This window comes from Aedes albopictus, chromosome 3, assembly GCF_035046485.1.
Source record: "Aedes albopictus strain Foshan chromosome 3, AalbF5, whole genome shotgun sequence".
In the NCBI taxonomy this organism is placed as follows: Eukaryota; Metazoa; Arthropoda; class Insecta; order Diptera; family Culicidae; genus Aedes; species Aedes albopictus.
The window spans coordinates 125,756,834-126,034,594 of record NC_085138.1 but is presented as its reverse complement, the minus strand read 5'-3'; the positions used below and the strand labels follow the sequence as shown (position 1 = coordinate 126,034,594).

General features: G+C 40.7%; 2 protein-coding genes across 4 annotated transcripts; one reads left to right on the top strand and one right to left on the bottom strand.

Annotated features, from left to right (window-relative positions):
- The first annotated feature begins 35,419 nt into the window (after positions 1–35,419).
- Positions 35,420–158,855, top strand: LOC109430363 (uncharacterized). Of its 2 annotated transcripts, none has more exons than XM_062855797.1 (4): positions 35,420–35,656; positions 51,566–51,668; positions 88,820–88,954; positions 157,427–158,854. In XM_062855797.1, the coding sequence occupies exons 2-4, from the start codon at positions 51,570–51,572 to the stop codon at positions 158,165–158,167; spliced, it is 975 nt and encodes a 324-aa protein (XP_062711781.1). In that variant the 5' UTR covers positions 35,420–35,656; positions 51,566–51,569; the 3' UTR covers positions 158,168–158,854. The 2 variants fall into 2 exon arrangements, with proteins under 2 accessions (XP_062711781.1, XP_062711782.1); XM_062855798.1 differs by lacking the exon at positions 35,420–35,656 and adding an exon at positions 35,948–36,053 and having other exon boundaries at positions 157,427–158,855.
- Positions 158,856–189,101: 30,246 nt separating this feature from the next.
- Positions 189,102–265,485, bottom strand: LOC109405027 (dynein axonemal heavy chain 5). Of its 2 annotated transcripts, XM_062858766.1 has the most exons (14): positions 264,681–265,484; positions 264,216–264,514; positions 244,482–246,306; positions 244,304–244,423; positions 242,974–244,243; positions 242,361–242,842; positions 239,190–242,295; positions 238,885–239,118; positions 233,028–238,824; positions 213,497–213,653; positions 212,475–212,570; positions 212,348–212,404; positions 189,864–189,996; positions 189,102–189,556 (listed from the first exon to the last, which is right to left on the bottom strand). In XM_062858766.1, exons 1-14 carry the CDS (start codon positions 264,840–264,842, stop codon positions 189,303–189,305), a joined length of 13,992 nt encoding a protein of 4,663 aa, XP_062714750.1. In that variant the 5' UTR covers positions 264,843–265,484; the 3' UTR covers positions 189,102–189,302. The 2 variants fall into 2 exon arrangements, with proteins under 2 accessions (XP_062714750.1, XP_062714749.1); XM_062858765.1 differs by having other exon boundaries at positions 233,028–239,118; positions 264,681–265,485.
- Between the last annotated feature and the right edge of the window lie 12,276 nt (positions 265,486–277,761).

Genomic DNA, 277,761 nt, shown 5'->3' with positions numbered 1-277,761 from the left:
AGTTCAGGGATGAGTTCCTCTTTGAGTTCCTGTATGAATTTTTCCGGGTATTTCTTCAGGATTTTTTTAGGAGATCCTTCCGGGATTTCTCCATAAGTTCATTCATGGATTACTCTAGGAGTTAGTTCCGAGATTTTTTTTTATAAGAGTTTCTTCAGGTATAGCCCATTTTAACTGTTGCATTCGGCCTTGTAATGAAGTATACGTTCCGTTCCACCTTTTTCGCAACTCCGAAGCATACGTCGAAAGGCGTACTGCCGTACGCAGCATAGTTGTCCCATGTTCTATGGGAATCCCTATTAACATGGAACAACTCTGTTGCTCACGGCAGCGTAACTATATGAGTTTATACTGCATTTCCATGTAAACAGATTTTCTTGCAAAAAACATTGTATATGTAAAAAACATTGTATATGTATATGTGTATCTACAGCTGCAGTTAGTTTGATCATAATTTAAAATAAACTTGTGTTGGGAAACTTTCCAGGACACGATCCTTAGAATTGCAGTGGTTTCGAATTTTCCGAAGCTTGCATTTGAGCATTTGCCACGTGTCTTGTGTTAACTCTGATCAAGCATAGCAGGGAGTTAACTTATAGCTAAGAAACAAAGTTTTAGTCGATATGCAAATATCAAATCTGTATGTGAAACAAATTTGCATATTTCTTCTATGTATGTGAAACAAATTTGCATATTTCTTCTATTACTTGTCTAAAATTAAATCAATATCAAGAAATCATCGTCCGTACTTTGTTTCTACCCGACTATGTTTTCAGCGATTACTCCATCAGGTAACTTTCCACATTTCTTCCGTAATCTGACCCATTCCGTATGAAAATATGCAGCATCCTCTTCTATGTAGATATGGTATAAGAATGCTTTTTTGCAATTTATCGTTCTTCAACTGATACGGAGAAAATACTTTCTCCCCCAGAAGCAACAGTCAATCATTCAATTGGTGGGCGAACATCATCATCATCATCTTCTTTGCCGTTCTCAGATTCAGCAATCAAATCGGGTTGAGTTCATCGCAGAAGCTACCGGCCTGTTTCAGTTCTCCCCTTTTCTCTTCCTGACCATCGGCAGGCAGGGTACAATCCCGACGCGATGCGATGGAAGGATAACGTTGCCCACAAAGAATGCTCGAATCAGAAGTGAGTGCATTGTTCGTTCGTCCATTCGTTCGTTCTATCGCAGGTTGGGCGGCGGCGACGCGGCGGGCGGTGGGAGAGCTTAAAGAAGCACTGGAGGCTGCAAAGTGTGTGGATCCGATTGCCGGATGTGGAACGCTAAATTGAATTCTATTTTTATTGTTGTGATGATCAACAGAGGGATGTCGATGTGTTTCCTGCTCTCTGTACACTGAACACTGCCCTGCTAACGCCCGGGCAATTGCGTTTGTAGAATGGCTGAGAAACTAGACTTAAGTCACTTGATATAAATGCAAACTAGGAGATGGGAGCATGTTGACTGTGTGCAATGATTGCCGTCATAATTCAGTTCGGAAAACTTCAAACGGCCACTTTTATAGGAACAGGAAAGTTTCACTTGTATATGGTATACAGATAAATGTATACCGTATACAAGTATATATCGTGAAACTTGTACGGCGGTGGAGACACGAGAAGTATAAAAAAACACGCAAACTATTGCAGATTTTGACCATTTAGGGACTCTCTACAATTTTTTAAATACTATCCAATCCAATCCAAACCTAATTTCCTCAAACTTTCTACTACATATTTCCAAGCCAACCCTCCCAGAACATCGCAATGCACACTACCCATGTGCAAAATTCAATCATATGCTCAATTGAGTTAGCACTATATTTGACCTAGTGAACTTGCTCTACAACTCGGTGAAAGGACCCGCACGCCACCAGACCAACAAACTTCGACGTGTTTGCATACAACCCGGCAGCTTTGAATCAAGTTTGGTCCTATGTGTAGCTTAGCGTCCCAAAAGAGGAACGACAAAGTTTTCCGCCGGCTGCTAATTTGCCAACAGAGTAAGCGTTATAACAGAATTAATCGTTCCCCCCATTAGCAATACGTCCCCGCTACTGTGAAGTGCAGTTGCCGTCGATTGAAGGATTGAAGAACCAAACTGCAAGGGAAGCAATCGCATTGAGTAGCTTCGGCATCCGGAATGTTACGATACGGCCAGTGCCGGTGCTCAGCACACGTAGCTCCAGTATGATGACACGTGCACGTGCGTTCGTTGGTCGCGAACAAAAAACCACTTCGCTTGATGAGCCCGACAAGTACCTACGCCAGTTGATGTGCGTTAATCCGGATCAGTGAAGCGGTTTTCCGTTCAGCTGATCTCGCAATATTTGCTTCTGTCGAATTGAGCAAACTGGCTGTATGGATGATAGGTTGGTGGGTATTTATCATGCAAGGGCTCCCTGTTTTTATTTTTTCGTGGAAGTTTTCAGCGCTCAAAGCAAGTCAGATTTCATTTATGTATCTGCGAGAGCAACAGATTTATTATTCCTGCGGTGGTTGACAAAAGTCGCTATGTTTGTATCCCGTTGCAGAGGACGGAATGCGTGTGACAATGGTTAACATTCCAAGCAGAGAGAACTTTAGTTTTATATCACATGACCACCCAAGTAACACACTTGTCACAGAAGAGTCACGGCGGCGCAGGTTTTTGTTGTGCAGAAGTCACTGTGACTTACTTCTAGCAAGTAAGTATTTATTTGTTAGGATTAAGTCACAGTGACTTCTGCGTAACAAAAACCTGCGCCGCCGTGATTCTTCTGTGACAATTGTGTTACTTGGGCATTAATTAGCAAGAGCCTGGTGAGGTTGTAATGGCTTGATTTCAGGTCGGTGTAAGTTTTTTTTTTAACCAAAGCTAAAAGGCAACTTATGTTTAGGTTTGGACGTGGCTCTAAGAAAAATAATAAGAAAATGAGAGAAAAGAAGAGGGGAAACAAAAAATAGAAAAAAAAATGTAGATGAAGAATGAGGAACAAGTCAAGTAAAAATTAACTTAGAGCGCAAAGCACTGAATGCTATGCAGGATGTACAGTCCTAGACCGTTGTTATGATGCAGATGGGAGCCTAGGATTCTTTCCTAAGCGAACCATATTTGCACATCTGTATGGACTTACCACCTTGGGCATCGGGAGGTGACCAAGCACGTCCCGATGGACGTACGAACTGCTCAAGCGGCGGAGTAAGCCTAGGCGTGGCGGGGGACCTGCAGTGGACTCTGCTGCTCCTCTTCAGATATTCCACACATCCGGAAGCAAAATCTGTACAAGCGACATTACACCGCTTCCAAAGTATCAGTGCCCAGCTAGGAGTGCCTCGGGCACAGCAGGAACGATGCCAGTAAGTTCCTGGTTATGGTATACTGGTCAGACGCCATCCACAAAGTACGTAACGCTCTAGGGGGAGGACGATACTCCCCGTCGAGCGTTACGGTCCATACAAAAAAAATCAGGGTTTCATACAAAAAAGCGTTACGGAGGGGGGGGGGGTCTCGAAAAATGCCGATTTTAGCGTTACGTAATAAATGGATGCTGCCTCATGCTTAGTAATTGGTTTTGAGATGGTACACGCTTAGGTTACTATGCACAAGTGAGCTGATGGCGATGGCATTCTATCCTTTTAGTAAGGTCGGGTGACACTGCCTTGAAACGGCGGATAGGCTAATGTTGACGCTGTCTTCCGCTCCATAAAACCGTGGCATGGCCTTAAAGTACGTTTCTGAACTGGGCGGAAGTAGGTTCAGTTGAAGTATCCTGATTAGCGCTGATTCGGCTCTGAGCCCAGTCCTCATAAGGGCCTGGGCCAACCTGTGCTTGCATAGATAACCACCAGGATGCTTGGCGACTACTTCATTTACAGTGAGGGATAGCGGTTCTAAGGGGGGCCCAACAGAAATTAATCCTATCACCAAAACCAAAACCGAGGTCGTCAGCGGAGTTGAGAACGGTGAGGCGTTGAACCTGTTCGCGCGGAGTGGCTTGGCGAAATCGTCACTACGAGGGGCTGGTGCACCCACCAGCGACGCAACAGCGGGTAGCTCAACGAGCGCAAGTGGAGTAAACGCACGAAGCGGTACAGTGCCGACTGAGGAAGCACAGATGACCGGTGCAGACCTCACGCGGGCGCTGAACCGCTACCGAAGTGGACTACCACAGATGTAGGTAGTTGGCGAACAGCTGGATAGCGGGCGAAACAACATCAGCAAGGACCTGAAACAGGGCCTGCTGAAGCTCCGCAAATCGTTGGCTCTGACCAAAAAGGAGTACGATCTCCTAATAAAGGAACGAAGTGCTGCAGATGCGAGCAAGAAGGAACGGTCCACGCAAACGGACAGCTTCCTCTTTGCGGGTAACGCGACAATGCAGCACGAGACCATGCAGCTCGCCGGGGCCGTAGCAGAACGGTCAAGCCGCCCTGCGACTCAAGCTGCACGGTTGAAGTCTGCTGGAAAGTCACGGCCCAAGATGCGTCCGGCAGAAGCGGGTGCGAAGCCGAAACGTGAGGAAAGGGGAGCGGCCAGCGCGAGTAACCAGACTACCAAGCCGGTTGCGAAACGCACAAGGGGCAGGGAACCAAGCCCCAACAAGCCAATCCCAAGAAGAGTGGCGGCCAACCAGACCAAGGGATGGAGAACCCTTGGATTGCGGTTAAGAAATAAGTTGAGAAAAGTGAAACCAGCCCGCAATCGTGCCCAGGTCGCGCGAGGACTTCGCAATAGCCAAGCCCCATTGATCTGTATTACTGTAGCTGTTATGCCCCACCCAAGTGGCCGATGGAATAGTTCTCAGCAATGCTGGATGCGTTAACAAACGCGCTAGTAGGGTTGAGTCTCGTGGTCATCAGCGGAGCCTTTAACGCCTGGTAGATTGTGTGGGGTAGCCGATCGACTAACGCGAGAGGCTGGGCACTACTCGAAGCCATGGCAACACTGAATGGGGATGTCGCGAACAGAGCCGTAGCGTGGTTCCACGGCGCCATTGGCAAGCATCCAGATTGGCGCCCCACGACAATTAGACATTATTATTTAGCTAAATTTGTTTATTCAAAGTTATGAGTACGTTTTCGAAGTTTTCAAAGAGTATAAGTACGAACACATTTTGCATTTCAAGAATCATACTTAGATCAGCACAAAAGTTAAAAATGACATTTCAGATTATTAACATGCATAATGCATACATTTCTTAAGGAAATCTTAGTTTTTTTTCGGATTTTTGCAGGAATTCATGGAGCAATTCGTAAAGAAATGCCTTATGAAATGCCCGTAATAGTTTGTAGAGGACCATAAGAAGAGTTAAAAAAAACTTGGCAGAATTTTTGAAAGAATCTCTGAAAAAAGTTTCTTAAGGAATGTTTGGAGGAATTTTCGAAGGAATCTTTGAATGGCTTTCAGAAGAAAGCTTTGGAGAAATTTTGGATGAAGTCAATGGCAGATTTTCTAACGGAAAACCTGTAGAAATTTCTGAATTAATTCCAAATTCATAATATTTGGAGGAATTTATGAAGACATTCATGAAAAGTTTTCTAGTGAAATTCTAGCAGAAATTTATGGATCAATCTCTAGTGAGCATGGTACAGTTTAATAGAAGATTTTATTTCAAAAATCCCTAGAAGAATTTCTGAAAGAATTCATTCTCAGAGGGACTTCTGAAGGAATCCCTGGAGTGATTTCTAATGGAATCTCTACAGGATTTTTCATAGGAATCCATGGAAGAATTACTAAAGAAATCTATTGAAGGATTACTTAGTAATCCTTATAGACATTTTTTGCAGGAATTCATTGAAGGAAATTATTAAATATCCATGTAGAAATATCGAGAGGAATCCTTTGACTAATTTCTGAATAAATTCTCAGATAACTTCCTGAAAACCTCCCTGAAGGCATTTCTAAAGGGATTCTTCGAGAATTTTTAGTGAGAATCTCCAGAAGAATTTTTTATTTGTTTTTTTTTAAATAATTTTTAATATATGATTTTAAGAGATTTTCTGTAGAAATTCTTTGAAATTTTTTAAAGAAATCCCTTGAAGAATTTCTGACATAGTTTTTGAAAGATTTTCTTAAAGAAGCCCAACAAAAAATCCGAAGAAATACCTGGTGAAATTTATGAAGAAATTCCCGAAATATTTCATTTGTTTGTAGGGAATGAACAGCATCGTCTGAATATTTTTCATTTAACCCTCCATCAGTCGCATCAAAAAAAGTTACACGAGCGGTCGCGTCGTGTACTCAGTACACGGCAAACGCTTTCAATTATGGTTTATATGCTTTACTAGATGCAATGTTGGTGTCTTCGGCAAAAATGTCCAACTGGATAATGCGCGTCTGATAGTGGACATGTGGAACCGGTCAATACGATCTGGTCCTGCCCCGGGGGTCGGAATGGCCCTCGCGGGAACCTGTATCGTGGACATTTCAGTTATGTCATCAAAACTAGGCATGCGACGGCTCTATCTTCATGATTTTTCATGTACATCATCTTAGTAACCATGAAAAGGACCAGTGACCTCCTTGGCCAACCCGTGGTCACCGGAATGTGCCCTGGAGGAACCTATTTCGAGGACATTTTGACCATGACACCAAAACTAGGCATGCGACGGCTCTATCTTCATGATTTTCCAAATCAATTATTTTAGTAACCATTAAAAGGACCAGTGACCTCCCTGGCCAACCCGTGGCCACCAGAATGTGCCCTGGAGGAACCTGTTTCGAGGACATTATGACCATGACACCAAAACTAGGCATGCGACGGCTCTATCTTCATGATTTTCCAAATCAATTATTTTAGTAACCATGAAAAGGACCAGTGACCTCCCTGGCCAACCCGTGGCCACCGGAATGTGCCTTGGAGGAACCTGTTTCGCGGACATTATGACCATGACACCAAAACTAGGCATGCGACGGCTCTATCTTCACGATTTTCCAAATCAATTATTTTAGTAACCATGAAAAGGACCAGTGACCTCCTTGGCCAACCCGTGGCGACCGGAATGTGCCCTGGAGGAACCTGTTTCGAGGACATTTTGACCATGTCACCAAAACTAGGCATGCGACGGCTCTATCTTCATGATTTTCCAAATCAATTATTTTAGTAACCATGAAAAGGACCAGTGATCTCCCTGGCCAACCCGTGGCCACCGGAATGTGCCCTGGAGGAACCAGTTTCGTGGACATTTTGATCAAGGTGCCAAAACTAGGCATGCAACTGCTCTATCTTTTTGATGTGATATATATATATTCGTCATCTAGGGTAAATCGCCAATTGTTACACACCTTAAAAACTCGCCAATTGTTGCACATCTCATAAGCAAAGCATGGAGTGTGCAACAATAAGCAAGTTTTCAAGGTGTGCAATAATTGACGATTCACCCTAAGTAACCGTGAAAAAGACCAGCGCTTACGGTTCATACTCAATATGAGGGCGGTCATGCATATAATTTTCGCTTATAGCATGATGAATCCGTTAATTTGATCCCTATTTGCCACCCAAAAGCACTTATTGTATTGTATAAAAATATGTTCAATCTTGTTTTGTTATATTCGAATAGAAAGAAATAAAAAAAATTTTTTTTTTGCTTCACGGAGCCGAAATTTTTTGTTTTGTGGTTTTGGTTACCAACTGATTTGTATACAGTCATACCTCAGTATAACGTAGCCTCGATTTAACGTAGATTTTACTTCGATATAACGTAACTTTTTTATGGTTCCAATGTTTTGCTATTTGAATAATAAGCGTGATTCACGGAATAATCTTTATGATATTACGCTCCTCTTGGAACCAAGTCTGCTAGCCAGTTCAACGTTATACGAACAATTTCGCAGTTATATGATAGTTTTCGGTGTCATCAATTTTGTTTAGCTACTAACTGCAACATGTTTACGTATCACTTAACGAATGAAGTTGAGTAACTGCAACGCCTGACAGATGTCATCAAGCCATCAATTGACGTAAAATGAATGTGAACTTCATGTGACTGTTCATAGGCCAGAGGAACTTATTCACCTAGCGTGAATGAGTATAAAGCATCAGTTATTTCTGCATTTTGTTATATGAACATCCTACTTTTTCTCTTCGATTAATTCATCCACATTCATTCAATTCCTCCAGCCTATTAGGGCAAACATGGTACATCATTGGACACGAATGCCAACTTTTTTGGTAAAGTGTCTTTAATAAAATATAATAATAATAATAATAATAATAATAATAATGGTACATCATTTTGACGTTTGGCGGTGCGATAACTTCAAATTTGTTGAACTTACCGGACCAGAAAAAGCATTGTAGTTAAACCTTTTTACCGACCGAACGTCTACTGTACTTATACTTGGCATATCATTCCTACTGAAACATAGCCTTCAAACTCCAAAAGACATGACAGTAGACAGCAGTGGAAGCAAATTCGGTTTCATGCGATACTGCGAGTTATAACGCCGGGGCAAGTCCGCCTTGTCTTAGAAGAACCCTGCAGAAAATCGCTTAAGAAATTCTTTGATAAATCCCTAGAGAAATTTCTTGATAAATTTCTGGCAAAATTTCGTGGTATATCCCCCGGATGAATTTCCACCGAAATATGCAAAGGTATTCTTGGTATAATTCCTAAAGGAATTCATGGAATAATCACATAAAGAATTTATGTAGAAATGCCACGTGAAGTACCAGCGGGAATTTCTGGAGGGATTCAAAGCAAACTTCTAGAGGAATCACAGCGAGAATTTATGGAAAAGGTGAAATTCCTAAAGGAATCATTAAAAGAAGTGCTTTGAAAGAAAATGAGTAATTCAGCAGGGTTTCCTGGAACCAGCAATCTTTGATTGAATCTTTGAAGAAATTCCTGGTGGTTATTGCCGAAATCCTAGCATAAGTTTTCGGAAGAATTACCGGTGAAATCCCAGGAAAAAAATTACTTATGAGATGTGCAACAATTGGCGAGTTTTCAAGGTGTGTAACAATTTACTCTAGATGGCGCCTAATTTTGGCGCCTTAGTCAAAATTGTTCTCGAAACAGGTTCCTTCAAGGAAAAAGTCCAGTGGTCACGGGATGGCCAGTGAGGTGACTGGTCCTTTTCATGGTTACTGAGATGATGGATATGGAAAATCAGGAAGATAGAGCCGTCGCAAGCCTAGTTTTGGTGTCATGGTAAAAATGTCCTCGAAACAGGTTTCTCCAGGGCACATTCCGGTGGCCACGGATTAGCCAGGGAGGTCACTGATCATTTTCATGGTTACTAAGATGATGGATATGAAAAATCATGAAGATAGAGCCGTCGCATGCCTTGTTTTGGTGTCATGATCAAAATGTCCTCGAAACAGGCTCCTCCAGGGCACATTCCGGTGGCCACGGGTTGGCCAGGGAGGTCACTGGTCATTTTCATGGTTACTAAAATAATTCATTTGGAAAATCATAAAGATAGAGCCGTCGCAAGCCTAGTTTTGGTGTCATGGTCATAATGTCCTCGAAACAGCTTCCTCCAGGGCATATTCCGGTGGCCACGGGTTGGCCAGGGAGGTCACTGGTCATTTTCATGGTTACTAAAATAATGGATATGGAAAATCATGAAGATAGAGCCGTCGCAAGCCTAGTTTTGGTGTCATGGTCAAAATGTTCTCGAAACAGGTTTCTCCAGGGCACATTCCGGTGGCCACGGGTTAGCCAGGGAGGTCACTGGTCATTTTCATGGTTACTAAAATAATTGATTTGGAAAATTATGAAGATAGAGCCGTCGCATGCCTAGTTTTGGTGTCATGGTCATAATGTCCTCGAAACAGGTTCCACCAGGGCACATTCCGGTGGCCACGGGTTGGCCAGGGAGGTCACTGGTCATTTTAATGGTTAATAAGATGATGGATATGAAAAATCATGAAGATAGAGCCGTCGCATGACCAGTTTCAGTGTCATGGTCATAATGTCCTCGAAAAAGGTTCGTCCAGGGCACATTCCGGTGGCCACGGGTTGGCCAGGGAGGTCACTGGTAATTTTCATGGTTACTAAAATAATGGATATGGAAAATCATGAAAATAGAGCCATCGCATGTCTTGTTTTGGTGTCATGGCCAAAATGTCCTCGAAACAGGTTCCTCCAGGGCCCATCCGGTGGCCACGAGTTGGCCAGGGAGGTCACTGGATAGAGCCGTCGCAAGCCTAGTTTTGGTGTCATGGTAAAAATGTCCTCGAAACAGGTTTCTCCAGGGCACATTCCGGTGGCCACGGATTAGCCAGGGAGGTCACTGATCATTTTCATGGTTACTTAGATGATGGATATGAAAAATCATGAAGATAGAGCCGTCGCATGCCCAGTTTCAGTGTCATGGTCATAATGTCCTCGAAACAGGTTCCTCCAGGGCACATTCCGGTGACCACGGGTTGGCCAAGGAGGTCACTGGTCCTTTTCATGGCTACTAAGATGATGTGATGATGATGATTTTGTTCTACCATCTATTGTAGCAAGGCATCTGCCTATAGCACTGGAGTAATCCGAAAAGCGATTTGATCAAGATTGTGCTGTTGTTAGTGGTCAGTCATTTTCCTGTATGAAGGGCTAAAAACGGTTGTGCGGACCCGCAAGCAGAGACACTTGCACGAAACCCGCCGCAGGGGAAAAAAATCTCTTTTCAGAAAAAAGTTTTCACAAACAACTGCAAAATCAAGTCCTCGATTGACTGAATACTCCCAATAGATGGGGTCGAAGAGCCCGCCCTCAATCCACGAAATGTTAACAACAAGGAGGAGGCAGTTCCAGGCTCCTGTCCAAATCGCTTCAATCGGGTGCCCTGGTGGTCCCACCCTCCCAAATAAATACGTATAATCATTGAAACGTAAATATATAATTATAAAATGGAGAGATCTCACCAAATTAACTGGAACCAACGGAGATTGCACTTTTGCATAAAAAACAATCTAATTTTTACTGCCTAATGAGCTACCGCTTTTGTACTTCGTCGTTGGTGCATGCACAATTTTTCATTTTATAGTAATGAACAAAACTGCAAACCAGCCCTGTACACTTCTTCACATCGTTTCATGGTTCAATGTCATGGTCATAATGTCCTCGAAACAGGTTCCTCCAGGGCCCATCCGGTGACCACGAGTTGGCCAGGGAGGTCACTGGATAGAGCCGTCGCATGCCTAGTTTTGGTGTCATGGTCAAAATGTCCTCGAAACAGGTTCCTCCAGGGCACATTCCGGTGACCACGGGTTGGCCAAGGAGGTCACTGATCCTTTTCATGGTTACTAAGATGATGTACATGAAAAATCATGAAGATAGAGCCGTCGCATGCCTAGTTTTGGTGTCATGGTCATAATGTCCTCGAAACAGGTTCCTCCAAGGCACATTCCGGTGGCCACGGGTTGGCCAGGGAGGTCACTGGTCCTTTTCATGGTTACTAAAATAATTGATTTGGAAAATCATGAAGATAGAGCCGTCGCATGCCTAGTTTTGGTGTCATGGTCAAAATGTCCTCGAAATAGGTTCCTCCAGGGCACATTCCGGTGGCCACGGGTTGGCCAGGGAGGTCACTGGTCCTTTTAATGGTTACTAAAATAATAGATTTGGAAAATCATGAAGATAGAGCCGTCGCATGCCTAGTTTTGGTGTCATGGTCAAAATGTCCTCGAAACAGGTTCCTCCAGGGCACATTCCGGTGACCACGGGTTGGCCAAGGAGGTCACTGGTCCTTTTCATGGTTACTAAGATGATGTATATGAAAAATCATGAAGATAGAGCCGTCGCATGCCTAGTTTTGATGACAAAACTAAAATGTCCACGAAACAGGTTCCCGCGAGGGCCATTCCCACACCCGGGGCAGGACCAGATCGTATTGACCGGTTCCACACGTCCACTATCAGACGTGCATTATCCAGTTGGACATTTTTGCCGAAGACACCAACATTGTATCTAGTAAAGCATATAAACCATAATTGAAAGCGTTTGCCGTGTACTGAGTACACGACGCGACCGCTCGTGTAACGGTCTGGTTCAAAAAAAAGTTACACCAGCGGTCGCGCCGGTGTACTGAGTACACATTTAAAATGTGAGGTTAGAATTATGTATTTTTCGAGTACTTTGCGTGCATTTTTTCATTCTTTTTCTGTCTTACCAACAAGAAGAAGAGTGGATCTTGGAATAGGAGTTGGTCCCGGTTCAATTTGGTGCGAATTTCGATTATTTTTTTGCATTTTTCTGAGACGCGTGTACTCAGTACACGCAAGCGACTGATGGTGGGTTAAAATACTTGTTATAAACACTCTAAAATATGTCAATAAATAAGTTTCCAGTAATTTTCAGAGAAAAACTTTCACTAGAATTATGAATATTTATTGATTTTGCTTTGCTCGTTAAAAACCAACTAAAATAACTTCTCACAATAAAAAACAAGATAAATTCCCAGGTAACATCATGATAAATAATCTAGAGAACGAATTTTTGAAAATAACGTAATGTAAAAAACTCTCGATCAATCTTAGATATTTTGAAGTCTTGGTACAAGAAAACAATAGCATCATAATATTTCTTCTAGCCTTAGACCTTTTCGGCGCCCCTTAGAGGCTGGCGCCCTTGGCGGGGGCCAACCTGGCCAACCCCACGCTACGGCTCTGGTCGCGAACGTAGGTGAAAAAATGACCTACAGTAGGAACGGTGCAGAGTTCATCATTGACGTGACCTTCTGGAGCCCGGGTTTAAACCCTAGCACAGACTGGAGGGTCAACGATGGGTACCTGGCAGTGCGATATAGGGTGGAACATGGTGGAAGGAAGACGCAGCCGAAGGTCACCGACAGCCATCGAGGATGGCTGATCTCGTGCTTCGATAAGGTGTCATTTGTCGAAAGACTGCTTATGGAGGTTAACACCGACGATCTGTCCAGTGAAGATCTAGTCGGATCTCTAAGCCGTGCGTGCGATGCCGCGATGCTTAGGCGTGCGCAGAAATGGACGGAAACCGGTATACTGGTGGTGTCCAGAAATCGCAGAGCTCAGAGCGTCCTGCCTAAGAGCTACGAGGAGGATGCAAAGAGCTCGAACCGATGAGGGTAGAGCGGAAAGAGGTGAGGCCTACAGGGCGGCTAAACTGGCACTGAACAAAGAGATTAAGGTCATCAGTGCATACCGTACGGTGTCAAAGGTGATGCCCATAGCACTTGTGGTGTCAGAGGACAAGGAGTGCTTCGCGAGACGCGGCACAAGAGGCGCGAGACGGATTGGCGGAACATCGTCATTTGAAATGGCAGAAAGATAAGTCATCCTCCAACATGGATAGGTGGACACACAGGCTCATACCGAGCGTGTCCAAGTGGACGAGCAGGCGAGGTGAATTTTCCCTTGACACAATTTCTGTCAGGCCATGGGTGCTTTAGGTGGTATCTGCACAGATTCGGACAGGCAGGCTCTCCTACGTGTTTGGAGTGTGCAGACTGCGACGAGACCGCGGAGCATGTGCTCTTTGAATGCCCACGTTTCGTGGAGCAAAGATCGAGTATGCAGGAGGTATACGGTAGAGATATCACTCCTGACAATATTGTTGAAAGGATTTGTACGGGGGAGGACAAGTGGGATGCCGTTTCTTCCACGGTATCTCGAATCATCCTTGAAATACAGAGAAAATGGCGAGCCGAACAACAGCTAGTTGAGTTGGCTTCCCCTCCCCATCCAGGAGCTTGAGCCCAACGGGTAGTCTAAGTACTTGCCAGGGCCCGAGCCTCCGGGGAAGAGCGAACAATTTACGGCGGTAGCAGGTGATACGCTTACCATTAGAGTGTAGTCATTGTACGAAGTCATCCCCCTTGTCGAAGTCATCCCTACCAGAGCAGGAGAAAATAGCTGAAGAATACCTAACTCAGTTATGGAAAACGGAATACCTACAACCTGAATGAGGTATTAAGTAGCCATGCATAAGAGGTAAAATACCTAAAATAATAACTGGTGTGTATTCTGTGCATAACGCGTGAATAATGACATCAGGTATGGCAATACCACAATAATAATTGACCTTTTTTCCATACAAATAGTGATTTTTCCATAACTGAATAATACCTCAAGCAGTCCTCAACACCAAACCAATAACTCGTTGAGGTATTTTATACATACCTACACAATACCAAAATTAGTTGAAATTTTCTCGTGCTGTGTTTTTGCCTTCCGCCTGTCAGCATTTTCAAGAAGTTTTGAAGATGATTCTGCAGTTTTGGACTATTCTTAGTATTTAGTATTTCGGTTTCAAACATTAATTAAATAAGTGCGTTGTTTGGAAGGAAACCAAAAAGTGTGTTTTTCGGTGAAAGTGATTACGAACGCTAGAATAGAAGATAGATCAGAGTGCCGCGTCGGGAGCTACGTCCTGAAGACGATGGAGGAAAAAGTGTGTGGGTAACGAAGAGCTCAAGGTGATCGAGATGGGATGGCGCAAGCTAGCAAATGTCCGCCGGATTATCGGCTTGCTGGGACACTTCTTCCTCGCGACTGGAAAGGGCAAGAGATGTTTCTTCGACGAAGATGATTCAAAATTGGTGAGAAAGTTCCTTTTAAATTTAATGCTTTTTAAACATTTATGAAAATGACGTACATAACATGTTAACAAAGTTCGTTCAAATCAGCCACCCGGAAGCGGTTCTCCAAGCGTAAATTATTTTCAAATCTGCGTTCATTTTCGTATTTTTTTTTTTTGGTCAAGCGCCAAACGATGATCGGTGCGCGTCAATGGCGCGGTCTGTGCACGAATATGGGTCGGAAAATGTAGATATTTTCTGCTCGTCGGAGAACTTTGATTCAATTCCTATCTACACCCTTTTGGACCTAGAGCTGAACAGTAACGACGGCGCAACGGCTGTTTAATATGTGCGCGGAACGATTAGTGATAGTTTGGTCCATGTGTCAAAGATTTCCTCTCACTCGGAGAAAAAATGAGGCAAATCAAAAAATATTTCTGCCAAGACTCCATGTGAAGAACATTAATCACAGACAATTAGATGATCGGCATTGGACCACAAAAACTATACAACAATTGGTGAGATCTTTCTAATATTATTTATTTATCAATAATTCTATTTCAGTACATATACATTTGTTATAAAACTACACATAAGTTGAAAATTCGCTATTTTCAACATCCTTTCATCTATTGGAAGCTGCTTCAGTTCTGGGCTCTTTCTAAGTTGATGAAGGGATTTATAAATGCTTGCAAGGACTTGGCCAGGTGTGTGGAGCTGAGTGAGTCTATGACATTGTAGATGGTAGCGACATCAGCAATGTCAATGGATATATTCAACTTTGCAACTCCATCCAAGATTTGTGCAAGTATTCATGCTATGCTATGCTATGCTATGCTACCTACACAATACCAAAATTAGTTATTTTCAATACCACCCGAGCAGGAATGAATAACTCCCACATAACTAGAGCATACCAAAGTCAGGTATCATACCAAGACAAGGTATTGCTCGGTTGTCCAGGTATTGGAAATAACTTATTTTGGTATTTTGTAGGTATTGATACAATACCTCAACGAGTTATTGGTTTGGTGTTGAGGACTGCTTGAGGTATTATTGAATTATGGAAAAATCACTATTTGTATGGAAATATCGCTGATTATTGTTTAGGTATTACCATACCTGATATCATTATTCACGCGTTATGGACAGAATACACACCAGTTATTATTTTAGGTATTTTACCTCTTATGCAGGGCTACTTAATACCTCGTTCAGGTTGTAGGTATTCGGTTTTCCATACCTGAGTTAGTTATTCTTCAGTTATTTTCTCCTGCTCGGGCAGGCTAACCGACCAATACCTCATCTTGGTATGATACCTGATTTTGGTATGCTCCAGTTATGTTGCAGTTATGCATTCCTGCTCGGGTAACGGACGTACCGCGAAGGTAAGGAAGAGAGAGAAAGAGGTTTTAGTGTCGGCCCCACATAACTTGAGGACCCACCTCTCGGGTATCTGTAGAAGCAGATTTCCTCTTTCTGTAAGAAAAGACCGTTGTTGTGATCGCTGTTATACCGGGGCAGCAGGGATTACAGTTCCGGGGCCTGACGAACCCCCCTCCTCCTGCGAGTCAGCCGCGTAGTCTCCGGCTAAGAATAGGACTACTAACCCTAATTGAAGGTGTCAAGCGACCCGTGCCGAGGAATGAGTGATCGAGGGAATGAAAAAGATGTTAGATCGTTAACGGAGTCTTTGGGGTACCTGGGTACCCCCACAGTATTTCGTCTCTTACCGCGTTAATGCAGGGCTCTTGTATGGTGGACCTCCTTTCCCGTTCAACCTGTGAGATCAGGTATGAAATCAAATTTGAAAAATCTAAATCAAGATGGTAGTGATAGTGACGAGACTAACCTCTTCGCAAGAAGTAGATTGGCAAGGTCTTCGTTAAGGAGAAAAGAGGAGTCAGGAGCGGGAAGCTGCGCACACACCCAGCTAGTGGACGGAGCGTGGTTGATGAGCGCCATCAATTAAAAGCAAGAGAGGCTGTCCGCAGTAGAGGGACGCGCTCATCATCAAAACCGAACAGTCTAAGTACTCGGACGTGTTGAAGGCGATGCGAAGCGATGCCAAGCTTGTGGATCTGGGAGCCGACGTGCTCAGTTTTAAACGTACCCGTACGGGTGAAGTGATCCTAGAGCACAAGCGCGATAAGGAAAGCAAGGGCGCCGCCTACAAAAGTCTGGCGGAACAGATTCTTTGTCTAGCTAAGAGCTCTTACAGCAGAGACGACTCTAAAGGTGAAGAATCTAGATGAGATCACCGAAGCGGAAGAGCTCGTCACGGCACTGCGGCAACAGTGCGAGGTGCAGGTGGCCACCGCAGCCGTTTGGCTACGGAAGGGGCCGGCAGGGACACAGGTAGCCTTAAGGTGAAACGGGACGCCGTGTTATTTTTCCTATCTTGCCTCTCTTTCTAACAATTTGCCTCGCGATTTTGAAGATGGTAATCTCGAGTTCTATCGCACTGAAGATGCTGAAAAACAATCAGCATATGCACTGCAAGTGAGCATACACAGTGATAGGTTTTTGTTGCAAAATATGAAGTAGAATCTGATATTACCATCTTAGTAGCAACAGAGCAATGGCGGATATTTCCCCGACCGCCCCGTCCGCCCTTAATACAGCTACCTGTGGTGGACGTAAATAAGTCCGTTAAAGTAGGGAAGCTGAAGGTGGGTTGGTCAATATGTCATCAGACCTTGCACGAGCCACCGGAGGTTTGCATCAGGTGTCTGGAACCAGGACACAAGTCATGGGACTGAAAAATACCCCGTCCAGGAGTTGGTGTCTACTACCTATGAGAACATCGTAATCGGCAAAGTAAACGGGGTCTTCTTCTGTAACTGCTATGCGCGTCGATCGCGGTGGTCGATCAAGCACAATTTACGCGGATGCTGGACTGTATGACGACCGTGCTGACAGGGCGAAGGCTGGTTGTAATATGCTGATGACATCAATGGCTGGGCCGTGGAATGGGGAAGCCGTTATACGAACCAGTGGGGTCAGACTACGCTAGAGACCACTGACCATGTCGGTACCAAGAGTATCTTTAGTCCGAATGGTGCGGAGTTCATTATTGACGTTACTTTTTGTAGTCCTAGCGTAACAAGTAGTTCGAACTGGAGAGTAGACGATAGCTACACTCACAGCGATCACCTGGCGGTTCATTACAGTATCGACTACAACAACAGCAGGCAGCGGGTAGAGGAAGACCCGGCAGGGCTAAGGCTATGTCCTCGAAGCTGGAAGATATCATACTTCGACGAAGGGATATTTAGGCAGGTGCTCCGCCGTAAGCGATGCGACCATGCCTAGGCGAGTCCACCCTAGAAATGAAGAGCCCCGGTTTACTGGTGGACTCAAGCGATTGTGGACCTGCGCCGCACCTGCCTACGGGGTAGACGGTGGATGCAGGGAGCACGATCTGAGGAAGAGCATAACGAACGACGGGTGAACCGAGATAAGGGCAAGCAAAATGGCCTCGAAGGGTCTCTGTTACAGTGCCAATGCGAATCCGTGGTGTGATGCCTACAGGATCGTGATGGGCTTTTCGCGCCATGATCCTAGTCCTTGGCTTCCTTTCGTAGGCAGCTGGGGACTGGGGCAGGCGATGAGGGGGATAGCAAAGTCCCTTAGATGCTAAAGTGGAGGCCATATGCGTGCATGCCTCCATGTAAAATGTACGCATATCGCCTCCACTTTAACATCTTATTTAACATCTTATACGATCACTGATTGACTGGGCAGCTCCGGACGGAGTTCTAAACCTGGCATTAAAAGTAGCTATTGCAGATGTTCCCGAGATGTTCAAGTCTGCTATGCAGAAATGCTTGGATGAGGGAGTTTTATTGCCGAAGGCGGGGAATCCACCCGGAGACCCGTCAGCTTATAGACCAACATGCTTGGTCGACATGGTGGAGAAGGTGCTTGGAAAGATAATCCTCAATAGAATGTTCACGCAGACAGAGGCTGTAAATGATCCCTCGAGCAGCCAGTTCGACTTCCGGAAGGGGAGGTCGACCGTAGACGTTATTCTGTTGGTTACAAAAACTGCCGAGATAGTTCCACCAAAGGAAGGTGGACCCATAGGTTGATTCCGAGGGTTGATCGTAGGAGTAATAGGCGCCATGGGGAAGTTACATTCCACCTGACACAGGTCCTTTCAGGTCATGGTTGCTTCTGACAGTATCTACACCGTTTCGGACATGCGCGTTCTCCCGAATGCCCTGTTTGTGCACGTTTCAACGGCTATCACCCATATCGTCTGGGAGCTACAGAGGAGGTGTCGCGTGGACTCGGAGAATGGCTAGTTCGGATGCAGTACAAGAGGTGGTCCAGGGGTTCGGAGTCGGCTTCGTAGGTCATACCGGTGCCCTGCGGTTGAAATCGACCCTTACAACGATTAAGTGGCCGCGGAGAGGAAGTCCTGGTAGCGTTGCTGTCGTGGCGTCGTCTACTGGGTTGGATCCGAGTCCGTGGTTGGAAAGGGGTCCCCGGTATGGGCCGGGGTAGGTGGGGGGCCTACTGTCAGCAATTTTCTTCTTGATGCTTGCGAAACAGTAGGGTGCGGGCGGTGGTGGTTGTACCTGCCCGCCTTCCGAGGACAAAGATAGTGGTGAGGACCACTCGGAAAACTGGATAAGCGCCTGCATGCTATCTTGGTGGACTCTCGCAGCTAACCTTACGGCAAATGTGCACTAGCTTACTTTCTTGGTGATTCCGGAGAGACGAACTCTTTATAAGCGTTGGGTTGGAAGCTTTGATGTTTTTGCCATGTTTAAAATCTGAAACACAGCAAGGAACAAAACAATACTCTTTTTGCTTCCAAATATGTTTTCACTTTAAATAACTGTCGGTCACTCAACGGCCCAGAGACTCATCCAGCATTCAACGTTCTCCAGTTCCAAGATCAGAGTTTCCAAACATTTCTAAACAGAATCAATTAATGCTCCATCAGTTTTGATTAACAAGAAAGCGTAAAAGCGCTATTGTATTGTTTTCAAACAACATCAAAGTCTCTCTTTCGTTTGTATTAATTCTGATTTTGGGACTTCAAATTGTTTGTCCCCTAATAAACGGAATAGGACAAGACGAGACAGTCTCACTTTCTAGATCCAATCACGTGCAGCCCATAAAGCAGCACAGTAACATTTTCCGGGGAAACCCCAGCCAAATATAACGATTTGCTTGTTTTTCAAATTTCTCATTCTATTCAACGCGCCCGCTGCGCTGCTGCGACAATTCAATTTCGGTTCCGGCAAATTTCTGTAGGTAGGAAGATATAGCCATTTAGTGGACGCATAGATCAAAGCAAATTGCACAATGCGGCATATCGTCGGGCAGTTTGCTGCGAGAAGGATTCCCCCGCTGCTTCCGACTAGAAAGCTGATACTTTCGACCACCTGTTGTTGAGGTTGAACTCACGAGGAGGGCTTTTCCCCAGAATTCCTCAAGGTGACATTTTGGTTGGGTAGGGAAATAAAATCGGTCCCACCAGCGAAAGGGATTAGATATGTTTCTCGGAGTTTTTGTTTGGGTCTGACGATAATCGAAAAAGTTGCACATTAAAGTTGATGTTCGACCAGCGCAACGCCGGCCAAGTTGCTGCGGGTAGAATACAGTTGGACATGACATTCATCCGCATCAGTTAATTGGATGCTTGTGACGGCTAATTGGAATTCGGTCATACTTCATGCAAAGAGAAATACATCTCCGAGTGGAATGGATCTTGACAGATTTTTACGATGAGGACAGAGAAACATGATGACTGATGGTTGGAATGTTGACTGGGAAAATTTAATTTAAATGAATAATTTTGTAGCCAGATCGTGCACAACAATCTGTGGAATCTGGGTCATATTTGGGTTTTAAAAGTGGAAATGAATATAAAATGCGACACATTTTTGTCGTATATGCATCGAAGAGGAATTTCAACTGCTTCCTCGAGGTACAGGCTGTGGCAGCCTCGATGTGAGAAATACTTCAGGCAAAATTACTCGCCCATTCAATTTGCGTTGACAAGCGTATAACAACTCTGCCCACACGGTTGAGTTCGATTCTAATCGAGCAAACTCCCGCACGTGCACCTACAACGATACCGCGTGCGATGGGGATCCCTCGTTTTCGATGGTCGCTGTAGTTAAGGCAAGTCAGGTAATAATTCAATCAAGAGATTACTTGAGGCCAAAATAGCTGCTTCCCACGGGTTGTTTGTGTCACGTTTGGGAAGGAAGGAGCTGCCTGCTGAAAAAGCCCAAATAAATCAACACCAATAGTATCGGGGACGAGACTACGGATGGAGATGGGGGGCCGTTGGGTGCGATAAACTAATTCGATTTGGGAATTTGATAAGCGCCGTCATATCCGTCGGAAGCGATAATTGATAAAACCTAGGAACCAATCAGGGGCGGAAAAACAAGCAATTGGTTTCGTAATGTCTGATGCTACAACTGGTACCGTGTCTAGGAGAATGAGTCAAAATCGTATCTCCAAACCGAAAACTCAAAAACTCCAAGGGCGCGTTGGTCCTCTGCACGAAGGGTCCATGTTTCGTGCTCATAGAGGACTACCGGTCTAATCAGCGTTTTGTAGATAGTTAACTTCGTGTTACGGCGACCTTTATTCGGTCGTAGAGTTCTGTGGAGTCCAAAGTAAGCACGATTTCCTGCCACAATGCGCCTCCGAATTTCTCTGCTGGTGTCGTAATCGGCGGTCACCAGTGAACCCAAGTACACGAATTTTTCAACCGCCTGGAATTCATCACCTTCGATATGAATTCGGGGTGGCGGGCGTGGAGATTCCTCCTTGGAGCCCTTTGCCATCATGTACTGCGTCTTCGACACATTAATGACTAATCCGATTCGCCTGGCTTTAGTTTACTCTTTAGTCGGATGTACGTTTCCGCCATCGTCTCAAATTTAGAGCAACGATATCAATATCATCAGCGAAACCAAGCAGCTGAACGGACTTCGTGAAAATCGTCCCACTCGTGTTTATCCCCACTCTCCTAATGACACCCTCTAAAGCAATGTTGAATAGCAAGCACGAAAAGCCATCACCTTACCGTAACCGCCGTAACCCTCTGCGGGATTCGAAGGGACTCACGAGTTTCCTTGATAGTCGAACTACGCACATCACTCGATCCATCGTCGCCTTGATCAATCGTATCAGTTTATCAGGGAATACGTATTTGTGCATAATCTGCCATAGCTGTTCTCGATCGATTGTATCATACGCCGATTTGTAATCGATGGACAAGTGATGTGGGCTGCAAAACGGTGAGTCGATAAGGAGAGCGTCCAATATAGCTCTGGTCCTCACAAGATCCTACCTCATGCTTCCACGGGTCAAGCGATGACAAAGACCGCCAGTTAAGAGTTGTGTGCTTAGCTGGTAGTGCAGCCTGGGCACTGTTGTCCTTCTGACTTCAGCTAGATTGAGGAGGTACGATCCGAGTGTCTGTTCACCAAGGAGGTGCGGCTCAAACAGCGTCTGTTCTGGCATCCAGCGGCTGAGTAAGAAACGCTGCACCACGCCCAGCTAGATCCACGGTGGTAGCCCCATCAGCGTGGTCGTCCCAGTGTTGGTTGGGACTTTAAACAGAACTGGCACGATGGCCCTCCGGCGAGACAGGAGTGTTGGCGTAGGCCCAATAAGCAACCCGTAAAAATCCCCATTGCGAATAACATAGGAGAAAATACGAGTCGATACAATCGGCAAAGACCCACGCGACGAAAAAAGGACTACGATTGGAAACTTGGAACATGGAATTGCAAGTCACTAGGTTTCGCAGGATGTGATAGGATAATCTACGACGAACTACATCCCCGCAATTCGACATCGTGGCGTTGCAGGAACTTTGTTGGACTGGACAGAAAGTGTGGAAAAGCGGGCATCGCGCGGCTACCTTCTACCAAAGTTGTGGCACCACCAATGAACTGGGAACAGGATTTATAGTGTTGGGCAAGATGCGACAACGTGTGATCGGGTGGCAGCCGATCAACGCAAGGATGTGCATGTTGAAAGTTAAGGGCCGTTTCTTCAACTACAGCATCATCAACGTGCACTGCCCACACGAAGGGAGACCTGATGACGAGAAAGAAGCGTTCTACGCGCAGTTAGAGCAAACATACGATGGTTGCTCGCCGCGTGACGTGAAAATCGTTGTCGGCGACATGAACGCCCAGGTAGGAAGGGAGGAAATGTACAGACTGGTAATCGGGCGAAACAGCCTGCACGCCGTATCGAATGATAACGGCCAGCGATGCGTAAACTTTGCAGCCTCCCGTGGTATTGTAGTCCGAAGCACTTTCTTCCCCCGCAAAGATATCCACAAAGCCACCTGGAGATCACCCGACCATCAAACAGAAAACCAAATCGACCACGTTCTAATCGACGGTAAATTCTTCTCAGATATAACCAACGTCCGCACATACCGCAGTGCGAATAGAGATTCGGATCACTACTTAGTCGCTGTATGCGTGCGCTCAAAACTTTCGACAGTTATCACCACGCGTCGAAGTCGAACGCCGCGGCTCAACATCGAGCAACTTCGTTACGTAGAAGTGGCTCAAGACTACGCGCAGCAGTTAGCAGTGGCCCTACCAACGGAAGAGCAGCTTGGCGCAGCTACACTTGAAGATGGCTGGAGGGACATCCGATCCGCCATAGGTAGTACCTCGGCTACAGCACTAGGGCTTCGCGACTCCGAATCACAGAAACGACTGGTACGACGACGAATGTGAACAGTTGAAAAACGAGAAGAATGCAGCATGGGTGAGAATGATGCAACACCATACGAGAGCGAATGAGGCACGTTACAAACAGGCGCGGAACAGACAGAACTCAGTCTTCCGGATGAAGAAGCGCCAGCAGGAAGAACGAGATCGCGAAGCGATGGAAGAGCTGTACCGCGCTAAGGACACACGAAAGTTCTACGAGAAGCTGAACCGCTCGCGCAGAGGCTTTGTGCCACAAGCCGACATGTGCCGAGATAATCACGGGAATATTCTCACGAGCGAGCGTGAGGTGGTCGAGAGGTGGCGGCAGCATTACGATGAGCACCTCAATGGCGACGTTGCAAGTACCGAAGGTGGCGTGGTAACAGATCTAGGAGTATGTGCACAGGACGAAAGACTTCCGGCCCCTGACCTTCAATAGATTGAGGAGGAGGTTGGCCGGTTGAAAAACAACAAAGCCGCTGGAGCAGATCAACTACCAAGCGAGCTTCTAAAATACGGTGGAGAAGCACTGGTGAGAGCACTACACTGGCGCATTACCAAGATTTGGGAGGAGGAAGTATTACCGGAGGAATGGATGGAAGGTATCGTGTGTCCCATCTACAAAAAGGGCGACAAGTTGGATTGCGGAAACTACCGAGCGATCACACTACTGAGCGCTGCCTACAAGATACTCTCTCAAATTTTATGCCGCCATCTATCACCGATTGCAAGAGAGTTCGTGGGGCAATATCAGGCTGGATTTATGGGTGAACGCGCTACAACGGACCAGATGTTCGCTATCCGCCAGGTGTTGCAGAAATGCCGCGAATACAACGTGCCCACACATCACTTGTTCATCGATTTCAAATCGGCGTATGATACAATCGATCGAGAACAGCTATGGCAGATTATGCACGAATACGGATTCCCGGATAAACTGATACGGTCGATCAAGGCGACGATGGATCGAGTGATGTGCGTAGTTCGAGTATCAGGGACACTCTCGAGTCCCTTCGAATCTCGCAGAGGGTTACGGCAAGGTGACGGTCTTTCGTGCTTGCTCTTCAATATTGCTTTAGAAGGTGTAATTAGGAGAGCGGGGATAAACACGAGTGGGGCGATTTTCACGAAGTCCGTTCAGCTGCTTGGTTTCGCCGATGATATTGATATTATTGCTCGTAAATTTGAGACGATGGCGGAAACGTACATCCGACTAAAGAGTGAAGCCAGGCGAATCGGATTAGTCATTAATGTGTCGAAGACGAAGTACATGATGGCAAAGGGCTCCAGGGAGGAATCACCGCGCCCGCCACCCCGAATTCATATCGACGGTGATGAAATCGAGGCGGTTGAAGAATTCGTGTACTTGGGCTCACTGGTGACCGCCGATAACGACACCAGCAGAGAAATTCGGAGGCGCATTGTGGCAGGAAATCGTTCTTACTTTGGACTCCGCAGAACTCTACGATCGAATAAAGTTTGCCGTAACACGAAGTTAACCATCTACAAAACGCTGATTAGACCGGTCGTCCTCTATGGGCACGAAACATGGACCCTACGTGCAGAGGACCAACGCGCCCTTGGAGTTTTCGAACGGAAGGTGTTGCGTACCATCTACGGCGGAGTGCAGATGGAAGACGGGACTTGGAGAAGGCGAAAACCACGAGCTGCATCAGCTGCTGAGAGAACCAACCATCGTCCATACCGCGAAAATCGGGAGGCTACGGTGGGCGGGTCACGTCATCAGGATGTCGGATAGCAACCCGACTAAAATGGTTCTCGAGAGTCATCCGACCGATACAAGAAGACGTGGAGCGCAGCGAGCTAGGTGGGTCGACCAAGTGGAGGACGATCTGCGGACCATACGCAGAGTGCGGAACTGGAGACAATCAGCCTTGGACCGAGTGGAATGGAGGCGGCTACTATTTACAGCAGAGGCCACCCCGGCCTGACCGGTAAGGTAAGGTAAGGTAAGGACAAGTGATGTGTGGGCACGTTGTATTCGCGGCATTTCTGCAACACCTGGCGGATGGTGAACCACTGCTCCGTTGTAGCGCATTCATCTATAAATTCAGCAAATTTGAGAGAGTCTCTTGTAGACAGCGCTCAGTAGTGTGATCGCACGGTAGTTACCGCAATCCAACTTGTCGTCCTTTTTGTAGATGTGACACAAGATACCTTCCATCCATTCCTCCGGTAATATTTTCTCCTTCCAAATCTTGGTAATGACCCAGTGTTGTGTTCTCATGCTTCTCCAACGTATTTTAGAAGCTCGATTGGTAGTTGATCTGCACCAGTGGCTTTGTTGTTTTTCAATCGGCCAACCTCCTCTTCAATCTCTTGGAGGTTAGAGGCCAGAAGTCTTTCATCACGTATTCCTAAATCTGTTACCACACCACCTTCGGTGCTTGCAACATCGCCATTGAGGTGTTCATCGTAATGCTGCCGCCACCTCATGCTCGCTCGCGAGAAGATTTCCTCGATTGTCTCAGCACATGTCGGCATATGGCATTGCTGAACAGTCGGCATTCATACTTTCTCGTGCTGGACGTTCATCAATTTTCTGCTGAACGTTCCGCTAGGTTTTACTGAACAGATTGTAAATCATCTGCCGCTAGGTCAATGACTCACAATGCAATGGCTCCGTCATTTGTTATCATAAGGTGTTTTTGTGCGCAGCAACGTCGAAAAAACTGCGATTAGGTTTCTCTGTGTTTTTAACTACACTAAAACCTCCATTTAGGTAATGAGTCGGGACTGCCTAAATAGAATTTTTACCTAAATGGATTCAGTTTATTACCTAAATGGATTACAAGGTCGCAAAGAAGTTCAACAAGGGAGAGGTACTAGGAGATTTAAAGGAGATCATGCGGAGTTTCAGATGGCTTTCAATGAGTTTCAGGAGGGGAGGGGCTTCAGGGGCGTTTTCGGGGGTTTTGGAGGGTTTTAGATCAGAATTGCCATTCAATGACTAGCTGGGCACGAAACACGAAAAACCTTGCGAAAAACCCTGCAAAATTCCGCCAGACAGAAAAATTATTGAATGTCGGGTCAAAGTCGGGTCATTTTTTATCGTATGTTGGGCCATTGTTGGACCAACATCGAACAACTGTTGTGTCTATATTGGGTTTGGTGGCCAAAATAAAAACAGGTGAATGATAGGTTGATGTCGGGTTTGACGTCATCAATGCTGGAGCTGATATCAATATAATGATGGAAGGATGATTGATGATTATCTCAATTTCAGCTGGAAATGACGCTGGATACTGGCACTTTTCAACACTGCATGGTGCGGGGGGGGGGGGGGGGGGGGGGGTTGTTTAGGGGGCAACATTGCACCCCCCTCCTCCCATACCCTCCCCCTAACACCACTCACTACTTCTTTCTCATAAACCAGTCTTATACCTAATTTTAAGCACTCCAACTGATTTGAACACAATCAAATTCCATTTAGGTAACGTTACCTAAATGGAGGGACCTAAATAGATTTTACCTAAATGGATCCTACCTAAATGGAGGTTTGAGTGTATCAAAAAGGTAACGGTTCAAAATTTAATTTCGAAGATAGAAAAATAAAGGAAATAATGGAATAAAAGTGTTTGAAACATGTTTTAATGAGAAATTCTGATAAAAAAATGCTTGGATGTCCAGCTACGTCACTTTCATATTGTTGCTGAATGAACCTTAAAAAAGTACTGAACAGTCGTAACAAGTTTACAAATTATTCGGTACGATCACCGAACGTTCAGCTATTCTAATTTCATCAAAAAAATTACTGAGTTCGGTAAAGATAAGTTAGTGTGTACAAGACAACTTTAAACGAGTGATAGAGAGGATATCTATGCATGAATCATAGGAAAATGACCACCGGATTATATTACGGTTTACTACATGATTCGTGGAGAAGCCATTAGATGAATCCTGGAAGAAGTTCCTGACAGAATCTCGGGAATAATCCTTGAAGCAATTTCCAAATTAATCCCGGGAGGAGTACCTTAAATAATGCCGGAAAACATCCAGAGAGACATTCTAAAAGAAACCCTGGTGGAGTCTTTGAAAGAATCCCTGAAAGAAACTCGGGAAGTATCCCTGAAGAAAAACCAGAAAGAATTAATGAAGTTATCCCGGAAGGACCCTATGGAATAATTATGAAAATATCTTTGAAGAAATTTCGGGAAGAATTCTTAATGGGAACCTAGTAAAAAATTCTAATACAAATCAATGAAATAACGTCAGAAGCAAAAAAATCTCGGGAAAAATCTTAGAACGAATCCCTGAATAAGTCTTGGAAGGAATCTCTAAAAGAAACCTGGAAAAGTGGATAAAGGAATCCCTGGAGGAATCAATGAAAAAGACCTTGAAAGAAGCCTGAACGAGATCCCTGAAGAAATTCCGGCAGAAAACCCAAGAAGAATCCTTGAGAAACTCCTTGAAATCTCAAGAATATTCTGTGGCGAAATCTCTTAAAAAAGCTTATTGGAACCCGCGAGGAATGATGTATTATATTCGGAGCTACTCCTGATTACCACACACGACGATAGCAAAGTTACAGAAAAAATAATCAAAACAATCCTAAAAACGATAATTATAGCAACCACCAATAAAACGATCAGTCAACCCTGTCCATAAGCGTATAGGCATCGGTGACCGTATACATAAATGATACTTCTCCGTGATTGATAAGATTGTACGAAATTAGCCATACAGAAAACCTAATGAATAGCGATTGAGGTTTAGCCCATCATCCCTAATCTTTAGGGTAAAAGCACTAGAATTCACCCCCCAAGAATTCTGCACAAAACTTCGTCGTTTCATACATAAAAACTCGATTTAATCCTCCTATGGAGAACAGAACCCTTCTTACACTTATTAATTTTTTTGAATTATTCGTATTTAACTTTTTTTTGTATGATTGTGCCTTTTGGTCATTGTAGAGAAGATTCTCTGTAATTTTTATATGATGTCGAATAATCTTTAATTTGACCTAGAGCCATTTGCGTTATTATTTGAAGCTCATGGATGATAGTAAGCAAATACAATAATAATAAAGGAATTTTTTGAAATTATTCTCAAGTACTCTTTGAAAGATATCTCAGTAATCAAACGTCTAATCCAAATAAGATTTAAAAGCGTTTTACTGGGATGTTGCAGCTTTCATTTAGGTTTTTTTTAAATTTTAACTAATTCTTCACACTTTCATTTAGTGGTGGAAGAACTCAAATCGGTTGACTACGGCTGCGAAATATATTATGATAATATTTGTCAAAAATCTCTAAAAAAGTTGGGTTATAACTCCTGACTGCTTTTCAAAAGATATCTCGGTAACCAAAGGTCCAATCGAAATAAAATTCAATAGGGTTCTACTAGATTATTGTAGCTTTCATTTGGTGCTAATAGATCTCAAATCGGTTAATAGACGGCTGAGAAATTGATTATAACACACTTGGTAAAACATTTCTCAAACAGTTAGGTTGTATTTCTCCCAAGTACTCTTCGAAAGATATCTCGGTAACCAAATGTCCAATTGTAATAAAATTCAATAGGGTTCTACCAGAATATGTAAGCTTTCATTTAGTCCCAAGAGAACCCAAATCAGTTGACAGACAACTGAAATATTCATTATGACACACTTCAACAAAAATCTCAAAAAGTTTAGTTGTATTACACGTTTTGGAATTTTATTAGGTCGATTGAGGTGCTGCGATGTACTGTCATCGGGGAAAAGAACGAATGCAAGGATAGTGCCACCTTCCAATAATTCTTCAATTTCTTGCTTACATCTCCCTCTCCGGGTGAACTTCCATCTGGAGACAAAGGCTCATGTTCCTGGAAAGTAATTCAATAGGATGGAATTACGCTAGAAACTATTTGAACAAATAGAAGCTGCCGATGAAACTTCAGATAGAAATTTCAGAGCTGTTTCTGGAGTCAAAATTCCCGAAAAGTTGCAGGAAATTAGCTGGAGGAAGAATTCTCGGATACAATAATTCCCCTGGAAACTTCCAGAAGATTTCCCGGTGGATTTGGTTAAACAACTCCTGGACTCATCTTCGAAAAAAATCACGGAAAACTTCTGGAAGAAATGCTGAAGGGTCTTCTGGAAGAATTTCCGGAATAACTTTTAGAGAAAATCCCCCAAGAACTTTTAAAGAATCTAGAAAAGCTTACAATCAAAATTCTTGAAAACTTCCGATAGATTTCATCTGAAGAACTCTCGGAGAAACTTCCGGAAAAAATATGTCGGGATCTTCCAGAAGATTTCCCAGTTGATTCAGTCTAAGATTTTTGGGCGGGTGTTTCGAAAGAACTTTCTGAAAAAAAAATCTGAAACAGTTCAGGAGAATTCCCTGAGGAAATTTTCCAGATGAATAACCGGACTTTTGAACTTTTGAAGGGATGTTTTTTGAAGAGTTTCTGCAGGAAGTTGCCGATAATTTTCTGAAAGTGATTTTTCAAGAATTCCTCGAGAAACTTCCGTGAGATTTCCCAAAGAAAATTCTGGAAGATTTCCTGAAAGAGGTTCCAGAAGAATTTCCTGAACTTCTGGAACTTATGGATTCTCGAATTAACATCTAGAAAGTTTGTGGAGTGGCCACTGGGGAAATCCATTTGGGAACTTAAAAAATGGTGCAACTTCCAGTAGAATAGCTGGAAAAACTCGAGCAAACTCCCGAAGGTAAATCCAGTTAAATTTGCGGAGCAACTTCCAAAACTATTTCTAGAGAAACTTCCAGAAGAATTTCTGAACGAATTTCTGGAAAAAATCATAGGGACTTTTTGAAGATTCCTCAAGCAACTTCGGGAATAATTTCCGAAGAAACTTTTGGAAGAATTCCCAGTGGAACTTTTGGAGGCATCCCCTTTGAAAGCGGAGCTTGTAGGGGTATTCCCGGTGGAGTGCTTACAGGAATTTCTAGTGGAATAACCAGAGGAATTATCAGTGGAAGAATTTTCGAAAGATATTCCTGAAAAACTTCCGGAGAATTCTCTGAGAGATTTTCTTGATGAATTCCCGGAGGAACTTTTGAAGGGATGTTTCTGAAGAACTTGTATTGCAAGAGTTTCTACAGCGAGTTTCTGATAATTTCTGAAAGAATTTCTCGGGAAACTTCCGTGAGATTTATCAAAATAAACTTCGAGAAGATTTCCTGGAAGAACTTACAGAACAATATCCAGAAAAAAGCTGGTACCATTTCCCGAGGAAATTAGGCAAGAATCAGCGGATAAACTTTCTGAAGAATCCCGGTGGAACATCTGGTAGGATTCTCGGAAAAACATCTGGACAATGCCCGGAGTAGACCCTTGAGGAATTCATTTGGGAACTTTCAAAAAAATCTTCAATTTTTATTATAAAATGTGTAAAATATTTCGAATTGGCGGAGCAATTTTCGAAACTGTTTTCAGATAAACTTCCAGAAGAATTTCTAAACGAATTTATGGAAGAATCCAGAGTTTTTTTTTTGCTCTCCGCTGTTGGAGCTCGTAAAGGCGAATGCTCTTGAAGTAAATTCTAAAGGATCTCTCAAAGGACTTCTCAGTGCAACTTCTGGAGGAACTTTCGGTGGAGCTCCTAGAAAAGTTATCAGTGAAACTCTTTTAAAATCCCTTTAAACCCCAAGAGAAATTATCAGTGGAATCTCTAGAGGAATCCCCAGTGAAACACCTGGAGGAATCTCCTGTAAACCTTAACAATAGAACTTTAACTAACTTCAAGAATAATTCCCAGCGGTACTTCCAGAAGAATTCCCAATAGAACTCCCTGAGTAAGTCCCGATGGAACTCCTTGAGCAATTCTTGATGGTACTTGCAGAAGAATTTCAAATACGAAACTTTTGAAGAAATTCCCAGTAGAACATCTGAATTTCCGATGGACCTCTAAGAAAAACCCCCAAAAAAATATCCTGGAGAAATTCTTTTTATCTGTTGATTTACCACACATTCATTACTTAAGTGGAATGTCTTAAGAATTCGGTATACCAACTCGGTACGCTAATTCAGTATACCGATCCGTGTGGTCAATTAAAGATTTACAATGAACTTAACGTACATATGTACAGATGGATACATTATTAGTGAAATTGCGAAAAAAAAATCTACAGCACAGGTGAGATTTGAACTCACGACCCTTATACGCTAGACAACTAAGCTACAGATATCCTCTCTCCTCTTCTTGGCGTAACGTCCTCACTGGAACAAAGCCTGCTTCTCAGCATAGTGTTCTATGAGCACTTCCACAGTTATTAACTGAGAGCTTCCTCTGCCAATGACCATTTTGCATGTGTATATCGTGTGGCAGGCACGAAGATACTCTATGCCCAAGGAAGTCAAGGAAATTTCCTTTACGAAAAGATCCTGGACCGACCGGGAATCGAACCCGTCACCCTCAGTATGGTCATGCTGAATACCCGTGCGTTTACCGCCTCGGCTATATGGGCCCTCAAGCTACAGATATAAGGTAATTCAAATCTCATCGATCATTTTTCCCTAAACTGCACCGCAAATATATCCATCTTTTATGATATGTATGAGAAGCGAGGCGATTTATTTACCGTGGGGTGCCCTAATTTCGTGCGGGCCCAAACTTCGTTCACTCCTGACATCTGAGATCATTATTATCTAATTAACAGCGGAATCATCCGAAATTTGCTATAACCACAAAACTGCATTTGATCTCCATACAATTCACAAAAACATAAATGAAAAATTTGATATATGTCAAAGATTGAAAAATAAATTGCAAATGTATGCAAAAAGCAGATGCTATATTCAGATATACGAGAAAATCAACAATCACTGAAGTGAACAAGTATTTTGATCTCTAGCGAAAGTAAATATTCCAATTAATGTTTGATTATTTCAATTCAATATGTTTTATTATAATACGCATTAAAATTACTTAAAAATGTTGTTTTCTTATTTTGTTTCAACATTTATGTTGTTGGCGAAATTAGGAACCCACAATTTGTATGGGTCCCTAATTTCGTGCACTTTTTTTATAACTTTGTTTTAGAGGTTCATGTGTAATGGTAGCCATCTCGCATGATTTGGTTATTAATAATAGTTTTAATAACTATTTTAATTGGTTTAAAATTAGTTAGGGACTGCTCATAAACTACGTAGCAAGTGAAAAAAAATACACAAATTTATAAATGTGGAAATACTAAGTAAGCTCGGGATGATTTTTTTTATCCAAACATTGAGAGTAGTAGCTTACAGCCGCTAGTTTCATTCAAGCAAATTATTACCGTACGCCTTAAGGCGAAACTGGAAGCAAATTCTCACTTTTTGGTTTTTGATTTTTTATTAAGTAAAGAAGCAATATTTTCAAAATCGGTTTTCGTGCACATGTAGAGTATGGATGAGGGTATCTTCTGAATTTTTTTACGCGGTAGAAAATGTTTTTCGTTTTTGCAGAAACCATTTTTGAACATAATTTCACTAAAAAATGGTTTCTGCAAAAACGAAAAACATTTTCTATCGCGTAAAAAAATCAGAAGATACCCTGATCCATACCCTACATGTGCACGAAAACCGATTTTAAAAATATTGCTTCGTTATTTAATAAAAAACCAAAGACCAAATAAATGAGAAAATGCTTCCAGTTTCGCCTTAATGCCAGAACACAAATTTGGAAGACGACACTTTACTAAAACTAACCTCCCGAGGAATGTGCCTATTAATGGCACATAAATTATGTGACATAATAGAAAGGTAAAAAGCTAGAACAAGTTACAAAAATGAATTGATTTACATTACTGATCATCAGTAAAGTTAGTGAACATTTGATTCAAATAGCAAACAATATATTGTTTGATTAAGATATCAATTAAAGAGCAAAACAAACTTTAAAAATAATAACCCTCAAAACTACAGAAGGATTTTTGGAAATCTTAGGATAAACATCCGGGACGAACATGGGAAACAGCAAATATTCACTCATATTTCTTCACAGACATCGATTTTATCTCCACGTTATCGTTTCATGGGTATTATACGAGTATGCTACGTTTTGAAAATTAACACATTTAGGCGAATTCTACGTCTTTTAGAGTGAACGAAATTTGGAACCTGTGCACGAAATTTAGCACTTTCAAACAAATCGATACTAATGCTGTAACTATCTTGTATAATGTGACGTTGCCTAATTTATATTTTTCTTAGGAGCTACAGTGCCAGCACTAAATATTATTGAAGAAAATAATGTGATATACTTTATGGTAAAATTTCAGTAGTTTATCAAACTCGTCAATCGCACTCTTTCTCATGCGCCAGATTACTACAGTAGATGTAGAAGCTCGAATTAGTCTTAAAATGCACACATTCAGTTTTGATGCTCGTCTGAATCTATTCTCAGAAACCCCCGGAATCTTCGTGAGCTCGGTTTGTTTTAGCAGACTAATTCTTCCTACTTTAAAAATATTATTGACGAGACTTTGACGTTTGTGAAACTGAAAATTAACACCAGTGGAGCTGAGTATTTGGTCTATACCTGGCGTCCAAATTTTATAGAACTGTTATACATTTGGACCAAATAAATGGAAAGAATGCTAACAATGACCTTTTTTATAGAATTAGAAAATCTGATGATACCCAAAAGGCGGTTCCTCGAATTATGTGAGTTACGACACACTAAAAGCTCATTCTCTCTCTCTTCCTTTCCTTATCGGTACGATAGTTAGGAATGACTTCGAAAAGGAGGGGGCGTACATGAGTACACTCTAATAGTAAGCGCACCACCAGCTATCGCTTTAAGTTGTTAACTCCCCCTGGAGGCTCGCTTTCTTCTTGAAAAGGACTGGCTTTTCTTCTTGAAAAAGCAGATCTGTTGTTTCCGTTTACACTGTATTTACTCTAGTACAACTGGGCTCTACATAGATGGGCAACACTTGCCTTGAGATTCTGCACGTACACAATGGCAACAGTCGGTTGGTTCAGTCGCTCTAGACTGTACCACGGAGGTTACCGGTATCGAACATTGTTGATGAAGGAGAGTTTAAGTACTAACCATCATAAGGTAGTGGTCAAAGTTAACGTTGCACGACAATACGACCTATGGAGATCTGCAGGTGTAACGATGAAGTGCTGTGCTAGAAGAAGATCGACCCCAATCAAACATTTGAAGTCCATTTAAGGTTCTTAGAGCCGTCATAAAGTCTAAATGGTTTTATTTTGGTTCCATGATGGTCATCAGAATCTGTTCAAAGCTTTATACGTGCATGAAGTCCTGGGGTCTCCAGTTAGCCTTGTTGATAAGGCTTTAGAGCGTCAATCCGGAGACTGCGGGTTCGATTCCCGTTTCGGTCGGGAGCTTTTCTTGACATCCCTGGGTATAGGGTATCATTGTGGAGCCTCAAACGATACCTATTCATGCAAATGCAGACAAAGGACCTGTGCTGTGGAAGTGCTCAAAGAAAGTTGAAGCGAGGCATGCCAAGTCCCAGTGGGAATGTAGAGCCACAAAGAAGAAGAATGAGAAGGAGAAGAAGTAAAAGAAGATGGATAATAAGAAGAAGTCCTGTTCATTAACCTAGAATGTGAAATATTGTTAGATGTCATGTGACTTCGGAATTGATAATCAAAAGGCATCATTTTCCTAATATTGATTAATTAGTGCTTGATGAGGTGGAAACTTTACAATACACCAAAACAGATGAGGGAACATCCATAAATTACGTCACGCTTTTAGGGGGGGAGGGGGGTTCAGCAAAGTGTGACGATCCATACAAAAATATTAGAGGTCTCATACAACAAGTGTGACATAGGGTTGAGGGGGGGGGGTTGAAAATGGGCAATTTTTGCGTGACGTAATTTATGGACGTTCCCTGACTATAATACGGGAAATAAATTAGTTGATTACGGCAGTTCAGAAGACTAAAATTAACAGAAATCTATACTTAGACTTTTCTTACCTCATTTGTATCCCAGATGTGGTGCCGACCGACTAAACAAAAACCATAACTCTTCCTCCAAATCATCTCAAATCCCTTCGCCTCCAAGACCCGTATTGATGATGATCGCTTTTCCTCTTCCTAGTATTGTGATGGCTCTTTCACGCTGTGAATCAGTGCCTATCTGAAATTAACCGGTAAAAGTGTCAATCAGCGGGAATCCTAATTGGGCTCGTAAATATTTTTCGGTCCAGCAGCGACCATCGTGGCGGATGTTTTGGGAGGTGGTGCAAACCGTTGCTGACGCTGCTGTCGGTTGCTTACTGGTATTAAATGAAGCACAACAGGTGATGCCACAGACTGTTGGGATCGTATAGTAGTGGCCAGCCGCTGGCAGCAGGTGGTACAGTGGCTGACGTCCCGGCATCTCGATTGATTGATTTTATGGTGACGGAGGTGAAGTCTGTGAGTTGTGAATCGATGCTGTGTAGTGAAGAGTTCTAAATCAATTGGAAAGCGAAGGCGATAGTCATTTTGGCGCGGAGGCGAGTTCAGCTGTACATGAAGGTATTTTTTTTTTGAAGACAAGAAAGACAATAGGCAGGATGGCTACTCAAAAATATGATTTAAGAGATGAACCAGCCTACACAGCCATTCAGTGATATTTTCGGTTTCTTTGCTGAGTACGGTAGTCGAAAGAACAGTAATATTGACACTACACCGAACACAGTCAATAGTCAGTAATAGTAAGAACCGACTTCCAGTAATTGATATTCTGTTACCGAGTTTTCGTTTAAGTATAATATAAACATACGACTAGCAGCGCAAGCAGCTGTCAAACGATAACAAAAGACTCACATGTTTGAACTCTTGCTGCAGCTGCAGATGTTTTCCCCATACGTTTGGAACAAATAATCCTTCTACGGACAGGAATATCGACCTTTTTGTTATATTTTCCCACTGGGTAAGTAATGAAAAATCAGCGAGAATTATGTGGCATGACAAAGTGGAACTGTAAAACTCACGGAGTAACTAGATCGACCACCTAAAATGAAGTTTACCGCCTGAAACCACGAAGCTTCTCTCTTCTGTAGTCAGATATTGTTGGTGTGCTATGATCCCCTTGTTTTTTTTCCGCAGAAATTTATCTGATAAATTGGCAACTGATAGATTTTTCGCTGATTTTTTTATTTGGCCTAGTGGGGAAAGACTGAAGAGCATTTCTATAATGAATTCAGACCAGAATCAGACTAGAACCAGAAGCACCGGATGTCCACAGAAAACTGGAGAACCCAGTAAAATAAACGGAATAGAAAATTACCGAAAAAGCTAGTAAAATGTTTCTACAAAATTTACTGAGTTACTCGGTAGTTTTTGACAGACAGGATATTTTCTAGATTACTGACTTTTTGGTAACGATCAGAGTAACGACAGAATTACGGAATAGTCAGCAGTTCAAAAACCCAGTAAAATTTTACCGAACTCGGTAATCGAGACTAGCTGTGCACACTTATTTTAGAATTGCTTGTTCGATTGTTCTATTTTCGGTAAAAGTTCGAATTACCGAACTTCAGCACAGTTTTACCGAAGTTTAGCTATTTTTACTGACCGAAAATAGAATAGCTTAATACGGTACTTTATTTTAAGTGTGTAGGGCTGAAAATAAAGTAATAATAATCCAAAATACGAATTGTAATTCGTAATATTATAACTAGTAAAGCAATTATCAAATGTGATTCGCGTATCATTAACTACCGGAATGTGTGTTTTTTTTTTGTAGAGCTGCTCCAATTATTTTTGAAAATTGTGCTTAACTATCTAGAGCAATCTAGTGAGTTCAGACGAATAATATTTTCACGAATACCTTGTTAGAATCCCAAAATGGCTGCTACCAGTGCTGAAAAATTCATTTCGTCATATCTAAATTCAATCACCTACAGCTCATTTTGGAGGCTGAACCTGAGAATATGGTATATGAAAGACTTGTGCAGCTAGACCAGTTCTGCTAGAAAGTCACGAAAAAACCGCTATTTTTCGAATATTTAACGTAAATGTCACGGGCTTCCTTTGAAAAATGCCAAATGATATTCACGATGAATATCATTTGGCATTTTCCAAAGGTGGTCCGTGACATTCACCTTAAATATTCGAAAAATATCGGTTTTTCCGTGACTTTCTAGCAGAACTGGTCTAGCCGCACAAGTTTTTCATATACCATATTCTCAGGTTCAGCTTCTAAAATTGGCTGTAGGCGATTGAATTTAGATATGACGAAATGAAATTTTCAACCCTGGCTGCTACAATGGCCGACTTTGGCACCTACTCACGATTTCGAGCGCACAAATCTCTTCGCAAACACAACCAGCGCACCTGATCTTCTTATATTATGCTTATTACAAGTGAGCAAGAACAGAATAATATAATGCACTGTTGTTTGAAGTTTGCTTCTTGAGATTTGTGCGTCTGCAGTTCTGATGCACTGTTGAAGCGGGATTTCAAGACGTTTGTCCTTAACGGGGTTAAGACCCATAAGACTGATGCCAGTCCAAAAATGACCATACTGATGGTGTCTGGGTTCCGTTCCCCATCCATTCCTGGTACTTTTCTTAATGTATATTTCTCATTTTTCGGGCATAGGGTGACTAAGCTGTGCCATAGTTTGAATGGGTTCTTAAGGGCTAGCACCCTTAAAAATTTGATACCTGTACATACTAGCTTCTATAACTATATAAACGCAACACGAAGAAATTGAATGTAATTATATTATATTCTAAGTAAAAGCATTGTTCAATCCTTCCGCAGCCACGCTGTTGTATTTTGTACATTACGCAGGCTCGGATTAAGGATTGTGGGGGCCCGGGGCCGAAGCGGATGTGGAGGCCCCTCGGAGATAAAAAATACGATAAGCATAAAAGTTTTTCTTTGTTTTTGGACAGTGCTTGAGCAAAATGATAAAAAAGAGTTAATGTGTAGGGTAATGGTTCCCATCGTTGTGGTAGTACCTATTGTTGCGGTAATGGCAATTGAGCACTTTTTCGACTGAAATGTTACCAAAAGGTATTTTTAATAGATGTATGGTGCCTAAATTATGAGATTGCACCATTTGTTTGCTTTAGATTTGCCCAAAAACCTATTTAAAAAAAAATATTTTCCTAAATGTGTTTGCTGCTGTGTTCCTATTGTTGCGGTAGTGTTCCTAATGTTGCGGTATCCCATATGATTTCAATGGGATACCGCAACAATAGGAACAAAATACCGCAACATTAGGAACACATACCGCAACATTAGGAACACAATGTTCTTTCAGATAAAAACGAATAAAATGCTCATAACAACATCAAAGTGGCAATATTTCGTTATTTTCCCGTGGATTAAGGATGGATTTTATTATTTTCAATTCAATCCATGTAAAAAGTTTGCTTGGGGCGATACAATTGTGGTTTAGACATGAACCCAGCGCTTAACTCCTCCATGATCGGATCAATTACCCTAGCTAGCAAAAATGGTTTTTGTGGTGGCCTGGGGCCGTGCCTCCGGCTCCCCCTTAGATTCGGCCCTGACAATACGTTGAAAAAAGCTCACCCATCTGTTCTACACAAATTAGCATGGTGCTGGTAGTGGTGTTCAATTTCTATATGATTAAGGATTTTTCTTTACTCGAGCCATATTTCTTCTGAAGCTCATATATTTTTCTTATTAATAACTACAAATGAATGGATTCTCCATGATTTCCTTCAACATTTTCTCCAACATAATAGAAACCCATCGAAATTTTTTTAATAATGTATGCATAACGTCTTTTTGACTAATTGAAGATCTTCAAGTACCTAATCATTCAGTTTATGTATTCTCATTAGAAATCTTGGAATGCCCTTAATCTGTATTCCTCGAAGAATAAACCTACAGTGCTATTGTTCCAAAAGCATCCCTGCCAGAATTTCCCTAAATAAAGTTTTATGTACTCATAAAAATAGTACATATATTCTCCTCAAAGAACAATCCTAAAGAATTGTCAATTGATGTCTCTCTCTCTCTCTCTTTTCTTGGCGTAACGTCCTCACTGGGACAAAGCCTGCTCCTCAGCTTAGTGTTCTATGAGCACTTCCACAGTTATTAACTGAGAGCTTCCTCTGCCAATGACCATTTTGCATGTGTATATCGTGTGGCAGGCACGAAGATACTCTATGCCCAAGGAAGTCAAGGAAATTTCCTTTACGTCAATTGTCAATTGATGTATTCCCGGAATTAACCCTGGAAGAATTCTTAAAGGTAATCTCGTAAAATCCTTGAGACTATTTTTGCAGGAAATCTTTAATGTATCCCTGTAAGAACTCCTGAAGGGAAAACTCTATAGAAATTCTTGAAGAATTTCCTGCAAGTATTTCTGGAAAACTGTCAAATAATGGAAGTCTTGGAAAACTTCTTGAACTCAACTGAAGAAATTCTGGGAAGAATTGCTAGAGGAATTCTTGGTGCATAAAAAAAATCCAGGAGAGAAGAGTTTTCCCCGGGGTGAATTCCTGGTAAAATGTATGAAAATCCCTGGGGGAATTATTGTAAGCATTTCTGATGGAAACATTGAGTAAACTCCAAAAGGAACTGCTCGAAAGATTTCTGATAGAATCCCTGGAAAATGTTTAGCTAACTTCTTGAAGAAATTCCAAGAGAAATTTCTGGAGAAATCCCCACACAATTTGCAGTAGGAGATCTTTGGCGAAATACTGGAAGGAATCCTAGTATAAGTCCTAAAACAATCGTTTGAGGTAACCCTTTAGGCATTTCAGGGGAAATTTTGAAGGAATTCCTTAACAATTATTTGAAAGTATCTGAAATCATTCTAAAGACTGATAGACATTCTAAATGAACACCCCCAAGACGTCCCTGATAAAACTCCTGGAGGAAACTGTAAGGGTGTTTCTGAAGAAATCCATGGATAACTTCTTGGAGGAAAAAAAAATCTCAAGATACATGCGTCCAGGCATCCCTGCATGAATCGAAAAACGAATTTCTGAAGGAATTCTTTTTCAGGATCTGCTTGGAGCATACTTGAAGGAGTTTCCCGAACAGGAATGAATAACAGACACATAACTGGAGAATACCAAAATCAGGTATCATACCAAGACAAGGTATTGGTCGGTTATCCAGGTATTGAAAATAACTTATTTTGATATTTTGTAGGTATTGATACAATACCTCAATGAGTTATTGGTTTGGTGTTGAGGACTGCTTGAGGTATTATTCAATTATGGAAAAATCGCTATTTGTATGGAAAAATCGCTGATTATTATTTAGGTATTGCCATACCTGAAGTCATTATTCACGCGTTATGCACAGAATACACACCAGATATTATTTTAGGTATTTTACCTCTTATGCAGGGCTACTTAATACCTCATTCAGTTTGTAGGTATTCGGTTTTCCATACCTGAGTTAGTTATTCTTCAGCTATTTTCTCCTGCTCGGGTTGTGGATGGATTCCTGAACGAATCCGTGGATGAACTTCTAAAGGATATCTTGGTGAAAATTGTGAAAGAATTCCTGGATGACTTCTTGGAGAATTCCCTGGCTCTTGTATGCATTCCTCAAAAATTATCTTAAAGAATTCCAATACCTACAAATCGCATAAGAAATTTCTCTAGAAATCCTCGAAACAATTCAAAAAAAGTCTTCAGGTATTCCTGAAGGAATGCCTAAAAGAATCCCTGGAGGAATACCTAGAGGAATTTTGAAGGAATATCTAGGGTTTTTTTCTTTTGTTTTTATTTTTATTCGTGAATTTTAACTTAAGCTGATTCGTCCCATGGGAGATTTCCTGATTTTTTCCAGAAGTAATGCCTGGAGAATTCTCTGGAGCATAGGTTTCCAAACTTTTCGGGTGGTGACCCCCCTAGGTACTGGGCTAACTTTTTGCGACCCACCAGGGAAAATGTAAACTGTTAACTGTGTGTAACGGTGTGATCGCTGTCATATTGGATTCTGCTTGGTCATAGCCGTAAAAAAGCGGAACTGCTGTTGTTTTTATTCTTAATTTACGTGAAATCTCGCAACCCCCCGTTGAAGCTCGGCGACCCCCCTGGGGGACGCCACCCACATTTTGGGAAACTGTGCCCTGGAGTTTCTGGGGCAATCCCTGAAAGAATTTCTGGAGGAATCTCTGATTGTGTTCCCGGAAAATTACAGGAGGAATTTCTGGAGGTATGCATGGATTGGATTGCTCTAGGCGAAATTGCTGGAGGAATTACTGTAGAAAACTGTAGAAACCCCTGGAGAAATTCCCGTAGAAATTCTTAAGGGAAGCCCTGACACAATTCTTAAAAGAATTTCTGGCGGAATTTCTGGATGAATTACCGGAGTTATGCCTAAAGGAATTCCTGATGCAACCATGGGAGCAACGCTTAGACGATTTCCTGGAAGAACTCCTAGAGGAATACTTGGAGACATCGCTAGAGGAATCCCTGAAGGATTTTTTTTGGAAAAATCCCTGGAGGAGAAATTTTTGGATGAATTTGCGGGGGAATTCCTGGAGAAATTCCTGTAGGTATATCTGAAATAAAAATCCTGGGGGACTTTCTGAAGAAATGCGTGGAGGAATCCCCGGAGAAATGTCTGGATAAATCCCCGAAGCAATTTCCGATTAAAATCCCTGCAGGAATTCCTGAGAGACCACTGGAGGAATCCTTGGAAGGAACTTCTGGAGAAATTCCTACAAAAATTCCTGGAGAAATCCTTGGAGGAATTTGTGAAGAAGGAATACTTGGAGGATTTCCTTAATTTTTCTGAAGAAATTCCTGGAGTAATCCCTGAAGAAATTCCTTGAGGAATCTCTGATTGAATTCTCGGAGGAATTCCAGAAGGAATACTTGGCGAAATTTCTGAAGATATTCCTAGAAGAGGGAGGGGGTTTCTAGTGAAATTCCTGCAGGAATCCGTAGAAGAATTCCTGGATAAATTCTTGGAGGAATCCCTTGAGCAATTCCTGGAGGTATCCTGGAGGAATGCCTGGATGAATGCCAGGAAGATTTCCTGGAGGAACTCCTCGAGGAATCCTTGGTGGGTTCGCTAGATGAATACCTAGAAGAACTCTTGGAGAAATTCCTAGAGAAGAAATTCTTGGAGAAATTCCTGGAGGAGCTCCTGTAGGAATCCTGAAAAAATATCTAGAGGAACTTCTGGAGGAATCTTTAGAAGAAATTCTGGAGGATTGTTTAGAAGAATCTCTGGAAAAAATTTTTGATTTCTCAGAGGAATTCCTGCAGAAATTCCTTGGAAGTATACCCGGGGAATTTTCTGAAGAAATTCCAGGAGAAAGTACTGCAGAAATTGTTAAAGTATTCTTAGAAAAATCCTGAAGCAAAACCTGAGAAGAGTTCGTGAGGATGCTTCTAGCGTCATCCCTGTAGCTGTTCCTGAAGGAATCCCTGAAGAAATTCCTGATGATACCTCAGGATGAATCCCGGGAGCAATCACAAGAGGTAAGCCTAAGAGAATTATTTAACAATTCCTGTAGAATTCCAGCAGAAGTCCAGCAGAAATCCCAAGAAGAGTTCCTGTTTCTTGGAGAATTTTTTTAAATAATCACTGGAGTTGTTCCAGAAAGAATCCCAAAAAAAATTACAAAGTGAATCCCTGGAGGAAGTCTTGAAAAAATACCTAAGGACACCCCAGTAGGAACCCCGGATGGAATACCATGGGGAATTTCTTAGGAAATTCCTGGAGAGCTTTCTAAATGATTTCTAGGAAAAATTTCTGTAGGAATTCCTGAAAAAATCTAAGGGAATCCTTGTCTGCACTAATTTCTGGACGAATTATTGATGGAATCTTTGGATAAACTCCTAAAGGATGATGATTAACCTGGGCTTGTTAGGGGAATATCTGTAAATAAAAAGAAAATCGGGTTAAGTACGGTTCCTTTGAATTCCACTAAGAATTTGCATCCTTTGACAGATACGTATTTCGACCTCAACTGTAAGGTCGTCTTCAGTGTCTTGTACTTGACTCGACTCAGTCAAGTACAAGACACTGAAGACGACCTTACAGTTGAGGTCGAAATACGTATCTGTCAAAGGATGCAAATTCTTAGTGGAATTCAAAGGAACCGTACTTAACCCGATTTTCTTTTTATTTCCTAAAGGATGTTTTTTTTTCAAAACTTTGAAGGATTTTCTAGATTAATCTTTGAATCTATGGTAAAAGTTTTCGAAAGAATTCCTGGAAGAAATTCCTCCTGAATGCTTCGAATAATTCCAGATGGAATTATCAGAGCAATTTCTCGCGGAGTTCTTAAAGGAATATATGAAAAATCCCTGATAAAAATCTCTGCAGAAATACCTAAAAAATCTATGGTGAAACTTCTTTGGAGATCCCTGGAGAAAATCCTTAAGAAATCTTAAAAAAAAAACACTGTAACAATCACTTGATTAACATTTCAAGATATTCCTGGAGAAATCCCCGGAGGAACTTGTGGTAAAATCCTTAGAGGAATTCTTGAAGCAATCTCTGGAGGAATCCATGGGTAAATTCCTGGAGGAATTCTTTGATGCATCCTTGCATAATTATAGGTAAAAATTTCTGAAAAAAGTGAAGAATTCCTGAAGCATTTCTTTGAATAAGCCCTGGGACATTCACTCTCGGAACCCCGCAAGATTGATTGATTTGTCTTAATTAAAGAGACTTTCAGCCCTTGGCTGGTTCGTCTCTCCCCAACCCCGCAAGACGTCCATGGAGGTGTTCACGAAGAAGAAATTCCTTGAGCAATTCCTGAAGGAATTCCTGGAGAAGTACTTGTAGAAATACATGGAAGAATTTCGGAAGAAGTCCCTGGAGGAATTCGTAACGAAATCCCAGGTTTTCTTGCTCTTAACATTTGTTTCAATTGAATACTATTATTATTATTTATTTTTATTAACACTCCCGGCCCCAAGATCAAAAATTTGTTGTAACTAAATTTTTAATTGGCTATATCTCAGCAATGGCTCAACCGATTTTCAAAATTTTTTTTATCAATCTCATGTCCGAATCCTAAAATTTCAGATGATTGAACAGAAATTATTCTAGGGGTGCTCAAATTTCCTCTAGAACAGTGCAACCGATACAAATTTTTTTCGACATGCTTATTTAATTGTAAACGTGCAAAATATTTCAGTAAACATCATCAATCTGCGTGGTTCACATGAATATAGTATAAAATAGCTGGATGCATATCATAAATACAATCGAAAAATATTTTGAACATCCCTAGCGCTCTCGGCAGTGGCTAGTTGTAATTAAATTTTCAATTGACTATATCTCAGCAACGGCTCAACCGAATTTCAAAATTCTTTTACCAATCTCTTTTCCGAATCCTAAAGTTTCAGATAATTGAACAGAAATTATTTTAGGGGTGTTCAAATTTCCTCTAGAACCGTGCAACCGATATATATATTTTTAAATGTTTACCTAATTGGAAGCGGTCTGAAAATTACTGTGCGCATAATGGATGTGTGTGGTATAGTATAAGATAAAATATTTTGAACATCCCTAGTGCTCCCGGCACAGTGGCTAGTTGCAATTAAATTTTCAATTGACTATATCTCAGCAACGGCTCAACCGATTTTCAAAATTCTTTTACCAATCTCTTCTCCGAATCCTAAAGTTTCAGATAATTGAACAGAAATTTTTCTAGGGGTGTTCAAATTTCCTCTAGAACAGTGCAACCGATATAATTTTTTTTTTCAAAATGTTTACCTAATAGGAAGGGGTCTGAAAATTACTGTACGCATAATGGATGTGTGGGGTACAGTATAAGATAAAATATTTTGAACATTCCTAGTGCTCCCAGCACGATGATCGAAAATTTGTTGAAACTAAATTTTAAATCAGCTATATCTCAGCGATGGCTTAACCGATTTTCAAAATTATTTTCCTTACATGTTGTCCTAATCTTCTGGTTTCAGATAATTGAATAAACAATATTCTAGGGGTGGTCCAATTTTTTCCATATCAGTGCAGAAGATACGATATTTTTCAGCCATTTTTTCTTCATTGAGGACGTTCAAAATATTTCCTTGAACATCATAAACCTACATTATTCAAACGGGAATAGTATAAGATCTATCTGGATACATGCAGTAAACCTCAATTAAAAAGATGTTGAACATCCCTAGTGCTCCTTGAATTATGACCGAAGCTTGACTGTAATTAAATTTTCTATCGCATATATCTCAGCGATTGCTCAACCGATTTTCAAAATTATTTTACCAATCTCTTGTACGAATCTTCAAATTACAGAAGTTTGAAAAAAAAACCTTCTAGGGGTGTTCAAATTGCCTTTTGAACAGTTCAACTTGTTTCAAAATATTTATATCATTGTAAAAGTTCTAAATATTTCGGTAAACATCATAAATCTTCGTGATTCTAATGAGAATAGCATAAGATCACTTGATACATATTGTGAACTACATAGTAAATTGAACATCCCTAGCACTACCGGCATCGTGATCGAAATTCGGCTGTAACTATATTTTTAATGGGCTATATGTCAGCGATGACTTGACCGATTTGCCATATTATTTGACTAATCTCTTGTCAGAATTTTGTTTTGTGTTCAAATTTCCTCAAGAGCTCTGCATCCGGTGTATTTTTTTCGACTTGTTTACTTCATTGTGAACGTTCTAAATATTTTCACAAGCATGAGAAATCTGCGAGATTCTTATTAGAACAGTATAACATAAAAGGATACATATTGTAAATCACATAAAAACACACTCGGTGATTGAAATTAAACTATAAATAAATTTTCAATTGGCTATATCTCGCAAAATAACTCAACTGGTTTTTTATATTCTTTTACTTATCGAATCTTTAAGTTTCAGACAATTGAACAAAAATCATTCTAGAGATGTTAAAATTTCCCCTGAACCAGATAACCGATACAATTTTTTTTCCGACATGTTTACCTAATTGTAAACGTTCTGAAACTGTCATAGAAAAAAATATTGGGACATCCCTAGCGCTCCTATAACGATGACTAAATTTTCAATCTGCAATATCGCAGCAATAGCACAACTGATTTTCAAAGTTATTTTGCTAATATGTTGTTCAAGTCTTCGAACTTCAAACAAATGAACAAAATACATTCTAGGGGTGTTCAAACTTCCTTCAGAACAGTGCAACCGACACACATTTTTTCAGTCATTTTCACTTCATTGTAAGCGTTATGAAAAAAATCCGCAAACATCATCAATTTGCTGGCTTCAAATGAGAAAAGTATAAAAATGCCGGAAACATGTAGTTAGCCTCACAGAAACAGGTTTTGAACATCCCCAGCCCTCCCGGCACTATGATTTTTAATTGGCTTCATCTCAGCGATGGCTCGCCCGATTTTCAAAATTCTTTTACTAATCTCTTGTCTGAAACTTCATGTTTGGAACCATTGAACAAAACTTATTCTAGTGGTGTTGAATTTTGGTTTCCAGCACAGTTTTAAAATTTCATTGTAAAAGTTTTAAATATTTCCGTGAACATCATACATCTAGGTGATTCATAAGAGAATTGTATAAAATTCTATATAGTGGAGCGTTGTTCAAATTTCCTACACAAAAGGACAGCCGTTGCAATATTTTTCGCCCTTTTTTACTACATTGTATATGTTCTAGATGGAAACGTCATAAATTGGCGTGATTCATGTATTTTTTTTTTTTTTTATCTGTATTAACGAGATTTTTAGCCCTGGGCTAGTTTCATCTCGGGACCCACGTTTTACTTCCCTTCCGAAGGAAGAACTCACATTTTGCGAGTTTGTCGGGAGTGGGATTCGATCCCATGTCCTCGGCGTGATAGTCAAGTGTTCTAACCATCCAACCAGATCCGCTCCACTTGATTCATGTAATATTTGCATTAGATTTTGATGATAAATGGTGTAGAACTCAATTTCCAGAACCAAGACAACATTATACACAGCTGCTTATAGTACTGCACGTGGCAAATATGTTGAAAAATATTTTTTTAGGTTGTACTGTTGCTGTTGTTGTTACACAGCAACCATAGAATGATTTTTGTTAAACTGTCTGAAAATTGAAGGTTTGCGCAACATATTTTTAAAACAAACCCTGAAAACCGGCTGAGATATGCATGCAGTAATCTTATACAATTTTCATTTGAACCACGTAGATTTATGTATGATGTTTGGGGTAAAATTTTGAACTTTTGCAATGAATGAGCAAATTGAAAAAATGTAATGGTAGTAATGGATTGAAGGAAATTTGAACGCCCTCATAATGATTTTTTTCAATTGCTTGAATCTTGAATAACTGCAGAACATGTTACTAGAAGAATTTTGAAAATCGGTTAAGCCATCGCAGAGATACAGCTGATTAAAAATTTTGTTTAAACTAATTCGATCACCGTGCCTGGAGCGCTAGGGATGTTCAAAATATTTATTCTTATGCTATTCTAATATAAACCACACACATAGATTATGCCTACGGAAATTTATAGAACGTTTAAATTGGTGAACATATCGAAAAAAAATATATCGGTTGCACAGAGGAAATTTGAACACCCCTATAATGTTGAATTGTTTGAACCTTGAAGATTATGATAAGAGAGTTCTAAAAGCATTTTGAAAATCGGTTGAGCCATCGCTGAGATATGTAAGATTCAAATTTTGGTTGCAGCTAAAATTTGATCTCAATTTCAGGAGCTCAAGAGATGTTCAATATATTTTTCTGTGAGATTCACTATAAGCATTCGGTTATCTAATACTATTCTCATTTGAATCACATAGATGTTTGATATTTACGGAAATATTTGGAAGGTTCACAATGAAGAAAAACTGGTCGCAAAAAATCATATCTGCTGCACTGGTATGGAGAAAATTTGACCAGCCCTAGATTATTTTTCATTCATTTATCTGAAACTAGAAGATTAGGACAACATATTAGTAAAAAAATAATTGAAAATCGGTTAAGCAATCGCAGAAATATAGCTGATTTAAAATGAAGCTTCAACTAATTTTCGACCATCGTACCTGGAGCGCTAGGGATGTTCAAAATATTTTATGGATTACGATTCCCATTTGAACCATACAAATTAATCATGTCTACGGAAGCGCTTGTATCGTTTACAATTAGGTAAACATGTCGAACAAATTATATCGATTGCACTGTTCTAGAGAAATTTGAACATCCCTAGAATGATTATTGTTCATTTGTTTGAAACTTTGAAACTTGAAACTCGAACAAGAGATTGGTAAAATAATTTTGAAAATCGGTTGAGCCATCGCTGAGATATAACCAATTGAAAATTCAATTGCAACTAATCACTGTGCCGGGAGCGCTAGGGATGTTCAAAATATTTTTTCTGTTAGATTAACGATATGTATCGTTATCTTATACTATTTTCATTTGAACACCTCAGATTTATGATGTTTACTAAAATATTTGGAACGTTTACAACCAGATAAACATGTCGAAAAAAAAGTGTATCGGTTGCACTGATCTAGAGAAAATTTGAACACCCCTATAATAATTTCTGTTCAATTATCGAAAACTTTAGGATTCGGACAAGAGATTGGTAAAAGAATTTTGAAAATCGGTTGAGCCATTGCTGAGATATAGTCAATTGAAAATTTAATAGCAACTAGTCACTGTGCCGGGAGCGCTAGGGATGTTCAAAATATGTTTCTGTTAGATTAACGATATGGATCCAGTTACTTCTACTATTTTCATTTGAACACCGCAAATCGGTCAAGTCATCGCTGACATTTACCCCTTTGGAAATATAGTTACAGCCGAATTTCGATCACAATGCCAGTAGTGCTAGGGATGTTCAATTTACTATGTAGTTCACAATATGTATCAAGTGATCTTATGCTATTCTCATTAGAATCACAAAGATTTATGATGCTTACCGAAATATTTAGAACTTTTACAATGATATAAATATTTTGAAAAAAGTTGAACTGTTCAAGAGGCAATTTGAACACCCCTAGAAGGGTTTTTTTTATTCAAACTTTTGTAATTTGAAGATTCGTACAAGAGATTGGTAAAATAATTTTGAAAATCGGTTGAGCCATCGCTGAGATATAAGCGATTGAAAATTTAGTTACAATCAAGCTTCGGTCACAATTCAATGAGCACTAGGGATGTTCAACATCTTTTTAATTGAGGTTTACTGCATGTATCCAGATAGATCTTATACTATTCTCGTTTGAATAATGTAGGTTTATGAAGTTCAAGGAAATATTTTGAACGTCCTCAATAAAGAAAAAATGGCTGAAAAATATCGTATCTTCTGCACTGATATGGAGAAAATTGGACCACCCCTAGAATATTTTTTATTCAATTATCTGAAACTAGAAGATTAGGACAACATGTAAGGAAAATAATTTTGAAAATCGGTTAAGCCATCGCTGAGATATAACTGATTTAAAATTTAGTTTCAACAAATTTTCTATTATCGTGCCGGGAGCGCTAGGGATGTTCAAAATATTTTATCTTATACTATACCACACACATCCATTATGCGTACAGTAATTTTCAGACCGCTTCCAATTAGGTAAACATTTTTAAAAAAATATATCGGTTGCACTGTTCTAGAGGAAATTTGAACACCCTTAGAATAATTTCTGTTCAATTATCTGAAACTTTAGGATTCGGAGAAGAGATTGGTAAAAGAATTTTGAAAATCGGTTGAGCCGTTGCTGAGATATAGTCAATTGAAAATTTAATTGCAACTAGCCACTGTGCCGGGAGCGCTAGGGATGTTCAAAATATGTTTCTGTTAGATTAACGATATGCATCCAGTTATCTTCTACTATTTTCATTTGAACACCTCAGATTTATGATGTTTTCTGAAATATTTGGAACGTTTACAGCCAGATAAGCATGACGAAACAAAATTTGTATCGGTTGCACTGTTCTAGAGGGAATTTGAACACCCCTAGAACAATTTCTGTTCAAGCATCTGAAATTTTAAGATTCGGACATGAGATTGATAAAAAAATTTTGAAAATCGGTTGAGCCATTGCTGAGATATAGCCAATTAAAAATTTAGTTACAACAAATTTTCGATCCCGGTGCTCCGCGTAACTTTTTTGATCTCGGTGCTCCTAGTGTTAAAGAGATTTTCAGCCGCGGGAATTGAATACTAGTGAAAATTATTAAAATTATACGAGGGCCCATATAGCCGAGGCGGTAAACGCACGGGTATTCAGCATGACCATGCTGAGGGTGACGGGTTCGATTCCCGGTCGGTCCAGGATCTTTTCGTAAAGGAAATTTCCTTGACTTCCTTGGGCATAGAGTATCTTCGTGCCTGCCACACGATATACGCATGCAAAATGGTCATTGGCAGAGGAAGCTCTCAGTTAATAACTGTGGAAGTGCTCATAGAACACTAAGCTGAGAAGCAGGCTTTGTCCCAATGAGGACGTTACGCCAAGAAGAGAGAGAGAGAAAATTATTGAATTTTAGGTTACTACACTCTATAGCAGCATATGGTCCTACAAAGTCCTTCTCTTTCCCTATCGGAACCGGTTCTGGCATAACCGAAAATTTTGGCATGTTGTTTTTGTACTCCATGAAAAAATAGCTATACAACCAATCTTGTTTTATTTCGTAAAATTCTATGTTAAGATGTGCTTATAGAGAGATACTAGACGAAATTTCTAAAATTGTTAGAATACCTTATTTCTTGAAAGAATTTTTCGGGAATTTTGAATAATTGATAATTTTGAAAAATAAATTAAGGCCGCCAAGGTCGTCAGGCTCTCATTATGTATAGTACAAATAAGTCAATTGATGTACAAGTCATTGAGTAATGGTAGCAAGTAGGTTCCATACTCTATCAACGCATAAATGTTTCTGGATGTTTCATGTCTTGTCTTCAACTTTTCAATCAAATTAAGTCTTTAGACAACCTCATGGAATGTTAAACACCAGAGTGTAGAGTAATTGCAGGTTTCCATGGAAAATCTAGAAGGTGTTCCCATGAGAATCCAAACTATTGTTCCTCCAAATGGATTGCATCAACAAATTTACAATTCACCACCAATCCCACCAACTTAACCAATGTATCAAATTGGCGTTTAGGTTTAACCACTAGCTATCCTCCCATCTGGGCTTCGTACGTTGTTGTTCATCTGCCGATTGCGGCTTCTCGGTCAATCCCAGCCACATTCTGCCTTTGAAAGGGCACGATGCAACTGAAGCGGGCAGAAGCAAACGATACCACCTGGGGCTTGATCGGTCTCCGGTTTAATTACTTTATGCCATTCGGAAAACTCGATTCTGATTAATTAATTTTCCAGCCATCCATCGCCACCGCAAACTGAAAACTGTGCTGACGTCGTCGGTTTCGTTAGGTTTGGTCGGTTTGAAACTGCAGGACGGCTTCAAGGTGTTTACCCATCCAGTACCTAGACTAGACACGAATCTACTATGCAGAAGGGTTAATCTATTTTTTTTTGCTTCTATTTCCATTTTTGTTTACTTGCAGAATCATGAAAGCCACTCTGTGGCTGTGTACGCTGTTGACAACTTTGCTGTGCGTCAGTCGACAGGTATCAGGCGGACCGTACACAGACACGAGAATTCTACAGGTACGTAGACAGACGGTGTTTTTCACGCATGACGATGAATTCACGCAATTGGGTTCGGGACGGGATCCATTTCGGTGAATGATGATTAAAGTGGGCCACAACGTGGAACAGGTGGATGCCTTGTCATGTCAATGCAAGGTGCTCAATCTAGATTACCATGTAGGTACCTTTGTAAGTTTTAATTTGGGTGAACTAGAACATCGTTGTTGGAACAGCCAATCTATCATCGAGCTTGACAGTCTTGTCAATCTTTTGAAAACCAATAGTCAATAGAAGGTCGCGGCGTCGAAAGTATGGTAAGCCTGCAAGTTGCACTCCCGTAATTTATCAAGAGTTTGTTATAATAAACATATGATCCGTTGTTGATCAGTCCTCACGAAACCTAGCTTGGTATTCGTCGACGAAAGATTCCGCCAGTGCCAGCGGCATCAACCTGTTGAACATAACATGTGAATTGATTTTGCTCGCCAAAGTGAGCATAATTTATTGCTAATTATTATTAGAGGAACAAAGCCCAAAATGCCAAGATGGGGTAAAATGGCCCAACTAATAAAATCATTTCTGAATGGGACTTGATCATTACTAGAGGTGAATGGTGTCAAGATATGTTTGCATCGAACATTCTTCTAGAAGCTAGGCCATAAAACCCACGAAAAATCTTTTAATTTCCCAATGAAAATTGTCAGCTTCCGGCTTTACGTGCTTGCAATTAAGGTTTTCTGGTGATTTTATTACCAGCCAAGTGTTTCCTACGAGATTGAGGCACACATGGAGACGCATGGTTGTTGATGTCTAAGCTTTCCATGTTAGGGGTCATTCAAATATTACGATCATCGTTTTGCGGGGAGGGAGGTAACACTCCATTTATTGAGTATACGAAAAAAGCGGTGCAGAGAGGGGAAAAGGAGTCGGAAATGCCCGGAAACTGATGGACGTAATTTTTGAATGTTTTCATGAAGTGGCATCTTACCCCATGGCAGATGGTCGTTTTGCACTACTTCCGTTTTACGAATCAGTTTTTAAAATCGCTTAAAATCGATGAAAATGCAATAGTTTAGTGCAGGGGTTTTCAGATCGTGCACCGCGGTGCACTTGATGCACCGTGAATGCTTACCAAGTGCACCGCGACACTTTTAATAACGTGCTTGCAATTTTTTCTGTCTCTTTCGAAAAAAAACATACACATGTAACTAGTTTCCTCAATGATGGAAAAATCTACCAAGGGTCTCGTTACAACTATAAACAACAGTTTTCTCAGTAATTCTTTAAGTAAAAAACCCCAAAGAACTCATGAGAATATTGTCAAGTTCTTCATATGATGCTCAGGAATTTTCAGACAAGTATCACCTAGGATCTGAGTAGAGATGAATTTATAATCTCGCGAGGAACTTTTCAATGTTGACAGTAATTTTGATGTGATTTTCAAAAAAAAAATGTTTCTTCTATCTGTTGATGAATTCGCCAGGAATTCTGAGTAAAATCTTTAAAAAGAAATATTTACAGTTATGTATGACAGTTCTAAAAAGCACTCGCCATGGAATTTGCGAGTGGTATTGCCAACAATCCGGTAATGATCGTGGAAAAGCATTTAAAAAAAAAATCCAAAGTTCAGCTAATTATAAACACGGGGTTACCTTGACAAACTCTTCAAATTTTATCTTGCAAATTACAACAAAGTTTACAAGAGCTTCTCCTGAAACCTTCTTCAGATCCAGCAAAGATTTTGTCTGAAAGAATCAAAGAATATATTGTAAAGAAATCATAGCTGGGCGTACAACTATTCCACTCGTAATAAACTCCGTTGAATAAAAAAAATAATTGGTGTCAAACTGATGTGTTGACAAACTTTTTCCAAATTAAATCCTTCATAATTTATAAGTGGGTGCACCCACGCCATTGACACACCTATACCTATAGCATGGAGTGACAGTAGAGATACTACGGGCCCAATTTCGTTTGATCAACACATGTTGGGGCCGTTTTAACAAAAGAGATGTTGACAACAATGTCTGTCAGTGGGTTGGGTGCACCGCACAAAAAATATTTTCGAAAAAGTGCACCGCAAGACAAAAGGTCTGAAAACCCCTGGTTTAGTGAATAGTTTTGCTGAAGTATCGAGCAAATATTGTCTAGTTGCTGTTACCACATTTAAAGCCTAACAATTGAGGCGAATTATCATTGAAAAAGATGAAAGTTTGAAAAATGGCATTTTACCCCACTTGACCCTACTCTAGTCTCTTTAAGGCAAATAAGGCCCCCCAATTTGCTATTAATTCTTCTACTGTTGGTCAAGTATTTCATGTAGCTAATTACAACCGTGTTTAAAAAGTTGAACCAGCATCTCTACTATATTCTTCAGCTACAGGGGATGGCCAAAATGTTTGGGATCGGCAACTTTTTTTTCTCACACATAAAAGTTCAACATGCTTTAACTTTTCATAGAGTGCATCACAAAATCTCAAATTTTGACTGTTTGTCAACCTGTTATATGTGCATCATTGGTACAAATTTGGGCTCGATTGATTAATATTTCGCAAAGTTAGAACCGTTCGCGTAAAACGCTATTTTTCAGACAACTCATTTTTGAGGTGTCATATCTCGGAAACCAGTGAACCGAATTGAATGAAATTTTGAACGTACACTAACAATATGTAAATGCTTCACAAACTATCAATGCATAGGTACTTTTTAAACGTTGAAAAAAGTTATCATGGACTAACACTTTTTCGATTTTTTTCGAAAAAATGTTATTTTTTTACATCAATGTCAATAAATTTTAGTGTTGATATCCAATGATTTTCCACTTCTGTTTTCAAGTTATCTCTAATCAGATATATTAGAGCCTATTTAGATTGAAGGAAGAACACATTTAGTAATTTTTGTGTGATATTGTAAATTTAACTTATTTTCCTCTATATGGGTAAAAATTTCAATCCGGTATAACTTAATTCGCCGTAAGAAAATATTACGTTTTATAACGTCGTATTAAGTATCAATATATTGTTGATAAACGTTAAAAAATTCATTCAATTCGGTTCACTGGTTTCCGAGATATGACAGTTCAAAAATTAGTTGTCTCAATAATAGTGTTTCACCCGAACGGTTCTAACTTCGCGAAAAATTAATCAATCGAGCCCAAATTTGTACCAATGATGCACATATAATAGGTTGACAAACAGTCAAAATTTGAGATTTTTTGATGCACTCTATTAAAAGTTACAGCATGTTGAATTTTTTTGTGGGAGAAAAAAAGTTGCCTATCCCAAACATTTTGGCCATCCCTTGTATATGTTTGAACTGCTTGAGAGTGAACCAGTAACTCTATGGAATGAAATCTAAAATTACCCGCGATTTGTATCCCCCAGAGAGGCATAGTAATGATATTTTTTTAACCAATGTTTGTGTGGGGAACTAATGGTATTTAGTTCTGAAGCCAACATATAGATTGCATATTACGACCTTCTCATATCTTAGGGTTAAAACACTAGACTTCGCTACTGCTCTTGTCTTGGCCCCTCCATACAAATATCATTTCTGCCTTTCTCGTGCACCAAGATGTACCGAAAGGCTGTATGTTCCAAAACGAAAAAGGGTAGAGTCTTCGGAGGGATCATGTCTTATGTACCAATCGACTCAGCTCGACGAGTTGAGATGATTTTTTTTTTCTAAACCATAGGGGGCAAAATCTGTTCAACAGACACCCTAACAGGAAGGTTAGGATAGTGTGAGGTTAAGGCCGTCTTCTACAACAATAGTAAAAGCCAGGACTACTCTCTCCTCGACCCACTAAAACACATTCCTATGGTCGCCAAACCCTTCGTCTCTCCGGAACCACCAAGAAGGCATTGCTTCTGAGAGGGGCTAGTGACATCGCATCCTCAAGGTTAGCTGCGTAGTCTGCAGCAACGAACATTGATGACTCGCTCTGGAGAGTCCATCACGTTAGCATGTTGGCGCTTAGCCAGTTTTCCGAGTGGTCCTCACCACTCCCTTTGCCCTCGGAAGGCGGGCAGGGTCAACCCCGCCCGCGCCCTACTGCTTTGCAGACATCAAGAACTGATGCCCACGTGCAACACGATCTAACCTGCTGAAGGCAAGGGGATCACTACCCTCCAGGCCCTATCAGCTGCACCAGAAGGTAGCTGACAGCAGGGTCTTCACATGCCCCGATCCTTGCCGGGGACCCTTTTCCAACTGTGGGCTCGGATCCAACCCAGTAAACCGACGCCACGACATCACCGCTACCGGGACTTTCTCTCCGCGGCCACTTAATCGCTGTAAGGGTCGATCTCGACCGCAGGGCACCGGTGTGACCTACGAAGCCGACTCCGAACCCCTGGACCACCTCTTGTACTGCATCTGAACTAGCCATTCTCCGAGTCCACGCGCCCCCTCCTCTGTAGCTCCCAGACGATATAGGTGATAAACGTCAAAACGGCGTTCCAGCCTAACTCATCTTTACACATCCTCTAGACCAAATTGCTCGGAGTTGTGTCCTCCCCACATGCGGTCACGCATTGTGCGAAAACGCGGGCACACGAACAAAACGTGTTCCGCCGTTTCCTCTAAACCATTGCACACTGGGCATTCGGGAGAATCCGCATGCCTGAAACGGTGTAGATACTGTCCGAAGCAACCATGACCTGTAAGGACCTGTGTCAGGTGGAATGTAACTTCCCCATGGCGCCTATTAATCCAAACTATCTACCCTCGGTATCAACCTATGGGTCCACCTTCCTTTGGTGGAACTGTCCCACGCGCACTGCCATTTGACCATAGAGGCTATCCTGGCAGTCCTGCGTATGCCTCTTGTGCCGCGCATTTCGAAGCACTCCATGTCCTCACTGATAAGAATGCTGATAGGCACCATACCAGTAATGACGCAGAGAGCGTCGTGTGACACGGTACGGTACGCGCTCGCAACCCGCAGGCACATAAGCCTGCAAGTACTTTCCAGCTTCCGTCGGTAGCATTCAGTACTTAAGGTGAAACGGGACGCCGTGTTATTTTTCCTATCTTGCCTCTCTTTCTAACAATTTGCCTCGCGATTTTGAAGATGGTAATCTCGAGTTCTATCGCACTGAAGATGCTGAAAAACAATCAGCATATGCACTGCAAGTGAGCATACACAGTGATAGGTTTTTGTTGCAAAATATGAAGTAGAATCTGAGATTACCATCTTAGTAGCAACAGAGCAATGGCGGATATTTCCCCGACCGTCCCGTCCGCCCTTAACGCGGTGCCCCACGCCAGGCCGCCATACCTAAGTATGGACGTAGCAACACTAGCCAGAAGCTTGCGCTTACTGGCGTACACCGCAGAGTTATTGAACATCATCCGGGACAGTGCCGCAATATCAAGCCGCAATATCGTGCCGCAATCTTCGAGCTTATCGTCGATCATCACGCCCAAGTGTTTAACGGAGCGCTTTGACAGAATAATGCACTCACATACACTGATCTTCGCCTGCTGCTACGACTTCCGGTTGTTAACAACCGCCACCTCAGTCTTGTGGTGAGCCAGCTCCAGTTTCCTGGACCGCATCGACGCCTTCACAACCTTGATCGAGTGGTCGGTAGTCAACTTCACCTCCTCGATCGTTTCACCGTAGACTTCGAGCGTAATGTCGTCGGCAAATCCGACAATCTCCACTCCCACTGGGTACTCTAACCTCAACACCTCGTCGTACATGACATTCCTTAACACCGGACCCAGGGTGGAACCTTGCGGGACTCATGAGGTTATGTGAAAGCACTTCCGACCCACCTCCGTGTCGTAAACTAGTACTGGATTCTGAAAGTAACTTTCGAGAATCTTGTACAGGTACCCCGGTGTAGTAAACTGACCATCGAACCAAGAAACTCGCTCATAAAAAAGCAAGTCTCCGTTAGTGACGTGTATCCGTCCCAAAATTCGTCAATAAACTGACTCGCAGCTTTCATGCGAAGAGCAAACTTCTTTTGCACCTCCCGACACACCAACACAATCTTTCCCTTGTGTATCATAATGTTTCATTCGCACATGGTTTTACACAAAGGCCCTTGCATGTGTATGTAAATCATCATTATCGATCAGGCGGCGTGGCGGCCGACGACGCGGTGGCCGAAGAAGCGGCGGCTGAAAAAGCGGCGGCCAACGACGCGCGAGCAGTTCGAGCTTCGGCGATGCGCATCCCGATTAAACAAATGCACCAAAATCAAAACTTGTTTTATCTCATATTTTATAAATTTTTCATTATTCAACATCTATACACTACATTCGCTTTCTTCTCTACTCTTTAACTACCACAAATCTTTAGAAAAATTAATAAGAAGTGTCATCTAAGATTTATAAAAAAAAACTTGCAAATCATAACATTCTGACTTCTTTAATTTAATGAAATTTTGTTTCGAACAGAAATGGAGAACTAGAGATATATTATATACTTTTAAGTTTTAAATCTTAACCCAGATACAACGGAAATTCAATGCAATCATAACCTAACCAACCTTTTGTGGAATTCCATTTCAAATAAAATGAAAACCAAGTTCATGTTTAAACAAAATTCAGTAGAAATATAACTTAAATGTAGTCTAATCCATTAGTTTCGTATTTAATCAAAATTCACTTCATATTTGAATCAGATTTACTTAAATCTAAATCCCATTAAATAATCCAAATTCAATCCTATCCAACACTTATCCAAATAAAATCCTAATTCAATCCAAATACAATCCTAATTCAATCCAAATTAAATACCAATACAAATCATAACCTATATTATAATTATATTCACATCCAAACCAAATTCAATCCAAATCAAATTTAAACACTAATCTTTATCAAATCCAAATCTTACGTAGATTAAACTCAAATCAAATACAAATATTGCATCTTGCTTTGCTCTTTAGATTACCGTGTTCAATCATTCAAAATATTTGTTCAGACGTCAAACTCCAAAGGAAGTAGCATGTAAAAAACCGATTATTCCATGCACCACCCAAAATCTGTGACCGGCGCTGAAAAATTTTAGCAGCGAAACGAACCAATGTATGCTAAAACTGATGGGAACATATTGCGGTGGGACAGAAAATTTTTGCAGGGGATCGAATACAACCCCCTGAAGAAAGCGTTGGTTCTTGAAGCCGCCGCCTTTGGTGGGGCGCCACGGGTTTGTTTACGAAATTTCAGTCTGCTGGCCAATCTGCTACGTGCGGAAGCGAACTCTGTCGAGCGAAGATAAATTCGTGATCGAAAACCGATCATTTCCACATATTGTTCAATGGGTTTAATGTTCTTTGTTTAATTTACAAGACGCACAAGTAAGAAAATACATTTAGCCCATTTAAAACAACACTAAAGTCAATTAAATTTGAATGTCGCAAATGCTCCAACAGAAAAATCACTGTGTTTTCAGCCTTATGCCACCGCCCATTCAAATCAGCACCACGTCCAGCACCATATTTTTGGCTTCAATCCAGTTGTATGTGAATGACAGCCGTTTCATGGGGTTCCCTACTAAGCTACACTCCAAATCAAATGAAAAAAATCTAATTTAAGTCCACGTCCAATTGCATTAAAAATCCAATAAAAAACCAATCATATTGAAAATTTCTAATCAAAATCCCTTCAAATTAAAATATAATCTCAAACTTAATTCCATCAAAATCCAATGAAAATAAAATCCGAATTAAATATTATTCCAATAAAAATCAATTCCATATCCAATCCAAATCCAATCCAACTCCAATTCAAATCCAATTAAAATTAAATCCAAATTCAATTGAAAAACCATATTATGCCTCTCAAGAAAAATCAGAATATGGCGATTATCTGCCTCTGGGTTCTGATATTGTCGGGCCGCCACCAAACCGGACTTCGCACAATCAAGTTGCGACGCGACCCAACTCGCGACGTTTTTTATCATGTCAAAAGTAGTGCGCATCCTTCCCGTTGTTGTCAGCAACACTGCGCACTAGATGCGAAACAGTTTATTTATTTATTTATTTATTTATTTCTTTAATCCAACTGACAATAAAGTCTTATTGAATATCTTAAAACTAATTTAACAATCAAACAGAACACATTACAACAAACAAATCAAAAGAACAGCATCAAATACATTCATGGGCGAATCCATACAATAATCCTTACAAAAAAATCTAACAAAAAACAAACTATCTTTACATTCCAATACACTTTTATATTCAAGGTCGCCAAGTGTCGTTATGCTTACAAACAAACTCCCTAAACTTCACATTAACAGGCCACGTCGAAGGATCAAGCGCTCGGTATTTCCATTTTCTACTAACAATTACTTTAAAAGAAACGAAATCTGGCATCATTTGATCGTTCCACCTTTTCGTCAGTTTGGTCACATCCAGACGCTCGGGTTCACTAAAGCCAAGCGCGTGAGATACCATTTGATGTACATCCCTCTCAGAAACATATGGATTGATGTTCGAGAGAAACAATGCGAAATAGTCGTTGTTTGTTCTGATTTCATCTTCTATTTGAGGCCGGCTTGCGCTATCACAATTGCTCACGCTTGCGACACATCCATTCGTTCCGTTGAAAAGCGTGTGTGATGAGATCGCGATCGGCGTTGAGTGCAGTACATTCGATGGTGTGTTCGGGGAAGTCGTGGCCGTAGGAACCATTTTCGAAAGAGTGTTCAAAATTCCGTTCACCGCTGTTTTCAAATCCTTCACTTCTTGCTCGATCGATTTCGTGCTGTCAGTTTTATCTGCTGTGTTGACTGGGATACCCTCTCTCGTTTTTCGGAACATACTCATGCACGTATCACACATCCACAAGGCATTCTGCGATAGTGTTAGGAAGTCGATGTCTTCGTCTTTCAGACCAACGCAACTGGCATGAAATAAACCCGCACAATCACCTTCACAAACCGTGAACAGATCGGCATAACTGTCAATAGATTGGCAGCATTTCTTACACTTTCTGGCCTCCGCCATTGCAAACCGAAAACAACGTTAAAATTGAAATCAATTTATCGAGACTCGAAAGGCGTTTATACAGGGTACACAATGAATAAAAGCAAGCACGATTAAACCTGCGGGCTTGATGATAGGCACAAGTTGCGACACTTGTGGACCAAGAAAATTGCAATTTTTGATTGAATGTCGGTCTTGATTCCAACCGGATGGACAATATAAGCGCAACAGTCACTAATCATAACAGCGTCACCAGATTTAAAAGTATATAATTCCATTATATGGGGATTGACAGCAAGAACACTCATTCCATTGAGCCACTCTTGCCGTTCGTCACAAATACATTCAAAAACATCTGTCACTTCGCGAAACCCACGTGCTTTTGTTTTTGGCGGGAACACTTTTTCTTTTGTTTTGCCTTGCGACTGTCATGCGGCGGTATGCCTTGCGAGCGTACGACCGCCGCAGGACTCTAATAAAAGATAAGCGCGACAATATGAATCCAATCTCCAATTTCAATCCAAAATCCTGAATCCTATCTAAATTCAAAAACTTTTCACATCCAATCCAAAAGCAATTCAAATCCAACTCAGCTACACTCCAAATCAAATTCAAAAAAACAAACCAATTTGAAACCATATCTCCAATTCAAATCCAATCCAAATCCAATCCAAATCCATTCCAAATCCAATCCAAGTCCAAATCCAATCCAAATCCAATCCAAATCCAATCCAAATCCAATCCAAATCCAATCCAAATCCAATCCAAATCCAATCCAAATCCAATCCAAATCCAATCCAAATCCAATCCAAATCCAATCCAAATCCAATCCAAATCCAATCCAAATCCAATCCAAATCCAATCCAAATCCAATCCAAATCCAATCCAAATCAAGTCCAAATCCAATCCAATCCAATCCAAATCCAATCCAAATCCAATCCAAATCCAATCCAAATCCAATCCAAATCCAATCCAAATCCAAATCCAATTCAAATCCAATCCAAATCCAATCCAACTCCAATTCAAATCCAATCCAATCTAATCAAAATCAAATTAAAATTAAATCCAAATTCAATTGAAAAAACATATGAATCCAATCTCCAATTTCAATCCAAATCCTGAATCCTATCTAAATTCAAAAACTTTTCACATCCAATCCAAAAGCAATTCGAATCCAACTCAGCTACACTCCAAATCAAATTCAAAAAACAAACCAATTTGAAACCACATCTCCAATTCAAATCCAATCCAAATCCATTCCAAATCCATTCCAAATCCAATCCAAGTCCAAATCCAATCCAAATCCAAATCCAATCCAAATCCAAATCCAATCCAAATCCAATCCAAATCCAATCCAAATCCAATCCAAATCCAATCCAAATCCAATCCAAATCCAAATCCAATCCAAATCCAATCCAAATCCAATCCAAATCCAATCCAAATCCAAGCCATATCCAATCCAATCCAAATCCAAATCCAATCCAAATCCAATCCAAATCCAATCCAAATCCAATCCAAATCCAAATCCAATTCAAATCCAATCCAAATCCAATCCAAATCCAATCCAACTCCAATTCAAATCCAATCCAATCCAATCAAAATCAAATTAAAATTAAATCCAAATTCAATTGAAAAAACATATGAATCCAATCTCCAATTTCAATCCAAATCCTGAATCCTATCTAAATTCAAAAACTTTTCACATCCAATCCAAAAGCAATTCGAATCCAACTCAGCTACACTCCAAATCCAATCCAAATTCATTCCAAATCCATTCCAAATCCAATCCAAGAACAAATCCAGTCCAAATCCAATCCAAATCCAATCCAAATCCAAATCCAATCCAAATCCAATCCAAATCCAATCCAAATCCAATCCAAATCTAAATCCAATCCAAATCCAATCCAAATCCAATCCAAATCCAATCCAAATCCAATCCAAATCCAATCCAAATCCAATCCAAATCCAAGCCATATCTAATCCAATCCAAATCCAAATCCAATCCAAATCCAATCCAAATCCAATCCAAATCCAATCCAAATCCAAATCCAATTCAAATCCAATCCAAATCCAATCCAACTCCAATTCAAATCCAATCCAATCCAATCAAAATCAAATTAAAATTAAATCCAAATTCAATTGAAAAAACATATGAATCCAATCTCCAATTTCAATCCAAATCCTGAATCCTATCTAAATTCAAAAACTTTTCACATCCAATCCAAAAGCAATTCGAATCTAACTCAGCTACACTCCAAATCAAATTCAAAAAACAAACCAATTTGAAACCACATCTCCAATTCAAATCCAATCCAAATCCATTCCAAATCCATTCCAAATCCAATCCAAGTCCAAATCCAATCCAAATCCAATCCAAATCCAAATCCAATCCAAATCCAATCCAAATCCAATCCAAATCCAATCCAAATCCAATCCAAATCCAATCCAAATCCAATCCAAATCCAATCCAAATCCAATCCAAATCCAATCCAATCCAAATCCAATCCAAATCCAATCCAAATCCAATCCAAATCCAATCCAAATCCAATCCAAATCCAATCCAAATCCAATCCATATCTAATCGAAGTCCAATCCAAATCCAATCCAAATCCAATCCAAATCCAATCCAAATCCAATCCAAATCCAATCCAAATCCAATCCAAATCCAATCCAAATCCAAATCCAATCCAAATCCAATTCAAATCCAATCCAAATCCAATCCAAATCCAATCCAAATCCAAATCCAATCCAAATCCAATCCAAATCATATCCAAATCCAATCTAAATCCAATCAAAATCCAATCCAAACCCAATCCAAATCCAATCCAAATCCAATCCAAATCCAATCCAAATCCAAACCATATCCAATCCAAATCAAATCCAAATCCAATCCAAATCCAATCCAAATCCAATTCAAATCCAATCCAAATCCAATCCAAATCCAATCCAAATCCAATCAAAATCCAATCCAAATCCAATCCAAAACCAATCCAAATCCAATCCAAATCCAATCCAAATCCAATCCAAATCCAATCCAAATCCAATCCAAATCCAATCCAAATCCAATCCAAATCCAATCCAAATCCAATCCAAATCCAATCCAAATCCAATCCAAATCCAATCCAAATCCAATCCAAATCCAATCCAAATCCAATCCAAATCCAATCCAAATCCAATCAAAATCCAATCCAAATCCAATCCAAATCCAATCCAAATCCAATCCAAATCCAATCCAAATCCAATCCAAATCCAAACCATATCCAATCCAAATCCAATCCAAATCCAATCCAAATCCTATCCAAATCCAATCCAAATCCAATCCAAATCCAATCTAATCAAAACCCAATCTAAATCCAATTTAAAAACAATCAAATCCCAAGTAAACGCCAATCCAATTCCAAATTTCTAAACCGATCCATATCCAATCTAATCAAAATTCATTCCAAGTCAAATTCAAATCCAATACAAATGCAATCCAAATCCAATCAAAATCCAAATAAAATCCAATCCAAATTCATTACAAATCCCTTCTAAATCCAACCTCCAATCTCAATCCAATCAAAATCCTGAATTCAATCCAAATGCAATCCAATTTAAAACAATCAATCCAAATGCAATCCAAATAATATTCTATCCAGATCCAATCTACTCAAAATCCAATTCAAATTCAATCCTAATCCAACCTAAATCCTATTTCATTCCTATCAAAACCCAAATTCAATCCAAATCCAATCCAAATTCATTTCAAATTCCTTCTAAATCCTATCTCCAATCTCAATCCAATTTAAATGCTGAATCCAATCCAAATCGTATCCAAATGCAAATATCCAATCCAAAACCAGTTCAAATCCAACTCAGCTAAATTCCAAATCAAATGCAAAAAAAAAAACAATCCAATTTAAAACCACATCTAACTCAATTTAAATTCCAATCATAATTCCTTTGTAATCTAATCGAAATCACTTCAAATCAAAATATAATCTTAAACTTATCCAAATCCAATCGAAATTCAACTCAAATCCAAGTGAAGTCTAAATTTAATACAAATCCAATGAAAATTCACTTCTTCATTTGATTCAATCATATAATCCAATCAAAACTTTATCTTGATCTTATTAAAATCCTATTCAATCAAACTTCTAAATCCATTCTTCAGCTTAATCCAATCAATACTAAACACAAACCCAATTCAGCTGCATTTCAAATCAAGATTCAATCAAACCCAAATCCTGTTTAAGCATAATCCAATCAATATTCATTCCAAACCAAATCAAATTCAAATTCACAAGTAACTTCGTTGACATACCCATCAAAACTCAATTTTAATCTAATTGAAAATCTTATCCAACCAAAATACAATCCTAAGGAAATTGAATCGAAATCCAATCTTAATACCGTCCAATTACAAATCCATTCCTAAATCGATCAAATAAAATCAAAATACATTCAATTTCAACCCGAATCCAATACAAGTACAATCCAATTTCAATCTAAATTTAATGTAAACTTACTTCGATCCAAATCCAATTCCAGTTCAAGCCAGTATAAATCAGACAAGACGTTTCCTTTTTTTAATCTTAATCAGCTCTTGCCCGAACTTCCCAATACTTATCATAACCCATGTTTTTCTTGTACATTTCTACAAAATCTCCAGTCAATAGCCGAGACTTTCATTTAAATTAAATAGTTGAGGTTATTTTTCAAACTCACGAAATTAACACATTTCAAATACATTTTGCTCCATTGTCGGGTATCAAGTCAAATCTTGCGTACTGCAGTATTTTCTCAGTTATTATTATTTAGCACTTGTGATTTTGTAAATTTCTCTAAATATCAAATTTATAAATTTCATTCTGTGAAAAATATCTGATCGCTCTGGTTTTATCGTTACGTAGAGTCCTGCTCGCTCTACTTTTTTTTGAATTTTCAAGCAAAAAAATGCCTCAGACTCCTGCTTGCTCTAGTATCATCATGAAATAGAGTCCTGCTCGCTCTACTATTTTTTTCTAGAATATTTTCACTTAAAAAATACCTCAGAGACCTGCTCGCTCTGGTTTTATCGTTACGTAGAGTCCTGCTCGCTCTACTTTCTTTTCTAAAGAAATTCCACAAAAAAAAAAAAAAAATTCTTCAGAGTCCTGCTCGCTCTAGAATTATTATCGCGTAGAGTACTGTAACCAATAACTTACAATACCATAAATAACTACCGGCTACGCCATGTAGTAAACTGACCATCGAACCAAGAAACTCGCTCATAAAAAAGCAAGTCTCCGTTAGTGACGTGTATCCGTCCCAAAATTCGTCAATAAACTGACTCGCAGCTTTCATGCGAAGAGCAAACTTCTTTTGCACCTCCCGACACACCAACACAATCTTTCCCTTGTGTATCATAATGTTTCATTCGCACATGGTTTTACACAAAGGCCCTTGCATGTGTATGTAAATCATCATTATCGATCAGGCGGCGTGGCGGCCGACGACGCGGTGGCCGAAGAAGCGGCGGCCGAAAAAGCGGCGGCCAACGACGCGCGAGCAGTTCGAGCTTCGGCGATGCGCATCCCGATTAAACAAATGCACCAAAATCAAAACTTGTTTTATCTCATATTTTATAAATTTTACATTATTCAACATCTATACACTACACCCGGTATCCCCAGACGTAAGAGCGCATCGGCAATAGCAGACCAGCTGGCGCTATTGAACGCATTCCTTAAATCCAGAGTGACAGAAACGAATTCCCCTCCTCTTAGGCTCGAGTGCTTTCTCGACGGTTTTTGTAACCGACAAGATAGCGTCTACGGTGGACCTCCCCTTCCGGAAGCCGTACTGGTTAGGGGCCATCCATTAATTACGTAAGGGTTTATGGGGGGAGGGGGGGTTACAGAAATCTTACGCGCCATATAAAAATATTTGGGCTTTCATACAAAAAATCTTACAAGGGGGGGTGGGGGTGTCAAAAAATCGTGAAAATTGCCTTACGTAATAAATGGACAGCCCCTTACTCGAAAGACCATTTCGCCCTCGGTGAACCGCAACATTCTATTGAGGATGATCTTTTCGAGCACCTTCCCCGCCGTGTCTATCAAGCATATTGGTCTATATGCCGACGGGTCTCCGAGTGGTTTTCCCGCCTTTGGCAATAGTACCAGGCTCTGCCTCTTCCAAGCTTCTGGGAAAACTCCCTCGTCCAGGCATTTCTGCATAGCAGACCTGAACATCTCGGGAGCCTCTGCAACTTCGTCGGACCTGGGGCCTTGCCTACGCTAAGGGACCTTGCTATCCCCGCTAGTTCCACATCGGTGACCCTCTCCTCATCGCCAGCCCCAGTCCCCGGCTGTCCTACGAAAGGAGGCCAAGGACTAGGATCATGACGCGGAAAAAGACCCTCGATGATCCCCTCCAACATCTCTGGAGATTGCTTTGTAGGAGCCATCACACCTCTCGTCTTGGCCATAACGATCCTTTAGGCGTCACCCCACGGGTTCGCATTGGCACTCTGACAAAGCCCCACAAGGCAGGCCTTTTTGCTTGCTCTTATCTCGGTCTTCAGCGCGGTGAACACCACCCGCCGTTCGTTTCGCTCTTCCTCTGATCGTACTCGCTGCATTCGCCGCCTAGCCCGTAGACAGGCGTGGCGCAGGTGCGCAATCGCCTCGGTCCACCAGTAAGCCGGTGGCCTCCCATTACTAGGGTGGACTCGCCTAGGCATGGTCGCATCACACGCACGCGAGAGCATCGCTACCAGCTCGTCGCCGTCTAAACCAAGTAAGTTTCGCTCACGGCGGAGCGCCTCCCTAAATACCCCTTCGTCGACGTATGATGTCTTTCACCTGTGAGGGCTTGGCCTTGACCTAGCCGCCTATTCTTCTACCCGTTGCCTGCTTTTGTTGTAGTCGATACTGTAGCGAACCGCCAGGTGGTCGCTGTGAGTGTAGCTATCATCTACTCTTCAGCTCGAACTACTTGTTAAGCCAGGACTACAAAAAGTCACGTCAATAGGTGACTCCACTTCGTTTCGACTATAGGTACTCTTGGTACAGGCATTTACCAAGTCGACAGTGTTTCTAGCAGGATCTGACCCCACTGGTTCGTGAAACGGCTTCCCCATTCCACGGCCCAGGTATTAAAGTCACCCGCTATTACCACCGGCCTTCGCCCTGTTAGCACGGTCGTTATGCGGTTCAACATTTGCGTGAACTGCTCGATCGGCCACCGCGGAGGCGCATAACAGCTACAGGAGAAGACCCCTTTTACTTTGGCGACCAACTCCCCGTTTACTTTGGTCACCAACTCCTGGACGGGGTATTTATCCGTCGTCCATATCGCCGCCATTTTTCTGGACCCAGCCGCGACCCAGTTGCCGTTACCGGCGGGTACTCGGTATGGGTCCGATATGATGGCGATATCCGTCTCCCACTCAGAAACCGCCTGACAAAGCAGTTGCTGAGCCGCATCACAGTGGTTCAGGTTCAGCTGCGTTACCTGCACTGTGATTTGTTGTTCACTGCGGCTTTCTTGAAGGCCGGGCACCTTGCACCACCCGTCGGATGTCTGTTGTTCGCGGATTTCCCGGTACAGATGGGTGGACTCGTGCAGCTTTGGGCCTTATGACTTTCAGCGCCGCATCGCCTGGACAGTTTGCGCCAGTCAGGGCCTTTGCATTCCCACGACTTGTGTCCTGGTTCCAGACACCTGAAGCAAACCTCTGGTGGCTCGTGGAATGTCAGGTGACATACGCACCAACCCACCTTTATGCTCCCTACTTTAACGGACTTTTTGACGTCCGCCACAGGTAGCTGAACCAAAGCTATCTGTGTCCCTGCTGGCCCTTTCCGTAGGTTAACGGCTGCGGCGGCCACCTGCACATCGCACTGTTGCCGCAGTGCCGTGACGAGCTCTTCCACTTCGGTGATCTCAATGTCCTTGACCTTCAGAGTCGCCTCATGTGTCAGAGCCCTCACCTGCACACCCTCACCAAGATATCAGATATCTAGATTCAGGGGGGTATGTATGTATGTGTGTGTATGTATGTGTGTGTATATGTGTACAAATAGGTCACCTCATTTTTAGATAGTAAATATGAACCGATTTCAACGACCTATGCGACACATCAAATCGTCGCTTTTTCTATAGCCTGATGAACGGTAAGCAGGAAAATAGTTTCAAACCATATCTGAATCGGTAGCATTTCGGAACCGGTTCCGGGTCAGGGATGGCATACTCCTCAGTGTGAGTGCAAGTGTGCGCGGTTTTAATATGAAAATGAGCTGCACTGTGCACATTTTCAGTGCGGAATGCCATCCCTGTCGGGTGTCCCGTCGGAAGTGGCTGTTAACGCACATAGAACGTTCGGATGTACGCGGTGATATCGGTCACTACTAAATACACGATTTCGCGGTATAAACAAACTGCACTTTATTTCCGTTCGAACGTACAACCCGGTATATATTTTTATTCACAGTACCGATCGCGGCGGAGGGATATTTATTACTGATTCAGTGTTTATCTTTCTGCTGCTTCTATCCCGCAGAGGTACGCTCGTAAGTGTGCGGTGGTCAGCTGTTGTAGCTAATACTAGTGGACTGTAGTAAAGTATAAACACTGAGAGTGAGTGACCGCGCACTAGAGTGGCACTCGTAACATAATTACAATGTTAACTGTCTGCGCCAACAGTAAAAGTGAACCAAACCCATTCATGCAATACATCAAATCGCCGCTTTTTCTATAACTCTCCTGACGAATCTCTCCTGAAATTCCTTCGGAGATTCCTCTTGAAATAACTTCGGGATGCCTCATGAAAAATTTTCAGAGATATTTTCAGCAGTTCGTTTAAGGATTGCTCCGGAAATTCCTTAGGGGATCTTTTCGGGAGTTCGTTCAAGGATTGCTCCGGAAAATCCTTCGGAGATCTTTCTGGAGTTCGTTCTGGGATCTCCCGAATAGCTCAAGGAGAGATGCCTCCAGGTGTTCGTAAGGAATTTCTTCACAAGTTTCCAAAGCTATTTCAAAAGGAGTTCACTCAGGTATCCTTTCAGAAGTCCCTTCAGAGATTCTCTCAGGAAGATGCACCTCCTGGAGATCCATCAATAATTCCGTAAAAAGTTTCTTCAGGAATTCATGCAGAAGATCTTTAGAAATTAATCTAGGAGTTCCTGCAGGGATTCATCCTGAAAGTCCTTTAGAGATTCTTACAGAATTTTTTACAGAAATTAGTTCGGTGATTCTTACAGAGAATTTTATAGTAGGATCCAAGGATATCTCTAGGTGAATTCATGGATTCCCCCAGAAGTTAATTCAGGGATTCCTATATAAGAGTTCCTTCTGTGATTCCTTAAGGATATCCTAAGGGGATTCCTCGAAAAGTTGCTTTAGGGATTCTTCCACAAGGATCGCTACTGGTGTTCTTTCAGATTGTAGATTGACATTTTTTTTCCAGGAGAACTCACGGATCCCTCCAAGAGTTACATCAGAGATCTCTGCAGAAGCTCATTCAGGAATTCCTACAAGAGTTCTTTCGGGGAATCTTGTAGGAGCTTACTTCAAATCTTTCCCCCTACCCGGAAAGATTCCCTTTGAGATTCCTACCGAAACTTCCTAGATAATTCCTACTGAGATTCCTACAGGGATTTCTCCCGTGATTTCTTCGGGTATTCCAACTGAAATATCTTTGGAGATTCTCCTAAAAACCCTTCGGGAATTTCTCCAGTAATTCTCTCGGGGATTCCTCCTAGACTTCCTTTAAGGATTCCTCTTGAAATTCTTTGGGGGATTCCTCCTGATGTTCCGTCGTAGATTCCTCCTGGAATTTCTTTTGTGATTCCTTCTATGCCTGGAGTTATAAGCCTTCGGAGATTGCTCCTGGTATTACTCAGGGGATTCCTCCTGGACTTCCTTCGTGGATTTATCCTGAAATTCCCTCGGGGTCTCCTCATGGAACTTTAATGATTTCTCTTAGAATTGCTTTGGAGATTCCTCATGGATTTCCATCAGGGATTCCTCATGAAACTCCTCAATTCTTTCAGGGTTTCCTCTTGAAAATAATTCGATTATTTCGCTTGGAAATTTTTCGGAGATTCCTCCTAGAACTCCATCGGAGATTTCTCCTAGAATTTCTTCGGGGATTCTTCCTGGAATTCCTTTGGGAAATCCTCCTTAACCCTTAAAAGCGCAATGTTGTTTTAAAACAACATACCTAAAAACGCTCCAAAATAATTGACCTTCACTTTTATTATTAATTATTAATTTATTTTTTAAATCAGTTTTTTATTGTCGTGCGCCTTTAAGGGTTAAATTCTACCGCAGATTCCTTTTGGAATTCCGTCGGGGATTCCTTCTAGATTTACTTCGGGGATTCCTTCTAGGGATGTATACAAAATACCTAAATACCTAAATACCTAAATACCTTCTAGGGATGTATACAAAATACCTAAATACCTAAAATACCGGTATTACCGACCAATTTTTGGTATCGAAATACCGGTGCTGACTGAACCTTGGTACCGGTATTTTCGGTATCGTGAAATCTTTCCGAAGTGCTGAATTCGGTCATTAGTATAGCCAATATGTAATAGAAATAAACGAAAACGTTCAAAACCAAGTACTTTTATAAACAAACATTTCATATATGCTAACTTTCTGCAAATCCAGGATATCATAGCAATGATTGATTTAATGAACATTGAATTTTGGAAATGGATTTACTAGCTTAGAATAAATCTTGTTAGATTGGGGTTCCTTGTTATTATTTCGGTTTTTAGAATCCGTTGCATCATAAAGGAAAAAGCAGTTAAATTCCATCTTCACTTTGCAGCTTCTTCATCTTCTTCTTCTTTATGGCACGACGTTTTGCACGACGCATTGGAACATTGAGCATTTCCACAGTTATTAATTGAAGGGCTTTCTTTGCCTGCCATTGCATGAATTTGTACATTGTGTGGCAAGTACAATGATACACTATACCCAGGGAGTCGAGAACGGGAATCGATCCCTCCGTCTCCGGATTGGTGATCCATAGCCTTAATGTAAGGTTGTTCCTGTTTCATTTTAGACCGACCAAGATACTGGCTGTAAAACTGCGCAGAAGCTAAAGAATGGCTCCAAAAGAAGTTAGATACAATTCATTTCTTTCTATATTTTTTGTCTGTCTATATTTTTTGATTAATTTAGTATTTTCTGGTTAGCTTATATGACATTCCTGAAAACCGGAATTGTAGATATTCTGTGCAAAATAGATTATTCTTCATTTTAGTGAAAAATTTCCCAGTACCGGTATTTTACCGGTACTACCGGTACTGTCAGCTCCAGTACCGAAATACCGGTAGGGTAAAAGGGTATAATGCGCCCCACCGGGGCAAAACGCCCCCCTTCATTTTCTAGCAATTCAAGCGCTTTTTGCATGCGTGATCGATTAGAAATCTCAAATATTGAAGAATAATTGCCATCAAGCTGGTCCGTTAGCGGGTTGGTACAGAAAAGCAATGAAAATATCAAAAAGTCTGAAATCGAGGCTTTTGGCGTAATATTTTACCTCTTGTAAACTGACTTAATTGTAAACGAAGCTATTTCTGTTCGCTTTTGTTACTTTGCAACTTTTATGCAGTTAAACACTTGTTGAAAGACCCTCCTAGGGTAAGCATGTGGTGGAATTATCCCCTGGGACAGTTTTATCACGGGGCTGGACGTTTTTATTTTGATGGGGCGTATTGCCCCGTTTGTTTTGAAAAGGCAAATTTTGGAACGTTTTCGAAAAATGTTTCAAAGCTTCCATAGCCACCTCTCCAAAGGCAAAGTTCGCATGCAACACTTCAATAACTTTAGTAACAACGATTTGCAGTGAACAATAGATGGAATAAAGCGCCAGTCTCAGATATATTGCCATTTCTGCTTAGGGGGGGGGGCATATTATACCTGTTTACCCTACTTACCAAACGCGGTCGGTACTGCGAACCCTATCCTTCTGGATTTTCTTCGGAATTTCCTTCTTGAATTTTTTCGGTGATTCCTTTTTTGAATTTCTTTGAGGATTCCTCCTGAAATTTCTTTGGGGATTCCTCCTGATATTCTGTCGGGCATTCCTCCGGAAATTCCTATTGGAATTTCTTCGGAGTTTCCTCTTGGAATTGCTTTGGTGCCAGATTCCATCTGGAATTCATACTAGTGATCAAGAAACATTACCCTCCGACTCTGTAGATAATGAACATGGCCTCCACTCACGTAGTTCTCAAGCGTAGAAAATAGCTATAAACTGTATAATCTGTGCCTCAGTTCGGAGGCTTTAACCCTCGCAAAAATTCCTGTGAAAGAGTTTGTGTTTAGAAGTTTCTGGAAGACATCTGTTTAGCTAAAAAAAAGTATCTCCAATCGAGCTGATATTGATATCAGCTGGACTGAAAAGGAATCCAAAAAGTTGACTGAAACAGGAACACATAGATTTCCGTATTACCTTGTCCCAGAATATTGTCCATCCACGAACCAACCAACCCCAAATCCAGCGACTGTGGCAAACCACTATCAATCCCATTAATTCGGTCGCATCACAAAAGAAGAGCCTCGGACGACGGTGTGGCTGGCGCACCAATCAATGGCCATTGAATAACAAACGACAAATTGAACCAATTTGCAGTGGATCGACGTGTGCGCAAGCAAATAGACAAACAGCAAACGATCAAACGCCTTCCATCGTCCCGTCCGTGTGTGTTAGCAGGGGCAGTCCGCTGTGTCTATTTGAAGTCATCCATGGGTAAATATTTGTGCCACAATCGCAGCTAAAACCACTAAAGGCCAACGGCTGTTGACTACCACCCAACCAACCGTATACGCAGTATACCTACCAATGTGGATGTCAATTCGGAAGCGGTTGGAAACATAACATCTGTTTCCCGCCGCCTGGTTACTGGAATCGTTAGAAAGGATGAGCTTGGCAAAACAGGGGGTGGTAAAGTAGGAAGAAGCATGACGGGGATACGAAAATGGGGTTACACATGTTTGAAGCAAGTGTCACCACGTAATCGACTAAATGCCAACAGTTGCAAAAATCAAGTAGGTGAGAGTGTTCTGGAAAGGACTAGGTTCAATCTTCCTCATGAGCTCTACAATGAAAATAGATGGTGGAGTTAGAAGTAGATTAGTGAAAAAATCACCTTTGAGAAAATGCAATACAAAACAAAGAATTCCAAAAATAAAAATTGCTATACTCAACACTACATTGTCTAAAATTACATTTACTAACCTTTGCATCCGGCCCCCTCAATAGTGCTTGTTGTATGTACATTAGCATGGGACAAACATCAAATTCTCGCTCCAGTCGGCTTTTTTGATTTCATTTAGGTCCCATATGAACTGTGCAAAATATCAGCGCAATCGGTGAAACTATAATTTAGCGCAAGCATTTCAAAGTTTTCATAGGATTTACTATGGGAAAAGTTCCACTTTCAGATTAAAAAATACTAGAGGTCGCCCTTTGTCTCCTTAATTCAAATCGATTAACGCTTCTTATAGAAAAATCATTTATGAAACTTTCCTTCGAAGACCGCAAAACGATTGGATGCTTGTGAAAAAAGTTATTTATTTATTACCGATTAGTGATCAAACGAACGGCTTTTTGATTTGTTTTATCAGCAGCACTGCTGCTGCCGTTTTGCATGGGGTGGCGGGAGGCATCACCACCCCCAGAAACAGCAGTAGCCAAGGCAGCAACTACAGTGCTGCTAATAAAGCAAAACAAAAAGCCGTTCGTTGCATCACTAATCTGTAATAAATCAATAACTTTTTATACAAGCATCCAATCGTTTTGCGGTCTTCGAAGGAAAGTTTCATAAACGAGTTTTCTACAAGAATCGTTAATCGATTAGAATTAAGGAGACAAAGGACGACCTCTGGAATTTTTTGTTTGAAAGTGTACCTTTTCCCATAGTAAATCCTATGCAAACTTTGAACCGCTTGCGCTTAATTATAGTTTCATCGTTTGTGCTGAAATTTTGTACAGTTCATATGGGACCTAAATGGGATCGAAAAAGTCGACTGGAGCGAGGATTTATTTTTTCCATACAAGCGTGTCCCATACTAATGTACATTTAACTTGCACAACCATGCGTCCCCATTAATTGTATAAATAACACCTTGTGCCAAATTGAAACTTATTTCTAAACCTTTTTAATTTTTCCTTGTTTACATACCAATTGAAATGTAGAGTCGAGTACTAATGAACTCCATATATTTTTCATTGCCATTGATCTATAGGTAAACAATGGTCATGAAATAATAATTCAGGTTTGTAGTTTTGGATCTTCCTTGGTTTATTTTGTTCCGTTCTACCGTATTTTAAAGGCGAAAGAAAGTTTTGCAAGGCGATGTAGAACACAGTCGGTGTCAGATCTGCCTGTTCAAACAGATAGTACGAGCAATGTGGCTGGAAATCATCGACTAGTCTAGCAGAAATCAAATTAGATGGGGATGAGCTTTAGCTAAATGTTTTGCTTGACACTCCCACGTATGGTTCACTAAAATTGCCTTGTAAATCTATTTAAACAGCTGGAGCCAATGTTAAAGGGAACAGTTGCTTGATTCATGACATTAAATAAAACTGGCCTGGAGAGTAAATCTCAGATTTAAAACGTGTAGCTACGTGATTAGACAAAATAAGGCTCAATATGGAAAGACTTGATTTGCCATGCATTCCAAAACTTCACAACAAATACAAAAATAGCTATTTCAATAAAACATCTTGAATTAAACATTTTCCTCTTCATCGCTCATTTGCTCCAGTAAGTAATGAAGGAAATGAGAGTAGAACTCTATATTTGGGACAGCAAAGGCTATTTTCAACAACGATTTGAGGCTCAGCAAATATCTAGCACTATAAATATAGAAATTTGCTATAGTAATAATCGGAGGCCCACGGTGTCTGTGATGAAAAACATTACCTAAAAAAAACTGTATCGCTAAGACACTCATCAAATGAAAGCTAAGGGTTTCCACTTACGGTGCTAAATAAGAGAACTAGCACACGCTTAAGAGGTACTGGGCCAAAAAGTGCAGGGGAGAGCCCTAACGGCGGAGGTGACCCTCCAGTGTAAAAATCTGGACGAGATCACCGACGCAGTAGAGCTCACAGCCGCACTCAAGTAGCAGTGCGAGGTAGATGCACCAAGTGCATCGATCCATCTGCGAATGGGTTCAACAGGCACGCAGATCTCCATGATCAAGCTCCCCATAGGGGAGGTGAACCAGGCAACTGCAGTTGGCAAGATCAAAGTAGACTGGTCAGTGTGTCCGCTCAGCCAGAGTTGATGTACACGTACTGTAGTCCCATGTACGAGAGCCACAATGCAAGCGAGCTCCCGGGAGCACTGTACATTTTGAGACTGAAAGTTGTGTGCCTCATTTTTCTCAAGATGTGTCTCATGAGCTACGTCTCATGCGCTGATTAAATTAGAAAATTTCATGACAAAAACTTCCTAAACGAACGAGAATTGAAACCCTAACCTTAGCATTGAGAGTCTCTAGTCGTATCGCATAGACCAACCAGACACTTGAGTTGTGTACGGAAAAAAGTTGAGTTTCTTCGTTACTAAGAAGTTGTTTTTCACCTTAGATACCAACAGCTCACGCAGCGCATGAGACGAGCTCCTCGGGAGCTATGCGCCAAGCTCGCACCCACCAGATTTTCGTGAGCCTCCTAGCAGCGCAGCACACTGCGATTTTGAAGAGCTGGGAGACAATTTGGTGGGAGGCTCGCTGTCACATTTATGTACACATGAGCAACGGGTAACTCTGCTCAGCATGTACGCGCCGCCAGTGGAAAAGTCTGCAGGAAGTGCGGAATGGAAAGCCGCATCACCAGGGAGTGTTACTGGACACCAAAATGCCGGTGAACAAGGATCACATGACGGGCGGGCCTAAATGTTCTGGTTACACAGCTAAACCAGAACCACTGTGAAGCTGCACAACAGTTGTTGTGCTAGTCAGTCTCGGAGTCAAGTACAGACATCGTCCAACTATCGGACCCATACCGCATCCCTCCCGATTACGGGAACTGCGTAGCGGATAATGCCAAGCTAGCGGCGATCTGTACAACCGGTCGTTTTTCGGTCCAGAAAGTAATTTCCACGTCGCACGAGGGCTTCGCAATGGGGCACGTTCGGTGTAGTACAGTCAAGACTCTTATAAGATCACTGGTCGGGGGGTGCAATAGGAATCCGCTTAATAGGAGACTAAGAGCTTATGGGATTTCGGCTTTTTGGGGGTGTGGCCTATTATCTCGGGTGTGTTAAGAGTTAGCGCAATACCTTCCTCGGCAAAGTTTTAGGGCTTGATAAGATCTACCATTTAGAACTTTGGATCATATGAATAGTTGGCAAATTGGCCGCTAGAGGGACCATTAACAGTTTGATGCTTAATTGCACTACAGGAACCATATCAGGTTGTCAAGCAAACGTTACGATATGCGACAGCTCGAGACCCTGATAATTTGGAAGTACAGTGTCTTCGGGAAAGTTGTTGGGTACGCCAATAACTTACTGACGATGAGTTGCGAAGTTCAAAATTCCTCCACTGGGCGGCGCTAGTGAGCAAGTAAATTTTCAAAACCTCATATCTCAGAATCCCGATAACTTAGAAAGTTGGTGTCTTCGGCAAAGTTGATCAGTATGACATAAACTTACATAAAAATAAACACTTGTTCCGCAATTCTGCCACTAGGTGGCGTTTACCGGGTTTTTCGTCTTTTTTTTTACTTTTTTTTTTGGGGTGTTCGGCAAAACTATTGTCGCTTCCCCTGATAACTTAGAAAGTTGGTGTCTTCGTCAAAGTTGATCAGAATAACATAAACTTACATAAAAATTAACCCTTGTTTCGCAATTCCGTCACTAGGCGGCGCTAGTGAACATGCAAATTTAAGAAATCTCATAGCTCAGAATCCTGATAACTTAGAAAGTTGGTGTCTTCGGCAAAGTTGATTAGTATGATATAAACTTACATAAAAATAAACACTTGTTTAAAAATTCTGCCACTAGGCGGCGTTCACCGGTTTTTTCGTATTTTTTTTTTACTTTTTTGGGTTTTTTCGGCTTTGCATGTTCACTAGCGCCGCCTAGTGGCAGAATTGGGTTCTTTAGGGGTATCCGGATTATTTCATAATCGGATTCTCCGCCCAACAATTAGTCAAAATCCAAAATTTCATAATTTTCGGAGTCCGGGAACTATTTTTAAAATGCATTTAAAGTTTGTATGGGGATTTTTTTTTGTTCGGGTCGAACTGTCACTTTATCGATTGAACTGTCATTCTATCCACAAAAATGAAAACTGTTTTGTTAATTTAACCATCAAAACAAAGTTATTAGAATCCAATAAAATCACGTTATACTCAGAAAAATGAGCTCTTTCGATTAGGTTATACAAAATAGCAATATTTTATCCACTAAGGCTGTGAACCGTTTCGCTTGTTCGTTTAACTTTTAGTTAAAATTTGACACTTCGATAGTTATTTTGAAAATAACCCTCCTCGCGAGCAGGGTTAGTCTTGACAGTTCGATAGTTATTTTTTGTTCGCAATGATTTGGCTGCGTACTGTATTTTGTTCCAAATAACTACTCCTCTGTCAAATTTCAAATGGGCCACCGTCGTGGTTATTTTTTAACTTTTCGATGGCAAATAACTATCCAAGTGTCAAATTTTAACTAAAAGTTAAACGAACAAGCGAAATGGTTCACACCCTAAAGAACCCAATTGCGAAACAAGTGTTAATTTTTATGTAAGTTTATGTCATTCTGATCAACTTTGCCGAAGACACCAACTTTCTAAGTTATCGGGATTCTGAGCTATGAGATTTCTAAAATTTGCATGTTCACTAGCGCCGCCTAGTAACAGAATTGCGAAACAAGGGTTAATTTTTATGTAAGTTTATGTCATTCTGATCAACTTTGACGAAGACACCAACTTTCTAAGTTATCAGGGAGAGCGACACTAGTTTTGCCAAGCCGAAAAACCCCAAAAAGAGTCGAAAAAAGACAAAAAACCCGGTAAACGCCATCTAGTGGCAGAATTGCGAAACAAGTGTTTATTTTTATGTAAGTTTAGGTCATACTGATCAACTTTACCGAAGACACCAACTTTCTAAGTTACGAGGATTCTGAGCTATGAGATTTCTAAAATTTGCATGTTCACTAGCGCCGCCTAGTGGCAGCATTGCGAAACAAGTGTTAATTTTTATGTAAGTTTGTGTCATACTGATCAACTTTGCCGAAGACACCAACTTTCTAAGTTATCAGGTTTTTGAGCTATGAGATTTCTAAAATTTGCATGTTCACTAGCGCCTCCTAGTGGCAGAATTGCGAAACAAGTGTTAATTTTTATGTAAGTTTATGTCATTCTGATCAACTTTGACGAAGACACCAACTTTCTAAGTTATCAGGGAGAGCGACACTAGTTTTGCCAAGCCGAAAAACCCCAAAAAGAGTCGAAAAAAGACGAAGAAACCCGGTAAACGCCATCTAGTGGCAGAATTGCGAAACAAGTGTTTATTTTTATGTAAGTTTAGGTCATACTGATCAACTTTACCGAAGACACCAACTTTCTAAGTTACGAGGATTCTGAGCTATGAGATTTCTAAAATTTGCATGTTCACTAGCGCCGCCTAGTGGCAGCATTGCGAAACAAGTGTTATTGAGCTTTGCAAGGATTTCGCGACGATCGTGCAAATGTTCAATCTCTGACAGCACAATGTTCACACATCCAACAACAAAGGAAACAGTGCATAAACAAACCGATTAGTCGAAACACCACCCCAAAATAACGCTCCGTTACTGGAAAACTGTAGCGGCGACATCAACCAATGTATGCTGAAACCGGTGTGCATATTTTGTGGTGGGACAATTTTATTTGCCTGTGCGTCGTATTTGGCGCAAGATCATCAATAATTTTTATGTAAGTTTGTGTCATACTAATCAACTTTGCCGAAGACACCAACTTTCTAAGTTATCGGGATTCTGAGATATGAGGTTTTGAAAATTTACTTACTCACTAGCGCCGCCCAGTGGAGGAATTTTGAACTTCACAACTCATGGTCAGTAAGTTATTGGCGTACCCAACAACTTTCCCGAAGACACTATCTTTCCAAATTTTCAGGGTCTTGAGCTGTCGCATATCGTAACGTTTGCTTGACAACCTGATATAGTTCCTGTAGTGCAATTTAGCATCAAATTGTTGATGGTCCCTCTAGCGGCCAAGTTGCCAACTAATCATAAGAACCAAAATTCTAAATGGTAGATCTTATCAAGCCCTAAAACTTTGCCGAAGAAAGTATTGCGCTAACTCTTAACACACCCGAGATAATGGGCCACACCCCCAAAAAGCCGAAATCCCATAAGCTCTTAGTCTCCTATAACGCTCACCCCTGTCTAGTAGGAGTTCGTTTAATAGGAGTCCGTTTAATAGGAATTCGTTTAGTAAGAGACTCGACTGTACTAGATTTGTAGTAATGAGCTGAATTTTAGAATGGTGAGAAGGTCAATTCTCCGTTTCTGCAATGAAATGGTACAAAAAGCGTGGGTATTATGATTCCTTGCCTAATTTGATGCTGTTTGAGCAAAACTTTGGATAACTATGTTGTTTATGTTGCAAGAAATGGAGAAAACAACAACACTGTTGCCCAAAGTTTTGCTCAAACAGCATCAAATTAGGCAAGGAATCATAATACCCACGCTTTTTGTACCATTTCATTGCAGAAACGGAGAATTGACCTTCTCACCATATTAAAATTCAGCTCATTACTACAAATCTAGTACTTCACCGATCTGTCCTATAGCGAAGATGAACGGGGTGTACTACTGCAGTTTTTATGCCCCTCCCGAGTGGCCGAGTTCTCGTCTATGCTGGATTCGCCAACAAGCGCACTAGTGGGATTGAGTACCATTTTTTTCCTCTCCTGTTGGGGAAATTAAGCCACTGCGTCCAATAGGCTGAACTTTTGTGGCACTAATTGAGTACCATGGTCATCGGTGGAGACTTCAACGCCTGGGCGATTGAGTAGAGTATCCGCTCGACTAACGCGAGAGGCTGAGTTGAACTTGAAGCTATGGCGAGACTGAACATGAATGTCGCGAACATAGGCAAAAAAACTACATTAGGAACGGTGCCAATGCCATCATTGATGTGACCTTCTGGAACCCGGGTCTCAACCCTAGCTTGGACTAGAGAGTTGACGATGGATACACGCACAGTGACCATCTGGCGATTTGATACACGGAGGAAGACGGCCACAGCCGAAGGTCATCGACCGTCATCGGGAATGGTGTGTTGGTCCACACATCCTCATCGACAGAGATGACATTTCACCGTAGCGATTCACTGCGGCGTCAGTTTATCAACCACACTGGGAATAGGAACATTTTTCACCACACCAAGAAGCCAGTTTCTCTTGTTTTGGGTGGTAGGTAGACCAAGCGCTAGTGCGTGCTCTTGCTCGTCCGCATTGGAACGAGTGTGGCTCACTCTTTCGCGCGCATCGCTCTCCGGCGCTCTCCCGTGTTTTCACCCAGCAGTCACCGAATTATCACCATGGTGTCGCCGGGGCGAGAACTCTCCGGTGTTTCACCGCAGCGCGCACTCTGGCGCAAAAACCTCACTGGAGTGCGCGCCCGGGTGATTTTTTACACTTTCACCAAAGAGAATTTTAAATCGCTCTCGCCGCACTGTTGTGTGGCCTAGTGCTCAGGGAGCTAAGAGATTTATTTCTACTCACCAAGCTTGCGCGCATCCGAATCGCAGTGGTGGCTCCACATATAAGAGAAGGGCTCCTGTTCAGATGCACAGTGTGAGTGGTGTATTTTCTATTTCTCTTTCTCTCACTGAGGATATGGACATCTCTGCTCATCGACGACTGTGCCGAATAGATCGCATGGTGAGCGGAAGTCTCACCGAGAGGACGAGTAACTTTTTTGCAAATTCCACCTAAATGTGTCCATTTCTCACTCACGTCAGTATTTGTAAAGTCTAGCTTTTGGAACTCATAGTGGACTCTTTATCGGAATAGTAAAAGAACTGCAGCCACACATCAATATCCTCGTGCTCATCATTCTATCACGAACAGAGTAGAAAAGTGAAAGCAGCACAAATACCAGTTCGATATAGTAGAATATAGGCGCTGTGCAAACTGTAAGTGTAGCTGCCAGTTGTAAATGCTCTCGTAGTGCACCAGTGGACAAAGAAGCTGTAAAATAGGTTAACCCAGGGGTTTTCAGACCTTTCGGCTCGCGGTGCACTTTTCAGAAATAAATAACTGCACGGTGCACATGTTCATTATTCTCAAAATAACCATTTTCAATTTTGTCAAAAAGCTGACGTATTTTTCGAACCGACTAAAAAGTGAATATATTTGTCGTTAAAAAAATGCCACACTGTTGACATTGTTCTGCATTTTTTCATTCGTTATAGGAGCATAGTGAAGTAGTACAGTACTCGACTCGAATTATTTTCTTGTGAATATTTCTGCAAATTTTCATACAAGATCTTTGTAAATGCTGAGTGAAATCCTGAGCAGATTCAAAGTACAATTCCTGTTTTGTTTTCAAGTATTTATAACGAGAACTTCGGTGAAATCTAGTATGGTTTTTGATAGACGTTTTCCCAAGACTTCGACTGGATTTTTGAAGATATCTCTGGGAAATTCCTAGCAAGACCCTTGGAAGACTTTTTTAAGAACTTAGGCATATTATTGTCAAGATTTTTTATAAATTCCTTCCAAGCGTTCTTGTGAATTTGAAAGAAGATACCCTGGAAAATAATGAATAAGTTGTTAGAAAAATTCCTGGTTAACTGATTTCGAGATCAGTGATAGATTCCTTCTCTGATATTAAGCAAAACCCCAAATTTATTAGATTTATCTGAGATTTTTTTTAACAAATTCACTGAAGACACATTGCAGATTCCTAGTAAGATGCTTGTGAATAGCTATGGCGAGTTCTTGGTAAAAATATTATAATTATTTTGTGAGTAGTTTGATGATTCTTCGCTAATATCTGGGCGGGATATCGCTAGATTTGGGGTAAGGTTAGGCATTAAACAAGAAAATGTTACTCTCAATTCTTTGGAGCACCTTACAATAGTTTTGCCATTAATTCTCATTAATTATAATAATTTTTGTTATTAAACAGGTCATGAATTTGAACATGAATTTGAAGAATTTTCTGAAGTTCCGCGGTGCACTTGTTATGACTTCGCGGTGCACCAAGTGCACCGCGGTGCACGATCTGAAAACCGCTGGGTTAACCGGTTAAGAGTAAAAAAAACTACTAGAAAATTAAACTTGCTTGTGCATTCAACTAGTGAAGACTGGCTAATTACCAACTTTAATTCTACTATGTATTAAGAGCTTATATTTTGAGAGATAGGCAAAGATGCTAGAAGGTGCGTATAGATAACATAATAACAGACTATCGTCAAGGCGCCATTAACCGTGGGGGCTCCATTCACCGTGTGCCTGCGAATATTTTTCATTATTTCCATATTATGAATGAATGATATGACAATTTCCCTTCAATTTCACCAATACGACACTAATGTATTGTTACCATGTCAAAACGCTCATTAGAAACATTTAAAAGTACCATTTTGACGCTAAAGTGTGTTTACATGAAGCGGGTTTCTGCCAAGGAATTGGCATCCCTATCCCCCCAATGTAATGTTTTCGTAGCCAGCATAACAGCGGCTCAAGCGTAGGGCTCAAGCAGACAACCTATCTTTCAACACAGCAGCATAATTTTAATGCGAGGTGAGAAAACAAGAAGACCATAACAGTCCCCTGGTTTCTGCTCGTTCACTGCATTCATAGTGAAAAAACGAAAACTGCGCTAAGGAGATTTAAGCGATAAACTAAATCTAGTAACGTTTTTATTCCACCAAGAAGCAATTAAATTCACATATCAGGTATGTATTTTGCATTACCGAAGTAAGTTTAACAAGAAAGTACGATTACTCGTACTTTTTAATTGAAACAAAAAGGCACGGTAAATGGGTACCCTAAAAGTCAATGGTCTCCATTCACCGTGCCCCATATTGTCCCATATATCTAGAAAAAATCGAAAATTTGAACATTCGTTTTTCTAATAAAATCTTGCAAGTTATTACTTGAAATGAATTTAAACGAAGAAAATTCCCTTGGCTGGGTTGTTTTGATCATTTTTAAACAAAGTAGAATAAAATTTCTCATACACGGTGAATGGGTCCCTACTACCACGGTGAATGGTGACCTACCACGGAATTAGGCGACCCTACTACACTTTACTAATTGTACTATATCACCAATTTTTTTGAAAAATTTTCTAGTTCTGTGGATATTGCTTTAATTTTAACCTATAATGAAGGCAATTAAAAGCGGCACCAACAATGTTTATAAGACTGGTGTCAAATGACAGCCCTTATTTGCCCCGAATCCTCTTAGATCCACGGTGAATGGTGCCTTGACGGTATTAAGAACGCATTTATGAGCGAGCCATTAATTCATAAACACCAACGATAGTCAAGTCGGATGCCGCTCCAATTGATAGAAAAATATTTCCCACATTTCAGAGCCAGGCAATCAAAATAGTTTGCTCTCACAAGGTACCTACATCTTTCGGTTATCCTTTCTTGGTCCTGTTGTGTATGACGTAGGCAAATTGGACCATCCACAACCACTTCGATTTCCATATTTAAATATTCCTCAATGGTATGTAGATTGATTAATTTTCCGCTTGTGTACCCAGATTCCTCACAGGTGAGCTCGCACAGAAATCTCAGACCGAATGGTCTGACCGGTAGCACTCGTATCTGTCCTCATGCCGGAAAATTCCGGAAAAACTGGTATACCCATCCATAGTCCATCCTATGGTGGGTGAGACAAGTGATAGGGATCTGGACAAAATGTATATTGTACCATTGTTTCAAAATGCAAACAGATGTATTAGTAGATACGATTTAAAGTGGAATTGGGACTCCCTAGAAAAATCTGCACTTAATAAAATTACATACTTCAATCAACCACTCATTGAACGCAGGCAAGGACTTGGACGGAAATCAATTATCTTGCTTACGAGTGTTAGCCAGTTACTTTCCCTTGTAACGATTAGTTTGAAGCAAAGTTTCTAGCTATTTCCCATCGGACTAAAGCAGCAAGCAAAGCAAAAAAAAGGCAAACAAAAACTATACTCCGACAACCCTCGGCAACGCTTTCAACGAGCTGTTGAAAGTTTTATGCCCCTGGGCCGTATCATCATGCGTCGGAATAGTGCTGTACTGCCAGTCTCCTGATGTCGATCCTGAAGGAATGCAGGTATAGAGAGGCACGTGGGAAATCTCGCGAACCTTCTCCCGCGGTGCTGGCTGCTGCTGCTACCAACTTGTTTGCTTTTTAGTGCACTCTTGGTACGGGATGGACTCTATAGTGTGCCATGCCAGGTTTATTTACTTTTGAGAAAGTTAGCTACAGTAAGCGGTAAAAGTTAACACTTTCTTCGCGTGGTGAACTTAAGCTTTTGTGTGTAGAAATGTTAAGGACGAACTTTAGGGATTCCAGTTCGATATTGCATCAGAACCTCAAACGCATCAATTTTGGTAGGTTTTGGGTCATTAAACCCTAACTATATAAACGCAAAACGATGAAATTTATTGTAATAGGATACGAGTGACATCAGTAATCTCACGCTCCCATATTCATCCTATTCAAAAACAAGCGAATACGGCTCCGTTTGATTCCGTCATTTTTGTTTTCATGCGTGCTCACTTCCAACAAAATATACAAAAATAAGGAACAAAACAACGCTTCAATCCTTTGTTTTATGTAGGATGAAAATGGGAGCCACATGCTTAATAAGGGAACCGATACCCTAACAGTATATTCTAAAATCATTATTTAACCTTTCAGAAGTCTCGCTATTGTATTTTGTACAATACGTTGGCTTTCTACACTAATCAGCGTGGTGCAGGTAGTAGCGTGGCCAATTTCTGGAAAATTATGGATTTCTTCTTGAAAAAATCCATGAGAAAATTCTGGAGAAATCTCTACACAAATTTCAGTAGAAGGTGAAATACTGGAAAGAATCCTAGGTTAAGTCCTAAAACAATCGTTGGAGGAAACCCTTGAGGCATTTTAGGGGATTTTTTTTTTGAAGGAATTCCTGAGGAGATCCAGAGAGGAATTTCTGAAAGAATCTCTAGAGGAATTCCAGCAGCAATTCCTGGGAAAATTCCTGGAGCATTTCCTGGAAGACTTCCTGGAAAAAGTCCTTGAAAGAGTTCCTGAAACAAATCCCTGGAGGAGTTTCTTAGGGAATTTCTAGAGGAATGCCTGAAGGAATACCTGGAGGAATCCCTTGAGAAATATCTGTACATATCCCTAGAGCAATTTCTGTCAGAATACCTGCAAGAGTTCCTAGAGCAACCACTGGAGAAATCCCTGGAGGAATAATTGTAGGAACTCCTGGAGAAATTCTTAGGGTAATTGCTGGAGAAATCTCAAGAGGAATATCTGAAGGATTTCATGAATTTTCCTGAAGAAATTCCTGGGGGAATATCTGGAGATATACCTGGATGAATGCCTGGAGCAATCCCTGACATAATTCCTGGAGGAATCTCTGATCTTCAGAGGATTTCTTTGAGGAATCCCTTGTGAAATTTCTGAAGAAATCCCTTGAGGAATTATTGGAGGAATCCCTAGAAGAATTCCCAAATAAATTCTTGTAGTAATTGCTGAAGGAAACCCTGAACCATTTCCTGGAGGAAATCCTGGGAGAATTACTGCAGAAATCCATGAAAAAAATCTTTGGGGAATCCCAGGAGCAATACCTGATATAATTTCTGGCTGAATCTCTGGCGGAATTCCTGAAAAACCTAGAGGAATTCGTGGAGGAATGGCTGGATAAATTCCAGGAGGAATTCCCGTATGAATTCCTGAAGCCTGAAGGAAATCCTGGAGGAAAGTTCGCAATTCCTAGAGGTATCTCCATAGGAATTCCTGGAGGAATCCTTGGAGGAACTCTTGAAGGAATTCCTGGAGGAAGAAATTCTTGAATGAATTTCTGGAGGAATCCCTGGAGGAGTTTCTGTAGGAACCTGGAAAAAAATCCTGGAGGAATTCTTGGGACACATTTTGAAGACATCCATGGAGGTTTTCCTAGTGAAATTTCTGGAAGATTTGCTGTAGTAACTTCTGAAGGAATCCAAGGAGGTTTTTCTGAACTAAAAAAATCGCAGGAAGTACTGCAACATTCCGGAGTTCTTATAAAATTTCTGTAAGGATTCCTGGGGGAATGCCTGGACGAATGCTTGGCTAAGTTCCTGGTGGAGACCCTGGAGGCATTCCTGGATGAAATTCTGGGGGATTTCCTGGAGAAATTTGGGTAAGATATTTTAAAGAAATGCCTAGAGGAATACCTGGAGCAATATTTGGAGGATTTTTGGAATTCGTGTTGGAATACCTGTATGGATTCCTGGAGGAATCTTTGAAGCAAATTCTGGAGGAACCTCTGGAGGAATTCTTGGAGGAATTCTTAAATAAATTCTAGGTGGAACTCCTGTTGGAATCGCTGGAGGAAGCCCTGGAGAAATTACTGAAGGAATCCGTAAGGGAATCCCTGGAATAATTCATGAAGAAATACCCGGAGAAGCGCCTGAAGGAATGCCTGGAGGAATCTTTGGAGATTCCAGAAGGGAATCCAGTAAGAATCCAAAGAAGTTCCTGGAAGAGTCCTTGGAGGATTTTTTTTTATTCTCTGGAGTTGTTCCTGAAAAAATCCCAGAAATCTCCACGAGTGATTCCCTGGAGGAAATCCTGAGGGAATCCTTGGAGGAAGTTTTGGAAAAATACCCGAAGAACCCTCGGAGGAATCCCGGAAGCAATCTAATGAGGAATTTCTTAGGAAATCCCAGGAGAGCTAACTAAACGAAGTTGTGGAGAAATTTCTGTAGAAATCTCTGGAATATCTGATGGAATCCATGTGTGCAGTATTTTCTGGACGAATTATTGAAGTAATCTTTGGATGGACTGCTACAGAATATTTTGTACAAAATTTTGAAGAAGTTTGTGGATTAATGGCAGACAATTAAACGTTCCATAATAAATACAAAATTTCCCATAAATAATTCGAAAAGTTCCAGTGAAGAAACAGGGGTGTAAGCAGCAATAAATAACAAAAGTTCCAAAAACAAATTAAAATATGCATGAATAAATCAAAAATTTCAATAAATAACTCAAACATCAATTATTTATGGAAACTTTTGATTTATTTATGCATTTTTTTATTTGTTTATGGAAATTTTGTTATTTATTACTGCTTACACCCCTGTTTCTTCACTGGGACTTCTGGAATTATTTATGAAGAATGATCACTTTCTTATGAGTCGTTTATATTTCAGCCGTGGATTAATTGTTTGCCCTTCCCCCTAGGCTGCGGCTTATTTTTCAAAAGTTGTTGAAACCTTTGTTGAAAATTTGTAAGCTCTTCTGGATTCAAATGACATAAAAAGAGAAACCTCTGAGTTTGAGCCAAACATATTTGAGATTTAGAGGTGGCGCAATCGCCTCAAAGTTGAATTTTCGAGTCATTAAAAGGTGTTTTCACTTCAAGTGTAACTTTTTCAATTTTCAATCTTTTTTTATGAATCTCTCACAAATTAAATTTCAAATAAACGTGTAGAACATTAGTTTTTTTTTGAAAGTCACGAAACATATGAGTTTTAAAAGATTTAATTTATTTTTTCCTGTTTCTAACAAAAAAAAAACTTTGGAGTCCGATAACTTTTCAACCGTTTGACCAATTTCTTTTAGCGTGGTTTTATAGATTACCTTTTTATTACTCGAAAATTCAACTTTGAGGCGGTTGCACCGCCTCTAAATCTCAATTTTAAAAAAGACTACTTTTTTTCCAATATTTTTGGCCTACTGAAATTTTGCTTAAAAATGGTTTCTGCGAAAACGAAAAACATTTTCCATCTGGAAAAAAATCAGGAGATACCTTGATCCATACTCTACATGTGCACGAAAACCGATTTTGAAAATATTGCTTCGTTATTTTATAAAAAAATCAAAAACCAAAAAGTGAGGAAATGGATCCAGTAGTTTCGCCTTAAAGCATATAATTAAAGTTTATACTTCTCACTATCCCGCGTCACCTTTTTCAAGACGAGCAGCATTGACATCCACCCGTCCTCACTCATCACATGATTTTTCTTTCTCTTTCTCCATTGCAGCCACAAGACAACAGTTTGGTCGCCCCAGCCAAAAGGACGAAAGCCTCGCTGTCGATAGTGAACCCACTGGATGTGCTCCGGCAGCGAATCATCCTCGAGATGGCCCGGAGGCGAATGCAGGAAAACTCAATGCAGGTGAGCCTTCGGCGAAGTACCTATACCATTATAGTAAACTGATAATGAGACACTGGTGGTGATGAAGGTGGTGATGATGCTGACTATGAACAAGGAAATGTCGTTGTTGAGCTTTTTATTACTCGTTAGTGCCTGTGGAAATTGAAGGACGAGATTATGTGCTCTTAAGGATTGATAATAACTGGAATATTTGTAAAAGTTATTACTTATTCTGTCCACAACCAACTTCACTAAGTTTGCTAAGTATTCTAAAAAAATGAAGTACAATCGAAACTTCATAGTTAAATTTTTTTTTCGATTCTCACAAAGATCAATTCGAACAAAATGGAAAGGTATGCTTGGTTTAATATATTTGTTACGTCGAAAACTATTTACTTCCTGAGTTCCTACACCGCATGAAGTAATAAAAATATTACCCACATTCCTTTGGTTTCACATCGTGAGGTAACGAAGCGCTCATAATTAAGCCATAAGAAATATTTTATTGAAACCTAAATGAAAACACATTCCCTTCACGGCGTTAGAGCCACAAGCTTCTCCTTCCTACCTACGACAGCCATATGACTAGAAACGAACGACTTGTTTCAGTTCAAATCCGAACCAATCGTTCAAACGTTTGCTCTGGTTGCTGCCACCCGTTGTTGTTCGTGCCACACGGCCGAGATGGAAAGGATATCGAACGTTAGCGCCGATAAACTAGGGATAGGGAAGGGAAAACCTCTCCAGACGACAACGAAAGGCACAGCTAGTGACAACGACGATGACGACGACGACGTTTACGATCCAACCGATGATGATGATAACGAGGTAGGGTGTCTTGTTGGCTTTGCGGTCTTATGATGTGGTTTGGGATGGTTGGGTTTTCCCAGGAATTTCCCGTGGCTGACAATGAGCAACCGACGACAGTACATAGAGGAAAAGTGTGGCATGTGGCTAGAAGACACGTTTTCTTTCGAGATTGTCTCATGGTCCAGTGAACGTAACTCTTCAAGTGATTTTTTTTGCGATAACTGTTGAATTACAGTGTTGATGCATCGAGGCAAGAATAGATCATTTCAGGTGGTTTCAATAGAGAAGGCTTAGTTAATTTGAAATGCCTTACCAAATCAAACAAATTCATGAAACAATGCAATGCAAGTTGTAGAGCATAGATACGTTTAGAAATCAGTTCCCTAATTCAATAGTTACAATTGAAACAAGATACGGGCTTCAAAAAAAAAGCAAATTGGATACACATAAAGTAATTTTTTTATTCATTCTTCATAATTTCCCTTGATAGATGTTGTTCAGACATAGAACAAGTGATGATTATATGAAATGTAATCTTTCAATTATGTAAATTTATATCATAATAATTGTCTCCGGCAAAATTTGCCTTGTCTACTGCCATTCTAAGAAGTTCCAATTTAAAACGTTAATTTTCTCCACACTTCAACTTGATGCATCATATGGAACAGCATGTTCACACGTTTCGTTCGTACTGTGCACTGTTTGCTATATCGGTGATGATGTTGTCTACACAGCTTTGTTTGTGTAGGGAAATTCAATACGAAAAAAATAGGCACAAACCTTTTCCAATACAAAGAAAACGATTTTGTTTGTTCTCTGAGCTGCATGCATGTTTTCCCATTTAATCTCAATGCCACAAACGATTCGAAGAAACAATTTCTGCCATGTTGTTTTCGGGCCTAAAATCAAATCAATAGATCAATCGGAATGTCGACTATGCTCTATCAAATTCCATGCACAGGAAAACGGGATGAGAGTATTTATTCCTGGTAATGCAAGGCTGAATTCGGAATGTGGAACGAATGATTTGTGTCCATTTTTCTTTCCTTTTAATTCTTTGGAGTAAGAACATCATGTTCACCAAGAAGTTAAAAAAAAGAAAATGATTAGTACACCAGTAGCGTTGAATGAATTTAGTTACACATTCATACAGTGCACATTGGGCAAAATCAACGCAAAAGTTGGAAAAAATGATCAACTTTCTAAACATAAGACGTGATAAGACTACATGTGACCACCAATAGCTTACTCGGAAGCAAATTTTCTGATTCATGTACGGGCAACTGTTCTGAAGTGAGTTGTAGAGCCCGTTTTACCCCAGTTCCCCATCTAATATGGTTTTACAACCTTTTGGATTACTTTTTTCTCATGTAACCCCATTTTTCATTCATTTTCATTTATTTAGTTAACATCAAATTCATGATAATACTGAATCAACAATTTGCCGCCATAATACTCGATTTGCAACTGCAGCTCTCCAACGTCGGTCTCGCCCAACACTCGCCAGATCACGCTCCACCTGGTCCGCCCATCGTGCTCTCTGCGCTCCACGCCTTCTTGTACCAACCGGATGGTTAGCAAACACCAACTTTGCAGGGTTGTTATCCGGCATTCTTGCAACATGCCCTGCCCATCGTATCCTCCCGGCTTTGGCCACTTTCTGGATGCTGGGTTCGCCGTAGAGTGCAGCGAGCTCATGCCATGGTTCATCCTTCTCCACCACACACCGTTCTCCTGCACGCCGCCGAAGATCGTCCTTAGCACCCGTCGCTCGAAAACTCCGAGTGCTTGCAGGTCCTCCTCGAGCATCGTCCATGTCTCGTGTCCGTAGAGAACCACCGGTTTTATTAACGTCTTGTACATGGTACATTTGGTGCGGGGGTGAATCTTTTTTGACCGCAGCTTCTTCTGGAGCCCATAGTAGGCACGACTTCCACTGATGATGCGCCTTCGTATTTCACGGCTCACGTTATTGTCAGCCGTTAGCAAGGAACCGAGGTAGACGAATTCTTCTACCACCTCGAAAGTATCCCCGTCTATCGTAACATTGCTGCCAAGGCTTGTCCTGTCTCGCTCAGTCCCACCTACCAGCATGTACTTTGTCTTAGCCGCATTCACCACCAGTCCGACCTTTGCTGCTTCACGTTTCAGGCGGGTGTACTGTTCTGCCACCGTTCCAAATGTTGTAGCAATAATATCCATGTCATCCGCAAAACAGACAAATTGGTTGAATTTCGTGAAGATCGTACCCCGGCTGTTGAGCCCGGCTCGTCGCATAACACCTTCCAGGGCGATGTTGAATAGTAGGCAGGAAAGTCCATCACCTTGTCGTAGTCCCCGTCGGGATTCAAATGAACTGGATAGTTCACCCGAAATCCTTACGCTGTTCTGCACACCGTCCATCGTTGCTCTTATCAGTCTAGTCAGCTTCCCGGGAAAGCTGTTCTCGTCCATAATTTTCCATAGCTCTGTGCGGTCGATACTGTCGTATGCCGCTTTGAAGTCGATGAACAGGTGATGCGTTGGGACCTGGTATTCACGGCATTTCTGGAGGATTTGCCGAACGGTGAAGATCTTGTCCGTTGTCGACCGGCCGTCGATGAAACCGGCTTGGTAACTTCCCACGAACTCATTTACTTTAGGTGAAAGACGACGGAAGATGATCTGGGATAGCACTTTGTAGGCGGCATTCAAAATGGTGATCGCTCGAAAGTTCTCACACATTAACTTGTCGCCTTTCTTGTGGATGGGACAGATTATCTCTTCCTTCCACTCCTCCGGTAGCTGTTCGGTTTCCCAGATCTTGACTACTAACTGATGCAGACAGGTGGCCAACTTTTCCGGGACCATCTTGATGAGTTCTGCTGCAATACCGTCCTTACCAGCCGCTTTGTTGTTTTTGAGCTGGTGGATGGCATCCTTAACTTCCCTCAGCGTGGGAGTTGGTTCGTTCCCGTCCTCTGCTGCGCCAACATAGCCATTTCCTCCGCTGCCTTGGTCCTCCGTGTCTACATTCTCTTCGCCATTCAGGTGCTCGTCAAAGTGCTGCTTCCACCTTTTGATCACCTCACATTTGTCCGTCAGGAGGCTCCCGTCCTTATCCCTGCAGATTTCGGCTTGCGGCACGTAGCCTTTGCAGGATGCGTTGAGCTTCTGATAGAACTTGCGTGTTTCCTGTGAACGGCACAGCAGTTCCATTTCCTCGCACTCCGCTTCTTCCCGGCGGCGCTTTTTCTCCCGGAAGAGACGGGTCTGCTGCTTCCGCTTCTGTCTGTATCGCTCCACATTCTGTCGGGTTCCATGCTGCAGCATTACCGCCGGCGCTGCATCCTTTTCCTCCAGAACCGCTCTGCACTCCTCGTCGAACCAATCGTTTCGTCGACTCCGTTCTACGTACCCGATAGTGCTCTCAGCTGTGTTGTTGATGGCTGCTTTGACTGTACTCCAGCAGTCCTCTAGAGGGGCCACATCGAGCACACCCTCGTCCGGCAACGCTGCCTCGAGATTCTGCGCGTACGCGGTGGCGACATCCGGTTGCTTCAGTCGCTCTAGATCGTACCGGGGCGGCCGCCGGTACTGTACATTGTTAATAACGGAGAGTTTTGGGCGCAGTTTAACCATCACCAGGTAGTGATCAGAGTCGATATTAGCGCCACGATAGGTCCTGATGTCTATAATATCGGAAAAGTGTCGTCCATCAATCAGAACGTGGTCGATTTGCGATTCCGTTTGTTGTGGTGATCTCCAGGTGTAACGATACGGGAGGCTGTGCTGGAAGAAGGTGCTACGAATGGCCATGTTCTTGGAGGCGGCGAAATCGATGAAGCGTAGGCCATTTTCGTTCGTCAGCTGGTGGGCGCTGAACTTTCCAATCGTCGGTCTGAATTCCTCCTCCTGGCCTACCTGAGCGTTTAGATCCCCTATGATGATCTTGACGTCGTTGTTTTGGGCAGCGGTCGTACTCGCGTTCGAGTTGCGCGTAAAATGCGTCTTTGTCGTCATCGGTGCTTCCGGAGTGAGGGCTGTGCACGTTTATTATGCTAATGTTGAAGAATCGGCCCTTGATCCTCAACCTGCACATTCTTTCGTCGATCGGCCACCAACCGATCACGCGCCTCTGCATGTCGCCCATCACTATAAAAGCTGTTCCCAGCTCACGTGTGTTGCCGCAACTCTGGTAAATGGTATGATTACCTCTAAACGTTCGCACCATAGATCCTGTCCAACACACCTCCTGCAGCGCTACGATTCCGAACCCGCGGTCCTTCAGTATATCGGCGAGTATGCGGGTGCTCCCGATGAAGTTGAGAGATCTGCAGTTTCACGTACCGAGCTTCCAATCGCAAGTCCCTTTTCGTCGCTGTGGTCGTCGCCATTGGTATCGGTTCGCATTCTTCTCTTGTTGATTTTCCGGTGCTAGTCTTTTTTACGGCTGGCTCGCAGGGCCTGACACCTACCCACTAACCCAGGGAGCTGGGCTTACCTTCCCGGAAGCTATGGGTTCTGCATTGGCATTTCCTCCAACTACAGTGCTAAATAGCTAGGCTCGAGCGCCAGTCTTCGCCGGGGGTGGTGTTTTTAATGGGCGCCCAGGAGATAATATTTTACCTGAGCTTCCACCCCCCTCATGTAACCCCATGATACCCTAAATTTCCAAATTCTTTATGATGCAGATACATTACTATCTGGCTCTTCGTCAATATTCACTCATATCATGTAATGAGGTTTCAATTTATTGCTATTTTAACATAGAAATAATAAAAAACAAATGTTTAGGGGAGTTGGGGCAAACTTAGCTTTAAAACTATATACTGACATCATCTATAGTTTATGAAACAAGAGGCAAACAATATTTTGGATCATTTTTCAGTATGTAAGCTTTCGCTCATCGTTTGGAATCGGCGATAGGTAGAGAATTACTCATGCTTGTTTGCGTAGAAATTTAAAAATTATCAATACTTTGGTACTAACGTCGCAATAAATAGTTTAGAAATAATCCTTGTGTATTCGATAACTTATTCAGTTATTATTACGCGAAAATTCATTTAAAAAAAACAAAAATGAAAATTTACCTTAAAAGTATACATCTGCCTAATTGACCCCGTACCTAATATTCTAACATTCCAACATTTTAATAACGTCTTGTGTGTGAAGTTCTCTATGGATTTGGGGTGATGAGATTCCAGCGAAATGTTCATTGAAGTCATAATAGATGCCGTAAAATAACGGGAAAACTCTAATTTTGAGAACTGGTGTAAAACGTGCTCTATAACACACTTCAGATCAGTTTTCCGTAAATAAATCAGTAATCAATTCTTGAGAAAATTTGTTTTCGAATGCGCTATTGGTGGTCACATGGAGTCTTGTATTAAAAAGTTATTATTTTTTTCCACCTTTTGGATTGATTTTGCCCAAAGACATTCGCAACTGTAATTTACTTTTTTTTGGTTTTAAGATTATCTTCTAGGTAATTTGCAATTAATGATGGAACGAAACAATACATAATTTATTTTTTGGCTGTAAGCCAAATAGAATAGAGGAATAGGCGACGCTAGAGAGCAAACAAATTTTAAATTTTACATACTTATCTTAGGATCCTGATGTTTTAGAAAGATGGTGTCTTCGGCAAAATTGTTTGGTAGATCAAGGGCTGTGAGAATAATTACCATTTGGTTCGAGTTTCTACAGCTAGGTGGCGCTAGCTGCAAATTTTCAAAAGCATGCAAATTTTAATAATTAGCTTAAAATTTTTCAATGAGTTTTTTTACAAGGTTCACCAAAAATCCTCAAATTTTAATTGCTAGTGAATACTAGTAGTTCTCAATCAGTTAGCTATAAATGGTACAAATTTGAACTTGATTAGTTAACTCTACAAGAAGTTTCTAATAAAACACTTCTAATTTTACTGTCATTTACTGAACTACTATATCTTATGGTTAATTGAACTAAAAAAGACTGGGCAAACATGTATGGAGTCTGGGCCCGGAATGTACACCAATGACCCATATCTCTTTCAAAAGATCTAATTGAGACAAGAAAAAGTTGCTATGGGGCCAAAAACATTCATCATTGGAGAAAAAAGTTATTTGACAATTTTTGGGACGGATTATAGTTGTTTTTGTTGTAATTATTTGCATTATTTTTCACAAGCAACCAATCTCAAATACACCAATTGTCTCATCTGTGAGTGTTACACTCAATGGTAAGTCATTCTATTACAAAAAGAAGATAATAATGATTTCAGGGACAGGCCAGTGCATAGAAAAGGTTAGGGATTCTGCAATTTTTTAGGAAAATGATGCTCAAGCAGGGTAAGCTCAATGACCTTGCCGAACGTTTCTTTGCGGCAGGTCTATATATCAATGTCAGCAAGACCCAATCATTAGATGTCAACACGAACTACCCCTCCAACTTAACAGTAGCTGGAAGGGCAGTAGAGGAGGTCAAAAAAAATCTTGGATATCTTGGAAGCAGGGAATAAATGATCAAAGTGGTGAAAAAGCTGCTACATCGTTAACGAAGACTGTGTGGTACCTACATGCACCTGTATGTACCCCTCACAGTACACACCAAAAATTCGTGTCGCCTTCCAGCAAAATAAATTGCTGAAACGACTCCAGCAAATGGAATTTTACTGAATAATCAGCAACCTCAATTCGGTTTGCTGAAGATTCAGCAAGTCATAATAATTACTGGTTCAACCAGCAAAGCATCTGTCAAACACTTAACACTTGACGGCAAGCCGAAGAAAACAAGAAAAAAAAGAACAAGTGCTTCATAATTCATTTGGAATTTCCGACGTATTTTGCGAAAGTTTTGAACCATCTGCACTATTAAGGTAAGTTAAATGATCATTAATGTGTTCTAGTAGGTACAAGAAACTAAGTTTTGATCCAAATTCTTGTTTCCAGATGCAACGGAACGATCTCTTCAATGGATTACTGTTGGGTACTGGAAGAGGAAACGGCAGGAATTAAATGAACAAATAAAGTGTTTCAATAATAGCAATCTGCATGAACAGTGAGGAAATAAATGATTGTTCCTCGGTATTTTCTCGTGTTTTATTAGTTTGTTTCGAAAACCGAACCTAAAATAATTGCGAAAGTTTTGCTGGTTTTCAGCAAGTTTCTTTCAAACAAAAATTGTTTTGTACATGTAATCATGTATATAATCATGTTCATAATAGTATGCGTTGACAGCTCTTCTAGTTTTCTCGACATTATAAATGGTTAAGATCCTCCAGGTATTTCAAATGGGATTCCTTAATCAATGTAACCCTTCTGCACAGGGATTTTCAGCTCCAATCTTCATAAACACATGGGAGGGTCCATATTACATCCCTTTAAAAATCTATAGTTCATACTAGCTGGCCCGGCAAACTTTGTCTTGCCCGGTTGTGGTGGTTTGACAACTGTTGAGGTCATTGCAGCACCGCACTCTAGATTGGTTTTATTTCGATCGTGTTAATTTTCTTCCCAGGTCATCAAAATCACTACTTTTTCAATTTTCTAACTTTTTCAGTTCATTTTCGTAACTTTTAGTACATATAAACACAGCCACCACGAATACAAACCGAACCGTGCAAGAGTCATCCTGATCGGTTCAGCCGTTCTTGAGTTTTGTTGCCTCAAAGGGACTTCAAACTCATTTTTATATATATAGATTAGACTGTTTTCGGTATCTTTTGGGACAATCACAGATCTCTCGAGATTGACAAGGGGAATTACCATAAATTAGCCTATAATCCAAATACTATCCGAATGTTTTAGTTAGGCCACCTTGTCCGATCACGAATACCCGGTCATGAGGGCAATCTTCGTGGTTGGAGGATCCCTACTGTGGTGAACAATTCCTTTTCGGAATGCAAGGGGTGAGTTAAAAAGATGGAATAAAGAGGGCCAACAGCAGAGTGAGAATGCCGGTTGTTCAACCCAGGGTTGAAATTTCAAGTAATTCCTCCCGGAATTGGTTCTGCTATCAATCAGCCAAATGCTACCGACTACATATTGACTTCCACAATCAACTCTACTGAATTCCTAGAGAAATTTCGAATAAAACCGCTCTAGACTCTAGACTAGAGTTTGTTCTTGGAAAATCCTTATAGGTAAGTATTTCGAAAATAAAAGGCAAACTTTACGAAACCGAAAAGAGATTTGTGAACAGTATCTCAAGATTTTTTTTTAATTTTTTTTAAGGCTAATGCAATTATTCAAGAATTTTACCATGGATATGTGTAGCATTCTGTAGAGTAATTCTAAAAATATTATCTTGAGACCTTTTCTAGTTAGGCCTGAGAGAATCTCAAGATAGGAGTCCTCTAGCGAGCGAACCCGAGAAAATACTGATGAAATCACCATTCAAATCACTGGAAGAGCTGCTACAGTAATCCTCCTTTTGCATTATGGTCATTTTTTTTACCCAAACCGTACATTACGACAGCAAGCTGTTCTCAACGTGATGCAATAGAAAGGATATTTTCTGGATATTTTCCCGAAATGATCGAGGGATTTCTAGAGAAATCCTACCTGAAACATGTTTGTCAAAGATCCCAGTATGGCATAACTTTTTTCACACTTTTTTCGTCTTGCTGAAAATCCAGCAATATGAACCCAAAAGTGAGACGTTGCATATTGCTGAAAATCCAGCAAAACAACTGTCAAAACGGATTGCTGTAAATTCAGTAAAATAAATTTTGCTGGATTCATTGCTGGAAGTACAGCACAAAAAAAATCAGCAAAATTTTGCTGATTTCCAGCACTAAAAATTTGGTGTGTAGTTTGTCCCTCACGCGTTAATACATGGTGTGGTGGACGTTTTTCCACTGCTAGTTTATGATCGGGTTATAGTACTTTTATGCAAACAAGTTGCATAGCATACGATGCAGCAAAAGTGCCTTATGCGTGCAAAAGTGGAGCCACTATACCTACATTGGCGGGCCAACAATAACGCCATAAGACTTGAAGCTACATCTTATGTGATGTACGGTGTGCCTTATTGCGACGTAACATAGCACCTTATGCGACCTTATAATATTAAAAAAAAAAAAACAATTATTGTAATCTCAGTGTCGAACTAATGACCTTTGGATTATTGAGCCCAGGCATGGAATCCTCCTCAGAGCAAAACAAGAGAACAAAAAAATCTGCTCCGCGCTCCCGCATTCAAAGCTAGAGCGTTTTCTCTCGTTTTGTTTCAGCTTCCTGCTTGTAGCTTGTGACTCCGAAAAACGTGCGGATTGATTGCTCAAAAAAGTGCGTTTTCTCAAAATTGAGGCACTTTGTGTACGCCGGGAGTAAACATAAATATGTTTGTGATAGCAAATCATTTATTAACAATTGCACAAGTATTTATATGTGCAATTATGACATACCACCCGATCGGCGAGCTCGTACTGCGAACAACGCCATAAAAATAGTCCACCAACCTACCGGGTTCCTCAAAAATGATGCACAAAAAAGTTACACTTTGTGTTGATTCAAGTGGCTCGAAGTTTCTCTTTGTCTCGCTCCCGTACTCTCTTTGTGTATCGCTCCCGCACAAACGACTTCGGTAGGAACGCACAAAGATAAAGAGAGCAAAAACGTTCATTTGAGACACATTGTGGGAGCAAATAACAAGCCTGATTGAGCCCCGCTTTACGTGCGTGTTCGCCAGACTATCTGGAGATAAAACCAACTACGCGTGAATTCCCGCACTGTTTCCACTACCCCTCTCTGGCTAGCGTCAACCATTGTTGATTACCAGAACCACAAAACAAAACTAATGAGTTTATAACCATAACGATGACTATTAACTGTTTTGTAGTTATTTGGCACTGCATGGACAGTACAAAAGCACCTCTTTCTATGTTTTCACATATCAAATGGCATTATGTCAACGTAAACGTTTCTAGCTTATACGAGTTTTTATGCACCCTTTAACGAGTTTATTTTTTCATTCGTGCGATTTCATTCGTACACCAATGCGAGCTTAACTGGTATAATATGACAAGTACCAAGAGAAGTTATATAATCAAGTCGTATGCTAGTATGCAATTAAGCAAATTCATTTGATACGTTGCGAGTTCGTTCGCACACTTTTGCGAATATGTATAAAAAAAGTTGATTTGTATTCTTATGCGAGTTTTCCAGATACATCGCAATAAGTACAAAAATAACATCATATGTGATGAACATTATTACTCCGCAGTACATATATGCGATAGAAGCTTAAAATAATACTTTTTTACGATGTACTGCATGCATCCTTATGCGACTCCTGGTTGTCTGGGGTTCAACCTCTTCGCAAGAAGCGGGTAAGCTACACAATTGTTTAAGCAGAGTAGGGACAGTATGAGGTAACTGTTCGCGAAGTGCCAGTATAGGGAACCCCATTTTCTTCCTGACTAGCATGGCGGGAGAGGTCATGGATGGATCATGGTTGGTGAAGACCTTAAAAATTAGGGATGAGTACACTAAATTCTGTTTTTACGCGATGGATGCGTTCGCGCAAAAAAAAATCGTGTAAAAAAAGTTCGCGTTAGTTCGAGAAATCGCGCAAAAAAAAATCCAAAGGAAATTTTTTTTACGCGATTTGCCCTCCGCAAATGACCAAAATCGCGTAAAAAAAGTCGCGTAACTTTGAGAAAATCGCGTAAAAAAATCGTGCAAAATAAAATCGCGTAAAAAAAAGTCTGTAAAAAAAGAATTCAGTGTAGATTGTTAAAAAACTGTTGCTACCAGGCGGCGTTCGTAAGGCCGGTTGTTAACCCGGAGAGTGAAGGGCAGTAATACTTGCAAGCTTGGAAGAGTGGCCTTAATCGGCCGGCTCGTCCCAGATTGAGGGGAGCAGGGGCTTGCGACCATGTGTAAGTCCTCGACGACCACAGATTAGGGTGAGCAAGGGGGGAGAACGTTTTCTTGACCCTGTGAACAGGCAGAAGAAGAAAAGAAAGAAGAATGAACATGAGCTTAGGGACGCTAAGCCAAGAAGAAGTATAATACCCAGACAACCAGTAATCGTATAAGATATTGCATAAGATGACAAAGTGGAGGCCATATGAGTGCATGCCTCCATTTAGGCGCATGTAAAATGTACGCATATCGCCTCCAATTTAACATCTCATTCAACATCTTATACGATGACTGGTTGACTGGGGAGCAAATTCCAAGAGCAAAATGGAAGACACCCTCGTCGGCATTTCAGTACCGACATTAGCCAGTGCGAAACCATGGTCGGAGCCTTTAGTAGAGTCTTACCATGCTGGTTCGTGAAACGGCGTCCTCTTTCCACGGCCTAGGCATTGAAGTCACCCGTCTCCCGGTCTTTGCCCTATTAGCTCAGTATCTGTATGAACTGTTTTAAATAACACCTACTCCTGGACCCCAGCTTCTTGTTCTCTTCAGTATTCTCCAACCCTATCTAGAATCCAAAGCTTCTATCTTTAGACTCCATATTTTTTCTAGTTCCCCTGAAATCAACACTTCCTCCTCAGAACCACCAGCATGTTCCTAGAGCCCTCGGTAGCTTTCCAGAATACCCAGTTTTATTTAAGTTTCTGGAGGTTTTTCTCGACTTCTCTAGGATTCATCTGCTTCTTCCCAGAATCTTCAACTTCCTGCTCAATTCGTCAGCTTTCTCCACTAACTCTTTGTTTTTTACTAGCATCTTGCTCCATGAATCGCCAGCTTTTTCTTGAATCCCGTTTCATTTTTTAAATAGCCCTAGGTATTCCTCTCGGTATCCGAATCTTCTTAGATCCATTATATGTATATTGAATTCACTTACTTTTACCAAGGTTACCAAGTTTTTACTGACATCAAACAATCCATGTAACAGAGCTTCTTATTGAAAGCATTGTCATCTACCTACAGTCACAATGTTTCTGGTATCCTCACGGTACAGCAATGAATATTATTCATAGAACCTTGTGCATCACATAGAGTTTCACTTGACTCAAAGTGTTTTTTTTTTCGTTCTTCCCATATACCGTCGTGCGGGGCTTCTTTATACACTTTTTCATGGTTTTTCAACTTTATGACATTATAACTCCCAGACTAGTGAATGAATTTCCGCAATTTTTATACACAATAATTGTGAGTATGTATGTAGGATGTATGCAAAATTTGAGCTAAATCCATCAATAAACAAAAAAGTTGTTCATACACCAATCGGGCACATCTCATATAGAACCGGATGGGGGCTACTTTGGACATTTTTATCTATAACAAAACTGCATTTCAAATTCCAGGGTTATTTAGAAAACTACGTTGTACCAATACTGTAGAATACTGTATCATACATAATTTCAATAAAAATATGCGTTTTAAGATGGTTCTGTGCTACCTTTGGTATTATGAGCAGCGTGATATTGCTATATAGATAGCCTGAAAAAAGGGACCATCAATCCTTTATTTGGGTGAAACGGTCATTTATAACGTATAACGATACAAATATTCGATTGTATATGCTACGTTGATACATTTTGAATGAATTGATCAACACTTTGAAATTTATGAACTGTAGAAACAATGCCTACAGACCAAATGTTCTGATAAGTTATGTATATTATATTGGTTTATTCGATGTTTTTTCTCGTCCTGACAAGCAATAAACGGTCTGTTTGAAAAATAATTTCAACCAAATGAAGGGAAAACTATTGCTTTATAATAGTTCTTAAGTTATCAAACAGATTTGAACCATATTTTGAATTAAAAAAATCCATATTCAAAAGTGTCCAAAGTAGCCCCGCATTTCAAAAGTAGCCCCGCACGACGGTATGTTGATGTTTTGCTGTGTGTCAACATTATAATCTGTACATTACATAAGTGCTTGCTCAAGAGAAGGGTTTTTAGGTATAATACTTTTGGTTATACTTCTTCCACTATAATAATATAAATACCTAGAAATACCTATACACTAAAACCCCAATTTACGCTCACTTTATTTGCGCCAAACTCAATTTGCGCCCCCCGATTTACGCACTAATTCCCAAATAACGCTCCCCCCATTTACGCACTAATTCCCAAATAGCGCTCCCCCAATTTACGCTCCTTAGGCGTAAATTGGGGTTTTAGGTTTTCGGGAACAAGTAACAAGTTAGGGTAGAAGGTAAGATAGAGGGTTGGGTAGAGGGTTAGGTAGAGGGTTTGAGAAGAGACTAGGACAGAGGTTTAGGGTAGAGGGTAGGGTAGAGGGTAGAGTAGATGATTAGGGTAGAGGGTAGGGTAGAGGGTTATGTTAGAGGGTGGGGTAGAAGTAGAAGGTAAGGCAGAGTGTAGGGTAAAAGATAGGGTAGACGGTAGGGTAGAGGATTAGGGTAGAAGGTAGGGTAGAGGGTTAGGGTAGAAGGTAGGGTAGAGGGTAGGGTAGAGGGTAAGGAAGAAGGTAGAGTAGAAGGTAGGGTAGTGGGTTTTGTGAGAGGGTAGAATAGAAGGTAGGGTAGTATGTAGAGTAGAGGGTATGTTACAGGGTAGGGTGTAAGGTAGGATAATAGGTAGGGTAGAGTGAGGGTAGAGGGTAGAGTGGAGGGTAGGGTAGAGGGTAGGTAAGAAGGTAGAGTAGAGGGTAGGATAAAAGGTAGGGTAGAAGGTAGGAAAGAGGGTCGTGTTACAGGGGAGGGGAAAGTTAGGGTAGAGGGCAGGGTTGAGCGTTAGGGTAGAGGGTTGGGTGGAGGGTAGGCTAGAGGGTAGGGAAGAAGGTTAGATAGAAGGTAGGGTAGAGGATTATGTAACAGGGTAAGGTAAAAGGTAGGGTAGAGGGTAGGGTTGAGAGTTAGGATAGAGGGTAGGGTAAAGGGTTATGTTACGGTGTAGGGTTGAAGATAGGGTTGAGGGTAGGTTAGAGTGTAGGGTTGAGGGTAAGGTTGAGGGTTAGGGTAGTGTGTTAAAGTAGAGAGTGGGGTAAAAGGCAGGGTAGGTGGTTAGAGTAGAGGGTAGGGTAGAAGGTAGGGTAGATGGGAGGGTAAAGGATAGGATAGAGAGTTAGGGAAGGATGACATGAGATGAGATGAGAGATGAGATGAGAGATGAGATGAGAGATGAGATGAGAGATGAGATGAGTGATGAGAGATGAGAGATGAGAGATGAGAGATGAGAGATGAGAGATGAAAGATGAGAGATGAGAGATGAGAGATGAGAGCTGAGAGGTGAGAGATGAGAGATGAGAGAAGAGAGAAGAGAGAAGAGAGAAGAGAGAAGAGAGAAGAGAGAAGAGAGAAGAGAGAAGAGAGAAGAGAGAAGAGAGAAGAGAGAAGAGAGAAGAGAGAAGAGAGAAGAGAGAAGAGAGAAGAGAGAAGAGAGATGAGAGATGAGAGATGAGAGATGAGAGATGAGAGATGAGAGATGAGAGATGAGAGATGAGAGATGAGAGATGAGAGATGAGAGATGAGAGATGAGAGATGAGAGATGAGAGATGAGAGATGAGAGATGAGAGATGAGAGATGAGAGATGAGAGATGAGAGATGAGAGATGAGAGATGAGAGATGAGAGATGAGAGATGAGAGATGAGAGATGAGAGATGAGAGATGAGAGATGAGAGATGAGAGATGAGAGATGAGAGATGAGAGATGAGAGATGAGAGATGAGAGATGAGAGATGAGAGATGAGAGATGAGAGATGAGAGATGAGAGATGAGAGATGAGAGATGAGAGAAGAGAGATGAGAGAAGAGAGATGAGAGATGAGAGATGAGAGATGAGAGATGAGAGATGAGAGATGAGAGATGAGAGAAGAGAGATGAGAGATGAGAGATGAGAGATGAGAGATGAGAGATGAGAGATGAGAGATGAGAGATGAGAGATGAGAGATGAGAGATGAGAGATGAGAGATGAGAGATGAGAGATGAGAGATGAGAGAAGAGAGATGAGAGATGAGAGATGAGAGATGAGAGATGAGAGATGAGAGATGAGAGATGAGAGATGAGAGATGAGAGATGAGAGATGAGAGATGAGAGATGAGAGATGAGAGATGAGAGATGAGAGATGAGAGATGAGAGATGAGAGATGAGAGATGAGAGATGAGAGATGAGAGATGAGAGATGAGAGATGAGAGATGAGAGATGAGAGATGAGAGATGAGAGATGAGAGATGAGAGATGAGAGATGAGAGATGAGAGATGAGAGATGAGAGATGAGAGATGAGAGATGAGAGATGAGAGATGAGAGATGAGAGATGAGAGATGAGAGATGAGAGATGAGAGATGAGAGATGAGAGAAGAGAGATGAGAGAAGAGAGATGAGAGATGAGAGATGAGAGATGAGAGATGAGAGATGAGAGATGAGAGATGAGAGATGAGAGATGAGAGATGAGAGATGAGAGATGAGAGATGAGAGATGAGAGATGAGAGATGAGAGATGAGAGATGAGAGATGAGAGATGAGAGATGAGAGATGAGAGATGAGAGATGAGAGATGAGAGATGAGAGATGAGAAATGAGAGATGAGAGATGAGATGAGAGATGAGATGAGATGAGATAAGATGAGAGATGAGATGAGAGATGAGATGAGAGATAAGTTGAGAGATGAGATGAGAGATGAGGTGAGAGATGAGATGAGAAATGAGATTCAGTGGTTCTCAAGCTGGGGTCACAGGCCATGCTGTTTTCGCAAGAACCTAAAGGCCGAGGAGGAAGAGTGAATGTTTGTAAGATTCTGCATTTCAAGGAGTATTTATTACAATATTCTGGTGTTGTTAACATCAGGCGTTTTCAAACTGTAGTTATGGGCCATTCCTCAAGAATCTAAAGGGCGATGAGGAAGTGAAATCGGCTTTTCAAATTATGTAGATCAAGCAGCATGATCAGTAGGTCGGCTCTAGAGGCACGTTCTCCTCCATTTGGGAAATTTGTGTCATCACCAGCATTATATTATAGGGTCCGGGTCATTTGGCCGAACTCCATTTGCCCGAATGGGTCGTTTGGTCGAATGCCGGAAAAATGAATGATGAAATAAAGTGACCATGGCATTGTTTGCCGTTCGAGTATGTCCCAAAAGAACAGCCTATGATTCAAAGAAGGAAAAAACATAATAAAATATCGATAGTTTCAACGCCAACTAATCAATGAATATCAAAACTAAAAAGAATAGCCTATGATTGAAATAATGAAATACTTCTGATGATCATATTGGCAATTAGAATGTCAAAAACTTCCACTGAATTCTTTTGATCATGATTCGGCCAAACGGAATTCGGAAAAACAACCCTTTCGGCCAGATTGTATTCGGCCAATGGCGTTCAGTCAAACGACATTTCGCCAAATGATCTGAAACTTAAACTTCGCTCTTCTTCCTAGCACTTTCGGTTCTCGAGATATGCACGTGGTCCGTGACCATAGATTGAAAACCTCTGATTTTTCAACATATCAATATCAGAGATACTGATCCTTGAGTAAAAATTCAATAAAACATATGCTTTTCTTCCTAACACCTTCGGTTCTTGAGATATTCACGTGGCCCGTGACCATAGATTAGAAACCACTGAGTTTTCAACATATCATCAGAGATACTGATCCTTGAGATGATCAACCCGTAAAACATTTGCTTTTGCTTTTCTTCCTAACACCTTCGATTCTTGAGATATTCACGTGGCCCGTGACCATAGATTGGAAACCACTGATTTTCAACATATCAATATCAGAGATACTGATCCTTGAGATGATCAATCCGTAAAACATTTGCTTTTCTTCCTAACACCTTCGGTTCTTGAGATATTCACGTGGCCCGTGACCATAGATTGGAAACCACTGATTTTCCAACATATCAATTTCAGAGATACTGATCCTTGAGATGATCAATCCGTAAAACATTTGCTTTTCTTCCTAACACCTTCGATTCTTGAGATATTCACGTGGCCCGTGACCATAGATTGGAAACCACTGATTTTCAACACATCAATATCAGAGATACTGATCCTTGAGATGATCAATCCGTAAAACATTTGCTTTTCTTCCTAACACCTTCGGTTCTTGAGATATTCACGTGGCCCGTGACCATAGATTGGAAACCACTGATTTTTCAACATATCAATATCAGAGATACTGATCCTTGAGATGATCAATCCGTAAAACATTTGCTCTTCTTTCTAGCACTTTCAGTTCTTGAGATATTCACGTGGCCCGTGACCATAGTTTGGAAACCACTGATTTTCAACATATCAATATCAGAGATACTGATCCTTGAGATGATCAATCCGTAAAACATTTGCTTTTCTTCCTAACACCTTCGGTTCTTGAGATATTCACGTGGCCCGTGACCATAGATTGGAAACCACTGATTTTTCAACATATCAATATCAGAGATACTGATCCTTGAGATGATGAATCCGTAAAACATTTGCTTTTCTTCCTAACACCTTCGGTTCTTGAGATATTCACGTGGCCCGTGACCATAGATTGGAAACCACTGATTTTTCAACATATCAATATCAGAGATACTGATCCTTGAGATGATCAATCCGTAAAACATTTGCTTTTCTTCCTAACACCTTCGGTTCTTGAGATATTTACGTGGCCCGTGACCATAGATTGGAAACCACTGATTTTTCAACATATCAATATCAAATGATCCTTGAGATGATCAATCCGTAAAACATTTGCTTTTCTTCCTAACACCTTCGGTTCTTGAGATATTCACGTGGCCCGTGACCATAGATTGGAAACCACTGATTTTTCAACATATCAATATCAGAGATACTGATCCTTGAGATGATCAATCCGTAAAACATTTGCTTTTCTTCCTAACACCTTCGGTTCTTGAGATATTCACGTGGCCCGTGACCATAGATTGGAAACCACTGATTTTCCAACATATCAATTTCAGAGATACTGATCCTTCAGATGATCAATCCGTAAAACATTTGCTTTTCTTCCTAACACCTTCGATTCTTGAGATATTCACGTGGCCCGTGACCATAGATTGGAAACCACTGATTTTCAATATATCAATATCAGAGATACTGATCCTTGAGATGATCAATCCGTAAAACATTTGCTTTTCTTCCTAACACCTTCGGTTCTTGAGATATTCACGTGGCCCGTGACCATAGTTTGGAAACCACTGATCTTTGAAATACAACTATATTGTGATAAGTACATACTCCCTGAAGTATAGAAAGTGAAAAGCCTTTTAACTTTATCCTCACACCTTTGGTTCTTGAGAAATTCGCATGGCCCATGACCGTAGGTTGGGAACCACTGAACTTAGCAAAACTGCTAAATTATTGATTGTAGTTAAATAACTTATAACTTTTTCACAGTTTAAGAACTTTGTGATGTCGATCTTCACAAACTAATGATAAAACTGAAAAAATACGCTCCCCCGATTTACGCACTAATTCCCAAATAACGCTCCCCCGATTTACGCACTAATTCCCAAATAGCGCTCCCCCCAAGTTACGCTCCCCCAATTTACGCTCCCCCCGTTTTGAGCGTAAATTGGGGTTTTAGTGTACTACGCGCCCTTCACTTTTTCCTGAAAACTTGCAGAAACACCAACCTTTTCTATGCACTGGCCTATCCCTGAAATCACTATTATCTTCTTTTTATAATAAAATGAATTATCATTGAGTATAACACTGACAGATGAGACATTTGGTTTATTTGAGATTGGTTGCATGTGAAAAATACTGTAAAAAATTACAACAAAAACAACTAAAATCCGTCCCAAAAAATGTCAAATAACTTTTTCCTCCCATGATGAATTTATTTGACCCCATAGCAACTTTTTCTTGTCTCAGTTAGACCTTTCGAAAGAGATATGGGTCATTGGTGTACATTTCGGGCCCAGATTCGCCCAGTCTCCTTTAATGAAATTTTGAACATTTATGACTAATACATTGGTCTTTGAAAAAGATTTGTCCCATTTAAATTATGTTCGAAAGAAAAAAAAACAGCTTGTTGAATACTTTTGGAGAAACTCCAATCATGCATTTGCTTGTGATATTTTGTAACTAGCGCCGCCCCGTGGCAGAGTTTTACAATAATCGGCCCATCTCATGTAAGCCCTTGATCTACCAAACTACTTTGTCGAAGAAACCATCTTTGTAAGTAATCAGGATCCTGAGATGTAAAGTTATAAAATTTGCATTCTTATCAGCGCCATCTAGTAGCAATCTTGAAAGGAAATGCTCATCAATTGTAAGCCGAAAAAACATCTTTCTAAGCACTTTCATATTTCTGCGGTACACACAGTATTGCACTGGAAGCACGACTGAGTGCGCTCTAAACAGGATTTTTCTGTGCACATTTTTTGCGCCCACAAAATGTGAACGCAGAAACTGAAATAAAAACATGTTTGTTTTAAATGGATGCCAGAAAGTGGGGATTTCTTCATCGAAATTTCATCCTTAGGTCCCTACCGAGATTCATTCAGGGATTTTTTCAAGGATTTTCCCGGGTTTTCTTTGAGATTTCTCCTGAAATTTTCCAGGGATTCCCAAAGAGGTTTTGTTTTTCAGGATTCCCTGGGAATTAATCACAAGATTTCTTAAGAAATTTATCCCAGGTTTCCGTTATGAGTTCATTCAGGGATTCCAACAGGAATTTCTCCCACGATACCACCATCTTCCCCGGATCTCCTTCGTTGATTCTTCCGGCATTCCTACAGATTTTTTTTCCCGAGATTTCATCGGGGATTATTCCCGAAATTGAATCAAAATTCTTCCTGGATTTTTTTCGCAAACTTCCTTTATGGATTCCTTCATTGATTGCTTCAAGGATTATCGATTGATTTTTTTCAGCATAGTTATCTTAGAGATTCCTCGGGAGTTCTTTCAAGGATTCTTGCCTGGATTTCTTTGGGAATTTCTTGCGGGATTCCTTCTGGGATTTCTTCTTGGATTCTTTCAAGTTTTTTTAGATGTTTCAGGGATTTTCTTAGGATTCGCCCAGGATTCTTTCAGAGTTTCTTTTGGATTTTCTTTAAAGATTCTTTCCAGGGAATCTTCGCGAGATTCTTTTCATACTTTTTTTTTCTAGGAATTATTTCGGGATTCATTTCGAAATTTCTCCTTGGTTTCCGTATGGGATTTTATTGAGCAATTCATCCAGGATTCTTCCATGAACCATTCCTGAGATTATTTCAGGCACGCTGGACTTGCACTACACCAGCTTGGTGCGTCAATCTTAATATCCTAGGACTATTACCATACCATTTTTAAACCGTCCTCTTCAGTTTTCTGATAGACAAGATGCTGTACTTTTTTGCTAGCCTGAAACCCCTACGCCGATGACTTTCATCCTTATTTACTCATGAAACATGCTCATTACTTATAATCATCGTTTGCAAACTGATGAGAGTGTAACATTAACTTTTTCATAATTTTCAAGGCTGTTCACCCCATCATCATCAATACAATAAAGGCAGTTTGTAGCAGGTGGCTACAGAATAGCCGATCTCGTTTCCAAAGTGACTACTTTTATGAGCTTTTAAACCGGAAATCGTTCGAAAACATACGAGCGAGCAAGCATGGCCATTATTTTGATTGTGCTCTTTTGTCAGCATTATTAGTGAACCCCGTGTACAGCGTGTTTCGTATCAATACAAATTTCAATAGGTTGAACGTACCAGTTAAATTGCAAGTAGTTCAAAAAAGTTTCAACGTTTCAAAATTAATCTGAAATATGTTTAACAAATAATGAGTTGATGCCAAAATTATTTCATCCAGCTGCATTCACCTACAATCTACCTATGTAACAAATGAAAACAAACCGGTGATAGGCTAATTAGTGGCTTCTATTCGTTAAGAACAATTTACTGCATTCCAATGGGTTTGATATGTGCAATTGTTGCCGTTGAAATAGTGAACTTCAACATCGATTTTCTTTGTCCATGATTTTGTCAATATACTGTGTTTTGTTTTGTTAGACTAGAATTAGTCCCAGCCGATACCAAATCTTTTTAAATCTATTTTGTCAATGCTCGGTGAGTCAATGAAAATATCTGTATCAACCGTTTCGGGCAAATGTTAGGTTCTTTTCATACAACAACAATCAGGCAAACGCCTGTTATAATCCAATCTACACCTTATTTTTTTCCTCAAACAAGCAACCTAGAGCTTCTGAAACGCCGATGGTACACAGTGGGTACACCACCATTATGCTATCATCGTTTAACCCTTTTAGGACGGGTGAGTCATATGCACCTCGCAGGAAAACTCTAGGGCTGCGAAGTTGGCGAGAAATGTCGTCTTGAAAGGTTAAAGCTCCACATCGCTATGCGATTGTAATAGACAGGGAATCACCCAGCATGGTGACTGAAGACTGAACGGCATTACGTTTGTTGTCAACGTCGTTGTCATCGTCGGAGGGATCCCACCTCCGAATGAAGGAATATAACAACGATGAGATATCACTATAGGCATGCAAGTGGCGGTTGAACACGGATCCCTGGGGGGTACTATGGTGAGAAAAACAGTAAAAAAAGCAACATGTGATAAACTTTCAGGGATAGTTTGTTCTTTATTTTTTGTAGTTCCACATGTATCATAATGTATTAGGTTTTAGAACTTCAGGAATACTCTGAAAACATAAATTGCAAGCACCACTTTTCGAAATTTGTTGAAATCTTCCAGCATTCAATTCATCCAAAATCTTAAGCTTTCAATTAAGCTCTTTGGAGAATAAAACAAAAAAGAAAGATCAAACCACCCCTGGCAAATGCCGTCTGTAGGATGAAAGGAAATCCTTTTCCCGGTGTCGGTATCCTGTGTGGCGCATTACCGACCACCTTCATCATGGTGGTGTTGCACCCAGCAAGCAACAGCTAGCAGGTTTAGCTGTGTGCTGTAAGCACCAATGAATGTTTATGGAAATTTTGATGAATGATGTTTCCCATGAATCGGATGGTAGCCAGTTGTCTACGACGGAATGATTGTCCTTTTGATGGAGACGTGCAGCTTTATCGTGTTGGAATTGAAGCACTGAGCTATACGTTATTATCGCTAGATGACGGTGTGAGATCAGTTGTGTCATTGAGCCATCTAGCGCTTGATAGATGTTTTCAAAGATAGAAGATAGAAGATGGAAGATAGAAGATAGAAGATAGAAGATAAAAGATAGAAGATAGAAGATAGAAGATAGAAGATAGAAGATAGAAGATAGAAGATAGAAGATAGAAGATAGAAGATAGAAGATAGAAGATAGAAGATAGAAGATAGAAGATAGAAGATAGAAGATAGAAGATAGAAGATAGAAGATAGAAGATAGAAGATAGAAGATAGAAGATAGAAGATAGAAGATAGAAGATAGAAGATAGAAGATAGAAGATAGAAGATAGAAGATAGAAGATAGAAGATAGAAGATAGAAGATAGAAGATAGAAGATAGAAGATAGAAGATAGAAGATAGAAGATAGAAGATAGAAGATAGAAGATAGAAGATAGAAGATAGAAGATAGAAGATAGAAGATAGAAGATAGAAGATAGAAGATAGAAGATAGAAGATAGAAGATAGAAGATAGAAGATAGAAGATAGAAGATAGAAGATAGAAGATAGAAGATAGAAGATAGAAGATAGAAGATAGAAGATAGAAGATAGAAGATAGAAGATAGAAGATAGAAGATAGAAGATAGAAGATAGAAGATAGAAGATAGAAGATAGAAGATAGAAGATAGAAGATAGAAGATAGAAGATAGAAGATAGAAGATAGAAGATAGAAGATAGAAGATAGAAGATAGAAGATAGAAGATAGAAGATAGAAGATAGAAGATAGAAGATAGAAGATAGAAGATAGAAGATAGAAGATAGAAGATAGAAGATAGAAGATAGAAGATAGAAGATAGAAGATAGAAGATAGAAGATAGAAGATAGAAGATAGAAGATAGAAGATAGAAGATAGAAGATAGAAGATAGAAGATAGAAGATAGAAGATAGAAGATAGAAGATAGAAGATAGAAGATAGAAGATAGAAGATAGAAGATAGAAGATAGAAGATAGAAGATAGAAGATAGAAGATAGAAGATAGAAGATAGAAGATAGAAGATAGAAGATAGAAGATAGAAGATAGAAGATAGAAGATAGAAGATAGAAGATAGAAGATAGAAGATAGAAGATAGAAGATAGAAGATAGAAGATAGAAGATAGAAGATAGAAGATAGAAGATAGAAGATAGAAGATAGAAGATAGAAGATAGAAGATAGAAGATAGAAGATAGAAGATAGAAGATAGAAGATAGAAGATAGAAGATAGAAGATAGAAGATAGAAGATAGAAGATAGAAGATAGAAGATAGAAGATAGAAGATAGAAGATAGAAGATAGAAGATAGAAGATAGAAGATAGAAGATAGAAGATAGAAGATAGAAGATAGAAGATAGAAGATAGAAGATAGAAGATAGAAGATAGAAGATAGAAGATAGAAGATAGAAGATAGAAGATAGAAGATAGAAGATAGAAGATAGAAGATAGAAGATAGAAGATAGAAGATAGAAGATAGAAGATAGAAGATAGAAGATAGAAGATAGAAGATAGAAGATAGAAGATAGAAGATAGAAGATAGAAGATAGAAGATAGAAGATAGAAGATAGAAGATAGAAGATAGAAGATAGAAGATAGAAGATAGAAGATAGAAGATAGAAGATAGAAGATAGAAGATAGAAGATAGAAGATAGAAGATAGAAGATAGAAGATAGAAGATAGAAGATAGAAGATAGAAGATAGAAGATAGAAGATAGAAGATAGAAGATAGAAGATAGAAGATAGAAGATAGAAGATAGAAGATAGAAGATAGAAGATAGAAGATAGAAGATAGAAGATAGAAGATAGAAGATAGAAGATAGAAGATAGAAGATAGAAGATAGAAGATAGAAGATAGAAGATAGAAGATAGAAGATAGAAGATAGAAGATAGAAGATAGAAGATAGAAGATAGAAGATAGAAGATAGAAGATAGAAGATAGAAGATAGAAGATAGAAGATAGAAGATAGAAGATAGAAGATAGAAGATAGAAGATAGAAGATAGAAGATAGAAGATAGAAGATAGAAGATAGAAGATAGAAGATAGAAGATAGAAGATAGAAGATAGAAGATAGAAGATAGAAGATAGAAGATAGAAGATAGAAGATAGAAGATAGAAGATAGAAGATAGAAGATAGAAGATAGAAGATAGAAGATAGAAGATAGAAGATAGAAGATAGAAGATAGAAGATAGAAGATAGAAGATAGAAGATAGAAGATAGAAGATAGAAGATAGAAGATAGAAGATAGAAGATAGAAGATAGAAGATAGAAGATAGAAGATAGAAGATAGAAGATAGAAGATAGAAGATAGAAGATAGAAGATAGAAGATAGAAGATAGAAGATAGAAGATAGAAGATAGAAGATAGAAGATAGAAGATAGAAGATAGAAGATAGAAGATAGAAGATAGAAGATAGAAGATAGAAGATAGAAGATAGAAGATAGAAGATAGAAGATAGAAGATAGAAGATAGAAGATAGAAGATAGAAGATAGAAGATAGAAGATAGAAGATAGAAGATAGAAGATAGAAGATAGAAGATAGAAGATAGAAGATAGAAGATAGAAGATAGAAGATAGAAGATAGAAGATAGAAGATAGAAGATAGAAGATAGAAGATAGAAGATAGAAGATAGAAGATAGAAGATAGAAGATAGAAGATAGAAGATAGAAGATAGAAGATAGAAGATAGAAGATAGAAGATAGAAGATAGAAGATAGAAGATAGAAGATAGAAGATAGAAGATAGAAGATAGAAGATAGAAGATAGAAGATAGAAGATAGAAGATAGAAGATAGAAGATAGAAGATAGAAGATAGAAGATAGAAGATAGAAGATAGAAGATAGAAGATAGAAGATAGAAGATAGAAGATAGAAGATAGAAGATAGAAGATAGAAGATAGAAGATAGAAGATAGAAGATAGAAGATAGAAGATAGAAGATAGAAGATAGAAGATAGAAGATAGAAGATAGAAGATAGAAGATAGAAGATAGAAGATAGAAGATAGAAGATAGAAGATAGAAGATAGAAGATAGAAGATAGAAGATAGAAGATAGAAGATAGAAGATAGAAGATAGAAGATAGAAGATAGAAGATAGAAGATAGAAGATAGAAGATAGAAGATAGAAGATAGAAGATAGAAGATAGAAGATAGAAGATAGAAGATAGAAGATAGAAGATAGAAGATAGAAGATAGAAGATAGAAGATAGAAGATAGAAGATAGAAGATAGAAGATAGAAGATAGAAGATAGAAGATAGAAGATAGAAGATAGAAGATAGAAGATAGAAGATAGAAGATAGAAGATAGAAGATAGAAGATAGAAGATAGAAGATAGAAGATAGAAGATAGAAGATAGAAGATAGAAGATAGAAGATAGAAGATAGAAGATAGAAGATAGAAGATAGAAGATAGAAGATAGAAGATAGAAGATAGAAGATAGAAGATAGAAGATAGAAGATAGAAGATAGAAGATAGAAGATAGAAGATAGAAGATAGAAGATAGAAGATAGAAGATAGAAGATAGAAGATAGAAGATAGAAGATATAGAAGATAGAAGATAGAAGATAGAAGATAGAAGATAGAAGATAGAAGATAGAAGATAGAAGATAGAAGATAGAAGATAGAAGATAGAAGATAGAAGATAGAAGATAGAAGAGAAGATAGAAGATAGAAGATAGAAGATAGAAGATAGAAGATAGAAGATAGAAGATAGAAGATAGAAGATAGAAGATAGAAGATAGAAGATAGAAGATAGAAGATAGAAGATAGAAGATAGAAGATAGAAGATAGAAGATAGAAGATAGAAGATAGAAGATAGAAGATAGAAGATAGAAGATAGAAGATAGAAGATAGAAGATAGAAGATAGAAGATAGAAGATAGAAGATAGAAGATAGAAGATAGAAGATAGAAGATAGAAGATAGAAGATAGAAGATAGAAGATAGAAGATAGAAGATAGAAGATAGAAGATAGAAGATAGAAGATAGAAGATAGAAGATAGAAGATAGAAGATAGAAGATAGAAGATAGAAGATAGAAGATAGAAGATAGAAGATAGAAGATAGAAGATAGAAGATAGAAGATAGAAGATAGAAGATAGAAGATAGAAGATAGAAGATAGAAGATAGAAGATAGAAGATAGAAGATAGAAGATAGAAGATAGAAGATAGAAGATAGAAGATAGAAGATAGAAGATAGAAGATAGAAGATAGAAGATAGAAGATAGAAGATAGAAGATAGAAGATAGAAGATAGAAGATAGAAGATAGAAGATAGAAGATAGAAGATAGAAGATAGAAGATAGAAGATAGAAGATAGAAGATAGAAGATAGAAGATAGAAGATAGAAGATAGAAGATAGAAGATAGAAGATAGAAGATAGAAGATAGAAGATAGAAGATAGAAGATAGAAGATAGAAGATAGAAGATAGAAGATAGAAGATAGAAGATAGAAGATAGAAGATAGAAGATAGAAGATAGAAGATAGAAGATAGAAGATAGAAGATAGAAGATAGAAGATAGAAGATAGAAGATAGAAGATAGAAGATAGAAGATAGAAGATAGAAGATAGAAGATAGAAGATAGAAGATAGAAGATAGAAGATAGAAGATAGAAGATAGAAGATAGAAGATAGAAGATAGAAGATAGAAGATAGAAGATAGAAGATAGAAGATAGAAGATAGAAGATAGAAGATAGAAGATAGAAGATAGAAGATAGAAGATAGAAGATAGAAGATAGAAGATAGAAGATAGAAGATAGAAGATAGAAGATAGAAGATAGAAGATAGAAGATAGAAGATAGAAGATAGAAGATAGAAGATAGAAGATAGAAGATAGAAGATAGAAGATAGAAGATAGAAGATAGAAGATAGAAGATAGAAGATAGAAGATAGAAGATAGAAGATAGAAGATAGAAGATAGAAGATAGAAGATAGAAGATAGAAGATAGAAGATAGAAGATAGAAGATAGAAGATAGAAGATAGAAGATAGAAGATAGAAGATAGAAGATAGAAGATAGAAGATAGAAGATAGAAGATAGAAGATAGAAGATAGAAGATAGAAGATAGAAGATAGAAGATAGAAGATAGAAGATAGAAGATAGAAGATAGAAGATAGAAGATAGAAGATAGAAGATAGAAGATAGAAGATAGAAGATAGAAGATAGAAGATAGAAGATAGAAGATAGAAGATAGAAGATAGAAGATAGAAGATAGAAGATAGAAGATAGAAGATAGAAGATAGAAGATAGAAGATAGAAGATAGAAGATAGAAGATAGAAGATAGAAGATAGAAGATAGAAGATAGAAGATAGAAGATAGAAGATAGAAGATAGAAGATAGAAGATAGAAGATAGAAGATAGAAGATAGAAGATAGAAGATAGAAGATAGAAGATAGAAGATAGAAGATAGAAGATAGAAGATAGAAGATAGAAGATAGAAGATAGAAGATAGAAGATAGAAGATAGAAGATAGAAGATAGAAGATAGAAGATAGAAGATAGAAGATAGAAGATAGAAGATAGAAGATAGAAGATAGAAGATAGAAGATAGAAGATAGAAGATAGAAGATAGAAGATAGAAGATAGAAGATAGAAGATAGAAGATAGAAGATAGAAGATAGAAGATAGAAGATAGAAGATAGAAGATAGAAGATAGAAGATAGAAGATAGAAGATAGAAGATAGAAGATAGAAGATAGAAGATAGAAGATAGAAGATAGAAGATAGAAGATAGAAGATAGAAGATAGAAGATAGAAGATAGAAGATAGAAGATAGAAGATAGAAGATAGAAGATAGAAGATAGAAGATAGAAGATAGAAGATAGAAGATAGAAGATAGAAGATAGAAGATAGAAGATAGAAGATAGAAGATAGAAGATAGAAGATAGAAGATAGAAGATAGAAGATAGAAGATAGAAGATAGAAGATAGAAGATAGAAGATAGAAGATAGAAGATAGAAGATAGAAGATAGAAGATAGAAGATAGAAGATGATAGAAACACAATTCAAATAGGCAAAGGACATCCGCTTCAAAACAATCAATATCCTTGAGCCGCCGTCCCAACTTCACAACTGCTTCACAACTTTGTCCGAAAAATTTTTCTCCAAACCGAGAGTACGTTCCAATTTCATTCCCACTCAACCGCATACCGTCCACGGTGAAGAATGTTTAATTTATTCCTTCACGAATAAACAGCAGAGCCAAGCCTGCAAACTGGAAGCAGCAAAATTCAGCTAACTTCCCCCCAAAAAATGCCACTCGATGAGTTTGGCCAAAAGGCCACTTAAGGGACAAACATTCCCGTCTAACAACTCCGATTAGCTCCCGCGCCATCCTCCTGCTGACTAGTAGAGTCTTCTCTTTCTGTTGGGCCCACCAAGGAATGTTATGTTGTACTGAGTTAGCATTTTCATCATATTTATTTCGTACATTTCCTTTAGAGCTCATCCCGGTTAGGAAATGATAGCGAAAAAATATTTGTTAGTTTATTTACAAATGCAAGAAATGGCTTTTATCAATAGATGAAACATATTTTTAAATGAGCTTTTCATGGTTGCCGCTCTCCATCCTCGGTCACGCCCTATAATGCTAGCCAAGTCACGCTCCACCTGGTCCATCGTGCTCTTTGCGATCCACGCCTTCTTGTACCAACCGGATTAGCCGTGAATACCACCTTTGCAGGGTTGTTGTCCAGCATTCTTGCAACATGCCCTGTCCACCGTATCCTTCCGGCTTTGGCCACCTTCTGGATGCTGGGTTCGCCGTAAAGTGCAGCAAGCTCGTGGTTCATCTTTCTCCGCCGCACACCATTCTCCTGGACACCGGCAAAGATCGTCCTTAGCACGCGTCAGTCGAAAACTCCGAGTGCTTGCAGGTCCTGCATGGTTCATGTCTCGTATCAGTAGAAGACCACCGGTCTTATCAGCGTCTGGTACATGGTGCACTTGGGGCGTGAGTGAATCTTTTAGACCGCAGCTTCTTCTGGAGCCCGTAGTCGACATGACTTCCACTGATGATGCGCCTTCGCATTTTACGGCCATTATTGTTATCAGCCGTCCTCCTCCACCTTGATGGTATCTCCGTCTATCTTCCCATTACTACAGCGGCCGTTTGGTCGTTGAAAACCCGCTAATTGCAAAATTTATCAAGCTTTTGCAACTAAAAAGCAATCAAGTGTCAAATTTGTACTGTCAGTCATGCTGGCACATGACGTTGCAATTAGCGAATGGCATTCGCTCGTTGCAATTAACACATGTTGCAACGAGTGAACGGCCACTGTACCTGAACGGACCCGGCCGTCTTCGGTTCTGTCTGCTAGCATGTACTTTGTTTTGGACGCATTCATCACCAGTCCGACCTTTGCTGCTCCGCGTTTCAGGCGGGTGACGGAAGATGATCTGAGATAGCACTTTGTAGGCAACATTCAAAATAGTGATCGCCTTGAAGTTCTCACATTCCAAATGGTCGCCTTTCTTGTGAATGGGGCAGATTATCCCTGCCTTCCACTCCTCCGAAAGCTGTTTGGTTTCCCAGATCCTGACCATCAACCGGTGCAGACAGGTGGCCAACTTTTCCGGGCCCATCTTGATGAGTTCAACTGCGATACCATGCTTACCACCCAGCCAGCAATTTGGTTGCTATATCGAAATTGCAACTGAAATAGTCACACATATATAGAACCAAAGAAATCGTATTAAATGCACGAAACAGGCATATACATACTAAAGTAGAGGCCATATCGAAACATATATACGATTACTGCGATTCCATCCAACATAATTTACGATTTCTCGAAAAATTTCTACGATTTCGCTGATTTTATCCGTCTAAATATACGATTATGCATGATCTTATTACGATTGAGAGTACCAATATACGACTCAAGATTTTCGAATAAAAAAAAACAATTGGTGTTCAGTGGGAATCGAACTTAGGTCCTTTGATTGAGAACTGCGCGTTATCTCTATTGGCTATAGTGCCAAGTTGAAAATAGAGAGTTCAAAGTGAATCGCATGAAACGAATAAAAATTAGCATGATACGGTGCGATACTTGTGATAGGAGCGTTGTTGTTGTGCATTAGGGTAAAAGGGTATAATGCGCCCCACCGGGGCAAAACGCCCCTCTTCATTTTCTAGCGATTCAAGCGCTTTTCGCATGTGTGATCGATTAGTAATCTCAAATATTGAAGAAATATTGCCATCAAGCTGGTCCGTTAGTGGATTGGTATAGAAAAGCAATAAAAATATCAAAAAGTCTGAAATCGAGGCTTTTGGTGTAATATTTTACCTCTTGTGAGTTTACTTCATTGTAAACGAAGCTAGTTCTGTTCGCTTGTGTTACTTTGCAACTTTTATTCAGTTAAACACTTGTTGAAAGACCCTCCTAGGATAAGCATGTGGTGGAATTATCCCCTGGGACAGTTTTATCACGGGGCTGGACGTTTTTCTTTGGAGGGGGCGTATTGCCCCGTTTGTTTTGAAAAGGCAAATTTTAGAACGTTTTCGAAAAACGTTCCAACGCTTCCATAACCACGTCTCCAAAGGCAAAGTTCGCATGCAACACTTCACTAACTTTAGTAACAACGATTTGCAGTGAACAATAGATGGAATAAGGCGCTAGTTTCAGATGTATTGCCATTTCTGCTTAGGGGGGGCATATTATACCTGTTTACCCTAAGTGGCACCAAAAGTGGTGCCGTGCAAGAGGCCCGGAACTCACATCGTTGTTGGAATCTGTACATCACTTATTGTAAGTCATCTACTGTATATAAATAGTATGAAAACTTATATACGTGGTTGAAATTATTGCTACCATGGCTGGAATGTGTCAACAACAACAAAAATACAAATTTGTTATGAATAACATTTTTTTTCTTTTTTCCATCATACAAATATGTAAACAAAACCATTTACGATTTCCGAGATTAAGATTCGACTATTAAAAGTGCAGTAATCATATGCGACTGTAAAAATGAATATACGATTTCTACGATTTCATCCACTTCGTATACGACCCAAGTGTGACGCAAACGATCAATATACAACATTGTTATAGTTGTATACGATTTCATCGATTTTGATCATACCTTTAAGTAGCACGCTCGATTTATCAGATTCATATACGATGTGAAGCGACGATTTCCACGATTCAAAGAAATCATATATACGATGCTAGCAAACTTGCAGCTTGACACTAAGAATGTATGATTTTTTCACGATTCTATCCGACTCTGTGCGATCCTACTGATAGTATCTACCGATTTTATGATCGGAGACGATTATATGAAACAAAATCGCAATTGAAATTTAATTTGGCATGAAATACGATTTTACGCAATCATTGTCAACAAATATACATATTATTATACAATTCTGATTCAATATATGAAAATATACGATTTTTTCCACACAATGATTTACGATATGTGGTTGGCTGGGCAGCTGCTTTGATGGTTTTGAGCTGATGAATGGCATCCTTAAGTTCCCTCAGCGTGGGAGATGGTTCATTTCCGTCCTTCGCTACACTGGCGTCGTCGTTTCCTCCGTTGCCGTGGTCTCGCGTGCCTACGTTCTCCACGCCATTCAGGAGCTGATCGAAGTGCTGTTTCCACCTTTCGATCACCTCACGGCCGTCCGTCAAGAGGCCTTCGTTTTTATCCCTGCATATTTCGGCTCGCGGCACGAAGCCGTTGCGGGATGCGTTGAGCTTCTGATAGAACTTCCGTGTTTCTTGGAAACGGCACAGCAGTTCCATTTCTTCGCACTCCGCTTCTTCCAGGCGGCGTTTTTCCTCCCGAAAGGGGGTCTGCTGTTTCCGCTTCGGTTTGTAACAGTTCACGTTCTGTCGGGTCCCTTGCTGCAGCATTACCGCCCGCGCTGCGTTTTTCTCCTCCAAAACCGTTCTGCATTCTTCGTCGAGCCATTCGTTTCATCGATTTCGTTCCACGTACCCGATGATGATGCTCTCGGCTGCATCGTTGATGCTTGCTTTTACTGTACTCCACCAGTCCTCTAGAGGGGCCACATCGAGCGCGCCCTCGTCCGGCAACGCGGCCTCGAGATTCGGCGAGTATGCTGAGGCAACATCCGATTGCTTCAGTCGCTCTAGGTTGTACCGTGGCGGTCGTCGGTACCGTATATTGTTGATGATGCAGAGTTTTGGGCACAGTTTGACCATCAGAGTCGATGTTGACGCTACGATAGGTCCTGATGAAGATAATGTTGGAGGAGTGCCGTCAATCAGAACGACTTGCGATTCCGTCTGCTATGGTGATCTCCAAGTGTACAAGGTGATAAGGGAGGCTGTATTGGAAGAAGGTGCTACGTAGGGCCATACTTTCAGAGGCGGCGAAATCAATGAGTCTTAGGCCGTTTTCGTTCGTCTGCTGTTGGGCGCTGAACTTTCCAATCGTCGTCGGTCTGAATTCCTCCTCCTGGCCTACCTAAGCGTTTAGATCTCTTATGATGATCTCGACGTCGTGGCTTGAGCAGCCACGTTTAAGTTGGCAGATCGGTAGTTCCGCGTACCGAGTTTTCAGTAGCAAGACTTTTTTGTTCGCTGGGGTCGTTGCCATTGGTCTCGGTTCGTATTATTCCGTTGCTGATTTTCCGTTACAATGTTATTTTACGTTTGGCTCATAGGGTCTGACACCAACCCCCTACTTTCCGGAGGGCCATAGTGCACAGTTGAGCTTAGAGTCCTTCCCTGGCACTCGGACGTTGATCAGCCGCCCCTAACATGGAGATCAGACGCTGTTGTGAGCCACTCCTCCTGGAGAACAGACGCTCAGGTTTGCAGATGCAAACCGCCCCTTCCGTGTCATCCTGCCACCAAAGTTCCCACCGGGATTGGTTACCCGATCTTCCCTGAGGTTGTCCCTAGTTTCCAGCCAGGTACCACGTGGAGATAGGGATAAGTATTCAGGGAAATTCAAAGAGTTCCAAAGAAATTTCAAGTTTTTTACGGTAACTAAAAGGGATGCTCAAGAGGTTTCTAGGGCGCTCTAGTAAGCCCACGATGTTTCACAAGAGCTTTTCAGCATGTTCAGCATTTTTCAAGGAGTTATGAGGAGTTTCATGGAGGTGAAATCTATTTCAGGTAGGCAACTTCAGAGGGTTATGAATTTCAAATAACTCAACGTACATATGTACAGATGGGTAAATTATTGGTTAAATTGGGAAAAAATCCACAGCTCAGGTGAGATTTGAACTCACGACCCTTATTCGCTAGACAAGTGCTTTACCAACTAAGCTACCGAGCCAATTAATGACCCGGCAACCTAGTTGTCATAAGGTTCAATTCTAATCTCATCGATCTATATCATCTTCCCCTTGTCTAGCGAATAAGGGTCGTGAGTTCAAATCACATCTAAGCTGTGGATTTTTTCCCAATTTAACCAATAATTTACCCATCTGTACATATGTACGATGAGTTATTTGAAATTCATAATTGACCACACGGATTGGTATTACCGAAAATTTGCACTTTGAGTGATTTAACTTCAGAGGGGTTTCTGGAAGATTTCAGGGACTTCATAGGTATTTCACTCAGGGAGTTGTAGAGGATTTCCAGAGTAGTTTCTGTGGTATTTCAAGGGGTCGCAGGGATCTTAGGGGATTCGCGGGGAGTATCAAAGGTTCGGTAGTCCATGATCGGTAAGGCAACAAGTGCGTTCTGGTTATGCTCCAAAACTATTGGCAGGAAATGGGGCTTGAAACCAAAAATGATAATGTGGATTTATACTGCATTAATCCGCCCAAAAGTGACGTATGCTTCGTTTGTCTGGTGGCCAAAAACAAAAGAGGCTACCACGCAATCAAAGCTTGTGAAAATTCAACGTCTTGCGTCCATTGCTGTTACAGGAGCGATGCGAAGCACTCCATCAAAAGCTTTAGATACGATTCCCAATCTGCTACCTTTGCACGAGTACGTGCAATTAGAAGCAGAAAAGGAATTGCTGAGACTTGAACGAGTTGAAAAGTTTATGCCAGGTGATCTTGTAGGTCACCTGAGCATTTCACAATACTTCCAAAATAGGCCAGTAATGAAAATGATTAAAGACTGGATGAAACCTGTGGAGAACCATGATATTCCTTACAAGTTGCACGAAACAACTCGTGCAGATTGGGAAGTCGAAGGTCCAACTGTTCGTCAAGGGTCAATCAAATTCTTTACAGACGGCTCAAAAGTTGGAATAAAAACGTGAGCAGGAATCTACGGCCCTGGAATACAAATTTCAGTGGCGATGGGACACTATCCTACGGTGTTTCAAGCAGAGATTCTTGCTATTTTGAAATGCGCACATATTTGCCTTGAGAGTAAATACAGATGTGCAAATATTTTTATTTTCTCAGATAGTCAAGCTGCACTAAAAGCATTGTGCGCTTACAAATGTACAGGGGATGGCCAAAATGTTTGGGATAGGCAAATTTTTTTTCTCTCACAAAAAAGTTTAACATGCTATAATTTTTCATAGAGTGCATCAAAAAATCTCAAATTTTGAGTATTTGTCAATCTATTATATGTGCATCATTGGTTCAAATTTGTGCTCGATTGATTAATCTTTCGCAAAGTTAGAACCGTTCGGGTAAAACACTATTTTTAGACAACTCATTTTTGAGCTGTCATATCTCGGAAACCAGTGAACCGAATTGAATGAAATTTTGAACGTACACTAACAATATACAAATGCTTCACAAACTATTAAAACATAGACATAGTACGTTGAAAAAAGTTATCATGGATAGACACTTTTTGGATTTTTCTCGAATAAATGTAATTTTTTTACATCAACGTCAATAAATTTTAGTGTTGATGTCCAAAGATTTTCCACTTCTGTACTCAAGTTATCTTTAATCAGATATATTAGAGCCAATTTAGCATAAAGGAAGAACACATTTAGTAATTTTTGTGTGGTATTGTAAATTTGATTAATTTTCCTCTATATAGGTAAAAGTTTCAACCCGGTATAACTTAATTTGTCGTGAAAAAGTAATACATTTTATAACGTTGTATTAAGTATCAATACATTGTTGATAAACGTTAAAAAAATCATTCAATTCGGTTCACTAGTTTCCGAGATATGACAGCTCAAAAATGAGTTGTCTAAAAATAGTGTTTTATCCGAACGGTTCTAACTTCGTGAAAAACTATTCAATCGAGCCCAAATTTGTACCAATGATGCACATATAACAGGTTGATAAACAGTCAAAATTTGAGATTTTTTATGCAATCTATGGAAAGTTACAGCATGTTGATTTTTTTTGTGGGAGAAAAAAAGTTGCCTATCCCAAACATTTTGGCCACCCCTGTACTTCAAAGCTTGTCTGGGAATACATTCTTTCACTGCGCAGGCTGTGCCAAGGGAATTCAGTAAACTAATACTGGGTTCTAGGTCACTGTGGCATTGAAGGGAATGAAATGGCAGACGAGCTTGCTAAAAGTGCTTCCAATTTGCAGTTTGCTGGCCCAGAACCATTCTGTGGTATATCAAACTGTACAATAAAAATGGACCTGAAATGCTGGGCTGAGCAGAGGGTGATATCATATTGAATGGATGTCAAAAATTGCAATCAGTCTAAACGATTTATGACACCAAATACTTATAAACTCAACAATGTTGTGTCAGTAGATATAACATGTATTCGGGGAAATGGAAGAACCCACTAGGTGGGTTCCCAGCGACATTACATAATGAGAAACTTGTAGATATGTCCTACATTCAGAGAAATATAACTCAGTTGTATCTTGACTACCAACGATCTCGGTCTTCTTCAAACCTCACTATTAAACTCCGAAGTACAAAATGACGGTTACAATAGTGGCGTACGAGGATGAAGATTTTCGTATGATGTGTATGAAAAGTGCTTTATTTTGCGTGCATAATTGTGTAGTTGTAGTGCGATAAATATGTGAAACTTTACGATAAATTATTTGGCTACGATTTGTTTTGTGTTTTTGTGTTTTTTTTTGTCATATAATATGTGGCATTTTTATAACCAAAACAATAGCCTATTGTGACTTGGTGATGATGAGTAGCATTCATCTTTTACTCAGAGATTTTCATGTTTTGATGCGCCTAGGTTTAAATCCTTTTTGCATGACTAGTTTTTTAGAAATCTCTGTTTTATCACCAAAAGTTGTAAGAAATACTTATATCAACTTTCTTATTTTTTTTTTGTTTCACGACCGTTGTGCATTTTTTTTTTTGTGAAATTTTGGCGTGATTTTTGCGGAGAAAGTTGTGATGTTTTTTTTTTCGTATGTTTCACATTATTGGAAGTGGTTGTGTACTTTTACGGTATATTTTGTTGTGCATGTAACCTTTTGAGACAACTTACTTCGTGTGTTCCTGTTTGGTAATTTTATTGGGCATTTACAAAAAATATTAGCCCCATTTTGACCGTTGCTTGATTTCTTTTTGTTTTTGAGTACCATTTTCTTTTTATCGGCTACGTGAATCAGTTACTCATCGTAAAAATCAACTGTGGTAAGCGACGGTATTGCTTTCGTAACTCACCTCGCTGTTTATGATTTTGAGAGGTTTTATTGTATTCGATCGATGGACTCGCTGAATGACAACAAAAGTATTTACATCTTGGTGAAAAAGGATGCTGCACTTGAACCAGTCGCTTGTCAACGTCCCTGGTCGTAGAAACGGTGGTCCTGAAGAAGACCATGTGAAGGAATATCTGGAGAACCCCTTCAAAAGTAATCAGCAAAAGGATGTGGCAACAGGACAAGACCGGTAACGTCGATCCGAAACGGTGCATTGGTACCGATGGTTGACTTACAGAAGCTGAAGTGGTCAGGTGCCAGGAAAGTGAACCCGACCCGACATGGGCAAGAACTGCTACGGTAGCCACCGGTGTGTTTTATTAAAGATGTGAAAGCTGTTATTAAAGCTAAATGTGAAAGTTGTATAAAACGATAGTAACTAAAATTCATACTAACTTGTATGCATTACCTTTTCTAAAATTTGATAGTAATAATTGCAAACACAAGCGAAATAGTTTGCTCTCTGAGTTTAAGATTTCAATTATCGAAATTGTTAGAACAAATACTGTGAACGACAATATCAGAAGAATGTTTAGGAATAAGCATTTTCTTAGGAGGAAGGTGTTGTGTCAGTAGATATAACATGTATTCGGGGAAATGGAAGAACCCACTAGGTGGGTTCCCAGCGACATTACATAATGAGAAACTTGTAGATATGTCCTACATTCAGAGAAATATAACTCAGTTGTATCTTGACTACCAACGATCTCGGTCTTCTTCAAACCTCACTATTAAATTCCGAAGTACAAAATGACGGTTACAATAAACAAGAGAGCTCTATGTACATACACTGGCCTAGTAACTGGACACTGCCCGAGCAGGTATTTATCACTTGAAAAATATTGGCCACATTCAGAGTGATATCTGTCGTTTCTGTAATACGGAACGTGAAACCTCGGAACATCTGCTTTGCAGTTATGGTGCTTTATACACGCACAGGCAAAGATTTCTAAGTAGTGATAGCTTGCAACCCAGTGAGATTTGGTCTGCAGAGCCTGGGAAGTTCTTGGAGTTTATCAATTCCATTGCACCTGACTGAGAGACGACGTGTCGTGGCAGTAGCTGATTACTTGACACATGGTAATTAGCTGGCTAGATGCGAATATCAAAACGGGACATGTCACAAAAGTTCAGCCTATTGGACGCAGTGGCCTAATTTCCCTAAAAAAATCAGAGATTCTCGGGGAGTTTAGAGGTTTCATGGGATCTGGGAAGCGTTTCAAGGCTTTCAAAGAATTACAGGAAGTTTCCAGGATTGTTTCAGGAAGTTTCAGGTGCCTGTCAAGCTGTCAGGGGCTCTCAAGGGACTTCAGGAATTTCCCAGGGGTGTTTCTGAAGGTTCAGGGGGTTTCAAGAGGTTACTCCGGAAGTATCAGGAGGTTTCGTGAGTGTTCTAAATGGCGATTCAGGGATTTTCAGGGGGTCGCAAGGATCAAGGTTGCTAAATAAAAGGGTTCAAGGGTTCCATGGGCGTTTCAGGGGAGCTCTTCGAATCTTTTTGAAACGCTCTTAAACCTCTTAAACGCTCTTAAAAGTTTTCATAATAACTTTTAATCAAAATGCATAGAATGTTGTTAATTGACCAAGAAAGGAAAAATCCCTGAGGGAAACTCCTTTTCCATGTGTGTACAATTAGGTTGTTTAGTGAAAAGAATATTCCTGTTTTCTATAGCCTAATCGAAAAAGCTCATTTTTTCTGAATATAACGTGATTTCATTGCGATTCGATTTCTTGTTTCGTTGATTAAATAAACACAACTAATTCAATTTTCGTGGATAGAATGACAGCTCATCCGATAAAATGACAGTTCGCACCGAACAAAAAAAAATTCCATACAAACTTAAAATGCATTTTCAAATTAGTCCAAGCCACCAAAAATTGTGCAATTTGGGATTCCGACTGATTTTTGAACGGAGATTCCGATTATGAAATAATATGGATACCCTCAAAGAACCCAATTTCTCCCTAGAGCGATTCCAAGCAACAGCATCAAAATTAAGGAAATTTTTTAATTCATGATTTTCTATTGAACTGAAACTTTGCACAGTTTTTAAGTTCCATCTAAATCGTCATTTTCCGATATCAAATTTTTATTTTGAATCACGACTAACTTTTCAAAAGGGTGTATGTGAAAATGGTTCAAAAATATTCAAAAATCTGCACAGCCAAAATGGTTCGTTCGATTGCAATAAATTTTTCAGCAAAGTTAGATAACTAAATGGTGATTCCTAAGAAAATATACACTGTGAAAAAACATCTTTTTTAACATTAAAAAATATCATTTTTGTCACAAAAACTCAAATATCTCAAAACCCTATCTTTTTACCAACGTAATTTTTTAGGGAAGACGGTCCATTGTATTAGCAATCTACCATAAAAATTTGGTGATGGTAAACTAATAAACAAAAAAGTTATAACATTTCAAACATTTCACAATTTTCACATTTGGTAAATATTTTTTTCTGTGTAAATTATTTCGATCAGAAATCGCAGTTAGATGCAGATTTTATTGTTCAGCAAAGTTAGATAACTAAATGGTGATTCCTAAGAAAATGTACACTGTGGAAAAAAAACCTTTTTTTAACATTAAAAAATATCATTTTTGTCACAAAAACTCAAATATCTCAAAACCCTATCTTTTTACCAATGTAATTTTTTAGGGAAAACGGTCCATTGTATTCGCAATCTACCATAAAAATTTGGTGATGATAAACTAATAAACAAAAAAGTTATGACAATTCAAACATTCCACAATTTTCACATTTAGTAATATTTTTTTTAGTGTAAATTATTTCGGCCGGAAAGCGCAGTTTGATGCTGATTTTATTGTTAATGGCCTTGCGTGAGTAAAACAATCTGTTTTTATTATGTATTATGTATATTATATGTACAGTACTGTTCCGATTTTATCACGCCCTCCGCGCATTAGTCGTTTATTGATTAATTTGCTGTTACATTTGAGGACAAGTGTTTTCCCTCTTCTTCAAGATGAATGTTGAAAGCGTGTTTTGCAACGTTAAAAATATTGAAATGGGTATAAATGTTGAAGTATATTTCAAAGCATTTTTGAAAAGAGGCGTGATTAAATTGTTTAAACAGATGTCGCTGATGGTACGGTGGCATGACTCTCTGCACTTAGCACTTCTGGCAATTTCTCAGTTGTTGTCGTTTTCGAACTTCCTGCGCCCTGCTTTACCGATGATATACAGATGGCTCGTTTGTCAAAGTCTAGACGGCAGGACGTGCAAATGCGTAAATTTGTATTCAATTTGGGCATAACCAGTCTCTTTCAGTTTATCTATGAGATTTCGTAACTCTTTTGAACATTTTTTTTTTTCACAAGCGGTCTACAAGAGAGCGTTGAGTTGAAGACCTTTGAGAAAGCGACTGTTCATGTTGTTCGTTAGATTATAATAAACAAAATCACTTATTAGTTTTAACTGACTAGTTTGGTGTTGTTTGCTTGGATGAAGAAAAAATTTACTATAAAATTTTTAATATCCATAGCGGTAGTATTTTTTTGCTTTTTCGTGAGCATTTTCATGGTATGTATACAGTAAGGTGGCCCACACTTATATGAAAAACAAAAATTTCGAAAAATGCCAAGTCTTACCTTCTAAATCAGTTGTTTTGGAGTCCCAGAAGCTACGTTCAAAATTTGAGCAAAATCGGTTGAGCCTAAGGGGGCGCTCAAAACGCTTGAAGTTTGTATGGGAAAACTTGGCCAAATGTATGCAGAAATTTTAGGTTTCGAATTTTGCCGCCAGGTGGCGCTGTAAGCGTTCAATAATCAAACCCTTTGGTCTTATTGTAGGTGACTATATGCCAAACAACTTTGTCGAAGACCGCAAAGTGATCCAACTTCTGTGAAAAAAGTTATACCCTTGGTAAAGTGAGGATAAACTTTATTGTGTGTACAGAGATGAACCAGCCTAGGGCTGAAAATCTCTTTAATAAAGAAAAAAAAAAAAAAAAAAAAAAAAAACTTTATTGTTGTTTTTCCAATACATGTAAAAGAATAATATCAATAATGAAATCTCACTACTTTGCCTCACTTTGCCTAGGGTATAACTTTTTTCACAGGCGTCGGATCACTTTGCGGTCTTCGACAAAGTTGTTTGGCATATAGTCACCTACAATAATACCAAAGGGTTTGATTATTGAACGCTTACAGCGCCACCTAGCGGCAAAATTAGAAAACTTAAAATTTCTACATACATTTGGCCAAGTTTTCCCATATAAACTTCAAGCGTTTTGAGCGCCCCCTTAGGCTCAACCGATTTTACTCAAATTTTGAACGTAGCTTCTGGGAGTCCAAAACAACTTATTTAGGAGGTAAGACTTAGCATTTTTCGAAATTTTTGTTTTTCATATAAGTGTGGGCCACCCTAGTATACAGACAAACAAACGTAACACTGACGAAATTTTCATTGACCACGCCTTTAACGATCATTTTGAATCTTGGTTGTGGCTTTCATAACCAGAAGAGTGCCCATCGTTTTTCTTTGCGTTTGACGTTTCACACTAGCGCCTTCTGATGACGATATTGCACAACGCAGGTTTCGTGAAACATTTCCACCAGGTGGTGGTAGTGTGAACTGGGCGATGGATTTTCACGAAAATTGTTCTAGGCGTTTTGTCTGTTTGTCTGTGGTATGTGACTCTCATGCATTTGTTGTTGTTGAAGTTACTCGCATTTTTCCGATCATAAAGTCTGTTCTCTAAGGGCCGATTTCTTCACCTCGGCTTAACCCGTAAGCCACGCTTACCCATATAGTTAAACCTGGCTTAACGCCTAAACCAGGGTGAAGAAATCGACCCTAAGAGGTATTTTTTTGCAGATCAACTAGACGTATACGCGTATATATAAAACTTTTATTATGCAGCTTTCGTCTTCAAAATAAGTTTAATTCCATTTTTCTTATGATCAACAGCTTTTCAACACTATCAAGGGATTTTTTTCACCAGTCACGTACAATAAAAAGTATGACAATCTCAATATTTTTGATCACAACACTGGATCGCGTGTAAGGTTCAAATAGATACTATAGTAATTATAAATAATCAAACAAAAATATCATGAAAACAACTTGTTTAATTCATGCGGTAGCCTTTACAATAAAATCAGCATCAAAATATAGTTCTCGAAATAATTTACACAGAAAAAAAATTTTTTTTTGTTACTAAATGTAAAAATTGTAAAATGTTTGAAATGTCATAACTTTTTTGTTTATCAGTTTACCATCACCAAAATTTTATGGTAGATAGCTGATATAATGGGCCATTTTCCCTAAAAAATTGACGTTGGTAAAAAGGTAGGGTTCTGAGATATTTGAGTTTTTGTGACAAAGATCATATTTTTTTATAGTAAAAAAAGAAATTTTTTACAGTGTATATTTTCTAAGGAATCATCATTTAGTTATCTAACTTTGCTGAAAAATTCATAACAATCTAACAATCCGTTTTTGCTGTACAGCTTTTAGAATATTTTTGAACTATTTTCGCATACACCCTTTTGAAAAGTTAGTCGTGAGTGAATATGAAGGTTTGATATCGAAAAAAGGCGATTTAGATGAAATTGAAAAACTGTGCAAAGTTTCAGATATTTTTGAAATGGTCGCTCAGGATCGACTGACATGACTCCGTGGAATTCCTCCCTAGCGGCTTTGACGCTCTCATTGCGGAAATGTTGGTCTCGGGCAATAGACAAGGAAATTCAAGTGACGCCGTAGCTTGAAGAAAGGCATAGAAGCGTCCATATAGCGAAATCGTGTGTTTGAATCCCACAGGAGCAGAGGGATTTCTTATTGTAGATGTCAAAATTTTTCAACAAACTACACATGCATGCCATATGCAGTCAACGAGTAATTGGATTCTTAAACGGTGATGAGATAATTCGATATTCTGAATCTGCATGTCAAGCTGAGCCGAAATCCAAATTTTCATTAATTTTGGTGCCCGAGAACCTATTTTAAAATCAATTTGAAGTCTGTATGGGAGCGATTTGTCGAATCACCTCTCGTCGCAGTTTGTACTGGGCGGAGCTGTCAAACAGTTGCCCAGCTGTCAAAAGGTGATTTCTAAAAATCTCTTTGAAATTGATTTTAGGTGCCAAAATAAAGTTCTAAAAATCTGAAAAAAATCATAGTGGCTCAGAAAAAGGTGCTCTTTCGTATAACATCAAAAAATCGATACATTTTTCAAAATTTAAAAACCCAATTATAAGTGAAGACAAATCAAATCCTAATCTTCTTTCGCAATTATTTCCTGTTCGGGATGCCAGTCAAATTTGGATCGCAAAAATGTTTCAAATCATCTGTATCGCAATCGGACGGTTGTACGGCTTGCCGAGTGCGAACTTGAGCTACACCGTTTTGTTGGCAAACAAAATTGAACACCATTCAAGCGATTGACTCAACTTTACAACTTTATATGTACCTACCTACATATGCTGGAACGGCAACTTTGGTCGACTTTGTTATCCATCATCATCAACCTTTCGAGACTGGGAGAGGGCAGAATTGGTGGTCGATACGGTTTATGAAATGTTGCGCTAAGACTTAAACAACTCTACTCTGGCTGTCTGAACCTAGGTCTGAACGATTCCCAACGAGCAGCCAAGTGTAGGTTCATTCTTCCACCGCACTCTCCTGAATGAAAGTCTACCTTATCGAAAATAAATCATGATGATAGAATTGGATTTGGCAGAAGGGAAGGCGTACGAGTGGATTTTGTGGCTTCCAAAGGGGTAGCCCACCGGGTAACATCATCGGTGGATGGGGTGAGGAGTATTTTTGCCCACATTTTGGACAAACGGAACGTGTTCGGTGGGGAAGTGTGTAGCGTAATTTAAAATCGATACACACTTGGTTCTGGAGTTCTCGTTGTGGTTCAACAACATCTAGGAAAGTGGTTAGATGTAGGTTGACACGATGACAAAATTGGTTTCAAATTATATATCGGAGATGTTGGACCGATACATAACTGGTTCGTGGTTGGGAAATGCGGTTTTTGGGTTCATCATGATTCAATGGCTAGAACACTGATGGGAGTGCTGAAGCTGAAATTGGTGAACTGAACGTTCCACGCACGGATAAGTTTACTCAATGAAACGTACCTGCCATCCATCCTCATTGGTTAGTTATTTTAATCGCTAAAATGAATTTATAGGTCTTAACATTCTTGGAGTTTCTCCTGAAACGTTACGGTGTAGTCAAAATGATGGAAGGAATTTAATACAAACTAACACTTCCGAGAAGAGAAATTTCGGAATAATGTGCAAATAAGTTTGTCTCTAGACTGGCGGTTGCACTGCATATCCATAAAACCGATTACGTTTGTGAACAGCATTGTTTTGCAATCGCCACCCAAGTATCTAGCCATTTGGTCAAATAAACATAATTGACATACGCATCATAATAGTTCCCGCATTGGCTTACGATTGGACCTATTACATGATGATGATCCCATCTGATCAGGATTGGCCTTATTTCCCAACAATGTGTACGTACGTTGGTACGCTGTTATTGAATCACAGTATTACACAATCAGTCATATTCGCATCAATAGCTCAGTATAATCCCCTTATTGACTAATTATCTCCAAGTAAACGTAACTGTTTCCACGCTGACCATCCGTTTCCGAACGGTGACCATTGTGATAAGCTGATGATTATCACCATTTAGGATATAACTGTGCAATTACGGCAGCCAAATGAATGGTACATAGAGAAGCAAAAGTTTGAAGCTCAAAAATTGCCGTGACGGAGAGATAATGTATTTGTATTTTATAAACGTTTTAGGGGGTAAGTTTTGCATAAAAGCATAATATCCCTTTCGTGACGGAGCGCAAAAAAGTGAAATTTCCATACAAATTGCTGAACTTTGGCTCTCCAGAACTCTTAGATTTCCCGAAAAAGTAATTATTATGTTTACTCATTTGAAAGTACTACTCTTTATCTTTTGATTTCTAGCGTTGACTACGTAGATAAATCGGAAATAAATTATATGCGACAGATAAAACTTTTTCATGTTTTTGCCCACTTTTCGTTTACCTTGTTGTGGTAAATTTTACAGGCAACGTAAACAAAAGTTTATTTCACACATACAAGTATAAGTAATGGCTGAATTAGTGGAACAATTTACATCATACATATAAAACAAAGTCTAAACAGATGAAAAAATATGCAAAACTGTTACCGCTCAACAGCACAATTGTGTTGGTTCGTCACGAAAGGGATATTCATTTTCATTTATTTAGTTAACATCAAATTCATGATAATACTGAATCAACAATTTGCCGCCATAATACTCGATTTGCAGCTGCAGCTCTCCAACGTCGGTCACGCCCAACACTCGCCAGATCACGCTCTACCTGGTCCGCCCATCGAGCTCTCTGCGCTCCACGCCTTCTTGTACCAACCGGATGATTAGCAAACACCAACTTTGCAGGGTTGTTGTCCGGTATTCTTGCAACATGCCCTGCCCATCGTATCCTTCCGGCTTTGGCCACTTTCGGGATGCTGGGTTCGCCGTAAAGTGCAGCGAGCTCGTGGTTCATCCTTCTCCGCCACACACCGTTCTCCTGCACGCCGCCGAAGATCGTCCTTAGCACCCGTCGCTCGAAAACTCCGAGTGCTTGCAGGTCCTCCTCGAGCATCGTCCATGTCTCGTGTCCGTAGAGAACCACCGGTCTTATTAACGTCTTGTACATGGTACATTTGGTGCGGGGGTGAATCTTTTTTGACCGCAGTTTCTTCTGGAGCCCATAGTAGGCACGACTTCCACTGATGATGCGCCTTCGTATTTCACGGCTCACGTTGTTGTCAGCCGTTAGCCAGGAACCGAGGTAGACGAATTCTTCTACCACCTCGAAAGTATCCCCGTCTATCGTAACATTGCTGCCAAGGCTTGTCCTGTCTCGCTCAGTTCCACCTACCAGCATGTACTTTGTCTTAGCCGCATTCACCACCAGTCCGACCTTTGCTGCTTCACGTTTCAGGCGGGTGTACTGTTCTGCCACCGTTCCAAATGTTCCAGCAATAATATCCATGTCGTCCGCAAAACAGACAAATTGGCTGGATTTCGTGCAGATCGTACCCCGGCTGTTGAGCCCGGCTCGTCGCATAACACCTTCCAGGGCGATGTTGAATAGTAGGCAGGAAAGTCCATCACCTTGTCGTAGTCCCCGTCGAGATTCAAATGAACTGGATAGTTCACCCGAAATCCTTACGCTGTTCTGCACACCGTTCATCGTTGCTCTTATCAGTCTAGTCAGCTTCCCGGGAAAGCTGTTCTTGTCCATAATTTTCCATATCTCTGTGACGAAAGGGATATATTGAGTCGAAAATATTCTGGTTTGTGCTTGTTGTTCCATCGGTATACCTGCTATGGTAGGGTGGGACTAATTTTAAAAAAATCTTTCTGGGATATGATTTCCCAAGTGGAAAGTGATCTACTAGTCGAAATAAATGAGCTGTACAAAAATTAGCGATTTAGGCTGATATTTTGGGCTGGCGCAAAGTGTTTAAGTGGAATTTTTGCTAGAGCAAACCTTCAAAAACATTTCAAATTTAATTTTCAAACATAACTTTTCAAGACTACGGTCGGGTCTCCTATTAGACGCTGCCACCCACTTCACGCCCACCGCGTTTTCCAGGCTGTCTTCTAACCAATTTAGTTCATTTTTTGTATGTGATGAGTCTATAGTAAGCATTAACTGCACTCAAAAAATCAGCTGGATTGGATGCAAGACAGCTGAGAAATTGCGGTGGGCGTAAAGTGGGTGGTAGCGTCTAATAGGAGACTCGACTGTAAATCGGTTATTCTAGAACCCGTTTGGGCCAAATCTGTGCTCAAAATTGCGATATCTTTACTGCCGCCACTCGTATAATAGTCCCATCTATGCTGGGTTTCCTATTCATATGGGACTGTTTTGCGAGGGGGCAGTTTATTGGTTGTCGAGATATTTGAAAAAAAAAAATGTCATATTTTGGTATCCAACCCAAAAATTTCCGATATAAGACTTTTTTTTTCAAATATCTCAAAAACCAGTAGAGATATGGGCTGCAAAACGGTGAGACGAAAAGGAGAGCGTCCAACATAGCTCAAACTCCTGAATGAATTTTTGATCAGAACCTGAGAGGAATTTCTGAAGAAATCATTTGGAGAATTCCTGGAGCAATCCCTGGAAGACTTCCCGGATAAATTACTGAAGAAACACCTGGATGAATCTCTGGAGTAATTCCTACAAGAATTCCTGTAGGAAGCCCTGCACAATCCCTGGAGGAATTCCCGGAGTAATCCTTGGAAGAATTTCAGACAGTATACGTGGAGGAATTTCTGTATTAGTATTGGGAGGAATACCTAAAGAAATATCTGAAGAGATCTCATGAGGAAATACTAGAAGAAATTCTAGATGAATTTCTGGAGGATACTTCGGAGGAAATTCTTGAGAAATTCACGGAAAAAAATTGGGAGGAATGTCTAGAAAAATTTCAGAAGAAATCTCTTGAGGAATTCCTAGAGGAAATCTTAGAGAAATTTCAGAGGGCATCATTGGAGAAAATCTAGGAGAAACCCCTGATGGCATTCTTGCAGGAATCCCTGAAGGAATTCCTGGGAAAATCTCTAGAGAGAATCCTGGAGGAATTCCTGGAGAAATTTCTGGAAAAAATCCAGGCGTAATTCCTGGATGAGTTCTTGGATGAGACCCAACAGGATTTCCTGGTGAAATTCCTGGAATTATTCAATGAATTCTTAGAGTAATCCCTGGAGAAAATCGAGGAGGTATTCCTGGAAAAATTTCCAGGGAAATTCTGGGACTAATTGCTGGATAAATTTCTGAAAAAAAAATTCTTGAGAAATTCCAGAAGAAATTTCTGGAGGAACCCCTGGAGCAATTCCTGGACGAGTTTCTGGAGGAATGTCTGGAGGATTCTTTGAAAAATTCCTGAAAGTATTCCTGGAGAATTTCCTGGAAGGATCTCTGAAGAAATCCCCAGGAGATTTCCTGAAGAAATTCCCGGAGAAATTGCTGACGTAATTTCTGAGAGATGTCCTTGAGAAATGCCTGGAGAAATTCCTTGGGTAAATTCACTGAAGAATTCCTGGAGGAATTTCTTGCGGAATTTTTGGATTAATTCCTGGAGAAATCTTTGAAGGAATTCCTGATGAAAACCCCGGGGGAATCCTTGAAGAAATTTGTGAAAAAATCCTTGGAGGATTACTTGGGGGAATCCCTGAAGGTATTCCTGGAGAACTTCCTGGAAAATTTTCTTAAGAAATAACTAGAGGAGTTCCTGGAAGTATCCTTGGTGGAACTTCTGAAGGATTTCCTGGAGGAAACTTCGAAGGATTTCCAGGTGGAATCCATGGGAAAATCCCAGGAGAAATTCGTGGTGAAATCTCTGGAGAAATTCCTGAAGCAATTTGTCCAACGATAGCTCAAAACGCGTTAGGAATGGAGTTTATACTTCGGACCGCAAATGAAACATGACCGTCGTGTACAATGTTTCTTTATTAACTAATTCTCTCTTTGATACAGTGGTGCCAAGACGGCCAAACTTCGATCAAATATAATTACACCGAAGTAAATCTCATTTTAAAATTCAAGTGTTTTTCTTTACAGTTTAACATCGAATGTTCAAAAGAAAACTAATCGTTCATTCACCCCCCGTTGAGTCAGCAGACTCAACCGAAGGCAGCACTGCGATCTTTGTCACCGACCGTTTAAACTCGCCAGATGTAGTCTTGACGGTGACCACTCGTATTGCTCCATCTCCTCCTGGATGTGTCGCAATGATACGACCACGACGCCACTGTTGAGGTGGTAGATTCTCATCAAGTAACAGCACTAGAGCACCAACTTTGAAGTGTTTGACGTCCCCAGTGTGCCACTTCTGCCTTGTCTGAAGGTGGTGAAGATACTCGGATGACCATCTTCCCCACAAGTGCTGCATCATCTGCTGAAGGTGCTCGTATCTGCTCAGTCTTCCTACTTTCTCGTCTGTGTACGAAGGCTCCGGGAGTGCCACCGCAGACCGGCCAATGAGGAAGTGAGATGGCGTGAGTATCGTAGTATCGTTCGGGTCATCCGAAAGTGGGCACAAGGGACGAGAGTTTAATATTGCCTCCGTTTGTGCCAAAAACGTGGTCATTTTCTCATATGTTAAGCGTGTTTCACCGATGACTCGTTTGAAGTGGAACTTCATGGATTTTACACCTGCTTCCCACACTCCCCCGAAGTGTGGGCTTCGTGGGGGAATGAAGTGCCAACGTATGCCCTTGGACTAACAAAACTCCGCCAGCTTCCGCCGATGTTGTTCTTCCTCGAAAAGTTCTCGTAGAGCTGCTAATTCGTGGTTCGCTCCCACGAATGACGTCCCATTGTCCGAAAACACGTCACTAGGCAATCCACGACGGCTGGCAAAACGATGTAGAGCAGCGATGAAATGTTCAGTTGTTAAGCTTGACACCAACTCCATGTGAATTGCCTTGACTGCCATACAGATGAACACCAGTACGTATGCCTTGTATGTCTTTGGACTTCTAAGGCTCAATCTCAGCTGGAAGGGTCCCGCGTAGTCAACACCTACCTTGGAAAATACAGGCGCCGGATTCACGCGTGGTTCTGGAAGATTTCCCATTAGTTGACTGCCGAGGACAGGACGATGCTTAGCACAAAGTTGGCATGATGCAATGATCTTCTTGATTGCTGTTTTCGCGCGCAGTGGCCAATACCGTTCACGTACGATGGCCAACAAACCGTTGGGGCCAACGTGGGAGTGATCTTCGTGGAGTCTTCTGAGGAGGATAACTGTCAGGTGGTGCTTCTCTGGCAGGAGCACTTGATGTTTTCCATCGTAAGGGATGGCAGAATATTTGAGGCGACCTCCAACTCGAATCAGTCCATCTTCTGCCACAAACGGTGCAAGGTTGCTGAGATTGTGGCGCTTGACCGGCGTGTGCTGAAGAGTGCGCAGAAGATCGCCAAACACTTCCTCCTGTAGCATACGTATAACCGCACTTTCTGCAACGAACACTTCATCTGCTGTGATTGGTGTGCTCAGCGGGTGAGTGCGTCTTGGAGTTAAGAATCGCCGGACATAGACCCAAGCTCGTAGCAGCTTGCGGTAGTGACTCATCCTGTTGAACTGGTCGTTAGGTTTAGCACTGGTAGTCGTCAGAACCTTTGCTTGTTTCAGTTCCGGTATCGCTGACTCGTCCAAAGGTTCAGGAGCGGTTGCCTTCACATACGGTTGCCACAATAATGATGATCCGGTCCACCAGAGCTTGTTCTGCAGCAAATTCTCCGGATACTCGCCTCTGGATATAACGTCAGCCGGGTTGCATTCCGACCGAACATACTGCCACTGGTGGATATTCGTTGATTCCAAAATAGCTGCGACACGGTTTGCGACAAACACGTTCAATGCTGCCGGTGATTTCTTGAGCCAGCATAGGACAATCTGAGAATCACACCATAGCTTCACTTCGTCGAACTGCACATTCATCGCCGATACCACCTTTCCTGTTAGCTCCGCAAGTAGCCGTGCACCACAGAGTTCCAATTTCGGGATTGTTAAAGACTTCAACGGCGCCAAGAACGGCGCCACTCGTGATTTGCTTGCGACGAGGTCGACGTTGACCGATCCATCTTCGGCGATAGACCTGATATACAGTACCGCTCCGTACGCCCGCATTGAAGCGTCTGAGAAGCCATGCAACTCGACTCTTCTTGATCCTGCTGGTATCACAAGCCGCCGCTTCCTAATCTGGTTGACAGACGGCAGCTGTTCCTGGAAACTTCTCCAACTCTGCAGTAATTCGTCCGGTAGTGCTTCATCCCAGTCCAATCCGATACGCCATACATCTTGCATGAGCAACTTGGCCGTGGTCATGATTGGGCCAAGAAACCCGAGAGGGTCGAACAAACGTCCAATGTCCGACAACACGGTTCGCTTTGTAGTGGAAATCCTGTTTTCCGATCGATTCACGTGAAAGCCGAAATAGTCATCCGTTGGGTTCCAGATGAGCCCCAATGCCTTGATAGTATCGTTTACGCCACCTTCCTCGAAGTTGACTTGTTTCTTGTGTAGATGTTCCGGAATCACGTTCAGTACGTCGGGGCTATTCGAGCAAAATTTGTGGACTCCGAATCCACCCTTCGCTAACAACGCTGACAATTGATGATATACGGTGATGACAGTTTCGACGGACTCTCCTCCGGTCAGGAAGTCATCGATGTAGCTGTCTTTCTCTATTACGTTCGCAGCCAGGGGAAATTCCTGTCCTTCGTCCCTTGTCAGCTGCATGAGTGCCCGAGTAGCGTGATGAGGTGAACTTGCTACCCCATACGTCACCGTTTGAAGCTCGAACGTTCGTTCTTCTCCGTTGGCGTTCCTCCACAGAATCCGTTGGAAGTGACAGTCTTCTGGATACATTCGAATTTGGCGGTACATCTTGGGGATGTCCGCCGTCAGAACCACCTCGTGTGTACAAAAGCGCAAAATTATCGTCAGCAGATCACTCTGTACGGTAGGACCTACTGAGATAGTATCGTTCAGCGAAACACCTGATGTGGTTTTTGCTGACGCGTCAAAAACGACACGAGTTTTCGTAGTGGAACTAGTCGCTTTGTAGACTGCGTGATGTGGAATATAGTATCCTTTCTCATCCACACTTTCCACCTCCTTCATGTGTCCTAGTTGTTCATATTCAGCCATGAATTGCTCATACTGCTCGCGCTTGTCCGGGTTCCTATCTAGTGCAACCTTCAGTCGATCGAAGCGTTTCTTGGCAAGTTCGTACGAATCACCAAGCCTATCCTTGAGTTCGTTGAAAGGGAGCCGTACTTGATAACGGCCCTGCTCGTCCCGGTTATGGGTCTGGTTGAAGTGTTCCTCCACGTCAGTTTCCGTTTTAGTAAGCATACCCTCTGATGGAACGGACTCAACTTCCCAAAACTTCGTCAGTGTTCGGTTAAGCTCTTCCTCAAAGCGATTGAATTGGCACACACGAGAGAACTGTTTGGGATTTCGAGTGTGAACCGAACCTGCTACTACCCATCCTAGTTCGGTTTCCACCAGTACCGCAGAGCTATTTCCAAGCTTTACTCGACCGCCTTTGACGAGGTCAAAGAATATTTCGTTTCCGAGTATCAGGTCGATTTCTCCTGGAGTGTGGAACGAAGAGTCGGCTAACGGCAGAGTGGATGGGAGCGACAAAGAGGAAACATCTATTTCAACCGCTGGTATGTTGGACGTGACTCGGGGAACAACCAAAAAATCCAAATCGTATCGTGATTTTGTACCGAAGCGAGAGCGGATCGTAGTAGACACCAGATGTTTCACATTGGTTTGAATGTCATTCAGACCGTTGATTGGGAGATCGATTCGTTCTAACTTGAGTTTCAGCTGACTGGCCAACCTTTCCGTGATAATGTGGCTGTCTGAACCGGAATCTAGCAATGCTCGAGATTTAATGGTACTGCCTCCATATCCCGTCACAAAAACTTCCGCTGTAGAAAGCAATACGTGCCGCTTAACGTCCACGGTGTGACCACACAATGTATTCGCGCTCGTTGCATCTGGAACAATGGTGTCTTCAGGCTGGCCGCGGTCCTGGACTGTCTGCTGTTGATTTGTCTTCGGATCTGCAACCTTCGTCGATTTCGTAGCAGTGGAACCATCCGTATTGTTGCTAGGATATAGTAAGCTATGGTGTTTACGGCCACAACCCTGAACCTTGCAGACATGATCCGAAGGACAATCGAGAACACGGTGATTACCCTTCAAGCAATTGTAGCACAAATTTGATTTGGTTACTACAGACTTCCGCTCCGAGGTGGACTTCGGTAGATAGAATGATCGGATTTGCAACAGGGACAGCTTTCCTTGGTAGTTTGGACGAAAGACTTTGAGGCATTCTGCGAAGTAGGGCGCTGACTGAACGGTTGCCGTTGCTTGGACTGGGACTGAACTGCTCCCTGCTGAGGCCCTTGGTGTTGCGAGTGACTGGTCCGCACCAGAACACGTCCCCGTTCCCGGAGGAAATCCATAAACTCACTAAACACGGGTAAGTCTCCTGCCCCTAGCTCCAATTCCCATTGCTCTTGGGTTTCCCTGTCCAACTTCTTGTACAAAACATTGACAAGAAGCAGCTCAGCCAATCCCTCGACCTTGAATCCATGGCTACTGAGCGCTTCCGTATGTTTGGTGCAGATATCAACAAGCTTTGTGATTGACTTACCTTGGTTGTCCTTGGTTACCTTGGGGATGTCGAGGATAGCATCAATATGCGTATCCATAATCAAACGCTTATCTTCGTATGCGTTCTCCAGTATGCTCCAAGCCAGGCTGTAGTCATTACTATTGATGACCTCCTGATCAATTTTGTCTTTTGCATCACCATCCAATGAATTTCGCAGATGCAAAATTTTCATCGCTGGCGTTTCCTGTGGGTACTTACTCATTATGCTTTGGAACAGGCTTTCGAAGCTGTACCAATTCACAGGATCCCCATTGAACCGAGGGAACGGGGCGTGTAGTTGTGGCGCTGGAGCTTGAACATACACCGGCTGCGGGACGGCCGGGACCACCGCGCTAGGCGGTTTCGCTTCTGCTTCTCCGAACTTTGCTATCTTCGTCTGCACAACAACGTACAGTTGGTCGTGCATTCGTTCAAACTTCACATACTCCTGCCGATGCTCCTCGCGATTCTCCTTCGGAATGATCACAGACATTTCGGAGTGTATTTTCTCATATTCATCCGAACACCTACGTAGTGTGTCCAGATGCAGCCGTAGAAGGTGAATGTTGACGTCGTCCTGCTTCACACTTTCGTTGATCCGGAGCAGCTTCTCGATCAGCAAATTACGCCGATCACTCAACGGCTCCAATTTCTGCTCCATAATTCTTCGTTGCTCTGCAGCTTGCTTCGCGATTTTTTGCTGGGCAATCGTCGGAACTTGGTTCCTGTCGTCGTCACCCGTCAAAGCACTCAATATATTTCTTCGTGGTATTGGAACCACCACTCGCGGTGTCTCAGACTCCGACATTCACTCACACTTTTGTTTACGTTTGCTGCTCACACGGTGAGGCCAGCCGTCACTATCACTAGTCAATTTTTGCTTCTTCGTGGCTTGGCCACTTTTTCATGCCGCTGGGGCACAAATACACGCACACCGTTGTGCAAGTCACTCGACGCGAAGAACACCGATCACGAGTCACACACAGCTGGCATGGCGACACTGCCTTCCCCTAATGCACCTTTCAATTCCATTCACCGCTGGGGCTGAACTACACGCACACAAATGTGCGCCACACTCTCTTCGCGAGGTCTGCTATGCTCACTCTTCTAGCAGCTCGGGCATGCACACACTTTAATTACTGAATGATTCGCACGGCGAAGGACAGCTTTCAGAAACACTCTTTGGAATACGATTCCAAAAATCCCACACTAGACTTTCTCCTCGCCCGACGGCAATCACTAATACATGTGTCACGGACACGTTTTTGTTTCACTGTAGTAGTGAGCCAGCAGCACGTCGTGCCAAGCCCATGAGGTTTCGAAAATTCAACTTCCTTTCGTCAAGATGGCGGCGAACTGTGCCACGGACACTTTCGCCGAGCTTCCGGTACGGTATTGCGCCGGGCGCTACCACACCATCACTTCCACCAAAATGGCGATTTCGCGAAATCGTTCCACGAATGCAAAAACTTTGTGGAGGCGTAACCCATCCACGAAACATCCGACATCAAACGCACAATTTGACGCGGTATCGATCACGACCGAAATTCTCAACACGGCGCGATTAAACTTCCATTCCAGAAAATCCGGTCGAAACGGACCAAAATGAATGTCCAACGATAGCTCAAAACGCGTTAGGAATGGAGTTTATACTTCGGACCGCAAATGAAACATGACCGTCGTGTACAATGTTTCTTTATTAACTAATTCTCTCTTTGATACAGTAGTGCCAAGACGGCAAAACTTCGATCAAATATAATTACACCGAAGTACAGTGTATCAAACTATTGTCCGTACAGTAAATTTTTAGTCGAAATAATTTTTTATTCAAATGTTTATAACTTTTTTATACGTCAATCAAAAACGCTGAAATTTTGACCAATCATAAACCATACATTGCAGCTCCATTGGTAAAATTTTGAGCGAGATCGAATAAGTTTTCTGAAAGTTATAGATTTTTTAGTAAAACTTTTAGGATTTTTGAACACATTTTTAAAACATTATATCTCAATATGTAGTCGTTGAAACTTTTTCGATCTTTTTTGTGTCACAGCTTATACCTAAGGCTTTCATATGCAGCTTCGTTTGAGGTTTTATATTCACTACAAAAAGTATGAAAAATCTGTATATATTCAGAGTATTATTTATCATATACGAGTATAATTTATCATATTTTGATCAATAAAAGTGCCAAGTGTTTTCAACTTTTTTAAACTCATTTAATGTAATATTTTTTTACAGGACCTACTTAACAACATATGAAGAGTAGGTCCTATGCATTTTTCGTTAAGTTAATGCACTTTTATTGGTAGAAAACGTTTGGCAGATTATATGTTCAAAATATGGTGATTTTTTAAATACCGTCAACTGCATAAGCAAATTTTTCATATTTTTTGTAGTGAATATAAAACCTCAAACAAAGCTCCATATGAAAGCCTTAGGTATAGGCTGTAACACAAAAAAGATTGAAAAAGTTTCATCGACTACATATTGAGATATAATGTTTTAAAAATGTGTTCAAAAGTCCTAAACGTTTTACTTAAAGTTCTAAAACTTTCAGAAAACTTATTCGATCTCGCTCAAAATTTTACCAATGGAGCTGCAATATATGGTTTATGATTGGTCAAAATTTCAGCGTTTTTGAATGACGTATAAAAAAGTTATAAACATTTGAATGAAAAATTATTTTTATCAAAAATTTGCTGTACGGACAATTGTTTGATACACTGTAAATCTCATTTTAAAATTCAAGTGTTTTTCTTTACAGTTTAACATCGAATGTTCAAAAGAAAACTAATCGTTCACAATTCCTGATGGAATCTCAGGAAAAATTCACGGAGAAAGGTCTGGAGGACTCCAGGAATTGTTAATAATTTCTGAAGGATGTCCAGGATCAATTCCAGATAAAATTCCGGGAGTAACACCTGAAGGAATTCCTGGATAAATTCCTGGAGGACTGCTTGGAGGAATTTCTAGAGAGATTACTGTGGGATTGTTGGAGGAATCAATGCTGAAGTTCCTGGAGAAATCTCTACACAAATTTATGAAAGAATTACTGGATACGTTTCTAGAGGAATCTCCAGAGGAATTTTATTATTTTTCTATTTCTGAAAAAGTCTTTTAATAAAATCCTGGAGGAATTTCTAGCGGAATTTCTGGAAGCATTCCTGGAGAAATTCTCGAAATTCCTTGAAGAAATTTGTGAAGAATTCCCTGGAGGAATCCCTGAAAAATTCCTTAAGGTATTCATGGAAAATTTCCTGGAAGAGTTTTTAAAGAAATCCCTAGAGGATTTGCTGGAAGAATCATTAGAGGAACTTCTGGAGGATTTCCAAGAGGAAATTTCGAATTATCTCCCGGGGATTCCGGGAAAATCCACGGAGAAATTCGTTGAGAATTTATTGAAATAATTTCTGAAAAAAAAATCCTCATAAGATTTTCTGAAAAAAATTCTGGTGAAATTGCTGACATAATTTCTGAAGGATTTCCAGGAGCGATTCCTGGATCAATTCCTAGAGAAATTTCTGGAGAAATTTCTGAAGAAATTCTTAGGGTATTTCCTAGAGAATACCTGGAATTCCTGGATAAAATCCTGGATTAATGCCTGGCAGAATTCTTGGAGGTTTTCCTTTGGGAATTGCTGGAGGAATCTTTGGAATTCTTCCAACAATTGCTGGATGAATTTCTGGGGGAATCTGTAGAGGAACTTTGGGCGAAATTTCTGAAAAAATCTCTTTAGAAATTCCTGGGGGAATTTCTAGAAAAAAAAATCTAGAGAATTTCCTGGAGAAGCCCTCGAAGAAATTTCTGAAGGAATCCCTGGGGAAATCCTGGGGAGGAATCCCTGGGGAGATTTGTGGAGAAATCCCAGGAAAAATCGCTGAAAAAGTTCCTGCAGAAATTTCGTGCGGAATTCCTGGAGGAATTCCTGAAAAAAAAATCTAGAAGGTATTCCTAGAGAAATTACTGGATGCTTTGCTGACATAATTTATGATGGAATTCCTTAATTAATTCCTGGTGAAATTCCTGGAGGATTTCCTTAAAAAATTCTTGGAGTAATTCCTCGAAGAGACCCTGGATAAATTCCTGGATGAAATCCTGGAGGAATGGCTGCATGGATTTCTGATGCAATCCCAGGAAAAAAACTCCTGGGGTATTCCTGGAGGATTTTTTTAGGTGTCCCTGAAGCAATTCCTGGAAGAATATTTGGTGGAATTCCCGGAGCAATCGCTGCAAAAAAATCTGGAGAAATCTTGGCAAGAATCCAAGGAGGAATCTCTGAAAGAATGCTTGAAAATTTTCCTGGAAGAATGCCTAGGAGGATTCCTGGTGGTATTCTTGGAGGATTCCCTGAAGTAATTCCTGGAGAAATCCTTGGATGAATTTCTGTTGGAGTCTCCGGAAAAAATCCTTGGAGATTGAAGCTCTTGTCTTGCTGTTGCCCTAGCCTTTGAAGATTTCCTGGATAAATTTCTGTAGAACTTCCTGATGTAATTCTTGGAAGAATCCCAGAAGCAATTACAGGAGGAATCTGAAGGAATGCATTGAGGAAACTGGAGGGTTCCTTGAAGGAATATCTGAAAAAAATCTTGTTAGAAGTCTTTGAGTGATCCCTGGGAATATCCTAGAGGAATGCCTGTAGGAATTTCTGAAAGAATCTATAGCAGAACTCATGGAGAAATCTCTAGAGGAATATCAGGCGAAATTTCTGGAGGAATCTCTAGATGAATTCCTGGAGGATTTTTTAGAGAAATTCCTGCAGGAACTCCCAGAGGAAACCCTGGAGAAATTTCTAGAGGAATTCCTGAAATTGAATCTCTTAAGAAATTCGTATTGGAATATCTGGAATAATTCATGAAGAAATCGCAGATAGAATTCTTGGAATAATTCTGGAGAAAGTCTTAGAAGAGTTCCTGAAGAAATTCCAGAAGGAATCCCTGAAGCCATTTCAAGAGGAATTCCTAAGGGAACCCTTAAGCAGTTCCTGCAGGAAGTACTGAATTAATTCCTGAAGGAGTTCCATACGTAATACAAGGATGAATTTTTTGAAGGAATCCTAAGAAAAGTTCCTGGGAGAACCTTTGGAGGAATTTTCAAAATAAGTTGTTGCAGAAAGAATCACATAAGGAATTTCCGAGTTAAACTCTACAGAAATTCTAGGAGGAATCTGTGTAGGCATTCCTGGAGCATATCCTACAGGAATGCTTGTAGGGATTAACGAAGAATCTTTAAAAATACTCCTGAAGGAATCTCTAGAAGAATTCCTGGAGGAATTTCTGGAGGAAACTCTAGAGGCATTTCTGAAGGAATCTATGGATAAAGTTTTAGGGGAGTCCCTGCAGCAATTCCCAGAGGAATTTCGAGAATAATTTCTGGAGGAATCTCTGAAGAAATTCGTGGAGGAATCCCTTGACAAATTCCTGGAGGAATCCCAGGAAGAATTCCCGAAGAAACTGCAGATGGAATCCTTGGAGAAATCCTGAAGTAATTCTAAGAAGAGTTCGAGGAGGAACTCCTTGGGGAACCCCTTTAGCAGTTTCTGAAGGAATCCCTGCAGGAGTTTCTGAAGAAACTCCAGGAGGAATCCCGGTAGCAATTCCTTAGGGAACTCCCAAACAGTTCCTGGAGGAAGTACTGGTTAATTCCTGGATGAGTTCCTGAAAGAATTCCAAGAGGAACTCCTTAAAAAGTGTTCCTGGGGGAATCCTTGGAGGAATTTATAAAATAATCCCTGCAGTTGTCCCTGAGAGAAACGCAGAAGAAATTCCCGGTTGAAGGAAAACCTGGAGGAATTCCTGAAGAAATCCCATGAGAAATCCTAGAAGCAATCGTATGAGGAATTCCTTGGGAAATCCCAAGAAAGCTTTCTTAGCAAATTCTCGGAAAAATTTCTGTATGAAAAAAATACGAAGGAATCCATGTCTGCAATAATTTTTGGACGAATTGTTGGAATCTTTGAATGGACTCCCAAAAGAAAGTTCTGTATAATGTTTTAAGGGACTCCTGGATGAATTTTAAGCTAATGTCTGGTAAAATTTCCTGTACGCGCTTCTGGAATATATTCCTGCTGAATTTCTTCGAATTATTTCAGTTTGAATTATTAGAGCAATCTCTAGTGAAATTCTTGAAGGAATACATGGAAAAATCCCTGAAGAAATCTCTGAAGGAACACTTGCAGAAATACCTAGAAGAATTTCTGTTGACATTCCTTTGGTAATCCCTGGAGAAATTCTTGGAGGAATCCTCGAAAAAAAAAACACTGGAACATTCACTGCAGGAACCTCTATAGATATCCCAGGATAAATTCCTGGAGGAATGTCTGGTGAAACCCATTGAGGATTTTTTGAAAAAATCTTTGGAGTAATCCATGATGGATTCACTGATAAAAATCCTGGAGGAATTCGTCGATGCTTGCTTGCAGAAGTATCTGTAAAAAATTTCTGGAGGAATTGTGGAAGGAATTCTTGATGCATTTCTTAGAACAAACCCTAAAACAATCTACCGCAACCGGTTTCAGCATGTCTGGAAAATTTGGCATGGTGTTTTTGTATTCTTTGAATAAAAATCACAAAATTTAGCAATTCAACCAAGCGAAAGTGAAGTGGTTCTCTTGGAGAAATATTTAGCGAAACTTTCTGTGGTTCTCGAATAAAAAAGGTTTGATAATTGTGAATAAAAACCTTAATTATAGGAATATTTGTTTTTTTTTAGATATTTTTTTCTGGAACTCTGAATTATTGATAAATTTCCCGTCCAGGAGTTGGTGTCTACTACCTATGTGGTCGCCAAAGTAAACGGAGTTTTCTTCTGTAGCTGTTGTTATGCGCCTCCGCGGAGGCCGATCGAACATTTCACGCAGATGCTGGACTGTATGGCGACCGTGCTGACATGGCTAAGGTCAATGGCAATAGCGAGTGACTTCAATGCCTTAGTCGTCGAATGAAGAAGCCGTTTCACGAACCAGCGGGGTCGGTTCCTTCTAAAGGCACTGGTTTTGCTAGATGTCGATTTGGCTAAGATCGGTACCAAAAGTACCTTTAGCTGAAACAGAGCGGAGTCGATTATCGACGTAACTTTATGAAGTTCTGGCCTAAGAAGTAGTTCAGCCTGTAGGGTTGACGAAGCCTGGCGGTTCATTACAGTATCGACTACCACAGCAGTAGACAGTAATTAGAGGATGGGACGGCTAGACCAAGGCCACGCCCTCGTAGATGAAGGACAACATACTACAACGATAAGGTATTTAGGACACCGTGAACGAAATCTACTCGGTCTAAGCAAATATACTATATTAACAATATAGGTCACTCTTGCGATTTTTTGGCGACACCTTTTTAGTGAATGTGGCGCCACCAAGCGTCAGAAGAGGTACTACTACACACTAAATGCATGCGCTATCCGAATGACGTTTATTCTGTCGAACTGTCATTGCATGATGGGGATGCCCATTTCTTCTGAAATAATCGATTAACATTAATCGATTTTTTTCAACTACCTACACGGAGAAACTGAAAAACTCAAAATTAGGTAAATTAAACTCAATTTTGAGTTCTTTTTCATCTCCCTTTTCATGCGCTCTTTCTATTGCTGTCAGAGAGTGAAGAGAGAAACAACCCAACTTTTGCAGTTCAGTGCGTCAAGCCAACACTGAGTTTCTAGCACAGTACTCAAATTTGAGTCAATACAACCTAGTCAAAATTTCGGTTGGGTGAAAAATACTTAAAATTAGGTATTCTTTTCATTACAGAGAACAGGCTAGAACAAATTTCATTCGGAATGTTGTGTAAGGATTTGAATCTTTACTTGAGTAAGGTTGCAAACCAATACACGATGACAACACTAACGCCACCAAACACCATATTGCCACAGTCAGTGGTGAATTGAAACATTTTAAGTAATGAATTAAATTAGTATGGGAAATTAATCGATTGCAGCGCCACGCTATTGCCACTTGTGTTGCCGATTTCAAATGGCCGTTAAATTCCTTACACAGTTTCGGAACTGGACTTGGATGTCTGTTCTCTGTGTTTTCACGTGGAAGCAAGCGGGAACAACCCAACAAAAACATCGATTCCATCAACTCAAAATTGGCTTGACGCACGCAACCCCGAAGTTGAGTGGAAAGAACTCACTCTTGGGTAGTTTCGTCTCTCCGTGTACTCAAATTAGAACAAATTTAATTCTCTCTTCTTAAACAATTTTTGGCGTTGCAGCACCAAATCGAAGTCGCGACTCGCGACATGCGAAATAACTTTAAACTGATAAACGTACATAACAGACTAAAACACAGAAGACCCTAAACGAGCTTTCCGTTAGCGAGTTATGAACGGTATTTTCCCCGGAAATTACACAAGAATTTTCTTGTGGGATCCCTTTCGGAATTGCACCCTGGATTGTTTTTCTTCAAGATTCCTACAAAAGCTCTTGGGGGATTCCTCCTAGAAATAATTCTGGAATTATTTTAGGAACTCCTTTCGGGATTGCTTAGGGAGAGCGTTCCAGCGTTCCTCCTCCATCCTCCAACATTTTTTTTATCAAATTTCTCCAGCAGTTTTGAAAAAAATCCTCCAGATATTCGTTCTGGTTTTGTTTCCAAAAGTTCCTTCTGGGATTACATATCTCCATGAATAAAACGCAATCAGTGAAGTACTAGATTTTTAGTAATAAGCTGAATTTTTGTTTAATGAGAAAGTAAATTCTCTGTTACTGCAATAAAATGGTAACTGCAATAATGGTATTGTCGTCGCGGTTCAAACCCGAAGATTCCCGACAATCGAATTTTCTCATTATCCATACGTAAAACCTTACGTCGGACGTAGTGCGCTGGGCAGCGAATCTGGAACTCTATCCAGCGCACATTGCCCGACGTGCGTCCGACATACGGTTTGGGAGAAAAATCGATTTTCGTGAGACAAAAATTCAGATTTTCAACTGTATGAACAATAATAAAAAAGCAAGGGTTTTATGACTGCTAGACTGATTTGATGTTGTTTGAGCAAAACTTTGGGTAACTGTGTTGTTGTATTCTCATTTATTGCAACTTCAACAACATAGTTCCCCAAAGTTTTGCTGAGGCAGCATCAATGCAGTAACGGAGAGTTTAGCATCTCACCATACAAAAAACCAACTCATTACTACAAATCTAGTATTCACTTATTCCTTCTGGGAATCCCCGATAAAGTACTTCTGAAGACATTCCAAATTTATAGAAATCTCGGAAGGAATCACAAAAATAATTCTTGGAGGATTTCTGATACTTCAAAGAGAAAACTTCTGAAGGAATCCTGGAAAGATTCCTCGAAAAATAATAATTAAATTGTTCATATAAAATCGCGTTGGAGATTTACAGAGTCACTTCATCCCAGAAGACCTTGTGGAAATCCTTAAAGGACGGAGTGAATTCCAGAAGGAACTTTTGGAGGAATACTGGTATAAATCCCGGTTGAAATTCCCAGAAGGAGGAATTTTTGAAGAAACTCTTGGATAAATCATTGAAACAACTCCTGGTCGTTCTTGGAAAATTTTGGAGGAATTCAAGAAGGAACTCCAGGAGGTATTCGTAAAAAAAACTCCTGAGGGAATCGTTGAAGGAGCTTCTGCAGGAATCCAAGAAAGACTCCAAGAAACTCCTATAAGGAAATCCTATAAGGAACTTCTTAACGAATCCAAGAAGAAAATTCTTGAGAATTCCTAGAATTAATTCTTGAAGGAACATCAGAAGAAATTGCTGGAGTAATTTCAGTAGGAACTCCTGGAGGTCCCTCGAAGAACCTCTGGAGAAATTTCAGAAAAAAAAACTTTAAATCAATCTCTGAAGGCACTCTTGGATGAACTTCAAAAAGAACTCCTGAATGAGTCTCTGAAAAAAAAAACTCTTGGAGAAAACCAAGGGGAATGACATATCCTTTTTTTAATTGGAAAATCCGCATTATTTATCCGTTCCTAACCGTCGCTAACCGCTGCTAACTGAGCCGCAGGCGCAAGGAAACCGATTAGTCCGGAATAAAACTATCAGTATTCGAATAAACTCACAGTTCACTTTGGAAGAACAACGAAATTAATCGAAATTAAATATTTTCATTCTCAGGTCCGGTCCCGGAGCTTATTTTTTGTAAGCACGGAATGGATGCAATGTCTTGCACTCTGCCACAAGAAATTTGACGTGCACTTCTCGCGCTTAGTATCATACGGGCTTATCTACAATGATCGATTTCTTTTCATCGGTTAATAAATTGACCAGCACATCATTTTCGGCTGTTTTTGTTGTTTTGGATGCTAGTTCTAGTAGTCCTTTACTAAAACACGCCCAGAGATCATCCGAATATTGGTCGTATTTCCCGGAATAATCCGAAGGGAAAATTGATGAAGAGAAATCGATCATTGTAGATACACCTGTATGATACTAAACGCGAGACTTGGTTGGTGATCTTCCAGATTTTTTGTAAGCTATCCAATCCGATGTATGTATGTCAGCGTGGACATTAAGAAAGATGACATTAAAAGCCATCGTCAAAGGAAAATAGCAACCACCAGGACAAAATATAAGTTAATTTTGTTGGAGTAAAGAAGTAACAGCCCCCTTGTACTAGAATTATAATAACGATGAATGATGATTACTAATGAGATCTGTCTGAGTGTGTATGTGTACGAGTACCGACGAAGCATATTGCTGAATAATATGTTGATTGTTTTGTTTTTATCATAAGTCCGTACTAGTCCGTTGGCAAATAAACAAATGTAAAAACGCACTCTGAGAGTTAATCAATTTCTTCTTGGTTACGCGAATCCCGGGACGGTAGTGATGTGATAGATCGGTTGGAATTATGTATAACCGTGTCCACTGCGAGGCCAAGTTCAAACAATTTTGAGGGTGAAAATGTTTAATTTCGAAGTTAAACGATTTCGGTGACTTTACAATGAGGGAGCATTCAAATTCTTCTACAGATATTGAGTATGGACTTATCCACCGATAAACAGAATTCATCGCGGTCCGAGAATTTTGACACTAGAGCGGGGCCGTTTCCAATCAGAATTGGACAATTCTGATTCGAACGGACCTCGTTCTAGTGTCAAAATTCTCGGACCGCGATGAATTCTGTTCATCGGTGGATAAGTCCATTTTACAGCTAAGTAGACTATTTATATTCGTAGATGTCATCTAATGAAATATTATTTTGTTTGTGTACCTATATTGTAAATCGATTATTTATTAATCGATTATTTATTAATCGATTATTTGGGAACAAAAAACTTCGACACCCCTAACATCTTTTTTCGAGAAATGTCACCTTGCACGGTAAACTAAAATTGATCAAAATTCAATTATTGACTTTTTCTGACAACAGGTGGTGCTGTAAGCATTCGTAAACGGCGTCTCCATGTCGTTGTAAGTGAAAACACGAAGTGACCTATATTGTTAATATAGTATATTTGGTCTAAGCGAGAACGAGCTGGTAGCGGTGCTCTCACTTGCATGCGATGCGTCCATCCCTAGGAAAGTTCATCTTATGAATGGGAGATCACTGACGTACTGGTGGCCTCAAGCGATTGCAAACTTGCGCCGCCTACGGGTAAGGAGGCGGATGCTGCGAGCACGTACTGATGAGAAGCCAATGTCACGCTAAAGACCGAGATGAGAGCAAGTAAAAAGATCTTCAACTTTGTTAGATTTCCAGTGCGAATCCGTGCGCAATCGGTGAAACTACAGTGTATCAAACAATTGTCCGTACAGCAAATTTTTGATAAAAATAATTTTTCATTCAAATGTTTATAACTTTTTTATACGTCATTCAAAAACGCTGAAATTTTGACCAATCATAAACCATATATTGCAGCTCCATTGGTAAAATTTTGAGCGAGATCGAATAAGTTTTCTGAAAGTTATAGAACTTTTAGTAAAACGTTTAGGACTTTTGAACACATTTTTAAAACATTATATCTCAATATGTAGTCGATGAAACTTTTTCAATCTTTTTTGTGTTACAGCCTATACCTAAGGCTTTCATATGGAGCTTTGTTTGAGGTTTTATATTCACTACAAAAAATATGAAAAATTTGCTTATGCAGTTGACGGTATTTAAAAAATCACCATATTTTGAACATATAATCTGCCAAACGTTTTCTACCAATAAAAGTGCATTAACTTAACGAAAAATGCATAGGACCTACTCTTCATATGTTGTTAAGTAGGTCCTGTAAAAAAATATTACATTAAATGAGTTTAAAAAAGTTGAAAACACTTGGCACTTTTATTGATCAAAATATGATAAATTTCCAAATAATATTCTGAATATATACAGATTTTTCATATTTTTTGTAGTGAATATAAAACCTCAAACGAAGCTGCATATGAAAGCCTTAGGTATAAGCTGTGACACAAAAAAGATCGAAAAAGTTTCAACGACTACATGTTGAGATATAATGTTTTAAAAATGTGTTCAAAAATCCTAAAAGTTTTACTAAAAAATCTATAACTTTCAGAAAACTCATTCGATCTCGCTCAAAATTTTACCAATGGAGCTGCAATTGGTCAAAATTTCAGCGTTTTTGATTGACGTATAAAAAAGTTATAAACATTTGAATAAAAAATTATTTCGACTAAAAATTTACTGTACGGACAATAGTTTGATACACTGTATAATTTAGCGCAAGCGGTTCAAAGTTTTCATAGGATTTACTATGGGAAAAGTAACACTTTCAGATAAAAAATCCCAGAGGTCACCCCCTGTCTCCTTAATTCAAATCGATTAACGCTTCTTGTAGAAAAATCATTTATGAAACTTTCCTTCGAAGAATCGATTACCGATTAGTGATCCAACGAATGGCTTTTTGTTTTGTTTTATTAGCAGCACTGTAGCTGCTGCCTTGGCTGTTGCTGTTTCTGGGGGTGGTGATGCCTCCCGCCACCCCATGCAACAACGGCAGCAGCAGTGCTGCTAATAAAACAAAACAAAAAGCCATTCGTTGGATCACTAATCGGTAATAAATCAATAACTTTTTCCACAAGCATCCAATCGTTTTGCGGTCTTCGAAGGAAAGTTTTATAAATGTTTTTTCTACAAGAAGCATTGATTGATTTGAATTAAAGAGACAAAGGGCGACCTCTAGGATTTTTCGTTTGAATGTGTAACTTTTTCCATAGTAAATCCTATGCAAACTTTGAACCGCTTGCGCTAAATTATAGTTTCACCGATTGCGCTGAAATTTTGTACAGTTCATATGGGACCTGAATGGGATCTAAAAAGTCGACTGGAGCGAGGATTTATTTTTTCCATATAAGCGTGTCCCATACTAATGTTCAGGTCTGCTATGCAGAACTGCCGAGAGAGTTCTCCATGGGGGTCGGAAGCGGCAGAGCCTGGTACTATTGCCAAAGATGGGGAAATCCTGACGTTCTAGGATCAAGATTCCAAAAATAGTCCTTATGTCGTTGTCGGGTCGATTTCTGGGAGTATTTTTACTCCCTTTTTACCTTATAAAGAATTATGCACAAATTCCCTGGGCAAAGGCACAACCTTGTGATCAGCTTGATTGCTGTCAGGTCTCGGGGCTTAAATGCATCTTTACTCTACAGAGAAAGATGCACACTCGTGGTGCCACCAAGAATCGATACTTTCCATGATCAGACAAAGAAGCTCTGGGCTCCTTTTTAGTTGTTTTTGATATATTTTATTTCTATTTGCAGGAAGGAAGTCGATACAAAATTTTCCTCCACTTTGTTATAATTATTAACTAAACTTCTTAGTACTGAAGACACAAGAACAAGAAACACAAGAAACTAACCTAATCTGCTCACTGAAAATCAAGCATCGTTACCATTTTGTATGAAAATGGATTGCCGGTAGTTTTGCTTTGTCTGACACTGTATGTCCAAAATTCTTACTGCATTATTGGTACCATTTTTCAAAGGTAAATTACGTTGACCATATAATTAACAACACATTCTTTCACAGCTCAATACAAAGTTAATCTCCCACCTTTCCTAATCCTTGAGGTTGCAATGCCTACTCCTAAATTCCACAGATTCAATGTTAGGAAGAAGTTTTTGATACCAACGCAGCTTGACATGACAAAAACTGATCACTTATTTAGTAAGATGGACAACTTAATTTATAACGACAAAGTAGATATCTTTACAAAGCCAACGTGTGATCAATACTTAATTCTTAAAATACATTATTGACGTCAATGAGTTCTATCTGATACTTTGGACAAACATTTATCATTTCTTACTAGCTGAACTGAAAACTCATAAAAAACATCATACTCAATGAGTATTACTCATCTGACCGAATATACAAATTTTTGTTGATCTCTAGGTAATATTAAAGCATGACAGAAAGATAAAAGAAATTTTGTTAGACGCTTCTTTTTGATAACGACATGATTAGGATTACATCATACTTAATTGAACTTCAATGAAAATTCCTATAACTTTTCTATGGTCTATAACTCAAATTTTAGTATTGAAATATTATTTAAAATATAATTTTCTCTTTTTTAATTCAGAATAGTTGATCTTATTTATTATTCTATGAATTAATTGCATTTTAAATCAAGAAGTGTATCACATACTTTTCGTCTTTGATAATTACCATTATTTTTTATTTGGATACAATAATAATCAACAAAGATGATCAACAAAATTTTTAAAATTTCGTAGTATTATTTGCATTATTGTGCCAAGTCTAATCCAACCCCTTTCCCCAACCCATACCATTACCCATCCGATGGTGTTCATGTGGTCCGCACGGACTATTACGGCCATTACCCCTCCTTGATCTTCGGCTTTGGATTGACTTGCGCTCTTATTGCCCCACCAAACGCTGCAAAATGAAAATGAAATGAAATAAACAATTATGCACAAATTAGTTTTAAAACATTTTTTATGCATCCTTTATATTTCAGTCTACAATTATTCATCCCTTCTTCTCCGTTCTCTCGTCCCTCTCCACAACAGGTCGCCCGCAACCAAGCCATCCTGCGCGAAATTGGCAAGCGAAGTCGCGACGACTTCCCACAGGATGTAAACCCGCTTCACTTTGGCGCTCCGGACCGGTTCTACTACGAAAAACTCCCGTTCCTCCGGCGGTACGACAGCAGTCACCCCCCGCGTCCGATGATGGTGGAATACGATGTGGGACCGGCAGAAGGCCGGAAATCTGCCGGTACCAGCTCCAACAGCCGCTCGAGCAGTAGAGATAGCAATGATATCCCAGCCAGTACCACCATCAGTGAAGCGGGAAAACAAATTAACGATCGTAAGGAAATTAGCAGCAACGGCGGTAGCGGCAGCAGCAGTAGTGGCCAGAGTGGGGGCGATGGACTAACGTTGGCCGCCGAGCAACGCCAGCTGGAACGGGAACAACAACGGGAGGCTCAGCAGGAGGCAAATAAAATGCTCCACTCTGCTGTGGCCATTGTGGGACCGCAGGAGATGAGATTTTCCAACGAAAGGGTAATGTTACCCAACGGGATGGTGGGCGGCAATCCACGTGACAGCAGAGACGACGACGGCGGCAATGACGAGGACGACGACGCGGATGCCGAGAGCGTTGGCGATGAGGATGAATACTTTCAGGGAAGTAATTTTCCCAGCGGTCGTCGCGAGCAAAAACTACCAAAGGATGACGAGCGGCTAAATAGTGACGACTATCGGCTAAGGTATTTGTACAGAATTCAAGGCAAGTATTTCGGTTAGGAGGTGGAATGACGCCAGCAGAACAGCAGACAACACTCAAACGACACGCAATCACAGCCTATCATCCACAATGCATTAAAACAAGCTTTCGAACAGAGTTACAAAACCAGAGCAAAAGCAAAAGCCATGGTGAAAGAAAGACAAACGACCAAACCGACCACTCCACGGGATGGTAATGGGACGGGAGAGAGGAAAAGATACGTTTAGTAATACCTAAGAAGACCACTTCAGCATTTGTCATCCTGTCAGGTTAGTGAATTAAAGGGATTTGTGGTGGTATTAGTGAATGATTGCCGGGTGATTATCATTCGTCTTCGATGATCTACTCAGTTTGAAGCACGGGTTTCCAACCGGTGGTCCGCGGCCCCCTGGGGGGCGTGAAGAGAGTTTAGGAGGGCGGCGATGCTACCCAAAAAATGATTGAATTTTTATTCTATTCTGTGCAAATTATATCAATTTCTAATTTTGTAACTTTGTTTTGCGGGTTTTTTTTTCCTATATCGGCAATCAAAAGCACGTGAAAATGAGAGATGGGTACAAACCAGTGATTCCCAGAGTGGGCGGGAATCGGGTCGAAGATGGCGCAAATACTGCAAAAACGGTGATTTTTTTCAGCAGTTTCAAGAAACATGTCCAGATGTTTTTTATTCATTCATGAAGATTACATTCCCTAATACAGTCAGGTCTTTTTTTACAAAAAAAAAATTCATCGTCTTATTTTTGCATGATTCGTCGAGAAATGGTGAGACTTTTTTACGCGGTTTTTTGAATATTGAACTGAGTTTTTTTACGCGGTACGTATCTGCCGCGTAAAAAAAACCTGAGTGTACAGAGTTTTTTTCAGACTTTATAAGAAAATGATGTTTTATTTTGATAGGCGATTTTTTTTCAGATCCAATTTATGGTAGTATTGGCAAAAGATCCTAAAAAGAAAAAAAACATGAATTCTGTTGTTTCGTCATACACGCAGAAAAATGAGGCTTGTTTAAAACACTAAAACGCATGGTTGTTTTTCAAACTGAGCATTTACTTATTGCATAGTTATATTTCTTTGTTCTTACTTAGAGTTTATCGGTCAAAACAACCAATTTCCATCATTCCATAAAACGTTAAAAATCTCATTTGTTTTAACAAAACGGGAGCCTCAAACATGGTCCGGAAGCATCCACACATCTTCAAAACCCTTACCCGAACATCGCCACAACGAAGAAAGTGTAGCAAATCCATCACTCCAATTTCCAAGTACAGATTTGGCCGTGATGGATAACGCGCACGTAAGGTAAATCGGGGTAATTTGGTCACCTTAAGCAATAGTCGAATGAAGTTTCAGAAAACAACATTGAATTACTCACACATCGTATGGCCAGAATGATTCTGATAATACTGCACTAGTTGCATAATAGTAGTTTACGCAACAAGGTGTAGAATGACGATTTTTACAGCACAAGTCGTAAATTTATCCAACGAGGCTTGCCGAGTTGGATAATTACGACGAGTGCTGTAAAAATCGAATTCTGCACCGAATTGCGTACAACGTTTTTTGCAAGTTCATAAATTACAGCTTGAGGGAAGTTTCAAACAAAACTTTTTCATCAAACTGCATACTGATGCTCATAGATATGTTTAAGAAAATCTGATCATAGCAGGTTATACTGTGCAGTTGTCACAATTTTTCAAAACTGCATCCAGAAAGCATCAAGAAGTTGATCAAAACTGAAACAGTTAATGGTTCATTACGCAACGCAAATCAGTGCTGTAATGAACCATTACAGCACTGTTAATTTGGTGTGGGAAAGTAGGCGTTTTCCTGTCAGATATGCGTGAGGTAAAACAGCCTAGTACGATGAGAAATTGCAAAAAAAAATTATAGTCCAATCGTGTTTACATGCCAAAAAGTGCTATTTGGAAAAAGTGTTGTTTTTGCGTTGATTTTGAACCGTCGGGGTAATAAGAGTACCCTATTTTCAATGAAGAATTTATATCGCCTAACGTAATACAAACTTAATTTGCTTCGCTTGATACTGAATCATATTGTATAAATTTGAAGTATATGGAAAACAAACTAATTTGAAAGTCATAATAGAAGTTTTATGTGATGTTTTTGTTCAGCCGTCGTCGAGGTAATTTTGCCAACAATTATAAATTTCATTTTTTTAATTTACTATGGGATTAATTTACTTCGTTCTAACGTTTTAATTGCTCCAATATCAAATCAGTATTTGAGCTGTAAGGTGAATTTGCAAACTACTAGATTTTAGGTGATTTCCCAGTGGTGCCCAAATTGCCCCATTGGCCAAATTACCCCGACTACCCCTACTCAAGTCAACTTCCACAAAAAGTTAGTCGGTTTCGCCATTTAGTTTTACAGTATTGTTCCGATTTTATCTCGCCTCTTTTCAAAAATACTTTTAATCATACTACAAAATCTATGCGCATTTTCAATATTTTTATCGTTACAAAACGTGCTTTCAACATTTATCTAAACGAAGAGGGGAAACACTTGCTCTCAAATGTAACAGCAAATGAATGAAAATTGAAGGACTGACGCACGGAGGCCGTGATAAAATCGGAACATTACTGTATTTCATTCGTTCTCCTTACCATCCGCTTGCCGAGTGTCTAAAAATAGATTTCCGAGCTGCCGCTGGAGCTGCCGTCACCAACACAATCACCCAACAGAATCACATTATGGCTTTGTTAGTGGCAAAAGTGCAGTCGTTTACAATCCGCTTTTTATGTTGAAACTACAAAATCTCTGTTTGTTTTAACAAACTGTCAAAAATTTCGACAAATGCAAATATTTGTACATTCAAACAATGGAACAGTTCAGATTAAACTAGAAATCAGTTTGCCGCTACAGCAAACTGAAAAGTTGATTGATTTGAACTAGAATTTAATTGTTTTTACGATTTATTTTTCTGCGTGTACTGTCTTTGTGGATATTTCAGAATACGTTTCCAGAAAAATTTAAAATTTCGCTTATCTCTACGAGTGGTTTGGGAAACACGTGAATTTAGCGAGACATTCGTTAAGCACCCTTTCCGCCCCTAGAGCCACAATTTGAGGAACAAATTTCGGCTGCGCCGCTATTTTTAAAATACGACTCAAATTGAATGTACATGGCATCATTGTTCACGAAATGTGAGTCGAAAATCCCTCCCACAGTAAATTTCTGGTTACGCCACTGTACCCAAATAACTCGGTATCGTTTATTAATTTATATCTATCTAGAAATTTTCATTGGGCCCCAGATGTATTGATATTTTAAGACATGTATTGACAATTCAAAGATCCCTTTTTCTCATTTTTTCTTAACTTGCCTGTAACTTTAAGGAAAACATAAATCTCGATCCGCATAGAAGGACAGATGAAGTAGTGTATTTGAGATGAAACTGGATGCATTTCTTTTTTGGGTTTTGATTTTTAATTGAATAACGGATTTCAAATAATATTTTCAAAATTTTATACACATTTAAAGGAAAGGTGAAACATGTTTATCAGTTTTCTAAAAAACATTTTTTCGAAATGTCGTTAAACAATGGCTTCTTTTTTATCTTGGTGTAACATACCAACTGGGACGAAGCCTGCCAGCTATGTTCTCAGCAGTATTCTATGAGTACTTCCAAAGTTAGCATGGTCATACTATACACTGAAAGACGGCTTGCGGTAATGACCAGCATAAACATGTTTTCAAATTTACCATGGCTAAACGGGATCATAAACCAACAAACGCTTCTTGTGCACGTTTTGTTTCGTCTCATTTCAACCGGTTCTATAATAGACGGGCTTGGTGGTCTAGTGGCTACCGCTTCTGATTCATATGCAGAAGGTCCTGGGATCAATCCCTGGCCCGTCCCTTTCATCCTACTTTGTATCTTTCTATCCATTTTCTCTCTCTCTCTTCTCTACATATACAAATCATGTATATTCATATGTTCATAGCCATCGCTAGAACCAGAAACGAATTAGAAAACAAAGTCGTTTCCCTTCCTTCCAACTTCCACACACAGCACAGTGTATATAACGCCTACAAGTTATGCAACCGAAGCGTGCTGTGCCGCTTGACCTTATTCACCTTATTCACCACCCAATCTATCACCTTACGAACACTATAAATAACCCCTATCGATGGATCGCACTACCGACCCAACGGTGACTCCCAGATCTCCCATCCTTTCCGTCTAACAAATACCCCAGTCCGTGTTGGTTGTGGGGATGCAGAGGTGATCTCGGTCTTCAGTAGCAACAACCAGCACACTCTAACATTCCTTTCCCTTCCCAACTGACTATAAGGACGTGACCGGCGCCGTTATTGATCCAAAAATGCATGAGCTGCTAAAATTGCACTTTGAGAATAAGTGGAGTGTCCCAGCCCTTATTCATTTGGATCTCAGTGCAATTGGTACCAGCTCAGATCAGTCACGGAGTAGCAACCATTGACATGTATAGTCAGATTTGATCGTTTTTTGATCGTGATCGTCTCATTTCAACCGGTTCTATAGCCTAGTGGTAGCGTGCGAACCTGGTGATCTCGAGGTTCTTGGTTCGAAACCGGTTACGAACAGAAACATTTTTAATTTAAAATTGGGTCCATGGTAAAATTTAAAACATTAATCTGTTGATTTGAAACGAAACTCGGTCTGCACAAATTTAGTGGCGTTGTGTATTTAAATTAACGCTGCAGAATGGTAATTTTTACTGCAAGCCGTCTTTCAGTGTATGCGTGCACGCTGAAAAATCCGTTGCGATAAACGTGAACAAAAAGTCACGAACATCAGAACCTACTGCCGGTTCGATTTTGTGATTTAGTTCCCGTTAACGTGATTGGCAGTGCCCGTCTGTTGCGAATATGTGAGAACGAAGTTCATGTCTACTCAACTACACTGCTCCATTCGTAACGCTTGGAAAACCAAGAATCACGTTATCGGGAACTCAACGAACGGCTTTTAAGAATTTGTTCCTGTTTCTGTGAAAAACATTCATGCGATCTGTCATTTGGTGCTGCCTGAGAAAAAAAAATGGAAAAACAAAAGTTCCAAGAGTGAACAATGTGTACTGCATAAAATAAGGAAATAATATTGTCGAGATATGTAAAAAACACTGAATAAATAAGCTATTATCGCAGTGCTATTGTGAAGAAAGGTGGATTCAGTGTTAAAAAAAATACGAGAATGCGGTTTGTTTGCTATTTACCACTACGAGGACTTAACGTGATTGGTAAGTTGGCTGCTGTAAAAATACAACGGGATTGTGTGTTGTTGATGCAATGTCCACAAAATCACGATAATTCACTCAAGTTGCCGTGTAAAATGTATAATCTTTCGTGAAAAATGGTTCTCCTTTAAAATATTATTCGATGCTTTACGCTCAGAAGTGTTCCGACATCTATAAAATAGGCTACCGAAAATGTTCCACGGGTTCCTATTTTTGTGAAAACAAGTCTGACTTCCATGAACTGAGTGCTCACCGCTGTCAAAAACCAAAACAGACCATGAACTAGCTCTGGTTGCCGTGATCTTGTCTCGTATATTCATGAACTGAATTTTCTTATCCGTGAACTTACTTCACGGTCTTGGGATCACAGTTCCTCGAATGGCGCCGAGCGTTCCGTTACGAAGGCGTTACGTATATGCGGCGGAACTATGTTCCCAAAATCGTAAATTTTATTCACGGTGTATAATCGTAAAAGGAAATCTGACTTGTTCTCGGATTCGTGACTGAGTGTGAACGATTTTCAGAACGGATTATTTTGCGTGTGGTAGGGCCTCTTGAGATATACAATACGACAAATTTTGTCTCCATATTTTAGATTCTTGACAGTGTGGCTCGTGATCCCGTAATGGGAACCACTGAGTTTTGTATTGAGAGCTGCCTCGTAAGAGCAGCTACATACATTTTGTATGGAACGTGTTTTTGACTAATTATGGAATTCAAGTATAGAAAACAAATTTCCATTTATACAATATTACCAAAATTCTAACAATTTGTGATGAAAAAAGTCGAGGTGCATAAAAGTTCGATGATAATTGAAATTATGACACCGCGCGGCACCACTGTATTGTGAAGTTGGAAAGAAGAGCAATGGCTTCTTCAACCCAATTCTGCGCCTAGCGATGGCTATGATCATGTGAATATGCCAAAAGTGGGACATGTTTTAATGTCAATTCTTTATACATAAAAAATGGTTCTGAGCTCGTCGACGATAAGAGCAGCGAAAACAGGGATGCCGAAGTCGGAGAGAGGGTGTTTTGTGCTCAGAGTGGGTGCTGAGAGCAGAAAAAAAATAATCAAGTGAATAATGCTTGTATTAAAAAACTTGCCTTTTTTACCATTTTTCATGAAATTTTTTCGCACTGTAGTTTCATATTTACAATTTTCTCCGATTTCAAAAATTGTTTACTACTTTCAATCGCGATATTTGCTCTCATTGTGAAGTTATTCTAATAAATGTGGGACAGTGTTGAAAAATACCATGTTTTTTCCAATGATTTCCTACTGAGGTCATACAATGCCATTGCAGTGTATCTTTGTGCTCCATTGAGATAAAATCGTTCAAAAATGTATACGACACATTCCACGCACTTCTACACCGCGGTTTTTGAACTTCATTGAACGATATTTCCGGGCTCTTGCTGTCGATTTTGATTTTTTTTGCACCAAAATGAAGATAATTACTTATATTCTTCGAATAGTACCTGAAACTTTGAAAATTTCATCTAGAAAGTAGCAAATTTCTTGTCGTTTGGTCAAAATTCGTCATTTTTTGCGATGGTGTCCCGTTACGCTGTATTTCTCGATTTCTTTCGAAATACAAAGGTCCAATTCCCAATTAGAAAGCATAAAATGAATCTCCTATTCAAATATGATCGTTTGATATACTGGTTAGCAGGTATTTAACAACATAATAATTTTTGGAAGCAGAAGATTGATTCTCGCGCAAAACGTAACGCGTGGAATGTGTCATACGAATATATCTTTGCATGATATTTCTTCAAGAAATCTGTGAAGAAATTCCTGGAAGTATTCGTGTAGTAATCCTTGGAGGACATCTTGAAAAAAATCTTCAAGGAATTCCTGAAGCAATTCCTAGAGAGATTCTTGGAGGAATTCTTGAAAGATTTCTTGGAGGTATTCCTGAAGGAATTCAGGATATGGAATTCTGGAACGGATTTTTGGAGGAGTTCACGACGGATGTCTTGGAAGAATTCCTGGACGAATTCTTGGAGGATTTCCAGAATGAATTCTTGAAGGAATTCCTATGGGTATTCCTGTAGGCATTTCTGGACGATTTTCTGAAGGTATTTATTGAAAATCCCTGGAGGTATTCCTAGGGAAATCCCTGCCCAATTGGAATTCTTGAAAGAATTTCTGGAGAAATTCCTGGACGGATTATTGGAGGCATATCTGGATAAATTCTTTTAAAAATTCTTGGAGGAATTTTTGGAGAAAATTTTGGAGGAATTCTTGGAGTATTTCCTTGGGAGATTCTTGGAGGAATTCTTGGAAGCAGTCTCGGAGCAGTTCCTGGAGGAATCCTTGAAGAAATTCTCCTTGAGGAATCCATGGAGTTGTCCCATGAGTGTTTTCTTGAGGAGTTTCTAGAGGTTTCCTGAAGAATCTAGGAGGTATACATAAAGGAATTTCTGCAGGATTTTTTAAATGAATTTCTGAAGGAATTTCTTGAAAAAGCCCTGGAGGTATTTGTGGTGAAATTCTTGAACGGATTCTTGGCAGATATCTTAGAGGATTCTCTGGTGAAATTCCTGGGGAAGGTCCAGTACGAGTTTTTGGAATTCTTGGAGGGATTCTTGGAGGAATTCTCGGCAGATATCTTGGAGGAATTGCTGGATAAATTCTTGAAGAAATTCCTTGAGGAATGTTTGAGGAAGTTCCTGGAGATATTATAAGAGGAATTCCTGGAGGATTTCCTGAAGGATTTTTTAGAGGAATTTCTGGAGGAATTTCTGGAGGAAACGCAAAAGGAATCCCTGGAGGAATTTCTGGAAGAATCTTGGGGAATTCCTGAAGAAATCCCTTGTTGGAGGAAATCTTGGATGAATTCCTGAAGGAGTTCGGAAGAAATTCCTGGAGGAATACCTGAATGAATTCATGGATGAATCCATGGAAGAATCCATGGAGGGATTCGCGAAGGAATCCCTGGGGTTGAGATTGAGAAGTTTTCAAGGAAGTGCTTGAGAAATCCTCGAGAGACTGCCGTGGAATCTTCGAGGAATTTCCGGAAGAATTCTTGAGGAACTTCCGGAGGAATTCCCGAGGATTCTTTAACAGGTTCCAAAAATATTTCCTGAGGAACTTCTGAAGGCGTTCCAGCATAGCTCCTGAAGAATGTTTCGAGAAAATGCTGGGAAACTCCTGAAGAATTTCACGGAAAGTCCTAAGGCATTCCCTAGGAACTCGTAAAGGTATTCTCGGATCACACCAGGTCCACTCCATACCCGGAAAAAGTCCTGAGGGAATTCAGCCGAAAATACTAGCAGAAGTTGCTGAAGGAATCCCATGACGCATTACAGTAGCAGGGTCTGCATTTCGCACAGAAATTATTCACAGTGCAGCTCATTTTCATATTGAAACCGCTCACTCTTTCTCATACACTGAGAAAAATGCCATCCCTGCACAGAAGGAATGTCCCAAAAAATCTTTTATTAATTCCTAAATATTTAAGGAGGGAGTCTTATAGAAATTCTCGGGAAAAATCCTGGGGAACACCAGCAAGTTGCTGGAAGAATCGAAGCATAATTTCTGGAGAAATCCCAGCAGGAATTCATGAAATAATCCCTTCGAAACTCCCTTGGAAAACCCTCGATGAATCCATGGAGCAGGTCTAGAAAGAATAATTGGATCCCTTCCTAAATCTCTAGATGCACCCCTAGAGGAGTTCCTGTAGAAATTTCAGGAAAATGTCCTGCAGGGATACCTGTAAAGGATGCTAGACGGTTTCAGGTGGTACCTAGAGATCTTACGAGAGTTTGGGGGTCTCAGGTGTGTTACTTCTACAATCAAAACTTGCGCAGTCGTAACTCTTATTTAACATTTATGTTGCTTGGGATTGAACCGCTCCTTGAATCTCCGTAATCGTAATCCCTTTTAAATATCCTGAACGCTTTTAAAGTCCTGGGCTCCTTCAGAAAAAAAACGCCCCTTGAATGCCTCGAATCGCCCCTATAGCGCCATTCTTCTTCTTCTTCTTGGCGTAACGTCCTCACTGGGACAAAGCCTGCTTCTCAGCTTAGTGTTCTATGAGCACTTCCACAGTTATTAACTGAGAGCTTCCTCTGCCAATGACCATTTTGCATGTGTATATCGTGTGGCAGGCACGAAGATACTCTATGCCCAAGGAAGTCAAGGAAATTTCCTTTACGAAAAGATCCTGGACCGACCGGGAATCGAACCCGTCACCCTCAGCATGGTCATGCTGAATACCCGTGCGTTTACCGCCTCGGCTATATGGGCCTATAGCGCCATAACTCCATTGAAATCCCTAAAGATCCCCGTTATCCATTTGAAATGCTCCTGAAACTCCTCTTGAAAACCCCTGAAACTCTCTGAAATCATTTTGAAATAGCTTGAAGCGCCCCTGAAACCCTAGTAACACCCTCCTCCCTTATTAATTGCTCTTAAGCCTGTGGAAACGTCCCCAAAACTAATTTTATTCAATAAGACTAACATTAGCTTTATTTTTCATAATACTCAAGTACTGTACTGAAAATAAGGAAAAACATTTTTGGTCATCTCTCAGAGGGGCCTCCGCATCCCCTCGGACCCCGGGCCCCCACAATCCTTAATCCGGGCCTGAATATACCTAAGGCATAGCCCCTAGGATCTGCTGCTAGCGTTCTTCTGCAAATTGACGTGAGTGCCATTCGAAATTAGCTTCTGCATGCGAATTAAAAACGGCAGCCACTAGATCACCAAGCCCTTTTTTGTGGAAAAAACAGCTCTCAGATAAGAACTGTAGAACCTTTCAACCCATAGAATACTAAGATGAGAACATTGAATTTGTGCTTAAAATTTTGGAATGCTATCGATTTTTCGGCATGACGCTTTGCAAGTAGGTCTATAAATTCTTTCGAAGTTTTTTTTCGGTAGCATAAAGAGATCGATTATGATTCCAGTAGGTATGCAAAAGTTTTAGTGGCAGTGCAATCATCCGGTCACGTTTACAGCGTGAGATATCGAAGCGGAACAATTGAAATAAAAGGCTGGCCATTGGCCAGACCACATTTGGATATGAACTGATTATTGAAGTGATTTCTGTTACAAGAAATAACGAATGCAGTGCAGTGCATGCATGGTATTCTGTGTCTTTCCGGCTTAACATCCGAACTGGAACAGAGTCTGCCTCTCAATTAGGTATTTGACCACTCACAAAATGTCCATACCAAAATTTTCAATATAGAGGCCGACCTTATGGGCCACTAGCTCTAATCATTATGGAAAGGAGTTTCAAATTGAAACACTCTTCTCTACGTGATATCACTGCTAGCAGTCTGGAAAATTCTGTAGGATTTTCGTATATCAGACATCTTGCATCAAACTCTGTGTTCATATTTGGTTGAACATCACCAATAACTGATGCACCCCGTCGAGACGAGCATTTCTCAACAACATAAGACGAAATATGAAAAACCAACGGTTTCGTTAAAAAGCTCGTACCTTTTTATTCGATCACACGTGACTGGTTTAAGCTTAGATAACGAGAAAAAAATATTTACTTCTACTGGGTTATGAAGTTGAGTATTTGAAACAGACTAACCGAAAGATTTTCAGTCTATGTGTCAACTACTAATCGCTATTTCAGTTCTATCAAAAACTTGGAAAACGATATCCATTCTCGCCCCATGGATGCTTTCCCTGCCTCAACTTTGTTGGCCGACTACTCATACAAAACAGCCAAGCTAAAGATACGGTGAGAGGATGTCATCGAAGCCACAAAGAGCTAAAATTAATTGAATGATTGAGACGGACAGAACGTATCCCATTCCTTCCGTCGTCGGTTAGCTGAAAGCTTTTTTTTCCTTTCATTGTTTCATTGTTTTCTCATTGAACTCTTTCAATTTTCTACGCTGTAAACCCGTTCTGATGGTCACTGCCCGACGACGCTGCAGTGCACTCGCGGGAAACTGGGAAAAATCCTTTACAAACGTCAGTCACCGGGAACCGATTTCCAAGAACTTTTCCCTTCTTAGATATGAACCATCTTTACGCCTCGTTAGAGGGAGAATGGTTTATGTTTCGATTCAATGAAGTACAATGTACGAGAGCTGTAGGTTGATGATACAGGTCCAAAAAAAAAACAACAACGGCAATGTGTGAAAATTTGACATTAAACAATATTCAAATATGTAATACAAAGATATAAAAAATGTGTCTAAATGTAACGTTTGTGAAGACTTTTGGGGTATTTAAAACAATGAACGGAAAATCTTCAAATCACTGACCTGATAGCGAGAACGACAGATTAAAATAAATTAACTACGTTTTATTTTGATAACGCATAATTCACAAGAAACCCAAATAAAAATACTAATGACAATGCTGCTCATCCCATACATAATTACGCAAACGTATACCGCATTAAAATGACAACAATTTCGTTATCCCTTTATAACATCTTAATGTGAAATGACTACCCATCAAAAACAATAATGCGGGTACCGAAGCAAAGTTACCACAGTTCGAATCAAAGTTAATTCTAAAGACTAAAAGAAAAAGACAATGTTGTTGAAATATACCTATTAAAAGAATGAACCGTGCTGTAGAATGCACACAATAACATCTTGATTAACCGGAATAATACCGAATAGTCCACCAAAATGCGAGTTGCAAAGTTGGTGCGACTCAAATGTTAATAAACAGTATGAGACAAATCCTACTGGCCGATATAACTCAATGAACAAAAAGTCTGTACAATTAAGAAGAAGAAAAGAAAAACGAATCGTGTAAAACTCACCGTTTACGTCAAAGATTTTTTTACGGCGGTACGTGTATTTTGTGACACAGAAGTTATTAAGCAGCAGCGCAAAGATAAACGAATGAACTAACGAAACTGGAACTCTTGGCAAACACGTTTTCTTTTGGCTTCTAGTAGAAGGACATGTTGCAACATATACACACAAAATAAAGTTATTGAATATCCAAAACACACACACAAACACTTCAAGATTGAAGCCGTAGCGATTGGATTTATGGGTAGACAAAGAAAGAAAAAGAAGAAGCAAAACTAAGTATTGTAAGGCAACACTGCAATCACCAATAGCCGGCACAGTAACGAATGAAGCGGACAACAACAAAAAAAAAATCGAGGCTAAGCTGTATTATAATAAGATAAATGATTCCCAATGTTTGCGAGAAAACAACTTAAAAACAAGCAGAGATGTAGAAAACTATAAATTAAAGCAAAACACACTAAAATGACACTTGAACAAAAAAAATCACACATACACAAAAACACTCACATTGATGCTAATTTATCGAAATATATCAAATACCTAATTGTGAATTGTTGGAAACTTATGACAGCTAAAATGTGCTAATCCTACAAACAAAAGAAGAAGAAAAAACGATGCAAACCGTGGAACACACACTATTGAAAAAAAGAGAGTAACTGAAAACCTGTATTGTATATATACACTTAAAAAGTATTGAAAAATAATAAAGTATTTAATTTTTAAGAGCAAAATGTTATTGATTTGAACCAACTAGAAAAGCCCTGTAGACTTCAAGATTTTTGTTTTCTTGGTTCAACTTTCATGTTTCAACACTGGCAAGATGATGACACTGTGCTCAGAAATAAATACAAATGGTAAGTACATTCTCGAAGAAAGCAAATACGAGATTTAACTACAGTCAAATATTCATGAGTCGATATCGAAGGGACCATCGACTCATAGAACATTTTTTTCAAAAAAAAAAACTTTTTTTTAATCAGAATAATGAGCAGTATGACTGTGTATGAGTATGAGCAGTATGACAACATAAACTGATATCAGGGATGATAACGTAGTGTGTGGTGCGACAATATTCAAAATTTTATAACATTGCAGAGCCAATAAAACTTGTATGTATGTACTCCACAAGAGCTTCTAACCACAGACTGTATACGTTAAAACGCTCCGGGAATTGTGATTTCCGGTTCCGGAAATTCAAAATATTCCTAAATTCGGCTGTTTACTGTTACAGCTGCATAGCATATACTGACGTGAATCGCATATCAGTCCCATGTTTGCCGGTTTTTCTATGCTAATGGGGCAGATATGCGATTCACGGCAGTATAGTTTAATCAGGGTGATAGTTATGGAGAGCTATGAGCGTGGTCATTGTTCGAAGCCGCGATGCAGGTGGTGTTAGAAAACACTACCTGAAGCGTGCTGCAATCAGTCCAAGAATAGGGAAACAAAGCCCAATATGCCAAGATGGAGTAAAATGGCCCAACTCATAAAATCATTCCTGAATGGGGCTTGATCATTACCATATGAACGGTGTCAAGATATGTTTGCATCAAACATTCTTCTAGAAGCAAGGCCGCCAAACCCACGGAAAATCTTTTGATTTCCCAATGAAAATTGGCAACTTCCGGTTTTTCGTGCTTGCAATTAAGGTTTTGTGGTGATTTTATTACCAGCCATGTGTTTCCAACGAGATTGAGGCACACATGGAAGCGCATGGTTGTTGATGTCTACGCTATCCATGTTAGGGGTCATTCAAATATGACGACTACCATTTTGCGGGGATATGGGTTACACTCATTTTATTGAGTATACGAAAAAGGATGATAAAGGAGGGAAAGGCAGTCGGAAACACCCGAAAACTGATGGACGTAATTTTTTAATGTTTTCATGAAGTGGCATCTTACTTCATGGCAGATGGCCTTTTACAAACCAATTTTTAAAATAACTAAAAATCATTGAAAATACAATAGTTTAGTGAATATATTTGCCGAAGTATCGAGCCAATATTGTCTAGTTGCTGTTCCCGACTAGGCGATCATAACAAAATTATAACATAATATGTTATTATGTTATACAGATGTTTTCTAACATAGGCAGTTATAATTTAGATGCAGGATGTTGTTAAAATAACAAAAATTCTAACTAAAAATCATAAGGGTTCTAACAAAAGTGTATCAGAGTTTGTTATAAATACATCAAAAATATATCAAGCCCTGTTTCAAGTTTTTGCTAAAATATATCAAAATTATAATACAGTTTGATATTTTCAATTAGGGTAAAAATCAAATAGGGTAAAAACTATTTTTTATACTCATTTTTTGGGTAGTTATTTTAGTGTGTTATTCTATTTTCAGAAAATAATAGGTAACATAAAAAAAACCTTCGCGTTCATTATAAAACTTACAAACCCAGACGGGATTTGAACCACTAATCCTACCGTTGTAAATTTTCAGTCGCCTTTACCAATCAGGCTATCACAGCACTTGAAGTGAGGGGCGAAAGATGCTTTACTGGTTCTACGTATTGGCAGTTTCCCTATTCCCCCATCTCTTATTCGTCAGTCGCAGGACAAAAATAGACAGCGATTTGAATGCAAGATCAAACAATGAACCTCTCTCTCTTACCAACAGCGCTATCGCGGTGCGCAGACATGCGCACTGAAACACTAATAACGGTGATGGCGTTCGCATGGCCCGTCGTCGGCTTTTTCCAAGGACCAAAGAGAACGACGAAAAAGTGGCTAGTCGACTATTTATGATTGAGCTTCGTCATAGGGTACATTTTGGTGGCGACAAAGACGCTAGTCGTTAATGATTCTTTGCGGACGGAGATGATTTTTTGTTGTTGTTTTGTTCGCGCTGCGGGAACGGCGATTTTACACATACCTACGTGAGCAAAGGTAGAATGTGGCTTTGTTTTAATTGATCACAATTATATCATATGCCGATATGATTACTTCTGCAGATGCTGTTAAGTTTTATTCTGTTTTAGATTATTTTTAGTATTAAAAAAAGATATTTATGACATTATGTCAAAGAATATATGGTCGAATAAAAATAGATCGAAAGAAAAAAAAATATAATAGACAAAAGCAATCATTAATTGACATTCTTATTGATTACAATTATTTAGTACCACGTTCGCTATCTTCACGCTCACTAACATTCATTACTTCATAATACATAGTCTGTTCAGTACTTTTTGACGTTATAATTAGAAGTTAGAATAGCAGTACTGTTATTATTCCAAATATGTTAACTCAATTTTGAGATTAAAAAAACTAATGTGGAGATGTATCACTTTTTGAAGCAAAAATTTTACTTAACCTATAACAATTGGAAATCGTAGAAAAGTGATAGGAATATGGCACCATAACAGGACTGGGATATTGAAGGAAGGAAATAATTATTTAGATAAATATATCAATAGCTATGATGCTATATTTACCCAAAATTCAAATAGAAGCAATGAATAAAATAAAAAAAAATCGAAAGAGTCTGATAAAATTTCTAGAAGTTGCAATGCCTTTATTTTTTACTTCATAATATGAAACAGCAGTCAATAAACTAAAGAAGTTAAACTATGTAATGATTATATCTGCGATAAATTTTCTCCGATTTTGTCAATATTGATCTCATTCAATCCAGATTTTTTTTTCATCTACAACAAATCCGACTGAACCGATCTGATAATTATGGGTTAAGGAAAACCCAAATTGCCATACGCGTGGAATTTTCCATAGACCAGCTGCAATAGCATATCTGACCAGCCTTGGCCCAAAGTATTGATTTCAAAGTAATCATTATGAAGCATGTTTCACGAGAGACCATGTCTTTTAAATACGCTAACTCCAACAATGTCGATATTAGAATAGAGGAGCTTAGAAGCAAAGGGGTGTAAGTTACAACCCCATGTTTTGGCCAATGATGGCCAATTAGTCTTGTAGAGGTTCTTAGAACCGTTATGAAACCTAACACCTTTTATTTTGGTTTTATGATGGTTTTAAGAACCTCATTTTTTCATTTATTTAGTTAACATCAAATTCATGATAATACTGAATCAACAATTTGCCGCCATAATACTCGATTTGCAGCTGCAGCTCTCCAACGTCGGTCACGCCCAACACTCGCCAGATCACGCTCCACCTGGTCCGCCCATCGTGCTCTCTGCGCTCCACGCCTTCTTGTACCAACCGGATGGTTAGCAAACACCAACTTTGCAGGGTTGTTGTCCGGCATTCTTGCAACATGCCCTGCCCACCGTATCCTTCCGGCTTTGGCTACCTTCTGGATGCTGGGTTCGCCATAAAGTGCAGCGAGCTCGTGGTTCATCCTTCTCCGCCACACACCGTTCTCCTGCACGCCGCCGAAGATCGTTCTTAGCACCCGTCGCTCGAAAACTCCGAGTGCTTGCATGTCCTCCTCGAGCATCGTCCACGTCTCGTGCCCGTAGAGAACCACCGGTCTTATTAACGTCTTGTACATGGTACATTTGGTGCGGGGGTGAATCTTTTTTGACCGCAGTTTCTTCTGGAGCCCATAATAGGCACGACTTCCACTGATGATGCGCCTTCGTATTTCACGGCTCACGTTATTGTCAGCCGTTAGCAAGGAACCGAGGTAGACAAATTCTTCTACCACCTCGAAAGTATCCCCGTCTATCGTAACATTGCTGCCAAGGCTTGTCCTGTCTCGCTCAGTCCCACCTACCAGCATGTACTTTGTCTTAGCCGCATTCACCACCAGTCCGACCTTTGCTGCTTCACGTTTCAGGCGGGTGTACTGTTCTGCCACCGTTCCAAATGTCCTAGCAATAATATCCATGTCATCCGCAAAACATACAAATTGGCTGGATTTCGTGAAGATCGTACCCCGGCTGTTGAGCCCGGCTCGTCGCATAACACCTTCCAGGGCGATGTTGAATAGTAGGCAGGAAAGTCCATCACCTTGTCGTAGTCCCCGTCGAGATTCAAATGAACTGGATAGTTCACCCGAAATCCTTACGCTGTTCTGCACACCGTCCATCGTTGCTCTTATCAGTCTAGTCAGCTTCCCGGGAAAGCTGTTCTCGTCCATAATTTTCCATAGCTCTGTGCGGTCGATACTGTCGTATGCCGCTTTGAAGTCGATGAACAGGTGATGCGTTGGGACCTGGTATTCACGGCATTTCTGGAGGATTTGCCGTACGGTGAAGATCTGGTCCGTTGTCGACCGGCCGTCGATGAAACCGGCTTGGTAACTTCCCACGAACTCATTTACTTTAGGTGAAAGACGACGGAAGATGATCTGGGATAGCACTTTGTAGGCGGCATTCAAAATGGTGATCGCTCGAAAGTTCTCACACATTAACTTGTCGCCTTTCTTGTGGATGGGACAGATTATCCCTTCCTTCCACTCCTCCGGTAGCTGTTCGGTTTCCCAGATCTTGACTTCTAACTGGTGCAGACAGGTGGCCAACTTTTCCGGGCCCATCTTGATGAGTTCCGCTGCGATACCGTCCTTACCAGCCGCTTTGTTGTTTTTGAGCTGGTGGATGGCATCCTTAACTTCCCTCAGCGTGGGGGTTGGTTCGTTCCCGTCCTCTGCTGCACCAACATAGTCATTTCCTCCGCTGCCTTGGTCCTCCGTGCCTACATTCTCTTCGCCATTCAGGTGCTCGTCGAAGTGCTGCTTCCATCTTTCGATCACCTCACGTTTGTCCGTCAGGAGGCTCCCTTCCTTATCCCTGCATATTTCGGCTTGCGGCACGTAGCCTTTGCGGGATGCGTTGAGCTTCTGGTAGAACTTGCGTGTTTCCTGTGAACGGCACAGCAGTTCCATTTCCTCGCACTCCGCATCTTCCAGGCGGCGCTTTTTCTCCCGGAAGAGACGGGTCTGCTGCTTCCGCTTCTGTCTGTATCGCTCCACATTCTGTCGGGTTCCATGCTGCAGCATTACCGCCCGCGCTGCATCCTTCTCCTCCAGAACCGCTCTGCACTCCTCGTCGAACCAATCGTTTCGTCGACTCCGTTCTACGTACCCGATAGTGCTCTCAGCTGCGTTGTTGATGGCTGCTTTGATTGTACTCCAGCAGTCCTCTAGAGGGGCCACATCGAGCACACCCTCGTCCGGCAACGCTGCCTCGAGATTCTGCGCGTATGCGGTGGCGACATTCGGTTGCTTCAGTCGCTCTAGATCGTACCGGGGCGGCCGCCGGTAATGTACGTTGTTAATAACGGAGAGTTTTGGGCGCAGTTTAACCATCACCAGGTAGTGATCGGAGTCGATATTAGCGCCACGATAGGTCCTGACGTCGATAATGTCGGAGAAGTGCCGTCCATCAATCAGAACGTGGTCGATTTGCGATTCCGTTTGTTGTGGTGATCTCCAGGTGTAACGATACGGGAGGCTGTGCTGGAAGAAGGTGCTACGAATGGCCATGTTCTTGGAGGTGGCGAAATCGATGAGGCGTAGGCCATTTTCGTTCGTCAGCTGGTGGGCGCTGAACTTTCCAATCGTCGGTCTGAATTCCTCCTCCTGGCCTACCTGAGCGTTTAGATCCCCTATGATGATCTTGACGTCGTGGTTTGGGCAGCGGTCGTACTCGCGTTCGAGCTGCGCGTAAAATGCGTCTTTGTCATCATCAGTGCTTCCGGAGTGAGGGCTGTGCACGTTTATTATGCTAATGTTGAAGAATCGGCCCTTGATCCTCAACCTGCACATTCTTTCGTCGATCGGCCACCAACCGATCACGCGCCTCTGCATATCGCCCATCACTATAAAAGCTGTTCCCAGCTCACGTGTGTTGCCGCAACTCTGGTAGATGGTATGATTACCTCTAAACGTTCGCACCATAGATCCTGTCCAACACACCTCCTGCAGCGCTACGATTCCGAACCCGCGGTCCTTCAGTATATCGGCGAGTATGCGGGTGCTCCCGATGAAGTTGAGAGATCTGCAGTTCCACGTACCGAGCTTCCAATCGCAAGTCCCTTTTCGTCGCTGTGGTCGTCGCCATTGGTATCGGTTCGCATTCTTCTCTTGTTGATTTTCCGGTGCTAGTCTTTTTTACGGCTGGCTCGCAGGGCCTGACACCAACCCACTAACCCAGGGAGCTGGGCTTACCTTCCTGGAAGCTACGGGTTCTGCATTGGCATTTCCTCCAACTACAGGGCTAAATAGCTAGGCTCGAGCGCCAGTCTTCGCCGGGGGTGGTGTTTTTAATGGGCGCCCAGGAGATAATATTTTACCTGAGCTTCCACCCCCGGTTTTAAGAACCTCTTTTAAGATATTTGACTAAAAAATGTTACTTGGGAAAAACCCACTTTAGAGTAAATGAGCTTTGAACTTTTTCACCAGTTTTTCATCCCAAACAAAATGTATGGAGTTTCAATATCAACCCAATTTTCTCTGATTTACTGTAATTTTTCTGATCAACATAAAAATAATCTGAAAAAAGTTCCTGAAAGCTTGAAATCTGAAGATTTTTTTATATGCTCAGCTCAAACTCGACAAAACTGTCACATACACCTCTTTGCATCTGGGCCCCTCAAGAACATAAGGACATGTTCCAGAAAATTTGGACTTTTGGGAATACCGCGTAACCCAACCGTTCTATTCGCATAACCAATCAATAAAAAACAATGATTTCTTATTTGAACGAGTCGAAGTTCACTTAAATCGGTTCAATGTTGAAGAAATATGAGTACTTATCAGTTTTGAGGGTAGCCGGATACGCTTCTGGCATTCTACGCAATAAAAACAAGCAAACCTGCAGCCCCTTAACGGCAATTGGGTTATTTAATTTAAAAAAATGTATTGATTTTTTATTTTATACGAAAGAGCACCTTTTTCTGAGCCACTATGATTTTCAGATTTTTAGAACTTGATTTTGATACCTAAAATCAAATTCAACAGATTTTTTTCAATCGCCCTTTGACAGCTAGGCAACTGTTTGACAGCTGCGCCAAGTACAACAAATCGCTCCCATACAAACTTCAAATTGATTTTTAAATAGGTTCCCGGACACCAAAATTAATGAAAATTTGGATTTCGGCTCAGTTTGACATGCAGATTTAGAATATCGAATTATCCCAACACCGTTAAAGAAGCCAATTGAATGTTTTTTCTTAAATTTTTCAGTTACACCGAATAAAGCTGTTTCCGTATAAGCATTTTTTGATCTTTTACCTGCTATCCATCGACCTTTTGCCCTACAAAGAATGAAAAAAACGAATACATAATCAAATTTCTTTTTTTTGTAACACAGCTAAAAATTAAAATTATTTCATATTCTGATACAATTATATTATTTTTTCAACTGATCTTTTTGTTCAGTTGCAAAAATAACAAAGTTATAACAGAGATTGTTCTGATTTATTTGTAACAAAATTAGTTACAAAAGATTATAATATATTTTGTTATAATTTAGTTTGAAAAAGTAATAAACAGTCCATGTCATAACAAAATTATAACATAATATGTTAGTTATAACACATTAAGATATAATTATGATATATTCTTGTTATGTTCATCTAGTCGGGTTACCAACTTGGAAGCCTAACAAATGAGGCTAATTATCATTGAAAAAGATGAAAGTTTGAAAAATGGCACCTTACCCCATTTTCCCCTATTAGTCACCTATCTCGATGTCGTTCCAATCCAGGAACGCATTCAGGCATCCGGATACGACGCTGTGTGATTCTAGAGTGCTTCTCAGCGACTACAACTTCAAGATGCCCAGCGGCGAGATGACTGTAAATCCGGAACGATACCTGATAGGGTCCATGCTTCGTGTCCATAGAGGACTACCGGTTCAATCAGCGCACAGTGGGAAAAAATAGGTATAAAACGCGAATAAATTCAATATCTCGGCTCGGAGTGGATGGAATCGAATGCATTTTTGACACAAACTGCAAAAATCTTTACAGTTTCAGATAAAAATGGTGTCATTCGCCGCACGATGCTGGATATCAGTGTATTGAGCTCGTTAAACCCCGCGCTCTCCTTTTCACACCTTTTTGAGAAAATCCTCATCTATTCCCGACTAGCATGTAAAATAAATGACTTATTTAACTCGTATTTGTGTAGAAACTTCCATTGCATCGGAAATTTGACATAAGATTGCTCCTTCTCTAGTCGATTGCATTCCACTCCGGGCGGAGATGCATGTGAAAATTTAAAGAAATAGGGAATATCGGGGTTATTTGAAGATATTTCAATTTTTAAGGCCAAACCAGCTCCATTCGATACTGCGGAAATTTTAACACAAACACGAATCAAATAAATCATTTATTTTGCACTTCAGGATTTTTCCAAAAAAGTGAAAAAGAGAGAGAGTGGGGTAAAACGGGCCCGATACACTGATTTCCAGCATCGTGCGGCGAATGACCCCCTCCTTATCCAAAACTGTAGAGTTTTTTGCAGTTTGTGTCAAAATTTCATTCAAATCCATCCACTCCGAGCAGAGATATTGAATTTATTCGCGTTTTATACCTATTTTTTCCCATTGTACAGCGCTTCGTGGGTAGTTAACTTCGTGTGACGACGAACTTTGTTCGTTCGTAGAGTTTTACGGAGTCCAAACTAAGCTCGATTTTCTGCCACAATGCGTCTCTGAATTCCCAGCTGATGTCTTTGTCGGCGGTCACCAGTGAGCCCAAGTACACGAATTCTTCAACCGCCTTGATTTCATCACCGTCGATAGTAATTTGGGGTGGTAGGCGCGGTAATTCCTCCCTAGGGCTTGCCAACATGTACTTTGTCTTCGACACATTAATGACTAATCCGATTCGCCTGGCTTCACTCTTTAGTCGGATGTACGTTTCCGCCATCGTCTCAAATTTACGAGCAATAATATCAATATCATCGGCGAAACCAAGCAGCTGAACGGACTTCGTGAGAATCGTTCCACTCGTGTTTATCCCCGCTCTTCTTATTACACCTTCTAACGCAATGTTGAACAGCAAGCACGAAAGACCATCACCTTGCCGTAACCCTCTGCGAGATTCGAAGGGACTCGAGCGTGTCCCTGATACTCGAACAACGCACATCACTCGATCCATCGTCGCCTTGATTAATCGTATCAGTTTAAAGCATTGTCCAGTTAGAATCCGGACGCAGATAATCACTTATATCTCAGAGGTGGAATAACAAACAGAAAAGGTGAAGCCCTCAAAACAAAGATAATTTACTGTAGTTTCATGGAAAAATATCATTAAAATTATTTAATTTAATTTTTAATACATTTTCTCATTTTTTCCGTGATTACTTCCTTAAAAATCTGCACAATGGTAGTAAATTTTAACATCAACCCCTTCGGCGGATTTGTTTAACAATCAGGCCATCTCTGTAGTGTCCTGAGACCCTCTACCAATCTGATCAGGATTCCAAAGAAACTTTGCCAAATATTTCTCTTCTTGCGAAATTAAGGGCTATTCAGTGAATTCCAAAGAAGCGAAATTTGAGTGTTTTTTCGTTAATAAACACTATCCAACAGTGATGACACCACTACACATCTCAGGATGTCGTGATAGCTCACCAAATTAGTTCAAACCTCTACAGATCCCTTATGTGCATTTTTGAAAAGCAGCACGCGATTCCTGAGGTTATCATCTTTGTACACATTTGGTGTCAAAATCGTGATGTGAGAAAACGATGTCCAGAGCTCGAACTTCCTGGCAAATCTTGGAATTCCAAGCAGATTTATCCATGAACATAAACTTCAATCTTCCTTGGGCACTTCCTCATGGCATGGTTAACAACATCTGTGCACATCACATATAATGGTTATGGAGACATTAACATTTTTCGCGACTGTCGTACCTGACCACGCTTAATTTTCAGCGTGTTTGTGCAAGATTTTTTTCCTTCACTTATCTTCAATTCGAAATAACTTTTCACTCGTAGCAAGAAAATCGATGAAATTTTCACCATCAATAGAGGACTTGTTTATGATCAGACTGCTGTAAAAAAAAATATGATTATGATCATTGAGAGCGTCACAATAAATTATCCTTTGCGTCCGGATTCTAACTGGACAATGCTTTATCCGGGAATCCGTACTCGTGCATAATCTGCCATAGCTGTTCTCGATCGATTGTATCATACGCCGATTTGAAATCGATGAACAAGTGATGTGTGGGCACGTTGTATTCGCGGCATATCTGCAACACATGGCGGATGGTGAACATCTGGTCCGTTGTAGCGCAGTTTACCCTTGAATCCAGCCTGATATTGCCCCACGAACTCTCTTGCAATCGATGAAAGACGGCGGCATAAAATTTGAGAGAGTATCTAGTAGACAGCGTTCAGTAGTGTGATCACGCGATAGTTCACGCGATCCAACTTGTCGCCCTTTTTGTAGATGGGACACACGATACCTTCCATTCCATTTCCTTTCAAAGAAATACCTTTAGAAATCCCCGTGATATGACCAGATGACTTTTCGATATCATTTCTAAAGGAATCCCCAATGTAATTCTCGATGATATCCTTGGACAGATTGTCGAAATAAACCTGGAAGATGTTCCAATGGCAGCAATAAATTCCCCACGTAATACATCGAGAGATATCACTCCTCACAATGGAATGCCCAACGAACTCTTCGAGGATTTTCCAACAAAATCCTTGAAGAAGCTCCCGATGGAATCCTGGATGAATTCTCCGAAGAATTATTGAATGATATTCTCAAGAATTCCCTTAAATAAATTATCACTGGAGAAACTTTTGTTGGAATAAGCTGCACTTGAAATCTGTGAATGAATTCCCGAATGAATCACTGAAAAAACTTAAACAAATCCCTTACAAACCCAGGTGAAATTCGGTAGAAATGATTCCCTAAATAATTCTTTGGACAATTTTCGATGAAATTTTTAGATATATACTCCATAGTTTTATGGAGGCATTCTTTAAAGACTGAGTGGAAGAATTCCTCTAGGAGTTTTTAGATTAAGTAGAAATTTCTACTTCTTTTAAAACATGCTTCTTACCTGAGAAACACATAGTTCGTGTTTTATTATTATTTTTAATCTCTGGTGTATATTTTATGTAAAGGCCCACTTTTTCATAACAGTGCAAAAGAACAGCCAATTTTATAAGAAGGAAAAATCTCAGATAAAGAATGCTGTTTGGTGGTTTGGTTGCTAACCAACTTTTTATCAATGTTACTTAAAGGAACAAATCGACCATAGAGTTAAGGAGAAACTTCAAAGAAAACAAACATGGCTGCCACAATGGCCGACCTGGTCTCCTACTCACGTTTTCAAGAGCACCAATCTTGAAAATTTGTAAACAAATGTTCTCGATTTGTAAAAGCTGCCTCTTTTTGGAAGTGAGCAAAGCCAGAAAAAAAAACAAGTCCAGCTTGGCGCGATGCTTTGTTCGTCAGATTTGTGCCTTTAAAGTTTGTATGAAAAATTGCAATAGGGCACTGCATGAAATTCTCTCCTTCTCTTTCACTCTTACAGAAATTTTGTAAACAACAAGGCCAAGAAACGTCAAAATCCCATACAAAATCAAAACAATGCAGTGCCCTATGGGATTTCTTGATGTTTCACCTTAACAGTTCAACTGCCATAAACTACCGTCTACCCCCGTTGGTTTGAACGACACTTGATGCAAACCAACGGGGTTCATTTTTTAATTTGAACTTCTAGTGACCCTGTAGGCATCGAGAAACACACTGATGGTAACCCTTTTTGCTATTTTGTTTTGATTCTGCGTTCCGTTTCACTCCGTTCCACGAGCAGAATGACGTTTGAACCATTTTTAGTTTGAACGATGTGCAGATTAGAGGGGGTCAAATTAAAAAGTGTTCAGATTAGATGAGGTCAAACCAAGGGGGGTAGACGATACACAACAATGCCACTCGAAGGAAAAACCTTCGATAGAAATAAGGAAACATTTAGGTATGTTGCGAATTTTAGCAGTTGGTCCATAAACAAAATGTTAAATTGGGACTTAAAAGAACAGCCTATTACTAAAAGAAGGAAAAATCTCTGATGCAGTGAGCATTATAAGCAGCAGGAAGTACAACCTGTGTGACAAAGGGGGTATGGTGATCATTCTGCCTGTGGATTCAATAAACATTCGGCCTGATGTCCATTCGGGCTATTCTTCATTCAGCTCCATGAACTTCGGCCTAATAACCATCGCCCGTACACTTTTTCCTAGTTATGTAAAAATTTCTCTCTCATTTGAATTCTACGCTAAAAACCTTCTACTGACATCATGTTGCACTTCACAAATTAATTCCGTTAGAACGACTTACTTTCTGACGGATACGGCTCAAGAGATTCTTTCCGATGTCGATTGCTCATGTGAAGTAAAGGGAAAGTGTTTTTAAAATTTAGCAAAAACAATTGTTTAAAGTGACTAAGACTTCTACAAGACTCGTCATTAAAAGCTAAATCGTCGAATAAAAAACACTAATCAACATTCTCCTGCACAGTTTCTCTTTTGCTCAAGGAACTCTTGCTCTTCATCTCTCTAAAGAAAACATATCAGATGATAAGGAAAGGAATAAGAGTAAAATTGGTGGATTGGTACATTACATTTGATATTGATTCAATCACGAGAATTTTCGTACCTACTGGTTACCCCCAATTGAAAATCCACTTCAATTCATTCACCTTTAAAACAATCTTGAGGCAATATACAGTATCGGACAATAAAAATGCACCAAAATCGTTTTCCCATACAAACTAATCAACTTCAGATTGCCATATCTCAATTATTTCTCAACCGACTATTTTCATTTTCCTATGACGAACTACAAAACATTTCAACTTTTAAAAACCATTGAAAAAGTTCGGTGATAGCTATTGATGCAATAGTTACAGACGGTTGTATTTTGACAATAAAAATGCACCAAGACAAAAAATCTTATATCTAAGAATTCAGTCATCAAATCATGTTGGTCTCTTCAGCAAGTTTATTTGTCATCACACAAGAAACATATTTGCCGAAGACACCATAATGGTTTAACGTCACCATTTTTTGCTATAAAATTTCATGTCTTGGTGCATTTTTATTGTCAAAATTCAACCTATCTGTAACTTTTGTATCAATAGTTATTATCGAAATTTGTCAACAGATTTGAAAACATGAAATGTTTTGTAGTTCGTCACAGAAAAATGAAAACAATCGGTTGAGAAATAACTGAGATATGGCAATCTAAAGTTGACTAGTTTGTATGGGAAAACGGCTTTGGTGCATTTTTATTGCCCGATACTGTACATTCTCGTTGAACATCCAGATACGCATGGTAGCCCCATCGATTTGTTGCTGCGAGAGCTAAATGCTATTGACTACCAAATGGGGAAATCGATTCTTTCAAAGATCTGTACAATTGTATCGAATCGTCACAGGAAAAAATAGGCGAAACAAATGCGGAAAGACGACAATGCTAGCTCGCCGCATTTCTTCCAGAGAAAATAATTGATTTGTCGCGATTTTACGCTTCCCGTCGTCGTCGTCGTCGTCGTTGTCGGTTGTTTTCCATTCTGAGAAAAACGTGCCATTCAGGCCGGCCTGGGATTTTCTTTTCCGCTCTTGTTTCATTTAATCACTGAACAATGGGATGTTGAAGATGTCTAGAGGAGACTGACCTTCCACTGTAAGTTACACCTCCAAAAAGTTTATTTTGTTTTATTTTTCTACGCAAACTTGTCATAAAGTTTTTTTTTGCCTTTCTCGTACACTAAGTGTACTGGAAAGGCTATATGTTCACTCCAAAAATTACTTTTTGATAGAAGGCTCGGAGTGTCGAGTCACATATACCAATCAACACAGCTCGACGAATTGAGATGATGTCTGTATGTGTGTATGTATGTGTGTATGTATGTGTGTATGTGTGTGTGTGTGTGTACAAATAAACTCACATCACTTTTTGGCAGTAAACCTCAACCGATTTTATCGACCGACGGTTCATTCGGTGGGGAATCTGGTCCCATTGTTTCCTATTGAAAATGGTTCGGATCGGTCCAGCCGTTCCGGAGTTATGGCCATTTAGGTGTTCCGGAACGGTACCCCAGGAAGGGACCAGATATGAAAACGCATCAAACCTATGCATGCGACACATCAAACCATGGCATTTTCGATAACCTGATGAGCGGTAAGCAGAAAAATAGTCTAAGACCATATCTGAACCGGTAGTGTTCCGGAACCGTTTCCGGAAGTCCCGCCGGAAGTGGCCAAATATACAATTATACCAAACCCATGCATGCGACACATCAAACCACGGCATTTTCGATGACCCGATGGACAATGAGCAGGAAAATCATCTCAGACCATATCTGAACCGGTAGTGTTCCGGAACCGGTTCTAGGCGTCCCGCTGGAAGTGGCAAAATACACGATTGAACCAAACCCATGCTTGCAACACATCCACCCACGACAATTTCGATAACCTGATGAGCGGTAAGCAGGAAAGTAATCTCAGACCATAACTGAACCGGTAGTGTTCCGGAACCGGTTCTAGGCGTCCCGCTGGAAGTGGCCAAATAAACAATTGAACCAAACCCATACATGCGACACATCAAACCACGGCATTTTCGATGACCCGATGGACAATGAGCAGGAAAATCATCTCAGACCATATCTGAACCGGTAGTGTTCCGGAACCAGTTCTAGGCGTCCCGCTGGAAGTGGCAAAATACACAATTGAACCAAACCCATGCTTGCAACACATCCAACCACGGCATTTTCGATAACCTGATGAGCGGTAAGCAGGAAAATAGTCTCAGACCATAACTGAACCGGTAGTGTTCCGGAACCGGTTCTAGGCGTCCCGCTGGAAGTGACCAAATAAAAAAATGAACTAAACCCATACATGCAACACATCAAACCACGGCATTTTCGATTACCTGATGAACAATGAGCAGGAAAATCATCTCAGACCATATCTGAACCAGTGTTCCAGAACCGGTTCCGGGGTTCCCGCCGAAGTGGTCAAATCTGAAATAGAAACAAACCCGTGCATGCGTCACATCAAATAGCGGCTTTTTAGATTACCTAATGCAACCAGGCCAGCAAGTGTTTCGGAATCGGTTTTGAGTGGCCGGAAGAGGCCAAATATAAAAGTAAACCAAATCCAGGCATGTGACACATCAAATCGTGGCTTTTGCGATAACCTGATGAACAGTTAGCCAGAAAATAGCCTTAGATCACACTAGAGACAACTGGTAGTGTTCCGGAATTGGTTCTGAGAGTCCCGTCGAAATTGTCAAACCCTGCATGTGACACCTTCAATTTGCAACGTTTTTGGTTAATCGATGAACAGTTAACCCTCTAATACCCAAATTTTTGATTTTGATCTAAACATCATTGTTCGTCATCTAAAATCGATTTAAACATGTTTTGGAAGATGATTCTTTTTAATTCTCGATTTCGTGAATTTCAGTTTTTGATTTTTCTAATTTTTATTTTTGAACATCCCTACACTTTTATATTTTTCCTGGAAGCCAATTTGAGGAACGGATTTTTTGAGATGAAAACATTTTGAGATTTTATGATTATTGTTGAAATATTATTATTTTATATTTTTTTCACATAAAATTTTATTTTCCGTGTAATTTTAAGGAAAATAATTTTAGAGTGTATTCGATTCCCTTAAACTATTAAACAAGGATAGAATGATTTGGGAAAAATTTAAAATATGTTAATTGTAGCGATTCAATACAAAATAAATAATGACTTCTAAAAGGTGACTAAAACATCAATTTTTCAATGATTTTTAAAAATTGTAAATACGCTTTAAAATACACCAAAAACTATTTTGAGATATACAGAACAGTCCTAAATATCAGTCAAAAATATAAAAAAAATTGATTTTCCACGAAACAAAAATTACAAAAATGCTCAAACTATACCCCGTCTAAAGGCGGGATTGGGTATTAGAGGGTTAACAAGACAATAGTGTCAGACCATATTTGGTTCAGCCGGTAGTTACCCGGAATCAGATCCGGGTAGTAAAATGTAAAATTCAACCAAACCCATGGATGCGGTATATCAAATCACGACCAGTCTTGACGACATTCGAAACTTTTTACTACCTTCATTTCGCTACCGCAGTCGTGTGTCAGCTTGCTTTGTTACATTCGTGCGCTACCGTTACCTCTTACACACAACACGAGCAGTAGAACGAAGATCAATAAACATAAGAAAGGGCCAAATTAATGTCATCTGACACAATGACATTTGTCCAATTCTAGCTTTATGCATAGATTTTCAGCCAATTCCGATTATGAATGTTAATATTAGTTTATTCTTGCATGTTGCATTGAATGCGACACATAGATGGGCAATATAGCTCTTATTATGGAAGAAGACAGAAATAACAAAAGCCGAACCGTCTCCTGAAGCCGCTATCGTCGTGAAGTGCATTTGTTTGACATTTTTGTTTCGAACAGTATTTTGATTGTTTGTGTTGCGAATGTCGGAGACAAAGAAGGCCCAATATCGACGAAAAGGTTCAAATGACTGTGATCTCTAACAAGACTGATCACGACTTATCGACAATCTGATGGAAAAATAGGGTCAGACCACATTAGATTCCCGGTAGTGTTGCGGGTTCATCTGTGGCTTCGAAAGTGATTAGAAGTAAAAGTGAAGCAAACCCATACATGCGATAAATCAAATCGCGGTGATTAGGTGAAGGTGAAGAATTAGCAATAAAATAATCTCAGACCATAATTGGGACAACCGGTAGTGTCATGGAATCAGATCCGGGTATACCACCGGAAATTACCAAATATAAAAATGAACCAAACCCATTCATACGACACATCGGATCACAGATTTTTTGATAATCTAATGAACGGTTAGCAAGAAAATAGCCTTAGATCACATTACAGACCAGCTGTTGTGTAGCAGAACCAACGGTCATGTGAAAAATTAAATCGTGGCTTTGTTTAATGGCCTGATAAACATTAGGTATGAACAACAGTGACGAATAGGTCTAAGTAAAACCTCCATGAGTCGATATTGAAGGGACCATCGACTCAAGGAAATATCGAGTAGTGGAACAAAAATCCCGTGGGAAACTTTTTAGGGGGACCATCATAGTAACCCAGAAATTATTTTTCAGTATGGAAAATTTTACCTCCATGAGTCGATATCGAGTCAAGGAACATCGACTCATGGAGGTTCGACTGTATATGAAAGAGAACAAAATATTAGATTTGTCTATCTCATCAAATCGTACCGTTCCAGATTCCTAAGGTATAAATATATAGCAGGATGGTTCAACGTTGAATGGCAATAAAAGAATTTGATCGCGTCAACAGAAGATGGCGGCTGTTTTAATGAATTTTGAGCTCTAAAACTATGTAAAATAAGTGTATTTGGTATGGGTAATATGTTCGGAGTCTACCAGAGTATCCAAGATAGCGGTCCAAAATCCAAGATAATGGCCATATTCAAGTTAGCGCCTATTTGAAAGGATTTTAAATTCTTGCATTATGGGCATATTTTGTATGGAAATATGTCCAGAATTCAAAATTTGTAATCAGAAAACCCAAGTTGTGCGCTGTTTCACAAGGTCTGCAATATGACTATAGTTTGAATGGGGAAGAATGCCGGTCTTCGTCCAAAACTGATAACCAGAAAACCAAAAATTCAATACGGTGACTATTTTATGTAATTTTAGGTGCAGAATCCAAAAATGAATACCAGAACATCCAAGATGGTGTCTCAATGTTCAAGATGGCGCTTAGTTTAGTTGGGGTAGATATCCGAGGTCAAAAAATGATGACCGAAATTTTACGGCTTCATAACACTTGTTTGGTTTGAATTTTGGATCGTTGTCTTATATTCTATGAATATTGGATGTTCTGCTAATACAAAATGTATCCATATTGAGTAGATTTAGCAAGCAGTTTCCATTTTGTATTTATGTCAATGTCATCAACACGTCGCTTGAGTTTTGTTGACAGGATATTTTAAAGCACGAGAAAGGCACCATCACCGCTAGGTGGATTAATTAGGGTTTTTATTTCTTGTTTTATATTTTGTCTGTGAGGGGAGGTGCTCTCTTTTCATACTTTGCAGTAGTAGAAGTCATATAATTGTTTTCATCTGCTTTAAACTCACATTAAAGTGCCTTTTTGAACTAGAAACAACAAACGAGTGCTACGTCTGATGAATTGATCAGAAACAACAAAATGAATCGAACAATCCCTATCACAAATTATTTGATATCACACAGCAGAGCCACACCGCGTAGCGTCCAGTGGCGTGGATTGAAATCCGTTTCGAAATCAATTGAACCGACATACTTTTGGTCGGTTCTCTGGGGCTTACGATAGATCGGGCACTCGTACAGCCGGGGATCCTTGCCGGCCGTTGTGTTGATGGCGTAGATGTAGATAACGGGCATCTGCTCGTACAGGACCTTTGCCTTGGATTCGATTAGCTTACCGGTTCGGCGCTCGAGGGATGCACCTGTGGGGCGGTGCGTTCGCAACGTTGCGGGCAAATAATGGTGGATGGTAAATGAGAACAATTTCAAAGGATTGTACTGGTTGTAAACATGTTTCAAATGAAAATGGTTACGTTGTCTGATTTTGCTTGTAAATACTGTTGACCAATGTTACCAATTAAAATTGTACGTTTTCTACAACGTTTTTTTTTGAGTTGGCAAAATATATATTATGTACTCATCGATAAATCAAGCTTAATGTGTTTGTGTCTGAATGCTTTATAGTTCGTTGTTCGCGTACGATGCTTTACATCACCCATTGTTGCTTACCTTCCAAAAATAGACCATGAACGTAAACACCCTCCTGCGGGCCATCATGGATGTCCTCCTTGTTATAGCGGGTTATCTGATTCTGCAACACCACCGAATCCAAAGCCCACCCCTTGTGAGCACGGGTGACTTCCTGCGAAAAGCATTGGCAAAGAAATGAAAAAGGATCCGTGTTATTTAAAATATGAAGTGAAATTATACTTTCATTGGGGATTTCCCCCGTAACGTCGATAATAACACCTATCGCATGAACGAAATTATCATCCTACTAATCGCCTTATCTTCAAATCACCTTCACCGTCCCCCATCCATCAGCAGCGCTCTCCAGCACCGGCATCAGACGTAATCCCCAAGCACTCATTCTCACATACCCGGCGACGTCACACTCAGCTCACGCATATTCTCTGATGTTGCTCCCGTGCATCCCCGATACGTGATCGATATTCATTTTGCTAACGTATATTTTGCGTGAATGAAATATCCAATTTGACATAATATTCTCTCTTCCCACTCGTTGCACTGTGGTACATTATTGGAAGGTGAGTAGGATCGAATTATAATACTTGACTCGAATAGTCATAAACAATCAACCAATCAGAACTTAATGCTCACGGCAAAGAATAAACTATTTGACGTACTTTGAATGTTCTCCGCAGCATCCTAAACTTACCATATGAGCTCTTGATCTGCTCACCTAGCTCGTTGCATTCCTTGCCTTCTTGTGCCTATTAAATCTGTAACTTTTATGTTCGGCTATCTCAGTCATACCCATCTCCATCGAACAGCCAACCACAATCCAACCAGCAACAACAATTCCCAGGAACTTCTCCAAACATTCCAACTCTACCAGAATCCAGAAACTCGCCACCAGAAACCGATGCAAACAATCCCAGCTCCAGTCCACAAAATGCCACCGATGCAGACTCATCAACACCACCACCACCCGTCTTGTACAGATCCGTACCGTACATTCCACAGCTATCAACAACCATAGCCCATAGCCTGAAAAATGACTTCCCCCCCTTCCCCCAGGTAAAACTAGCATATCGCACAACCAAAACAACACAAAATTTACTAAGACAAGTCAAAGATCCGATAACAAAAACGCAACGCTCCAATGTCATATATAGCATACCATGCACGGATTGTGACAAGACATACATAGGAATGACCAAAAATTTACTAAAAACTAGGCTAAGTGGACACCAAACACATATTAACAAACATGAAAAATTAAAAACATCCAACACACCACAAGCAGAAGAAGAGAGAAACAAACTTAGGGAAACAACTGCACTCATGAATCATGTCATTGAAGAAGACCATAATTTCGACTTGACCAAAACAACAATACTTGACCAATCTAGAAGAACATCTGCCCTACCAGTATTAGAGATGTGCCATATTACAAACAATACCAATACAGTTAACCACCGAACAGACGTAAACAATCTCAGTACAACCTATGCAGGCATATTACACACACTTAAAAATAGACAGAGCAGAAAAAATCGACGAACAGACACAGCAATCGTATGATAGCTATAAAAGCACAAAAGCTTCATACTATAAACAGACCAAACTATAAATTGACTAAACAGAAATTCACCATTTTGAAATCACCGTTTTTACCACTAGACAAAACCCTGTGACGAATAAGTAAAAGTTTAAACGGAAAAAATTTGTACAATTGTAAGTGTAAAATTAGCGAAAATAGGTAAAATCAACTAAACAAATTATAACAATCCCACAGAAGCAAAACCATGACCACACGACAAGCAGAACAGCAAAATCTTTAAGACGAAGACGAGAAACCATGTAAGAAACACTAGACTAAATTAACACAACTCAAGACTAATTAAACATTTGTACAAAACAGTTTTCCCTTGAAAAAGGCCACACCCAATGGCCGAAACGTCGGGTAAAATAAACATATAACGTCTAATTAAGTGTATGACTGAGATAGCCGAACATAAAAGTTAACACCAAGTTCCAGTCGCAACTACCATCGAATTAAATCTCTAACGATTACTAACTTTTCTGGACTATTGTCAGCATGCGCGTAACTACAGTGCATTTGGCCCCTCAACTCCAATGTCTAGCGCGCTTGGTATGCACTACAGCCAACGAGCATGATACTAGAGCTGAGGGGCCAAATACGATGTAGTTACGCACATGATTCAGGTTTGCTTCGGCAAACCTGAACGTCTGTTCTCCAGGAGGAGCGGCTCACAACAGCGTCTGATCCCCATGTAAAAGGCGGCTGACCTGCGTCTGAGTGCCAAGGGAGGACTCTAAGCTCAACTGTGCAGTATGGTCCTCCGGAAAGTAGGGGATTAGTGTCAGGCCCTACGAGCCAGCCGTAAAAAACCATTGTAAACTAGATTGTAACAGAAAATCAGCAACAGAATAATACGAACCGAGACCAACGGCAACGACCCCAGCGAACAAAAAAGACTTGCGATTGGAAACTCGGTACGTGGAACTGCCGATCTCTCAACTTCATTGGGAGCACCCGCATAACTCGCCGATCTACTGAAGGACCGCAAGTTCGGCATCGTAACGCTGCAGGAGGTGTGTTGGACAGGATCCATGGTGCGAACGTTTAGAGATAATCATACCATCTACCAGAGCTGCGGCAACACACGCGAGCTGGGAACAGCTTTCATCGTGATGGGTGATATGCAGAGGCGCGTGACGGTTGGTGGCTGATCGACGAAAGAATGTGCAGGTTGAGGATCAAGGGCCGATTCTTCAACTTCAGCATAATAAACGTGCACAGCCCACACTCCGGAGGTACTGATGATGACAAGGACACATTTTACGCGCAGCTGCCAGAGCCACGACGTGAAGATCATCATAGGAGATTTGAACGCTCAGGTAGGCCAGGAGGAGGAATTCAGACCGACGCACACTGTTGCGGATGGCATAAAAACGTGATCGAAATTGTTTTGACCATGAAAACATGATTTTTGATCTTTGGTGTCTTCGGCAAAGTTTTTCTATAAAATAAGCCCTAATTTATGGAAACATCAGTTTTGTGATCAATCCCCCTAAAAGTGAGAAACGATTTCTATCTTTTTTATTTGTAAACTAAAAAAATATGTTTGTTCAGAGAAGTTGTAGACAATTTTACTAGAAACAACTTTGCCGAACATACAAAATTTCTATCTTTTGACTTGTATGCATATTTGAGGCGTTTTTTATGAAGCACCCCTAAAAATCAGTTTTTTTGCTTATAACTTTTTCTATGCATTTTTCACAATTCCCAAATGTTCTAGCAAATGTTTTGCCTTATTGAAACGCGTAACTTTCGCGAAGAAAGTATATATCTATCTCTCAGATTTATCATGTTATTGGAAATTTCACTTTAAAAAATGACTATGTTTGACATACCCATTTGTTTACTTTCGCACGTTTTCGCAGGCCAGGATTTTCACATTTGAAAATATGGAACGAGTTTAATCTATTGCAAATATAGCCAGTTTTAGCCTGATTTTGCCTGTATATGAAAATTCACATACTAGAAATGACTATCATTATAAAATGTGTCATTGTAAAATGATCAACCTATCAAAAAATGTACTCAGTGCTTTTCTTACATGATTTTTCCACATGAACACACAAAAACGTTTTCACAGAATCACTTGGAACTGCATCAGATGACTTTCCCATAAAATTTAGGTTTTTTTTTTTCAGATAAACAGTGCTTCTCAAAGTAACACGATAAGTCTCTTCCACAAAATAACCGATTTTGTTAAATGCTCTTGCTAATGCTCATAAAATGTTTCGTGTTCATGGACTCTTTGCAAAAATGTTAATTTTCAGAAGGTTGAAATAACAGCTCTAATGATTCGATTAAAATTGGTTTGCAATTTGTTTACTTGAAAAATATAACTTATCTGTTATAATTAACACATATCATTGATTAACATCATCACTAATTACATTGCTTCCAGTTACTATCTCGTCATATGTTTAGAGTAAAAGGTTTTTCGCATCCTACGTTTAGGATTCATTCAAATATTACGTAACGCAAAATCAGACCATTTTAGACCCCCTCCCTCTTCCATGTAACAAATTTTGTATGGGAAATTTTGAAATTTTGTGTGAAGCGTAACACAGCGCTAGACCTCCTCCCTCCCCCTATATCGTTACGTAAAATTTGAACGAACCCTTATGATGTTATAGTTATTTTATCGGAAATAGTCCAATATTCCTTATTATGGGATCAGATGTTTCCAGCAGTCGATGTAAGAGATCTGTGTTAGTTTGGATACTTGAAAACTTACGTGTATGATCCTCTCTGCAATTCCTGATGTCTTTGTTGTGTGACTATTGTGCTTCCTCGGACAGAAAAAAACATATATACAGTAACTGGAAGCAATACATTTAATGATGACAGTCAGGCCCGGATTAAGGATTGTGGGGGCCCGGGGCCCGAGCGAATGTGGAGGCCCCTCGGAGAGATAACCAAAAATATTTTTCCTTATTTTTGTACAGTACTTGAGCAATATGAAAAATAAAGCTAATGTTAGCAACCAAAAAAGGTTTTTGTGGGGCCCCTAAAATGTGTGGGCCCGGGGCCCGGACCCCCCGGCCCCCCCTTAGATCCGGCCCTGATGACAGTAATCAATGATATGTGTGAATATTAACAGATAAGTTTTATTAAATTTTATGAGATAGTCATCTGATACAGTTCCAAATGATTCCGTGAAAACGTTTTTGTGTGTTCAAGTGGGAAAATCATGTAAGAAAAGCACTGAGTACATTTTTTTGATATGTTGATCATTTTACAATAACACATTTTATAATGATAGTCATTTCTAGTATGTGAGTTTTAATATACAGGCGAAATCAGGCTAAAACTGGCTATATGTGCAATAGATAAAACTCGCTCCATATTTTCAAATGTGAAAATTCTGGCCTGCGAAAACGTGCGAAAGTTAACAAATGGGTATGTCAAACTTAAGCATTTTTTAAAGTGAAATTTCCAATAACACGATATATATGAGAGACAGATATATACTTTCTTCGCAAAAGTTACGCATTTTAATAAGGCAAAACATTTGCTAGAACATTTGGAAATTGTGAAAAATGCATAGAAAAAGTTAAAAGCAAAAAAACTGATTTTTAGGGGTGCTTCATAAAAAACGCCTCAAATGTGCATACAAATCAAAAGATAGAAATTTTGTATGTTCGGCAAAGTTGTTTCTAGTAAAATTGTCTACAACTTCTCTGAACAAACATATTTTTTTAGTTTACAAATAAAAAAGATAGAAATCGTTTCTCACTTTTAGAGGGATTGATCTTAAAATTGATGTTTCCATAAATTAGGGCTTATTTTATAGAAAAACTTTGCCGAAGACACCAAATATCAAAAATCATGTTTTCATGGTCAAAACAATTTCGATCACGTTTTTATGCCATCCGCAACAGTGTGCGACGATTGGAAAGTTCAGCGCCCACCAGCCGACGAACGAAAACGGCCTACGACTCATTGATTTCGCCGCCTCCAAAAATATGGCCATACGTAGCACCTTTTTCCAACACAGCCTCCCTTATCGTTGCACCTGGAGATCACCACAACAGACGGAATCTCAAATCGACCACGTTCTGATTGATGGACGGCACTTCTCCGACATTATCGACGTCAGGACCTATCGTGGCGCCAACATCGACTCCGATCACTATCTGGTGATGGTCAAAATGCGCCCAAAACTCTCCGTCATCAATAATGTACGGTACCGGCGACCGCCACGGTACAACCTAGAGCGACTGAAGCAACCAGATGTCGCCTCAGCATACGCGCAGAATCTCGAGGCCGCGTTGCCAGACGAGGGCAAGCTCCTCTAGAGGACTGCTGGAGTACAGTGAAAGCAGCCATCAACGACGCAGCCGAGAGCACCATCGGGTACGTGGACCGGAGTCGACGGAACGAATGGTTCGACGAAGAGTGTAGAACGGTTTTGGATGAGAAGAACGCAGTACGGGCGGTAATGCTGCATCAAAGAACTCTCCATAACGTGGAACGTTACAAACAGAAGCGGAACGTGATCAAAAGGTGGAAGTAACACTTCGATGAGCACCTGAATGGCGTAGAGTTCGTAGTCACGGAAGACCACGACAACGGAGGGAACGACTACGCACCAATACATCAGACGACGGAATTGATCCAACTCCCATGCTGAGGGAAGTTGATGATGCCATTCACCACCTGGAAAACAACAAAGAAGCTGGGCAGCTGGACACATCAATATGGGTCCAGAAAAGTTGGCCACCTGTCTTCATCGGTTGGTAGTCGGGATCTGGGAAACCGAACAGCTACCGGAGGAACGGAAGGAAGGGATAATCTGCCCCATTCACAAGAAAGGCGACCATTTGGAATGTGAGAACTTCAGGGAGATCACTATTTTGAATGCTGCCTACAAAGTGCTATCCCAGATCATCTTCCGTCGTCTGTCACCTAAAATGAATGAGCTCAAGTGAAGTTATCAAGCCGGCTTCATCGACGGCCGGTCGACAACGGACCAGATCTTCACCGTACGGCAAATCCTCCAGAAATGCCGTGAATACCAGGTCCCAACGCATCACCTGTTCATCGACTTCAAAGCGACATACGACAGTATCGACCGCGCAGAACAATGGAGAATCATGGACGAAAACGGCTTTCCTGGGAAGCTGACTAGACTGATCAAAGCAACGTTGGATGGTGGTGTGCCAAACTGTGTTAGGGATGGACAATAGAAATACACTAGAACTCCAATGGCGCTGTAGTCACTTTTCTTGTTTAATTCTTTTAATAACGTTAATTGCAATAATTCACTATTTTTTAGTGGCCATCTTGTAGAGGACCTTTTGTTTTGGTAAACAAATTTAACTTGACACTTTAAGTACCACTGCTGACGCTGTAAGGCCGTATCTAACTAGATGTTAGTCACACGAACAGCCGCGACATTGGACTTCTGTGGCTAGTTATTCTACTGGATGGACTCTCATGCCTACTTTTCGACATCGCTCTGAAAGGTGTAATGCGACGAACCGAGCTCAACAGCTGAGGTACGGTTTTTATAAAATCCAGCAGAATTTACATGCTTTGCGGACGGCATGGACACTATCGTCAGAACATTTGAAACGGTTGCAGAACTGTACACCCACCTGAAACGCGAAACAGCAAAGGTCGGACTGTTGGTGAATGCTTCCGAAACAAAGTACATGCTGGCAGGTGGAACCGAACACGACCGGGTCCGTCTAGGTAGTAATGTGACGAGACGATGGATGGGGACAGCTTCAAGGTGGTGAAGGAATTCGTCTACCTCGGATCCTTACTCCACAAGTAGGTAGACCAGATTTGTCCCGTTTAAATACGGGACACATTTTGGAAATTTGACTAAAAGGAAATAAATGTCCAAAACCAGAACTTCTTGAAGATAATAGTGCTATTTGAGCTGGAAAGAACAAATAATTGAGTCAAAAACGTCAACTATGCTTCAGTGACGAGTGTTTGAAAATGTTGTTGTCCCGTTAAATACGGGACGAGTGGTCAGCCTTTCCACAAGACGCTGATAAAGCCAGTGATCTTCTACTTCTGAATGAATTCGAGAAGAACTTGCTTAAAGAATAAATTTTTGAAAGAATGTTTGGTTTCCAAACTTTGAAGGAATATCATAAGGAAACTTTTCTACAGGAGTGTTTGGAGAAACTGCTGAAGGAATTCTGTATTTAAGATTTTTTGGAGGAATAGGAAGCAATCAGTGAAGTACTAGATTGAAAGTAGTGAGCTGGATTTTTGTATGGTGAGATGATCAATTCTCCGTTTCTGCAAAGAAATGCTGCAAACAGCGTGGGTTATATGATTTCTTGCCTAATTTGATGCTGTTTGAGCAAAACTTTGGGTAACTGTGTTGTTGAAGTTGCAAGAAATAAATAATTCAACAACACAGTTACCCAAACTTTTGCTCAAACAGCATCAAATTAGGCTAGAAATCATATAACCCACGCTGTTTGTATCATTTCTTTGCAGAAACGGAGAATTGATCATCTCACCATACAAAAATCCAGCTCACTACTTTCAATCTAGTACTTCACTGATTGCTTCCTATTGCTGGTTGCATCTTCAAAGGAAGATTTTTCGAAAAGATATCCGAAAAATTTCTGAAGAAATCCAATTTAGATTTTCTAGAAGAATTTTTGTGAAAATTTCTGGAGGAATCTTCCGAGAAAATTCTGAAATTCTATGGAGGAGTTTCTGAAGAAAATGATGGAGTAATCTATGAAAGATTTACAATTTCGAGTGGAACCCCGAGGAGGATTTCTGATAGTAGTTCTGGAGAAAATTTCCGGCCACATTAAGTTTAGCACCCTATGCGCAGAGATGCAAATCGTCAGCATTCGCGCATCATCGAACTCCGCGACCCAACCGCGACAACAATGTTCGCGCTCCATCAGACATCGCGACTTCGCGACGTCGCGACGCGCACGTCGTCGGTCGTCAGCGACACGAAGACTCGAGCCGGTCGGTCAGGAGAGACCGCGCTGCCGACGATCGCCCTCTTTCGCATTGCAGCAACCGGGCAGCAAGCACGTGTCATCCAGAACAGGCTGCAGGAAATTTTGCGGCAATCGGCCGAATCTGTAGTGCGGAAATTTACAGCCACGTCCCACGCCATGTCTGAACCAGCAGATTATAAAAATTGAATGTACATCGGGTTTCTTTCCATCAAACATCAGTATTCAAGTGATATTTTCATTTGCAGAAGGTTTTAGAATATTTCATCGGGGAAATTTTGATATTTTCGTCTATTTAGCTGTTTTTCATACAAATTTACATGAAATCCTCACTTTCAACCAATTTCTCCCCCATACATAATGTATGGAAAAATTTTCACCGATAGAATATTTTAAAACCTTCTGTAAATGAAAATATAGCTTGACTGCTAATGTTTGGTGGAAAGAAACCCGATGTACATTCATTTTTTATACAGTCGAACCCCCATGAGTCGATGTTCCTTGACTCGACATCGACTCATGGAGGTAAATTTTTCCATACTGAAAAATAATTTCTGGGTTACTATGATGGTTCCCCAAAAAAGCTTCCCATAGGATTTTTGTTCCACTACTCGATATTTCCTTGAGTCGATGGTCCCTTCAATATCGACTCATGGAGGTTTTACTGTAATCTGCTGGTTCAGGCATAGCGTGCGTCCCAGAAAACCGTTCTAAAAGGATCTCGATGAAATCCATAGCACTTTTTCTCATGGAATTCTTGGAAGAAATCCTTGGATTTATTTGTGAAGAAATTCCTAGAACATTTCCTGGAGCCATTTCTGCAAAAATCCATGGAAAATTTTCCGAGAAATTTTTTAAAAAAATCTTTAGAATAAATGAATTTCTTAAGATATTTTTTCAGTGAATCCCTAACGAATCCATGGAAGCCTTTTTTGAAGAATCCTTGAAAAATTTTCTGAAGAAATTCTTGGAAAATCCTTTTTATGATTTCCTTTAAAAATTCCTAGAAGAATGTCTGAAACCCCCTCAAAAGATTTTATAAAGGAATTTCTGGAGTAACTTCTGAAGGAATCCGTGAAATATTTTCTGAAAGAATCCTAGGAGAAGTTTCTCATGGAATCCTTGGTCAAAATGGTAGTACTTTGAAGGAATTTCTTATTGCATTTCTGGAGGATTTTCTTATAAAATTTCTGGAAGAATTATTGAAAGAATCTTTGGAAGCGCTTCTAAAGGAATCTTTGAAATATCTTCTAAAAATCACTGAAGAATTTCGTACAAGATGTTTTGCAAGGTCCCCTAGAGGATTTTCTGAAAAGGATCCTAGAAGAAATTTATAGGAAATTGCTTTCTCAAAGTTTTCAATCTTTTTAAAGTTTCAAGAGAAATATCAGGAAGGAGAATTTCTGGAGAAATCTCGAAATGATTTTCTTATGGATTTTTTGAAAGAATTCTCTGGAGAAATTTCGATTTCTTTTTTTTTTTTGAGAGATCCCTATAAGAACTACTAAAATAATCTATGGAAAGTGTTGTAAAGAAATTTCTGGAAAAATTACTAAAGTATGCCCTGGAAAAAAATCTTACCGTATCCCTGGAGAATTCTAAAGAAATCAGTAGGGATATTTTTGAAGAATTCTTTAGAGCAATCCATGGAAGAGGTGTTCGAGAATTTTCTGAAAAAAACCCTAGTAGAATTTTTTGGACGAATCTCTGGAGGAATTTTTGAAGGAAAACCTACAGAAATCTTCAGAATGAATTCCTGAAAGATATCACTAGTTTACAGCATTTTTGAACTCGGTAAGCTGATGATCGTTTTTGGTGTAGAATCATGCCCTGAGTTCGATAACGCGAAGGAAAAAAATAAAGTAAAGTGGATTTTTTTTCGACTTTCCATACAAGGATGATGATTTGAAATCGATTTTTGTTCTATTTTTAAGCAAAGTCGCTCACATCACATATTTCATTCTCCGTAATCAATGCTCCGATTGAGCTGATATTTTTTACTGTGACTCGCCTACATATGATATGTCAAATAAACGTTGGGAAAGAATTTTTAGATTGTTTTTTTTTTTCTCTTTGAAAAAAATACATTTCTTCATTCATTATTATTCATTATTTTTGGAAATTTGGCTAAAATTTAAGAAGATCGTCCCAAAAACTCGCCAATATCTTGAATTTCATCAATCTGACGCAAAACCTGCGTTCAGATGATCGAATGCTATTGTATTCAGCTTTTAATTTATGGAAAAATATTTGAAATTTGTTGAAGAAAACGCAAGATATTTAAATTTTAGTAAATTCCATATATGTAAAAGTTGTACTGCTCTACTTCAAATTTTTTGAAGCACGGTTCAGAAATCAGTACTAAATTGTACTTCAAAAATTTTAGTCGTTGACAGAAGTTCACGACTTTCGTTTTATTTTGTAAACTAGTGTTATTAACCTTCATCCAGCCAACGTACATTTTCCACCTTCAGAAAAGCACAAAAATGGTCATAATTTTTTTGTTTTTCGATGGATTTTGATGAAATTTTCAGAACTTCCCGAAAAACTCTCCTAGTTTATGATGCCGGGGACATGGGTGCCTGGTCTACATGGTTCCGGAGTTATTCCGGATTGTCTTGGAGTACCAAAATTGGCCACATACATTTCGCAACGTATATCTCAAGATCCGGATGAGGTAGAAGCATAGTGTCTTCGGCGAATTTGTTCAGCAAGTTAAGAACTAACTGACAACGGCGACTTTGGTTCGCGATTCGGCCGCTAGGCAGCGCCAGTGCCAAAAATGTTCAGAGACTCATATCTCAGAAACCTGATAAGATATAATGGTACTGTCTTCGGCAATATTCTTCAGCAAACTCAGAACTATCTGATAGTAAAGTCTTTGGTTTGGGATTTATCCGCTAGGTGGCGCATTGTGTTTGAAAAATTCAAACACGTATATCTCGATACCCCAATGAGATACAAGCATGCCGTTTTCAGCAGATTTGTTCAGCAGGCTAAGAACTATCTGACAATGACGTCTTTGGTTCGAGAATCGTCCGCTAGGTGGCGCCAGGGTAAAAAAAATCTTCAAACTTCTATATCTCAGAAGCCTGATAAGATAGAATGATGGCGTCTACAACAAAGTTCTTCAGCAAGCAAAAAACTGTCTGATAATTGAGTCTTTGATTCGTGATTTATTCGCCAGGTTATTCGATACACCGTCTTTGACCCCCTACAGACAAATTGTGTTACCCCACAATATTGCTCCGTTTTTTCTTCCGGGAATTTTTCCAGGAATTTCTTCGGGAATTTCTCTAGGAATTTCTCTGGAAATGTCTCCGGGAATTCTTCCGGAAATTTGTCCAGAATATCCTCTAGGACCCACATCAGCAACTCCTGCGGAGATTCCTCCAGGAATTCCATCGGTAATTTCCCCAGGAATTCATCTGGGAATTTCTTCAGGAGTTCACCAGGAAGTGCTCCGGATTTCCTCAGAGAATTTCCCCAGGAATACTTCCATGAGTTCCTCCGGGAATTACTCCATGAATTGCTCCGGGATTTTCCTCAGGAATTCTTTCAAGAATTTTTCCAGGCTGGATTTCTCCGAAATTTTTTCTAGGAGTTTCTCCAGGAATGTCTCCGGGAATTCCTTCGGGAATTTCTTCAGGCAATCCGCCAGGAATTGCTTCGGAAATTTCTTCAAGAAATTGTCCGGGAAATCCTCCAGATTTTTTTCCAGGAATTCCTCCGGGAATTTCTTTGGGAAAACTTATGGTTTTTTCTTCAAAAAGAATCCACTGGGAATTTCTCCAGTCTTCCTTGTTTTATTTATCAGAAAACCCTCTTAGAATTTCTCCAGGTGTCCCTCTGGGAATTTCTCCAGGAATTTCTTTGGGAATTTCTCCAGGAATTCCTCTGATATTTCTCTGGGAATTCCTCCTTTGTTTTCTCCAAAAATTCCGCCCGGAATTTCCTCGGGAATGTCTCTAGAAATTCTCCCTGCAATTTCTCCAGAAATTCCACTAGGATTTTTTTCAGGAAATCCAGGAAATTCAGGATTTTTTTCCTGGAATTCCACTAGGAATTTCTTCACGACTCCCTCCAGGAATTTCTCCGGGAATTCTTCTAAGACTCCCATCAGCAATTCAGTAATTCCTTCAGTAATTTCTCCAGAATTTTTCCCGGGATTATTTCGGGTATTTCTCCAGGAATTCTCCCGGGGATTCCTCCAGGAATTCCCTCAGGGGATTCCTGCAGAGATTCTTCCAGGAATTTCCTAAGGGGAATCCCCCAGGAAGGAGGATTTCCTGAAGAATTTTCCAGAAGAATTGCTGGAGAAATTACCGGAGGAATTCCTAGAGATATTCCTGGGGGAAATCCTAGAGGAATACTTGGTGAAATTCCCAGAGGATTTCCTGAGAAAATCTCGAAGATTTCCTTTAAAAATTCCCGGAGGAACTTCAGAAGAGTCCCCGGAGGAATTCCTGAAAGAATTCCTGGAGGATTTTCTGGAAGATTTCCAGAAGAAATTCCCAAAACAATTCCTGATTCTCGGAAGGAATTCTTGGAGAAATTCCCGGAGGTATTCTTTAAGGAAGTCCTAGAGGAATTACGGGTGAAATTCTTGAGGGTTTTGTGAGATAAAAATCACGGAAGACTTCCTGAAGAGATTCCTGGAGAAATTCCCAGAGGATTTTCTTGAAAAATAAAACCGACAGTTTTCCTTAGAAAATTCCCGGATTTATATTCCGGAAGAAACTCCTGGAAAAATTCCCGGGGAAATTCCTAGAGAAATTCTTGGAGGAATTCATAAGGAAATTCCCGGAGGAGTTCATGAAAGAATTTTCGGAGGCACTCATGAACGAATTCCTGGGGAAATACTCAGTGAAATTTAAGGAAAAAATCTTGGAAAAAGTCCGGAGAAATTCCTGGAAAAAATCCCAGAAGAAATCCTGCAAAAATTGCCGAAGGAATTCCTGGAGTAGTTCCTGATGGGAGTCCTAGATGAAATCCTGGGGAAACTTCCGGAGGAATCCCGGAGGAATTCTCGGACTATTTCCTAGAGAATTTTCCAGAGAAACTTCTGGAGGATGTCCTAGAAGAATTCCCGGAAGATTTCCTGAAGAAATTCCTGGAAGAAGTTCTTGAGGAAATCCCAGTGGAATTCCTGGATAAATTCCCGGTGGAATTCCCGGGGAAATTCCTGGAAAAACTCCCGGAAGAGTTCCTATAGAAACTCCCGGAGACATTCCCAGAAGAAAAAACGGAGCAAAGGAAGCAATATTGTAGGGCGATAAAATTTGTCTGCAGGGAGTCAAAGACGGTGTTAAAGTATTCTCTCTTGTACCACCGTACTCGACCGTCTACTATCATTCCAAATGGCTCTTAGCTTGTTGAACAGCTACGCTGAAAATGAAATACTTCTTGTTCATTAGGGTGTTCATTCGAATAGTTTCTTAATACTAGACGGAACCTATCGAATAATATCAGAACCAAGGACACCATAAGTTAAAAGCATGGTGTTTTCTGTAAAATTGTTTGGCAGGTTGAGATCTATCCTACAATGGCGACGCTAGGTGACACCAGCAATCAAAACATTCAAACAATTTTATCTCAAAAATCGGGAAACGTCCAGCAAATTGTTACGAAATTCAAGAGGAAGTAAACTTATCACAGTAACAAGATACACAACAAATATTACACATAAGGTGCCACCTAGCGAATAAATCACTAATCAAAGACTCAACTATCAGACAGTTTTTAGCTTGCTGTAGAACTTTATTGTAGACGGCATCATTCTATCTTATCAGGATTCTGAGATTTTGAAGTTTGAAGATTTTTTTTACCCTGGCGCCACCTAGCGGACGATTCTCGAACCAAAGACGCCATTGCCAGATAGTTCTTAGCCTGCTGAACAACTTTGCTGAAAACGGCATGCTTGTACCTCATTGGGGTATCGAGATATACGTGTTTGAATTTTTCAACACAATGCGCCACCTAGCGGATAAATCCCATACCAAAGACTTTACTATCAGATACCTCTGAGCTTGCTGAAGAATATTGAGATTAAGACATCATAGAAAAATACTACAGCCTGTGCAAATGAAAGATAACATTTCCCATAGTAATTTCCATACAAACTTCACTGTCACTGTGCACAGTCAAATTTGATCCGAATAATTTCATTTTTTGGTAGAATGATCAGAACCCAAAATTCATCGTTTAAGCCTAGGGGAGCGAGAACTTCAAAATTTGCATCAGCCTCACTGAGTACAGTCGAGACTCTTATAAGATCACTGGTCGGGGGGCGCAATAGGAATCCGCTTAATAGGAGACTAAGAGCTTATGAGATTTCGGCATTTTGGGGGTGTGGCCTATTATCTCGGGTGTGTTAAGAATTAACGCAATACTTTCTTCGGCAAAGTTTTAGGGCTTGATAAGATCTACCATTTAGAACTTTGGTTCATATGATTAGTTGGCAATTTGGCCGCTAGAGGGACCATCAACAATTTGATGCTAAATTGCACTACGGGAGCCATATCAGGTTGTCAAGCAAACGTTACGATATGCGACAGCTCAAGACCCTGATAATTTGGAAGGATAGTGTCTTCGAGAAAGTTGTTGGGTACGCCAATAACTTACTGACGATGAGTTGCGAAGTTCGAAATTCCTCCACTGGGCGGCGCTAGTGAGCAAGTAAAATTTCAAAACCTCATATCTCAGAATCCCGATAACTTAGGAAAATGGTGTCTTCGGCAAAGTTGATCAGTATGACATGAACTTACATAAAAATAAACACTTGTTTCGCAATTCTGCCACTAGGCGGCGCTAATGAACATGCAAATTTTAGAAATCTCATAGCTCAGAATCCTGATAACTTAGAAAGTTGGTGTCTTCGGCAAAGTTGATCAGAATGACATAAACTTACATAAAAATAAACACTTGTTTCAAAATTCTGCCACTAGAAGGCGCTAGTAAACTTGCAAAATTTTAGAAATCTCATAGCTCAGAATTCTGATAACTTAGGAAGTTGGTGTTTTCGGCAAAGTTGATCAGTATGACATAAACTTACATAAAAATAAACATTTGTTTCGCAATTCTGCCACTAGGCGGCGTTTACCGGGTTTTTCGTCTTTTTTCGACTTTTTGGCGATTTTTCGGCTTTGCATGTTCACTAACGCCGCCTAGTGGCAGAATTGCGAAACAAGTGTTTATTTTTATGTAAGTTTATGTCATTCTGATCAACTTTGCCGAAGTCACCAACTTTCTAAGTTATCAGGATTCTGAGCTATGAGATTTCTAAAATTTGTATGTTCACTAGCGCCGCCTAGTGGCAGAATTGCGAAACAGTTGTTTATTTCTATGTAAGTTTATGTCATTCTGTTCAACTTTGCCAAAGACACCATCTTTCTAAGTTATCGGGGGGAGCGACACTAGTTTTGCTGAGCCGAAAAACCGCCAAAAAAATCGAAAAAAGACGAAAAAACCCGGTTAACTCCGCCTAGTGGCAGAATTGCGAAACAAATGTTTATTTTTATGTAAGTTTATGTCATACTGACCAACTTTGCCGAAAATACCAACTTCCTAAATTATCAGGATTCTGAGCTATGAGATTTCTAAAATTTGAAAGTTCACTAGCGCCTCCTAGTGGCAGAATTTGTTTATTTTTATGTAAGTTCTTGTCATTCTGATCAACTTTTCCGAATACATCAACTTTCTAAGGTATCGGGGGGAGCGACACTAGTTTTGCCAAGTCGAAAAACAGTCAAAAATATCGAAAAAAGACGAAAAAACCCGGTAAACGCCGCCTAGTGGCAGAATTGCGAAACAAGTGTTTATTTTTATGTAAGTTTATGTTATACTGATCAACTTTGCCGAAGACACCAACTTTCTAAGTTATCAGGATTCTGAGCTCTGAGATTTCTAAAACTTGTATGTTTCCTAGCGCCGCCTAGTGGCAGAATTGCGAAACAAATGTTTATTTTCATGTAAGTTTATGTCATACTGACCAACTTTGCCGAAAACACCAACTTCCTAAATTATCAGGATTCTGAGCTATGAGATTTCTAAAATTTGAAAGTTCACTAGCGCCTCCTAGTGGCAGAATTTTGAACCAAGTGTTTATTTTTATGTAAGTTCTTGTCATTCTGATCAACTTTTCCGAAGACATCAACTTTCTAAGTTATCGGGGGGAGCGACACTAGTTTTGCCAAGCCGAAAAACAGCCAAAAATATCGAGAAAAGACGAAAAAACCCGGTAAACGCCGCCTAGTGGCAGAATTGCGAAACAAGTGTTTATTTTTATGTAAGTTTATGTTATACTGATCAACTTTGCCGAAGACACCAACTTTCTAAGATATCAGGATTCTGAGCTATGAGATTTCTAAAATTTGCATGTTCACTAGCGCCGCCTAGTGGCAGAATTGCGAAACAAGTGTTTATTTTTATGTAAGTTCATGTCACACTGATCAACTTTGCCGAAGACACAAACTTTCTAAGTTATCAGGATTCTGAGCTATGAGATTTCTAAAATTTGCATGTTCATTAGCGCCGCCTAGTGGCAGAATTGCGAAACAAGTGTTTATTTTTATGTAAGTTCATGTCACACTGATCAACTTTGCCGAAGACACCATCTTCCTAAGTTATCGGGATTCTGAGATATGAGGTTTTGAAATTTTACTTGCTCACTAGCGCCGCCCAATGGAGGAATTTCGAACTTCGCAAGTCATCGTCAGTAAGTTATTGGCGTACCCAACAACTTTCCCGAAGACACTATCCTTACAAATTATCAGGGTCTTGAGCTGTCGCATATCGTAACGTTTGCTTGACAACTTGATATGGTTCCCGTAGTGCAATTTAGCATCAAATTGTTGCTGGTCCCTCTAGCGGCCAAATCGCCAACTAATCATATGAACCAAAGTTCTAAATGGTAGATCTTATCAAGCCCTAAAACTTTGCCGAAGAAAGTATTGCGTTAACTCTTAACACACCCGAGATAATAGACCACACCCCCAAAATGCCGAAATCCCATAAGCTCTTAGTCTCCTATAGGGCACTGCATGAAATTCTCTCCTTCTCTTTCACTCTTACAGAAATTTTGTAAACAACAAGGCCAAGAAACGTCAAAATCCCATACAAAATCAAAACAATGCAGTGCCCTATAACGCTCACCCCTGTCTAGTAGGAGTTCGTTTAATAGGAGTCCGTTTAATAGGAATTCGTTTAGTAAGAGACTCGACTGTATGTTTAAACAAAAAAAAAATGCATAGCACAGGACACCAAACCAGTCACCTCTAACAACAGACACCATTTGGAACCACTTTTGAACCATTGTGCTCCATTGTGCCGGCTGGCTGCTCTTTTGCAACGGTTCGTCTAGTTCGGATCCAGGCGGATCCCATCACGCACAATGAGAGACGAGACCGAGCTGCTGGTAGCAGCCAGCTCATCTTCTTTTACCTAATGGGTGTCGCTCCAATCATCGTCAACCGGTACGACGACGCGACGGTACGGTACACATGAGGTCACACGTACGCTAGCTATACTGCTTGTTATGGAAGAAGAGATTGTCTAGCAATGGCAGACACTGCTGAAGTCGACGACGCACGGCGACGATATGACGATGAAGCTGGGTGGAAAACTGGCAGATTGTTCATCTGGAATGATCCGAAGACAACCGACTAAATACCCACTAAACGATCTTGCTAATTGAAAGAAAATGCCTGTTAGCCTTCGACCGACGACGGTGAACTTCACACAGAATACGATGTAGTGCCAGCTGGCAGCGATGGGTTCCTCCGGGTGAGATGCTAAGCTTAACCCGAACAGGTTGCTAAGTAGTCCGGGATTAGAAATGACATCGATGATGCTGCTTTGAGTATTGTTGAAAGGGGAAGCTTTCAAATAGATTATGAGGAGAATTCATAGAGTCTAAGTTAATAACGTTTCTTTGTTTTCAATTATCTGCATGCCTTAGTTCATTTAGATTCATATCACAGTATAAGAGGGAGAATTTTTTTTTTCATAGGTAAATGACATCTGAGGTAAGTGGCAAGTTTGTAGTTATTTTTAATTATGTAGTCTGTTCATTACCCGAAGAAGAAGATATTACCCGTAAACATACAAGTATTTCCAAACTTATTAAGATTGAATTAAGCTAATCGCACAAATACGAAGATGGTACAATCATAGGTCAATGTATTAGGGAGGCAACTTTCTCTTCCGCTATCAAACCAGAGAGATTTTGAAATGACTATAAGAGAAGATAGCAACTAACGCAAACGAGACTTACAGTCGGGAGTTTACGACAAATCAAAAGTGGCAGCCCAGGTGTAAGTAGCACTTAGATATATTGATTGGATTCAGTTAGGAATATGATTATCATTATTAATGACGGCCATTCACTGAAACCCAGGCATTACATTTCATTTCATCTTTCGATCTTCTAGGCTGCAAAATGGTAAGTCGACAAGGATCGTTCAACATACATAGCTCTGGTCTGTACAAATTTCTTCCTCATGCTTCCACGGCTCAATCGATGGCAAAGACTGCCAGCTAAGAGTTGTGTGCAGGGTTCGTAATTTTCGTTTCAGCGATACGAAATATGCTCTATTCTCACGGTGGGGGGAGAGCTTATTTTCACTTTTTTGCTTGAGGAACACTTTTCCCCTTCATCACTTCTTGCGAGAACAGCGATTCATGATAACTGAAAATCGCTTCAACCTGCCGATTATTTTCTTTTCGTTCTTTTAAATTTTCACTCACCCAATTCTCACGAAAATCTTTTCAAAGCAGATTAACAAAAATTGTGCCCGCGACGGGATTCGAACCTGGAATATTATTAAAAACAACCGCGACACGCGCACTCTATCCACAGTACTACGCCAACTACACAGAGGGAATAGAAAATTTACTGCATAAAACCAATCATCGTCGGCGTCATAGGGGTCAAGGAAAGACAACATGATCGGCCGACGAAGGGTAAACTAAATTCTCGCCGATTCGTGAGTGAGTGAAAATATATTTTCACTCTCCTCTCATTTTCAGATTTTCACTGAAAATTGGCGTGAGGGAGAATTCTATTTTCGTGAGAATGAGCGAAAATTCCGAACGCTGGTTGTGTGCTTAGCTGATAGAACAGCCTGGGAACTATTATCCTTGTGATTTTAGCTAGATTGAGCAGGTACATTTTGAGCGTCTTTTCACCAAGGAGATGCGGCTCAAACAGCGTCTGTTCTGGCATCCAGCGGCTGAGTATGAAATTTTCCTTCACCGGAACTGCCCCACCACGGCGGTTAGGCATTTGCGTAGCTAGTTTTTTTCATTTACTGTATTTACCAAGTTTAAACAAACGAGTAATTAGCGAGTTTTTCTTTACATTTCGATAAGTAAGTGGTTCAAGGATTTGATGCATAAGGGATTATTTAAGTATCCTAATAAAAATAGAAATTATAGGTCGAATATTAACCCTTAAAAGCGCAATGTTGTTTTAAAACAACATACCTAAAAACGCTCCAAAATAATTAACCTTCACTTTTATTATTAATTATTAATTTATTTTTTAAATCAGTTTTTATTGTCGTGCGCCTTTAAGGGTTAACAAGAATTTGCGAGAAACAATTTGTTCAACCGACAAGTTAAATAAGAAGATCAACAAGGTGAGTATACTGAAATTAAAATGTACTTTGATGAAATCTAATTGATTGATAAATTCTAGTTTTGAGCTGTGCGAAAAAGTCGTCTGCTGCAGAAATTTCTTTATTACGGTGCGAACAATTATGTCGACCAAGGGATGGCCGTTAAGTCCACTACTTAGAGCTGAGCAAAACAAATAATTCTTCAGATTTCAAGCTTTTAGAAACTGTTAAATGCCGGATAGAATATAAATTATTGAATCACCCTAGCTCAGGGGCGCCAACTTGGTCAAATTATTGGAGGAGCAAAGCCTGTTTTTTCTGACTTTTTGTATGAGAAAATTTAAAAATCGGTAAATATTGGGGGGGGGGGGGGTTGCAGAACCATGCTTGCATGTTGTCATGCTAAACAAAAAAATAGATTCTCCTGATGTGTTGTAGACCTCCCATTTTGATTTTCACTGAAAACTCAATCGTTTAATAATATTGAGCTAGGCCAAAGATGAATCTGTTTTATAAAATATTATTTTTCTTTGAACAACAAAAACACTGTTTGGTGATCTAGTTTTTTTAGTATAATAACACGATCTTCGTGGAGCGGACCTGGTGTGATGGTTAGAACATTTGATTATCACGCCGAGGACCTGGGATCGAATCCCACTCCCGACAAACTCACACAATGTGAGTTCTTCCTTCGGAAGGGAAGTAAAGCGTGGGTCCCGAGATGAACTAGCCTAGGGCTAAAAATCTCGTTAATACAGATAAAAAAAAAAAAAAACACGATCTTCAAGCTTATAATGATCAAACAACATACAGGGGTTACTCAAAATAACTGGGACAGGTAAAATTTTCACTTTTCAAAAAATGTTCAACTCGCTGTAACTTTTTGAAAAGGGCATCAAATATTCTCAAATTTTTACTGTAAGTTCATCAACTAGTTGTGCATCAGTGGTTCAAATTTGGAAAAGATCGGGCTATTCTTCACGAAGATATAAAGATTCTTGAAATGGGTATAATTATTCGATAGCCAACTTTGAGCTTTTATATCTCCGGATTCAATGAACTGATTGCAATGAAATTTTGACCATTTATGACTTATATGATGAACTCTTAAAAACGTTTAACTTAACTTTAAATTTTTAATAAAAGAAAAAGTTATAACAATTTCATTCATTTCACGATTTTTTAGTAAATTCATCAATTTCTAATATGCATCCCATTACTTTTTCAATTTATTAGCGGCTATGTTGTAACTTTCCTTCAAAACACATTTATATATAAGTCATTTAGAGGGAAATTAATTGAACTATAATTTGCATCTTGAATTTTGAAACGATTTTGAAGTTTTGGATAATTTAGTGTTTTATTAGAAAAATAATCTAATCGTTATAATTTTCTTCCGTGTTAAGAATTTTAAGTTAAGTCAAAGGTTTTTCATAGCTCATTATACAAGTCATGAAGGGTCAAAATTTCATTGCATTCGGTTCATTGAATCCGGAGATATAACAGCTCAAAGTTGGCTATCGGATAATTTTACCTTTTCCTAGAATCTTTATAACTCCGTAGACAATGGTCCGATCTTCTCCAAAATTGGACTACTGATACACAACTAGTTGATGAACTTACAGTAAAAAATTGAGAATATTTGATGCACTTTTCAAAAAGTTACAGCGAGTTGAACATTTTTTGAAAAGTGAAAATTTTACCTGTCCCAGTTATTTTGAGTAACCCCTGTACTTCAAGCATGTATGAACAGCATGGCATACTAGATTGAACAACATTTTGAAGTCGATTTTTTTCACTTTTGTCTATGGGGCGCAGCACTGTGCACCCCTCCCTTCTCCCAGGAGGGGGAGGGTCAAAACTTCAGATTTATGAGTTTCTAGTCGGGAGCAATCAGAAAAGGTGAAATTTAGAGCTGGGCAGAACAAAAGTTGATTTTTTGTCGGACCGTGTTATTGAACATAACTGGTCTTGATTTCCTGTCTCTATCGCATAACATTATATCGTATTTCATTTACTGGCCTATATGATTTGATAACTGTAATAAATAAATACAAACTAATACTAACTCATTGCACCAACATTGTATCTTATAAATACGATAGCTCAACTTCGAAATAAAGTTCAGACTTGCTTAACCTACCACCCGAATACGACCGAGAATACCCCAGAGAACGTGTGTGAACCTTCCTCAGTGTCTGCTGCCGTAGTCCCAGTTCACCTTGACCATCGAGGGCCGATCCGCGAGTCTCCAGTAAGTGAGTTCGGGGTCGGTAAAAAATTACTGTGTGTTTGACTTTTTTTACGATGATTAGAAAACAAATACAATAAATCGGACATTTTGTACATGAGACTCACCTGCCGCATAGCCGTTAAAAATCCTTGAGGATTGAAAAATCCCGTCATCCAGAAAACCTATGAAACACCAGTTAAAAGATTAACAAAAACAATGAAACAGAACACGATTATTAACTAATAACCATACCTTCGGGCGATCACTGCTGATCCATGCACGGAATTGTTGATTCCGTTCCAGCAGTTCAGTGTACCAGAATCCAAGCGTGGTCGATTCCCAAGATATCTAGACCGAATAAATGGGATAATCAATTGAATTACATCCAGCAGCCGTACCGCTGCTGGATGGTGTTCCTTTGACGAGCAATAATGAGGTCATGCTCAGGTACGCAGATGCAAAATAGAAGAAAAGGATAAAATTACAGACTGTGTGGAAAACAAAGTTACGAATAATGCTGTTAACCAAAAGAAACTAAAGCTTCGCCTACAAAGGTAGCGTAGCATTACAAAAAAAAGTGTATCAAAAATTGTTTGTACACACTAGAATAGCTCAGCATTCTCCTGACATGTTTTAACTGAGTTCTAAACAGCAGATTTAACTCAGTGCACTCGGTTGACTCTCGTGCTGAAATTGTGAAAGTGAGTTAAGTAAATCAGCAAATCAATTGTCAAAAGTAATTTATACTGATAAATGATAAATATTAAAAACCCAGTGAACCATGTTAAATCTGCTGTAGAGAACTCAGTAAAAATATAGAAAAAGACTGATGACCTCAATAAAAAAAAACCTAGCCGGAACATCAGAATCTAATGTGTACAAGTTCTATCAATTACTCGACAATTTATTTCATATGGATTAGTAAATTTAAAAAAAAACATAGGATTAGATACATTCAGTTATAAAATGTTATGCACAATTGTGTAAGTTAATTATGTTGCATAAAAAGCTGCAAGGACAATTTTGCGATTCGCTGTTTTTCTTTCCTTGTTGTCTGCATGTTAATGACAAATAATTTGAATAAAATAATAAGTGACAAAGTTTTCTTTCGTTGCAACACAAATACCTCTTCTACAGACAGTGGGTTGATCTGTTATCTTCTCATTGCCGTAAGCTATTACTGTCAAGCAAACGACGACACTCAAACGTAATCAACAATAACTAAAACTTCCAGCCAACCTCCTCGCACGGACCTCCCCAACTAAAAGTTTTACCTTTTGCCACTTCTCCGGAATGCGGGCGTCGTACATCGCGTCCAAAGACTGTCGTAGGTAGTGGCTCATCACAATCGTGCCGTCGATGGCCAGCTTCAGGTCGCACAGATTGGTGTAAACGGTATTGATTACGCGCTGCACTCGGTCGATTTCCTGCCTGCAATCAAGAGTAGGAAAAAAAAAAGGTCAGGTACGGTTCAGAGGAAAGCACTGCACAATTCACAGAAGGCATCAATCGGGTCTCGGTACGGCATGTACATTATACATTGGACAGGATATAGGTAGATATAGGTCATGGGACCCGATTCACCCCCTGTTGGGAAGCAATTAGCAGCCGGGGCGTAATGGGGTCGAGAAATCGTATCCTAATTGGGGGAATTGTAATCGGATGCAGTGCGGAGGTCTAGTCCACTGAACGGCGATGGATGACCCAGTTAGATGCAGATGGACGGAGGTGATGATTGAGATCAAAGCTTCTGGAACATGGAAATTGATAGATTTATGCGGTCAATGCTTCTCGAATCGTCTACCAGAAGTAAGCAACATTTACTTATTTTTTTATCATGGGAATATGAAGTTAATAGGGTATTGGTTCTCTTATTAAGTATAGTGCTCCCGATTTCATCCTCCCCAAAAACAAAGTAGGGTCTGGGACCATTTGGGCAGGCGGACCTATTTTGGGCACTTGCTGCTATAAATCAGTCATTTGCAAGCCGATTGACATAACTTTTTGAACATGGTTAGATACCGTACGTACATATGTATCTAGTCGTGCCTCAAAAATCAAGCCAATAGGTTTGAAATTGACTGAGTTATAGCAACAAGTGCCCAAAAAAGGTCTGCCTGTCCAAATGGCCCAAGACCCTATTGAAGAGCTGTATGTTTTGTTGCTAATTTTTTGCATTTTTTGATAAAAGTGAGCACACATGAAACCATAAAGAATGGAATTAATCGGCTTGCTTCGAATAGGATGGATTTGGAAGCATGAGATTACCAAATGGCTCACTGACCCTATTTATGGCATTTCAATAGGGTCCTAAAATGAAAAATATTTCCCCGGTTTTGCTGCATAACACGAAAGAGCATGCTTTTCTGATCTCAATGGTAATTTTTCCGAACTTAAACAATAACAGAATAGTTAATAAACTTGAAAATAAAATAATGATGAGCAGGTCTTGTTTGACATTCGAGGTCAACCTTGACGTAACGAAAGTGAAACGGCGGGTTGCAAAAGACACCACATTGGCTCACTTTTGACAATAAATGTTCCTGTTTGACATACACGGTAAACAAAATTTACCCAAAATTTAGTGCTAAACAAGGAGTGTTGCAAAAATTATTAAAATTTTTGAAAATATATTTTATGGGCTTTACCTAATAGAAATATTTAAAAAATGAGTAAACATGTCGTTTTAATCAATGCCTGATTGAATTATGCAGAAATTGAGATAGGCCTTTAGGAGCCTATTTTGGATCCGATTGGCATGTAACACTTTGTTAACATTAGTAACCGAGATTTAAAAACAATGCAAACCTAAAGTAGTTTTGTGGAATTCTTCGCATATTTACCGCCACAAATCCAATTTGCATTTGAAAATTTTTGTTATTTCCCTTATGCTTTCCAAAAGCACGGCTTCTTGAAACTGGTGTATAACTTTTCAAGATTTTGAAACATGTGTTTTGTGTATCGGTTTTATTCTTGCACCTCTCCTAATGGCCAATTTGGTATCGATTCCTAATTCATAAGTTAGCTTCCATATCATGTAAAAAAATATTGTGAAAGAACTACAATTTACTTAAAATGATAAGATTGAATAATAAATTGCTTGAGAGCTGGAGCTTCTTTGACTGCTCGTGGATGCTACTGCAGTATCGCCGGACCAGCTACACTCACACAAGGAACCAATAACATATCTGCTGGGGCCTTGTAGGTATCTTCAGTGTGTGAGCGACGATGATCATCTATTTTTTAGGCGACAATGGCGCCTGCCACGTCAGGTTCCAGGTCAATGTGGGGAAGGGAAGGAAGGAAGTGGTGATTGCAATTATTTGTATCTACATCAGACCGAATATACCTCTGCGTCTGCACAAATTCATGCGGATATCGGAGTGTTGGAGGGATATGATTGGCAGAGAGTTCACACATTGGTGCGTGGATGCCAGGCGTAAGGTGCTATAATGTGTTTTTCATTATTATTCTGAAGCTGTGCGGCACAGTTCGCATGATTGCATAACTCTTAGGTGTTATATAATAGATAGCCAGTGTGCTGTGAAAGTTTGGAAGGAAGGGAAACGACTTTTTCAACCCGTTTCTGTTCTAGCGATGGCTATGAACATGTGAATATTGGCGTGGTTCGAAAAACCGTTTTTGCTCCACACCGCTTATTCGATTTTTAACCAGATTCTAAGCCTTCTCCCAAAAAATGAGTTTTTTTGGTTGAAAATTGCGAGTGTACAATCACAGTTAAAATAAAAGTGTAAATTTAAGTTTATTTTGATGCACATATTTGGAGCATCAAAATAAACGCAAAATTCCATCGCGTTTTAAAATTACACGAGTTTATATACTAGATAAATCGTGTAAATTTAAACGCCATTGATTTTTACATTAAGCACAGCCCGCGGCTCTCGTGATACGTTTCTTTTTCCGTTTGTTCCCCCTGATCCCACTTCCATGGCCCGTAGAAGACAATATGGTTTAATAAACATTGGTAGATCTTGTCAATATTGATTCGACAAGTATATTTTATTCAGCATGTTTCCATATTTTCATTCTGTACATTGGAATTTAATTCGCAAAATCAGCTGCGGTTCCAGAAATGGGTGAATCTCGTCGACCGTCTCGATGGTCAGCGTCTCTGGCTGATTGCAATGAGCGAGAAGCAGCCTCAGATTTGTTGTGTTATGTGCATACCTGCAAATACGCAATTTATGGATAAAAACACTTACTACACTCAACAACAATGTACTTACAATTCACTTCGGATGGATTTCAATCTAACGTACTCGCGTTTTCTCCAGTGCAATGGTCAAAAGTGCAAAATCCTCAGCAGCGAAGCTATTTCGTGGCGGCCATACTACTTTTCTGAACGTATCGGTTTTGGAAGCCATCAGTGTAATTTTACACGTCAGTGGAAAATTATAGTTTTAATGATAGAGAAATCGATGCATATCAATGCGTTTTTGAGAGAAGCGTTGCAAATACACGATGAAGTAATATCGTATGTATACAAATGTAAAATCGTATCTTTTTTCATGCTCTTATTATGTGCATTGATTTCAATGCAATTTTCCATCATTTTCCTTTTTCAAGTAATGTAAATTTAGTGTTTTCATGTTTTACACGCAGTTTAAATTTCAACATTTTTTGGTGTGTAAGCTCTTCAAAGTTTGTATGGAAATTACTATGGGAAAAGGACGTTTTCCATTCAATTGACCGTAACATTTCCCTAAGTGCCCTAGACTGTTAGTTGACCCTTGGTACTCCTAGGCTACTTTATCAGCTATAACTTTGCCGCAGACCACATTCAAATCGGACGCCTCGTGGGCTTGTTCACTCTCAATTTTCAATCAAATCAGCTCATTTTTTTGGAGAAGGCTTAGAATCTGGTTATGAATCGAATAAGCTGTGTGGAGCAAAAACGATTTTTTAAACCACACTAGTGAATATACATGAGATGTATATGTAGAGAGGAGGGAGAAAGTATATAGAAAGACCCAAAGTATTATGAAAGCACAGACAAACAGACGTAACACTCTTCAAAACGGCTTGGCACATGCATTTGACGATGAATTCAAATTTCATTAGTTAGCGCGATCGTTCCACCAGATGCGCTAGTGTTCGATTGCTTTGAAGTTTGCCAGTGTACACGTTGCTGAATGATGCAAACAAAAATTACAGGTAATCTGTGTAGTAGTGTGCGTGTCAGCAAAGCGCCAAATCGAAATCCATCATGGCCGACAGTGTCGCGCGCGGTTCTACCAACAGGTGGCAGTGTGCTCATGAAAATGAGTTTTTGATGAATTTCCTCTAAGAGTTACGTCTGTTTGTCTGTGATGAAAGGGACGGGTCAAAGATTGAACCCAGGACCTTCTGTATACGAATCAGAAAGTAGCCACTAGACCACCAAGCCTGTCGTTTAGAAGAGCCCCGACCAACTGTCCCTCAAATTCACGTCTATTCCGGACACAACTTGATTCGATTCCCAGCAAACCTTCAACGTGATACTATGGTAAATAGGATGGTCATACATTATTTTTAGACTGTAGATGATTATTCAAAAACTCGATGAAATTCTTTGCAATCCAAATCAAATCACGATCACGATCGATCAAAACGATCAATTCTGACTATACATGTCAATGGTTGCTCCTCCGTGATTGATCTGAACTGGTACCAGTTGCACTGTGATCTAACTGAATAAGGGGCTGGGACATTCCACTTATTCTCAAAGTGCAATTTTAGCAGCTCATGCATATTTGATCAATAACGGCGCCGGCCAAGTCCTTATAGTCAGCTGGGAAGGGAAAGGAATGTTAGAGTGTACTGGTTGTTGCTACTAGAGACCGAGAGCACTCAGCGTCCCCACAACCCGCACGGACTGGGGTATTTGTTAGACGGATAGGATGGGAGATCTGGGAGTCACCGTTGGGTCGGTGATGCGATCCATGGATAGGGTTATTTATAGTGTTCGTGATAGATTGTGTGGTGAATAAGGTGAATAAGGTCAAGCGGCACAGCACGCTTTGGTTGCATAACTTATAGGCGTTATATATACACTGTGCTGTGAGTGGAAGTTGGAAGGGAGGGAAACGACTTTTTTCAACTCGTTTCTGGTTCTAGCGATGGCTATGAACATATGAATATACATGAGTTGTATATGTAGAGAAGAGAGAGTGAGAGAAAGTGGATAGAAAGATACAAAGTAGGATGAAAAGGACGGGCCAGGGATTGAACCCATGACCTTCTGCATACGAATCAGAAGCGGTAGTCACCAGACCACCAAGCCCGTCACTTTGCAATCCAAATCAAATCACGTGTTCAAACTATGATTGACCATACAATTTTAAATTGAGAAGGATGTAGCTTTAGAACAGTGGTGCTCAGGCTGGAGGATACCGCGGGACAAATTTGCAATTCGGGATCGACCTGCGGGCCGCATAAAACATGGATGCACAAAAACAACAAAAAGAACAATTCTAAAGCATATTTATTAAAAATCTGAACTGTACAATTTAGATTCATAAGTTTGGTTGAGATAAACGTTTAGGCTTCAAATTGAAATTCAAACAAACAATTTAGAAGTTGCCCCTAGAATTGCCTTGAAGCCACCTCAAAAACTTGTCAAAGCAGCTTTTACAAGAATTTCTTTTGAATCGCTCCAAAAAGGTTTGCTGGATTTTCTCCTGAAATTTCTTGTGGAGTTGCTCCAGAAGGTTTTCGAGAAATATCTTGAAGTTTCTTTTAGTTTTTCTAGAACTCTCTTGGAACACCTCCAAGAACTCCTACTAGATTTGCCTTTGGAATTGCCCTGAAGTTACTGCAGGAATTCCTCATTAATCGTTTCCAAGAATTTCTCCTAGAATAGCTTCCGGATTTTTCCGAAAATTTTCCAGGAGTTTCTTGAAGATTTTAGTAAATTCTTTCCATAAGTCTCTTCTAAAGTTGATAAAATACTTCATCACTAAATTTCTTCAAAAATTAGATTTTTAATAATTGTTTCCGGTAGTTTCTTCAACATTATCATCTAAAGTTGCTACATAAGTTAGTTCAAATTTATTGTTCAAATTTTTCTCAGGCGTTCTAGGCATCTTTTGTGTCTTGATGCAGTTGGTTCTGGAATCTTGTTTGTGATTACTCCCGAAAATTCTCTTTTTGTTGCTCGAGGAATGTATTCTAAAGTTGTTTAAGAAATTTTTGTTAGAGTGGCAACAGAACATTTTTCTATGAGATACTCCTATAATTTCCATGCAGTATCGCCACAATTTTCTCATTGAGTTTGTTCAGAATGATTTGAGTTTCTCCATATATTTCGCTTGGATTTTAATTTTTTTTGCTTACATTTTTTCTCCAATAATGTTTCCTGGAGTTTCTTCTTTTCTGAGGTTCTCCAATAATGCATCCAAAAGTTTCTCCAAAAGGGCACAGGAGACGCTTTATGAATCACGCCTGAGATTTTCGTTCAGGAGTTTCGCGTTTACAATTCAAACTGGATTCACAAGTTTTGTTTCGAAAAATGTGTGAGTCTTATAATATAAATTTAAACAAACAGTGAAAATTAAACAATATTGGCAACCAAGTTGAGATTTGTTGAGAATTTTGTCAAAAACTTCGTGCTTTGTGTTTTTTTGTTCTTCTGAAAGGCGAAATGTGAAATATTTGCTCAGCGTTGCATTGACTGCGCTAAAAAACTGCAACTAATTTTTAAATGATTCAAGATTACATTTTTAACAAACATTTGTGGAGCGGACCTGGTGTGATGTTTAAATCACGTGAATGTCACGCCGAGGATCTGGGATCGAATCCCACTCCCGACAAACTCAGAAAATGTGAGTTCTTCCTTCGGAAGGGAAGTGAAGCGTGGGTCCCGAGGTGAACTAAAAATCTCGTTAATACAGAAAAACAAAAAGAGACATTTGATTCGTACCACTTATAAATAACTATAAGCTGGCTTCGTGATTTAGCTGAAATGGCGAAATTCATCGGAGTTGCGATTTCGAATCTTACCAGAACGGATTGTTCTTTTTGTATATTCATCATTTAATTTGTGTTCAACACTGTGAAAATTGATCATCATTTTTTTTTTTTTGATTTCTTAATAAATTTAACGAGTTATTTCAAATAATCGTTCAAAAATTTCGATTCGTCTTAAAGTACTCCGCGGGCCGCATCTTAAGGCTTGGAGGGCCGCAGGATGAGCACCACTGCTTTAGAATGTCGACCAAAATATTTCAAATAAAACATTATTACCCACCAGATCATAATACGCCATCAGAGGGCAGCGATGAAATCTATCTCTGTGGTTGTGAAATACGATGTTTCGTATGCAGAAAATCCACGCACACATTTGCTTGCATCCTTATAAGGCGAAGACAACTGTAAACAAACATTTAACTGATGAAAAGCAGTGAAAACCAACTTTGAAGTGCCACAGATCTTTTGTGGGGTGTGAATTGAAGGTTGATTCAACAAGTAAATTTGGCGAAGTTAAATTTGAACGGTGATGAAAAACAATTGCTCTAGCTGCTGCTTTACCCCACGTCTTTACTAGACAGAAATGTCCTGCCATTTTGCTGCCAGAAAGAGAAAACGTAACAGAAATGATCGACACCGCTGCTTTCCATTCAAACAGCGAGAGAACATTTCTGTCATGACACATCTGTCCAGCAAAACATTTCTAGTGGAGACGTCGGGTTAGTGCGGTTGCCTTCGGCAAACGCAAAACGAGAAAAACTGTGAAGTCGTAAGTAGAGTGAAAATGAAACGTGAAATTTTGTGTAATCATTCAATTTCCAGTGCTAAAGAGGCTGGATATCGGTAGCTTCCATCTAATGAGGCATTGGCAAAGGTAAGTCGAAATATCTGAAATGATTGACTATTTTCTATCTGATGTGACGGATATTAACGCATTTGACGAAGTAAATGTTTACCCTGTAAAACAAATTTTGATTTTTTTTTAGGATTTTACTCTTTAACTGCTGCCCGAAATGAGCTCGTCCAGTACTTACAAAATCCACCGAAGAATGGCATACAATCTTAGAATTGATTAAAAAAAAGTTCTTTCGCATCGGGCATCAAAAATTAAGAAAATGTGGTCTTTGGACCATTTTTCATTCGTACTTAGAATATGCTACTGTCTTCATTTGCCATTCTATTATCACGAAATAATGGCTTTGCTAAAACAGCAAAAAGTTATTGCGATCAAATTCCAAATGCTTCAAAAAAAATGAAAAAAAAATAAAATTGTACGCATAGTAAATTGAATATTATTCCATACAAAAATTGAATTGCACCATAATAAATGGAAATTGCACTTTCAGAAAATAGATAAATGCTTCATAAGTATTATCAAACTGCACCATATAAGATATGAATTGCACCCTAAAAATTGAAACTTCTCCATATCTTTAAACACCTGCACTACTGAAATAGTGTAAAGCATGTAAAGCAATTCAGCACTACCGAATTAAAATTGTGACAATATGCTATCATGCACAATCAGGGATTTCTCTGAATTTCCTGTGGAGATCTCCTCAGGAGTTTCTTCAGAGGTATCTCCAGTAGTTCCTTCAGAGATTCTTTCAGGAGGATTCAGGGCTGCTTTCAGGAGATTCATCAGGGATTCATCGAGAAGTTCCATATGGGATTCCTATACGAGATCCTTCAAGAACTACTCTAGGAGTTCCTTTGGGGATGGTGTCCGGGCAAATGTGAAGGAATCCGCTCCGGTAGTTCCTTCAGGGTTTTCTTCAGTAGTTCCTGCAGAGATTCTCCCAGGAGAAAACAAAGATGCATCAGGGATTACATCAGAGAATACCGCAAGAGTTCCTTTAGTGATTGCTGCAGGAGTCCCTTGAATGATTCCTACAGGAATTGTTTCATAAAATTCTCCTGGAATTCCTTCTGGGGTTTCTCCTGAAATTACTTCAAAAAGGCTTCATGGAGATTTGTTTTAGATATTTTTTTTCGGGAGTTCTTTCAGATATTTTCTAGAAATTCCTTCAGGTATGCATACCGTAATTCCTTCAGGAATTAATCAAGAATTTCCTTCGAGTATTCCTACAGTAAAGTAGTTCTTTCAAGGGTTGCTCCAAACATTTCTACAGGGAACTCCCCAGTAGTTCCAGAGATTCTTCCAGGAAGATTCAGAGATGCATCCAGGAGATCCACCAGAGATATATAAAGAAGTTCCTTTAGGTATTCCTACGGAAGGTCCTGAGACTGATCTCTAAACAGTCTAAGAATTCCTCCAGGGATTCATTCTGAAGTTTTATCAGGAGTTCCTTAAGAGATTGGTCCAGGAGTTTCAGGGATCGATGCAGATGTTTCTTCTGAAATTCCACCTGGAATTCTATCAAAGATTCCTCCAGAAGATCATTCAGAGATCTCCAGGAGTTTCTTCAGAGATTCCCTGCTGTAGTTCAAGGAGACCTTCAGGGCAATACAGGGATTCCAACAAATGTTTCTTCCTATAGGAGCTCCTTGAGGGATTCCTCCATGAGTTTTTTTTCGAAGATTTTTTTTTCAGGGGGATTTAGGGAGGCCTCCACGAATTACAGCAAAAGTTTCTTCAGAAGTTGCTTCAGTAATTCCTCCAGGAGTTGCTTCAAGGTTTTCAATATGACTATAATCATGATTTTATTGAAGGATCTCAAATGGAGCTCCTACAAGAAGAATTCCTCCAGGATTTTTTCAGGGAATCCTCCAGTCCAATTTTGGAGAGCTTCGCCCCCCCCAACTACGTCACAAGTTGGCGCCTATGTCCTTCTGAAATTCTTCCAGGAATTATTTCGGTGATTTCGCCTGGAAATCCTTCAGAAATTCCACCAGAAAATCCTTCAGGGTTTCTTCTTGGAAGCACTTCAGAGATTGCGCCTGAAAATCCTCCAGGGATTCCTTCTGGAAATCCTCCAAAGATTCCTCCTGTAAATCCATCTAGGAATCGCACTGGAATTCCTTCAGGTATTCCTCTTGCAAATCCTTCTAGGACGCAAATATCTTTTGGAGATTTCTCCTGGAAACCCTTCCCAGATTCCTGCTGGATATCCTTCGATAACCCCTCCTCCTTCCTTCGGGGATACTTCCTGGAATTTCATCGAGGATTCATCGGGTTGATCGGGTATTCAACTGCGAATTCCTCTTGGATTAACTTCTGGAACTCTTTTGGGAATTCATTCGGGATTTTTCCTGGAAATTCTTCGCACCTCCTGCAATTACTTCGCGTTCTCCTCCTGGTGATTTCTCCTGTAATTTCTTTGAGGATTCCTTCTGGAGACACGTTGGACATTCCTACTCTAATTCCTTTAGGATTCCTGGTGGAATTTCTTTAGGGGTTCCTTGGAATTCTTTCAGGCATTTCTACTGAAACTCTCTCAAGCATTCCTGCTGGAGTTCTTTCTAGGATTCTGAAATTCCTTTAACACTCCCACTGCCATGCTATAAATCACTTACACCAACTGCCATGCCTCAAAACAGTGGGAACGGTATTTTTCAACTGCTAATATCTCAGCTGTTTTTCATCCGATTTGCAAAATTTTTAAAGCTATGAATTTTCCCAGCCTTCTAGATGAATATAAAATTTTCAAACTATGGATTTGACCAAAGTTCTATTTTTGAGTACTCAAAAACTCGGAGCAAGTACCTTAAAAAATACTGTTTTTCTGGAGCCATTCCGAATGTAAATTAGTTTCCATGCATATTTTAATGTTGAATTGCCCATATTAATGAAGCAAAATTATTGCAAAGAAATATATGGAGATACTCATTATTTAAGACTATGAAATCTTCACAAAATTACGTATAATACAGAAAATTTGTATATTCGATTTGAACTTTGTATTCATCGCGACGACCCCTGAGTTTTATTGCTTGAAACCAATCGCGTGCACATGAGAAATCTTTTTCCAAACGATTGTGAAAAGTATGAATCTCAGAAACTACAAAATTTTCATAAAATCACGTATAATACAGGAAATTAGTATTTTCAGTTTGAACTTCACGTTCATCGCGACAATCTCCATGTTATATTGCTTGAAAACAATCACGTGTGCATAAGAGTACATTTACAGATAAATGAGGACAAGTGTGATTCATAAAAACTACAAAATCTTCACAAAATTACGTGTAATACAGAAAATTTGTATATTCGGTTTAAACTTTACATTCATCGCGACAACCCCTGCGTTTTATTGCTTGAAAACAATCACGTGTACATGAGAAAACTTTTTCAGAACGATTATGAAAAGTGTGTATTGTAGGAACTACAACATTTTCACAAAATCACGTATAATACAAAAAATTTGTCTTTTCAGTTTGAACTTCACGTCCATCACGACAACCCTTGTGTTTATTGCTTGAAAACAATCACGTGTACATGAGAAAGCTTTTTCCAAACGATTGTGAAAAGTGTGTATTTTAAAAACCACAAAAGTTTCATAAAATCACGTACAATACAGGAAATTTGTATTTTCAGTTTGAACTTTACGTTCATCGCGACAATCCCCATGTTATATTGCTTGAAAATAATAGCGTGTACATAAGAAAACATCTACAGATAAATGGGGACAAGTGCGAATCATAAAATTACAAAATCTTCACAAAATTACGTATAACACAGAAAACTTTCATATTCGGTTTGAACTTTACATTCATCGCGACAACCCCTGTGTTTTATTGCTTGAAAACAATCACGTGTAGATGAGAAAACTTTTTCCGAACGATTGTGAAAAGTGTGTATTTTATGAACTACAACATTTTCACAAAATCACGTATATTACAGGAAATTTGTCTTTTCAGTTTGAACTTCACGTCGGCCTTGGGTTTATTGCTTGAAAACAATCACGTGTACATTAGAAAACTTCTTCCAATCGATTGTGAAAAGTGTGTGTTTTAGTAACTAAAAAATGTTCACAAAATCACGTATTATACAGGGAATTCGTATTTTCAGTTCGAACTTTACGTTCATCGCGACAATCCTTGTGTTTTATTGCTTGAAAACAATCACGTGCACATAGGAAAACTTTTTCAAAGCATTTGTGCGAAGTGTGAATCATCAAAACTACAAAATCTTCACAAAATTACGTACAATACAGAAATGTTGTATATTCTGTTCGAACTTTACACGCATCGTGACAATCCTTGTGTAATATTGTTTCAAAGCAATCACGTGTATATAAGAATAAATTTACAGATCACTGGAAACATGGATTCCTGCATTTTTTTTTTCTTCTAGGCATTCCTACAGAAATTGTTTCAAGAATTGTTGAGAAAACTTTGCTGGGATTTCCTACGTAATTCCTCGGACCTGGTGTGATGGTTAGTTAAAGCACAGGCATTTCACCCCGAGGACCTAGGATCAAATCCCACTCCCGAAAAAACACATACAATGTGAGTTCTTCCTTCGGAAGGGAAGTAAAGCGTGGGTCCCGAGATGAACTAGCCAAGGGCTAAAAATCTCGTTAATACAGATAAAAAAATAATTCCTCATGGGATTGCTTATGAGATTCCTCATTGAATTTCTTCAGGAATTCATCCTGAGATTATTTCTTCTGTGTTTATTTCAGGAACAACTGCAGGAATAATTTTAAAAATTCCTCCAATAATTCCCCAGGAACTCTTTTAAGAATTTCTTTAAGACTTCCTCTTGGAATTCCATCAGGAATTCCTCCAGGAATTAATCCAGTACTTTCACCAGGAACTTTTTATGGATTCCCTTAGGAATGCCTCTTGGAATTGCTTCCAGGATTCATCCTGGGGTTTCTACAGGAACGCCTGCAGGGATTCCTTCAGGAACTGCTACAGGGATTCATCCAAAAGTTCATCCACTCTTTCTAGAATTACTTCAGGATTTCTCCAAGAATTCCATCTGTGATTTATTCAGGAATTTTTCATGGGAATTCTCCACGAATTTGTTCAGGAATTCCTCTAAGAATTCTTCCAGTGATTTCTCTGGGGATTGTTTCAGGGATTCCTCTAAAAACTCCTCCAAGGATTCCTACTGAAATGCCTCTATTTTTTTTATCATATTCCTCTAGGAATTCCTTCAGAAATGCTTCCAGGAATTCTTGTAGAGATTCCTCCAGGAGTTTCTCCAGAGATTCCTCAGGAAATCCCTACACGCTTTCCTCTAGGGTATCTTCCAGAAACTCCTCCAGGAATTTCTCCAAGGCTTTACTCGGGAATTCCTTCTGTGATTCTTTCTGGAACAACTTATTTTAAAAATTCCCCCAGAACTTTTCTTAGGATTCCTTCAGGAATTTCTCCTTGAATTCTTTAAGGAACTCCTCTAGGTATAAATTCAGTACTTCCTTCAGGAACTGTTTAGGGATTCTCTTGGGAATTCCTTGGGATTCTTCAGGAATTCCTCTAGAGTTTTCTTCAGGAACTGCTATAGGGATTCCTCCAAGAATTCCATCAGGAATTTCCCTTGGAATTCCTACAGGATTTTTTTCCAGTAATTATTCAGGGGATTCCTCCAAGGGTTTTTCCAGATACTCCTACAGGAATTCCTCCAAAGATTTCTCCAGGAATTTATTCAAAGGTTCCTCCAAGAATTCCACTACGAATTCTCCTCGGCATTCTTCCAGGAATTTATTCAGGGATTTTCCAGGGATTCCAAATTGGATTCATGAAGAAAATTTTCCAGGGTTCTTTTCAGCGATTCCTTCAGGGATCCCTCCTGATATTCCTCCAGGAATTCATGCAGGCATTCCTCAAATATAGGAAAATTCTTTATAAAATTCACCAGGAATTGATCTAGAAATTCCTCCATAAATTCTGTCATAAATTCATCCAAGAATTTCTCTATGAAATCCTTCAGGGTCCCCTTCAAAAATTCTTCAAGGATTATCTCTAGGAAGACCCTTTGAAAATTTTCCAGGGATTCCTACAGGAATTCTTCCAGATTTTCCTCCAGTAATTGCTGCAGCGATTCCTTCAGGAATTCTGCAAAGAGAATCCTTCCAGAAACTTCTTCGGGGATTTCTGCACGAATTTCTCTAAGGGTTCCTCCAGGGATTTTTCAAAAATTCCCTTGAGGATTTCTTCATGAATTCCTCCAGAAATTCCTCTAGAAATTCCTCCAGGAACTTTTCAAGATTTTTACAAATTTTTACAAAAAAATCTCCCAGAGTTCCTTTAGAGATTCCTCCAGAAATTCATCCAATAACTATTTCAATGATTCCTATAGGGGATTCCTCCAGGTAATCTTCCAGATATTCCTCCAGAAATTCTCACATAAATATCTCCAGGAATTCCTCTAAGATTTAGTCTAGGAATTGCTCCAGGAACTCCTGCAGGAAAATCTCCAGGAAATGCCCCAGGTATTTCTGCAGGAGTTGATACAAAAATTGCTTCTGGACATTCTTCAGAAATTATGTCAGCAATTTCTCCAGAAATTTCTCCAGAAAATCCTTTAGGAATTTCTTCAAAAATTCTTGCAGGAAATTCTCCAGGAATACCTTAAGGATTTTTTAGGAATTTTTTTTTTGTCTTTATTTTTGAGATTTTCAGCCCTAGGCTGGTTCATCTCATTTTTTAGGAATTCCTTCAGGCATTTCTCCAGGAATTACTCCAAATATTGTTTCAAGAATTGTTTCAATGATTCCTCCTGGGATTTCTCCATGAATTTCTCCAGGGCGTTTCTCAAGAATTCCTCCAGGCAATCCTTCGAAGATTCCTCCAAGAAATACTTCAAAGATTCATCCAGGAAATCGTTCAGAAATTCCTCTAAGAATCTTCTCAGGGATTTCTTCAGAAATCCTTCCAGGATTTTTTTCCAGGGATACTTTCAGGAATTCTTCTAGAAATTCCTCTAGGAGTTGCTTCAGGAATTCCTCCTGGGATTTCTCACAAATTTCTCTAAGGATTCCACTAGTAATTCAGTAATTCCTTCGAAAATTTCTCCAGGAATCCCTTCAGAAATTCCTCTAGAAAATCCTTCAGGAGTTTCTCAAGGGATTTTTTCAGAAAAATAAATTTTCCAGATTTCCTTTAGAGATATCTCCAAAAATTCATCCAGTAATTCTTTCAAGAATTTCTCTAGAGATTCATCCAGGAATTCCTTCAAGGATTCCTCCAACACTTCTCACAGGAATACTCCTAGAAATTCCTTCAGGCATTCCTTCAGGATTTTATCAAGGAATTTCTCCAGGAACTCCTCCGGGAATAACTCCAGGAATTTCTTCAGGAATTCTTCCAGGAAATGCTCCTGGACATCTTGCAGATTTCAAATTTTTCCAGAGATTCTTCCGGTAAATTCTTCGAAAATTCATCCAGGAAACCCTCCAGAAACTCCTCTAAGGATTCTTCCAGGAAATCCTTCTGAAATTTCTCAAGGGATTTTTCTAGAAATTTCTCCAGAAATTCCTTCTAGAATTCCTCTGGATGTTTCACCAGGAGTTGTTCCAAGAGCTCCATCAGGTATTTATCCAGGAATTGCTACTGGGTCTCATCCAAGAATTCCTCAGGGAGTTACGTCAGGAATTGATTTAAAAGTTGCTCCATGCATTCCTTCTGGATTCTCTCTAGAGTTTTTTTCAGGAATTGCTTCAGACATTCCTCCAGGAATTCCTTCATGGATTACTCGAAGAATTTCTTCAGGGGTTCCTTCAGTTATTCCTCCAAGACTTTCTCTAGGAATTCCACAGTGACTTACTATAAACATCTAGATACTTACATGCTAAAAGTGCTTTCATACATTTCTCCAGGGAATCCTTCAGGAATTCACCCAGGAAAGACTCTTTCGGAATTCTCCCATAAATTCATCCCGAAATTTCTCTCAAAAATGCAGCAGGAATTCCTCCAGGAAATTCTTCTCAAATTCTTCCAAACATTTCTCTTTGAATAAACTCTAGGATTTTTTAAATTATTCTAAGGATCCTTCTGGAAATACGTTCATTGACATTTCTGTAGGATTATGCTCTGACATTAGTGCATGCAGTATATGGGTATATAATACCACCTTTAGAGAGATTCCATCAAGGATGTACTCGGAACAATTCAACTGAAGGTTATTTCAAAATAATTATACAAAGAGGATGCCGCTACGAACGTTGTGTTTTCACCAAAAATAAAACAAAATCTGTATTTTACGTAATTTTGTGAAAATATTGTAGTTCTAATAATTCCTCATTCTCACAATTATTCTGAGAATGTATTCTTATGTACTTGATTACTTTCATGCAAAAAAGCAATAAGGTTGTCACGATCAATGCTGAGGTCGAACTTAAAATACATTTATCTTGCATTATACCAGTGGTTTTCAACCAGGGGGGAATTCCCCCATAGGGTGGAATTTCGTTCTTTCATGCGGGGAATTGCCAATTCAAGAATATTATCTTATGATTTTATCTAAAGAACGAAGAAACAATTTTCAACATTGACAATTTTCAGTGTATCGTGAATCATCGTCGTCAAAATGTAAGTGTACACTCTCAGAAAAAATCATGTAAATTTAAGTTCACATAAAAGGAGCGGCCCGTTTGACACAAATTTACGTCTTCTATCACAAATAAAGTCGAGCTAGCAATCGCTAGAGCTGAAGCGAGAGATAAAACATGTGTAAGTAAAACCCTGTATTTCAAGTAATTTTTTGAAGATTTTGTAGTTTTCAAGAATCATACTTATCATGCGCATGTGATTGTTTAAAAAAATAATACACAGGGGTTGTCACGATGAATGTTGAGTTCCAATCACAAATACAAACTTCTTGTATTATACGTAAAATTGTGAAAGCTGTGTAGTTTTTCTGATTCATACTTCTTCCTATCGCTGTGGAAATGTATTCTTATGTATGTATGTGATTGTTTTTAAGCAATGAGAGACATGGATTGTTTCGACGGACGGGAAGTGTAAAACTGAAAATACGAATTTCCAGTATTTCACGTAATTTTGTGTTTTTTTTAGTTCCTAAGATTTACACATTTCACATTCGTTTTGAAAAAGTATTCTTGTGCACATGCGATTGTTCTCAAGCAATAAAACACAGGGGTTGTTACGGCAAATGTGAAGTTCGAATCGAATATACTTATTTTCTGTATTATACGTAATTTTGTGAAGATTTTGTATTTTTTACGATTCACACTTCTCACTTTCGCGTTGAAAAGTATCCCTATGTACACGTGATTGTTTTCAAGCAATAAAACACTAGGGTTGTCGCGATGAATACAAAGTTCAAATCGAATATACAAATTCCCTGTATAATACGTGATTTTGTGAAAATGTTGCAGTTCCTAAGATACACACTATTCACAATCGTTCGGAAAAAGTTTTCTCATGAACACGTGATTGTTTTCAAGCAACAAAACATAGGGGTTGTCGCGATGAATATAAAGTTCAAACCGAATATACACATTTTCTGTATTGTACGTAGTTTTGTGAAGATTTTGTAGTTTTTATGATTCACACTTGTCCCCATTTATCTGTAAAGGTATTCTTATGTACACGTGATTATTTTCAAGCAATATAATATGGGGATTGTCGCGATGAACGTAAAGTTCAAACTGAAAATACGAATTTCCTGTATTTATACGTGATTTTATGAAAATTTTGTAGTTTCTGAGATTCACACTTTTCACAATCGTTCGGAAAAAGATTTCTCATGTGCACGTGATTGGTTTAAAGCAATACAACACAGGGGTTGTCGTGATGAATACAAAGTTCAAATCGAATATAAAAATTTTCTGTATTGTACGTAATTTTGTGAAGATTTTGTAGTTTTTATGATTCACACTTGTCCCCATTTATCTGTAAAGGTATTCTTATGTACACGTGATTATTTTCAAGCAATATAATATGGGGATTGTCGCGATGAACGTAAAGTTCAAACTGAAAATACGAATTTCCTGTATTTATACGTGATTTTATGAAAATTTTGTAGTTTCTGAGATTCACACTTTTCACAATCGTTCGGAAAAAGATTTCTCATGTGCACGTGATTGGTTTCAAGCAATAAAACACAGGGGTTGTCGCGATGAATACAAAGTTCAAATCGAATATACAAATTTTCTGTATTATACGTAATTTTGTGAAGATTTTATAGTCTTAAATAATGAGTATCTCCATATATTTCTTTGCAATAATTTTGCTTCATTAATATGGGCAATTCAACATTAAAATATGCGTGGAAACTAATTTACATTCGGAATGGCTCCAGAAAAACAGCATTTTTAAGGTACTTGCTCCGAGTTTTTGAGTACTCAAAAATAGAACTTTGGTCAAATCCATAGTTTGAAAATTTTATACTTATCTAGAAAGCTGGGAAAATTCATAGCTTCAAAAATTTTGCAAATCGGATGAAAAACGGCTGAGTTATATCAAGTTGAAATTACCGTTCCCACTGTTTGGGAGGCATGGCAGTGGGAGTGTTAAAATTCCAATCAATTTCTAGAAGTTATTGCAGGCATCTCACTAAGAGAGATTCTTGGTGCACCAGACATTCCAGGCCATTTCCTACCTGGAAATTCTCTACAGATTTTTTATGTATAACCTTCTAGGATTTCTCCTGGAATTCCTTCCGGTATTCCACTTGCAATTCCTTCGAGGATTCCTGTTGAAAATCTTTTGAGGATTTTTCCTGAAAACCCTTTGAAGTTTTCTGCATGATATCCTTCGATGATTCGTCCTTCAATTCCTTCGGGGATACGTTTTGGAATCTCTTTGGTGATTCCTCCTCGGTTTTCTTTGTAGATTCCTGCTGGAATTTTCTTCGGGGATTCTTTCTGGAATTATTTCGGAGATATTCCCTGGAATTGCTTCAGGGATTCCTCCAGAAAAATCGTCGGGGTTTCCTCCAGGAAAACCTTGCAGTTCATTCGGGGATTTCTGCTGGAATTCGTTTGAGAATTCCTCTTGGAAATTCTTTGGGGATTCCACATAAAATTATATTGGGGATTCCTGTTGTTATTACTTTGGGGACTAGTGCTGTGACTCCTTTGGGGATTCCTACCGGAAATATTTCAAGGGTTCCTTCTGGAATTCATCCTGAAAATTCAACGGCGATTTCTCCCGGAATTCTAATGGGGATTCCTCTTTGAATTCATTTGGGGATTCCTACTGTAATTCTTTCGGGGACTCCTGCTGGATTTCTTTAGAATATTTCTTCGGGGATTCTTCCTAGGAATTAATCGGAGATTTATTCTGAAATTCTTTTTCGGGCATTCATTTGGGGATTCTTCCTGGAAATCCTTCGCGAATACCTCTTGCAATTCATTCGAGTATTCCTTCTGGAAATACTTCGGGAATTTTTCCAAAATATCGTTTGATGATTCTTCTTGCAATTGCTTCAGTTATGTCTCCCGTAATTCCTTTGAGATTTTTACTGGAAACACTTTTGAGATTACTTCTCCAATTCCTTTGGGGTATCTATTGGAATTCCTTTGGAGATTTTTACTGGAATTTCTTTGGGGGTTCCCGATGGAATTCTTTCAAGCATCCAGAGGTTCCTCCTGTAAATTCTACTGTGATGCCTGGGATGCTCAGTGGTTTTCAATCCAGTGTGAGAAGTTTTAATTTTTCCTTTTTTTTCTGTGTAGTATTATTTAAGACTTAAAATCTAGACAACATTTACAGTTCTTCCAAGCACTTTTGGTTCTTCAGAAATTCACATGGCCCGTAACTTCATATTGAGAACCACCAAACATTGACACACAACTATATAAGTGTTCCCTGAGGCGCAAAATCCAAGAAACAGTATCATTTCGTTCCTACACTTTCAGTTCTAGATAAATTCGCGTGACCTGTGACCCCAGATTGGGACCCACTGAGGGTCAATTTTGGGTGTAAATTAGGGTTCAAGTGTAATGTATAACTTACCTTAGGAAAATATTCATCGGCAACAGCGCACCCATCCTGGCCAGCGACTCCTTCACCTCGAACGAAACGTACTGCGGAGGCAGCTTGCGTAACATATCATTTGCCAGCTGCCAAACTATCGATTCCCTAGTCTCGCCAGCTCCACCACCACCCTCTTTCGGTTGTACACTGAGGATGGTATCCAGAATGCCCTTTGCCGTATTGATCTGATAGGTAATGTCCGCGTTGGGATGCAAGCCAAACACCTCTGGAGTATCCGTCGAAGGCAATTGATTAATATAATCTATGTAGGTTTGAATGTTTCGCGAGTTTGGAACTCGGTATCCCTTGTAGAACTCGAAACTCGGTGTGAGAAGATGTTCCGAGAACCACACTTGCGTAAAGGTGGTAAGCAGGCGTTTATCGAAGTCGTCCGTAACTCGTCCTCCGTACATGACTTCACCGAGCATGTAGCAAAGCGTTTGCCATGATACGCCTTTTTTCGGGTCCATTTCATCCAGGTGGTTTTGGATGAATTGCACGCTGGCGGAGAAATCCGCCGCGTTGAACTCGTACGGGATGTTCCATCCCAAAGGACCAAATTTACGTCGTTCTTGAACGACACAGTGCAGGAATGCTACGGTGTACAACAGCGGTGGCCACTGAGGTGCCGAGGTGTAATCTAGGTAATCCTGTGTGAAAGTAAGATAGCTACGCTTCAAGCTGGCGCGAATTCCTTGCGGTGGTTCGTTGGTAAACTTGATCGCCATCTGAAGCAAGCCAATTGGAAAGTGCTGGTGCGTTTCGGTGGTTATCCAAAGGCGGAATGATTCCGCTACGTGCTCGGTTTCGATTAGGATATCAATAATTTCATTGCAGAATGTGAGAGACAGGTGGACGTTTTGAAGTAGTAGCCATCCTCCAGAGGCCATGCAATCCGTCATCATTTTACGAGCGTGGTATTCTTGACCTTGACCCATGGAAACTGTCTTCAGTGGGATGCCCTTGGATTTGGCCAGCGCCGCAATTTGGACGGTCGGATCGGAGCCGATGGACAAGATACATACCAAAGGTGTCCGAGGCTCCGATTCCGACCAAGTTATATCCAAATCTAAAATGTGCATTTCTCCGTATTCTTTGCCAAGGGATACCTCGATGTAACGTCTAGCTTGCGAAACCGTCCTGTCCGGACTCCAAGATCGTATCAACAACAGTTTCCTAAAAACATCCAACTCGTTTTCATAATCGCAAGGGATGACTTCCATTTCGGGTCGTTCGGTTTCGTACCACATTCTCCACTCCCTTTCGTTGTATTCGATCTTCTTCAATATTCCACTGAAAGTTTTCAACTTACTAATTTCAACCAAGTTTAACCAAGTTATGTCCAAAATCCATTTGAAGGGCTTTGCAGTTACTCCGTTCAGATCCAGCGATGCACCTCCTTTGACGAATGCCATGAATTCATCATGGCTAATGTTGCCCTTTTGGTAGTCAATTTTAACCGCCAACATGAGAGTGAACAACTGCTTATGTCTCTCGTACAAACTACGGCTCGTGAAAGCCCATACCTCGTATGTGAGGTACTTTAGAATTATGTTGATTCGTTCCTCAGTAATGTTACTCTTGGCGGATTTGGTGATCGAGTTGTCGAATATGATCAAGAACTGCTTCAGCGAGTTCTGATACATAACATTCACGTTCGACATTTCCACGATCAAGAAGTATAGGATTGATCCTCGTGCTGCCACCGCTCGGAACTCCTCTCGAGCGATCATGATCTTCTTCTCGGTCACTTCGGCGATCTTCAACTTCTGGTTCACGTCTTCGGCGGTAGTTTTCGTTTCTTGCAGCACCTCGATCAGTGCTTCATCGTCTACCAGAGATCCCTCGGTAGATGTCAGACGGAGAAGTAGATTGGCTTCCAGCTCTTTCATGCTGCGTTGGTTCTTCATGACGCTTTCAAACAGTTGCACTCGTTCCGATTCTAGATCGGCCTTCTCCATCAATATAACGCGACCGAGCAGTTGGTCCTCCAAGCCGCGCATGGTTACAGTGAAATCAATAATGGATGTTTTGGAACTGATCTCGGGGCTAAAAGCAGGATTTGGTAATTTGGTGGTGATATACAACATGAAACCTGGCATCACATCACACTCTTTATCACCGACGAGCACTTTCTCCATGGATCCAGATTTGATGAAGTTCTTCTCCAACACATTATCAATGACGGGGTCCAACTCTATTCCAACATCTTCGATCAACAGTGGACGTCCGAGGGACAAACTGTCCTCCAAATGGGTTCTGAAGTATTTGTGGTTGAGAGACGTAATTTGCAGCTCGTTTTGATCTTCTTTGCATTTAATCCAGATCTTTCCCTGGCTCTGGGGGTCAATTAACAGCGGATAACTGCTGGATTTCGTTACAATCAATGCGTTTTGAATGGAAAGTTCATCGTTTGGTAGACCCTGCAGATTCCATTCGGAAATAGTGGCAGAGTCGGTCAACATTCCGATGATACTTAGTCCTGTCGTATACGGTATGGTTCGAGTTCTTAAGATGTTCATCCACGTTTTGAATAGAGTTCCGCGGAACTCCTGGTTGTATGGGCCACAGTAGGATAAGAATCCTGTTGCAAGCAAGACATCTCCAACGAGTTTGCCGAGTTGAATTTTGAACTCTTTGCTCTGCTGTGTCCAGCGGGTTTTCTCACCGCCCAGACCGTTGATCAGCGCTGTGGCTGCGGTCATTTTGCGCAGACAACTGTTCGCGGCATCCGTCAACCGTTGTTTCTCGGAAACGGCGGCGTCGTATTGGTCTTTGACTTTCTGCAGGGCAGCTTCACGCTCAGCCAGTTGGTTCTCGGCCGCGGCCAAGTCGTCCATGGCGATCTTGAGACGAGCTTCCTGCAGCATCAGGTTTGCCTTCAGCGGCAGTACTTCCTTGTTCACCCCATGGAAGAATGCCATAGCTTTGGTCCAGGATAGCAACCCTGCGACGTCGCCACACACCCTTCTGGCTGTGTCCATGTTGTAGTCCTCCATTCGGAAGTACGGCTGCAGGTGCTCGATCATTTCATCGTTGATGGTATCTTTCGGGTAGTTCTGCAACTGAAGCAGGAAAGTTGTGCTAGCCATCATTTTCAGAGATTCCTGCCAAGAGGGTTTGGGTGATGGCGCACTCGTGTCTGCGATTACCGGATGTAGCTTCCGTTGGAACATAATCAATACGCAGTCCATGATACGCATAATCAAATGAGGCGGCCTGCCAAGCTTACGGACTGTAGCTATGTGAGCTGGTTTGATGGTATTGAGCGCTGCCTCTGCTTCTTCTAGTGCAGGCTTGGCCGCTTCCAATTTTTCTTCGGCAAATCCTTTTTCAGCGGCGATGTTCTGCACCAAGGCTTCGGCCTTTTCTTTCACCACCTGGACTTGGTTCTTGAATACTTCAGCCTGCATAGCTCGCTCTGTAACTTCAACCAATACGCGCTCGGCTTTGGCGGAAGCCTCCACCAAATCCTTTTCCATCACTGCGAGCTCTTGTTTCAGAATTTCGACTGACTCGGAAGCTTCGGCCAGCTTTTCCAGACCAGTATCCATCTTCTCCGCTCCGTCGCATAACTCCTTGTGCTTTTGAGTGTAAATGTTCTTGTAACCTGCTATAAAGTTCAGGTATGACTTGGGAGTGACGTGCGTTGCACGGCGGAATCGTTGGTAGTATTCCAGAGAAGTCTGTGACACTACGTCTTGTATTGTCCCAAGCGCACTCACCAGTTCGTCCTTCACCTCCGGGGTGCATTCGATCGAAAAATCTGTTAGAAAATGTCGAGCGACGGCCACCAACGCATCTTTCGGCCAAGGTTGGAACCAGTCGACTGTGCAACCTGATACCAATGCAGGAAACCGCATAATTCTGCGTCGGAATGTCTCGCCGACAGGAGAAAAGCAGAATACCACATGAAGATGGTGACAGACACGCTGCAGGAAATATTCCATTACCGTTTCTTGTGTCACGTTCTTCTTCTGGTTCTCCCGCTTCATGGTCGGTGTTAGTTCAGAAACTATCTCGGTCTGTTCGTCACGATTGAATAAGTTCGAAATTACTCCCGATGACAGGATGTTGTTCAAATATTCAAGGAAACTTTCCTCCTTGACATCCATGTCTGTGAATAGGAACGTCGTTCCCTTGCCCTGTACGCCGCATGAGCGATACAGGAGCTTTAAATCTTCAAGGAAGTTAGCTACGTTGTAGGAGCGTGTTAAACTGATCTGGAAGGTTTTATATCCAGCGATGAACGAAGCGAGCTTAGTAAGCGACTGTTTTCCAGACCCGCCGACGCCTACCAGCATTACGTTTCCCCTTGGGTGACGGATGATCCTCGATATTTTCACCAAGTGTAGCATTGCATCTGGGAAGAATACCAAGTCCATCCCAGTTCCACGAATCATTTCATTGAACTGTAGCAGAAACATTTTAAGACGTTCTCGCAGAATACTAAAATCTGTCACTGGCTCGTAAACCTTCGGTAATTCCATATCTGTTTCCTCGCCTTCCTCTCCGGTTGGCTCTGGAGCGTCTCGCATGAAGTCGACAAAGACCGGACTCGGTCCGGCCATCTCTCTGTACTCGGGCCCAATGTCTGTCTCTAGTACTTGAAGCATCTGTTCCAGGAACCATTCCGTGTCAGACATCGATACAAAACGATCAGCGAACACCCGGGTGCATTCGTTCTTCCATAGTAGAATCAACACCGATTCGCATGTGATCACCGTCGATAAGGTTCCGATCATTCCTTGCCATATCCGGGAAAGGTCTCTCAAGCTGAATATATAGTGGAATTTTGCAGGAGTGGGAAGAAGTTGTTCTCTTGTACGCTGCCAAAGCACTCGAGTTAGAGGCACTAGCCGTTTCACAAGCTTTCGCACCTCCATTGAAAATCCGCGCTTTACATTGTAGTGTCCTTCGCCGAGTGTTCTAAAGATCGTATCTATCGACGTATTATCTGGAATGTTACAATTGAAGACGCTAAATTGGCGTTTCAGGCGCGCTGGTATGTCGTTGCGACCCCCTCCGGGTAAACCCATTGCTCCGGCGAACTGGACGTCCACGATGTTAGTAAATTCTCCTGGTTTCTCCAGACTGTAGAACCCTCTCATGTCCATGGTCTGTCTGACGATTTCGTTCGTAATCTGGTCGCCCCATTCGTTGATCTGAGGCATATTGATATCGTCAATAAATACCAGAAGCTTACGACCCCCGCCCGGTCCAAACATGTTGCCCAGCCGTTTCTCCACGTAGCTTTCGATGGTTTTCTGAAAGTGGTACGGACTGGTAGCGGATGAAAAGTTGAACGAACGTCCCATGTGTGTTTCCGTGTTCAGCTTCTTCATGAAGCTCTTCATCATAACTGTCTTGGCTGTGCCCTGTTCTCCGATCAGCAGTACGGCCTTCTCCTGCTTGACGATCACGTTGATCAGGTAGTCGATGCGTACGTTGTCCACAATCGGAATCAAGATGCTCAAATAGTCCGGAGTCGAGTGCTCCGGGTATACGTAGGGCGTCACTAGAGTTTTCCACAACTGCCAACTGCCCGTGGCCGACACAAAATAATCGTATATCGACGAATCTGGCTTCTCCTCGGCGGTGGGAAAATCCAGATTGCGATACTTGGCCTTGACGTGTGCGTCCAACTTGAGGCGGTCCGCAGAGTTGAGGTACGCTCCGATACCCCACGCAATGGCGAATACGTACAGCCGGTTCAAGTGCTCCGGGGTGCAGGCTTCATCCTTCGGCTTCGGTGCTTCGTCGTCGTTCATGTCGTCTGCAAACAAGGAAAGAAAATGAGTACAAAAGGTCAAACAGCTCATGAACCAAAACAAACCGTCCAAGCTTCCGGTAGTAGACAGTGCCACCTCCTGCTCGTTTTCCCCGGTCACAGGAACCAATCCATCCAGAATGTAGATCATCTGCTGTATAAAGTTGCACTGCAGCACGTCCATCATCAGCATCAGGTTTTGCGTGACCCAGGTGTAGATTTTTAGGAACGATCCGTCGAACAGCTCGTTGAAAACTTTCTTCTCCAGCGGGCTACGTGTCCGCAACCACGCTTGGAGTACTGCGGAAGAGAAAGACATGTTAACGGGATTCGACGAAATTTCAAACGCACATTCCCAAACTAGTACTCACTTGGTTTCCAGTCCAAACCTGACGAACTCATGTAAACCATACCGTTGCGGGAAACGGTAGCCGGCGACGCGTTGTCGATGTTGTGCGGTTCGAAGATGATCTTGCAGGTCGGTGCCATCGAGAGACGATCCCCGTTAGCCAGCGTTAGGGTTTTGTTGTCGTCCAGCACCGAGTTCAAGTTCTCGATCCAAATACTGTCGACCGGTCCATCGAGTACGAGCCACGTATGTTCGCCTTTCTTCACCTTGAGCGTTTTCCTCCAGAGGGCTGAGAAAATACCATCGGTCCAATCGTTCGTGGCTACGTCCAACCTACCGAACATTTGGGCGGCTGTAATCGCCTTCGGATTCATGCGCATTTCCTTGTGAATAAGCCCGATGTCAGTCAGGGACTTCATCAAGATTCTTATGCAGCAGGTCTTGCCTGCTCCTGGGGGTCCCAGGGTCATAATTCCATGGCGAACTTGCTGAGTTTCGTACAGTTGAATCAGCTTCAGTATCCATGGAGGATGGTAGATAAGTCCCGCTTGTTCAACGCGTACTTGAATAGCTGCCTCCAGCTCTCCGTAGCTAGTTTTCTCCAACGTCTGGTTGGGGAAAAGATCCGTAACTAGAGACATAAATAGTGGTTCATCTTCATCAATCAGCTTTGATAGGTTCATGTCTCGCAGCACTCGCATTACGATGGTGCTCTCACTGTCCTTGTGATTCACTCGTTTGGCGGCTCCCAGTGTTCTGAGAACCGAAAGAATATTTCGTAGACCGAAGTCGTAATGAACCTGTTTGGTCAGCTGCTCTTCGCACAACTTGTACAAGGTGTAGAACTTCCTGGCAAGCGTGATATTCTCAAGGAAACCGCAGGAGGCAAGCTTCACGCGAATGATGATCTGACGATCCGGTACCATCATTGCGACGGTTCTGAACTGGATTTTCAAGTTCTCCGGTAACTCTTTACGCCCGGCATAACCGGGATTCATGGTGATGAACACACCAAACTCAGAGTTCATTTCGATGTCATCCCCATCGGTGAATATGAATCGCTTCTTTTTCTCCTTCTTGGCAGTGAGAATGACTGCCACCTGTTGGGCTGCGACGGACAGGACCGGGAGCTCAATACGGTTGAACTCGTCAAAGCAACCCCAAGATCCGGATTGCGCCAAGCCTTTGTAGATCCGTCCCAAGCCTCTGTAGTCCATCTGATCGGAACAGTTAAACACAACTACGTACTTGGCCAACGTTTTACCCATGTCCTTGACCGTTTCGGTCTTTCCAGTTCCCGCTGGACCACAAGGACTTCCACCCATACTCAGTGCTAAGGCCTGAGCAAGAGTTATATAGCAACGATCAGTCAACGGTGTAATTACCAGTCGATCTGTGCACCCCAAGTACTCGTTCTGGTAAATGAACGTAACGTCCGTTATGTTGATCCACGTTTTATCGACATCTTCCTTGAAGTAGAACCTACACTGCTTCAACCATTCGAAGTCGTTTGCCGATCGGATGTTCATCCGGCACAAGATGTCGAATATATCGCGCTGATGGACGTGAATCGTGATCAAGGTTTCAAACTTGGTGCGTTCAATCTTCACCAAGTCGCGCGTAGTCTGATCGATCAGTGTGTTCAACAGTTCCAAGAATTTGTTGTTCGTCTCCGACATAACCTTCTTCTCGTGGCGCGCTTGCATCAGCGCCATTTCGGCGTCCCTGGTCCAAATCATCTGAATACCCAGAAGCCCCACTTGCGCTGGGAGCTTCTCCAGGAACGATAGCAGAGTAAAGTTGGGATCGTTCATCAGATGGTACGCCTGTCGAATGATGGAGTGAAGCGATTGTTGCATAGACTGCAGCAATGACGTAAGCCACGTCTCGACTGAACCTTCTGCTCGAATAGCTCGATCCAGCGGAATCATCTCGCCTTCTGAGGAAATGATCGCCATCATTTTGTTGTACTCGATGTCGTGGAACTTTACGTATCTGGTGTTGTCGAATATCGACAGTAGATGATTTTGTATCGTGTGGGAGTCGGACGCCTGTCCGAGGATTTCCAGCAAAGCCGGATCCGACACGAAGAAGAATCTCGGGAACATCATACGTTTCTTCTCTAGGTATCCACTAAGGGATTTCTGACACAGTTCTAGTTGTTCTTGAAGATGCGGTAGTAACTGCTTCAGCAAATCATCACCAACACAGCAGGCAACTACGCCTGGTGTCTCGTGGGCACGCTGCATAATCTTCTGCCAAGACTTGTCGATCTTGGAGAAACGTTTCGCTTCCTTTGGCAGCTGCTTGGCAATGTCGCCACCGACGAATACAGCTTCCAGGTAGACCCACATATTCTGCACTAGCAACCATCTTTCGAGAATGTCGTTCGAGTTGGATAGATCGTAGACCCATTGTTGGATTTGCTTACGGAATGGTGCGTTGTATCGATTGGAGAGAAGAGAGCTCAGCACCATTAAGCTGTCCTCAAGTTGACCTATAGTTTCAGCGGTTGTGTCACCGCGTAGCAACAGTTCTCCTCTGTTGTTGAAGGTCATAAAACTGAGCTCGTGAGCGGACCATTCGTTCGTGACCTGCTTAAGTTTCGCTTCGATGTCTTTCTCTTTCATTGCCGATATACAGATATCTTCGATGTCTTCCTTGTGCTTCAGTAGAGGCGCTTCCAGAATGTGCTTCAGCGTGAAACCTTCGCTATCAAACTCGAAGGTATATTTTGTCACCTCCATGATTCTCTGCCAATGACGTGGTTTCATCGCTCGATTAGCCATAAGCTCAAGCAATGGACACATGTCATTGAAGTCATCAATTGTTCGTTTGAGGGCGTAAAAGGCGGGCCACTCCTTGAGACCCTTTGGTAGCTTGCGGCAACGATTCTGGAACTCCATCAGTTCGTTGTTGATCTCTTCGATGTCGACATCACTCCAAGGAATATCATAGTAGCTGCTGACCCGATCAATGACATCGTTGTAAAGCTTGTACAACTTCTGTAGCAAGTTCAGCTCCTTCTTGATCTGGCCAAGTTCAGGATAGTCTGATTGAGGCAAACCAAACAGTTCCTCGCCACTCTGATAAGTCTGGAGCTTTCTCCACATGCCGTCGAATCGATTCTAGAAAAGAAAAACAAACGGAGTAAGAATACATGGGCAAGTCCCATCGATCACCTCATACTCACTTGGAAGAGCAACAACTTGTCGGACGCTTCGCGTGGCGTCAGGCCCGGTTCCATGGGCCCTGACACCCTGTACTCGGCAACGTAGTCTATCTTGTCCTGCTTGAATCTCTCCAAATTGGCGCGCAGGTCGCTTTGGAAATCTGGTTGCATCTCAAGCAGTTTGCAGTGTACCTCTTTGGCACGGGACTGCAAGCGCACCCAAGTGTAGCGCAGATTGTCAACCTGGTCCATTTGCTCGCGATCGACCGCTATCTCATACTTGTGCATCATGTTGAATGCTTCTTCGATCGGTTCAATCTTCAGCTCCATATCGACTTCCTGTTCGCGGATCTTACTGAGGGTATCCATCACTGTGCGAACGTCGTCTAGATCGCGTATTTGGCGATCCAGCTTGCGGTCCATCTCGTTGATCACCGCGTAGACGTAGTCCATCTCGCGTTTGTACTTTTTCTTCATCGCCTGTCCCAGTTTGTGAGTGCAAGCTATAAAAAGTGATTCGAAATTTCGGGGTTAAACTCTATTCTACTTAAGAAATTGATAACAGGTGGAAAGACAACACCATATGCAGATGTGCCTGCAAAAACCAAAACATACTACCATCATTCATACTTACACTTGATTTCAATCGATAAACCAAACTTCAGCTTCTCCGTGGACAGGGCAATGCTTTGACCGAAGTACTGCATGTCCTTCTCCACCTGTAGGTTCGTTTCCAAGTCAACCAGCTGCCGAAGCGTGCTTTCAAACTCGAAAAGTGTACACTCCAGCAGCTGCCGTATGGTCTTATCGTTCTTCCACAGGAAGTGATACGGCTTCCACTTGTCCACAAACTGGTGTAGCTCGGGCTTCATGTTACGGATGCAGCTTGACAGCAACGACAGCGTCTTCACCACTTCCTTGTTGTCCATCACGTAGCTGTAGAAACTCTTCGTCATGTGTATCATACGGGGTTTCTCCTCCGACTGCAATCGGTACATCTTGCGCCGCCGAGACTTATCATCAAGCGTGGCGGCGCTCGCTTTTGCCAACTTTGCCGCCGTAGCGGCCGAAGCAAGAGCGGCAGCCGAAGGCCTTGGCTTATCGTCGATATCCTTGCCGGTGTTCCACTGTGCAACACCTTTGGAGACACCGGTTATCTGTTTACCGGCAATCGTCAACGCATCCTGCAGCTCTTCTAGGTTCGGTCTGATGGTCACGTTCGGTATCATCAGCAAGGACTGGAGAATGAAAATCGGTTTGCGCGGTTGATCTTCGCCTTCGACCTCGATGAACCGCCGCCTCAGGCAGTCCAGAGATGTTCGGGTCACGCGTATGAGGACATCGATCACCTTGCGACTGTAGTAGCGCCGCATCTCCGAGACAGCATTGAATACCATGTCTTGCATTCCTTTCGGAAGGCCACCACCGTGGTGCGACAGTAGCTGCAATGGGTTCTCGAAGCAGGACCAAAGGATGCTCCAATCCTGCTGCTGGCCGCTTCCGTCATCATTGTCTCCCTCCGGGGTTGGGGACGACTTCTCCGATGGTTTTTTGTCTTCATCAACGAAAAAGTCATTTTCGGCACCGACCATTCGTTTGAATATCTGAGAAGCACGATGCACTAAATCCAAGACTTCTTCGACTGCCTCCTCCACCATTTGGCTCTTGCGATTTAGCTCGGTTGCCGCCTGACGGCACGTTTCCTCCGTATTCTCCAGGAACTCATCCACCGCCCACATTTCGTCGTCGTTCGGAAGCGATTGCAGCTGGATGTCCTGCATGGACGTCAACACGTGCAGAATACGATTGGAGTAAATGTCGTGGACGCGGGCTACCAGCACATCGAACATTTCGATGGCTTCCTTACAGTTGTCGTAGAATTCGATCCACCTAGGGCTAGTCCACTGGAAGAAAGGGTAAATTCATGCGTAGCATTTAGCTCTAACACACAATGTAGTACTTACGTTGATGGATTTAAGTCCCGGTTTCAGCATGGCCGTCAAGCGGACTAGTTGCGGCAGCAGCAATGGCCTGACCTCCAACTTGACCTTCTTGATGGTATTCAAGAACATCTTGATAAGACTCTGAAAAGAACATTCATTATCTGAAACGAGTAACCAAAAGGCACCAATCGCTACTCACATTCAGTGAGTCCTGTATTGTGTTGAAGTGCGTTTGTTTACAGAGCAACGTGGCGGCAACGATCGGCAGGTCGATCTTCATCTTCGCCATACACTTGCTTTCGCGTATCAACAGCGGTATAGTAGGATGCAAGTTGACGACCAGTCTGTCACCTTGCAGGGCCAAGATCGGCTGCACCAGACAGGCGTCCGCCACACTAACATCCTGACTGAGCCAAATCTGGGTCATCTCCTGTTCGTACTCGGCCAAGATGACCTTGGCCGAGCTGTAGCGATTCTCGATATCTTTTGTGGTGGGGAGCGCGGCTAGTACCGGATGAGTAGTCACCGTGGTGACCAGCTCTTCCAAATGGTACTCCAGCGAGCGACACCACTTGATACGTCCGGCTATTGGTGGGAAGTTTCGCGGCAATGGTGGGTCATCCCGTTGCTTTCGATAAAGCTTCAGTATGCGATCGATTTCCTTCTCGCAATACTTGGACACTCGTTGGTACTTCTCGTCCATAGTGCTGAGGGGAATCTTCTCGCTGACTTTCTCGAAGCGAACCAAAAACCGGATTCCTTGGGGTGTCTCCCAAACGCTGTCAAAGTTGTGCTCAATCATGGATGCGATCGTTTCCTTCAAAGTGTCGGTCTTTTGCATGAATATTTGGAAGTCATTGTTAAAGTCAACGTTGCGTTGGTCTAGGTAGTCGTACTTCTTCATGATGATCTCAACCCGAGCTTCGTCGAAGGTGTTCATGGCGTCTTCAAGAGCTTCGCCCAAGAGCAACCCTTCGAGGCGTCTCTCAAACAGGTGGTTGTAGTCATCGATCAAATTAAACATGGCGATTATCTTCGACAGACGATCGCAGAATGTGTCGAACTTTCCAAAGACGTAGTTCTCCGAAAAGGCGAACGGGATCTGGTCGGGGAGGAACGGTTGGGATTTCACGGCGTGGTAGGTTTCCCTGTAGATGTGATTCAACTTCAAACAATTGGTGAGTTTGGTGCGAACTAAGTCCCGGTCCTGGGTCCAAATCGTTTCCTTGCCTCGGCACGTAATGTATGACTTGCAGGTTTCGATCATTTGGTTGGTGATCTTCACCATCAGTGTGGACGTACGCTCAGAAGTGTTGTAGAATTGCGACACACTATAGATCAATCGAACGGTTTGCAGGAGGCTTACGATCGACTCCTTCATGTTGACTGGGTCATCCAGGTAAAGCGAGTGACAACAAGCCTCCATAGCCTGAATAAACTTGGAATTATCACGAGCTTCATTGTAGCAGAACGTAATTTTCTTGTCGGTCTCTTTCCATTGCTTCAACACTTTTGAGCCTGACTGCGACAGGCAGTACAACGTCCACTGCACTTCTCGTTCCTGCAGATGGGACAGCAGTTGCGAGAACTGCGCTCCACGCCGCTTCCAGTATTCCAACTCATCCTGGGGTCCGCTCGAATCATTCTCCCGACGTAGTTGTTCGCTCTCCATCAGAATTTTAGCAATTCCTTTGATCCAATTGTTCACCCGCTCCTCCAGCTCGGCGCAAGTAGACGCACTTTTCGACATTTCTCTAACCTCCGCCAGGGTGTCGACGCGACAGACAATCGTCTTCCCATCATCAAACACGTTAAAATGATTGCAGACTTGCTCGCAAACGCGCAGGGCACTGCAGAATGAGCGCAATCCGGGCAGCAGTTGGGATTTGATCAGATTACAGCTCATTTCCTCATCTTCGGATTCGATGTTGGGATAGGCTAGAGCTTGCATGAAAACGTGCTCAACGATGCGTTCGATCGATGTCACCAGGCCGACCCGGTTGGCATCTATGTAGCCGCAGTACCTAGAATTCAAAGGGGGGGATGGAAAAGACAGGTTTTGTATACAAAGTACAATCACTGCACGATGGTTCCGTTGAAACTAGTGAAAAAGATAATTCTATGGTTCTATTTTACTGGGAAATCTAGAAAACAAACCAACACGTACTGCTCGAGAATTAAATTTTTATTATTATTAATGATATGTATTCGTAACTCGGGATCCACAGCTCCACAGATCTTTACACTGTCGCTGTTTAACCTCCGGTTAAATACGATTTGTCGAATCCAAGCTGTCACTATTCCTTCTCCTTCTACGACATTAACCACGCACGCTTGAACGGTAATTAATGAGTCCAAAAGTCAAACTCAAACACCGTCTCCTGCACACCTTTGTCTGCTGAATGATTCAACTGACTCAGCGACTCTTCGTTACAGAAATAACAACGCAACACCTCCGCATCGTGACTCTACAACTCGCTACTACAACAGTTATTTCTACTCTATATCCCGACGACTGACGACAAACGCTGCCAAACTGGACCAGCCCAGCCAGCCAGCCAGCCAGCCAGTCAGCCAGCAGTGGCGTGTCTAATTTGATCTTCCGGAAGAAGAGGTGTAAAAATGCGGGATAAATTAATTTCATTCCTTTCCATTTCACTCTTCATTAAACACATTTTCATATTTTTAATATCAACCGCGCGAACCTACGTCGTCAGAATCATCACTTGGCCTGGCGGCCACCTGACCGTTATCGAAGAAGATCCGGTCGCCATCGCTTTTGGATCAAATGTACATAACAGCAATTACTTCGTGTTTTGAGATTTGTTGATTTTTTTCGGATTTTTTCCGAAAAAAATCAACAAATCTCGAAACATAAAATTCAACGGTGACGAAAAAACCCCACAAAGCAATTACTTCGTTTCAGATCAGATTAAATTAACATCCTGGTAACCTGGCAAGGATTGGCCAGAGAAAAACAGGACGTTACACGGAATGCGTCATCTAATGGACATGAATGAATGAACATATTCGTGGGAGTAATATTGACAAAAATACAATGTTACGTCATAAAAGTGTTTCTGGAAAAATGGCAGGGAATATCTACCATACGAATTTCAAAAAGGAATAGTTAGGAGATATCGTGACGCTAATATCGATTGTAGAAGGATCAAGGTATCCTCTCATATTTATTCCTGGTGGAAAATGCTTATCAGTTTTACAAAAACAATTTTATACGACATTTCAAAAAAAATAATTTCTAGAAAACTTAAAAACATAAAAAACTCAGGATATACTTTGATCCTTCCTCTAACTGTGTATGAACCCCGATTTCGAACATATTAGTTCGCTGTTTCGAAACAAACATCGTAAACCAAAACATAAGGAAGTGCACCGATTTTAAAAAAAGTCTAAGTAGTAAGTCACAGTGACTTATGTGCATCCCTTACATACGCTGCCGTCACTGTTTTGTAACCATGTGTGTTGCTTGGGGACAATGGCCATGTGGAAGCATGAAAACTGATAGAACGTTCCGAAAGAAATTCCTAAAGGAATTTCTAAAGGGATCCTCAAACGAATATCTGGAGAAATTCCACAAGGAATTCCGGGAGAAATACCATAAGGATTTTCTGGAGGAATCACTGGAGGTAATTTTGGAGGAATTCTGGGAGAAATTGGGGGTGGAAACTCAGGTAAAATATTATCTCCTGGGCGCCCATTAAAAACACCACCCCCGGCGAAGACTGGCGCTTGAGCCAAGCTATTTAGCACTGTAGTTGGAGGAAATGCCAATGCAGAACCCGTAGCTTCCGGGAAGGTAAGCCCAGCTCCCTGGGTTAGTGGGTTGGTGTCAGGCCCTGCGAGCCAGCCGTTAAAAAGACTAGCACCGGAAAATCAACAAGAGAAGAATGCGAACCGATACCAATGGCGACGACCACAGCGACGAAAAGGGACTTGCGATTGGAAGCTCGGTACGTGGAACTGCAGATCTCTCAACTTCATCGAGAGCACCCGCATACTCGCCGATCTACTGAAGGACCACGGGTTCGGAATCGTAGCGCTGCAGGAGGTGTGTTGGACAGGATCTATGGTGCGAACGTTTAGAGAGAATCATACGATCTACCAGAGTTGCGGCAACACACGTGAGCTGGGAACAGCTTTTATAGTGATGGGCGACATGCAGAGGCGCGTGATCGGTTGGTGGGCGATCGACGAAAGAATGTGCAAGTTAAGGATCAAAGGCCGATTCTTCAACATTAACATAATAAACGTGCACAGCCCTCCGGAAGCACTGATGATGACAAAGACGCATTTTAAGCGCTGCTCGAACGCGGGTACGACCGCTGCCCAAACCACGACGTCAAGATCATCATAGGGGATCTAAACGCACGGGTAGGCCAGGAGGAGGAATTCAGACCGACGATTGGAAAGTTCAGCGCCCACCAGCTGACGAACGAAAATGGCCTACGCCTCATCGATTTCGCCGCCTCCAAGAACATGGCCATTCGTAGCACTTTCTTCCAGCACAGCCTCCCGTATCGTTACATCTGGAGATCACCACAACAAACGGAATCGCAAATCGACCACGTTTTGATTGATGGACGGCACTTCTCCGACATTATTGACGTCAGGACCTATCGTGGCGCTAATATCGACTCTGAACACTGTTACCGGCGGGTAACATCTTGCCTATTTCTTAATGCCCTGAGCGCGAGAAAGTAGAGATACTGTTTGTGAAGTTTAGTTTTGTGAAACGGTGCATTTGAATTTTGCGATGGATGGTCTACACAAAGCCCAGGTGGGAGAGTCACCTCCAATGGTACCCACAAAGCAAGGTAGCGCAAATTAGGAGGAAGTGCGAAACGCGCGTTTCTGTGGGTGGCTGAGCTCCCAACGAGCGGTCGAGTAGGAGATTGAGAGCGCGGTGGCGGGGAGTCAAGTTGTGGGCGCTGATGAAAGCAGATAGTGGTGCATACCGTATTTGTTACACTAGATGTGGTTTCCCGCGTGGCTTCAAAGTGGCCCTTAAGCTTTCCGACGTGCTAAAGTTTTTGTACCTTGGAGTACCCGTGTGGCCCAGAAACCTACCTAAATCTCCCGGTGATAAACCTGTCGGAGACGCACCGTGGCCAGAAGGACTCCATTCCGGACAGACGCACCATCGACTTCGTCCATCGGAAGGGCAAACGCCCGGGTGCTGCCAAGTTTTGCTTCGTTGTGGAAGTGTCTCCGGGAATCCATACCCGGCTACTACGCACCGTCCTCCGTCATCTCGGAGTTTTCAATCGGGATCAAATCGGCCGTGTAACGATTTGTATCAGAAAAAGATGCTGGCAGCAAAACTCACAGCATCATCAGAAAAGATGAGATCGGGAGTTACGAGCGTTACGCTGTGGCTCTTCTAGCACGGACTAAAACCGACCAAAAATTCGCGAACCGTTTGTTTGTTTTGCAAATTTCCTTTTAAAATGCATCCTCATCAGCTCATCACCAAAATTCGCAACTGATACGCCTTATCAGTTGCAACAATAGGCGACAATGACGCCACCCTCCAATAGGAGGTTTCTTGCTAAACAAGATAGAAGATCAGACTTACTTAAAATTTGGTCGTTGTGAAAGTTAGAAGGCTGACTACCAAACAGAAAAGTTTTTGACTGTGAAATCCTAAGATAGTAAAGTAGTGCTGTGAAGTAGCTGGAGCAAATACAGGTAATGAGTTCAAGATGATGGCATACAAAATTGTTTGAGTGATGGTTTGTTTTATCGATTGAAGGTATTCCTTCAACGAAGGTGCAAGCGTGCGGGCAAAACTCCATGCCATTTGCTGCCGATAATTTGGCACGTGGACGTAAAGGTACAAAGGATTAGCGGGAATCGAATCCGGTTCCACGTCAGTCGGCATCCGCCGGTACCCTCCAACGAGTGGCTGTCGACGCTGTCCAGCCAGGAGAAGGCCATCAAGTTCCTCCATCGCCAAACCACAATCAACTTGCGGTAACTGGACCCGAATCCGGTTCCACGTCAGTCGGCATCCGCCGGTACCCTCCAACGAGTGGCTGTCGACGCTGTCCAGCCAGGAGAAGGCCACCAGGTTTTCCCACCGCTACGCTACGTCCCGCAGACTGCGAGTCCGTCGGGGAGTAACCGTCCACCCATCGGCTAGAGCCGGTGATCTACACCGAACGCCCGTCGACGCGGTCCAGTCGAGTTCGAGGCCCGCCGTTCGACGAACCGTAGTGAAGTAGCCTACAGTGTCAGCCAACAGTTAGGTGACCCAGGTCGCCATCAAGGTTAGAGCTTTCTTTTTATCATTAATCCTAACGTTTATAAAAAGTGCGCGCACAGTTCAAACCAAGAATACGATATAGCTAGGACCCTACAATACAAACATACTGTAAACATCTCCCATTTTGCTAGTTTGTTTGATCTTTTTAGTAATTTCGAATGACTTTAATTCTGGGGTTTTGGATTGAGTTTTGAGGGTGAATCGCGTTCGTCAGACCTGCCCTGAGCGAGCTAACCGGGAAGGCTTCAACAGGCATCTTCGCATCACACTTCACGGTGTGTTGGCGCTTAAGCGAGTTTGCTAATTAAATTTCAGTTTAGGGTTTGGTCGAAGCCGGTTCGCGACAGAAGAAAAGCAGGTAACCGTACAGTCTGGTTGAGTTTGATTTGGTAAGTTGTGAGTGATTACCTGCCTTCCTCTGACGCAAACTTCAGTGACATTTTTGGCCACGGACATCACAGTTTGGCAGTTCAGAGTATTTACTTCGTCTAGGATTTCAGTTGGTGAAGTTATATCGTATCGTTTCGTTGGGTTTAGCTTAAACTGAGCTAGCCGTGTCTAATTTGCCGTTACAGCCGTCACAGCCGAGAGCCGTCCCCGAGTCGCCGAGCCGGATATCGAAAGCCCCAGTGAGCCATTCCGCACCCTGTTCCTACGCTCCGCTCTCTGCCAGCTCCGTCAGCTGCCGGATTCTTCGATCCAAGTCAAGCCAGCCGCCCCTGTCGATCACCGTCCACGTGGCCCCAGACAATATACCGAAGGGCAACCCGGCTACCTATCTCCGGCCTACACCATCCCTGTTCCTCCGACCAACGCCAAAGCGGTCGGCACAGCGGGCCACAAGACGCCCGCTAGCGCTCAACTTTCGCGTGCCGCCGGTGGAGTACGCAGCCCGGTCGATCCCAGACCGCCAAGCATCGACCCTCTATCGACGTTCATCCGCCGGACCGACGGACGACGCACAACCGTGCACCATAGCTTCGGCACCAAGCGAATCGTGGAGCATCACCTTTCTGTAAGTTTCATTAAAAGCACATTTCATTTCACCGAAATTCAATTATTTAGGTCCCTCGCGCTCCGAAAACCTCCCCACGCCAGACGCCCTGAGACCTGGGACTAAAAGAGGTTTTGGAGACCCACCCCGTAGACGGCCGCGGCTTAGACCAGCTGTCTGGGGCTAAAGCCGGTACTCTTCCAGAACCGAGCAGTCCCAGGGCCCAAAATTAGAGTCTTATAACACTACCTGGTTATGGTTAAACTGCGCCCAAAACTCTTCGTTATTAACAATGTACAGTACCGGCGGCCGCCCCGGTACGATCTAGACCGACTGAAGCAACCGGATGTCGCCACCGCATACGCGCAGAATCTCGAGGCAGCGTTGCCGGACGAGGGTGTGCTCGATGTGGCCCCTCTAGAGGACTGCTGGAGTACAGTCAAAGCAGCCATCAACAACGCAGCCGAGAGCACTATCGGGTACGTAGAACGGAGTCGACGAAACGATTGGTTCGACGAGGAGTGCAGAGCGGTTCTGGAGGAGAAGGATGCAGCGCGGGCGATAATGCTGCAGTATGGAACCCGACAGAATGTGGAGCGATACAGACAGAAGCGGAAGCAGCAGACCCGTCTCTACCGGGAGAAAAAGCGCCGCCTGGAAGAAGCGGAGTGCGAGGAAATGGAACTGCTGTGCCGTTCACAGGAAACACGCAAGTTCTACCAGAAGCTCAACGCATCCCGCAAAGGCTACGTGCCGCAAGCCGAAATCTGCAGGGATAAGGACGGGAGCCTCCTGACGGACAAACGTGAGGTGATCGAAAGGTGGAAGCAGCCCTTCGACGAGCATTTGAATGGCGAAGAGAATGTAGGCACGGAGGACCAAGGCAGCGGAGGAAATGACTATGTTGGTGCAGCAGAGGACGGGAACGAACCAACTCCTACGCTGAGGGAAGTCAAGGATGCTATCCACCAGCTCAAAAACAACAAAGCGGCTAAGAGACGAACCAGCTCAGGGCTGAAAGTCTCAAAAATAAAGGAAAAAAACAAAGCGGCTGGTAAGGACGGTATCGCAGCAGAACTCATCAAGATGGGCCCGCAAAAGTTGGCCACCTGTCTGCACCAGTTAGTAGTCAAGATCTGGGAAACCGAACAGCTACCGGAGGAGTGGAAAGAAGGGATAATCTGTCCCATCCACAAGAAAGGCGTCAAGTTAATGTGTGAGAACTTTCGAGCGATCACCATTTTGAATGCCGCCTACAAAGTGCTATCCCAGATTATCTTCCGTTCGTGGGAAGTTACCAAGCCGGTTTCATCGACGGCCGGTCGACAACGGACCAGATCTTTACCGTACGGCAAATCCTCCAGAAATGCCGTGAATACCAGGTCCCAGCGCATCACCTGTTCATCGACTTCAAAGCGGCATACGACAGTATCGACCGCACAGAGCTATGGAAAATTATGGACGAGAACAGCTTTCCCGGGAGGCTGATTAGACTGATAAGAGCAACGATGGACGGTGTGCAGAGCAGCGTAAGGATTTCGGGTGAACTATCCAGTTCATTCGAATCTCAACGGGGACTACGACAAGGTGATGGACTTTCTTACTATTCAACATCGCCCTGGAAGGTGTTATGCAACGAGCCGGGGTACGATCTTCACGAAATCCAGCCAATTTGTCTGTTTTGCGGATGACATGGATATTATTGCTAGAACATTTGGAACGGTGGCAGAACTGTACACCCGCCTGAAACGTGAAGCAGCGAATGTTGGACTGGTGGTGAATGCGGCTAAGACAGAGTACATGCTGGTAGGTGGGACTGAGCTAGACAGGACAAACCTTGGCAGCAATGTTACGATAGACGGGGATACTTTCGAGGTGGTTGAAGAATTCGTCTGCCTCGGTTCCTTGCTAACGGCGGACAATAACGTGAGCCGTGAAATACGAAGGCGCATCATCAGTGGAAGTCGTGCCTACTGTGGGCTCCAGAAGAAACTGCGGTCAAAAAAGATTCACCCCCGCACCAAATGTAACATGTACAAGACGTTAATAAGACCGGTGGTTCTCTACGGACACGAGACATGGACGATGCTCGAGGAGGACCTGCAAGCACTCGGAGTTTTCGAGCGACGGGTGCTAAGGACTATCTTCGGCGGCATGCAGGAGAACGGTGTGTGGCGGAGAAGGATGAACCACGAGCTCGCTGCACTTATACGGTGGGCAGGGCATGTTGCAAGAATGCCGGACAACAACCCTGCAAAGTTGGTGTTTGCTAACCATCCGGTTGGTACAAGAAGGCGTGGAGCGCAGAGAGCACGATGGGCGGACCAGGTGGAGCGTGATCTGGCGAATGTTGGGTGCGACCGAGGTTGGAGAGCTGCAGCTGCAAATCGAGTATTATGGCGGCAAATTGTTCATTCAGTATTATCTTGAATTTGATGTTAACTAAATAAATGAAAGAAATCTGGGAGAAATTCCAGGAGGAATTTCTGAAGAATTTCCTTCTTGAAGGAATCGGTGTTTTGGAGGCAACGCGGCATTTCGGCTTTTTTTTATTTGGTTCGGCCGCGAGCGCGTCGTCGTCGTCGTCGTCTATTTCACAGTGCTCGTCTTCGTACAGGGCAGTTTAGTGTGTTTTTGGAGGCAACGTCGAAATGCCGCTTTGAGTTTTTGGAGGCAAAGTGTACAGGCCGCGTTTTCATTCGAATCGTTCGTCGTCATCGTCTATTTGACTGTGCTCATCTTCGTGATTTTGGAGGCAAAGTGAAGAGGTCATTTTTTTTTTTTCATTTGGGGCTGCCGCGTCGTCGTCGTCGCAGATTTGGCTGTGCTCATCTTCGTTTGTTTAGTGTGATTTTTGAGGCAAAGTGAAAAAGCCGCTTTTTTTTATTCGGACCGGCTGCGTCGTCGTCAATTTGAATGTCCACATCGTCGTACCCGTGTGTAGTTGTAGCGGTTCAGTGTGATTTCGGAGAAGAGGCCAATTAGTGGAAGATGCTGTAGCACATACGCACTGGACACTTCGAAGGATGTTAATTGGTGAGCTCTTTCCATTTTATCATAACAATAATAATAATAATAATAATAATTAATGCTAAAGGATTTATACAATTCTGCTCTGGTTTTTGTGTATCTATCTAACAAATATTGAAAAGCTCGTCACGTCATGTGTCGGCGCTAGCTCCAAATGCACATTTAGTTGATAATAAATAATTTCCTTTCATTTTTTGCATGAACACATCAATTTGAATGGTTCGTCATCTTCGGTGTCGACATTTGTAATATTTTAGTCCAAATGAATAAATGTTTTGGCTCAAATAAAGGTTGCATGAATTTCTGGAAAAAGAGAGGGTTGGTAAAAGATAGACGGCGAACCATGCGGTAAGATCTTTCTGATTTATTTATCACGTGTTATTTTGTTAATACTTGTGAATTGATCGCGTTCAGCATTGTCTCGCGCGGAAACGCAAACTACAGATGCGTCGGTTTTTAGCATTGTGTTCTCCTTAGTTGCGAATGAATAACTTATGTAGGGTGAGTTTTGAAGCACAAAAGATCGCGTTCGTCGTCCAAGGTTTAGAAGGGTATTTCTTCGCGAGCGCATCATTAATCGCGAATCAAAACATTACACTCGTTTACCACGACAAAATCCTCAACACATCTCCATTTCCCCTATCCAAACTCCTAGTGATTTCTCGTAGTAAAGCAGAGAATTCCTCGGTTATTGGCCTAAGCGAGAATCACGTCATCACTTCCTTCCCTATCCTCAATTGACCTGCATTCGGACGCGGCCGGCGCTGGTATTGCTTATTGAAAAGTATTGGGATTCCAGCATTTACACAATGAAGAGAAAGCTAATCCCAAGCATCATCTGTTGGTTCTTTGTGTAAATGCAGTTGTCCTTGCAATAACAGAGGAGCAACCGCGGGCGGTCAATCATGCTCATGCTCATGCTCATGCTCAATTTCCTTCTTGAAGGAATCCATGGAAGAGGACCTGGTGGAACCCATAGGGGAATTTCAGGAGGAATCCCTGGAGGAACTCCTGGAGGCATCCCTGGAGGATTTTCTAGAGGAAATTCTGGAGGATTCCTTGGAGAAATTGCTGGAGGAATCCGCAATCCCTGGAAGAATTTCAGGAGTAATTCCTGATGAAATTTCTGGAGGAATCCTTAGATGTCGTGGAGAAATCCATGGAAGAATTCCTGAAGGATTTTCAGGAGGTATCCCTGAAGGAATCGCTGGAGAAATTCCTAAATGAATTCTAGAAAGAATTTTTGGAGGGAGCTCTGGAAAATTCCTGGAGAAGAGAAATCTTTGGTGAAATCCCTGGAGGAATTTCTTAAGGAATTGTCTTAAGGAACTCCAGGATGAATCCCTGGATGCATTACAGAAGGAATCTCTGGAGGAGCCTTTGTATGAATTTCAGTAGGAATTCCTGGATACATTCCTAAAGAATTTCTTGGGAGATATTCTGAAGGAAATTCTGGAAAAATCCTGGAGGAGTCCCTGGTTGAGTCCCTGGAGGAATTCCTTAACGAATATGTGAAGGGATTCAAGGATGAATCCCTGGAGGGATTACAAGAGAAATTTTTGGAGGAATCCGTGGAGGATTTTCAGAAGGAATCCCTAGAGGCATTCCTAATGGAATCCTTGGAAGTACTCCTGCAGAAATCCCTGGTGGAATTCTTTGAGTAATTCCTGAAGGAATCCCTTGATGAATTTCAGAAGGAATCTCTGAATGCGTTCCAAAATAAGTCCTTGGGAGACTTCCTGGAGGAATCCGTGGAGGAATTTCTGGAGGAATTGTTTAAGGAACCTCTGGAGAAATCCCGGAAATCTATGGAATCTTCTTTTAGCATCGCTTATTGTCAAAGATGAAAATACTTTCATTTAAACACACAAACATTTATATTTTTTTTATAATAGTTTTCTTTTTTTTTTGAGGTTTTAAAGTTATTAATTTTAATTCATTCGCCTCCAAACGTCCAAACGTAAGAATTATTGATAATTTTCTTGATTTTTTAACATTTCATAATAAAGTTTCGCATTGCCTTGAAAACATCAACATCCACACTATTTTCTAGAACTGCAATATGTAGTACTTAGCGCTGTTTGCGCCACAGCATAACGGAACACTTTCTTGGCAATTCATATTGCGTGCAACACCATGATTCTATTTTGTAGAGAAATCATCGAAGAAATCCCTAAAGGAATCATCAGAACAATTTCTGGAGAAATCTTTGAATAATCAATGCAAGAATCTCAGCGAAAATTTCTTGTACAATCTTATCAAGCATTCTTGGAGGAATTCAAAGAGAATTTCTTAAAAGAATAATCCAGCAATTCTTGTAGGGATGACTGATGGGGCTCCTCCAAAATTACTGTTAGAATCCCTTCAGGATTTTTTCCTGGGATTTTTTTTCCACGGATTCCTCTCGAAACTAATCTTGCAATACGCATCCAGTAGACAGTAGGGTTTCCTTCAAATACTCCTTATGGAATTTCTTCGGGAGTTCTTGCTTAACAATAATTGAAGATATATGGTATGTGTGCCATCAGTAATCTCACGCTCCCATATTCATCCTATTCGAAAACAAGCGATTACGGCACCGATTTATTCCGCTCTTTTTGTTTTCATGTGTGCTCACTTCTAACGAAAAATACAAATATAAGAAACAAAGCAAACAGCCCTTCATTCCTTTATTTTTCGTAGGATGAAAATGGGTGCCACATATTTAACCCGGGAACGGTCGCGTCGTGTACTGAGTACACGCACCATGAAAAATGCACGCTTGTGGAACACAGCGTGAGCGCGGCGTCGATGCAGGTAGTCAAAGACGCGACTGCTCGAGGGTTAATAAGGGAACCAATACCCTATATGCTGAAGATGCTTGGAAATCATCTTCAGCATATATATCTCAAATTATTGATCTTGAGATTCCTAAAGGACTTCTTGGAGAATTCGTTGCAGATATTGCATAAAACTTAGACGAGAAAAATTCTGGAAGATTCCTACCTGAAATGTCTAGAAAAACCTACTAACAGTCCTGCAGCAATTCCAGCAGTAGTTCTCAAAATAATCTAAAGAGGACTCCTAGAAGGAATACCTAATTCTAAGTAGAAGAAATCCATGAATAAATTATAACAGGAATAACTGGAGAAATCTCAGCAACAAATTCCTAGTAGTAATGCCAGAAGAGTTCGTGGGTGAGTCTTTGCCTAAATTAATGGAAGAATCCTTGTTGAAAATCTCTGAAGGAACAAAAGGTGAGTTTCTGAAAGAGTCCATGGAAAAATCCCTTCAAATGTCTCGATAATAATTTTTAGAGGAATCCCAGCAGACATTCTCAGATGATTTTTGAGAGCGAGATCTGATGTATCTGATGTATATAGAAACCACTGGAGGAATTATTGTGGGATTGTTTGGAGAAGTCCCTAGAGGAATTCATTAATAATTTCTTGGTACAATACCTGGCGTGGAATCCCTGGAAGTATCCCAGGAGAAATTCCCGAAGGAACCCTTTCTTCAGCAATCTCATCAGTAATCCTCTAGAGAAGCCCATCAGGTATTCGTGGAGGCATCCATCTTGGAATTTCTCTAAGGATTTTTAAACATACTCTTGTACATATTCCTTCTGTGATACCTTCAAGGATTTCTCCAAGGTATCCTATAGAAATTCCACTTGTAATTTATTCAGAGTATTTTTTAAGGATTTTTAGAAAAAAAAAAAACTTTCGGTACCAGCAGAAATTTATCTGTGAGATTTTTTTTCAGAAATTCTTGCAATGAAATAACCCTTTTATAAATCTCCGAAGGAATCATAGCAGGATTGTTTAGTCGTTTACTCGTTCTTCTGAATAAATACGTGAAAGTGAAAGTATTCCAACGATAATTTCTCCAAAAATCGAAGGTTCTCTACAGGATTTTCACAAAGGACTTCTTCAAAAAGTCTTTTTGGAATTGTCTCCAATTTGAAATACAGGTTCTGTTCCACTTGGAGTGTTATGTAAGTAAAATGATAGAAGCAGAGAGAGGTGTATTTCATCTTCAAGAACAACTTTGAAAAAAGTTAAAAAATTCCCAAAAATCCCTAGAAAAAGTTATATGACAAAAAATCTATTACAAGGGGTTGTTCACAAAAAATGACACGTAACTCTTTAAGTTGAGTAAATGAGGCAATAGATTGTTCGGCAAACTTTCCAACAATACATTTTTCTGTAACTTTTCAGAAGACATGAATATTCTATCTTCAATTAAAAGAAAAGTGAAATCCTATAAGAGTGCCATTAATCACAAAGGAGAAATTTCAATATAAAGAGTTAAGTATAGTTGACTCTCTACATCTCGATATTCAAGGGACTATCGAGATAGGGAGAGATCGAATTCAAGAACCAATTAGTAATGCACACTAGATTGAAAAATCGTTCGTAACTAGGAAAAACCGTCAACAAACAGATGTCACTTCGCCTTCAGAGAATGTTTTGCTTCTAAGAAACGCGATCTAGTAACCTGTAAAAAGGGGCATATCGACACATGGAGAGAAAATCTCGAACAAAAACAATAACGAGATCGCATCGAGATAGAGAGATATCGAGATAAGGAGATATCGATATGTAGAAAGGTAAAACGTATGCAGAATAAAGGGACCGACCAAACCATCGAGATAGGGAGAGATATCGAGATGTAGAACAACGACATGTGGAGAGTCGACTGTAGAACAAATTCTTCTAAGACCCCATAATTCTGAACTCAGTACTTGAAGCCGCAAAAAAAATGGATTATGGATGTGAACCCCAATATACAGTACATATGTAGCAATTTTCTTCGGAGAATATCTCCGGTGGTCACATCCGGTAGCTCCCAAAAGGACCCTGGACTAGGTGGTTTATGAACAGTCTCTGTTGAACGTCGTCTTAATTTTGTTTTGCTATCCAGATCCAAAACATAATAAAGATAATAGCAACGGTTGGGTTGGGTTGCCAAATACATGCATCCCACTGTTCACCGGAAAGGTAGGTTATCATTTCCAAACCGATTTAGCAACGATTGATTGGTAGGTTTGTACGACATTATCAGGGTTGTCAATTTGGGTTTAGTCCCGCATCGGCGAGCATCGTCTAATTGGTCGATTTTTTACATTACTAATTATACACTTGATTGGTCGATGACATGTCTGGCGATGGTCAAACTGCGCTCAATACTCTAAGTAATCAACTATATATAGTAGAGTAATGCGGGGCAAAAGTTCGCAGTGGGTCTTTCTCTGCGCAAAAGTTATGAACCCAAGCACACCTGTGTGAGATCGACTTATTATCAGATCAGTTACTCATCAATAAAAATTGGACCGATTTTGTTATGCAAATGTGTTTCTACTTTCTAGTAGATGTATTTTTTGGACCTTTCATAATAAGAATTTGTAGTGACAGGAAGAAGAATTTCAGAACCTCTTGATGTCGGAGAATCGTTATTCCATAATAGTTAGAGAGGTGTACTCGAATGAACAAAAAACTAACATTTCTACAAGTCACGACAGTGAAGCAAAAGTTCGCGGTCGCTATGGGGCAAAAGTTCGCACTGTATTTCTGAATCTTGAACATCATTATAATTACAGAATCTATTAAGCAATGACGTATAAAAACTTCTATATATGTAAAACATGTGTATTATTCACCCTCAAATCGTTTCAACAGAGGGTTTGAAAATAGTTTTGGAAGAAAATTGTTTAAAAGGCTATTATTGTGTTCGCCTATTTAAAACAATAATGAAAAATGGATTAAAAAACATGTTTTTTTTTCACCATACTCGTGTTATCTAAGCTCTTTGTAAATAGTTGTGGAAGTATTCATAAAATACACTATATACAAAACTGAGAGCCAGTACGTGTTCCAGATGGGATGTAATGTCATGAATAGAAAGAAACACGATAAATGGCTAGAGTGAAAGGATGAACATGAATTAACATGAAATAAATGAACTTCACGCATATAAACTGTCCATTACCATGTGCGAACTTTTGCCCCGCACAATGCGAACGTTTGCCCCCAGTATGGGGCAAAAGTTCGCATTGGAGTACTTGTATTAAAAATACAACACCTTGTAGATGCAGAATACAAGTAATTGAACTACTGTGCCTTTTTTTGAGGAACACGGAAGTTCTACAAGAAGGTTAATTAATCGCAGAAAGGCAACCTAACAGGGCCTTAATGGACCAACGTGAGGCTATCGAAAGGTAGAATAGCGCTATATAGTAGCGTGGCTCAAAATACCACATGTCAAAAAGTTCGATGGGCCCCCTTTTCATTTCGTTCTATATGACGCCACGATGCTCTGGTCAAATTTTCAGCCAAATCCGTTAACATTAGGGCGGTGCTAAACTCATTTGAAGTTTGTATGGGAGTTTATATGGGAAAACATCGTTTATAGCATTTTTCTCATGAGGGGCACTATTTTTACTTAAATCACATAGCCGATTATACAGAACTATAGTCTTACATGTGCCAAAAAACTTTGTCGAAGACCGCAAAGTCATCCGAAGCTTGTAAGAAAAGATATTACATGCAGACCATCGGGTGGTGCTTAACATTTAACATGTAAAGGAATAACAATAGCAATAAAATCTCATTGAATGGGACCGTACTGCCTAGGCTTAAGCTTTTTTCGCAAGTGTCTGATTATGTTGCGGTCTTCGACAAAGTTTTTCGGCATATCCCAGGCTATATTTTTATAGGATTGATTACATGTTTTAAGGAAAAATAGAACCCCTCAGTAGAAAATTGTAAAAATCGATGTTTTACCATATAAACTCCCTTACAAACTTCAAACGAGTTTAGCACCGGCCTAATGTTAACGGATTTGGCTGAAAATTTGACCACAGCATCGTGGCGTCATATAGAACGAAATGAGAAGGGGGCCCATCGAACTTTTTGACATGTGGTTTTGCCATACAAGCTTGAGCCACCCTACTATATAGAGTAAAGGATGTCATTCAACAGCTCAAGCTTATAAAGCGCTGATAAGAATGGTATTTCACCCAAGTAACACAGCTTGTTATATAAGAGTTTAAAATCCAAGTTTTGAACTAACTCGATTGTATTATTCTTGCATTTTTAACGTCGTATGGAATACTTATATATTCAAAACAGCGCAAAAAATGGCGGCTTATAAAACATCTAAAAGGTTATATAAGATGTATCCCAATACTCTTATAGTACTAATAATTGCTTTCCATTTAGCTTTCATGTATTAACAAAGTTACTTTTCGGCAATGGATACTTGGAAAATACCTTAATAATACAAATATATTCATTGGTTGAAACTAAGCTGCTTCTTAGTAATACGATTTGTAAAATACTTGTTTATAACGAACTACATAATAATATAAATATCATCTCATAATGAAGATATAGACTACGTAGCGACTGACAGAAAAAAATATACTACATATAATTTTATGACTCCAACAACGCGACAAATTGTTCTCTGGTGATGAAGACAAAGACCATATTTTCTAAAACAAATTAATGACAATTTACGCATTGGTTTATTTTCAGGAAGGGTAGTGTTTTTTGCTTGCGATTAAAGATTTATGGTGGAACATATGATTTTACCTATCTAAAATTCAACCGCCCCTGAATTGCGTTGAAATATTCAGATTGAATCAATCAAATGGTGCATTTTTTTTCTAAATTTTCTATTTTTTTCCAAATTACGGTGAGAGCAATATGGCAGCTTTTCCAATTGGCTTACAGTGCCGTTCAAAAATGTTGCAATCAATATATACTTTTTTTTTAAATAACTGAACCTACTGATTATTACTCAAGTAAAGTTCGAGTATTTTAAAACTGAGGAAGTAGATTCCTTAATAATTTCGAGCGAGCAATGAAAGCGTGGGTTTTGTTCCATTTTTTTTAATTTATGTATTAATATATCTGTTCGGCACTGTAACCTACATGACGTTTCTTAAATACGAACAACCAATCTTTACACGTCAAGCTTTTTGAAACAAGTTCAAAATACGTTAAATTTGCACCCCGAGAGCAACTTCATAATCAATAACGAAAAAAGCATTTATAATACGTCTAAATAACATCATTTTAACATACCCTCACTCTCTGTTTTCTTAACATTTAGACTACGCCAAAATAACATATTTATAGCTATACTTTTAGCGGGGCTATACCTGTCAAAATGGCAAACTAATTGTCAATAGTAAATAATTGCGCTGCTGATGGTCCGACGGAATTTTGTGTTTCCCGTGGAATTATAGGTGGTCGATGATTTATCCGACCATTCAGTGTTCCGTATACATAATCCCCGCGGTAGCAGGAAGAATGACGACGCAGTGCATTGGAGCACTGAGAAAAGGTTCCGATGAAATTCATGTGTGCTAGAGGTGAGGTTTGAGTGCCGGAATTCACGCTGGAGTTGGAACAGCACCGACTGTTGAATGCTGATTTTTTCACAAAGGCCGGAATACAAGTTGCGCGGTGTTTCTGGATGGTATTCGACAGACCAGTTGGTAGATCAGCAGCCTGTACATTTTGCCCTTGAGGATGTTGGCCAAATTTGTGTATGGTGATCCTAATTAGCGCGGGGACGTTCGTAAGGAAGGATATGGTAACCGGCAAACGGTACGGGGGACTGGAACATCAATTGTAACCCCATCGACCGAGAAGTGCTGATTGATTTTTTTTTTTCAGAAACTTCACTGTTATTTTAGGTCAATTCCCTTGAACCACTCACTCTCCCCCATCGACCAGAGCCTCCTAGGAATGGTTAAAATCAATGCATACAATGTTTGCATTTTGGTTTATTTTTATCTTCATCTTCTTTCTGTTGTTCTGTCGCGTTTGCTTTTATGATTGAATTAGCAACTTGATGTTTCTGTTATATAATAGTTATATAAACATATTTCATACGTGATAAAGACAATAACATGTTTGGTGTTGTTTGTTTTCGATCAGCATAATTACAGCTGAATATTAACACAAGATGTTTTCTGAATCGCTTATAATTCACTTTAAAAACATCTTTGGAAACACTGATGGTCCAAAGATGTTTTCTGTGTTGCTTGGGCAGCTGAGCTCGTCCTAAATAAAAGATGGTATTATTTTGTTATAACTTTGTCATCATGGTCTTCTGTCACATAATATAACTCTTCCAGACAATAACATAAACTGACGGAAGCTCTCCATTTTAAGAAGCAAGAATATCGACCCATCAGCTGAAACAACACCTCACGCACTGTTTTCCCTCAGACCGTCACTTAACCAACCGACCGGACGGACAGGTGCAAAAAGCGGTACAAGAAAAACTAATCTTTATGCAAATTCATCCGCGACGTGCTCATTCATTTTTCCACGACGCTTTTCCCCATCATTGACACCAATTTAGCCAGAATGGATTAGATTGTCAGATACGGCAAAGACCGTATCGGTTCCACCTGCACGTGGGTCGTCTCCGCTCTCTAGTCTTCGCCGGATAGTCAATGGAGTGAGTGTGATGGTTGGTTGGTTATTTTCCGCGATTTCCCAGCTAAACTAATTGATCGAAATCGAAACGAAAGATAGAAAATTCAATCTACATACGCGTGTGGGTTTGAAGCGAAAAAAAAATAATAAAACTGGACCGCGGTCCAAGGCAACAACACTCACAGATCCTTATGGAAACCTTCCTCGGGCAGCTGCTTCTGGATGTTGATGCGGAACATATAGATGCAGATCCCGGTGAAAGCGCAGCTCCACCCGTCGGTGATGAACAGCTTGTGCTGCTTGTGGTGGGCCGCTCCCGATGCACCTTGCGGTGTTTTCGACGAACTGGACGCACCCGCCCGCGACGGACCGGGCTTGCTGATGTCCCGCTCGGCGGGCTGATCGACTTCGTCCACCTCCTGGTAGAACCACATCAGCTTGTTGCGCATGTTCGGCAGGAACAGCTGGTTGATCTCGTCCAGCTGAAATGGTTTATCATATACCATGTTTCATGATTTTCTAAACAGGTAATAAAGGTTTAAACGTAATTACTTATTACTTTTGAGATCTTTAAGTTTATTCATGACAGCTTGCACCCCAAACAAAGTTGGATTTAGAGAAATATCATGACTCACCATCACCACTTACCATGTTCCCCTCGAAGATATGGTCCATGATCTGATGCCGAGGCAATCCGGTGGCGTCCATCAGCAGCTGGAAGGTGAACTCCAACCGGGGATCCATCTCCCCTCGGCGGGCCTTTCGCTCACATTCCTCCCGGCGCCGCTGCGAGTCAGGTGATTCGGTCATGATGTTTCGGAAGTGCACCACGAGGTGCCAAGACACGACACGAGTAACGTATTACGTTCGATCACAAAAAACACACGCCACGTTTCACGTTCCGGGCAGATCGATAACCGAAATTCAAAAATGGTTGGGACGAATTTGCAAAAAAGAAAAAGAGTTCAAAAATAGTTAAAGGGTCCTCTAGTACGCTGCTGGTTGCTGATGTGATCTAGTCAGCGTCGATGTCTTCAAGTCCACTTATAGTACACTTTTCTTACACTGTTAGTCCAGAGATTGACTGGCTATTTAATCCAATGCAAAGAAACTACTTCAGCAGCTATTCACATGCGCTCATACAGTATGATTTTCAGCCGGGGTAGTAAACTGTGTTTAGCTGAAAGGAATGAGTTTTCTTGGCTGTTGAGATGCGAGAAAAATGTGATTTATCAAAAAAGACAAAAAAAAACACAGGAAACTATTTATGCACGCCAAAACCAAAATCAATCATCATGCAAAACTAGTTTCAGTATCTTTTGAGCTAAGGGCACTTCTAAGCCGAATGGTGACACTAACTTTTTACACTCTGGAAAGGAAAGTGGTAGAGAAAGTGAAAAACCAGATTTCAATAAACTACGGAGAGAAAGATTTTAAAAGAAAGGGTAGGCTTGAAATAAAATAAGTATAATCAATCTTTGTTAAACTAAACGTCACCCCCACCCTTTTCAACAGGTGACATAATTTATGGACGTTCACTATTGATAACAAAAGCTGATATAGATTTGCATGATCTAAAACATTGAAAATATAACAATTATTACAAAAAAAAATCATTATATTTATCAAAAATAGTCCATGTAAGGTCTAATCAATAGCACCGAGCTATTCGTCTGATCTTAAACTACGAGGGGAGCCGATTTTGCCAGCCTTCGATTCTGTCTACCCCCGATTTTGTCAGCCGTTTTTGAACTAGGAAAATAAAAGTGTGTTTTACTCGGCATTACCATTTTAGAATAAAATCCATGCATTTTTTATAAGAATTCATTGAGATATGCCCCTTAGAATTTTTGCAGGCTGTTGTACATCTACAAGTTTTCTTGGGATTCCTTTGGAAACTCCTGCTGGGATTCCTACAGAATTCCAGGAAACTTCCAGGAACTTATCTACACAGATAAAAATAATGAGTTCATTTATGCCAGATGTTCCGGCTGTTCGAGTCCGTATGAAGTTGATCATCAATATTAACTTCTTTTCTCGATCAGCCTAGATAGCTGTGTAGTGTCGGTAGCGATTGTCTCAATTGGCTAAGAATAACACTACGGACCGCCTGTTCCGGTGGTAAGAATCCACCAACAGGTGACCCCTAATTCATGGTGTGATGCGGCTTTATGCTTACCGTGCCTAGGAATGAATGGCTAGGGGGGGTCAAATAAAAACCAAACCGCTAACGGAGCCTGTGGAGTACCAGGGCGCCCTCCACAATATGTAGCCCTTACTGCGCTAACCGGAGCAATGGTACAGTGGACCTTGTGTTTCTCCGAGACAATCAGCTGACCTTTTTTAGTCTCACTTGAGGCTAAATAAGGGCGGGATTATGAAGATGTTGTTAAATAGTTTAAATTTTCACCTATATGGTTTCGCATTATGCGATTTACGGGCTTGGTGGTCTAGTGGCTACCGCTTCTGATTCGTATGCAGAAAGTCATGGGTTCAATCCCTGGCCCGTCCTTTTCATCCTACTTTGTATCTTTCTATCCACTTTCTCTCGCTCTCTCTTCTCTACATATACAACTCATGTATATTCATATGTTCATAGCCATCGCTAGAACCAGAAACGAATTGAAAAAAAGTCGTTTCCCTCCCTTCCAACTTCTACTCACAGCACAGTGTATATATAACGCCTATAAGTTATGCAACCAAAGCGTGCTGTGCCGCTTGACCTTATTCACCACACAATCTATCACGAACACTATAAATAACCCCTATCCATGGATCGCATCACCGACCCAACGGTGACTCCCAGATCTCCCATCCTTTCTGTCTAAGAAATACCCCAGTCCGTGCGGGTTGTGGGGACGCAGAGTGCTCTCGGTCTCTAGTAGCAACAACCAGTACACTCCTTTCCCATCCCAGCTGACTATAAGGACTTGGCCGGCGCCGTTATTGATCAAATATGCATGAGCTGCTAAAATTGCACTTTGAGAATAAGTGGAATGTCCCAGCCCCTTATTCAGTTGGATCTCAGTGCAATTGGTACCAGTTCAGATCAATCACGGAGGAGCAACCATTGACATGTATAGTCAGAATTGATCGTTTTGATCGATATATGGTTTCGCATTATGCGATTTACAGTGTATTCTGTGTATCCTCGCCTTTGGCGTTTTCCAATCGATACCGATTTGGATTTATTGTTGCTGTTCTTTGTTGTGCTGTTGTTGCGAAGAGTTTAATCTTACCTAGTTTGGGTAGTGGCTACGGTTAGGATAGCTCAGATCAATCTTCAGCATAAAAGAACAGCAACGATCAATCTATGCAGACTTATGCAAAATGGTACAGCCCAAGTGGCCTTGGTACAAGAACCTTACTTTCGTAAGGGAAATTTCTATCTAGGAAACCTTGTGAACCCGGTGTTTGCCACTATCAGTAAACATGAAATGGCAAACTCGCGTGTCATGCCTCGAGCCTGTGTGCTTGTCAAAACGCAATAGTTGCTACACTCATCTCTGAACTAACCACCAGAGATGTATGTGCTATCACAATTGATGTATCTGTTGGAAACCTCAACAGGAAATACGTCTATTGTTCTGTGTATTTACCGCATGATGAACCATCCCCTACGGATGCTTTCAAACAAGTCATCGCATACTGCACTTCAAAAGGCCTTCCGCTAATTGTTGGCAGTGATGCTAATGCTCACCATATCATCTGGGGCAGCTCAGACATTAACTTGAGAGGCTCCAGTTTGAAGGAGTACTTAAGTAGTACAGATCTTGCATTACTTAACATAGGCAACCGCCCAACCTTCATGGTATCTGCTAGAGAGGAAGTGTTAGATATAACGCTTTGCTCTAGTAGAATTCGTCACGAGCTGACCAATTGGCATGTGTCAGATGAAGAGTCTTTATCTGACCATCGCTATATCATTTTTGAACATTTAAATGTTACTTCGCAAACATTGCGTTTCAGGAATCCCCGGTCAACAAACTGGGATCTTTTTACTGATTTGATTGCGGCCAAATTTCATGGATACTCACCATCCATTGACACTCCAAGGATTTAGATGATGCCGTTAATACTACAACGACCTTCATCATGGAAGCTTTTGAAGAAGCATGCCCTCTACGGTCTATGAAGATCACAAGAGGAACCCCTTGGTGGAACTCTGATCTGGCGAAACTCAGGAAACAATGTAGAAAGAGTTGGAACAGACGACGTTCGGCTGATTCGGAGGCTTTCAGGTCGGCTCGCATGGCCTACAGGAAAGCTCTCCGGTCTGCTGAACGATCCGGCTGGAAAAACCATTGTACAAATGTTTCCAGTTTGAGTGAAGTCAGTCGGTTAAACAAAATCCTTGCGAAATCTAAGGATTTCCGGGTGAACGAACTTCGTTTGCCAAATGGCGATCTGACTTCCTCTGATGAGGAAGTTCTGGAATGCTTATTCAGCACAAACTTCCCTGGATGTGTGGATATTACATCTTCGAATGAACCTGATGTCTTTTCTTGTAGTTACGATTCCCTGGCTTCGGCTCGAAGTATTGTAACTATAGAATCGATTGAATGGGCACTTAATGGCTTTGCTCCTTTCAAAACTCCTGGGGCAGATGGGATTTATCCTATTTTGCTTCAGAAAGGATTTGATTATTTCAAACATGTTTTGAAAAAAAAATACTTGTTTGCAGTTTTGCTACAGGGTATATTCCCAAATCCTGGCGGGATATTACTGTGAAATTTATTCCGAACGTGGGTCGTGCGTCGTATGAAGAAGCAAAGAGTTTCAGACCTATCAGTTTGACCTATTTTCTTCTGAAATGCTTAGAACGCATTGTGGATCATCACATCCGTGATGTTCATCTGGCCAACGTGCCTCTTCACGTGAACCAACATGCCTACCAATCTGGTAAGTCCACTGTGACTCTTTTACACAAGGCTGTTTACGATATCAAGAAAGCATTCGCTTGTTTGGGTGTTCTTGGATATCGAGGGTGCCTTTGACAATGTGCCTTTCGATGCCATATTGGAAGCCACACGGAGTCATGGTATATCTCCAATGATTTCCAATTGGATTCATCAAATGCTCAAAAACCGATATCTCTTCTCGACATTGCGTCTAGCAGGGATTAGGAAATTAAGTGTTTGTGGATGCCCCCAAGAGGGAGTCTTACCACCGCTTTTGTGGAATCACATTTTTTAACCGTAGTGTGGCCAGCAAAAAAAACACCCGTAGAAGGCCGGCAGGGTACCCGGGTACCCACGAAATGGAAACGATCATATCTCAGCCATTTTTCCACCGATTTTAAAAGTTTTTGCCTCATTCAACTCAGAAACTCATTATCTATCGAGATCGTATTTGGTTGGACCGGTCCGATCACCATAGGTACCGAAAAACCCGGATTTCCGGATCCGGGTTTTTATACAATACAATATAAGGGATTTTCGGTAGCTTAGTAGCAATTTCGGTACCAAGCATCGTAAAATTGCTTTGGCATATTGTATCTGACCGGCCTGGAATCATAAAACGTGTTGACTTTGAAACTGTGATTTCGGAACACGCTTCCCGTGGGGCCATGGTTGACCATAAACACTTTAAGGTATCCTAGCCTTAACAATGTGGGTTTCAATATGGTATAAGGACATTCTCCCAAAAATATGGATTTTTAGAAAACCACGGTGATTAGATCGCTCTAACCAAATATTTTCCCGATAGATAATGAGTTTCTGAGTTGAATGAGCTAAAAATTTCCAAAATCGATGAAAAATTGACGGAGATATGATCATTTCAATTTCGTGGGTACCCGGGTACCCTGCCGGCCTTCCACGTAATAAAAAAATGCAGGAGCCCCTCCCCCTGCCCCTCCTCACTTTAAAATTCGGTCAACCCCATAAATAAATGAATATTCACGAGTTCTAAGATCTAACAGAGTTCCAACATCCTAGTCTCAATAACCATTAAAACATCGAGATTTGGAATTGAAAAAGGTACCCGGGTACCCTGCCGGCCATATAAGTGTTAAAAAGTAAAAATTTTGCCTGTCCCGATCATTTTGTCTATCCCCTGTATGCAGTGATTACTTAAAGAACTGCACGGTGATACGAGCGCAGCTTCTGATGGAAACCTTCCGAAATCCTCCGGAATCTATTTGCAGGAAATCTTGGACACAGGTTTTATTTTTTATATTGGAAAACTCTGAAATTTTCGCTCCTCTATGCTTAATCGATGCCAATTTGATCATTGTAGCGTACGACGAAGAAGAGTACTTATACTTTAGTTGTGAAGTTTGATATGTCACATGGCGTGATGTATGCTTATCGGTTAGAAATATATCGTGTCTTATTGTGTTTGAGAGACCCCCGCGGACCCTGTTCCAGGTGTTCCGAAGCGGCCGTATCAGTTATTACATGCTTCAGTCAATTTTATCTGCCCCATTCTCTCGAAATCATGAAGATCGATACATCGCACGGCATGTTTTGGTTGCAAACCAGAAATGTCCCAGATGACACCCCCGTGTAACTTGTGCTAGATGATCCGGGGTGGCCATATTAGTTGATACAGACTTCAGTCTATCGTTTCTGACTCAGTCAATCGATATCATGAAGATTGATATGTCGCAAGGCATGTTTCAGTTGAAAACCAGAAGTGTCCCCAATGAGACCGCGCGGACCCTGTCACGGGGATTCGTATGGGTCAATTTATTCAAATGTGGTTATCGCAGTTGTGTTTCACTGTTCGCAACAAAAATTTCGCTGAAAATCGATGGTTCAAACACAATAACAAACGAAATAATCACTTTTAGCCATTTTGACAACCTCTGACCCCAAAACAATCCGGAATATCCCCGGAATGGTAACGGATGTTGCATGGCCACTTGAGTATAATACACTAGCTCCAATTTATGATTGATTGAGGATGATTTCAAAAAAAATCAAATGAAAATTGACAAAATGCCAGAATTTTGAAAATGAGTTGTCGGGGGTCGGATACGCGAAGGTTAGGAATCAACTTATAAGTAGACAGAAAAACATCAAAATGTATCGTAAATCAGCGCTAGTTCGTACTACTCCTGATCAAAACCCCAAAGCATACAAAACTTTCATTGCAATGATGAATTTGGATTGTTTCAGCGTGGCGTGTTGCTTTTCGTTTTGTGCAACTAACCATTTTTGGCTTAAAGGTTTCATCGTCTAGCAATGTTTCAATTGAAAACTATTCAGATTCAAAACTGACCGGAAATACACAACTTGTCGGGTCCTATTCCAACTTTCAGTTGTAACAAAGTATCGATCTATCAAAATGCAAAGGCTAAAAATATCTACCAAAAGACAAATAATATGCATAGCTATGTACAAGAAAAAAAAATGCCAAGGGCTTTTATTGCGCCTCAGAAAAAGTTGCAACTACGTCATATCTCAAACACAGTGAATCCATGCACTAAGCGAACAATGCTGAGAAATCATAGCAATGCCGGACTAGGTTGGACTTCACTGTGGTTTGAATTTAAAGACGCAATTCACCAAAATGATAAAACAAAAAAAATGTAAAAGCTAGGAAAACGTTACGTAATTACATTCACCGTTACATTACCTTCAGTAAGATTCAAGTCAAACCCAAAGGAACCCCTTTGCTCAAATCTTATCCCGCTCACGCGGAATTACCTGCAGCAAGTCTTCTTCGGATATTTCCTCTTCGGGTTCATCCTCTTCCTCGGTTTCATGAACACCTTCATGGGCGTGCTCATGCTCTTCCTCGTCGTCATTTTCTCCGTCATCATTATCCAAATTTTCCGCTCCAGACTCACCGGCAGCTTCTTCCACGGCGATTTCCGGCGGTCCTGCAGGTACCGGTTCCGGTTCTGGCGCGGGACCAGCCTCCGGAGTGGGTTCCAATTCCGGTACTGGCCCAGCTACTGCTTCCTCCTGTACCGGTTCCGCATCTTGGGTCGGCTGTTCCTCAGCCGGTTCCGCAGCCGGTTCTTCCTGATCTGTGATAAGTTTTGGATTAAATTTGCCACTCAAAGCACCACACCATGGCGGAAATTTCCTTACTGGACTCAATTTTCGGATTTATGTAACTAGGGTTGAAGAGAACTTCCAAAAGACGACCGTTTCAAGCAACGGTTGAAACCAAAGTGAAAAATCGAATTTGGATTCAACAAATTTGAACATTTCCATGGTATTACGGACGGTTTGGAGCAAGCGCATCACACCCACGGTGTGATATTCACATGGAAGTAATTGCAACTTATCTTATAATACAGATTTGATTTATACGCAATATGTGCGTTAGAGAATGGACTGCTTCTCCATAGAAATTAAACCTGTTGTATGCTAAAAGTGTTACAAGAGCGATGTTTCAAACCTATGCAAATTGCTGTATCAATATGTTAATGAGTAATCAAAAGTTTAAAACTAACAATAACATCAGATTTCAATTGCCTTCGTCAAAGCATAGAAGAATAATTAATGGGAAAACATTTCATTCACATAATTTGACTAATAAATAAACAAACTACCATGAGATAAGTGGGTTGCTGGAGTAACAAATCAACAAAGTTGACATTTGAATAAACAAGTTTGCTAGCAACAACGCATCACCATGTGCGCGGTATGAATTATGTTCACAGCGCAGAACTATGTTTATCGATCAATCCGGAGCGATCGTAGTACATTGGAACCTCCATTTAGGCGTAATCGATTTAGGTAACTTCGTTAACCCTGGAGCGTCGTACACTGTGTCCTCGTACTATGGATGAAGCATGCTTGTGGAACACAGCGTAAGCCTGGTGTCGTTGAGAGTGGCCGAAAACGTGACTGCTCGAGGGTGGATCCCTGGTGACCACTTTCTAAATGAAGTATTTTGCCTCAAATTTTGAGAACTCAAATCTGGCGATCCGCTGAAAATGTTACTCAATGTTCTTTGTGAGTTAACATGCAACAAGTAGCATTTTCCAATCTCATGGGCCTGCTAGGTAATTTGATTTGTGCTCCTGAAAATTGGAATAAATTGCAATGCAGTCATTGTGGTTGCCATCTTTGCTTTCTAAATAACAACCTTGTCCTTAACCATCCGTAGCTCGCACGGTTGGCCACCACCGTCAGTACCACGCTAATGCTGACAACAAAAAGCGAGATTTTTTCAACGTGTTGTACAATATACAACTGCGCGATCGCTCGAGGGTTAAGAGGCATTACCTAAATGCACAGTAGTCCAGGAACCAGATTTACGAGACAAGATGCATTCAACGTCTTCAAATAGGTTTTTGGCAAATATGGTTTTCTACAAAGTTGTTCCTATCTTTCCAATATTCATGAAAATTAACTTACCTACTTCCAGTTCTGGGCACCCACGGTGGTGCAGAGGGCCGAATTGAAAGATCTCCATCCTGGCCGATTGCCAGCCATCGGCTGGACCTGCGGCCAGGTCAAATTTCTGTCAACTTTCTTTGTTTCGTTGTTGAGGCTGCGCCGCCATAGGCCTCTGGGTCTGCCTCTGCTACGATGTCCTGCTGGGTTCCAATCTAATGCTTGCTTCCAGATTTCGTTTCCGCTTTTGCGTAGTATGTGGCCGACCCACCTCCACTTTTGTTCCCGAATTTCTGTCGCTATCGGCTTATGATGACATTGACTCCACGTTGTACCTCCACGTTTGAGATCCAATTATGAGCTCACCATGCACGAATTATATACCGCAGGCATCTATTGATGAAGACCTGCAGTCGTTGAGTGTTCTCCACTGATGCACACCAGGTTTCACTAGCGTATTGCAGCACATTTCATGTTTGAGTTGAAAATACGGATTTTGATGCGTCGACTAATCTGGTTGTTTTCCATACATTTCTTAAACTCGCAAAAGCAGCCCTCGCCTTCTTGATCCGTGCACCGATGTCGATCTTGGTGGCGCCATCGGCCGTAATTTGGCTACCAAAATATTGGAAGCTTTTAAAATCCTCCACTGCACTGCTTCCCCTGTACCTGCCGCCGAGGAGCGATTGGCAAGGTCATCGACCTTGCTCTGTATAGGGCACTGCATTGTTTTGATTTTGTATGGGATTTTGACGTTTCTTGGCCTTGTTGTTTACAAAATGTCTGTAAGAGTGAAAGAGAGAGAAAGAATTTCATGCAGTGCCCTATAGGGAACTGCATGAAATTCTCTCCTTCTCTTTCACTCTAACAGAAATCTTGTAAACAACAAGGCCACGAAACTTCAAAATCCCATACAAAATCAAAACAGTGCAGTGCCCTATATCAGTGCGCCGTTGAGCTAGGAGAGTATCATCATCAATCAATTCGAAGTCATTTAGGTGCTCCATGGTAATGGGCAGCCACAGCAAACAACGATTTGGTTTACGATCAATCGCACCTACCAGGGTCTCGTCGATTACGATGAGGAACAGTAGCGATGATAGTATATGTACATCATTGCCTCATTCCAGCAACGACCCGGTACTCTGCAGGAAAATGCCCTGTAGCCGGGTCGGTCAATAATTGTCCAGATGTGTCTTTCACGGGCATCGTAGCATTCATCTTACTATCCCACTAAGGCGATGTGAAACATCGTAGAGGACACGGATGTCGGCGGTGTTAGCGGATTTCTCGCCTTCGTCGACTAGGGAGACCGCCCACGGTCTTTTGCTCCATTTACATGAGTGTTTCACTTCCTTCTAGAGAGCCGAATAGCGTTGATGGACTACGGCTTTGGCACCTCGTGTTTTCGCTCGCTCTATCACGACTTTGGCGTTCCTTCGCTCCTCTGTCTTCCACCAGCTATTATCTGTGATCCACTGCTTCTCCTGGTGCGTAGCTCACCCAAATTATTCTGGCCGGTGGCGATGTAGGCTTTCTTGATGGCGCTCCATTGCTTTTCTACGCTTCCACCTTCCGGAATATTGGCAGCACGGTTCTCTAGCTCCTCGACGAAGGACGTTTTCACCACAGCGTCTTCCAGTCGGCGTATGTTGAATCGGCGCCCGATTTTATCCTCCTGTCGATGGATCCTAGCAATGCGCAGCCAGATCTCGCCGATCAGGAGATGATGGTCGGACGCAATGTCGGTGTTACGTTTGTTCCGCACACCAAGAAAGCTCCGTCTGATGCAGAAATGGTAGATTTGATTTTCGTGACGTCATAACGGGAAACCCATGTCACGAAGTGCGATATCCCTATCACCATGTCATTGTTGCCACAAAACTCTGCAAATAGCTCTCCGTTCTCGCTCAAGTTATCCGAGACCATGGCGTCCCATGATGTGCTCATAGTCCAAGTTGTCGGAACCAACCTTCGCGTTGAAGTCGCCCATGAGGATCTTGATATCACCTTTTGGAATCTTGTCTACGACAGCAATCAGATGGCTGTAAAAGTTCTCTTTGTCTTGTACGGTGGCGAGGAGCGTATTCACCTCGAAGGCCAGAGTATAGCAGAATTAGACCCGGCACCAATCTGTGTTCTCCAAAGTTCGGCCAACAGACTCCTACACTCAGTCCTAGGATCTCAAGCTTCATACGGCATGCCTCATTGGCTAATTGTGCCAGTTTACCCCACTAGGGGTTAGTACATTCTAAGTTCTAACTCTTGTCCGTTGTTTCGCGTTTAAAGTCGTTGCCGTTGAATCAGTTCGTAATCTTTCATTTTAGGTTTCTGTCATGGTTTTGAGTTTCGGGAACACGAACAGTATGTTGTTGGCCTAAGGTCCCCTATCCAAAGTGGTAGGGCTGCCACCTCAGCCGCTCGATGCCAGAACAGACGCTGTTTGAGCCGCACCTCCTTGATGAACAGACACTCGGGACGTTCCTCCGCAATCTAGCTGAAATCAGAAGGACAACACTTCCCAGGCTGCACTATCAGCTAAGCACACAACTCTTAGCTAGCGGTCTTTGTCATTGCTTGACACGTGGAAGCATGAGCTAGGAACTTGTGAGGACAAGAGCTATGTTGGATGCTCTCCTTATCGACTCACCGTTTTGAAGGAGTCCCTGGAGGAATTCCTAGAGAAATTACCCGAAGAATCACAGAACGAAACCCTACAGAATTCCTGAATGAATCCCATAAGTAATTTCCGTAGGAATCTCTACAAGAGTTTCCAGTTAAATTTCTTTGAATAAATTATGCAGAAATCCCTATTTCAACCTCCGAAGAAATTCCCCGAGAAATTCTTTGAAAAATTTCTAGAAGAATCATTGTAAGCATTCTAAAATCTATGAATCTATCAGTACAGATGAATATTTTGTAGAAATTTACGGAGGAATTCATGAAAAAAGTTCTGGTGAAATAACTGAAACAGTTCCTGGAAAAAATCCAGCAGAAATGGCTTGAGAAACTCTAGCACGGATACCAGGAGAATTCCCAACAAGAAATTCTAAATGCATCTCTGCAGGAATTACAGAAACAATCAATAGAATTTCTTTAGGCAATACCTGTAAGAATGCCATGTGAAAATATAAATCCTGGAAGAATCCCAAGATAAACTTCCGATAAATCCATAGAAAAAGCCTTACAAGAAAATCCATAGAAAAAGCCCTATAAGGAAATCCATAGAGGAATTTCAGAGAAATCTCGTGTTGAATTCTTGGATTTTGTTGGGATTTATTTGTGGAGAAATAATTGAAAGCATTCAAAGATTTTTCAAGAAAACCCTTTAGGGGCCCCCGAAAAAATACATTGATGAATCCGAATTATAATTCCTGAAGGAATCATAAAAGCAAGCTCTGAAAGAATCCCTAGTATAATCCCTGGATAAATTCCAGAATGAATCCATGGAGTAATTATAGGATAATTTATTGAAAAAAATCCCCACAGAAATTTTTGGATACATTCCTGGGAAAAATCCTGCAAGAATGTCAGCAAGGAATTCTTATCGAAATTCCGAAAGAATTCCTGGAGGAACACCGGCTGAAGTTACTGGATGAGTATCAATGGAATATCATTTCTGAAGAGGTTTCCAAAGGGAATTTTGGGAGAAATCCCAAGAATAATTGATGTTGGAGTCCAACCTCAGCGAAATATCTCTAGCACTAGCGTGCACACTGTACAGCACAGCTTTTTATTTTTTCTCGCTCATTCTCTTTGATAAACACAAGAAAAAGCGAGATTAAAGAAGGGGCAAGTGCTTCTCTTTCTCGCGTTTGTTTACGAGAATGAGTAACAAAAAAAGCTGCGCACGCTAGAGATCTCTAGAGGAATTTTTGAGATATCCTTGGAGAAATTACAACAGCATGTCCTTAAACAACCCCAGCAGGAAATCTACCACATAAATCTCAGCATAAATTCATGTAACAGCCCCAGCAAGGTTCCGTTCATTACGTGGACCAAATGTTGGCTCAGACCCCTCTCTTCCTCTTCGACTTTCGTTGTATTTGTACAATTTGTATGAAGTGTAGACTTCGTCCAGAACAGCCCCACCCCCTCCCTCCCCACCCTAAAAGTTTACATTGTTTATAAACGGGTATCCGAGCAGAGGAGAATAGCAAATTAATAACTACGAAATAACATAACCTGTTTTTATATCTCGTGTTGTTATTAATAAATTATCAATGCAAAACATTCCGATATCATATTTTGTTGGACAATCTCATTTTGTCATGATCAAGCCATTGGTGTACATCCATAAAATAACACTTCACTAATATGTTTTGTTTCAGTACAAGTTCTGCTATTATTGTGGAGCAGACCTGATGTGGTGGTTAGAACACAAGACTATCACGCCAAGGACGTGGGATCGAATCCCATTTCCCGAC

Excerpts from the sequence above, each read along its gene's own strand:
- LOC109430363 (XM_062855798.1), top strand. The coding sequence starts at position 51,570 with ATGAAAGCCACTCTGTGGCTGTGTACGCTGTTGACAACTTTGCTGTGC. Across the intron at positions 51,669-88,819 it reads CAGACACGAGAATTCTACAG|CCACAAGACAACAGTTTGGT; the intron begins GTACGTAGACAG and ends TCTCCATTGCAG. Across the intron at positions 88,955-157,426 it reads TGCAGGAAAACTCAATGCAG|GTCGCCCGCAACCAAGCCAT; the intron begins GTGAGCCTTCGG and ends TCTCCACAACAG.
- LOC109405027 (XM_062858765.1), bottom strand. The coding sequence starts at position 264,842 with ATGACCGAATCACCTGACTCGCAGCGGCGCCGGGAGGAATGTGAGCGA. Across the intron at positions 264,515-264,680 it reads ATATCTTCGAGGGGAACATG|CTGGACGAGATCAACCAGCT; the intron begins GTAAGTGGTGAT and ends AAACCATTTCAG. Across the intron at positions 189,997-212,347 it reads TTTTAACGGCTATGCGGCAG|GAAGTCACCCGTGCTCACAA; the intron begins GTGAGTCTCATG and ends TGCTTTTCGCAG.